General features: G+C 38.4%; 11 protein-coding genes and 1 long non-coding RNA gene across 27 annotated transcripts; 9 read left to right on the plus strand and 3 right to left on the minus strand.

Moving 5' to 3' along the window:
- Positions 1-5,443: 5,443 nt before the first annotated feature.
- On the plus strand, positions 5,444-7,462 carry coa6 (cytochrome c oxidase assembly factor 6). Its single transcript, XM_067426814.1, has 3 exons — positions 5,444-5,580; positions 5,723-5,881; positions 7,190-7,462. Exons 2-3 carry the CDS (start codon positions 5,738-5,740, stop codon positions 7,283-7,285), a joined length of 240 nt encoding a protein of 79 aa, XP_067282915.1. The 5' UTR covers positions 5,444-5,580; positions 5,723-5,737; the 3' UTR covers positions 7,286-7,462.
- Positions 7,448-36,812, minus strand: slc13a4 (solute carrier family 13 member 4). 3 transcript variants are annotated; one of them, XM_067426811.1, is made up of 19 exons: positions 36,677-36,812; positions 33,890-33,997; positions 33,455-33,497; positions 33,140-33,240; positions 23,731-23,859; positions 20,298-20,434; positions 20,036-20,211; positions 19,858-19,918; positions 18,653-18,683; positions 18,060-18,134; positions 17,795-17,979; positions 15,358-15,477; positions 15,145-15,246; positions 13,390-13,491; positions 13,138-13,244; positions 12,798-12,931; positions 11,801-11,962; positions 11,491-11,628; positions 7,448-8,549 (listed from the first exon to the last, which is right to left on the minus strand). In XM_067426811.1, the coding sequence occupies exons 6-19, from the start codon at positions 20,393-20,395 to the stop codon at positions 8,412-8,414; spliced, it is 1,629 nt and encodes a 542-aa protein (XP_067282912.1). In that variant the 5' UTR covers positions 20,396-20,434; positions 23,731-23,859; positions 33,140-33,240; positions 33,455-33,497; positions 33,890-33,997; positions 36,677-36,812; the 3' UTR covers positions 7,448-8,411. The 3 variants fall into 3 exon arrangements, with proteins under 3 accessions (XP_067282912.1, XP_067282911.1, XP_067282910.1); XM_067426810.1 differs by having other exon boundaries at positions 33,890-34,082; positions 36,677-36,811; XM_067426809.1 differs by lacking the exons at positions 33,140-33,240; positions 33,455-33,497; positions 33,890-33,997; positions 36,677-36,812 and adding an exon at positions 28,629-29,226.
- Positions 32,840-39,657, plus strand: zgc:162331 (uncharacterized protein LOC793007 homolog). The gene is made up of 5 exons (XM_067426813.1): positions 32,840-33,294; positions 36,696-36,887; positions 37,001-37,157; positions 37,238-37,417; positions 38,874-39,657. Exons 1-5 carry the CDS (start codon positions 33,114-33,116, stop codon positions 39,097-39,099), a joined length of 936 nt encoding a protein of 311 aa, XP_067282914.1. The 5' UTR covers positions 32,840-33,113; the 3' UTR covers positions 39,100-39,657.
- A 1,085-nt stretch (positions 39,658-40,742) lies between these two features.
- On the plus strand, positions 40,743-55,743 carry c20h12orf56 (chromosome 20 C12orf56 homolog). Its single transcript, XM_067426812.1, has 13 exons — positions 40,743-41,259; positions 45,928-46,114; positions 48,067-48,154; positions 51,026-51,386; positions 52,173-52,261; positions 52,375-52,519; positions 52,601-52,689; positions 52,943-53,032; positions 53,114-53,210; positions 53,341-53,415; positions 55,105-55,182; positions 55,340-55,518; positions 55,600-55,743. Exons 1-13 carry the CDS (start codon positions 40,963-40,965, stop codon positions 55,712-55,714), a joined length of 1,890 nt encoding a protein of 629 aa, XP_067282913.1. The 5' UTR covers positions 40,743-40,962; the 3' UTR covers positions 55,715-55,743.
- Positions 55,744-58,245: 2,502 nt separating this feature from the next.
- ssbp1 (single-stranded DNA binding protein 1) lies at positions 58,246-64,341 on the plus strand. 2 transcript variants are annotated; one of them, XM_067427086.1, is made up of 7 exons: positions 58,246-58,330; positions 58,720-58,796; positions 58,877-58,934; positions 60,504-60,644; positions 62,894-62,981; positions 63,060-63,148; positions 63,247-64,341. In XM_067427086.1, exons 2-7 carry the CDS (start codon positions 58,773-58,775, stop codon positions 63,285-63,287), a joined length of 441 nt encoding a protein of 146 aa, XP_067283187.1. In that variant the 5' UTR covers positions 58,246-58,330; positions 58,720-58,772; the 3' UTR covers positions 63,288-64,341. The 2 variants fall into 2 exon arrangements, with proteins under 2 accessions (XP_067283187.1, XP_067283188.1); XM_067427087.1 differs by lacking the exon at positions 58,246-58,330 and adding an exon at positions 58,338-58,401.
- A 605-nt stretch (positions 64,342-64,946) lies between these two features.
- creb3l2 (cAMP responsive element binding protein 3-like 2) lies at positions 64,947-93,048 on the plus strand. 2 transcript variants are annotated; one of them, XM_067427381.1, is made up of 12 exons: positions 64,947-65,375; positions 83,744-83,972; positions 85,195-85,400; positions 85,470-85,554; positions 89,051-89,232; positions 89,324-89,470; positions 89,545-89,603; positions 90,349-90,417; positions 90,579-90,678; positions 91,213-91,336; positions 92,253-92,496; positions 92,749-93,048. In XM_067427381.1, the coding sequence occupies exons 1-12, from the start codon at positions 65,280-65,282 to the stop codon at positions 92,804-92,806; spliced, it is 1,599 nt and encodes a 532-aa protein (XP_067283482.1). In that variant the 5' UTR covers positions 64,947-65,279; the 3' UTR covers positions 92,807-93,048. The 2 variants fall into 2 exon arrangements, with proteins under 2 accessions (XP_067283482.1, XP_067283483.1); XM_067427382.1 differs by having other exon boundaries at positions 64,952-65,375; positions 85,195-85,385.
- Positions 93,049-95,489: 2,441 nt separating this feature from the next.
- Positions 95,490-152,676, plus strand: dgki (diacylglycerol kinase, iota). Of its 10 annotated transcripts, none has more exons than XM_067428514.1 (33): positions 95,491-96,187; positions 122,625-122,733; positions 124,694-124,789; positions 125,263-125,337; positions 127,128-127,184; positions 127,324-127,392; positions 127,470-127,538; positions 127,630-127,746; positions 128,340-128,414; positions 128,581-128,676; positions 130,588-130,670; positions 132,040-132,100; positions 132,370-132,483; positions 133,127-133,252; positions 133,345-133,423; positions 134,529-134,584; positions 134,674-134,736; positions 134,842-134,915; positions 136,630-136,741; positions 139,015-139,214; positions 140,758-140,820; positions 142,044-142,144; positions 142,812-142,891; positions 143,545-143,589; positions 145,009-145,078; positions 147,241-147,281; positions 147,365-147,489; positions 147,593-147,618; positions 147,811-147,848; positions 148,075-148,195; positions 150,334-150,370; positions 150,462-150,561; positions 151,210-152,676. In XM_067428514.1, exons 1-33 carry the CDS (start codon positions 95,976-95,978, stop codon positions 151,324-151,326), a joined length of 2,907 nt encoding a protein of 968 aa, XP_067284615.1. In that variant the 5' UTR covers positions 95,491-95,975; the 3' UTR covers positions 151,327-152,676. The 10 variants fall into 10 exon arrangements, with proteins under 10 accessions (XP_067284622.1, XP_067284615.1, XP_067284616.1 ...); XM_067428515.1 differs by having other exon boundaries at positions 127,327-127,392; XM_067428512.1 differs by having other exon boundaries at positions 95,493-96,187; positions 127,270-127,392.
- A 379-nt stretch (positions 152,677-153,055) lies between these two features.
- LOC137049817 (apoptosis facilitator Bcl-2-like protein 14) lies at positions 153,056-157,928 on the plus strand. The gene is made up of 6 exons (XM_067428522.1): positions 153,056-153,175; positions 154,602-154,873; positions 154,989-155,099; positions 155,192-155,250; positions 157,100-157,372; positions 157,460-157,928. Coding segments are annotated over exons 1-6 (750 nt in total). The 5' UTR covers positions 153,056-153,173; the 3' UTR covers positions 157,493-157,928.
- A 488-nt stretch (positions 157,929-158,416) lies between these two features.
- rassf3 (Ras association domain family member 3) lies at positions 158,417-198,845 on the plus strand. Of its 3 annotated transcripts, none has more exons than XM_067427150.1 (6): positions 158,417-159,048; positions 167,381-167,514; positions 189,723-189,830; positions 191,947-192,202; positions 195,154-195,269; positions 196,245-198,845. In XM_067427150.1, the coding sequence occupies exons 1-6, from the start codon at positions 158,619-158,621 to the stop codon at positions 196,392-196,394; spliced, it is 1,194 nt and encodes a 397-aa protein (XP_067283251.1). In that variant the 5' UTR covers positions 158,417-158,618; the 3' UTR covers positions 196,395-198,845. The 3 variants fall into 3 exon arrangements, with proteins under 3 accessions (XP_067283251.1, XP_067283252.1, XP_067283253.1); XM_067427151.1 differs by lacking the exon at positions 158,417-159,048 and adding an exon at positions 161,102-161,236; XM_067427152.1 differs by lacking the exons at positions 158,417-159,048; positions 167,381-167,514 and adding an exon at positions 175,796-176,245.
- Positions 161,127-175,487, minus strand: LOC137048843 (uncharacterized). The gene is made up of 6 exons (XR_010899523.1): positions 175,393-175,487; positions 174,139-174,386; positions 169,861-169,917; positions 166,419-166,624; positions 161,526-162,204; positions 161,127-161,315 (listed from the first exon to the last, which is right to left on the minus strand). It is a non-coding gene; the product is annotated as an uncharacterized lncRNA (long non-coding RNA).
- Positions 198,846-198,861: 16 nt separating the features above from the next.
- On the plus strand, positions 198,862-204,540 carry zgc:194209 (uncharacterized protein LOC570908 homolog). Its single transcript, XM_067427153.1, has 9 exons — positions 198,862-199,243; positions 199,993-200,082; positions 200,192-200,313; positions 200,393-200,491; positions 202,114-202,266; positions 203,389-203,501; positions 203,584-203,744; positions 203,829-204,027; positions 204,105-204,540. Coding segments are annotated over exons 1-9 (1,146 nt in total). The 5' UTR covers positions 198,862-199,241; the 3' UTR covers positions 204,312-204,540.
- Positions 204,541-205,576: 1,036 nt separating this feature from the next.
- gnsa (glucosamine (N-acetyl)-6-sulfatase a) lies at positions 205,577-212,255 on the minus strand. Its single transcript, XM_067427630.1, has 14 exons — positions 211,956-212,255; positions 211,754-211,813; positions 211,307-211,513; positions 211,098-211,163; positions 209,407-209,505; positions 209,146-209,313; positions 208,789-208,871; positions 208,066-208,184; positions 207,881-207,984; positions 207,684-207,785; positions 207,475-207,585; positions 207,281-207,391; positions 207,002-207,162; positions 205,577-206,891 (listed from the first exon to the last, which is right to left on the minus strand). Exons 1-14 carry the CDS (start codon positions 212,133-212,135, stop codon positions 206,816-206,818), a joined length of 1,647 nt encoding a protein of 548 aa, XP_067283731.1. The 5' UTR covers positions 212,136-212,255; the 3' UTR covers positions 205,577-206,815.
- Between the last annotated feature and the right edge of the window lie 462 nt (positions 212,256-212,717).

Genomic DNA, 212,717 nt, shown 5'->3' on the forward strand with positions numbered 1-212,717 from the left:
GGGCTCAGTGGTCGAAATATGCAGGCACTGAGGCACTTTGCAATCCTTTCAATTACGATTATATGTCAACAATGCTGCGTTGTCTTTGACTGGTAAACAGTACACCTCCTTTATTCTCCAATGCTCCGCCATTCAGGGCTCTTAAGAAAAACAGTGACCCTGTGATGGAGATCCAGGTCTCATCTTTTCAGAAAAAGCAGCAGCATTGTTAATTGGGAACGTTTGGATGACAATAATACACTGGGAGGTGGACAAAAGCCACCAAAAGAGAGACTCTGTGAAAGACGAAGAGAGTTAGGGGTCACACCGAGGCAACGCGGCACTGGGGATTGAATCGGTCGTAAAAGTGAAGAGGAAGAAGGCGTGTTGAAACTTAAGCCAATCACGACTTCCAGATTAGTTCCACTGACACGAAACACCCAGACAACTTTGAATCAATAGCATCTTTCGTTTTTGTCAGATGCATCCAGAATCCACGATCTGGTTTAGTGAAAGAGCCAGATCGGTTTACACCGAGGAGCATCACAACTGAAGGTGCCGTAAATGGCGTAACAACAACCTCACAGGGTCCTCCCTTCACACATGAGGATTGAATTACTCTAGATAAGCATCTGCACTATGGGAGAAGGAGCAGCTCATTAGCATCACGTGACCTCGGGCTTCTTCTACCTCAGTTATTTTTTCTTCCGTTTCTCTGTGCAGTTGCACTGGCTGGATCAAACTGATGATTTGTCCACGGTTGGATTTGGAGAAACTGATATCAACAATATCGACAACCAGCTGTGCTGCGCTAGCTTCAATATTCCTGGCGTCCTGCCGCGTGCTGCAAATCAATGCAGATCACTACAGGGGGTGTTCGAATGTAAATCCCCCTGGCTTATTTATCTGCAGGGGGTTCAATATCTACATTTTACGAACAGCCATCTCCATTTCACATTATGCAACCATAAAAATTACTTAAAACATGCTACAAATGGCAAACTGTGGTTTAAACTAGAATTAGAGTGGCGTTTGTCCATGTCAAACTAGTTGAATTAGCAGTTGTTAACCAGGGGGCTTTTGTGGTTGCTATGTGGTCACTAGAATATATTAGTGGTTACTAAACATTACTAGGTTTTTACCAGGGTGCTTTGGGGGTTATTAGGTTGCATTTGTACTTGCTCCGACTTAACTTAGTGGATACCATGTTGCTCTGTGCTTGCTATGGCATTTGTAGGTGGTTACTAGAGTCCTTTTTGGTTTCTATGGAATATTAGAAGACATTTCTATAATCACATTATTAAGGCAACACTAAGTTATTGCCAGGGTGCTTTTGGTGATTGCTAAAGCATTGCTTTGTGTTTACTAGGGTGTCCTGATACTGGCTAAATATTACTAAATAGTTACTATGGTGCTTTGGTGGTTTCTAGGTGGTTACTATTGTGCTTTGTGGTTACTAGGTTGAATTTGTGTTTGTTAAGGCATTACTTTGTAGTTACTATGGTGCTTTTGGGGTGATTTGTGGTTACTATGGTGTATTATGGTTGTTAGGGCATTACTAGGTGATTGGCAGGGTGCTTTGGTGGTTGCTAGGGCATTGCTAGGATGCCTTGTGGTTACTATGCGGTTGCTATAGTTTATTGGTGGTTGCTAAGACATTACCAGGTGGTTTCCAGGGTGATATGGTGGTTGCTAGGGTGTTGCTACGTGGTTACTAGGGTGCTTTGTGTTTGCTGTGTGTTTACTTGAGCAGTGGTCTTCAAACCTGTCCTGGTAGACCCCCAGCCCTTCACATTTTGTATGTCTCCTTCATCTAACACACCTGATTCAACTAATGAGCTCATTATTAGAGACTGCAAGACCGGAAGTGGGTGTGCCAAATATGGGAGACATACAAAATTTGCAGGGCTGGGGGTCCTCCAGGACAGGTTTGAAAACCACTGTACTAGAGTGTTTTGGTGGTTGCTAAGGCATCACAAGCTGACTACCAGGGTGCTTTAGTAGGTTGCTAGGGTTTTGCTATGTGGTCACTAGGGTGCTTTGTGGTTGCTTTGTCATTACTAAGGTGTTTTGACTGAGGCATTACTAAGTAGTTACTAGGGTGCTGTGTGGTTCCTAAGTTGTATGTGTGTTTGTTAAGGCATCACTTGGTAGTTACCAGGGTGTTTCTAAATGGTTACTTGGGTGCTTTGTGGTTACTATGTGGTTACTAGGGTGTATTTATGGTTGCTAAGGCATTACTAGGTGGTTGCCAGGGTGCTTTGGTGGTTGCTAAGGCATTGCTAGGTGGTTACTAAGGTGCTTTGTGTTTGCTGTGTTTACTATGGTACTTTTGTGGTTGCTAAAGGTGCTGCTTGGTGGTTACTAGGTTGCTTTATGTTGTTACTAGGTTGCTTTATGTTGTTACTAGGTTGTATTGGTGTTTTTAAATGTGCTTTTTTGGTTGCTTGGGTGTTTCTAGTTGGTTACTAGGGTGTTTTCTGGTTGATATATGGTTACTACTGTGTATTTATTGTTGCTAAGGTATTACTGGTTACCAGGGTGCTTTTGTGGTTGCTAGGGCGTTTCTAGGTGCTAGTTTTCTTTGTGGTTGCTCTGTGTTTACTATGGTGTTTTGGTGGCTGCTAAGGCATTACTAAGTGGTTACTATGGTGATTGCTCGGGTGTTGTGGGCTGTGGGATTTTTCACAAGTTTCAACATCCTCAAGATAAAAATCATGATTGCTTAGAAAAGAATACCACTTTTCCCCTTAATAAGCTGCATTGTTGGTGCACTTCTTCCAACCAATGCACACACATAAAAACAGTAAACACTGGACAAATAGCACTATTTCCGCGCTCTATATACAGAGTCTCGTGAAGGTTTATTCTCCAGGAACAGTGTGCTGATGAGCATCCCTGTGGTGTGATAAAAGCCATTCATAAAGCTAACTCCATCCCTCCACAACACAACATGGCATTGAAATAAGTCTCTGAAATGTGACATCAGGGCTCCCCGAGTCCAAAAGAGAGAGGGGCCCAAAGGAAGAGCGCTGGGGGCTTTTCATCTGAAGCGTAATGCCAGGACAACACAGCCCACTGTCTCTCTATCCCCCTCAGAGAGATGAAAAATCAAAACACATCACACATGCTGAAAAGAGGACAGCGGTGTGTGACTTCTAATCGCAAAAGAAAAGAAAAAGCTCCAGCATTGGTTGAATAACCCATAATCCCTCTGCCTTCAGAATCCAGAGAACAGGAGAAAGGGAAATTAAAAAAGACAACAATTTCTATATAATTAAAGTGGCTTGTCTATCTATCACTCAATCATACTAAATTTCAATATCTCAAAGCATTTAAACTTCAACTTTCAAACGGTTGTAAAATTCCATGTGAACATTTTGAAGTTTGTCCTGAACTTTGCTTTGATTTGAACATTGAATGCACAGATTAATTGATTTGATGAGCGTTTTCTTATTGGCATGCCAGTGGCGTGAAGTATTGCTCTGTTAATAATGAATGTTTTGACACGTGACACAGTGAGTGATGAGTTTTGCTGCTGTGATCCTCACGAGCTGTAGTGTTTTAAACTCATTTATCATGCTTTTACGCTGTCCTGATTCGGGCCTTTATGGAATGCTAATTTGACAATTTGGTTCGCCGGTCTCCGTGGCGTACTTATTAAACTATTAAAACACTGCAGGTTACTAAAATCACTTTGATCACTAATAGGTGCTGAAACTCAGAAGCATGACTGCAACTTATGCCACATCTCAGTTCCTTAGCAACTGAGAGAAAGAACAGACGGGGAAGAAATCAAAAAGCCCAGCGCTGACCCATAATCGCACACGACTGACAATCAAAAACACAGGGCGAGATGAAAGAATCCGCTCTTCAAAGTTAACTAAAGTAAAAGACAAAAGCGCTCAGGTTGGGAGGAAACGCGAAAAAATATGTCCTAAAAAACACTTCAGTTCTTACAGTCAGATGATATCATCATACAGCAGCCCACATATATGAAAGTCCATTTCTGACACATTAGGGAAAAATATGAGACAAAACGTCATAATTATGAGTCGAAATGTGAGATGAAGTCAAAATATGAGAAAAAAAGTCCCAATTATGAGATTCTATGTCATAATTATGAGATAAATCAAAAATTTTATTAAATTCTATTTTATTATTTTTATTATTTTTTATTATTATTAAGATAGAAATAATTATGAGATAAATAAAAAAATTAAGATAAAAAGTCATCATAATTTCAACTAAATTTTTATCTCTATTATATATTTAGTCATATTTATGAGATAAAGTCAAAATTATAAAATAAAAAGACTGTCATAATTATAATAAAAAGCCAAGATATGAGATTAAAAGTCATAATTAATGCATACTTAGTAATAAATATAGGACAAGTCAAAATTAAGATAAAGTCATAATTATGAGATCATTTAAATTATGAGACAAAGCTATAATTATGACATATACTAAGTCTTAATTATGAGATAAAGTCAAAATTATGAGACAAAATGTGAAATTATGAGATAAGTCATAATTTTATGATATAAAGTAAAAATTGTTTCGTTTTTAATTTTAATAAAAGTCCTAATTATGAGGTAAATTGAAATTGTGAGTAATATTAAGTAATATAAAGTAATATTACATAAGTAATATTTATGACAATCTAAGTTTAAGTTCATCTAAGATTAAAAAGTCCAAAAGTATGACATATAAATCCAAATGATATTACTTTCTGTCATACTTTTGACTTTTCAAGCCAAAAATTATTTCGACTTATGTCATAATTTTAAAAAGCATGATTTATTTTCTCATGTGTCGGAAATGGGCTTCCAAACAAATCAAACCACATTTCATTTCATCTTTGGCATTAGGACCTCAAGCGCTGTTGTTAATTAGTAATAATGGAGAAGGAAAAAAATCTTTAGAATCGTTCAGGGCTTATCCGAGACCACAAATGTTTGTGCTCGTCTTTCTCTTTAACATTCAGCGCTGAACAATGGACACTCTCTCTCTCTATCCCGACAAAAGAGCTCACTTTCAATAGCATTCCCACACACAATTAATTCCTGTTTGTTAATGGCCACGATGAGTCACTGGGATCAGCAGCAAGAGGGCTTCAAAACACCGGAAGAAAGAGCAGCAACAATTATTTTCTTTCTTAGTACTGACTTTATACGTCAGATCGGAGGAGATCAAATCAAAGACAGAAAAACTAAAGAAAATCCTCAGAAGATTTTATTTGAGATCACTTTCTGTCTCAAACCCTTGAACTGTTGCAAAGCATATTGTGGACACTCACAGTAACTTGGGCAAGTAATGACGGCCCACATTACATTCATCAAAGGGCAAATGCCTAATAAGAGGGAAAATATTAATATATTAAACGTGGGACTAAAACGTTGTAAGTGCACCATCCAGCGGTCACTGACCAAATTACCTTTTACGTCATCAGAAGGCGACATGTTTAGTCGCATTACTTCCTACATGCTCAACGCGTCCTTGGGTCTCTCAGCACTTCAGAATATGACTGATTAACACTTTTATTAGGTTCATAATAATTACAGAAATTAAATTATATGAAGTGATGAATCGTATTTGGTAAGCCACAGTTGTGTTCTCTATTAATACTTTGACTATGACAGTTCACTGATGGTTAAACATGTTCTTAATGTTAATAACACTTGTTTGCGACACTTATATCGAACAGTATGAATGTTAAAAGTTGTTGACAAACCTGCAGAATGACTGTGGAGAGATGAGTGCTCCTAACGCCAGTGAACGCAAGGCCTGCTGGGGTGCGAGAGACGAGCTCTGGAAGTGTCTAGATGTCCACAAAGACAGCACATCTGCCTGCGAGAAACACCAGCGGGAGTTTGAAGACAAGTGTCCTGCCCAGTGGGTCTGTCCATAGTACTGCTTCAATAGTTCTGAGTGCAGAAACATACGAATCTCTAAAGACACATGCTTGCGATTTGAAAATATTTGCATAGTCATGAATTTTGAGATTTCTTCGAGCATTTTAATGTATTATTTATTTTGTTTGATTTTTTTATTTTATTTACATTCCTTTATATTTAGACTTGTAGTCAATATTTATTAATACATTTATTAATATGTTTCCATCGCAAAAAGAAAGTCTGTAGCATACTTTGCCGGAAATTAAGTGCGAGTAATGAATTGCCTTTGAACACTAAAAGTCACCAAGTTTTTAATAGTGTTAAGATCCTATAGACAAACAGTGTTTATATGTCTATATCATGGGTTGTTATGCTTTAAGACAAACCATATGCAAAAACGTCACAACTAATGTACGGGTACATTTAGCAAGCGGGTGATGTATATGATGAACTGCCTTTCTCACTGACATCCTATGATGTTCAGTGTTTCTAACTAGGATTTTAGAAGGCAAATTGAAATGGTGAACGGGAACATGGTTGTTGTAAAATTATCAACACATAGTCAAGCTAAAGGCTACTCATAATAATTACCGTTATATGTATCCGACGTTGATACCTTTCTGCATTTATGATTTACCTCAGTAAGTGAGTGGAGGCGGGGCTTATTTGCATATTAACGGATCCGCCTATACAATAAAGCAAGGGTGTAGTTACATTTAAAGTCCCTGTAAAGCTATTTCAAGGCATTTAGAAAAAAATTCATACTGAAAAAATACGTTTTTATGTAATTTTAGTAATCAAAGTTGAGTTTTAGGGGATAAAATTGACTAAAGTGGGACATTAATTGCATTGAAATCATAAAAGTATACTTTCTTTATGTGCACTTTGATTAAGTCACTTAAATTGAAAAATAAAAATTACCTCATGATCCTATAGGTATATACAACATATGTTGCACCACTTGCTTTTTTTCATAAGCTTAATACAAAAGCCTGTCTGGCGTATTAAGATAGATATTTTAATTTATAGCATGTTAAATATTTATATTTTTCTTACCCAAATGCTTCGCTTCGCTTTAGAAAGCGTTTATTAACTCCCTGAGCCGTGTGGAGTACGTTTATGATAGATGGATGCAATTTTTTTTGAGCTTTTTATTTTAGTAATATCAGTACAGTTTTTTAGAAATCTACTTTTAGGATTTAAAGTACACTACAAGTGCACATTCAATACAATTAAGCACCCTTCTTTTTATGACAATAGTATATTCTGTTGAATTTTTGCATGAACTGATTGTTGTAATTCAACGGCAGGTGAAGTATTTCGCCAAACGGAGGGACTTCTTGAAGTACAAGGAGAAAATACAAAATGAGGGCTATGAACCAACTGAAGGAGCATCAAAATTATAGCCAACAATGATGAGCATCAGAGGGAATGATAACAATGGACTGACAATGGCAGTGATGCACTCAGTTTTTTTAGTATATATAAAACATCTTATTTATCATGATTTATCGCAATGATTCTGTGCTGTATGGAGCTTCAATGTAATGTTTCAAGTGCAAAATAAATAAATGAACCAAAAATACAGTGTTTTATTATGTTTCAGAGATGTCAGGTGAAATAAATCGATCACAGAACATATTACAATGATTCGCTCGTGACAAGGCAGACAATAACAAAATGTTTGTTTACTGTATGTACAACGATTAAAGGGATAGTTCACCCCAAAATTAAAAATTATTTGATATTTTATTCAACCATAAGTTGATCAAAACCTGTAGGAGTTTTTTTGTTCTGTTGAATGCAAAATAAGATTTTGAAGAATGTCTGTAACCAAACAGTTTCTGGTCCCCATTGACTTCTATAGTATTTATAGTATTTAGAACAGCTTGAGGGTGAGTAGGCTATATGATGACAGAGTTTATTTCGGGGTGAACTATCCCTTTAATAGCCACCTTCAAAAAGCACAGAGGTTTTTTCAACTTAAAGACTTGTGAGAATAACAAAGGATTTGAAATAACTTGTAACCTGACCACATAAACTATGTAACATTTTGGTAAGAGCATGTTAGATACTATGTCTGATTTCAGCAGCGACTTCAACTGCAAATAGGCCTGACGCAGAATCTCCCTCAAACCTCTCAAGTAAATAAAGCAAATGTATCACAACATTTGTTAGACATCAGAAAATAAAGCATACAGACATGTTACATTCAGTGGGCGCACACAAGCATTGCTGATTGTGTTTTGTAGGCACATAAATGTGTGCGTTCAGCAGTAAAGATGTTAATCTACGCCTAATACTTTAAGGCAACATTGATATAGAAGTGTTATAATTTCCACCGTTTGTGCCGTTCATTCAGTCACAGTGAGCAGTTCTGCATCCTCCGACGGAGGTGTCACAGACACTCTCATACTCCATGGATGGGGGGGAAATAAGGCCTTAATCACATTTATATGCCTCCTTCAGTGTATATTCAGTGTCCTCAGTCCCTACATGTCAAACACTCATGCCTGTGCCGCCCACCTCCGGCTACAAGCTGCCTGTGACGTTACGCATCACCGCCCAGGTGGGGAACTCGCTCAGCTGGAAGAGAGGCTCTCCCCATGTCATTATGGCCAACATGACCACAAAAACTCCAATCAGATTCACTCCGAACCCAGCCTTGACCTGTGAATCACAAGGAGAAGGCAACTTTTGTCAGTTGATGAGCTTAGTTTAGTTTAGTTTATTGATTTATAAAGCACATTTTAAAACAAAAGTGCTGTACAAGAAAAATAAAAACAACATAATTACATATTTGATCTAAACCATAGAGGTAACATGAGAAAACACAATCAGTCACAACTTAAAGAATACAAATTAGTTTTTAAAAATGATTTAAAAGTAGCAACAGAGGGGGGAGATCTAATATTAAAAGGGAGACTGTTCCAGAGTCAAGGAGCCGCACCCGGAAAAGGCCTGGTCACCTTTAGTTTTATAACGTGAGCGGCGAATCGAAAGAAGTTGTTGATTAGAAGAGCGTATGATCTTGAGGCATTGTGCATGACAAGAAGATCACTAAAATGCTGCGGTGCGAGCCCATGCAGAGCTTTAAAAATTAAAATTTTCAAATCATTCCGGGCCCCCAAAGCCCAACTACATCTTCAAGTCTGTGTAAAAGGATTTTGCGGTCAACAGTGTCAAAAGCTGCACTTAAATCCAGTAAACCAGTAATACAGCCAGAACCAGAATCCAGGGTGAGTAAGATGTCATTAAAACCTTTTACAAAGCAGACTCAGTACTATGTAGCTCCCTAAAACCTGACTGAAATGTGTAAAAAATATTAAAAGCACTCAGATACGAGGAAATCTGAGAATAGACAACTTTTTCCAAAACCTTGGAAATAAGGGACAATTTAGAAATGGGTCTTTAGTTACTCATGTCATGCTGATCTAAATTAGTTTTTTTTTTAACAAAGGCTATACAGTAGTGTGTTTGAAACTGGTATGTACTATCCCATTGGCTAATGAAATGTTAAACATAATAGCGGTAACAACTGGACTGAGAGCTGGAAAAACCTCTTTAAAAATGTGTGATGGCAAAACATCGGAAGAACTAACAGAATATTTCATCCCACATGCAATACTGAAAAGCTGTAATGGCGACACTGGCTTGAAAAGCAAAAGAGTACTATCACAAGGGGGCATATCTTGACATGAGGATCTCTGTGATGAAATATTTGAGCAAATACCCTCAATTTTATGAATAAAATGTGTTAGAAATCTATCACACAGGTCAGTGGATTCTCAGATGGAGAACTAGAGGAGGTATTTAGAAGATAATTAATTGTGCTAAAGAGACCCTTTGGCTTGTGAGTATGCAAGTATTTCAACCGTGCCTCCCTAACAGCTTTCTGATACCGCCTAAGACACTCCTTGACGATTTTAATAAGAAATGTGAAGTTTGTCCCTTCTCCACATGCGTTCAGCATGCCAATACTCTGTCTGAGGGTACGGGTAGAACCATTTAACCAGGGCTGTGCTTTCTTTACCATCCTGGATTTTTGTAACCACAGGGGAGCAATTGAGTCTTATGTAGTAGTACAAGCACTGTCAAAAAGGCCAACCAGATCATCAGGATGATCGCAGGAGGAAAGAGCTTCAACAACATTAGGAGTTTGAGTAGATAAATACACATCATTAAAGGACCTGGCAGTAGAAGTATCAAAATGTCTAGAATAGCATGGTGAATGATATGATTTTGAGTGAGTACGAGCTAACAGAGAATTAAAAAACCACTGGAAAATTATCAGCGATGACAGTATCATAAATGACAAGGTTTGTCACAGAAAAAACAAAGTCCAGGGTGTGACACTTTTGGTGTGTGGGTCCGGATACAGGCTGTTCAAAATGAAGAGAGTCCATGAGACAAAGAATCTCTTTAACCAGAGATTTGGATTTGCAGCAGTCAGCAGACATGAATATTGAAATCACAGAGAAGGAGAAAACTGTCATATTGTGGCATTAGAGTAGCCAGAAGGTTAGAAATGTTTTAAATATAATCCTTATTAAAGCTGGGTGGTCTACTGAGACACAGAGCAGGGGGTAGGGAGATTAATCTTGAAAAGCTGCACCTCAAAGTTCAGAACGTTTTCGTCAGGAAGAAGTATGCATTTAAAACCGTTCCTAGAGATAGTTGCTAATCCACCTTCATGGCCAACCGATCTTGGGGAGTTAAAAAACAGGTAGTCTGGAGGAGCAAGTTCTTTAAGAGCTGAATAATCACCAGGGCCGAGCCAAGTCTCCATTACAAATAAAAAATCCAAGCCATGTGAAGTTAGAAAGTCATTAAAATTAAAAGTATTGTTAGACAGTGATCTAGCATTAATTAAAGACAATTTAACTGGGCAATCAGGAATTTGAGCCGATTCCGACAGGTGTAAAAGGGGTGAACGTGATGATACATATTCGGAAGGTCTTAAGTTACAAAAAGTAACTCCCGTTCCATCACTAGATCTCAAACGAGGAACACGGAAAGAAGAGCAAAAAGATGGTATGAGGTTGTCAACAGAGGTGTAAGGGATATTGACAGATCGACGTGAGTGTATCGATGAATATAGCGTGGACTGCGTGCTATACCCAACGCAACACAAGTTTTGCAAGTTCCAGAAAGTAACATTGATGGGAGGTTCAAATCATGAAGCTCCTCAGATGAGTAGCACAAAGTCATTGTAGAGATTGAATTATGAAGGTAAAAGTTCTAGGTGAGACAGTAAAAAAAGTAAAAGTCTGGCAAGCAGGAAAAAAACACCAAGCAAAAAACAGTGCATCATTCTTTCTACCACGTCTCCTACATGCCTCTACATAGAGAAGCTTAGAGCTCAGAAGCAAATTGTAAGTAATATATGGTAGTTAAAACTGTAAATGAGCCATTTGCTGTCCCTCCCCACTGTTTAAAATTGCACAGAAATGCACTTTTTGAACACATTTCTCCAAATGGCCCTCAGTTTGTGGGCACTTCAGAGACGTGCTTATGAAAAACAAATGATTAGTGGCCTTTTGACATTGCGTTCCTGGCACAGCTGTGAGACGTGACAGAGGTGATATAACAGGATAATGTTATTTCATACCATGTCGCTGATCTTCACGTGTCCATAACTGAACACAATAGCGTTCGGCGGGTTTCCAACAGGCAGCATGACGCCGAAGGACACGCACATGGTGGCAGGGATGAGTGTGTGTAGAGGGTTGATCTGCAGCGTCTCTGACTGTGAGGGAACAGGACACACAGGGTCACTCATTAGGGTCATTCGGGACACAACACCACTGTGAAAATACGCTTTCATGCAGATTGATTTGTTTGTGTGAGACTGATCTGTCTTTCAAGTGTGATTTGTGTGTGTGTTAGCGTGACGGTTGTGTGTGTTAGCGTGTTCTGACCAAGGCGGAGAGGATGGGCAGAAACACTGTGAGCGTGGCGGGGTTGCTGGCGAACTCAGTGACGGCGGACACGAGTAGACATGCCAGCAGCGTGACAGCCCAGGGAGGAAGACCGCTCATTGGCTCCAGCTGCCGACCAATCCACATGGAGAGCCCAGACACCTGCCAGAGAGAAGTCACATGGTTCATTTACAAGTTGAGTTAATGTATAAGTTATGTTTGTTTCTAGAAAAGATTCTGTCACAGCACTTCTGTAACAAAATAGTGAAGTAAAATTATGATTTAATACAATATTCTTAATTTCTAGATATGATTTTAAGGGAAATGCTACTTAAATATTTCCTTTTTAGGAGACACTTGTATCCAAAGTCACTTGGAATCTTATATAAAATATGACATATTATTGATATATAATATATTCATATATTATATTATTTTGACTTTTAGTTGACACTTATCTAGTGCAACTTTGATGGTTAATCTTGCAAAATAAATGTTTTGGACAGCTCATATTACACTGTAATATAAAAAAATGTTTGGGTCATATTACACTGTAGTATTAAAATACATAACATTAATAATATAATATTAAAGTAAAATAAAATAAAAAGTTATACAAATGTATGTTTTATAAAGAAATTCAATGAAACAATTAAATGATATTAAATTAAATTAAAAATGTATAAAATATAATAGTAAGAAATTATATTTGACAAAGGAAGACTATTTGGACCATTAACACTGCATTGTCACAATCTTTTCATAATCATACTTAAATATTATTTTCTGCATTACAGTAATGAGGATGTATTTGTTTCACATTACAGTAGACCAGTGAAAATGAGATATATAAATCATAATGGTCATAAAAATATGCCAAATTAATTAATAAGTGGACAAAATATTATCACATTAAAATATTTTAAACATTAACTGGATTTACTGTAGCACACTTCTCAGAAAGTCCCCTGAAATACAACCTTTGAGACACGCTCACCTTGCATCCGGCAGCCAGTGCATATCCTCCTCCAACCAGAATAACAATTTCCCACGGCATGAGTCTCTGGAAGTCTTTCCAAGTGATCATCGGGGCCAGAGGGTCCTCTTCCTCCTCATCGTCATCATCATCACCTGCACAGATAACAGAGACAAGAGCACTTACCAAACCCGGCCAACAGGGTGCGCCGCCGAGAACATTCACCTTTGCTCTCGTGTCCTCAACCCGAAGGAACTGGTTGTACAACTAGACCCTGGCGGTCCGTTTTACAGCAGGGGCCTGCTGAGCGAATTGCATTGAAGTGTGGAGCGGCCCTGCTGCGGGCAGCGTGGGATCTAACCTTTGCTCTCGCTGGAGAATGCAGATGGCCAAGGCTTTCGAGCGGGGATGAGGAAGAGGAGGAAGCCGAGCAACACAGACACCGTGGCATCAGTCCTGTAGCCCTTCCTGTGAAATACATGACGTTTAGTGAATCTTGTGTATATGTTAAAGGCTTTATTTTGCATCAAAACAAGAAAATGGCTCTTCTAGTAAAAATAATGGAAATCAGTTTCTTGACTGTGTAAGGGGCTGACATAAGATGTTCTCATACTTCTCAAAAAGTGACGTCCAGCCGGGGACAAATCCAGGCTCCCTGGTGAACCAAAGTACGGTCATCAGAACAAAAAAGATGCCAGTCACGACTTCAGGATAGCTGTGCAGCAGGAGAAAAAGTATATTAGTCACAACATCAAAAATCTATCTATCTATCTATCTATCTATCTATCTATCTATCTATCTATCTATCTATCTATCTATCTATCTATCTATCTATCTATCTATCTATCTATCTATCTATCTATCTATCTATCTATCTATCTATCTATCTATCTATCTATCTATCTATCTATCTATCTATCTGTCTGTCTGTCTGTCATACACTAAAAATGGTGTATGAATTACTTTGAAACATTTCACTCAGAAACTGCTAGTAAAGTACAAAAAAATTGCAAATAACATTGAATTAAATGTGAAATTTAGGATTAGAAAGACTGAAATACAGTGCATCTGGAAAGGATTCACAGCGTTTCACTTTTTACACATTTTGTTATGTTACAGCCTTCTTCCAAAATTGACTAAATTTATATTTTTCAGATGTCTCCAGAGATGTTTAATCCGGTTCAAGTCTAGACTCTGGCTGGGCCACTCAAGGACATTCACAGAGTTGTCCCGTAGCCACTTTTTTTTAATCTGGGCTGTGTGCTTAGGGTTGTTGTCCTTTTGGAAGATAAACCTTCTGAGCAGGGGCGTAGCACCAAATTTTGGGCCCTGGGTACAAACCATCTTGCTGGGCCCCCGTACCATGTATGTGTATGTATAGAAAACTGACTTCTAAGGCCCCCCCCCCTGCCTCGGGCCCTGGTTACTCAGTACCCTTTATCCCCCCAGTCCCACGCCCCTGCTTCTGAGATCCAGAGCACTCTGGAGCAGGTTTTCATCAAGGATGAAACTGTGTCAAACAATGTCTCTGTACATTGCTGCATTCATCTTTCCCTTGATCCAGACTAGTCTTCCAGTTCCTGCAGCTGAAAAATATCCCCACAGCATGATGCTGCCACCACCATGCTACACTGTATTGGCCAGTTGATGAGCAGTGCCTAGTTTCCTCCAGACATGACGCTTAACATTCAGGCCAAACTGTTCAAAATTTGTTTCATCCGACCTTCAGGTGCCTTTTGGCAAACTCCAGGCTGTCATGTGCTGTCTGTGTCTGGCCATTCTACCATACAGGATACCATATACTCTACCATCTGATTGGTGGAGTGCTGCAGAGATGTTTTTTCTTCTGAATGGTTCTCCTCTCTCCACAGAAAAACTGGACCTCTGTCAGAGTGACCATCGAGTTCTTGGTCTCTTCCCTGACTAATGCCCTTCTCCCCTGATTGCTCAGTTTGGCTGGGCAGCCAGCTCTAGGAAGAGTCCTGGTGGTTGAGTGTCATGGCAAAGGCTGTAGGTTTTTATAAATTTGCAAAGATTTCAAACAAACTTCTTTCACATTGCCATTATTTTTATTTTTTTTATTTTTTTTCTTCCCTTTGTTGCACTTTGAGATTCTTCGGAATGAAAAGTGCATTTTAAATAAAATCTATTATTATTATTATTATTATTGTGTATTGTTTGTAGAATTGATGAAAATAATGAATTTAATACATTTTGTAATATGGATATAACATAACAAAATGTGGAAAAAGTGAAGCGTTGGAATACTTTCCGGATGCACAGTAGTATTTTCATGTAAAACACACACTTCATGTAAAACACACACAAGTAATCTTACACCTTTGAAAAACCCATTTTTACACTGTACCTAATGGGGCCGAGTTTCTGGTACTCCTCATGAATGCGTTTCTCAGATAGGATTTCTCGTCTGGTTTTGCGTTTCTTGCTGAGAGAGCAAGTCTCTCTGAAACTGTGAAGAGATAACAGCTTCTGAGTTCAGCAAGTTTAACTAAATAAATAAAAAATAATAATAATAATAATAATAAAAAAGATATATATATAAATCTTTTTTTACTCTTACTTGCATCCCAGAAATAAAAAGTGCAGCCAGATCCAGGTGAGTATCAGCATGATCAGAGCGATCGGTAAACTGAAGATGAACCAGGTGCCAAAGTTGATGACTTTTGCTTCTGGATAACGACTGAAAAAGACATTTTGTAACAAAGCTTAGTGTTGCATAAACATAATAACATTACTGTTAACCCTTACTCTGTGTTAAAAACCCTGTAACACCTTTGATGTTTAAGCCATTTACAAATTGCTTATAAATAGGTTGTTATGCTATATTATCACCAAATATTGGATTATATCTTGAAAACTTGAAACTGATTGATCGTAGGCCTTATTGATCGAAGGATAAAGTTCATCTCTGTGAAAAATAAAGCATGTAATGAGGAAATTATAGTATATTTGTGTACATGAATGTGTGTGTGTGTCCATGCAAGCACTGGTCCAAGGACTTTATCTTTGGAAGTACACGTGTGAACATGAACATGATATTCAAGATATTCAGATCATGCTATTTTCGATCTCCCCCAATTTTATTTCATTTTCGACCAATATAAGCTCAGATCAATGAGGCCTACAGTCAGTAAATTAAAAAAAAAAAATACAAAACTTGTCCTAACTGAAAGAAAACTAGTTGACAAAAAGACTGAATCCAATAATTATTGATAATATACCACAACAAGAGATTATATAGCCCGGTCATTTCAAATTCCACAAAAATACAAAGGTTATCCCAAAAATGTTGGGAATTAGTTAAACCCTGTGTGAGCAAACTTAGTAAGTTTTAGTTCAATGCGAAAACATTAACTAACAATTTTTGGCAAATGTAGAAAAGAAAATCCCCTCAAAATGACCTGAACAAAACATAGGGTTCAACAGATTACATAGTAAACATAGTTCATTAACACAGATAACAGTTCGAAACATAGAAGTTTCTTAAACTTAAAGCAAGTGTTTGTATTTAGTGACAACTTGGATATTTGAGTTATCCAAGTCAAATCCGGGAAAGTTATTCTAACGCTAAATTTTAAGGTGTGATAGCTAATTGCAAAAACTATGATTTACAGTGTTAATGTAATTAAAGAAGTCAGTAAAAGCTCATTATATTATCACTATATACATCTAATGCATGTTTCTAGTCAGTGTTGGGAAGGTTACTTTAGAAATGTAATATGTTGCAGAATACAAGTTACCCTATTTAAAATGTAATAAGGAGTATAACTATTTCAATTACTTAATTAAAGTAATGTAAATAAATACATTTGATTACTTTTTGATTACTTTTCTAATTTCCATCCCTCGCAAAGATGGCAACTCTCGACAGGTTGTAGCCCAAAGCTTTCAGCGGCAGTGTGGATTGATGTTATTGGCAGACGAAGTGCAGTCAAACGCATCAGAATAGCTTTGCTTTACTAAATGGCCTTTAAATGTCAGGAGACATCGTGCACATCAAAAATGGGCAATGCAACAAATTAATATTATTCAACATATCCTTGCTTTTTTCAGACGTAATCTCCATTGTAACCGTTAACATTTTCAAAAGTAACTAATTTAATTACACCTTTTTCTCAGTAACCCTAACTGATTACAGCTACATTTGTTTTGTAATTAAATTACAACCCCCCCACTATCTTAGTGAGGCCCTGCGTTCAGGGGTCAAATGTCTCATTTACTTAATTCCAGTGTGGAAGAAAAGGACAAGGTTCTGTTTACAAAGCATTTGAAATCCTCAAGAAGATACTGACAGCCAATCAATGTGGTACAAAATGTTTAGCTGCCCAACTTTAGGCCAATTAGCACATTACATTGACTATTTCTGGCAAAATGTCAAGTCAGTGATAACAATATTCCAGTGAATACAGATTATAGCAGAACTTGTGATAGTTACTGTCAATATGGCAATTTACCTGAAAAGATTGTCAATACAAACCCCGCTGACCCGCTTAATGCCCTCTTTTCACTGTGATGCCAAAAGTGATGTCTGGCCTAGGAAGATTGACATTTTGTCATTGACAAATTAATAACTGATTGTGTTGTAGTTAATGTATGCTGTTAGCTTTTTGGTTTTCTATGCATTTATTTACTTTTTTAACAAAGACTTTTGTCAGATAAATAACTTAACCAAGTTTATTTTCCTCATATTTTGATGGTTTAATCAAGCTTATTGGGTCATTAAAAACAAATATCCCCTCCGAGCATCACTTTTGGCAATTACTGTATCTCTTTACATCAGCAACAGACTTTCTGCCAAAAACCAGCTTACAATATAGTCACCTTTGCCCAAGAAATGTTGCATAAGGAAAGGGTTATTTTTCTCTGCTTAGCGTCTTTACAGTGTGCAGGAAATGAGATTGAGAGGATTTAATCAGGTGCTTAAACAAATCCCAGCAGTGACCAGTGTTTTGTGAATGTGCCTTTTATCAAATGGATCGGGTACGGCGATAACATACTTGTTGAATTGTTCGGCAAAGATGAGGTTGGTGGATGTGCCGGTTATGGTGATGAGACCGCCGATAGTGGCCGCGTACGTGATGCTCAGAGTCAGGCACTTGCAGATCATGTGGTCTCTCTTGGTGGGGTACAGCGAATCCCTTCGGACTTTGGGTTTCTTTGGCACAGGAATGCTAATTGGAGCCTGTTTAGGAACAGTTAGAATCATTTTAGAAATGTAAGAAGCAGATTCTGCCGTTATTGTGAGCTAGATGAAGGTCTCACCTCTGGCAGATATCCATTGGATTCTCTAGAAAACTCTGGACCGAAACCAGGCTTTAATGTTAGACCATTCAACTCCTACAGTACCAAAAAACACATTTCAAAAATCTATTCTTAATCAATAACTTTGTCCAACTTTTTAAATACAAAGAATGCTGGTCAAATTAGATAGCCTGTATTTACCTCAGAATATCCTAACTTAAGACTTTTTTGAGACAATGTGCTTATTTTTGAGTGATTTTAAACTTTTAACTTATGCTATTTAGTGTAGAATTTTTTTTATTATTATATTTATAATTTTTATAATTATTATTATAATTTTTTATTTAAATTTTATTATTTTTGATTAAACATGCAATTTACATTTTAGAAAAATAGCTAAACTACATTAAATGTGCAGCATGTTCACATTCACATAAATTATAATTTTTGAAAAATAGTGAAATGAATACTCTATTTTTTCTATTCGTAAATTTATCCTTTTATTTCTTATTTTCTTTCTACTTTCTGACAACCATATTTTTTCTTCCAAATTTGATGGTAATTCAATGGGCGCTTGAGTAGCATTTTGGATGAAATGACAGATATCATCTTACCTCACTCACCATACAGACTTCATGTTTTTCACTGCAATCAAAAAGAAAATACAATTAATAAACTTGAGTTTATTTGAACGATCTAAGTGCATGCTCTAAAGTGCAAGGCGCAAGTGCACTTATGGCTTGTCCGAATCTACTTTTGCTAGTTTAACGATGGGAAAAATGTTTGGTGCAACAGGCACATGGTCCAAAAGGGTTGTCCCGAGTGTATTGGGTGTAACGTGCAATAAACCAATCAAAGTCTCATCTCCCATTCCTTTAAAAGCCTGTTGCGGTTGCGCCATAGCAGATTCACTATTTACACTATGTAATTTGCAAGCAGAAAAACTGAATGCTTCTCCAGAAAAGAATCCTATTATTTTTAATATTTAAAAATGTTTGTGTGCTGCTGTGCGTCCCTGTGTGTAATAAGAGAGTACGCACATTGTCCACCTGCCTATAGGCACATATTACTAACGCGCCTTTTAAAGGTGCACTATGCAACTTTCCGTCCACTTGAGGTCGCCTATTCTAAACAAAGGCGTAGTTTGATGACGCCAAGTGTGAGCGCAGTATCTTGGGACATGTGGTCTTCACCTCACAGCCGGTGGAAAATAGGACACGGGCAGAAATCATGTTCATGGATGCGGTTATTAACGTTACTGTAGTATGAAGCAGAGCAGGACCAAGTATACAAACGGCTCGTGAGCACCGGGACTTTTATTATGACGGGACGGGACACAGTCGCCGGGCGCCTGCACTATTTCCGCGTTTCCGGTCATGATTATAAGGTAACGCAGCTCCTTTTATGATATTAGATACGTGTTTAAAATGATGTTATGACGTTACTCTGTGCGTTCGCAATTTACAAATAGTTGGAAACATTTGGGATATTGTAAGTACTCAACTGAACAAAATAAATAACACTGGCCTAGTGGTTTTTGGATATTTAACTGCAAAAATACTACTGCACCTTTAAATAACAAAAACAATATTGCACCAGTGACTTTAGACCAGGTTTTTATTGGTCAATTGCGCAGTCATTTTCAGTTCCTCAAAATAGCAACATGCCAATGCCCATGGGCGCACAGATGGGCATGAGTGCATTTGCTATTTAAAACAACGTGGTGCAGGACCTAAAATGATAACTGTTTCGGGCTGAAACTAGAAAAAACACATTTGCACCGCATTGCACAGGGTGTATGATAGGGCCCTCGTCTTACTTGTCTTTGCGGTCCAGCAGCTGAAGGTGATTATTGCTTGATTTTTGGTTTTGCTCTTTGTCTGTGAAAGAACAGAAGTATTAAATAAAAAAATTACAAAAGTCATAATAAACATAATACATGCATGCATAACCACCATGCAAACATTGTCCAATTGACGCTTGCCGCTTGGTCTCACCAGTCTCCTCGTCCTGTGTATCTATGGTCCCAGAGTCATCGAGGGAATCGGCTAATCCGGTGCACACAAGTTGCTGTAGCACAGCGTCGGCGATCGGCATCACCATGGCCGTGGTGGATGTGTTGCTCAGCCACATGGAGAGAAAAACCGTGCAGCACATAAACCCCAACACTAGCCTACAACACAGAGCGTAGAGAACATATGCAGGTCACAGAGTCAGTTTCTAACAGTAAGTGCATGTTAAAGGTGTCAAAATACGTACATGCCAGGTTTGGCCCCAGCGATCATGACCATCCGGAGGGCAATGCGTTTGTGCAAGTTCCACTTCTCGATGGATGCGGCCAGACATATGACCCCCATCAGCAACAGGGTGGTGTCCTTAAAATATTCAGAGGCCACCTGCGTACACACACAGTGATAGATATATTTAAAGGGGGCCTATTATGGTTTTTTACTTTCTTTAGTGAGTAATGTTGCTGTTTTATCATGAAAAAGGTCTGCAAAGTTACAACGTCACTTTAACGTCCAGCAGGAGTGGTCTATATCAGAGTCACTGTTTCTGAATTGCCTCAAACGTAGGGTGACCAGATTTCTCATGGTGGTATACGGGACGAACCTCCCCAACCATCTCCTCCACACTCTCTGATATCCCGCCTTCACTAACTGCAAGTTAATCGATAACGAATTGTGATTGGAGGGTCATTTTGTTGTACAACGAGCTACTTTTGATGCGCTTTTCTCACGTGACAGAAGACTTCTACTCTCATCCAGCCATAAAGAACATTTTGTACAGATGAAATACGGGAGAAAACTTTTTTTTTTCTAAATAAGTCGGGATACTAAAAATAGAGCTGAAACATGGGACGCCTGTCACCCTACTTAAACGCTTCCGTTATATTTTTGAGTTTTCTTCCGGGAACGAACACCTCACAATGTTCTTCGTTTAAATAATTCCCGCCCAAGGCATGCGCAAAATAAAGGGGCGGGGCCTGGTTGAGGTAGTCAATGTTGAAACTTTTTAGAAGTATGGGCTTCACAGAGACAGGAAGTAAATAAAGTAAAGCGTACATTTCTCTTTCAGACATAACCACCGTAATACGATGCATCGCTGTTGAAATTAGCTAGTCACGACTTTCTGAAAACCACGTTAATTCAACAATTATAGGACTTTCGTTAATGACGTCACGTGCAGGTGGTGAATTAATAACATCTAATTAATCGATTCGACATCGTATTAATGTATTTACTATCATTATAGTTAATTTATATAAACAACAGAAAGCTGGCATTTTTTGCAGTATTTGTGCACTTCACTCCCGTGTATTTGCGACTCATTCAGTTGGCAGCTTTCTCTACATAACGAAAACCGTCTGACATGCTGCTGTAATGAACTGAGGAATACTTCAGTATTTTTGTTAGCTGACTTTTTGCTTTATTTGATGTTTGATTCATTGCAGGTTCCCTCATCCGTCATACTCCAGGGTTCCCCTAAGCATTTATGCACATATGTGCACTCCTTAAAGGGGTCATATAATGCCATTTTTGTACAAGTTAACATGAATATTTAGTGTCTTAATTAAAACTTTGTAATATACTTTAATTAAAAATTCTATTTGGTATTCTAAGAAATCCCTCATTTAACCTGGCGAAAAACAGCTCTGTTTTCAGCAAGCGGTTTCTGTGCATGTGCCTTTTATGCTAATGAGCTTTGCTCACCCCGCCCCTTTGTTCTGTGGGGACTTTGAGTGTGAAGCGTTGCTTAGACAACAGGAGAAAGTTTGACAACGCGTCAAGTTCAACCGTATCAATTCGATATATCAGATATATCAACATCAAAAGGACTGCTGTGTTCATTATTACACCCAAGAACAGAACACCACAATCGCTTAGACGGCGTTCTAGGCGGGTCTGAGCTGAAACCCTGCTGTCAATCAACAGTCGTGGGGAGGGGTGTCTGATCGTGTGACGTCACACATCGAACGGCTTGATTTCAGACAGGTAAAAACATATAGGGAGATTTAAAATAAAACACTTGATGGATTTTTATCATTATAGGATGGTTGTGTACAGTCACTACCAACACACATTGCTGTATAATCAACTTGTAAAAGTGCATGTACCATTATATGACCCCTTTAAAAACGGCACTGATTTTTGAACCAATAAAATATATAGACTGAAACATATGTTTTATATATTTAATGTCCATGTCATTTTAACACTTCTAAACACAGCTTGAGAGGTGCAGCTCCAACACTGTTTGCGAATGTTCACTAGAAGTACAGTTACAATTGTTCAACTATGTTGGATAACGATGCTCTTTGGATACGCAGCCCAGAGTGTTACTGACAGAGTGGGAGGAGAGAGGTGCTGCAACAATGTCAAACGTGAAAAATAAGATGTTTTTGAACATTCAAGCATGAAAACCTATTCTTTTAGAAAATCAAGACTTTGTAATGGAGCACAAAACATCTGGTTTAATTATATTTCCTTCATCTAGGCCACACAGCTGTTACTGGAACTTACAAAAATAAATACATTGTCATTATGACAGAAGATTCAGTATGGATGTTGTTTATGGTGAATGAGCTTTTACTGCCATCCCCTGTGACTTATTTTTTGACCTATGCCCACATATGCAGTTCAAGCCTTTACTATCACTGATCTAAAGAACTTCAACATAATTTCAACTGCAGAAAACACCAGCGTCTTAAAGCTGTTTAGTACTGGCTTGATGCTTCGGGTCTGTTAGATTGAATGTTTTCTATTTAAATATATAGTCAAATGTAATTTATTACTGTGCTGTAAGGCTGATTTTTTTTCAGCATCATAACTCCAGTCGTCAGTGTCACATGACCCTTCAGAAATCATTCTAATATGCTGATTTGCTGCTCAAGAAACATAATTAATTATATGTAAACTTTTGAAGGGTAGTAGGCCTACATCAGAAAAACTAAAATCCCTTCGGTCAGCAGACTAGAGCAAAAAAAACATTGCGTAAAAAAGGGGAATATTAACAAACACGATTACAAGTATTTAAGATAACAGGTTGCTTTGTCAAGTTTGTCAATGGGATTTAGTCACATGATGCAGCATTTTGTTTTACGTAATAACTTGGCAGTTTATTGTGGATGCGATAACAGGGTGGTACAAATGAATGATTAGCAACTAAAACCGCACGAGAGCCTTAGAACTCTCGTGCTTGATGAAACAAAATCACCGGAACTCTTAGAAGAGAAGATTCTATATAGAACCTTCAAGAGTTCCGTCAGGCACTTCATTAACCCCTGCATCATGGAATCCTTTTATGGATTTAGTTTTAATTTAGTTTTCGTTTAATTTTGATTACATTTTATGAATTAAACAGCTCTTAAACATACTTTATAACTAGAAAAAACATTAAACATGAAATTATTATGTAATTTAATTTATGGCATAAAGAGTCTAGGAATTGAACGTTTGAGTGTGGCAGAGAGGCTCAAATGGTCATAAGGGTAGACAAATATAACCAGGCATTTCACCCAGAAAACGGATCATAAATCACATAAACTAGCTTTGGCAGAAATGCAAAGTCCTGCTATTTAAGTACTGTATGTTAAATATTTAACCTACAGTATTCCAGCCTGAGCATGTGGCACAAAACATCATACTATGTGATGCTGCATACTGAAAAAGCGCCCAGAAAAACAACTTACCTCACTGGATTTTAGGACCCCAAACAACGGGTACAGGAAGGCTGGCACCAGTGCAGCGGCTCCCAGCGGCACAGCTTCAGATACCCAATACACCGCTGTCACAATCAGGACATAAGCACATGATGATTCCTGCAGAAGAGACCGAACAGGGATCAACTCAATATTATGAACATCATGTAATGTAATCTAAACACTGGATGGATTTTTTAGCATGTTATTAGTGGCAATATGGCAATGTTTATGTATTTCACGAGTTCACACTTAAATATATTTATATAGAGAGGTAATTTAAATGCATATTTGGCGTGCTGTCCGGAGAAGGGGGGCTTTGAGCTCGAACTTGGCCCGAACCGAGAGTACCCCCTGTATATGTAAGTGGTTAGAACTAAAAGAGCAAAATTTGGATAAGGGATGGTGGAGGGATGCTGATAAACTGTCAACAGAATGAAGACTGCTGCTTGTATATATATATATATAGTATATATATATATATATAGCAGTATTTTTGTTATAGTATTTAAAGGGCGCATTAGTAATATGCGCCTATGTGGATGCACAATGCATCTACACTGCTTATTACACACACAGGGACGCGCAGCAGCACACACACATTTTTAAATATTAAAAATAAATATTCCTCTTTGGAGAAGCGTTAATTTGTTCCAATCACAAATTATGCCGTTTAAATAGCGAATCCGCCATGGCGGTAGCACAACTGGCTTTTAAAGAAAATGGGAGATTATTGCATGTTACACCCAAAACACACCGATTATTCATTAAGAGACTAGGTACAACACTTTTAGACCATGCACCTGATGCACAGGTCGTTTTCTCCATCATTAAACAAGCAAAAATGGATTCGGACACGCCCTAATTGCGCCTGTGCCGTGCGCTTCAGACCATGCACTCAGATTGTTAAAATAGGGCCCTAGATCTGCTAAACTGATGCTCCTATGGACTTGCTGCTGATAATAGATACACAGACACTGCCATGAGTGCTGCTGCATAAATAGGCATACATTAATCCCGTAGCAGATCAAGAAAGGTGGAGCTGGGGGAGGTGGAGGATTTCAGAGGAATTCTGCAGGATGGCATACACCAGACTATTTAATATAGTAACTATGAACTATACCAAGATCCATTTTGTGGCAATCAATAGTAATTATGCAGTTAATAATTGTTTTTGTTTTTTTAAATTAAAGGTGCACTATGCAACTTTCCGTCCACTTGAGGTCGCCTATTCTAAACAAAGGCGTAGTTTGATGATGCCAAGTTTGAGCGCAGTCTCTTGGGACATGTGCTCTTCACCTCACAGCCGTGGGAAATAGGACACGGGCAGAAATCATGTTCATGGATGCGATTATTAACGTTACTGTAGTATGAAGAAGAGCAAGACCGAGTGTTGTGGAGCTGAGCACGGCCGCTGGAGCGATTGCTATACAAACACAGAAAAACCTTTCTGCCCAATAAAACTGAGGGTAACTAAGATATGACACAATTGACAGGCGACTCGCTCAAGCGCTATGCTGACCCGTCCCAGCCCTTGGTTAAAATAGCAATTTTCTCACAATTTACAAATAGTTGGAAACATTTGGGATATTGTAAGTACTCAACTGAACAAAATATATAACACTGGCCTAGTGGTTTTTGGATATTTTACTGCAAAAATACTACATAGTGCACCTTTAAATACAACAAAGAGCTGATTACACATCTACATAGACAGGAGAGAGGATTTGCATGTACCAGGCACCCCTAAAATGCAGGAACAAATCAGTTCTTCAACTAATTATGACTTTATTTTCTCAACAAAACAACTGGAAAGCATGTGTGTCAGTATGCAAAAATCCAAATCCGGTTTTCCCTGCCAAATATTTTGACCTAGGTGCCTAGAATTTCACATGGGTCCACCAAACAACAAATAATCAGCAAAATACAAAGTCTGTGCAGAGCTTAAGCTGACAGACTGAGCATTTGTCAGGTGACTCATATTTCATAATTAATCAGATTTCATAACACCCAAGCAAAGTTAATACACGCTCACACATTCCAGACACGATAAATACATCAAGCCAATGAGGAGGAGGTAGAAAGGCACCGATATATGACATTTTTGTATGATCAGCCAATGATAACGTCTGCTGGCTTATTTTTATTTTATTTATTTTTTTAAAGTTTGTTTTTAACTAATTTCAGCAATTTTCTGTGCATCTGATTTGCCTAGTGTTGTTTCATTATATCTCATAGGTAACACTTCACAATAAGTTTCCATTTTTTAGCAATGAACAATAAACACACTTCAAAAGCATTCATCAATTTCAGTTAATATATTAATATTAATATGTTAATTTCAATATTTATAAATGCATTATAAAAATCTAAATTTCTATCTGTTAATCTAATGCATAACAATGCAAGAACTATTTTTATTCACTAACATTAACAATAATTAACAAATACTAACAAATATATTGTGCATTGTTAGTTAATGCATTAAATATCTAGTTCAGTCATGAAATTATAGAGGATGCAGGCTGATTGGCCCTTTACATGCAATCTGCAAGCAATCACATCTTCACATGACACAAGCTGATTGCAGCTTGCAGATGCTACAGCCAGTTAGATTGCTTGCTCAACATTTAAATAGGCAGGTTCAGTATTAGCTATCAGAGTTCACCGTCGGTGTATGAATGGGTGAATGTGAGGCAAAATGTAAAGCGCTTTGGATGGCCATAGGATCTGTTAAAAGCGCTATATAAATGCAGTCCATTTACCATTTACCATTCCTCTGAAACCCTCCACCTCCCCCAGCTCCACCTGTCTAGATCTGATGGGATTTATATATGTCTGTTTATGCAGCATCATATCTTGCATGCTCACGTCAGCGTCTGTGTATCTATCTGTGTAGCAGTAGCAAGTCCAACATCAGTGTAGCAGATCTAGTCCACCAAGACCAAATACATTAACATTGCCATATTCAATAACATGCTAAAACTATTCATAGAGTTATCATGATTGAACCAACATCAACTAATGGGACCTTATTTTTTGTTACCATTTCATCCTTCTCAAAAAAATCCATTATCTGACATGCTTCAAATTATTGTAAGTATTCATTCAGCACGGACACAACGGTTCAAACTTCTGGTTTCTATTATAGCCACTATCACATTTTTTGCTTTTGTTCTATCCCTCTGTGTTCCTGCCAAAGCTGATTATCACTCAGCGTGTGCCTGTGTTCAGAAACTCCCACCCAACTCTGCTGAAGGACTTCCAGTTATGTGCCACTCTAGCAGATTAAGCGTCCATTGGCACATTGTTTTTGTTCTGCTCTAATCTCGTCATTGCTCAAGAAATCAGTCCATTCAGATTGAACTGATTTCTGGTGAAAGGTCTAATGGGGCACTGATGTGTCAGGCACTTACAGATGATTAAAAAAACCTGACCATTTCCTCTAATTAGCATGAATAGTGTATTCACAGGATTACACATCAAGCCCACCTTTTCAACTTTACTTTGTATTGTTATATTTCTGGTAGAACACTTGGTGTGAATAATTGCTTTCGGTCGGCAGGTGTGAGAGGATTAGTCAAGTTTTGTGAACTGATCATGCCGTTATTTCTGACTCTTGATGAAAAGTGCTATCAGAGAGAGATAAGCACACAAAACCTATGCAAGTGATCTAATCTTAAAACTGTTTTGTAAAAAAAAAAAAAAGCTGTCAAAGCAACAGATACTGACATTTCCTGATCTATGCACTGTTTCCCTGTTTGTCTATTGACTTTGCAGCTGTGGAGATCAATTTGAATCACGTGTCTGATTAGAATCAAGATTTTAGGTTACAAATTACATCTATGTATAAGGCAATGTGTATTTCTCCTGTCCCCTATTGTAACTTTACTATTACATTTTAAATGGCTCTGAATTGCAATAAATACAAGCATATACATTTGAATTAGCCTAATATGTCACAAAACCAAATGTATTTTACAGTGTCTGTTACACGTTATATGTAGTAACTAGTAATTACTATAAATTATGCATAATTACATGCAACTAACCCTACAACAAACCTAATCCTAACCCTATAGTAAGGTTAATACATTTTTACTTAACTCAAATGTATAATTACACTAGTAACACCGACACCTTAAAATAAAGTGCAACCTGTAACGTAAATGTGAAATATAAAAGTAGTTAAATCTAAAATCAGAAAGTGGTTTAACTCATTATCTCTGAAAGCATTTTTCCAAAAAATGACAATACAAATGCAGGACATATGAAATGCGCTAAAACGATTAACCAACTAATTTCTGTAGGGCTCAAGATGGAAGGTCATGAGATTAGCACAATGCCTCTCGGCAGGCTTAGATGATTTTGGACTGAATCAAAGATTCCACATGCTTACATAAACAAACAACATCTGTAAAACAGCCGATGTTTTAAACAAACTATTCCAAACAGAACAGCACACGACTTGAAGCATCACGGCACCGAACGTGCTCTGACTGCGCACCTGGAAAACTACCAACCAGGTGAGAGGTCGCCGCGCCTCGATAAACCCCAAAGACCCCACGGGAGACCATAAACAATTTATTTTTAGGCATTATATGGTTTAGACTGTCTGTCTGCCCCTAAATCAGCGTTTTATTTATGTCTACCCAAATGTTCCATGTGTCTGCAACTATAGGAAAAGGGTTCTGCGTAATAAACGAATCTAAATCTACTTAATATAGCGTAAACTGTATTTTTTTTCCCATAAAATGCATGTTAAACGTATAATTTAGCTCAAATAGTCAACGCGTATTAGCGCGTAAAAGCGCACGGACACCGCGCAATGCTCACGAGCGCATGTGAATGTGACTGTAGTCTGTAGAAGTGGATGATGGTCTACTTACACTGCACGGATGGATGAGAGGGAGAGGCAGCAGGGATAACGGAATCATGACCACGAGAATGAGTTTCCGAGCCGTCCATATTTTTTTGATTAAGTCCATTCTGGCGCCTTCCAGCCTCATGGGAGAACGCTTTGATCAATTCAGCTCGTAGAAGTTCAGGGATCTTCAAGAAACACTTCACCAGAGACTTTTCTCCCCTTTCAGTTTTCACATAAACTAAAGTTGCATTTCTGGTGTATCTGTTGTCCGCGCAAATTGCTGTTCCCCTTTTTCGTGCGTTTTAAACGCTTCGCGCCTTCCTAGAAAAGTTGGTCTAGTTGCATGGGTTGTGAGCTTTGGTTCCAGTTTGAATATGCCTGGTCCTGTAGTCCCTCTCATCCATCTAGGAGTGATGTACAGACCCTCTTATACTGCGCATTGATGAAAAGCACACCGACGGCTTCGTTTGTCTCCACCTGTAAATACGTCTATCTGTGATGCGCCATGCTTCCTTATTTTAAACAGCAAATTGCGTGCAAGTATGCACGAACTGTCCTCTTAATAAACTTATTCTCTGTGTGCGTTATAAAAACCTTTCCCAGGATGAATACGAAATGTATGACTGCGCGGTAAAGCTAATTTTTCTTTAATCTAACCACATCTCCTCCCAGTTTGAATCCGGACCAATCAGAACTGAATGAGTGGAGTTTATGAATGGATGTGGGGTCGTGGGGTTGCCATGCTCCTGGGCCAAATTGAACCGTTTACATGCAACACCGTCAGTTTCTTAGAATAAACCCAACAGGGATCAGAGAACACGCTGTTGAGACTGTCACAATATAAAGCCCGCTGGACAAACTGCATTAACACAGCACAAAAGATCGTGACAGCAGCCAGTGATCACAGAGATTCAACCCAGCAACATGTCATGAGTAGTCGCGCAGTTCATTTATGACTATATGCGCACTAGTCAATACTCATCATTTATAAAGACTGTTCCACATTTGAGCATAATTATAAGCACGATGTGCATCCCGAGGGGCTTTTTAAACAGTACTGGAGTTATTGGACACTTAATGGCTGCCTTCATTATAAGCTCAAACTCGTGTGTTAAAAATAAAATAAATACATTTAGTAAAGGCACAATTTTTATTTTTATTACAAAAGCAATCTGAAAATTCGGTAATATATATATATATATATATATATATATATATAATGTCATATTATATATGTATTATCCATTCACTTTTACTATACCATATAATAAAAATTACACACTTATAATATGTTAATTTATTAATAACATTTAATGTTTATTTACAGTCGTTTATTATAAATAAATATAATTTATAATTACATTTATTTTATTATATTATATATATATATTACCTGTATTGTTCAAAAGGTATATTGTTATATACAGTATAATAATTACACAAATGTCTAGCAGTGTCTTTGCAAGTATTTGTAGGAAAAAAAAGCACTAATTGTAAAACAATCAGTTCAATTCATTTTAAAATGACCGTTGTGTGCGTAACTCGCCACCTAGTGGTGAACAGGAGCAGTTGCTGTACCAAATTGCCCCTTTTCAAGTATTACTTCTAAAGGCTGTGCTGTGAAGTGTTGTTACAAGAGAATATCTGCAACGTAATACAGCCAACAACAAATACAAATCTGCTGCTTTTCTGTTGCGTAATGCGGTCTAAGTCTTTGTAATTTCTTTCTGAACAAGAAAACTTAATCTGAGAAAATGCTGTGCTAAACCAAAGCTTTGTTTGGTAAAAATGAATGCGCCGGGGTGGAGGGCAAAGCTGTTTGTGTGCTCCTCTTTGATTCATTTGAATTCTCTTCAGGGATCTTGAGTGAAATCACTTTAACATCTTCTGCGTTTGTCTACATTTAAATCAGCGGTCTGCTCGCCATACAGTCAGTGGGGAGGAAACGCCGAATACAGTGTTGCATAACCTAATCAATGTTGCCTAAGTTACCTGTAAACCTCTTTAGGGTTTTAGCAGGGGATGAATGTCAGTAACGCTTAAATCTTCAAACACTGTGAACGAGCAGTCAGGAGAAGCGCTGCTCCTGCATGAGGCTGTGAAAAGACCATGTTCTTCAAGACACAATGCTGAAGATTAAGTGCTGTCCTCCTCTTGGACCGAGTTATAAGGGCTTGATGGGGAGAGGGGAGCCATTAAGATTTATCAGGTTTATATGGCATGATGTGGCCGAGGATCTGAAAGCATTACAGAGACTTAAAAGACCGGCCGAGGTGTTTGATTAATCAAGGGGACAATCCGTTATTCATGCTGAAGAAGTCTAATGTTGAGAGCAAAACCTCACAAAGAGCGTGGTGTGGGACATTAAGACATTTGCTGGGATGAGTTGAGAGTCTGATTGTTTCCCTCTCTGGGAAAACACACACAGAGAAAGAGGAGTCTGTCACCAACATCACGGGCCACTGTCAGCTCTGAAGGGGATATTATTAGCTACAGCTGTGAGTGAGTGACATGCTGCACTAACAGTGTTTATAACTTAAAGTGGACAATAACAAGGAATGAAAGAATACGGGTTAAGACAAAATAGACACTTTTCGGCAGGCTCAATGTCCCAGATGAACTGAATTCACCTGAAATGACTTGCACATCCTGCTGCATTTAAATCTGGCCAGTAGCCAGAACCTGAGAGATTAAGGCATACATGAAAAGAATGTGAAGTACAAGAATGCCATCATTACCAGATCAGACATCATTAGGGAGACGGGAGGCAGCGCATTACGGGGAATAATAAGAAATGTTTGTTGAGCAGCAAATCACAATGGAGGGTCATGTGACACTGAAGACTGGAGTTATGAGGCTGGAAATTCAGCTTTGCGTCACAGGAATAAATTACATTTTAATATATATTACAATGTAAAATAGTTATTTTAAATTGTAATATTGTAATAATTGTAATAACGTATCAAATAAATGCAGCCTTTGTGAGCATAAGAGAATTCTTTCAAAAAACATCTTACTAATTATTGATTAAATTAAAAACCTTACTGACCCCAAACCTTTGAAGTGTGTGCGACCTGGTAATCCCTAGGTTATGGGGACAAAATGTCCCCACAAAGATGGCAATATCCGAAATCCTTGTCCTTGTGGGGACATTTTTAGGTCCCCATGAGGAAAACATCTTATAAATCACACAGAAGGAGTTTTTTTGAGAAAGTAAAAATGCAGAATGTTTCCTGTGATGGGCAGGTTTAGGGGCAGGGGCAGTGTAAGGGGATAGAAAATACGGTTTGTACAGTATGAAATCCATTACGCCTATGGAAAGTCCCCATAAAACATGGAAACACGACGTGTGTGTGTGTGTGTGTGTGTGTGTGTGTGTGTGTGTGTGTGTGTGTGTGTGTGTGTGTGTGTGTGTGTGTATGTGTGTGTGTGTCATTGATTTTAAGTTAAGTTAAAGGCAACATCAGATGTGCAGGTCCTTCAGAACTTCGAAATGTTTTGAAATTCATTTTGATTATTTTATTCTAGTTCTGTCAAATTGATTAATCACATCCAAATTCATGTATATTCATGCATCCAATTCATGTATATATTTAAGAAATATTTGCATGTAAATACAGTATATATATATTTACATTTGCATTTACTTTTTATAATTCTCTTCAATTAAATGATATTATATATAATTAATATATATAATTCAATAATTAAAGACTAAATACAGGAAATGCTTTAATAATTAAGAATAATATCAACGCTCATGTTTTCCATCAAAATGATAGCTTTAAGTGTGTGTGTGTGTGTGTGTGTATAGATGTTTTAAAAATATATACATGCATGTGTGTATCTATAAATACATCATTATACACAGTACGCACACATAAACACAAACTTTTATTTTAGATGTAATTAACTGTGATTAATCAATTCAACAGCATTAATACTAGTATTATAAAAATGTGGATAAAATGTATTTTTTTGAAAAATATAATATAACTGAAATTTTAGTTTGGAGGATTCAATTCACCAAAATTATTTAGAACTAAAACTAACAAGTAAATATGCCACCACTTTAAAGCCACTGCCTTGTAATTATGAGCGAGTGAGTGTGTGTGTGTGTGTGTGTGTGTGTGTGTGTGTGTGTGTGTGTGTGAGAGAGAGAGAGAGAGAGAGAGAGAGAGGTGCATGTGTACGAGGAGGTTCGTAAATGACTGCAGCTCAGCCGAGTGTTGCATTACGCAAGAGGATCATAATCAGCAGCGGAGCTGCAGCACTGAGCGCAGTGACAAGCGGCTTACGGAGGAGAGACACACAGCTGTGCTGCATGAGAGGGGATGGAGTCAGCGTAACTCCCTCCCTCCCTCTCTCCTCTCTCTGTGCCTGATCCTCTGGAGGAGCGAGCTGCCGGCTGTTGGAAGCGCAGGAGAGTCTCTGGAGTCACCAAGAACCGGCGGATATGACCGACTGACATTCGCACTTTCTTTCTCATTTTTAACCCCAGACTTCAATGGCTGTGAAAGAGAGCCTTCTCACCTGGGGTTTCCTGCTGTGGTCTTTGACGTGGAGCTCGGCTCTGACTTTTACGCCACATGAAGGGTCTTCGGTCAGTCCAATTTTTCATCGAACCACTTCACCTGCCACCGAGACAGGGATGAACAGCACTGAGGCTCCCACCAACAATTACACAGGTGTGTATGACAACAGTGTTTTTTCATAATCATCTAATAATCATAATAGTGCTATGCACAAATGAGCAAATGCACTGAGCAGTTTTGTGCTAAAGTTGTAGTGCATGTTTATAAATGAGACTCCTATTGAGAGAAACTTTTTCATAAAGAGCATACTCACAAACTCATACGTTCAGCATTTGCAGAACACATCTCTGTTAAACCTGCAAAAACACACACAATCCATATAACACACTTACTCCTGAAATTCAAAATCTTCTTAACGGTTTACATACAAACAGAGCTTTCATAATGGCTCTCAATGGATCAACAGAGCAAATCAGATCAGCCTGAACTGTATATAACTCAGATTTTTAATATGATTGGAGAACATATAAAGTATGCTGGCAAGCTCTCCATGCGTGCATACTTTGCAAATAGTCTATTGATGTCTCCTGACCTAAAGTCAATATGTGTGATGGATTTGTTGGGCTCAGAGCTGGAGAGAAAAAGGACATTATCAAGCTGTAATGTGTAATATTTTAGTTTGATTGCAGTTCATTTATCTGTGGAGGAAAAGACACCCCACCCAAACCATTCACAGGTGGTCAGTTACCTTGAGACTTATTCCACAGGTGAAACAAAGGACGCTTTTTGCCACGTGGCAATGGCGAGCTGTGGGATAGTCCTTGGCAGTTTGTCAGTTCCGTTTCAGGGTTGCCAGCTTTGAAAGTGAAATGGAGGGGGTTTATCACCACCGTGGCCATGACAGACTTTGCCCTGCTTTCAGCTTTCAGTGCACTGCAAACCTGAAGGACATTTGAGTAGAGCTCTCTTGGATAAGAACATACATGGGTCTATTTCAATGTTTCCTGTGATGGGTAGGTTTAGGGGTAGGGGCAGTGTAAGGGGATAGAAAATACGGTTTGTACGGTATAAAAACCATTACGCCTATGGAGAGTCCCTGTAAACCACATAGACCAACATGTGTGTGTGTGTGTGTGTGTGTGTGTGTGTGTGTGTGTGTGTGTGTGTGTGTGTGTGTGTGTGTGTGTGTGTGTGTGTGTGTGTGTGCGCGCATGTTTTTAGAAATGTTTTTATGTATTGTACTACTGTATTACAACAGTGAGAAATTGTCATATGACAATAATGTCACAGTACAAACTAATCTTAATTGTCCTAGAAAAGTTTTTCTTTTTAACTAACACATTTTTCCAACAATAAACATTACTATAAAGCACAAATAACTGTATTCTTACATAAAAAACGATTATAAAATGCATAAACTGTTAATTATTTATGGTAGTTATTATTATACTTCCTTTAATAAATCTTGATTTGACTTCATAAATCATTGTAATGTTTTAATGTCATTTACTTTTCTATTGTATAATAAAGAAAATTAAAAAATATTAGCAGAAATTGACAATATTGTTATAATAAATTAGTTTGTGAACTGTATGTACTTTAATTAAATGAAAGTTCTTTGTTTTTCAATTATAGATTTTATAGTAATTGTTAGCTTGTTATTATTGTTAGTTTTTATCATTTGAATTTTGGTTAGATTTGTATTTTAATATATATAAATATTGCATTTATAATATATTAATCAAAATTCAAATGATAAAAACTAACTTTTTTTTCTTTTTTTTTCTTCATCCTGTGCATGGTGCACTGGTAATTTGCCTTTAATATATCCTGATTTTAAATAATAATAATAAAAAAAACATTGTAATATTTTCATTTCATTTTTTCATTGTAGAATAAAGAACATAAAAATTAAACAACAAAAATAAACATGAATAAAGAACATTAAAAATTATAACCAACAATCTGAACGCATTATAAGTTAAAATAAATATCGCAATGACAATAATGCCAATAATCGCAATGCATAATGCATTTCCTGGGACACCCGTGAAGTTGTCCCATTCACTCCATCACCCATTTACCTGCAGCACAAACACAGAGGCTTCCACGTCACTTCTCTAAAGGGATTACTTAATGTGTTGAAGAGAGAAGCCAGTGCACACAGAAATAGCACAGTTAGAATTACACGTTAAAAAGGCACAGAGGGAAAAGTTGCTCCACACTGTTCTTGAAGTTACACGATCATGCATTGACAAACCGATCCACTGGAGAATGTCTGTGGTGTGATGGCAGAGCAGTTTCAGCAGCGTGTGGTCAGTCTGCATCAGCTGCAGGGACGATACATATTTAATGCACGGCCCTATGCTTTATTTAATCATGTTCTATTCTAAGAGAACCTCTCTGGTGTGACTCTTGGGGAGCATGGGATTGCGAGTGAGACGGGAGGGAGGAGAGTCTCAAAAGTGACAGTTGAGTTATTTATTTATTTTGCCATGGAGTCGGATTGCTTAATGCTAGCAATGGGCTCTGGTGTGAGCAGCATTGCCATGCCAGTTAAGCCGGGCTTAATGAGTCCAGCACAGGACTGGTGTGAACAATAAACACGATCCTGGCAGTTTAATCACACTGACTCCAGCACAGTCAATATGAGCTCAATTTTACTGTATATTGACAGTGCAATGATGAAGACTCGGTAGGAGAAGACAGAAGACGCTGAATCCTCTGTGGGAATGCACAGAGACTGGAGGAGAGGTGGATTATTATGGGATAGAGTGAGGGAGAAAACACGCTCTGGGTACTGATAGAAGGAGAAGAGAAAATGCTTTCATCTTAACCCTTGAGGATGTCTATACTGTTAACTAAATCCCAGGAAAAGAATTCTTGCACACACACACACACACACACACACACACACACCACACAACACCCCTAAACCTACCCATCACAGCAAACATTCTGCATTTTTACTTTCTCAAAAAAACTTCTGTGTGATTTATAAGATGTTTTCCTCATGGGGACCAAAAAATGTCCCCACAAGGACAAGGATTTTGGATAGTGCCATCTTTGTGGGGACATTTTGTTATTGCCAGCCCACACACACACACACACACACACACACACACACACACACACACACACACACACACACACACACACACACACACACACACACACACACACACACACACACACACACACACACACACACACACACACACACTTAAAGCTATCATTTTGATGGAAAACATGAGCGTTGATATTATTCTTAATTATTAAAACATTTCCTGTTAACTAGTCTGTAATTATTGAATTATATATAATTAAACAGCTTGTTTTCTTGTTTTTTAACTTGATTAAATGCATCCTGACCCCCCACAAGCTCTATTCTATTCTATTCTATTCTATTCTATTCTATTCTATTCTATTCTATTCTATTCTATTCTATTCTAGTCTAGTCTAGTCTAGTCTAGTCTATTCTACATTCTACGTGTATATTGAAGTCTTGGCATATTTAAAAGTTGGTTCTAACCACCTGTGTGTTTCTTTTGCAGTCCTGAGCTGCGAGTCGCTGCTGCCCCCTCGGCGAGGATCTTTCTATGTAGAGAAGGGCACCGGGAGGTCTGCGGGCACGGTGTTGGTGTTCTGGTGCCTGGAGGGTTACCAGCTGGTGGGCAGCGAGCGAATCACCTGTGTCCTGCGCAGCAACACCGCTCAGTGGAGCAACTATCCGCCTGACTGCGAGGGTCTGTGTTCACTGCCATCATTTCTGTTTTAAAGAGATAAAAACAGTTAAGAAATACACTCCTGCTAATGCAATCCCAGATTTTCAATGTGGACTATTGTGTAAATGTGGTAGCCATTCCCAAACCAGAGGACCGCGGGCTGAGAGTGGCCGTGCTGGCATCGATAGTGAGCAGCATCGTCATCTTTGCCATGTCCGTGTCCTTCATTATCTGCTGCCTGCAGGAGCGCATGAGCAAAGAGAGGGCAGGACGCACAGATGGACGGGGCAGGTATGCACATTCATACACACTGGCGAAGAAGAGACAATGCGCCCTAAAATAGGATGCTAATGGTTTTTCTGACTTTCCAGGATGAGAGGCAAATCATCCTGGAGGAGCGAGTGCTGGTTGGAGAGAGATGAAGGAGACTGGGAAGCTTTTCCTCCACCTAAAATTTACAATCTTTCCCAGCACCTCGACCCCCGTCTGACCTCTGAAAGCCCGGCCTATATGGAGGGACTGGCTGGTTATGATAACCGAGGGTATCAGAGGTGAGAAATGGAGAATCGTTAAATTAGCTAGATCGATCTACACTGTAAAAAAAATCCAACTTATATTTTGTATGACAAATTCCACTTTAAAAGTTTATTCAACTATTTAACATGAAATATACACACATTAGTTTATACAACTAATTGACCCTAAGTTAAGAAAACTCAAAAATGTTCCGCAGCTGGTTGCCTTAAACTTTTAAGTTTTCTCAACTTGTTTTTTTTTGAGTGTATGTGAGATTAGTAGAATAAATCACCCAAAAATGAAAATTCTCCCATCATTAGGAAGAAACAAGTTATATGGATTTGAAAAAAACATAAAGGTCAATCATGAAAGTGTAGCAATAAGTTATTTTATTTTATTTTATTTTATTTTATATGCTATTCTATTTGATTTCATCCAATCATGAAAAAATGAAACCACAAAAAGTTCTATTCTATTCTATTTTTTTTCTATTCTATTCTATTCTATTCTATTCTATTCTATTCTATTCTATTCTATTCTATTCTATTCTATTCTATTCTATTCTATTCTATTCTATTCTATTCTGTCGCCTTTTGCTTGGCTTGCTCAGTTGGGGACACTAAAAATATGATTAAAGTTATTCAACTTATTATACAAATAAAATGTATGAATTAGGTCTTATTTAATTCTATAAACTTAAATACTGATCTGCCAACATTGTTGCTATATGATAAATTAAACTAAGCTAATAACATTACTGTTTTCTCCAGTACGACTGTACAGCCAAATCTAATTTTGTCGCAATATTATCCTGTTTGACACTGTGAAGCTGCTTTGACACAATCGTGATTGTAAAAGCGCTATATAAATAAAGTTGATTGATATTCTATTCTATTCTATTCTATTCTATTCTATTCTATTCTATTCGATTCTATTCGATTCTATTCTATTCTATTCTATTCTATTCTATTCTATTCTATTCTATTCTATTCTATTCTATTCTATTCTATTCGGTTTTGTCCAATCATGAAAGTCAATCAAATTTAAGTCAATCAAAGGGAAACAAACAGGTTCCATTCCATTCTATTGTCTGATTAAGTTCAATCATGAAAGTATAGCAACAAGTTGTATTCTAATATTTTATTTTCTGTGCTATTCTATTCTGATTTAGTCTAATCATGAAAAAGTGAAACTAGTTCTATTGTATTGTATTGTATTGTATTGTATTGTATTGTATTGTATTCTATTCTATTCTATTCTATTTTATTCTATTCTATTCTATTCTATTCTATTCTATTCTATTCTATTCTATTCTATTCTATTCTATTCTATGATTGATTTAATCCAATCATGAATAAGTGGTAGCCACAAGCTGCATTCCATTCTGTTCTATATGATTTATTCCAGTTATGAAAAACAGGTCTGCATAAGTATTCATTTTCAACAGAAAATCGTTCTGAGTTCTGACCCCGAACTGTGTTTGTTTTGCAGGAGTCAAGAGAACCTCATGAAAGCTCCCCTTCCTGGGCTTTACCGTACTGAAAGTCAGATGTATCCTCATGTGGTCCTGCAGAGGGTGCCCACACCCACTGTACCGACTGCACCCAGCGCGCCCATCTACCTCCGCCTCTCCACCCCTCCGCCCACAGAAAGCCCCAACGAACAGCCCGCTCTGCCGCCGTACCCCAGTGCCACTCCACAGCGTCTGTGGCCATAGCAACACATTTTTGAGTATTCAGAACTTTTACAACTGTCACCATGGCCACGGATTACGGCCCTAACATGCAAACGTCTCCAGTAGGGTGACTGGGGTTCAGAAAGGCAAGAGAAAAGATGGACTCAAGCTAGAGCCAACTAGATCTCGGCACAGCACTAGATCTAGATTGTTGGACTATGTGTGGCTCTCTGTGTGGTAGTTACATTTAGTATGTTGCATATGTAAGAACATTTCTGAATGACTCTAAGCAGGCTCTTTGTGTAGTTTCTTGGAAAGAAAAGTCACTCCATACTGGTGCTGTGATCCGCTCCAGGTTTTATTTTCAGCTAGTACTTTGTATTTTTGTGTCAAAGGTTCAGACTATTTGCACTCACTAACTAAAATGTTTAAATCCAGTCATGTCAGGTCATATTAGAGCATCATTTTAATATTTATGTTTTTTTTATATGGAGGTATAGGAGAAATGCATTGATGTCCTGATTGTGGGAATCTCATAAACCTATGATTCTTAAAACTTGATTTGCTCAAAAATAAAACAAATAAAATTATTAAAATTATTATCTGCATTTTGTCTTTTTTTATTGCCTAAATTGTCTTCATATAAATAGAGTGCTTGTAAAAATGTTTTTGTTCCACTGATAATTCCCATGTATGTTTAATCTTAGGATCTGACTTTCTGGGTTCAGTCAAACTGGCCTACTTGTGCTGAAGCTTTCAAATGTCGACTGTCAAATAATTTAGCTCATCGTTTCCAGCTTTGCCATGTCCTGTCTATTGCAGGTTAAATAGGAAGAATCCCAGCAAGCAATAGCCGTCATGTCACCGTCTCGGTTAACTATAGACCATATAGTGTCCAGCTATGAGTAACTTACTTCTAGCCAAAATAGCCTTGAATTTGGTTACATGCCAGTTTTGCCAAAATAACTTGCGAGAAGTGTGATATTCAATCATAAAGTCACCAGAGATAACAAGGCGTTTGGTTTAATTTCTTTGACATGTTCTAGATGACTAGTCTATTCTTGGGCTATGGTTAGACGTCTGTGAAATTTTCACTGACAGTCCAAATTTTGCCTTGTTTTAGCCTAGACGCCAGGGCTGTGTTTGGACATCTATGTCTTTTAAACGCAAAATTACTTGGTGGATTGCTTTTTATAATTATAGTACATAATAAATGTTAATGTAATAAAATCTTGACAAGTTTGAAAAATATATTGTTAAATACTAAATGCTTTTTTTGCACGTTACAGTTATACTAAAACACATTTGATGACTTAGGTGCATAAGAAAGCTGTAATGTTTGGCATAATGTCTAACAGATCAGGTTCACACCACAGAAATGTAAACATTTGCTCAAAAAACTGACTTGGCTGGCTCTATATCCACAAGGTGGCAGAATTGCATCCATAACAATTAAACCGCGATCTAATCTTAGACACCCATCTTTCCTCCTCAAATGAAAAGGGTATCGTTTGTTTCTACATTATTATACAATATATGGTATATACGGAGTAGCTCAGTCAAATAAATAATATTAGTTTTTACTCACCGACGAGTCTTTCCAAACCCCCTTTTCCACCTGGAACACAAAAGCAGATTGTCACAACACATTTGATCAATTTAATCAGATATAACGTTTCTTATTTTTTAATCTTTTGTTATTGTTGCACGTTGTATCTATACCTAATAACAAAGCCAAGCCATGCTGCACTATTTATAAGGGTGGCTGCGCATGCGCAACGAGAGCGCACCTCCGCTCATTGGCACATAGCGAGAATACACCTTACAGACAACACGCAAGGGAAAGAATGAATGAATGTATTGGTAACTTATGCATTGCATTTAACATGACAGCATGCCCGGGATATGGGACGAAGAGTGAGGGAGCGTGGTGTTAAAGGTGGCATTTCCATGGCCAGAACCAGCGCGGACGGGCTGCTCTGCCAGAACAACAGCAAACTGGACTCTTTCCTCAAGAGAAACACCAGTCGGGATGTGTACGAGCGGATCCGCGTGTACGAGCCGTGTGTGGTGGTCTCGGAGTCGGTGAAGAAGGTTTTCATGCATGTGATCTTGACCGATGAGCGCGTGTATCTGAGCGAGTTTCCTCCGCGCGCGCTGCGAGAGGCGCTCAGCTTCAGACACGTCACGAGCATCGAGCTGGTGAGAGAGCAAGATATATATATATATATATATATATATATATATATATATATATATATATATATATATATATATATATATATATATATATATATATATATATATATATATATATATATATATATAATGTTGTCGTTTTTTTCATCTATTGATATAGAGTGCTTTATTGCCACATTTGCATGTAAATTGATGAATGCATTTACTCAAACAACACAAGCGCATAATACAGTATAACACAATTAGCGCAATAACAGAATGCAATATTTACATCAGTATTATAACAATAACAGAAAGCAATATAGACACTATATAACCGCCCTGCTTTGTGTATTTGCACAATTAGAGAATAGTGGAATAGTAAATAAAACTAAAGATAGTTATTTTTTAATGTGCACAATTTCAAAAACTCTTTATTGCACAATTCACTGTCATAATTTAACTTGGCCATACTACTCTTAAGAACTGTTTTCATACAGTTCAGAAAAACCTGGAAATAGCAGGTACATTTAAAAGGTCCTGGAGAACTCATTAAAATGAATAAAACCTTAGGTAACACTTTATTTTACAGTGTCCTTGTTACATGTGTTACATGCACTTAAATTATGGGGTAAATTACATGCAACTTACTCTAAACCAAACCCTAATCCTACCCTAACCCGATACATGTGGTTGCACTTTATTTTAAGGTGTCTTTGTTACACTGTAATTATACATTTAAGCACTGAGTAATATTAAGAAAATACATGTACATAGGGTTAGGATTAGGGGGTAACACTTTATTTTACAGTGTCCTTGTTACATATGTTCCATGTTCTTACCATAGTAAAAACAGTAAATTATGCATAATTACATATAACTAACTCTCAACCAATCCCTAATCCTAGCCTAAGTACATGTAGTTAATAAATATTACTCTTATAATACTTAAATACATAATTACACTGGAACACAGTCACCTTAAAATAAAGTATAACCAGATTCGGGTTTGGTTTGGTTTAGGGTTAGCTGCATATGTCAATATGCATAATTTATTGTTATTACTACAGTAACTGCATGTAATATATGTAACAATGACACTGTAAAATAAAGTGTTACTCTACATGTTGTTAATTAATGTCACTCAGTGTTAAAATATATAATTACTCTGTAACAATGCAAGTGCAACCCTTTATTTTAAAGTGTTCATGTTACATTGTAATTAGCACTGAGTAGGGGTAGTTGCGTGTAAAAATCAATAATTTATAATTATTACTATGTAACGTGTAACTAGGACATTGTAACATAAAGCGTTACCCATTTTTAAGCTAGAAATTACTCTTTGTGAGAGCGATCTCCCGATTCAGTCATCACAAATGATGGAAAAGTCTTGGAAAATCATGGAAATGAATCAGCCCAGAAATGTGGGAACCCTCCCTGTTTAAAGCATTTTACATGGCAATAGACTTATTATTTGAATATTTATTAAACTTAAATGACTGATTCCCTCAATCAATTGCTGGCCATTAATAATTATGTAATATTATTTACTTATCTGTTGATCAGTTTTAAATCATACATCACTCACCGTTGAGTCAGTGTATTGTAAATGTCAGATAAAGCATGACCGTCTACTAAACAGTGGTGACAAGACAATGCTAATAATAGTGAGGACGTTTACTTATCCTGTCATGTTAAACTGCTTAAAGAAGGTTTGTTTGGTAAGCTTATGCACTTACACAGCTCAAAGCATGAGTCATGGAATGTTTCAGCACTGGAAGACTGTAAAAGACAGACGGATGAAGCATGTAAATGTCACAGTGGCAGAATTAACAAGGAAAAGCAATTGATCTCTTAGGAGCAACGGCATGATCCCCAGCCTTCTGCGGGCTGGGAATACACTACATTTATATATACAAATATATAAATTATATTAATGATGCTAATTGATTATTGGTGATTAGACGTAATTAAATGTTCATTCATTCCCACTTCTTGCACTAAAGGCCTGTTTAACGCTAACAATATACAGGGAGTGCAGAGTATTTTGACCACATCATCCTCGTTATGCATGTTGTCTTACTCCAAGCTGTATAGCTCCAAGCTGTATAGCTCCAAGCTGTATAGCTACTACCAATTAAGCATATTAGGTGATGTGCATCTCTGTAATAAGAAGGGGTGTGGTCTAATGACATCAACACCCTATATCAGGTGTGCATAATTATAAGGCAACTTCCTTTCCTTTGGCAAAATGGGTCAAAAGAAGGACTTGACAGGCTCAGAAAAGTCAAAAAATAGTGAGATCTATTGCAGAGGGATGCAGCAGTCTTAAAATAGCCAAGCTTCTGAAGCGTGATCATCGAACAATCAAGCGTTTCATTCAAAATAGTCAACAGGGTCGCAAGAAGCGTGTGGAAAAACCAAGGCGCAAAATAACTGGCCGTGAACTGAGAAAAGTCAAGCATGCAGCTGCCAAGATGCCACTTGCCACCAGTTTGGCCATATTTCAGAGCTGCAACATCACTGGAGTGCCCAAAAGCACAAGGTGTGCAATACTCAGAGACATGGCCAAGGTAAGAAAGGCAGAAAGTCGACCACCACTGAACAAGACACACAAGCTGAAACGTCAAGACTGGGCCAAGAAATATCTCAAGACTGATTTTTCTGAGGTTTTATGGACTGATGAAATGAGAGTGAGTCTTGATGGGCCAGATGGATGGCCCGTGGCTGGATTGGTAAAGGGCAGAGAGCTCCAGTCCGACTCAGACGCCAGCAAGGTGGAGGTGGAGTACTGGTTTGGACTGGTATCATCAAAGATGAGCTTGTGGGGCCTTTTCGGGTTGAGGATGGAGTCAAGCTCAACTTCCAGTCCTACTGCCAGTTTCTGGAAGACACCTTCTTCAAGCAGTGGTGCAGGAAGAAGTCTGCATCCTTCAAGAAAAACATGATTTTCATGCAGGACAATGCTCCATCACACAAGTGTCCAAGTACTCCACAGCGTGGCTGGCAAGAAAGGGTATAAAAGAAGAAAATCTAATGATATGGCCTCCTTGTTCACCTGATCTGAACCCCATTGAGAACCTGTGGTCCATCATCAAATGTGCGATTTACAAGGAGGGAAAACAGTACACCTCTCTGAACAGTGTCTGGGAGGCTGTGGTTGCTGCTGCACGCAATGTTGATGGTGAACAGATCAAAACACTGACAGAATCCATGGATGGCAGGCTTTTGAGTGTCCTTGCAAAGAAAGGTGGCTATATTGGTCACTGATTTGTTTTTGTTTGGTTTTTGAATGTCAGAAATGTATATTTGTGAATGTTGAGATGTTATATTGGTTTCACTGGTAAAAATAAATAATTGAAATGGGTATAAATTTGTTTTTTGTTAAGTTGCCTAATAATTATGCACAGTAATAGTCACCTGCACACACAGATATCCCCCTAAAATAGCTAAAACTAAAAACTAAAACTTCCAAAAATATTCAGCTTTGATATTAATGAGTTTTTTGTGTTCATTGAGAACATGGTTGTTGTTCAATAATAAAATTAATCCTCAAAAATACAACTTGCCTAATAATTCTGTACTCCCTGTAGTTCTAAAAAATGTTCTTATAAAAGAGTAGCAGAGTCCAAACCACAACAATAACGATGACGGCACAGACAAACAATACATTGGAATTGCTTTCAGAGCAATTTTTTCCAGATGATGAATGATAAAAACATTGACAGCCAATCAGAATCCACCTGACTTTAAAGAGCTTGAGCAATTAGAGCGACAGACGACAAAATCTTTATAGTTATTGGTGTGAATTGGCTTAAAATGACCCAAAAAATCAACCAAAAATGAAAATTATCCCATACATTTACTCACCCTCAAGCCATCCTAGGTGTATATGACTTTCTTCTTTCAGATGGAAACATTCAGAGTTATATAAAAAAATATCCTTGCTCTTCCAAGCTTTATAATGGGAGTGACCTGAGGTTTTGAAGCCCAAAAAAGTTCCTCCATCCATCATAAAATATATCCTTAGCTCCAGGAGGTTAATAAAGGCCTTCTGAAGTAAAGCCATGCATCTTTATAAGAAAAATATCCATATTTTTTAATTTTATGAACCATAGTAACTGGCTTCCATTTGTGGCTGTACTTGAGTCTAGTTCCCTGCAGAAGAGTGACCTCTGACCTGACGTGTGACATCTAGCGTAAGCTTAAAGAGTAGACGCCTCTCGCGGTTCAAACAACAAACTCAAGCAACCTTTCCTTATATCGAAAGAAATCCTTGTTTTAGACTTCTAATTTGTGACCGGTTGTTTTGCTCTATCCGCTGCGGTTCAGCATTCGTCAGTATGTCATTCGTTGGGTCAGAGGTCACTCCTCCGCTGGAACTCGACTTGCATATAGCCGTTGATAGTAAGCTTATAGTAAGCCATATAGATTACTTTTATGATGGATGGATGCACTTTTTTGGGTTTCAAAATCTCAGGTCACTCTTTTATAAAGCTTGGAAGAGCCAGGATATTTTTTAATATAACACAGATTGTATTCGTCTGAAAGACGAAAGTCATTTACATCTAGTATGGCTTGAGGGTTAGTCAATTATAAGATCATTTACATTTTTGGGTGATATCCCATTAATGTAATTAGATAGATCTATGTTAGAGCAATGTCAACACAAATCTCTGTCTTTCCTCACAGATCAACGATTTGCCTGATTTTCTCAGTGGACAGGAGCGTGAGCGTTCCCTTCATATTCGTGTTGTTTATACTGCAAAGCATACTGGGAAAAAGAGCAGAAGACCCAAAGGATCCAGCAAGAATAAGCCAGAATGCCCACCATCTCCATCGCAAGGACGCAACTCGAGTGCCCGTCATTCTCTGGAGGGTAAAAAAAAACGATTTAATTAAATCGAGAATTAATAATTAATCTTGAATCCATTAACTGTTTGCAACCATGACTGCATAGCTATTATTAGAAGCCCAGGATTCAGACCGTTTTTCCCTCGACAGTGTGATAAACCTGTAATCGCATTAGTGAAGCCCCTGACCTGTACAGCAGGTATGTGTGTTAATCTACAAGCTCTTTCACCTGTCCAGATGAAGCAGCAGTACTGACACCTGCCTAACCCACATTGACTTGTGTGTATGTGTCAGCTGTGAGTCTGTGTCCATCTTAACTGCGCCTGACACTACGGCATTGAGATTTACTCTGCCGTGCAGTAAAGCTGCTTAACCAGTTCAGGATGAACAGATAAATGAGGTTATCTCAGAGAAACAGCACTGTGGACAAGGACATTTGGCAGTTATACATCATTTGAGTTAATCTGTGAATGAAGAGCATTTACTCATTGTGAATCTTGTTCTATTACTTTAATGGGTCAATAAAATGTTGTATATGATTTATAGTTTATTGTTTTTTCTTATTAGCAGTCAAGCAACACAATTAAAGCATACATATTCTCAACCTTAGTTAAAACAAACATATGGTGCACTTAAGGAGTGTCCGAATCCACTTTTGCTAGTTTAACGATGGAAAAAACGGTCTGAGTGCCAGGCGCATGGTCTAAAAGGGTTGTATAGTCTCTTAATAAGTCATGGGTGTGTTTTTGGAGTAACGTCTCATCTCCCATTCTCTATGCTCTAACAATGCTCCCGAACACGCCTAGTTTTCAGACCAACATGCCCATAGGCGAACAGATGGGTGCGATTTGCTATTTAAACCTGGCCCTGGACGTGAACAATAAGTGCGTCGGGCTGAAACTAGCAAAAAACCCTTGCATTGTGCCTGCCGTCATATTGCACAAGGGTGTATGATAGGGCTCCAAGTCGCAAATGGCAAAATTGAACTGAAAAAGTAAAAAAGTTAAACGTCTATTTTAAGGTAAACATATTAATGCCAAATTTTGTGTTTTGTTCTTCCCTCATATTTAAAATATATTTTTTAAAAACATAATATTTGCATCATATTTTGATGGTTTGATCAAACTTGTATGGTCATTTAAAACAAATATCGCCTCTGGACAAAAGTTTTGTCCCCTTCTGCATATTCAAGTTATTGCTGTAGAAATTGCAGTGAAGAAAATAATCATTTGATCTGGACCAAAAAAAAAGATTCTCTATTATGAATCATTTTAAAGGGTTAATTTACCCAAAAATGAAAATTCTGTCATGAATTACTTACTCTAATATCGTTCGACAGCCGTTAGACCTCCATTCATCTTCAGAACACAAATGAAGATATTTTTGTCTAAATCCGATGGCTCAGAAAGGCCTTCATTGACACCAATGTCATTTCCTCTCTCAAGACCCATAAAGGCACTAAAGAGGTCATTACAAAGCCCATCTCACTACAGTGGCTCTACAATAATTTTATGAAGCGACAATGATAGTTTTTGTGCGCAAAAAAACTGAATAGTGACTTATATAGTGATGGGCCGAATTCAAAACAATGTTTTGAATGGTTATGAATCAGCGTATGGATTCATGATTCGGATCGCTAATGTCACGTGATTTCAGCTGTTTGACACGCGATCCGAATCATGAATCAATACGCTGATTCATAACCATTAAAAACATTGTTTTGATTTCGGCCCATCACTATATAAGTCATTACTATTATTTACTATTCACTATACTATTCTTGTCACTTGAGATGAACGGAGGTCTTACGGGTGTTGAACGACATTAGGGTGAGTAATTAATGACATCATTTTCATTTTTTGGGTGAACTAACCCTTTAAGTAGATCATTTCATTAGGATTTCAGTTTGTCATCTCAGATCATCTTCAATTCACTAAGTGTCAAAATGAAACCCAATGAAATAACTGTTTTCCCAAGATCCTGCAGGAATGAGTCACGTTCTCCTGTCGACACGCTCAGCGCCGTCCGAGTCCTCCAGCTGGAGAATCTCTCCCACATCAATGAGGTAAAGCCCTCTCAGTGTTAACGGCCTCACTTTCAACCAACACAACTGCTGTGTATTTGTGACCACCACAATGAGCCATTCAAAGTGCTTTATCTCCACCATGCAGATTTTTACTGCCTCTAACTCTACAGTGCTCAGAACGAACAGACTTTGCTTAGCAACTCGAGCTACAGTGATCATATTAAACAAACCGGTGCAATAATAAATGTGGAGATATTCTGAATCAATATAGTGAACTGCACTATATCTCACAGGGTGCTCAAGATCTGTGTGTGTTGTGATTTTGTTGCTTAGAAACTCAATTGATTGTTTTTGTCTGTGCTAAACTATTAATGATTTAAAGGTTCAAAGGTTATCAAGCTGAATTGTTTTCCATAAACAATGGAGTTTTATCCACTGACTTGGCAACAAAAAATATTAATTGGAACCATGTAATGGATCAGAAATTAGAAAATAATTAGCTGACTCTTTTATTTTTTACCGTAGTCTGTGTCTAGCACAATAATTTAGTAATATTAAGCTCATTTTCTCAGAAATATCCTCCACCTTTAACTCTGACAGAGAGGGAACATTGGCCTAAAAACTCACTAGAAAATAGAGACGGCCAATTACAACCAACTGGGCCATCTGACCAATCAGAGCAGAGTAGCCCAATCACAACAGACTGGGCCATCTGACCAATCAGAGCAGAGTAGCCCAATCACAACAGACTGGGCCATCTGACCAATCAGAGCAGAGTAGCCTTTTGAAAGATGGGGTTTAGAGAGACTTTAGCCTTTATCGATCTGTTCAGTTCAGACACTGTGAGAAAAGAGCTGATGCTGCAATGTGTATTATGAGAAAATTAAAGTGTTTTTTGACCTTGTACACATGAATCTATTGCAGGAGATTCCGAAACAAAATTAGGAACCTTTAAAATAGCATTGACAGGGCACTTTAAGATGTAAATACTGTAAATTCTGGAACTATTTTCCGTAACCTTAGCAGTAACTTTTCTCTTGCAATCTGCAAAGCATGTTGCTCTGCAATGTGAGCCTCTGAACAGGAAATGAGGAGAGAAGAGAGATTGCATTACATACGGTATACATGTTTAATGAACGCAGAAAAAGGAAAGACTAAACTTGTAAATTAGAAACGTTTTGTGTTTGAAGAAGTAGACATGTTTATTTGAATATATTCATCAGTGGTATTTTAGTATTATTTACACAGTTTTAATTTTGAATCAGCTTTTATTTTATATTTAAATTTTAGTTACATTTTTAGTAATTTTGTTATGCTATTTTGTCATTTAAAAAAAAATGTATAGGCCTATCAGTTTTAATTTTCAGCTAGTATTTTTAGTACTTCATTTCAAACTTATTTAAGTTCAAATTTCTATTTAGTTCAAATTTTTCATTAAATATTTATAGTTTATTTTATTTCAGCTTTTTTAAATGACAAATAATAGTTATAGTTGATGATAACACTGCTGCTCAAACTACATTTTGAACAACAACTTTAACATCCAAAATGTTTAATTTTGGTTTCCAAAATTGACATCAGTTGCAAGCATGATGTGAAGTCACGCATTTTACAGTTTTGACGGTCCATGACTTTACAGCAGCGAGCAGAGGACGCAGAGGGGGAGGCCATTGGCGTCATTCACACTGTTGCCAGGGCACAAGATGAGACAGAAACCGCCAAGCAATAAATGTCCAATTAAAAGACCTTGTTTGTCTCTGCAAAACATGCCAGCTTAGCTTAACAACACGTGTTTACGGTCAGACGAAGAACAGGAGATGCCAGCCCTTACTGCTACTGTTTGCTTTCATCAAACCTCTCTGAGACTGTTCTGAGAACAGTGTGAACGTGTGATTTCTCTGTGTAACGTGCCTCTCAGCTCCAGTCGAATCCTACCCAAGGGAGACCATTAGTTCACGTTGAGCACATATTTGTGAGCCCTTGCCATTGTCTGAAGAGACACACGTGACATAACCACATGGGAAGTGCTAAAAGCGTTATTTAAAGGCAGCTTTTCCACAGTTTAAGCATCATTTGAAGGGTTTATTGAATCAGTGGTGTGCAGTTGTACAGAGATGGTCTGCGAGCATTTTTCAGACATCAAGACGAAAAGTAGGTCAGTGAACCTAAAAAAATGTGGGCAATTTCCACTAGAGAAATTGTGAGAATGTTGAGGCACATGGAAAGATTTTCTCTTTATCCTGCATCCTATTAGAGGAGATTGAAACGGGAGGATGATGATGGGGTGTGAAGGACCTTGTCTGGCATCCAAACCTTGAAGTTCTGTGCCAGAGAACATGTCACTCGCCAGCGCCTCCTCCTGGATATGGTCTGTCAGAGCAGCTAGATCGCAGCGATGAAACAAGTTGCTTTTGTGCTTTATCAAAGGCCCTAGTAAATTATACAGTTCAGAGGACCTCTTTGAAGAGGTCTATTTTGATTAAAAAAGATCTATCTTAGATAAGCTTATTATGAAGTATTTTTTGTCATCAGACACATCTGTGTGACAAATAAAAGATGGTTAAAGAAGTCTAGTTTAATATTTTCCTTAGACTTTGAACATGTTAGGCCATCTTAATTTTTTTTATTTTAATTTAAAAACACATTTTATAATAATATTATCATAGTAATATAATTTTAAAACTTTTAAATCATACAATTTCATTGGTGTTTATATATATATATATATATATATATATATATATATATATATATATATATATATATATATAAGCTAATTCAAAACTATAATAAAAACAATTTTATTATAGTCTTTTGACCAGACTTTATTTTAAGACAATCTTTAGATCTTAAATCACCTTCAAATTTTTGACTAGCCATAACAAAAATATATATCTTTATCTGTTATAGTGATGGTGTGCTGGAGGAAGAGGGCAGCGTCATTCCGAAAAGACGTTCAGCTTCCTGTCCAAACCCGGATGTATTGGGTCTGAGTCTGTTTAATACCTCCCCCACTCACTCCTCCAGCTCCAGCTCCAGTGTAGCTCCTCTCCCCAGCATCACAACTGACCAGCGACGGACCTCTGTTCAAGAACCCTTAGCATTCAGTCACAGGGGTTCAGTCCTGACAAGAGTGATGAGGAGAACTACAACAGAGAAACAGAAGGAGGAAGAGGAAGATGAGAAAGAGGAAGAGCTGCACCTTTATGCCGTATCTCCATCGTCCCGAATATTCCTTCACCTACAGAGCTCCTGGAGCAGCTATATCATAGTATGTGTGTGTGTGTGTGTGTGAGTGAGTGAGTGAGTGAGTGAGTGTGTGTGTGTGTGTGTGTGTGTGTGTGTGTGTGTGTGTGTGTGTGTGTGTGTGTGTGTGTGTGTGTGTGTGTGTGTGTGTGTGAGTCATAGTTTCTGGGTTTGTGTTTAATGGTCAACATGCAAGTCAATCTCATATGTTGGCAATTTTTCACAGAATATAATCGCATTTGTTAAAATTCTATGCAAGGCTTTATATTTATATATAAAGCTTAAAATACACACGGTTTTGAAAGTAAAGCGCTAAAGTACTGCTAAAAGGATGATTTTATGTTTTAAAAAGTATTATCAAATAACACACATTTTAAGTATAAGATAGTAAAAAAAAAATGTTTTAATCTTAACTTTACTTTACTGCACACCAGTAATGTTTCTTTGTTGTTGTTGTTTAAATGTATTTTACCGAAGTAATTTTAGACATACCTAACTAACTAAAATCAGCATAATTTGATGTGTAAAGCCATAGTTCACTTCTGGGTTAAGACGGACCTGAACCCAAATTTAGTTTATATTTCTTACATTTTACATTGCAAAATACATCATGTGTATTTTGACAGCCTTAACACATATCTAAAGATTCATTTTCATTCAAAAACTCATTCAAAAATGAATTCAAAAGGTTTTTGAAGTTTTTATGTACCTCTTCCAGGTCAAAACCTGAATGCAATAGGAAGGTTACATTTTAAGCTGCTCATTCCACTTTTAAACCATCTGAAAGTGTGTTTTTGTTTTTTTGCTGTAGAGATCAACTTTGATGCTGGACCCAGTGTACAGGAGGAGATGTGGCATGTCCTCCTTTTCTCCTCGGAAACAGAAATATCACAAGATCAGGTACTGCTATATATTTGCTATATGCTGTATGTATCTGACTGAACCGTTCATATTCATGCATGCAGTTCATATAAATGCACAGGCTAAGAAAGTGTCTGCTAATACGTTTGCAGCTGGGAGCGGACATGTCACTTGTTCGGTCAGTTGAGTGGAGAGCTGCTACAGGGGAACATCAGTCTGGAGAGTCTGTATTTACTACTGCAGGAGCTCCACACGGCCACATGCCGCAACCCCACCATCAAAAAACTCTTCTGGAGGGTAAGACGCATTAGTGTTTACATGCACTTTAGAGGAACGGTTCATCCAAAAATGTTAATTCCTCTCTCATTTTCTCCTCAGTCACCTGACCTTTATCCTTTCCTGGTAAAAACTCTGGCTGAAAGTTCTCAAGGCGATCAGGAAGGAGTTCACACAGCTGACAGACTTCTGTAAGCCTCGTAATAAGAAAAGCAGACATGTAACTTGTCATGTAACACATGCACATGTAACTTTAGGTACAGTCTCATAACAAGCTAAACTATCCATATTTATAATTTAAACTGCTGTACTTTGTAATGACCTCAGGTTGCCATTTTACAAGCACGTTTTCATGATTGGTGCTGTGGGTTTTCTGTAATGCCTGAAGTCGCTGCTGCTTTTGAGGACATTAAGACAAAGGCGATGATGTCTTATGTTCTGCAGGCTTTGCACTTTAGTGGTTCAGATATTGAGCCTGATGTTCAGGGAAACAGAGATTGAGCCGACAAGACTCAGCATGCTGATGTCAAAACAGTAAGTGATTCTACCATGGCAATAATACCAGTCTGCTCATTAAAGCTTATTTAAATGAGATGTGGTTGCTGTTTGATGCAGAGGGGCTCTTACAGCGGACATGCTGCTAGCTTTAGTGTGTGATCCGGATCTTCAGCTGCCAGACTCTGCGAAGGACTCCAAATCTTCAATTACTAAGGTATAAAAGACAGTCCACAATGGAACAATGTCATATTTTAGGTTTTTTTTTGCTTCTGGCTTCCTAGTGTGAGGAACATAATCAATTAATTTATGACAATTCAATTTAATTTATGATAATTAAATCACAGATGCAGCGTCTTCAGGCGGACTATCTGGACGCGGCATCTGCGTTGCTGTTTGAGGTGGTTGTGCTCTGTCAGGAGGTAAGCAGCATTTTCTCACTCATATGCAAATATATACACCGATCAGGCATAACATTACGACAGGTGAAGTAAATACCACTGAGTTTCTCATCATCATGGCACCTGTTAGTGGGTGGGATATATTAGGCAACAAGTAAACATATTGTTCTCAAAGTTGATGTGCTAAAAAATGGGCAAGCTTAAGGATTTAAGCAAGTTTGACAAGGGCCAAATTGTGGTGGATAGATGACTGGGTCAGAGCATCTCCAAAACTGCAGCTCTTGTGGGCTGTTCCCGGTCTGCAGTGGTCAGTATCTATCAAAAGTGTTCCAAGGAAGGAACAGTGGAGAACCGGCCACAGGGTCATGGGCGGCCAAGGCTCATTGATGCACGTGGGGAGAGAAGGCTGGACCATGTGGTCAAACAGATGAGCTACTGCAGCTCAAATTGCTCAAGAAGTTAATGCTGGTTCTGATAGAAAGGTGTCAGAATACACAGTGCATTGCAGTTTGCTGTGTATGGGGCTGCATAGCTGCAGACCAGTCAGGGTGCCCATGCTGACCCCTGTCCACCGGCGAAAGCACCAACAGTGGCTCGTGAGCATTAGAACTGGACCACGGAGCAATGGAAGAAGTTGGCCTGGTCTGATGAATCACGTTTTCTTTTACATCAAGTGGATGGCCGGTGCGTGTGCGTCATTACCTTGGGAACACATGGCACCAGGATGCACTATGGTAAGAAGGCAAGCCGGCGGAGGCAGTGTGATGCTTTGGGAAATGTTCTGCTGGGAAAACCTTGGGTCCTGCCAGCCATGTGGATGTTACTTTGACATTGCATAGGAATGCATGCAGTTGCAGAGCATGTACACCCTTTTAAGGAAACTGTATTCCCTGGTGCCTGCGGCCTCTTTCAGCAGGATAATGCGCCCTCGGGCAATGGTTTAGGAATGGCTTGGGGAGCACAACACCGAGTTTGAGGTGTTGACTTGGCCTCCAAAATTGTGCTGAAACAAACAAGTCCGATCCATGGAGGCCCCACCTCGCAACTTTAAGTACTTAAAGGATCTGCTGCTAACATCTTGGTGCCAGATACCGTAACACACCTTCATGGGTCCAGTGGAGTTCATGCCTCAATGGTTCAAGGCTGTTTTGGCAGCAAAAGGGGGACCAGCACAATAATAGGAATATTAATGTTAGGCATGACACACTACTGGTCAAAACTGGAGAGGATATTTGTCTTTAATGACACTATATGTTTGTTTAAACCATCACAATATGGGGACAATATTTAATTATGAGGGAGGAACAAAATTCTAAACTTGGTTAAGGTATTTATCTGACAAAATTATTTGACCAAAAAAGCCAAACTACATCTACAGGTTTCAATTTACTATGCAAAAAAATGCATAGGGAAACAAAACGCTCACAGGAAAAAGCATACATTGACTACAACATAAATTCTTACAATCTTTGTATGACAGCTCGGCAAAAATTATGTCATTGGCATTGACAATTTTAATTGTGTTATCATAAATAAAAACAATTGACTTTAAGCATTACTGTAGCACAACAATATTATTTCAGTAATATTTATAAGGGTGAAGATGTCATTTTTCCTAGGCTCGATATCACCATATACACTATTTACTATATATATATATATATATACATAACACTAATCAGCTTTACTTGTCTCATTTGTGTTTCAAAGGCTAGTCGTACAACTTCTCTGGGACATTTCCTTACTATTGGCTGGGTGTTTCGATTGCTTAAGCCTCACCCATTCTTAGTAAGTTTATAACCGTTTCATTTTCATGCACATTTGTATAAATCCACATGATTAACATGCCCATATCAGAACGAATGTTTGAACGTACCTCGCTTTAGAGCTTCAGCTAATGTGGTCTTTAATTCTGTCTGTGGTCTTTCCATCATCTCTATCATAGCTCCCGTTTGTTGGATATCAGGCCCAGCAGGTGGTGTTGGTTCTCTCAGGCCCGCAGTGTCCGGTCAGCCCATCTCAGGCGGTTCTTTTGTACCAGCGATGCCATGTTCTGTTAGCCTGTCTACAGCACAGCACCTGTTTGAGCAAGTACATCAGGACAGGATTCAAGGAGGAGTTCAGGTTCTTCATGAGCTTCATCAAGAAAAGTTTTTTCAGGCTAAGACAGTGCTGCCATATTTTTAAAAATATCTGTTTTTATAGGTACTACGTGAAGACGTCAGGGCTGGAGGACAAACTGCCCCATCACTACCCCATCAGTCAGCCCGCCCAGCGTCTTCTTTCTCAGCTCCTCAGTCTGGTTCTCCAGAGACCCTGAGCTCTGTGAATCCGGCTTGCTCTGTTTCTTTCTGTTTTCTTATTTCTGCATTATAAAAACTATGGAAGCTTGTTTCTGCCCAAAAATGTAAAAATTAAATAAGGTAATTGTAATGTTTTCCGAGTTTATTTCTTGCAATTCTGACTTTTTCACTTGCGATTTTGATTGTATATCGCAAACTGTGACTTTATTTCTCACAAGTTCGAGTTTTTAATCTCACAATCCCGACTTTTTCCTTGAAATTCAGTGTTTTTGATCTCACAATTCCGACTTTTTCCTTGAAATTCAGTGTTTTTTATCTCACAATTCCGACTTTTTCCTCGAAATTCAGAGTTTTTATCTCACAATTCCGACTTTTTCCTCGAAATTCAGAGTTTTTATCTCACAATTCCGACTTTTTCCTCGAAATTCAGAGTTTTTATCTCACAATTCCGACTTTTTCCTCGAAATTCAGAGTTTTTATCTCACAATTCCGACTTTTTCCTTGAAATTCAGAGTTTTTATCTCACAATTCCGACTTTTTCCTCGAAATTTAGAGTTTTTATCTCACAATTCCGACTTTTTCCTCGAAATTCAGAGTTTTTATCTCACAATTTTGACTTTTATCTTGCAATTCCAAGTTCATATTTCAATTCTGAGTTTGTCTCACTATTCCGAGTTTATATCTCTCAATTCCGAGACTGTATCTTCCGAGACTTTTTTCTTGCAAATCTGAATTAATTTCTCAATTTTTTTCTCAATTCCAACTTTTTTCTCGCAATTCCAAGTTTCCATCTTGCAATTATAGCTTTATTTATCGTATTCTGAGTTTATAACTTGCAAATCTGACTTTTTTCCCCTTTAGAACTGTGAAAAAATGTAACTTGCAATCGAGAGAAAAAAATCTAAATTGTTGCAATTACCTTTGTTTTGTTTTTATTTTGTGGCGGAAACAAGATGCACAGATGCACAGGTGTTCTGATATGCGAATATGCCTTTGAACAAATATGCTGCACTTTAAGATTGAATTCAAGTCTTTTATTGTGTCTTACTGTGTGTTGAACAGAGACTGCAGGATTCCACTCTGTTTAGCAAATCGCCTTTGTCTACACTCAGGATTATAATCACAGTAATATGTGTAAAACATCAAAGATTTAATGGGAAGTCAATGCATAATACTTGAACATTACAGAACATTTAATATATAAAACTATTTATTATATATAAATCTAAAAAGATGGTTGTCTAATGGCAATTTTTAAGTAACAAAGTCAGGTTTGTCAGACCACTCTAATATATGAGATTGATCACAGTATTATCATCTAAATATGAATCTTCATACATTCACTGTAAGTAATGCTACTGGTACGAATGCACTTCTTTATTTTGGTTTGCTTTTTTTGTTTGGAAGCACTCTCTCCATAAGACTAAGTTTCAGGAACTCTATGTACTTCAAGGCCTCAAATAAAAAATAAATATTTTTTATAAACCCAAATTGTTGAATGTGTGTCTGTAACTATGAGCACTTTTGGCCCTGTAGACTTAATACATACATTGCAACAGTGTATATAGGCTAAATGCATCACATGATTATGTCATTTTTGTCATATTTTTAAATTAAACGTTATGAACGTTTTCACTACAACACAACTTCCATTATGTTTAAAATTATGTATTGGTATTTAAATGGATTCTATGATATTGTTTGGGGGAAAAATTGCTGACTAATTTAATAGCATTTTATGTATGATAAATACAATTAAACATTTTAAATATACAATTTAAACAATAAAAATTGTTTAGCAAACGTTGACAATTTCAGCTAGATTGCAATGAAACACAGTTATAATATTTAGTGATATTTAACCTGTTTTTTTATATTTCACAATGGGATTCTTTCTTATACAAAACTCCCTAAAGATAATGAATAATAAATAATAATAATAATAATAATAATAATAATAATAATAATAATAATAATAATAATAATAATAATAATATATATATTTCTTTTTTTTCTTTTTTTTGCCAAAATAGACAAATATTAATTACTAAAAATATATATTTAATTAATTAATGGAACTGATTTTACTGTTATAAACCAAAGCCAACTTTATGGTATACACTTTAGTTAAAAAAAAAAAAAAAATAACAATTAACTACAACTTTCAGTACAACAACAACAACAAAAATTATATGGGGCAAAACAATTCCCTGAGTGCTGTAATTTCAGTATAAATTATTTTCACACATTATTACACTTTGTGATTTGTGTTTATTTTTCTTTTTTTAAATCATAAATTAAAGGATGTAATTATTAATATTTTATTTTAGAATGTAATATTTTGTATTGGAAATATTGTTCTGGGACAAAATGAACAGGATTACTAAACATTTTAATGTAGCATTCATTTAACAAAAACAAACCAGTTTAAATATATTAAATGTAATAACACATTCCTGTGACATAAAAATGCCACAGTTAAAGGCACATCAAAATATAATAAACTACAAAAATAATATCCATCCAGAACGGGAACGGACATTGTTGGTTTTTGTTGCTACTGGGGAATATTTTCCATGACGCACCGGAAACAGCGTGGTGTTATTGAAGCATTCTCAAGATCTTTTGAACTTGTAAGTCGAAGTTTATCTTTGCACTTGTCTTTTATATAAACTGCGAAGACGATATAGATCATACATCGCAGGTATAACGCGTACAATCGCCATTGCATATGTCGTTTAAACGGGACTAGTTGGTGAAAATGAATGGCGGGAGATTAACATGTGTTTCTTGATTGGATTTGCTAAAAGTAGAATACAGAACCAATTCAAGTATAAATTAATAATGAGCAAATAATATCATAGATGATATTGTAAAGAACGTTTTACCTTGAGCTGCATCATACATATAGGTGAAATATTATGCGAATAAGGCAAATGATATATTTTTCAACATTACTTTCACGTAGTTTAGTTATAAGTTTATTGTGACTCTCTGATAATGCCATTTTCCCTTTACATAGTGAATGACCTATCAGCAAACAAACATCACAGCACCATCCACCAAGCAGAGAAGATGTTGAGAAATGCCTCTGCACAGGTAATGTAGATGTAGATGGGTTATGTTTGTTTGAGGATTAACGTTACTATAGGCTGACTGTCTTTACTCTGTCCTGACAGATACTTAAGCAGTTTGTCCGACACAGGACCACAGATACAAGCCTGATCTTGGAGAGATGTGAGTATCTGTCAATCTGGGTATTAACACAAATTGCTTGATTTGGATATATTGGGTACAGTATATGGCATATTTGTTTTAACTAATGCTGCCTGCAAACTATATAAGGAGTCAGTTGGTGCTACAATCACTAATATTGATTTGTATATAAAAAAATGCTATCACACAAAAAATGACACTGTTTCATATCAAAAGTAACAAAGCTTATTATGATTTATTAGATGGGAGGCGCTACAATGTTCTGTTCCTTTATCAACTTAAAACAGCATAGACTAAAATATTGATTCATAAGAATCAATATCAGTTCATAAAAATTGAGAAATCTTTGTTGTTTTTTTACCCAGCCCTACTAAATACATTTTCCTATGGAAGCTTGTTTCTGCCACAGAATAAAAACTTAAAAAGGTAATTGCGACCTTTAACTCATAATTATTCCTCTTGCAATTGTGAGTTATAAAGTCAGAATTGTGTGATATAAACAGAATTGTGAGTTAACATCCTAACATCCGAAATTGCGTGAAACAAACTTGAGATTCTGACTTTAGAACTCACAATTACAAGTTTATATCATGCAATGTTGTCTATATTTTACAGGTCTGTAGTTAGTAGGAAAAAAATGCATTGTAATAGAAACTAAATATTTCTAATACAATATTTATAATATTCCTAGGGCCGGGACTCGATTAAAAAAATTAATCTAATTAATTAGAGGCTTTGTAATTAATTAATCGAAATTAATCTCATTTTAATCGCATTTAAATATTTGACCTGAGAACAGTGAGAAGTCATTTTTCACATGGATTTTTAGTATACCATTGAATAATGACTGAATACATAAGCTTAATCAACAAAATATTGTTTATTTCATTCCAGCAGACCAGTGCAATGTTTGTCATTAAGTGTAGCAAAGGCATATTTGTGATATTTGAGGCTCGATGTGCTGCGGTGATACGCAAATTCCTTGTTGTATTGCTTGCACACAACCATGCTCTTGTCGACCCTTATATCCTTTTTTAAAAACAAAATTTCCAATCCACGGGGCCAAGCAAAGCGGTCTCATCAGCTTCTTCGTTCATGTTTACTATGGTTTGTTGTTGTCGTGACTCGTGAGCGCTATTGGTGTTGCAGTATAATCGGTCCGTCGAAACTCATTCATTGAAAAACGTTCCACGGTGCAAAAATAAGTGTGGTTAAATTGTTATTTATTTTTTGCGTAATTAATCTTAATTAACGTGTTAAAGTCCCAGCCATAAATATTACACATTTATAATATTAATTATTACTGTATTTAAAATATGGAAAACCCCCGGTCTACTGCACATTATTATTATGTTCAGATGGCACAGCCTGTTTTATTATATAAGCATTTGAAGGAAGAACTAATCGCTGTATTTTTATCCAAACATTTGTGCCAATTATTGACGTTTTGTTTGAGGCATTCGGTTCAGACGACTCTTCTACCAAAATAAACAAAACTGTTTTGTGTATAGAAGGATAAATGTTTTTGTGTGCATTTAAGCCTCTTTGCTGAAAGCCAAAGTCTTGCGTCTTTGCTTCGTTTTTTAACAGCTATTAACAAGGTGCAGCTTCTTGGGCGGGTGGGGCAAGACCCCGTCATGAGACAGGTGGAGGGAAGAAACCCTGTCACCATCTTCTCCATGGCAACAAATGAGATGTGGCGGTCCGGGGAGGGAGAACCCACAAGTACAGGTGAGAGTTTAAAGATGAGTTTGTGTACTCATTATTATTACTGTTAATTCTACAATTCTACATATTTTATGCACAGTCTGTGGGATGTTTCGCTGCAGTTTATATTTTCTATATAACGTGTATGAGACAAATACACATTTTTTACTCTATAAGATATGATAGGATTTTTTTGTTAGATGAAGAGATAATATTAAAGGTGCACTATGCAACTTTCCGTCCACTGGAGGGCGCCTATTCTAAACAAAGGCGTAGTTTGATGATGCCAAGTGTGAGCGCAGTATCTTGGGACATGTGGTCTTCACCATAGATATACATAATAAAGGCTAGATGTCTCATGCGCGCTGTCGGCCAATGGACGTCGCCGTCCGCAACTGGCGGCCATCTTGTCACAGGCAGCTCGCTCACTCGTAACAGTGTGTTTTAATGGTGCATGTACTTTTAAATAACCATAACTTGCTCAATTTTCAACCGATTTTCAAACTGTTTCGTTTGTTGTAAACGTCAGAGATGTAGTTATGACACTACAAACTTATGAATAATTATAACCATGGACTTAAATATAAAAGTAACATTGAACAGAACAGATAGGTGCAATGAATATACACGCGCACATTGTATTTATGTTAAATCAATATATAGTCTACTAAAACTGTGTACCAAATGGCAACATGAGAAATTAAATATATATATAAATAATATATATATATACACACACACACACAGCTCAGAATTTTTTTTCCAGAGCTAGCTATAGCTAATATATTATTTATATATATATGTATTAATATATATAATATGTATTTAAAAAATGTATTAATAATGTATTTAAAAAAATGTACAACTAAGTTTATTTTAACTAGACAAAAGATTGGTTGTCATAAAATCGTTATTGGTGTCAATAAAACCTATATAAATAATTGAACTGCTCGATTGTCGTCTCTCAGCCTTGATAACGTGCACATAAGTTAGCCGTGATACACAAGCTACACAATTAAGTCGTTTATCGAAACGAAAAGCTGCAATTTCAACGTGTTAAAGCATCCAGATTTGTAGCCATGTTAATAACGTTTGTAAGAAACCAAACCATTTGTAAATCCGTCAAGATTTCAGCGAGATAAGAGTATTTATATTCGTACAGATCACTCATCTTACATCAGGTTCCACAGAGCCCGACAGAAAGCTTGCCTGTGACAAGATGGCCGCCGGATATGATGATGGTGACTCCGCCGTAAGACATCTGGCCTTTATTATGTATATCTATGGTCTTCACCTCACAGCCGGCAAAAAAAAGGACTCGGGCAGAAATCATGTTCATGGATGCGGTTATTAACGTTACTGTAGTGTGAAGCAGAGCAGGACCGAGTGTTGTGGAGCTGAGTACGGCCGCTGAAGCGATTGTTATACAAACACACGACTCGTGTATTATGGCGGGACGGGACACAGTCGCCGGGCGCCTGCACTATTTCTGCGTTTCCGGTCATGATTATAAGGTAACGCAGCTCTGTTTATCATATCAGATACATTTAAGTGTTTTTAAAATGATGTTATGACGTGACTCTGTGCGTTCGTTCGCTCAGCGCTGCTGTGACATGTTCACACTGCTAAGAGAAAAGCACTTCTGCCCAATAAAACTGAGGGTAGCGCAGATATGAAGCAATTGACAGGCGACTCGCTCAAGCGCTATGCTGACACGTCCCGGTCCTTAGTTAAAATAGCATTTTTCTCACAATTTACAAATAGTTGGAAACATTTGGGATATAGTAGGTACTCAACTGAACAAAATATATAACACTGGCCTAGTGGTTTTTGGATATTTTTCTGCAAAAATACTACATAGTGCACCTTTAAAGTAAGTGAGTGACAAATTAACTCGTTTTCAGATATGCTTTGTGTGAGAAAATTGTCTTCATAGTGCGAATATGTAATCTATTTAAACAAGATATTTGCCTTATTCCCCAGTCAGTCAGTGAAATAGAAGTAGGCAATGTCTTTTTCTTATTGTTATAAATTCTGAATGAAACAAATTCTTGAATAAGAAAATATTTAGGGTGGTGCGGCTTGAGCTTCTTCATGGGGAATTGATTTGATGGTTGTGGTTTGCTATTGGGAGTTTGCTCATCATCAAAAAGATGTCAGTGCAAGAGGGAGGGGTTATGATAAAAAATGTATGATGTGCAAGGATAAATAATTTATAATAAATACTGTAATATTTCTTTAAAAAAAAGAAATCTCGTCTTTTTTTTTTGCAGGGGATGTCACCCAGAAAACAACATGGCACAGAGTTTCAGTATTTAAACCAGGTCTCAGAGACGTGGCGTATCAGTATGTAAAGAAAGGGTATGTTCCTTATGTGTTTTTTAAGCCTTTATGAATATAAAACATACTGCTATTAACCTAGGATCAAATTATTTTCAGGTCTCGAATTCTTGTGGAAGGAAAGCTCGATTATGGAGAGTACGTGGATAAAAACAACGTCAGGCGACAGGCAACAACTATTATCGCAGGTCAGATTTACCACAGATTCTAAATATAACTTTTGTGTTGTTTTTTAGCTTGAACGATTAAAAAATTAACCAAACATTTTTTTTGTGTCTTTCCACAGATAATATTGTGTTTTTAAGTGAAAATCTGCGAGACCAGTAGTGAAGGCGCCTTCCCAGACTTTAGGAACCGAAAGAAGATATTTTGTATAGCGTTATTCTGCTCACTGACATCAACTCTTTGAGTATCTTTGTGCCTGCCCTTAAAGGGTTAGTTCACCCAAAAATGTAAATTAAATTGTCATTAATTACCCACCCTCATGTCGTATCAAACCCGTGAGTCCTTTGTTTATCTTCAGAACACAAATGAAGATATTTTTGATGAAATCCGAGAGCTCTCTGACCCCTCCATAGGCAGCAATTTAATCACCTCTTTCAAGGCCCAGAAACGGAGGAAAGACATTAAAATAGTCCATGTGACTCCAGTGGTTCAACCTTAATTTTATGAAGCGACGAGAGTACTTTTTTGTGCACAAAAACAAACCAAAATTAAAAATGTTATTCAACAATTTCTTGTCTGTGCCAGTCTCTTACAGCGTTGACATAGTAAATACAGTGCAGCGCGTTTGCGCTGTCAGAATAAAATAATATTTTTGTTTATTTTTTGGGCGCAAAAAGTATTCTCGGCACTTCAGAAAATTAAGGTTGAACCACTGTAGATATATGGACTATTTTAACAATGTATTTCCTACCTTTCTGGGCCTTGACAGTGTTAATTAAATTGCTGTCTATGAAGGGGTAAGAGAGCTCTCGGAGTTAATCGAAAAAAATATCTTAACTTATGCTCCAAAGATTATGAAATGTCTTACGGGTTTGGAACGACATGAGGGCAAGTAATTAATGACAGAATTTTCTTTTTTGGATGAACTAACCCTTAACAAGTCATACAGTGGCAAATGAAGTAATGTTGTTGGTATGATTGTGTCATGCTGTCTAATTGCCGACAGAGGGCGCTAGCAGGATGCACTTTGACATGTAAACACACGTTCCAATCCCATGAACTGGGTTTGACTCTTTGTACAAAAAACAAAACTGTTAACTTTTTCCTTTTTTGACTTCTGCAACATAACAGATATGTTGAAAGACGTTTAACAAAATCATCTTGTTATACTGTACTGTCTTGCTTAATGTTCGTGAATAAATGTAGTTTGTCAGTAGGGTTTGTTGTGAATACTCTGTCCACCCACGTACAGCACATGTAAAACACCTTCTGGTTTCAGAAACTTTTAAAAAGTTAGCTGTCTGAAACCGAGAGAACGGCAGTTTCATTTCTTCCTTTCAGTCATTTCCATTTGTTTGGGCGCATTTTACCCATTGTGTACGATCATTTAGTTCTATTTAGCCTCCAGGATATAGTAAAATGCTCTTAAGTGCGCTTTAAAACAAAAGTACGTTCACATTTTCACACATTCACAAGATATTTACCCTCAGTAGGAATCCTTTGACAGACATTTGAGTTGAGGCGGTGCACACAGTTTGGTACTCTTGGCTTTACACGGTTTGTTAAGAGATAATGCGAAGTCATCTTGGATTGGAGCATTTTCACGTCAATCATACAGTAGCGCTCTCCTATTGGTCAGACGGTTTGTCCGTCTTTTGTAATTTTCGCATACTCCGTGTGAGGTGAGCTTTAAACGTAACGGCTCATCTGATTGGTTGACGCATTGTATTCCAAGGGCGGGACTTTAAATCGGAATGTTTGGTGTTAAGGGAAATTTATGCATGGTGTTTTCAAACATCGTAAGAAAATACAAGCCCCATATTTAATTATGTGTTTGGAAACACCCAAAACATCCCCTAAAAGAAGTATAGTCCACAAATTGCCTTTTGTAAACAAATTTGGCCATTCCCATCATCATTTCCCCGCCCCAAATTCCTGCTCGTCTGTGAAGGGGCGACATTTCTCAAGGAAGCTGAGAGGAAAGTTCGGTGAACAGACGCGCAACTTATACTCAACTTTCCGTTGACAGTAAAACATTCACTTTGAATCACGATCGGACGAGCCATCTGACAAATACGCTATCACTAACGCTGACATATAGTCGTTTGTGGAGTCGTTGAAGCCTCCGTCACGGTTACAGACGCAGATCGAGGCATGGAAATAATGGATTGCGGGGAACCGTTTTTACAATGGGACAAAAATCTCAGCGAATTGTCCGAATCCGGGGATAACGACATTTTGTACAGCACTGTAAGTGGAAACCTTCTTATGATGCCGTGGCCTGATTGCCATCTCTCATTTCGCATGTTTTGATGTGTTGCAACTAGTGTCAGATCATCCAGAATGCATTTAAATAGTTCTAAACCTTATCATTTACAACATTTAGTCATACAAATTGTTTTTATTTGACTTGATCACTTAAAATGAGATTTGTAAGGTTTCTAATGTGCCTTGGGTTCCACTTGGCTCCCAGGGATAAAGTTCAGATGGTGCAGTTATCAAGTGACTGTATCATGTAAAGTACAGGGCTACACAAAGTAAAGGTTTAGCCCCTTTGGATAAAGTCAGAATATAGTGCTTGATTCTTTGAAGAGGTGTTGCAGATTATGTAATCATAGGTTTGTTTTCCAACTTCTGCTCAAAGTGGCCTCTACTTGAGGGGTAGAGTGCTTGCTAATTAGGGGGTGCACAGTGGGTAGTTTTTTTTTTTTAATTCGACATGAAGATTTTAGGTTAAAATGCATAAGGGAAAGTGCATTTTTGCTTTTATATTTTTAATGCACTGATTTTTTTTAAGCAGTCCTGATGGTGTGGATTAATACAAAATATAGTTTATAAATGTGTCACATAATTTTATAACCATCTTTTGAACTTTTATGAACTCAATATTTCAAAAATGTGCAAGCAAATCACCCCGTTACACTATTAACGTTTCGAAAGTAGCCCATTTCATGTCTACTACTCAAATGTATGATACTCATAGATTAACAACACAGTAAAGGAAGTTAATTGCACAGATGTCTTAAAGTTATAAGCAGTCACATCCTAATTAAATTACCAGACAAGGCACGTAATGCTTTTTTCTAGACAGCATCAAAGCCACTGTTGGAGGTGCAACATTTTGTTGGGTCTGGGATTCAAAAACTTGATAGGATCAGGGCGGTAACATACACTTCCATGAGAACTATATATGCTTTGTGAATGTTGAGGAATGGTTCACATTCTCCTTCACCTTTAGAACAGAACGGGGTCTTTGTTTAAGGTCCCCATCAGCCCCCCTCCAAACACAAACACGCTCCCCCACCTCATGGGTCGCTATGTGCCAGTTCTCCTCACTTTCACTCTTGCTCCCCAGGCTTTGTTGACATGGAATTCCACACAACAACGTAAACTGTTTTTAGTTGGAGCTGTAAGCTCCCCTGAAGCTTCCTTTTTTTTTGTGTGAACTCGGCCTGTTGCATACATCTGGTGTGATTATGCATGTTGCATCTGAGCCGTGTCCTTCTGCAATATGAGTCAGCTGCATTGCCAATGCCAAGGCATGCAAGTTGACTTTCAGATTTGAAATTATGCATATCTGGAGCCAATCTTCTGACAATATAATATTTGAGGAATGCAAACATGCCCTTTTTATGACTTAATAGGCACAATTATTGTCTAACATTACTGATAGTAGTGGTAAACAGTTGCGATCAGTGTTGGGGGTAATGCATTACTTTACATTAAACATCCATTACGCAATGATAAGTAACTTGAGGTATGTAATCAGAGTGCTTTTTCAAGTAACAAAACATTTTACAACAGAATATTAAAAAAAAAGTTACTCTGGGTTTTGGTTTCCTTTTTTTTTTTTTTGGACTGACAGCTCTCTTGTGCCGTTGTTGAGAGAAATTGTAAGTGCAGATGTGTTGTGTGTGTACATGATGGTTTTTGTAGTTTTAGACTGTGAGCATGCATTTACTCATCTCACTTACACAAAAAAGCTTCAGTATTCCTCAAAATCAGTGAAATGCAAAATCAGATACAATGCAAAACTCCAATTTTTAAAGATGTTTAATAAAACAAATATTTTTATGCATTTAATCTCGCTGCTAACCTTTGAATATTCAGTTAAACCATAAGCAAAAATGACTTTAGATTTTTTTAGTTTTTATTGGTGAAGTGTAAGTGTTAAACATTTTCTATTCTTCCGTTATTCAGAACGGCAGCACATCTGAAAGGTTAGTTTGAGCTGCATCCTTTATTGTACACACATACATTACATGCATTTCTTTCAGGGTTATTATTTAAATGTAGCTGTGAAAGGGTCTTTACATTTGCCAAATAATATAACTATTTTGTTATTAAAAAATAAAAATAAAATAAAAAACAGTCCAGGTGAATAAAAGTAACATTACTTTTCTTAAAAAGTAACAAAGTAAAGCAATAGTTACTTTTAAAGGGAGTAATGCAATATCGTATTGTACTTTTCAAAGTAACTTTCCCCAACACTGGTTGTGATTCTGTCTTCATTGCCAAATAGGAAGAACTTATATAGAGGATGTGTGTTTGTACCTTTATGTCACTTAGTCTATAAGCAAAGACTAATATTTCAGGTGATTTAAAAGAGTAAAAATAACCAGAGGCTCCTCTCCCCCTTTAAGACAGGGGTTAAGGAGATGCTGAGGGGAGCAGTTCAGGCATCGTGCTCAGCATTTCTTAGTGCTGATAATCACGCCGACACGATTAGCCTGGGAAGCACATTATCTCATGCAGACTGAGGCCTTGTGGCAACCAGATGTACTTCCTGACCCAATCGAAAGGCTTTCTTGGTTCATGGCAAATATGAGGAAAGGCATGCTTTAACAAGAGCTTGTGCACTAACCTGTTTATTAGTTGTACTAATGACAATCGTAATCACCCAGTTCTCTTTTATTTGCAAAACTTCTGTATCAGATGATCTCCATCTCATCTGATGATTTAATGTTGTGATCTGCTGATAACACTATCAGTTCAATTGTTTAAGGAAGTAAGATTTCATAGAAAGAATATTCAAGGGATTTTCATTCAGCCTTATCTATTTATTTATTTATTTTAAACCAAGAGTTATATTTTAGAAAAGCTCTTTCTAATAGCTATACCAGCATCTGCATTAAAGCAAGATGGTTCAAATCTGTGCACAACTTAATTCCAGTTAGGACTGGGTGATATTTTATACAATAGAAATGTCAACTGTTAATGATTTTGTTATACCGGTTACACCGGCTCATGCAATCAGAATGAGTTTTATAGATCTTAATTTTAGTAGTTTTAATCTTTCATAATTCGAAGCTGTTTTTGCATTAATTCCGCTTATCTTTCTTTTGTTATGAATGAAATTAAGATTCATTTAAGTATTAAATTGAACCATTCATTCAATTTTTTTGCATGGTTAATATGATATTAAATGAATCATACTCTGAAATACACACACATTTGTTCCAGCATTCCCTCCCTGAGGTCACACACAATCAGTGATGTTAAACACTGGACTGACGAGGATATCTTAAGAAAATAATTTGTCTGCCTCGACCGTAGAGGCCGTGTCTGATTCTAAACACCAGCACAGGAGTCTGGCCTAACATCTGGTTTGTGTTGCTGACGTTATGTTTTAAAAGAGATAGTTCACCCAAAAATGAATATTACCTCATGATTTACTCATTCTCAAGCCATGCTAGGTGTATAGGACATTCTTCTTTCAGACGAATACAATCTGAGTTATATTAAAGGTGTCATGAAATGAAATGTTTTTAATTTTTAAGGTCAACTTATGACGTTTGTCTTGTTTTTACATTCAGAAACATCATAATGAATAAGTAATAGGCTATTTTCTACCCTTGTTTTGAGGTTCTCTCCTCCACACTCGGTTTTTATGGGCGTGCCGCACTGAAGACTTAGAAGTAAACACCCACAGCTAGGATTGGATAAAATGTGCATATGTAATGAGCTTCAGCTCTCCTGTCAATACATGTGAGGGATTGTTCTGAAAGCGTGTGGGAAAACGGCAATCGGAATGAATTGCCCACAGAGTTCGCAAATCATTATCAAACAATGATTTATCTTCATCAAACCGCGATTAATTGGAATGTAATTTTTTTATTACTTGGCCCTTCCGACACACACACACAGCCCAGGGACACATTTCTTTATTTTACATGTCCGAGTCCGATCCCGAATCGCAATGAACCAACAACCCCACAAATAAAGGATTCTTCAGCCTTTGACAGCGTGCTAAGGTAGGCTATAAATGGACTGCAAATGGACTGCATTTATAAAGCGCTTTTATCCAAAGCGCTTTACATTTTTGCCTCACATTCACCCATTCATACACCGACGGCGATGTCAGCCATGTAAGGCGCCATCCAGCTCGTCGGGAGCAGCTGGGGTTAGGTGTCTTGCTCATGGACACTTCGACACTTGGTCAGGTGGAACCGGGAATTGAACCACCAACCTTTCGGTTTGTGGACAACCTACATGAACCACTGAGCCACTGCCGCCCCCTGCACTGCTGAGGCTATGTTCAGTTAGACACGTACACATAATCAATAGATGTCAAACGATATGTAACAATGCAATACTATCACCTATCAAAAAACCTTTATATTCATGTTGCTTCATTCATTCATGTAATTTCATCAGGTCTGCAAATCCAGCCTCTTGTTTACAAATGAATCCGTGGTGAAATGAAGGAACAGACGTGCAATGTCTTCCCCACACAAGCCGGATCTTTATTAAAAATAAAGCTCATCCATTCATTCATAATACTAGAATCCGAATGAAGCTTATGCGGGATGTTTATTGCTTAGAAGATCGATCCGGTTTTGCTTTATGTAGGTCTATGTCATGTCAGGCACGAGTCGGTGGGCAGGGCCACAGAATCAGGCGCTGTTCATCTTATGTTGAGGCGGTGTTTCACCACACGATGACGTCAAGGGTTGGCATATTCTGAAATTAAGCATTTTCTGGGCCTGGTGTCTATAAAAGCTTTTCTTTGACTGACAAGTTTTCAGCTCTGAAACTTACAGGATATTCTTATATTACCATGACCTTTTATATATCAAAAGCTCAAGGGAAAGTTGATTTCTTAATTCATGACCCCTTTAAAAAAATATCCTGGCTTATCCAAGCTTTATAATGGCAGTGAATGGCAGCCCATTATACAAGTGCTCCACACGGCTCTGGGGGATTAATAAAGGCCTTCTGAAGATGCCACTCTTGGGTGTTTGTAAGAAAAATATCCATAATTAAAACCTTTTAAAAGTAAAGTATCTAGCTTCTGGCAGACCGCCTTCCGTATTCAACAGAAAGTGTAATGCCTCTGGCAGTTCAAAACGCTAATGCTACGTCCGACGTCATCGTCCCAGCAGTTACGTTTTTTCTTTAAGTTGAATACGGAGGACGATCCCGTGTGACCTGAACAGACCGATAGGCTTCAGTGGCCAACTTGTGTCTAACATCTTACATGGTTGTTTTAGAAATGAAAAGCTCCACACTCCATCAATTAGGGTTAGAAGAACTGTTGCCAAACATAACATGCTCAATCACTGCAATAATTACCCAGTCATTGACTCTTAAGCATTGCCTATTCAAATCCAAACAGCAACTTTCTTTTTAGTAACTGCAAAACTCTAGCACTGTGTTGGTGTGCTTTAAATGTGTATTTTTTATGCACATAAATAGACCATATATTGCTTTAGGGCAGGGCAGATTATTGATAGCATCCTGGTGCTTAAAATGTGTGTGGACAGTGGATAGCATGTCAGGACAGACTGATCTTGCAGTCTTGAGCTCTCTGACATTTTGATAACATTTGTCACTCAGGAGTCACGTGGTATTCTTTGATGACTCAAGCTTTAGTGGAGCAGTCTGGGATGGGAGGAGGGATGAGTCTGCTGGCATGTGGTCTGTAGTGAGAAACCCTCTGTCCTCCGGCATGAGCAGGCCGCCTTCTCTCTGCTCTCTCTGGGCTGGGTGAACACAGGCTTGGACTGTTCTCAGAGAGGGCAGGGTTTTTGAGGCGGCCCAGCGTCGGTCGTTTTTGCAAGTTGCATCATTCTGCGCTGCACATTCTCGCTTTTTCTCTCTGAATGGATGGCTTGTGTAAGCTGCAACTCGAGCCTAAACCTTCTCTGAGCGCACACGCACTCATTACACATTCAGTTTCTTCATCGTGATCTTATGGTTTCATTCGGTCCTGTCTAAGTGTCCCTTGGAGGCCGATCTTGCTTTGATTCAAACAATGTATTTTTGGTGGGGTGGGGGGAGTTGTAATGGAGGTGCTGGGATGCGGGAAAGGTTATTAGCTTTGGGAGTATAACATTGCATGAGAAGAACCTCTTATTTTCTGTGAGAACAATGCAGCTGATTTTGTTAGTGAGCTGCAAGTTTGGCGTTGCAAGCACAGTGTTTTTTCCCCTCAGTCACTTTTTATCACATAAAATTACATTACATTTATTACATTTTAATAAAACGAATTAAAAAAACCCTTTTAATTACACACTTGACACATTCCTTACACCTAACTTTATCCTTAAACTTACCCATACCACCACACCTATCCCTAACTTTACCCTTAAACTAACCCACACCACCACACCTGTCCCTAACTTTACCCTTAAACTAACCCACACCACCACACCTGTCCCTAACTTTACCCTTAAACTAACCCACACCACCACACCCGTCCCTAACTTTACCCTTAGCCTAACCCACACCACCAGACCTGTCCCTAACTTTACCCTTAAACTAACCCACACCACCACACCTGTCCCTAACTTTACCCTTAAACTAACCCACACCACCACACCCGTCCCTAACTTTACCCTTAAACTTACCCACACCACCACACCTGTCCCTAACTTTACCCTTAAACTAACCCACACCACCACACCTGTCCCTAACTTTACTTTTAAACTCACCCACACCACCACACCTGTCCCTAACTTTACCCTTAAACTAACCCACACCACCACACCTGTCCCTAACTTTACCCTTAAACTAACCCACACCACCACACCTATCCCTAACTTTACTCTTAAACTAACCCACACCACCAGACCTGTCCCTAACTTTACCCTTAAACTAACCCACACCACCACACCTGTCCCTCACTTTACCCTTAAACTAACCCACACCACCACACCCGTCCCTAACTTTACCCTTAAACTTACCCACACCACCACACCTGTCCCTAACTTTACCCTTAAACTAACCCACACCACCACACCTGTCCCTAACTTTACTTTTAAACTCACCCACACCACCACACATGTCCCTAACTTTACCCTTAAACTAACCCACACCACCACACCTGTCCCTAACTTTACCCTTAAACTAACCCACACCACCACACCTATCCCTAACTTTACTCTTAAACTAACCCACACCACCAGACCTGTCCCTAACTTTACCCTTAAACTAACCCACACCACCACACCTGTCCCTAACTTTACCCTTAAACTAACCCACACCACCAGACCTGTCCCTAACTTTACCCTTAAACTAACCCACACCACCACACCTGACCCAAACTCTACCCTTAAACTAACCCACACCACCACACCCGTCCCTAACTTTACCCTTAAAATAACCCATACCACCACACCTGACCCTAACTTTACCCTTAAACTAACCCATACCACCAGACCTGTCCCTAACTTTACCCTTAAAATAACCCACACCACCACACCCGTCCCTAACTTTACCCTTAAACTAACCCACACCACCAGACCTGTCCTTAACTTTACCCTTAAACTAACCCACACCACCACACCTGTCCCTAACTTTACCCTTAAACTAACCCATACCACCAGACCTGTCCCTAACTTTACCCTTAAACTAACCCACACCACCACACCTGACCCAAACTCTACCCTTAAACTAACCCATACCACCAGACCTGTCCCTAACTTTACCCTTAAACTAACCCATACCACCAGACCTGTCCCTAACTTTACCCTTAAACTAACCCACACCACCACACCTGTCCCTAACTTTACCCTTAAACTAACCCACACCACCACACCTGTCCCTAACTTTACCCTTAAACTAACCCATACCACCACACCTGTCCCTAACTTTACCCTTAAACTAACCCACACCACCACACCTGTCCCTAACTTTACCCTTAAACTAACCCACACCACCACACCTGTCCCTAACTTTACCCTTAAACTAACCCACACCACCACACCTGTCCCTAACTTTACCCTTAAACTAACCCACACCACCACACCTGTCCCTAACTTTACCCTTAAACTAACCCACACCACCACACCTGTCCCTAACTTTACCCTTAAACTAACCCACACCACCACACCTGTCCCTAACTTTACCCTTAAACTAACCCACACCACCACACCTGTCCCTAACTTTACCCTTAAACTAACCCACACCACCACACCTGACCCTAACTTTACCCTTAAACTAACCCACACCACCACACCTGTCCCTAACTTTACCCTTAAACTAACCCACACCACCACACCTGTCCCTAACTTTACCCTTAAACTAACCCACACCACCACACCTAGGCTTGGGCGGTATCCAAATTTTGATACCGTCAAACCTCCTCCCTATTTTACCTCGGTATACGGTATTACCGTGAATAATTAAAACATTATGATGTAAGGCTCAGACAGCGTCAACAAACTGTTGGCTTGGCTTATATATATATATATATATATATATATAATATAGGCCTATATTTTTATTTTATTTTTTACATTTGAGCCCCTGCCCCTGAGAAACTCTCTGCACGTTTTATGCTTACCGTTATGAGACAATTGTCAGACAATTGACTTTTTTTTTTGTGAGTCCCATGTCCACTTGATTTTTGTGGAGTTCATGCTTATTGCTTACATTGCCAGCAGTGTGACAAAAGGCTTCGGCAATATTACAGCATAGTCCGAGGGTGCGCTCGGTTTTTCATCCACGCAGCAGTGAGGATGGTGGTTTCGGATATGCGTCCTTAGGTTCAAGGTATTTCCATCTCTCGCGGTCATCTTTTTGTTGCACAATTTGCAAATTGCCTCGTCTGTATTTACCGTCAAAACCCAAAATACTTCCAAACTGCAGAAGTTGTGTTCTTTTTCGATAATAACTCAGTCACTCGCCGTCTTTTCCCCTCTCTCTCTCTCTCTTTCTCATCCGCGCTGTCACAACAAGGCATACACATATTTAGGCATTTAATAAATAAATAGTATTTAATATGTAAATAGTTTAATTAGTTCAACGTATTAAATATTTAATAATTAATTGTTGATCAGCAATATGTAAGTTGATCTGTTTTTTGTTTTTTTTGACGGTTTGACGGTATTGAAACTGATACCGTTGCTATTTTTAGATCCCGCGGTATACCATTTTACCGTATTACCGCCCAAGCCTAACCACACCTGACCCTAACTTTACCCTTAAACTAACCCACACCACCACACCTGTCCCTAACTTTACCCTTAAACTAACCCACACCACCACACCTGTCCCTAACTTTACCCTTAAACTGACCCACACCACCACACCTGTCCCTAACTTTACCCTTAAACTAACCCACACCACCACACCTGACCCTAACTTTACCCTTAAACTAACCCACACCACCACACCTGTCCCTAACTTTACCCTTAAACTAACCCAGACCACCACACCTGACCCTAACTTTACCCTTAAACTAACCCACACCACCACACCTGTCCCTAACTTTACCCTTAAACTAACCCACACCACCACACCTGTCCCTACCTTTACCCTTAAACTAACCCACACCACCAGACCTGTCCCTAACTTTACCCTTAAACTAACCCACACCACCACACCTGTCCCTAACTTTACCCTTAAACTGACCCACACCACCACACCTGTCCCTAACTTTACCCTTAAACTAACCCACACCACCACACCTGTCCCTAACTTTACCCTTTAACCCACACCACCACACCTGTAACTAACCTTACCCATATCCATATCCATACATTGTACTTATATTTTGTACCCACTTATAATGGGAACTTATTTTTATATTGTATATATAAAAATTTAAATGTATCATTATATTTATATATTATGTTTATATCTTATATAAATGAAAATATATTTCAAACATATTCTATTTTTTGCGTTTGATTTTATATAAAATAGGCTATACCACATTAACGTAAACTTTAAACAGTTGTTTAATAGAATTTTAATACATTTAATTTAATAAACCAACCCTGTAGTAAGACCAATTTTGTATATTCAAGTGAATAAAATATGTTACAAATAAAAGGTAGCCTGGAAAAAACCCAGACAACTTCTGGCAAATTTAGATTTGCTCAGTTACTACTGAGAATGGTGTGGTTTTAACCAGGCTAAATAAAAATGTGCTTCAGCTAATCATTTTTAATCTGATACAAACAAACCATACAGTTCACATTATTAAGTGCCTCATATTATAAGTAAATCTTATATATATATATATATATATATATATATATATATATATATATATATATATATATATATATATATATATATAAACCTAAAATATTAATTTTGAAAATGTTAACGCCGTGTCTACTTGTGTATTGGACATACAGGATGTTTCACTGCTTCAGTCTGAGTCACTGTTCCTCCTCTAAAAGAGCTAAGAGTGGTTGATCAAGTGTTTCCAATCAATCCAGATTGATTTTTAGTTATCCTCCGTCACTGATTGTTTTCATCCAGTGCACTGGTCAATATTGACCAGATGTTGATTACAGAGGAGCCGTTTCCCGGACCCCTGGCGTTACAGAAGTCGCAGACACCCGCTGCAGTCCAGCGCATCGCTCTCTGCTGGGGGAAGGGAGGACGGGACGTCCCTGAATATGCAGGTTGTGTTTGGTCTTGTTGTGAATTTACAGCACAGTTTCTATCAAGGCCTCTTCCCTTATATAAACTGAAGCCGCAGCTGCGACGGCACACATTTCACGCTCAACCCCAACAGTTGCGCACAAGGAGCTTGAACAAGAGCCAAGTAAATTCAAAACACTCAGAGAGAGGGTAGAGTGAATCATGGAAAAAGTGATGGACTTCTGGTGGGATTTGTCTTTGGCACAAACAAGATTTGCAATGTGAACTTTAGGATAGGCTACACACAACTTTTCCCACAAAAGTAACATTTATTCACATGGCATTTTACACAATACATTGCTTTAAAGCAAGCACATTTACAGTATTAAACATGAAAGCTAGTATCACTTTCAATTTGTTTTACATCTTACTCTTTTACTCTTCTCTTTAATTCTTAAGCCTCTCTCAACAATTTATGGAGTTTGAATTTCACTCTTTCACTTTAATTATTTATGATCTGATTAAGACAAGGACACCAGGTTCTTCTCAAAGTAACTTCATTGTGCAACTTTACCCCACTTAGTGATGTATTTTACCAGGAGTTGATCTGTAGGGAGTCAGTAAACTCTGAACAAACGTCCAGTAAGACAGGTTAACTCTGAACTTGAGTCAAACAAGGAGACCAGTTTAATGCTTTTGTCCTAGACTATCACTACTTGTAAAACAGCATTCAAAGAAATCCTTCAACCGTCGTTGAGTGTTTTGTTTAAGAGGACATTTTGACTTTCCTTTAGCCTGAGATAAGTCTGAAGCGCTTCAGTCCAAAGTAAATTGATTTTTAGTGGCTAATATCATGAGTCAGATCCAACAGTGCGTAAAGGACAAGGTCCAGCCTCGCGAGCTGATCTTTGTCTCCTGCAGGTTCAGCTTTCCTCACATCTGTTTTGCTGCTTAAAGGGTTGGCTAGTAAACTTCCTCTTCCTGAACGCATATTCACAACCCCCTTAGGAAAAAAAAAATTACGGACCACTGTCTGAATCCACCCCCAACGCCTCTGTCATCACCGGAGGAGCGGCTTCAACAACTATTCGACTCCAGCTGGGCAAAAACTCAGAAATGGTCAAATTGCATCACCCTGCCCCCAACTGAAACCACATGTACTGCTACACCCATCCAAACTACGTACAAAGAAGCCTTCACTCCCAGAATACACCCAACTGGATGCAGGCATTTAAAATGATGAAATAGGGTGTGTCTTACTCAAACAGCACACTACCATACTATTTAATAAGTATGCTGTGTATTGTGCACAAAAGTTTAGACGTGATTAAAATTTAAACTGGTTAATTATTGGGGTTGTCTCAAACAATAGCGATTTAAATTAGACACTAAACCCAAATAAGTTGGCGAAACTCAAAAATTGTTAGGTAACTTGAGGTTTTAAGTAAAGAAGTTTAAGTAAGCAGAACTTGCTGATTTTTATCTTGTACTCAACATCAAATATTTGCAACCCAGGCTCATTGGAAATACGTGACTCAGCCTACATTTTTGCTACACCCGAATTATGTACCTCCAGGTACGTTTACCTGCACTTTTTGGGTGAAACGTCCACTGGAGGCGCTAAGTGGTAATATCTTTTCTCCATTCCCAGACTGATCTCATGAAATGGCGTATATATGACACGCCAATTCGTATTCCATTTTGGCGTGCTATCAAGACGCATAATCGCCTTTTAGCGTGTTTATCAACGCCGTTTCATTCTACCCCCTACACTGCCCCTACCCCTAAACCTACCCGTCACACACACACACACACACACACCCCTAAACCTACCCATCACAAGAAACATTCTGCATTTTTACATTTTCAAAAAAACTATTTAGTATGTTTATAAATCCATTTACCTTGTGGACAAACACACATATTCAGACACATTTTTAACGCGTAACTCAATCCCTTTCCTAAATCTACCCATTTGTGTATTATAAAAAACAGGAAATAACAGGCAGATACGACTGCAGGCATAATTTATTCAGAAAGTACAAATATCCCAAGTGTTCTGAGGCCAAACGATTGATTTGTGTGAAGAAAATCCCCAAAAGCGATCAGTAACGTCGAGTCCATCCGCCAAAGATTAATAATACATTTCAAATATTGCCACCGGAAGAAACGTCACGTCAGCTTTGACAGCATTGGCTGTCGTGTGTCTCGTGACCAATTCCATCAATACGTCAGCTCTGATTGTAAAATGCCATTGGCTCTCGTGTGTCTCGTGACCGATCGCGCCATTCAACTTGTGTGTATCATTTGAATTAGAAATATGAATGAACGAGTGCGTGTGTGTTCTGTTCGCAAAGGAGCGCGATCATCATTTCAACGACTAAAACATTAAGATCAACTCTGTTCTTCACATGAAGATATCGTATGACTTCAGAAGACTTGGAATGCAACATGAGTTAATACTTTTATACTGTTTTTTGGTCCGTTTTTGCAATAAATACATGTGACTGTACATTTATTTGCCTGTTACTGTTACGTGTTTTATATTGTTGAGAGTTGGTAGGAGTGGAGTTAGTTGCTCCAAAATATAAAATTAGGCTATAAATATTCATTCTGTGAGATCAGGTTGGCGCGTGTATGTTTACACGAAGTCATGATGTCATGTTGTGCATCTGGAATGGAGAAAAGATATTACCACTTAGCGCCTCCGGTGGACGTTTTACCCAAAAAGTGCAGGTAAACGTACCTGGAGCTTCATAATTCGGGTGTTGCAAAAATGTAAGCAGTCACGTATTTCCAATGAGCCTGGGTTGCAAATTTGAGTAAGCTAATTCCTACGTAACTTAAAATTATGTAATCTCAATTTAAATATTTTTAGTAGTGGAAACTTGGCTTGCTTATAACTAGCTAATTCAATAAATACTACCTTGCTAATTTGTAACACAATGCTTTGATAGCATTAGCAATGAATGAGTACAGCATAATAAAACATTTATCATGTAACTCTTCTCAAACTAAGCTCATGCTCCACTCATCACTGTGATGGAAACCCTCTAAAAACCAAACGTAACAAAAAAATTCATATAAATTAACAGCAAAACATTAAACAGTAATAAATATCCCAATTAACATTAGTCTTGCACAAAAAAAAAACAGGACATAACACTTATTTTTAGCATTTACTCTCCCTTTTGAGTGTCATGGCAAAGCATGCTGGAAAAATAGAGATCCCACCCCAGTGTCAGTAAAATCTAAGTTTTTCTAAATTAAAATAAGTTCATAAAACTCAAAACAATAAAACAATTCAGATGAATTAAACTGTCAGTTTTGTGAACTCAAAAGAAAAAGACACCTTTAAATACTCATCAAAGTGAATTTGAGTTATTTGAGTTGGCTTTACTTGAACCGGTTATTTATTTTGAGCGTTAGGTTTAATAGTGATGGTATTTAAATGAAGTATAGACTGCGCACTATGCAGTGCATAGTCCATATGGTGAAGGAGCTGATCCCAAACAGGCACTTAGAAGTGATTATTTCTATCCTTGAACCTTTGGAAACCTCACGTCTGTCCTCCTCAGAGAGAGCGGTCTCTTATATTCCTCTTAGAGAGCAGTCGACACCCAGCAATCATCTTATCACACACTCAAGAGTGTCAGATGTAATTGCACATCGCCCATGACCGATGGAGGAATGGTATAATAATATGGTGATGGTGTACAGTCATAACCACCATGCGTGAATTCATCAAATTTGCAATGAAATGGAAATGACTGTTGCTAATGCATCTTGAAGATGACAACTTTGTTATATCACATCTTGATAACTTCACCCACTCTTGACCTGCTGCTCAATGGGATTCAGTTGCTTCTTCATTCTTCATGGTGCATTCACCTTAACTGACCTTGGAAATGCTTGCTGTAGAGATTTTTGGGTCTAAGAAGACATTCCAGAAAAGCGGTTCTTTGCCAAATATGGAGTTCAAGCAAGTTCAAAGGAGACATTTTCAGAGAGCTGCTTATATGAACACATACTTAATATGTGTTTTGGGGTGGGCGCCAGGCTCTGTAGGAACTCCTGCATGCAACTCTTATTCACATCCAGACGTTTTCTCACCCAGGTCCAGACAGAGCTGTTGTTGAGTAACAAAAGTGGAAAATGTAGGACAAGGCATTCCAGAACGACTTTGTCAGTCCTGACACGCATGCTTTCTCTTGTTCTCTCCTTTTTGCATTTGTGTGTTCATTTAGCTATTTTCTTTTCTCTGTGTGTGTTTGTCTGTTTTTTGACTTGGCTAACCTCTGGATCTGAGTCAGTCTTTAATTAATCCCATACGCTGGCTTCTCTTCATTTTGATCCCCATCTCCACCGCTTTCCTAGTTTGCTCTGTTTGCCTGTTTAGCTCATTTCTCTTACATGTTTGCTGGATGCTCTATTCCAAAACCTTGTGAGTTGCCTACCTGGACAGCATTTTAAGGCATCAATGTCCTCAAACCCTTTACATTTCCCAGACCCATTGTCTGTTGTTAATAGTGTGTGATGTATGAAGCATGGCTCTCAAACATGGCTTTCAAAGCAGCTTTCTGTTGGTGAATGTGGCGAAGACCATTGCGAAATCTGCATGTGGAAAACATTCGCCTTTGCACAGATTCCAGTGTTGATTCCTATTAAAATGACTGGATTTCACCCCTGAAAATTCACAAACAACAGTAAAAATGAACTATAAAGTTGAACATGTAATACAGTTAATGTGATAGTGTGTGTGGAGGCAGGCGGCCGACACAAGCGCTCTAGAATGTTTCATGTTTCTCCAGTTCCTAAGCTATTTTTCTCCGGTCGTTATGACCAATTAATCGCCTTTATATTCTTTTAGGCTAAAGTTGTGGCTACCTACTAATCTTCTCTCACAAGTGCTTGTCAATGTGGGCATCTGTTGTTGTTCCGTCTCTTTAGTTTAGTTTTGTACAGTGAAACAACGGCCTGGGACAGTGTTGCCACTTTGTGGAAAATTCAATGCATGTATGCATCCTGCGCGTACAACTGAAAAAATCGGACAAAGTGCGTACTATTCTGGTGACCAAATTTGTGTCACTTGCACTGTACATGGACCTTCACATATGCGTAAAAACTGAAGGATGCTTTGGGCTTAAAGGCAAGGTTGGCGATTTGTTCCAGAATTTTTTTTTGTTATGCTTGCTGAATATCTTTTCACATCCTGATTGCAATCATTAAATTAAGTGGTTATGTGTATTTAGTCTGTGGAAGGTGTAGGACCATAAAGTGCTCATCCAATCATTGAATTTATTCTGATAATATAAGAGGTCCTACCTGGCTATCAACGTATGTATTTCCATAACTCTGTGCACCTTGCTTGGGCAGACAACACATTTTTATGCTTATCATAGTCATACAAACACTGTGTGTGGGGCCCTTTTTGTGCAATGTGCAAAGTTACTGCACATTACTTTGAAGAGCATAACAAATAATCACTAATGGCCATCTTTTCAGTTAGGGTTAGAAGGAAGTTGCATATTTAGACATCAGGCTAGGTTTTGCAAAGAAGCTCAGCAGCTCTTTTCCCCCCTTTAACAGAGCCTCAGTTTTGTTTTCTCCCACTATGAACATGACCCCTCAACAGACATAATATTGACAGGCCGTTCTGTTTATATTTAGTGTTAGCCAAACTGATCTATCTGCTAGGCAGCCTTGAAAAGTACACTGTGCACTATGCACTTATACATGTATGCATTTTAGCTACTACTAGATTCTGCCCAAAAGACTCTGTGGCAAGCATGACGAGGCCGAGGGATTATGAGAACAGGGCCGGTGGGGAGTGATAATGAGCGGCCCCTGCACGCCGCAGCCGTTTCATATTTCACCGAAAGCTTAGGCGAATAAAAGGAGGAGCGACGGCAGTGAAAGAAGAGAGAGGACCAGGCCTGGATTTATGTTGTGTTTTATTTACTTTTTGTTGTGTGTGTGCGCACCAGTCGTACGTGAGGGGCTACATGCGTTTTTACTTTCAGTTTGTTTTATTGATTAAAATAAAAATGCCTCCTTATTCCCTGAACTAAGAACTGCGTTACAAACTCATGGTTCGCCATTAACTGTAATGCATTCTTGGACATGTTCTAATGTGTGTCGGAAACGTTCAAAAACTTGCGCTACCGAATAATAAAAACAAAAAGATCAATTCAGTATTACAAATTTGTGAAAAACAGCACAGCAAAAGAATATATGATGGAATACATACGCTGTAAAAAATGATTTAGAAAAAAAAGTCACCTGGTTGCCTTAAAATTGAGTTCATTGAAATTTAAAAATTTAAATTAATACAATGAATTTTTTTTGATATTCGACAACCTTTATTAAAATATTATTTAAAGATATTGTAAGCATATTGGGTAATTGTGTGTTTTATTTTTGATGACGCAGTAAAACATGCCAAATAGTGCTATTTTCATGATTTATAAAATGTTTTATGTGGTTCAGTAATATTTTGAGTTTCTATTTATTTAACACATTTTCTTCATTGTATCAACTCAAAATTTTAATTTCAATAAACTCAATATTTTAAGGCAACCAGGTTACTTACTTTTTTAAGTTAAACCAACAAACATTTTTACAGTGTAGTATTCGAAAAACTGTGCGAAATACCCGGATGACCACCTACTAACGGCAAGATTCCTAAGTGTGCATTTGATGGACACTTTACTATCCCATGAGGCCACAGAAGAGGATTTGTGAATGGTAGCGAAGCGACACACCTGACCCGTTGGTCACAAAGCAAGTTTCAAACCAAATGTGCCTACGATAAAGTATGCGATTTCAGACAATATTGGTCTATTATGTGCTGTATTACTGTCATCAGCAGCACCAAGCATCATATCCTGCTGTATCAGTTTGTGCTAGTCAAAGCAGCATTGTTTGATCTTATAATCTGCCTTTGTTGGCTGAACCCAAAGACTTGCATATTGCACCATGCGTGACTGTCCTATGGATCCTGCTGGTTGTTCACATGAGCAGATGCACATAAAGGAGACAACAGTTGTTTGAATGTCTGCATCTCAGAGCTGCATTGACCCTCTTCATCCTGTGGATGAGCAGCCTGGACTCTGACTCATCTATGCAGATGGAGACGAGTCTGTTGTGATAGAATAGCTTCAAATTCAATTGCTGTAACTTTGCAGAGACACGATTTGTAAGCAAGTCTTGTGGCTAAACCTTTGAAACGATTGTGAATTTGAATGCTTATCCCAGTGTTTCATTGTAAGTGCATTAAACATGTTTTTTGTTTGTTGTGGTGATCCACAGCGAGTCAAAAATGCAGAATGTGTTGAATTCAGAACATTCCTTCAAACAGCCCCTGAGGAGAAAAGTTGAGATGTTCTGCGGCTGTTAGAATATGGAGGAAATAGATCGAGTTAGCACAAGTGCTGCTTTTTAAGCGATTTTAAGTGATAAAATGAATGTCTGGAAGGCTTTCAGCCCGTCCAAACCTGTTTGAGGAGCAGGGGATAATGTTGAGGTGCAGTAAGTAGGCCTGGAATGCACCGATAAGAATGCCAAGAAACGAGCCATCTTATTGGACAGGAGAAAGCGTGATCCCCTCTGATTGGTGGAGCGGGTTACCTTGTGGGCACTTGCTTTCATGTTTAGTCTGTTTCTCCAGGCTACGGGGTCTGATCTTCAAAGAAACTTGCTGATGTTTTATGACTTGCAATTAAGGTCTATTTAAAAAGCTGTGGTTTAACAGGCACTTATTTTCAACTCAAATTCCTGTTCTTCCTGTGCAGCACTTCACTGAGCTCCTAGATGATCTGTCCCAAGAGGCTTTGTTGGGGCAATTGTTAAGCGACCCGTTCCTGTCCGGGCGTGGAGATGCTATGGACACAGAGGAGGAACTGACCCCTACATCTCCAGTGCCGCCACACATTCAGGCTGAACACAGTTACTCGCTGTGTGGAGACTCACGCCCGCAGTCGCCCCTTTCCCATCTGCCTGGAGAACCTGGCAGTGATGCAGGTAAGATTTTCCAGAATGCAAAATTAGTTTAATTTAGTCTTAAAATGCCCATATTATGCTCACTTACAAGTTTTATTTTTGGGGTCTGTTGAAATGCATATGATTTTAAAGATGCACAAAAAATGCATTATTTTTCTCATACTGTACATTTCTGCAGCACCTCTTTTCACCCATTGCCATGAAATGCTCTGTTTTAGTTCATGTCTCTTTAAAGCCCAACTTTCTGAAAAGCCCAGTCTGCTCTGATTGGTCAACTGCTTTGGGCCGTGTGTCCGAAATGTAACTCCACTTATCATAAACAATGAGGGAGGGCCAAAACCACTGGTAGGCAGATATTATTAATAAAATAGTTTAAAAAATAAAAATGGTTAATTATTAAAGGACTGTTTAAAATAAACTTTTTTATTATTTTATTTTTTAATTATTATTCTTTACATTTAATTTAAATGAAAACATTTAAATTATTTAAAACTAAAATCCATATTACATATCCATTATTACATTTTTGGGTAAGTACAATTGTAATAAAAAAAACACTTTATTTTAATGTGCTTGTTACATATAGTTTCTTTAGTAATTAATAAACATTATTCATATTAACATGCAACTGACCCTACAGTAAACCAAACCCTAAACCTATAGTAAGTACATGTAATGAAGTAATATAACTCAGTACTTAAATTTATAATTACACTGTAACAGTGACACATTAAAATAAAGTGTAACCAAAAAACTAAAACCAGTGTGTAACAAATGTGCAATTGTGTAACATAATGAAGTCTCAGAAATAATGGCAGGCCTACAAACGAGGCATTTAGAGTGTTTTCTGTTGGAGAGATGGTGTGGACTTTGTGCTTTGTAACTTTGCAGATAGCTTACATGCTCAAACAGCTTATACTACACAGGTCAAATCAAATAACAGCACAATAGGTGCCCTTTAAAAATCGCTATGTAACTTTCTTGTGCTCATAATTTATATAATGGAATCCATTTTCCAAATCGTATTTAAGACTTATCCTGAATCACTGTGGTACACCTTATATTAAGCGTTTATATTCAGACTATTTTAGTCAGATTCAGGTCGGCATGCTGCAGAGTAATCCAGGCTACACTGTTCTTCCGCAAGATGCGTGCCGTTTTGTTTATTAACCACTAGAACGCCAAAAGTTGCGTAGTGTTACTTGAAATGCAATCATCTGTAATTGAACTCCTGTTTTATTAGGTGATTCAGACAATGACGAGTGGCCCATGGAGCAGGAAGATAAAGGGCTGAAGATGGAACCTCTCCTGTGTGACCCGCCCGTCCTGCTGCCCACCCTGACCCTCGCTCTGACCCCCGAGGGTCCCGCCTCTGAGCCTGTGACTGACACCAGCGACCCCACCCTCTCTCGGACCCTCCCTCAGGCCGCACAGGTTAAGCCCCTCAACGTGAGCATGATGACACCCATATAGTCAGTGCTTGAATGAGCGTGATTTGACCGAAGTGCGTTTTTGCAGGTGAAGGAGGACAGTGAGAGTTTCAGCCCTCAGATTAAGCTGGAGCCACACGAGGTGGATCAGTTCTTAAACCTCTCACCCAAAGGTAAAACACTGTTTCAGCCATTTTGTGCTATTGCACAGAAAATTAAGTTCATTGTTAATAGTAACAAGTCCATTTAAGCACAAGATATAATGTACCCTGAAAAAAAAATATTTTGAAAAAGTTTGGAGATTGACAATTACGTATTGGCTCAATAAATTACTTCCAAATAATTACCCCCATGCAAAAAATATGTATTCTACTAATCATATCTTAAGGTCTACACTTAAAATGAAAAATGTATATTCACGGAACATATTTAATTTTGCTCAATCAAGTCGAAGTGACTGAACAAGTACTACATCTAAAAAACGTAAAATGCGCCTGAGGAAAACCGTCGGTATGGAGAATTCGGTAACACGTTATTTCACAGTGTCCTTGTTACATATATTACATGTACTTACCATAGTCATAACAATAAATGATAAAACTTACCCTAATCCTACACTAACCCTATAGTAAGTACATGTAGTTACTAAATAGTACTCAGTACTTAAATCTATAATTACACTGTAACAATGACACCTTAAAATAAAGTGTAACGGAGAATTCAAATGCGGATGCACGGGAGGAGCCGAGCCGGAGCCGAACGGGAGGAGACGAACCAGCTGCTGCTGAAGACCGAAACAAACATTCCCAAGAGGATACAAATATTCATCGTCACAAGTTTCAAGATGTCATGGTGAGTATCGAACACTGAAATGATTCTCTGAAGTTTTGCCTTAGGACCTGATATGCAGTTTAAAAGGCATTTTGTAGAATAGCGAGTACCTCATAATTATCTCTTGTTACTTCTGTGTTAAAATACTGTTTAATTGACTGAGATGTGTTCATTCGTGTGATATGTGTGCCATGCGACCGCCGAACAAAGTGCTGTTAGATCGCAGTTGGCGTCAACCTCTTTTGTGGCTTATTGCCTTTTAATGTCAAAAACAATGTTAAAGCCTTTTAATGTCAAACTTTTTTTTCTTATTCATCCATTATTTTTTTACATGTCAGTCACTTTAAGCAGTTTTAAAAGCTGGGAATATTTACATACCATGATATAAACGATAAAGCATGTGATGCAGAGGAACTTTGTCATTAATGTTAGTTTTTCTTTTTATTCACAGGTGTTTAACCTCTGCAGTGCCGCCGTGGAAAGTTTTCTTCACCACATGAAGACATCCTGTTATGCAGAAGACTTCTTGAATGTATCCGTTGCTTTTTCCTTATTTAAAATAAGATTTTTTTAAACAAATATCATGTGCTAGAATTGCCTTAATAAAGTGATGTAATAAAATGTCATCTGTGTTCTGTATTTTACTTTTGTATTTAGTTTTTCCATACATTTGTTATTTTGGGACATTGAGCCCATGTTTACAGACTATTGCCACAATTGATAAGGTTCAATTCATAGATATTTAATTAGGCTAATTAAAAATATTTAGATAGTCACTGGAGACACTAAGTTGGAGAGATCTGATTTTTTTTTTAAGTGTACAGTTACACATTTTTTAAGAATTTAAGTGAAATAATTTAATTATATAAATAATGTATTTAGTAATCATTTATTATGAGGAAAGACATTCCATTTGTGCTTAACAAGAATGTAAAATAAGTAAATGCTCATGAAATAATTTAAAAAAAGTTTAAGTTTATTTATTAATTGTATTTATTTGAAAATAACAAGACATTGCATGTGTACGTGTTTTTTTTTTAATTATTTAATTTGAATAATTTACGTATTACACGTACAGGTGCTGATCATATAATTAGAATATCATCAAAAAGTTTATTTATTTCACTAATTCCATTCAAAAAGTGATACTTGTATATTATTTTCATTCATTACACACAGACTGATATATTTCAAATGTTTATTTCTTTTAATTTTGATGATTATAACTGACAGCTAAGGAAAATCCCAAATTCAGTATCTCAGAAAATTAGAATATTGTGAAAAGGTTCAATATTGAAGACATCTGGTGCCACACTCTAATCAGCTAATTAACTCAAATCGCCTGCAACGGCCTTTACATGATCTCCAAGTCTAGTTCTGTAGGCTACACAATCATGGGGAAGACTGCTGACTTGACTGTTGTCCAAAAGACGACCATTGACATCTTGCACGAGGAGGGCAAGATACAAAAGGTCATTGCAAAAGAGGCTAACTGTTCACATAGCTCTGTGTCCAAGAACATTAATAGAGAGATGAAGGGAAGGAAAAGATGTGGTAGAAAAAAGTGTACATGCAATAGGGATAACCTTCCCCTGGAGAGGATTGTGAAACAAGACCCATTCATAAATGTGGGGGAGATTCACAAAGAGTGCACTGCAGCTGGAGTCAGTGCTTCAAAAACCACTACGCACAGATAACCCTTGTGTCAAGCCACTCTTGAACAACATACAGCTTCAGAAGCACCTCGTCTGGGCTAAAGACAAAACGGACTGGACTGCTGCTGAGTGGTCCAAAGTTATATCCTCTGATGAAAGTACATTTTGCATTTCCTTTAGAAATCAGGGTCCCAAAGTCTGGAGGAGGAGAGGAGAGGCACACAATCCACGTTGCTTGAGGTCCAGTGTAAAGTTTCCACAGTCAGTGATGGTTTGGGGTGCCATGTCATCTGCTGGTGTTGGTCCACAGTTTTCTGAGGTCCAAGGTCAACGCAGCCGAATGCCAGGACGTTTTAGAGCACTTCATGCTTATCCAACTTTATGGAGATGCAGATTTCCTTTTCCAACAGGACTTGGCACCTGCACACAATGCCAAAGCAACCAGTACCTGGTTAAGGACCATGTTCTAAATTGGCCAGCAAACTCGCGTGACCTTAACCTCACGGAAAATCGATGGGGTATCATGAAGAGGAAGATGCGATATGCCAGACCCAACAATGCAGAAGATCTGAAGGCCACTATCAGATCAACCTAGGCTCTCATAACACCTGAGCAGAGCCACAGACTGATGGACTCCACGCCACGCCACATTGCTGCAGTAATTCAGGCAAAAGGAGCCCCAACTAAGTATTGAGTGCTGTACATGCTCATACTTTTCATGTTCATACTTTTCAGTTGGCCAAGATTTCTAAAAATCCTTTCTTTGTATTGGTCTTAAATGGTATTCTAATTTTCTGAGATACTGAATTTGGTATTTTCCTTAATTGTCAGTTATAATCATCAAAATTAAAAGAAATAAACATTTAAAATATATCAGTTTGTCTGAGTTAATGAATATAATATACACGTTTCACTTTTTGAATGGAATTAGTGAAATAATCAACTTTTTGATGATATTCTAATTATATGACCAGCACCTGCACTTTCTAAAAAACATTAGACAAAATATTGATCATTTAATAATTTATTTAATGATTATATTATTTAAGAAGAAGGAGATTTTAGAGTGATACAAGAGACACAAATGTGGCACAGCTATCCAGAAAATTTGGATATTACAAATATTTGACCTCAGAAGGCTGTGATTGACCATTCAGAATCGATCTGTGATGCTTTTCTCCAGGCCTGGAGTCTCTGCACATGCCGCCCACTCCTCCCAGCTCTCACGGCAGCGACTCGGAGGGCAGTCAGAGCCCTGTGCACCCCTGCGCCCCCGCCAGCCCCACACAGACACCCGCTGTCCTCAAGGTGGCGCCAAGAGCCCCTTCTTCCCTCTCCAACTCTCCTCTGCTGACGGCACCCCATGTGAGCACCACAAAATCTCACTAATTCACAAGACGTGTTAGATTTTATGAAAGAAGATGGTCAAGTGACCTCCTCTTGTGTCTTCTGACAGAAACTGCAGGGCTCAGGTCCTCTCCTGCTCACTGAGGAGGAGAAACGCACACTCATTGCTGAAGGATACCCGGTGCCCAACAAGCTGCCGCTGTCCAAGGCCGAGGAGAAGGCGTTGAAGAAGATTCGTAGAAAGATCAAGAACAAGGTACTAAGACGATGCATACTTCAAATCTAAGTACTGAGTTTAATTTTCGACACACTAACACTTTTCCCTGTCAGATTTCAGCACAAGAGAGCCGCAGGAAAAAGAAAGAGTACATGGATGCTTTAGAAAAAAAGTAAGTCTGATCAATGAACATTTTCCACGCTTAGAACTGTTTTAAGATCAAGGCTTTCACGTCACTCAGTGACTCTTAAACTCAATGCACAAGTCAAAACGGACTCCGTTTACATTTTAAATACATAATGTGAATGATTCATCAGTGCAGATTATTCCTAGTTCTATTCATAAAAGTATAAAGAATATCTTGCTCCTCTTCTGAAACCAGTCTTTTGTTTTTTTCTCTTAAAAAAAGAAAAGAAAAGTAAAATGGGTTGCAAATCTAGTTTCATGCTACATGGATTTACAAGTTAAATATTTTTAGTAGCTGCACAAAACCAAACACTGGATATAAAAAGATGGTGCACTGATATTACCATGAATGGGAGAAAGTGCAACATGCAACATGGTGGAATAAGTCCCGCCTTCTAAATAAAACAGCCAATCGCTGATTGGTAAAGTCATGGCATTACTGCATCTGCCCTTAGAACGGTTTGCTTTAGAAACAGTGTTTTGCGACACTTGCTCATGTGTTTTGGCTGGTCCAGCCTAAAAGGTATGCTTTGTAACGCTATTTTAGCATAAGAAACAACATTTATGAGACATGATATAAAATATGTTATTTAATTGTGAATTCAGCAAGCAGATTCCGGACTTGGTCTTGGATGCCTGAAATAGTTTCCCATAGATGTTGCAAAAATGGCTGCAGTGTGAAGGACTTTGATGAAACTCATGTGACATTGCAATACCCTCTCCATCCACAGGGTGGAGACATGCTCCAGCGAGAACAATGAGTTGCGCAGGAAAGTTGAAACACTCGAGTGCACCAACAAGTAAGACCCTCAAACCTTTCTATTTATACACACCCCACCTGAAGGTCATAATTCAATAATTCCCTAGTACTTTATTCTTGAATATTGTTTCCTTTGTAGTGATTAATTATACATCTTATTCAAACTAATTTGTATTGATTATGTAAATGTGCATCTCTCAGGTCTCTGCTGCAGCAGCTGCACTCGCTGCAGGCGGTGGTGGCAGGAAAGGTCCCGCGGTCCTGTCGGGTGACGGGCACCCAAACCTCCACGTGCCTCATGGTGAGAGCTTCCTGCTCCTTCTCTGTCACCGCCCTGCTGGACGCTCAGTTCCTCTGCTCCGTGGACTGATGCACCTTGTTATAGATGTGTGTGTGTGTGTGTGTGTGTGTGTGTGTGTGTGTGTGTGTGTGTGTGTGTGTGAGTGTGTGTGTGTGTGTGTGTGTGTGTGTGTGTGTGTGTGTGTGTGTGTGTGTGTGTGTGTGTGTGTGTGTGTGTGTGTGTGTCCTTGTTTATATTACATTGTTACATTATATTACAATTTTTCAAAAGGCTTATAAATCATACAGGTTTTTTTGAGAAAGTAAAAATGCAGAATGTTTCCTGAGTTGGTAGGTTTAGGGGCAGGGGCAGTGTAGGGGGATAGAAAATACACTTTGTACGGTATAAAACCCATTACGCCTATGGAGAGTACCCACAGAGATAGTGAAACCAGACATGTCTGTGTCTGTGTGTGTGAGAATGAGAAGAGGAAGACAAATGCAATCAGAAACATTGTTATATTTAAACGAAGTTTTATTTTTTGTTCTTGTGCAGGTGGTGGTCCTGTGTTTCTCTGTGTTCTTGGGGAGTTTCTACCAAGGCCTGAGCCCCTGCTCCTCTATCACCAAAACAGGCCTGACCAGAGAGATCTCCATACAGGAGTCATACACTGCTACAGGTGCGCATCATTTACTTTAAATAAATTTGCAAAGTATATTAAATTATTTATTATCAATAAAATTCAATAATCATCTGAACATTTTAATTATTTTTTACAGTGATGTGCAAATCTTATATGAATAATTTTAAAGCTATTTATTTGTTGACTAAAGTTTAGATTTTTTTAATCTTTATTCCTGAAGTAGTAGAGCTGATATTATACCGAAGCCAACAGTTTAAAATCGATCCAGCCCTAATATGCACACGCCGCTCGTGTCTATTGCAATCCCTCCTGTAATTCGCTCATTATTCTCTGTCTCTTGCTGACTAATGAATGGAGGAATGACTGTATTCGGATCCATATTAAGAGGCTGTAGTCGGCTGCGCCCCACTCTTGAGCTTCTGAGAGTCATTATCAGTGGTTGAGTGGGGCAGTAATTATCATGCCTTTAAAAGCAGAACGATCGGTTCATCATCGCTGATCTCTGATCTCTCTCCATCAAGTTTCTCCCACGCATGTTATTCAGTTAATGCAACGCTTGAACAAAACGCCACTGTCTAAAGACTAGCACTAATAAAAGAGATGTCCTCTTTTGATTTCAAGCCTTGGTATTAATATCCATCTCAGGTGATCCGATCACAAATGCTCAGCTGAGACACTTTAGCATTCCCATCTGGTATTAAAGTCCCTGTGAAATCAAAAATTGATGTTTTTGGCTTTTAGTATATGAATAAGCTTGTGTGCTCCAAAACAAAATTTGCATTAAGAAGAAATAAGCATTCAAAACCCACTATATATGGGATAGGGAACAATTCAGACATTGTAATCAGAGTCAGCACAGACCACAAACCGTATCGGACCAGTGGGCCTTTAACAGCTCAGATGCATCTCCATTTGTGATGAGAAACATAAAAATGTTTGTTCATGTCCACAGTGAAGTCCCGGAACCTGCTGAGCATTCAGGAGCACGGGGGTCTGGATGACCCCCATTTTATCGGATTGGGCGGGGAATATCCCGAATGGGACCGACAGGCTGATGTCATGGCGGCTTGGCGCTTAGAACAGCAGCTCAAACAAGAACAGGCGGAGCTGAGTGAAGCGGAGCCCCTCCCACTTTTACTCAACACCAATGAAACGCACTCGCAAAAGGCGATTCTCATAGACCTCCATTCTCACAGGTAACGCACTTCCCTTGATGGCCGCTTGATTTGATGAGCTGTGAAGTCCTTGTAAGGCAAGATATTTCACTCGGCGGCCATCTTAGATAGGCCTCTCAGGCATTTACAGCGTGTATCTCTTTAAATGGGGAAATATTGAATTATTTTTCCACCATATTGCATGTTGCACTTTCTCCCATTCACAGTAATACGAGTGCATAGATGTGTGTACATCTTTGGTGTGGCTGTAATGCATCTGTTTTATTTCGGCAGGTCAAACGAGACCGCTAAAGTCATACAGTTGGAGAGGACCGTCAACGAGACATCGTGAGATCCGGCTGGTCCTTCTCCATGTCCCCTCTTCCTCTCCCCTGCAGTGACGGGGCGATAGGCTCTGTATTTATATAGATATACTTTAAGGATTGTTTTACTTAGATGTCCTTTTTTTGTTTTGTTTTTTTATAAATACGAAAAAACCCAAAAATGTATTTTTATTCCATTCCAGCAGTATATCAAATTTTGATACTTCAAGTACACTGTTTTGCATTATTTTCATTTATATTTTTTAATAAGCTTTGAAATTTTGTTGTAATATTTTTCCTTGTTTCTTTTTTGCCTATTTGCCCCATGCTACTGAGAATATGTGTAGTAATAATATATTGAATGTGCATATTTTTGCATATTCACACGATGATGCATCATGTAGCATGGCGATCAAAGAAGATTTTCAAAATGACGTTCTCTTCAGGCATCCAAAGATTCATGAATAATAACTGAATTCAAATAATAGGCGGTGTTTACAGTATGAAGACGGCAAATTTCCAAAGCATTTAACAAAAAAAAAGATCTGTCTGAATATGTAAATATTTGCAGTATCCTCTATTGTAATATGGAGGAAGTATGTTGGGAGAGATATGAATTAATGTGATTGATATCAGTGGAGATGTTTGTCATTGAGGGCAATAAAAGAGGGACAATATGGACATGACATGAAAAGGACGGACGCTCTCCAGCCCATAGTCCCTCGTATGACGTTGCCCTCTTTTATTTGGTTTAAGGTCTTTAAAGGACAGATGGCTCTCTTTGTCTCTGGCTGGCCACCATCCAAACCCCGTCTGCGCTCTTCTGGGAGTAAAGGATGCTCGTTCTCTTGCCCAGATATGAACGGTTGTGACAACCTGAGTCCTGAGCGATCTGCATCCGGGCATGTGGTGGACTCCCTTGCACTGTGTCCCCTTAGAATCGATCTGTTATTTATTGTGTTTTTTTAGCATGCCTGTGGTCCTTTTATCCTGGAAACAAGAGTATTTTGAAGGAGATGGTTTTGTCCTGATGTGATGCATTCAGATGCTTGGTGTGTTTCCTCTGTATTTGGTGTAATGAGTGTTATATGACTGCAGTCTTAATTATGTTACACTTTCTTTGCGTCACGATACAATTTCAGGCTCTTAAAATTATCTTTCTGAAATCACTGCCTTGTTTTTGTCCTGTTTTCTGCAAAGCAAATAAATATTTTCCTTAGTAAATGCATTATAAATCATGTGTCTGAGCCGTCATTTTGCTGCTTTTATCTATGTCTAAATTAAAATATTAAATTAACCAGATTTATCGGTGTGTATTACCAGGACGTTGAGTGGAATAAAGTATCTCTAGAGAAATGTTTTTATGTAATCATATGACTCCTCTGATGCATGACTATTAATTATTTTCATTAAGACTGGATCTGCTCTACAATTTCCCTGTCCTTGAGGGTTTTCTGCAAAAGAAAGGTGTCTTCTCCACATCAGAGAGCTCAGACGATCCTCTTCATACCTTAAATCACATTAGCCAAATTGTATTAGAAGAAAAATGCATGTTCTCTTCAGACTCTCGTGACTTCTTGTTTCATATCTTGCCGTTAGACTCATGTTGCTCACTTTACAGAGCACTGAAGGTCTGTAGTGCCATGGTTTTTGGTCTTTTTATGAGCAAAAATTGTGTTAACCTTTACATAAATCATGTGCTGTGTTGTGTGTGCTGATATCGTCGTTGTCAGGCGGAAATTCTTTTCAGGAAATGGAAAAGTAACTTCTAAAACACTTTTATGTATCATTATATTCTTCTTTGTATATTGGATTATTTTTTTATTTACCAAAATCAACCTCAAATGAAGTTAAAACATCTTGTAACATCTTGCGTTCTTCAGTCACATGAAATGTGGCCAGTATATGATTTAATGTTATCATATTATAATAATAACACTAGCATCCAGTGCTTTTCTGTCAAATCAAATACTTGGTACCTGGCAAATATAATATTAATAAATTAATTAATGTTATACATTTGCCGTTGTAAATGTTAGGGGGCGTGGCCAATATTATAGCTAGTATAGCCTACGATTTAATGTGATAATATTATAATAATACTAGCATCTAGTGATTTTCTGTCAAATCAAATACTTGGGGCTTGGCCAATATATTATTAATATACAAATTAATGTGATACATTTGTCGTTGTAACAAATATTAGGGGGCGTGGCCACGAAAATGCCTATTATTTAATGTGCTAATATAATAACAATAGCATCTAGTGATTTTCTGTCAAATTAAATACTTGGGGTCTGACCATAAACGAAGAAATAAACGAATTAATGTGATACATTTGCTATCGTAACAATGGTAGGGGGCGTGGCCTGCCACTATGATAATAATTTATAGCCTATGATTTAATGTGATAATATTATAATAATAGCCTACAAGCATCGGTGATTTTCTGTCAAATCAAACACTTGGGGCCTGACCGATATTATATTAATATAGGAATTATTGTGTGTGGTGATAATAATAGCTCTGCCGACGTAACAAATGTTCGGGGGCGTGGTCAATGTGACAATATGTTAATATTATGATAATATTAATAATACAAATATGAATTGTTTATTGTAGTTTTTAAATAAAAAAAATACAAGCGGCATAAATCTAAATTACCTATATTTATTTATTAATATTTCCGACCGCAGTGGTGTCTCTTCCTGCCTGAACAAAGAGGTTTGTAATCATAATCAACCTCGTGTAAACACGGCTCCTGCGTCTCTCCTCAGTCAGTTGGGCTCTCAGGCTCTATTGCAGTCACAGTGGACACGTCAGAGATCACCACGCATTTACACGCGTGTGCGCGCCTGAGTGTGTCCAGTCGGAGACCCTGTCCTACTTTTAATGCCTGATGCCGCTGCGCGTGGAGGATGAGGAGGCAAATCCCAGAATGTCCTCGCGGATGGATGCAGCTGTTGTTGTAGTTCCGCTGGATAGATTCGTGCGTGCGCGCGAGTGAATCTATCGATAGATAGATAGATAGATAGATAGATAGATAGATAGATAGATAGATAGATAGATAGATAGACGGATAGATAGATAGATAGATAGATAGATATTATTCATCCCATGAGGGACATCGAAGGACACATTTGGAAGGACTTATAAGCACCGGAGGAGAGAGGGGGTCCACTCAGTGCCGACCGGAGCATGATGGACCCCCTGTCCAATATACGCGCTTCACAGGCGGAGCGCAGCAGCAGAGGAGCTGCCGGTGGAGACTCAGCGGACGATCAGACTCGCGGCTGCGGGAGAAACGCGGCGATAGGCGGCAGCGAAAGTCTGAACAGCTTCGCCGACATGGAAGACTCGCTAGAGGATAAGCTCAAAGGTCTGGCGTTCAGGAAACAGATCTCATATCGGTAAATATGCAGTTTAATTCATACCTACGCGTTTGTGTACAGCAATGCATATTTGTGCATGTATTTCTCCACCATATGGAGCAGTAAAACATGTCAGATGGTTTGTTTGCGTTGCGCGTTTGTGTTTAACAATGCAAACCAAATTTGCTGTGCAATGCAACACCCACCCAGATAAAAAATAATAATAAATAGCCAATACATCGTGGTTTGTGCTAGGATGTCTATGTGAAAGGAACCACTGGAGATTGTGTGTATTAGTATGAGAACAGCAAGTGCATTAGGGGTAGTGTTGGCAAATGAATTGCAGTATGTGGTAAACGTTTTGTTGCACACCATCATGTGCATGATATTTGTATGTTGTCGTTTGGCCTGCTATTGATTTGATAGCATGATTCAATTGTGTTTTCCTCTTGCACCCTTGGGCAATCAGACAGGCACTTGTATTGAATTATTTAATTGACATTTGACCAGTATAGACAGAGCGATGCATGGCTGTCTGGTGATGCATTTGACATCCGCCATGGTAGAGAGACAGATTCCCCAATTTTTTGGTGCATATTCATATTTATATTAAAGGGTTAGTTCACCCTAAAATGACAATTCTGTCATCATTACTCACTCACATTTCATTCCAAACCCATATGACCGTTGTTCATCTTCGGAACACAGATGAAGATATTTTAAATGACATCTGAGAGATTTCTGCCTCTCCATTGACAGCTATGGAAATACCAAAGGGTTCATAAAGAGATCATAAAACAAATATGAACTGAGCAGTTAACTCCAAATATTCTGAAGTGACAAAAGTGGTAGTTGCGTAGGCTGTCAATGGAGAGGCAGAAATCTTGATTTGTGTTTCGAAGATGAACAAAAGTCTTACGGGTTTGGATGCATATGAGGGTAAGTAGTTGGTGACTTTTTCGTTTTTGGTTGAACTAACCCTTTAAAGGTCATTTCGGCACTATCTAGTGCATCCTAAAGGCCTCTTTTTTGGAATTGTTCATTGCTTGTGCAATAGTGCTTCTCTTGTTTTATCTTTCTTGAAACTGTTCTAGTGTAGATATTGTGAAGCTGTTGAAAACATCTGAATTTAATCTTTTATTGGGTGCATTTATCATGTTGGACAAGAATGACCATTCCAAAACAGTGTAAGGATTGAGTATCGACAACACATCATCTGATCTGGCCTCATCATCCTCACTTTGTAATGTACCTGATACCTTTTGACACCCGAAGGGCTGTGACGGATGTGAATCAGGCAGAGACATGAGAACTTGTATGTTCGTCTCTTCTCAGGGACCCCAGATTTAACCTCCCCCTCCTCTGTTTTCCACCTGTCAGTGGAGGAGGGTCACTGCTCCTTCAGAGCCTTAAGGTCAAACTCCTTCAAGCAAATCAATCCTCCGCTCACAATTAAGACCAGTCTCTGAAGAAATGATCAAAGCTGTCCTTTCTTTTGTAGGAGCGATCTATATCAATCTCCAATTCAGATAAGTCCCATGAAACCCAAGCGCACCATCAGTAAAACAAACAAACATTGCCTAAAATGCGGTGTCTTAGATAAATGTGTCTTGTTCAGCTTTTTTAAGCAAAGGCTCTAAAAATGGAAGCTTTGAAGTTGCCAAAGACACAAACAGGCACTGTTCCAAAACCTAGTGAGCTGCCTTGGGGTTTACCGTACACAGGCAGCATCCTAACTCTCATAAAACTTATAGGTGATTGATATGGACAGCAACTTTCTGTATCACACAAATAGCGTTCATCACATGAAACGCACAGGAAAATCAACCCAAAATAGATTTTCTTAATTATTTCTTCACAGAATGTAAGCATCACCCAGGAAATTTGGATATGAGCCAACAGTTTTGAAAAGTGATTTGTTTACTGTTATTTACAACAGGATCTGCAGTTTATAGCGATAAGAGACAATAAAAAGAGCTTTGTGCATCAAAAGTACTCCCCTTTCTTGGTAAAAAATGTACTTGATTTTTAAAAAATCAATGAATTTGCATCAGCTGAATGCAAATTCAAGCCTTTCTTTGACAAGCCAACCAATCACATAACTCAATAATGCTTCACACTGCATGCTAAAGACAATAAACAGTAATACAATTGAAAAACTTTAACATGTACGGTATATTTTGATGGACGTTTTTTTATGCACAAACTATGCATTCTGATTCTAAATCTGACATTCCCCATTTTCAATAATTTCCTATTCTTGATTGTTCTTGTTTTTTTTCATATTTTGGAAATAGATAAACTGTTAAATGAGTGATCTTGAGACTAGTCCCTGTACTCATCCAATGTGACTTTATAAAATGCAGTTTGATCACTAACTTCAGTGATCAATTATCAAAGTTAGATTAAAATTTTCCAGTAAAAGATGACATGATTTGTTACATTTAAGTGACAGCATAATCAGACATGCAGCTGCCTTTTTGCATTTAAAGCATGTTAAAACGCTGCCTAGGTAGGCATCTCACTATGTTTTGGAACAGGGCCTCAGTGTTCTTCATACTCTCTTGAAATGTAGCACTTATATCAGTTTTTTGTTATCTAGTGAATCATGTTGAGCTTATAAAGAGGCTCTTGTGTCCACTTTCTCTCCCGCGGTGTAAATGAAAAATGCTAGGAGTGCAGCAGCAGACAGTGGAACATAAAAAAGAACTCATGCATTTTTAAGTGTCCTATCACAGCCCTGATTGTAGATTTATACATGCTTGACACATTTTCACTCTGCCAGGCTGCTGAAAAGTTAAACATGCATATTTATTGCGGTCTGCTCATTATCAGAGAGTGCAAAACACTTGTTTGTCAAGCTTCCTCAAATGGTGGAGAGTTACTTGTTAACTTACAATACTAAATAGAATGACCAATTAAGTCTGATTTAAACTAGAAATAATTTACATCTGTAATGTGTGAAAGTATATTCAATGAGGAAAAAAATGACTTTGATTGTGAGATGGTCTCTATATGGCAGGTGGATGGAGGGGTGGTGCCGTAAAGTAAGAGGGATTGATGATGCCATTAGAACTGGAAAGTTGTTTTAGGATCAGAACAAATTACATTTTGATGGAGGATTAGAAACATATTTTTCTTCGTAATAACGGGCAATCATGCATAATTACAGTAGGGGTGCGTAAATAGGGTCAATTTGTTCATTTGAACATGTTGACTGCATTTTGAATCCAGAACATTCAGTCATCACAAGCTTATTACCAGGAAGTGATGCATTGTGCTGCCAGCAACGCTGCAAAATAGATGGGAGTGGGCTTAATATTTGATCGCTTACAAGTGTTGTGTTTTATCAGTGAAACTTTAATAAGAGCCCTGGTGCATTTAGTCATCTGTCAAGTTGTGCCAGTCCTCCTCCTTTTTGGCACTTTGCTTTATGCGTTTGGCTGAAATCAGCTGTGTTGTCCAATTAGGACGTACCCTTCACAATTAGTTTACTGTGCTGTGTTATTTTCTATAATTCCCATTTCTAGCTGGCACCAAATCAGAGTGCGAAATGGCCGGCACACCTACTGTAAATGTTGGTGCGTAAGTGAGATTGTGTGTAAATACTGTACGTAGGCTGAAATCGAGAACGAGGTGTTCGAATAGTCGTTCCATCTGTGGCTAATTCTCATGTGAATGTACCTTTTTTGGACCTGCTGTCCTTTTGTATGTTGCGCCTCACTGGCCTAACGTGTTTAATCATGCAAAGGTATGCTATGTGCGTAAAAGAGGGCAGTGTCTGGTGATGTGGGAACTTGTCTCATTTCTCTGAACGCAAAACCAGGGAGCATGCATTAGATCCTGATGGCAGACACAAATAAGGATTTTACATAAATGGTCATAATCTCTCCTGAAGATGGCTGTGCACAGAGCGGACGGCTTAACACAGATAAAGCCAGTCTTTTTTTACGCTGTGGTGGGGGTTTGTATGGCATTCTGAGGAGATGCATTAAAGGATTGGACTTTTGAAGCTTTTCCTTATTAGGTATACGAGTGTAAGAGGCTTTTCCTTGGCTGTTTTGTTCAGTGAAGCATCATGCTGGTTTGCGGCTGAGCTGCACCTCATAAGGCATCGTAGCAGAAATTTAGTCCCAGGCTTTTGTCTTGTACTAGGCCCGAGCTGTGTTTCCACTTGATTTAAAGGGGACCTTTTATACTCTGTAGTCTTCATACTCTGTAGTCTTTTATACTCTGTAGTTCACACTTATGTTTTGTTCGATTAAAACAAACTCTGGTGTGATTGCTCTGTTAGTACGCTACCATCTGAACCGTGGTGCACACCAAACAAGTGGACAGAGACCGCTGAAAAGATGGGTCTCGGTCACCTTCCAAGCGACCTTTGGTGCATATCGAATTAAAAATGAACACAAGCACAACACGCACAAAAGACAAACCGAAAACGGTACATGATGTCACAAGATGCAACCCTAAAAAGGACAGGACCTGTTTTTTCTTGTCATAGTCACGATGTTGCCCATCACATTTCAGTATAGGCACCAGAACCACATCTCCTCACAGCTGCTTTTTGTTTGTGTGTGTAAAGGAGGGATTCCTGTTGTGGTTTTGACCCCTTTACACAGCTCGGCATGGTTCTCAACGGGTCAAAACAACATTGTTTTGGATGTTCAATTAGTTCTGTCGCAAAATACACATAACAAAAGCTGACCAATAAGGTTGTGAACATATCCCTAAGCCTTTAAGTTCAGTGTTAAAATGCCAATATGAATGCTAAGCGAACCAAGACAAAATTTTCTTCCGTTTTGTCCTGGGCCAGGTGAACCTTGAACACACCCTGTAATTTAGTTTTTGGGGTCCTCTAGAATAGGTTTTGATGCTTGATTTTTCCCAAACAACACAATATCTTTCATATTTTGCATTGTTGCGGCCCCTCTCTTCCCAGTCTGGCAGTAACGTTTTGTCTCCCTCCTTCTGTTAAGCTGTAGTGTTCTCTAATTGGTCGACTTCACCAGTGTGTTGTGATTGGTCAACGGCTTTAAGCGTGCTTGGGAAATGTCACACCCTTTACCGTAATCGTGAGTTTCAACGCACTACTCAACCAGGCCCTGGACTTTTATTTTGAGTAAGCCTTGGGCGGGAATTATATAAATGAGGAATATTGTGACCTGTTCGTTCCTGGAAGAAAACGAATGACTACAATAGAGACGTTTAAAGGGCGTTCAGAAACGGTGACATTGATATAAAACTGCCTCTGGACTTTGTGCTTTGTAACTTTGCAGACCTTTTTCAACATCAACACTAAATAAAGTTGAAAATGTACAAAAGGATATTAGGACCCCTTTAAGAGACAAATAATGAAATAAGTGGCTGCATTACATATCCAGCCCACAAACTAATGTTGTACATCATAGTGTTTTATAACTCTTGAGAATGTATTTTAACATACATCCTGTCGTTCCTCTGCGGTGGTGACTCTGTCCTTCACCTGTAGTTCTGGCAGAGGAGCACCTGCAGACAGCCACCACATCATAGGTGTGAGAGTCTTCATCTCCGCCTCCGTCTCTTCATCTGTCTCCCCTCACCTCAACAGGGAGTTAACACCGCCTCACGAGTGTGCCATTCACCCGCTCTAATTCTCTCTGACGGCACAAACAAGGCTCGCTGGTCTTTCATAAAACCTGCGGACACTGTGACGGTGGTCGGGCTGTAGCATTTGTTTCAGGGTTTTTATATTAAATTACAGTATAAGTTACATAAAAATAGCAAACGAGAAATCAATATAAGATTGGGAATCTTCAGATTTTTTTCTACATTTCTGTGCTGATTTTCCACAATTATATATAATGAATGTAAACATGGTGAATGTGTTAAATGAGTGTAAATTACATTGAATCTCCATACGCATGATACTGCTTATATACAGGCTGTACTGGAATTACTGCGTGGCTTTTTTATCAGATGATGTGACAGAGTTTTATTCATGACGCTGAGTAATTTCACTGATTGCTGGAACAGTAATATTGGTGTGTAATCCTACCTGATGAAGTGAAGTACGGCTTTGTGCCCAACTGTTGTATTCATTCATGTTAATGGCATATTAGAGGATTTCATCCACTTGTGTTTGCTACTGTTAGTTACCTCAGGAATGGAAATGACTGGCTAACCTGTTTTCAACATTGATTATAATCATAAATGTTTCTTGAGCATCAAATCATATTAGAACGATTTCTGAAAGAGCATGTGACATGATGACTGGAGTAATCATGCTAAAAATTCAGCTTTGCATCACAGGAACACATTGCCTTTTAAAATGTATTCAAATAGAAAAAATGTATAATTAAAAAAACATAAAATGAATGTACCTAGGTGAGTATAATTATTTTTAAAACTTTTGAATGGTAGTGTCACAATGTAGTTTCTTTTGCATGATATATATCCATCAAGAGGTCTGGTCCGTCCATACAATCCATCCATCCATTCATTCATCCATCCATCCATCTAGAAGTCTAGCCCAACCATCTGTCCATCCATCCATCTAGAGGTCTAGCCCATCCATCCATCCATCCATCCATCCATCCATCCATCCATCCATCCATCCATCCATCCATCCATCCATCCATCCATCCATCCATCCATCCGTCTATCTAGACGTCTAGTCCATTCATCTATCTAGAAGTCTAATCTATCCATCCGTCCGTCCATCCATCCATCCATCCATCCATCCATCCATCCATCCATCCATCCATCCATCCATCCATCCATCTATCTAGAGGTCTAGCCCATCCATCCATCCATCCATCCATCCATCTATCTAGACGTCTAGCCCATCCATCTATCTAGAAGTCTAATCTATCTATCCATCCGTCCGTCCGTCCATCCATCCATCCATCCATCCATCCATCCATCCATCCATCCATCCGTCTATCTAGACGTCTAGTCCATTCATCTATCTAGAAGTCTAATCTATCCATCCGTCCGTCCATCCATCCATCCATCCATCCATCCATCCATCCATCCATCCATCCGTCCGTCCATCCATCCATCCATCCATCCATCCATCCATCCATCCATCCATCCATCCATATTTTAACCTCTATCTCACAATTGCCTGTTTTTCAGGTTTTTTTTGCTCTCAAGTAAAAATATCTCAATGCAGTCCTCCCACTAATGGAAACAATGAATGAAAAGACACAGGTCAGCGATTGAGACCTAAAGCAGGTTTATCATGCCTGGGAAAGGTTGTAAATATTGTGGCTGCACGTGCAGCTCATTTGCATTCACTCTCTGCGCACATTATCTTTTCACCACAATTAGCTCATTCTGCCTCTCTAATGGCTTTTTCTCTGTGTAATGCACTCTGCACACTAATAATAGCTCGATATATATCTCATATATCTCTCTCCAGCTGTGGTCTGGGAGGTTGTGTGTGTGTGTGTGTGGGTGGGTTCAGCCCTTTATTCACTGATAGCACAGGGTTATGGCAGCCCAGGCCTCATTTAGCAAATGATTAATTCAATTAGGCAGCAAGGACCTCAGGTGGAAAATAAAAAACCAGGAGGCCCCTCACATCCCTGATGCCCTCAATACGCTGCCCTCCAAGAGGTGGAACGGAGGAGATCCGGCCCCGCTTTTACCACACTAATGGAGGATTCGGGGTCCTGACACACATTAGCGTTGCATTCAGACTGCTGTTTTCAGCACACAACACAACGTTTACCTGATCATTACCAGGAGAGCCATCTGCCACCGTTGCTCTGTGTTCACAGACCGGCTTTTCGGGACACATAGGGATTGGCATATTTAAGTGGCACAGGTCACGGATAACAACTACATATTGTCTGAAAGAAAACTCAGTGAGCTGCAGGTCATGGGTGTGTTTTGTGACATGATTGAGAGATGTTTATTTATGTTTCACGTGGTTTTTATAATGTCGAAGGGTTAATTTGCAATTCAAAACTGTGGTTTAGGACATCCATCCAACCGTAGAGTAGAAATTTATCATGATGGTTGACTAATAGCCCACAACCGACTTGTTGATTGAGTGTTTCTAGATCATCTAGAGTGTTCTTCTATTATTTTATTTTATTTCTCTTTAGTGCTAAATTTATTGTGCTGAGCTTTAGCTATGAAGAATCTTCCCTCTCTGAAAAAGTTGCGTCTTTGAATTACGTATATAAATACAATTTTAAATTCGGAATGTACATTTATTTACATTTTATCATGACATTTTTTGACACCCTAAGAGTGTTTTTGGGATTTTAGGGGTTATATTCAAGTTATTTTCAGTTGTCAGGGTTGATTTTAGATTTACTAGCACTAAACTTTATGTAAAAAAGCAAGTAAGGTCATAAAAATCACCCAAATTTGGGAAACTTTCTTTGCTTAAACTTGACTCAGATTTGACCCGACCATGAATAGTGATTAAACCAAAATAATATATAATGGATGAATATTTGACCTCCCCTCTATTTTGTAGAAGGGGGTCAAAATGACAATTTCCACCAGCGATTTGGAGCCAAATTACAGGTGTGTAAAATGACTTAAGAAAGATGGCGGCATCATTATTTAATGAATGTAATATTTTTACAAAGAGATTGGTTGGTCTATTAGCAAAATCTGTTGACTTTAGCAATCTTTGTTGCATTTTATTTCAAAGATGACCGTTCCAAAATTGAAAAAAAGCCGCTTTTAAGTCCGTCCGTCCGTCCCCCTCCCCCAATGTTTGCATATATGTTACTCAAGAAGTATTAAAGATATCTTACTAGCCTTTTAGATTTTGGTTCTCAACCAACTTTTCTTTTAGTATCTTAATTTTAACGTCCTTATATGGTTTAATTCCAGAGATATCAGGATCTTGATATGGCTCCAAGAGTAAACTGTTAAACTGTACACACTGGGACCTCTAGTTGAGTTGACACAGAATGACCCAGCTGTGATTGATAATTTTACCTGTTAGTCCACGTTCGCTTCCTTTCTCAGTGGGCTCTTATCCAGAATAATCTGCAAAGTAGATTGGACTTTATTGGATTTTTAAAAGTCTGGCTGTGAGCATAGTCGTTTGAAAATTATAGTGACTGTTCTTGCTCTTCTGGAGAGGTTAGTATAAAGTGGACTTTTGGGACTCATTTTCCAACTCAAGCAGTTTCTGTAGGTGTGCAGTCCATCGGAGTCCATCTCAGCCCTGAGCCTTGCTCTTGATGGCGGGGCTATTTTCGGCAGATGGATGGGTCAGATAGGGGAGAGATGCGTGCTTCCGATTCCTCCCCCGCACCCTGCGCCAAACGCCGAGGTTAATTACGGAGGTGTCAGCAGCCAGAGGAGGAGAAAAGAGAGAAGAAAGAGCTAGAGGAGGTTTATGTACAGGCAGGAGTGGGCTCCAACCCTCCCACATACTCTGCCAGTGATGCTCTTAATCTCTCTCACTCACGCACAAAAGCATCACCGTCACAGTTATATGTAATTATACAGTCCGATCCCACACGCTCCCACTCGCGGAGCCGCAGAGCGCGCACGGCGCGGTATTGTCACGTTAAAATATATATCTGACATGAGAGAACATCGTATCCAGTACAGAGAGTTCACCTACCTGCTCTAAAACGTGAGTTTGTATGTTCAAGTCATATGAGTGTCAGTTTCAAATAATATTTTATGGGTTGTTTGCACGGTGCTGTGCGGCATTTTTCATATATTCACTATTTTAGTGAAGAATGTTAGTTAGTAATCATTACTGTTTGCTAATTTGTAAGTTCATTTTTAAAATGTTTTAATTTGGTGATGAAAATGCAGAAAAAAACGTTTGTACTAGATTTTTCTTGTGTTTTAGTTATTTTATTAAACATTGTTAAAGGGTTAGTTCCCCTAAAAATGACATTAATTACTCACCCTCGTGAAAATTAAAGCTACACTGTGTAACTTTGTTAGTTTATTCTTAGCTAAAAACACTTAGTTCTTTCAAAAATATGTGCTCATTAATGTATATTTACTTCTTTCAAGTAATAAAGTATTCTCGTAAGTTTATAATATGCCATTGAAAATACATACGGGTGAGGGGTTCGAATGCCGGTCGCCATGTTGCCCCTCCATCTTGAAAGTACATTAGCCAAAGAAGGACATACCCATAAATTCAAGCTTCGCTTTTCGCGTATTTAACACTCGGTGGCACTCATTGACAAGGTCGAACTGGAAGCCATGTTAATCTTGGACTAAATCGGCCACCGTAGGAGTTAAAACGAAATCAGAATTGAGAGGAACAGAAACTAATATTCACTAGATGGTCATATGCCTTTACACCGCTAGATGGGGGAAAATATCACGCAGTGTAGCTTTAAGATATTTTTCATGAACTCCGAGATCTCTTTGACCCCTCCATAGAAAGCAACACAACGAGAAACTACAAGAAAGGTAGTAAAGTGATTGCGTAGGAGAATCACACGAAAGAGAAGAGATTGTTGAATAAAGTTGTTATTTTTGTTTGTTTTTTGCGCACAAAATATATTCTCGTCACTTCGTTAAATTAAGGTTGAACCACTTGTGGAGTCACATGGACTATTTTAACGATGTCTTTACTACCTTTCTGGGCTTTAAAAGTGGTCGTTGTGATCGCATGTGCCCCCCTTGTGGAATTTGTATTGCGATTAGAACGTGATTTGCAATTTTTCAAAAATACAATAATATTGATGAGTCTTTGGAAAATTGTGTCTCACAAACTGTATTCAAATTCAGTAATTTCAGATATGTTAGAACATTTCCAGGCTTGAGCATAGTTATGCAAGTTATTTATTTACAATTTTTACATGACTACCAGATTGTGAGGAAATAATCCCAGAAAGGCCAGATCCAGAGCTGCTGTGTGGTGTTAGCAAATGATCCCACTACCCATCCTCCTCATCAAAGTAGCCGGTTTAATCCACATCTGAGCCGAGTGTTGGTCTTTGCTCGGGTTTTAACAAAAAGGAAAAGTTTAAATGCAAGGCTGATTCGAACAAGTGATGTTCCACGGCGACATCCATCTTTGTAATGTACAAAATCTGCTTCACCGTCACTGCGCTGTCGTCATAGTGTAAAGCCCGCCACAACGTTTCTGATTGGGGTCGCGATTTCGATTAGAAATGGGCTTGAATGGGCTCTTTGCCAGACTACTTGCAGAGCAAAGCTAAATTTGCCAGAAGTTGTCTGGGTTTTCCCAAGCTACATTTTTGGGTGAACTAACTCTTTAATCTAATTGGCTACAATGGCTTTAAGTTGAAATTATTTTTCCTCTTTGAAGTCTTTTCTGAGCAAATGCATATCAAGAAGATACATTTACATTTATTGCATTTGGCTGATGCTTTATCCAAAGCAACCTGTATTGCACTCAAAATATACGTTGTCAAACCCTTGACCATGGTATTGCTAGTACCAAATATATATATAGAGAGAGAGAGAGAGAGAGAGAGAGAGAGAGAGAGAGAGAGAGAGAGAGAGAGAGAGAGAGAGAATATTGTGCAATTATATAGCTATAAAAATGATCTATATAGCTAAAATTCAGTTGCTCAGTCATACTGTAGTGGTGTTGTTGTTACTAAACTTTGAGGGACTGAACTGACTTAGTTTCCTGTGATTGTTGTTGGCCAAAAGGCAGACTTGAACGTGTGTGTGTGTGTGTCAGGTCACAGACAGTCAAGGGAAGGACACAAAAACCGCAGGGGGTCTGGACCTCTCCCTCAAAACACCGGGAAATGTGTCACAGCTGTTTCTGTGTCGCCTCAAAGCAATTGAAACAACAAATTTTACATGTAAGAGCAAACGGTGCACATCACACAGTATTATTTTGTCTGCAATAAATGTCAGCATCAGAGAAAAGTATCACCGTTATTTACAGCTTTAATAAAGAGCTGCTGTCCGTATGGTTTACCCGCAAGGATTCGTTTTTGATGTGAGATGCTATGCTTTAAAGTATAATGAATCCATTCATCTGCAGAAATTATTTGCACTGTTTGCTGACAACGCATCGTTATTACTATTGCTCATATGTGATTTGAACAAGCTTCTAACCATAAGTATTAGACATTTGAGTGTGCTGTATCTTTTGTAACTGATCATGCCAATATTTGCCTGGCGGATGATAACCAGGTGAAAAAGTCCCATAGACTTACATTGAAGAAGGGACCTGAGTCATATCAAGAGAATATCATAGTAACATGAGGGTGAGCTTGTTTAACTAAACCACTAAGTAGCCACCCAGAACACCTTAGCAACCACATAGCAACAAGATAAAAAACACTATAGCAATGCAATAAAATAGTGTTGAGTTTTACAGGATGAAGCACCTCTTAATATTTTCTTTAGAACAAGTACAAATCTATATCACTTTTATATTCAGTCAATTGAGTGACTGAATTCAGTTCAGTTCACCTTTTTCATTTCCTCTCTGGAGTCATTCAGGGAGTTGGAGGAACATAAAATGTGTGGCAGGAAGCTGGTGTCGCCACGCATGAGGATCTTTAACAGGAGAAAGTGTCAGAAAGCAGGATAGACTGAAATGAATAGAGCGAGAGGCGATTACCCAGGAGCACTTGGATCCGCGTGAACGGCACTCGCCAAAGCCAAACCACCCACAGCCCCTGCACCCGCTGCACTGCAAAAAATCACTCTCTTAATCAGTATTTTTGTCTTGTTTTCCAGCAGAAATATCCGAGCGTTCTTTAAAAAAAATACATGAGAAGCAAAATTGTGCGCTAATCAGACTGTGAAAAAGACGAGAGGAGAAAAGAAGAGGGGGAGGGAGATGAATGTAGGACAGGGATGGAGGGGGGACTGTCTGTGCTCCTTCATGTGGTGAAGGACGAGGTGCATTTGGCCCACAGCAGCTGGTCTGCCGCGAGAAACTCAAGTTTGACCCTGTCGAGAAGGGTAGAAAAAGAAAGGGAAGGAGAAAGAAAGAAGAGAGATAGATTAAGTGAAAGTTAAGGCAAGGACGCACCAAGCCGACAGTCGCCCATTAGGCAATGCCGGGCTGTTTTTGACCATTGGTCGGCTTAGTTTTTCACAGTGTTCTGCACTGTTGGCTCTAGTCGAACGCCGTCTGTGAGAGAGAGAGAGATGAAAGTGATGAAAACGAGCAAAGTCACGACGGTGCAGACAGAGAGCCGTTATAATTTACATTGTCTTACCTGAGCATTCAAATGCACAAATATTTTCATAACATAAGCTGACTGGGATGTAAAAAGTGATATGCAAAATGGTAAGCAAGGACTGCTTTATTTACGGTTTGTATTAGGGCTGCACGATTAATCGCAATTAACCCGAAATCGCACTTAAAACAATTTGGCTTAGTGCGATTATGAAATTGCAAAGGCTGCGATTCATTTATTTTTATGTCAGTGAAGCACGGCTCTGTGATCAGTAGTAAATGCTGCTCAGTCTCTGAAAACACTGCGAGTTTGAGTTGCTTATAACGTTCATTTGAAAAAGCAACACACAACAACATGTTTTTACTCCAAAACTCACTCCATAATGACAATTGAGCATCCTTCTGTGAGATGATGTGGCTTCCTACACAGAATAAGGCACACAACCTATTATTTCATAGTAATCTATACAGTGATAAAGGATATGTTGATTGCACTGAGGTATAAATATACTTAATTATCATGAAAATAACCCAGAAAGCTGATCACAGAGTCGTGCTGCACTGACATAGCCTGGCTCCGCCCACCTACATACTTCTGCTCAATATTCATTTTCGTTCAGTACGTCATCTGAGTTTGCGGTATATTCGCTGGTTTTCTCCGGACTAATTTTAACCGGTCCAATTAGCGAACAAAGGGAGTGGCTGAGAACGATGACATTGATCTTGTACGCTAGTTTGAGTTGTAGCTCAGTAATGGCGGCGGAGAAAGATGCGTGCAAAGACATTCGGTCCGTTGTGGCAACGCTGCCGAATATCCAGAAGTTAAAGCTGGAGCAAGAACAATCTTTGCTGAGTTTTGTTGGTAGCCATGATGTTGAATCCCTCCTCCCCACAGGGTTTGGAAAAAGTTAGATTTTCCAGCTCGCTCTGTTAGTGGTGAAGAATTGGCTAAAACCGGGTGCACACTGTGCGATTTTGGCAACGCCAAAACAAGACAAATTTTGCAAATCCTAAAAGATTCCTCTGATCCTAGGCTAAAATCTGACGTCTTTGATCGTTAGTTTGACATGTTCACCGGCAGCCTATTTAATGTCCGCTGCGATCAAATTTGACCAATTTGAAATTTTGTCAGTGTCAGAAAATGTGGCACACAATCCTGCTGTGTGACTTCTCCCAAGATGACCTTCAAATATCTCGCTTTTTCAAGACAAACTATGACCAAAACAAGAGCCAGAGATTTCTTTGTAGCCACCATTTGGATGCAGCTCATTGTCACCTAACGCGTCATTGATTGATGGTATTAAACTCGAGTTTTGTCACGAGTTTTCTAGCGTGTGTGCATTTAAGCGCGCCTTAACTATCGTACAGTCTGACATTAATGACAACTGAGATCCTACAGTGTGACAAGTATTACATCGGGGATCATGTTCGTACAGTCTGACAAGCAACATTCGCAAAGGATTTTGAAAAATCGTACATTGTGCAGGACCCATAAGGTGAACGCATGACATACGTCACTCACAACCAAACGTTAGCAATTGGTTATGGCAGATCTAGAGTGGCTCTGGGCAGATCCAATAGCTTTAAACTTCAAGTGCCCGCCTTCAAGAAAGTTAACGCTGTCGATGGAGAGTGGCCAGACTATATCTGTAGTAGTTTCGGGTTCATTTTTTGAATGACGAAAATAGACTTGATACTGACAGATATTTCCTTACACGCAGGTGCAGAACGCACAAGCTAGTTGACCGTAGCGTTTAGTCCATTTGGTCGATACAGAGCCGACGAGAGGTGACAACACAGTCACATTTCATCATCTCTAGTTCTTTAATGGTGTGTGCAGGGCTTTAAGGAGGAGAGGCTGTAGTTTTGAATCTGCAAGTAAACTTGTTACATGCTAACCAGAGTGTGTAACCCCTATTGTGGATGCACTCCTCTAGTAACAACATGTTGAAACACGGGCAATTAAAGCACAAAGTATTCACAGCATTCTAATGTTCTCTCATTATAATGTTAAGTATAGAGATCGGCGCTACACATATCGTACTTAACTGTATTTTCATATACTTTATCAAGTGATTCCAGACAGCATCCCCATTTTCTAAGCCATGACAAGAAAAAATAACTACTAGATAATTAACCATCAATGTTTTTGAAAATGTCGTCTCAAATAACTCAATCATAGGCAATAATGTCAATCATAGTCAATAACCTCGGGTACCGCCCTAAATGCTGCAATAACCAATCGCACATAAATAAATATCGACCGTAATGTCCGAATATTCAAGTACTCAAGTTCTCGAGTACTTGTGCATTTACCTAGACCTGAGATGTTGAGAACGATAAACTTTTGAAAATTGTTCATGTCCTCTCTTTGAAAACATGCCCTATATATTTATACCTCTCTGTAGAGGAAGGAAAGAGGGGCAGAGAGAAAGATTGAGGAACAGACTGTCACATCGCTATGAGGAAAGGACAAGCAAACACTCTGCTGTCCCTCATGTGAGAAGACGATATGAGGAAAGGCAGAGCAGAGACAGGACGAACAGAATGACATGTAAGGGATGACAGTCATTAGTGGACTGTGGAGGGAATGTGTGTCGCAGCGTGAGGCTGGGAGGTGATGGATATAAATATCTGAGCGCTGTTGTTTGGGGAGTTCAAGCGGGAAAAGCCCAGGCTTCCTGTCTGACGGCTATACCAGCAGGATGGGAGTTCTGTTACACATTTTATGCACAATACTCTCAATGCATGTTGATGTCATCCTAACATTTATTGAAACGCTATAAACGATTATTGTAGTACACAATGAATGCATTGGTGAACACATTTATTTAAAATACTAGAAAGCTAGTCTTTCCTTTAGTGCACATGTGCATTCTTAGATTGGTCACAATTGCACATACATGTCATGCGCAGATACACACACATTCTGTCAGTGAACGGTTAGTCTGGATTTTGCATGGATTTTTGTATCACGCATTTCCTATTCTGTTATTGGAAGGCGAAAAGTTAATTTAGCTGAAATCACTGAAGATCATTTATCTGTCAGTGAAACAGGCTTGCTTAGCTTTTCCATCACCAGCTCCACCGCAGATGTTATCTGGGTTTTCAAGAGCGAACACGACATATCCCGAGAAGGATAGCAGTAAAGTTTGTTCTGTATGTGAGAAAATGTCATGTGAAATAACCAGGGCAGATTCCAGTGCCATCTGATCTTACTATTATTGTAGGAGACCGTGTCAGTGAAGAGCTTGAGAGGAGATCCCTGTAAAGAAAAAATATTTTAGTGAATATTTTTTGTGTTATTCCCAATTAAATACAAATTTGTCACATTATATAAAATGTGTGAAAAATATTTAAGTGTGTTGTGTTTATAATACATTAAATGCAAAAAAGGCCATTTTATTTGAAAAAACTGTTACAATAGCATTTCCACCATTTTGTTTAGTGTATAAACTAGTGAGAGTGTGAAAAGTGTTTATTTTCTCCAGGTCAAAATTGACAATAGGCGAAGTAACCCATATATGATTGGATCTGCCCACGGATATGTCCACCTACCACTTCTATTTCTTCCCCATGATCCGGTCACAAGTGTGATGTATGTGCTGAGTTTGCGTGTGTGTGTGTGTGTGTGTTTGTGTGTGGTTTTCCTGCTATTGTCAGTAGGTGTGTTTCAGGCTGCAGTGACAGAGCTCAGGGGCAAATGGGAGAAATGTGTCTCCATCCGGCACACACATGAACACACACAGTCACAACAACAGCATCATGGACACACATTACACAGACAAAGACCCTGACCTGAGGGAATTCAGACCCAACACATACAAACTGAATGAGTAATACCCTGGCCACACATTTATTCAGGAAACATTAGCCTAAATGCAGTAGTTTAGAAACTGCATCCTTGCCTTGGGACAGAGTAAGCAGCCAAAGCATTTGTAGTAGCATAAGGGTCTGAAAGTGTTTATTTCTCTCCTGAATTGCCGCAGGTGTGATGCTAGATCAGCATGTTTCTCTGAGAACATTTCGAGGAACATGGAGATAAAGTGTGTACAGCAGAAATGAATTTGCTCTGGAAGACTTTATATGCAAACTTTCTTTTACCACAGGGTCTGGGAACCTTTGTAGGGTCATTGTAGGAATGCTTGGTTCAAAAAAGCTTAGGAAACCTGGAATTAGCTGCTTTTATCCAAAGTGACTAGAAGTACAATATTGCAAGGAAGGACAAAGTCACCCGTTGCTGCTTTGTACACAAAAAGAAACCCGTAGGGATTCCTAGATGTTTTATGGCTATACAATCCCAAATCTGACATACATCTAAAGGCACCGTATGTAAGTTTCACAGCTAGAGGTCACTTTTTTCAAACAAAGGTGTAGCTTGATGACGCCATGAATGAGTGGAATCATGGGAGTTGTAGTCTTGAATCTTTATGTCCACAGCCGATGAAAATGAATCAGGCAGAAATGATGCTCATAAATGAGTGAATGTATGAAGCAGGATGCGCCAGGGCCCTTGGGAGTGAATGCTAATGAGAGAGACCTGCGCTAAACATCGGTCCCAAAGCTTTCATTTGCTTATGCTGCAGTCGCCTCTACGCAGCTCTGTTTTACATGATTAAACAATGATACTTAGTACATTTGAGTGTGTTGGAAGTTGTTATATAACACTACTACTGTGCGTTCGCTCGCTGGCTGATGACTTGTTGCACTTTAAAATAATATAAATATTAGAATATCATATTTATAAAAACATGATGACTAAACGACTATTGCTAAATGACATGCAATTAATTTTAAATTTATTGTATGATGGAGAAAGCTCTCTCTGATTATGTGATTTTAGCCTCTTGACAATATAGTTGTCTCTAAGGCATGGTAAAATCCTTACTCGCGGTGAATAAAGAAAACCATGTAACCGTGTTGCGCAATATAACAATGAGTAGTTTTCTTTTGATAAATGTATATCCAAGCAGTTTATCGCCTGTCTAATAAAATGCATACTATATTAAAGCGTCTTTGGTGTTTCTGTGGTTTCTATGGACATCAAGGGTAGCGCGGATATGACATCTATGAAAATAGCTGATTTCTCTGTATTTAAACATTGTTGGAAATGTTTGGGATTATGTAAGTACACATATATCAACAAAATATATAATATTGTTCTAGTGGATTTTGGATATTTTAATCTATAAGCCTTACAAATTGTGCCTTTTAAGAAGACTTGTGGGACACCTGTGTACTGGTAATTTGATAAACCGATAACAAGACGTGTCCTAAAAATGAAGTGCTGTTAATGTGTTGTGTGATGTTCTTATCTAGAACGTTCTGTATTGCCTCTTGATACATTCTTGTGTTGTTCTCTTCATCACGTTCTTATCAGGACGCTGCTGGCTTCAGATAAAAGCACCATGATTGAATTAGCACTAATCACCGATCTGCCCAAGATTCCTCTCAGTCGTGAGGTCTCGCGGGAACTCTGCATACATGTTGAGTTTGTTACACTTTACCTTTGGCATATCTTTCTCTTGCTTGCGCTTCACCTCAGATCTTAATCTCTGGAGCGAGAGGGAGGCATGAGGAAAAAAGGTCTGTGTCAAGGACATCCTCCGCCGATGAACATGAGGAGAGGAAGAAGGATTGTGTTGTGGAGCGCCAGTAGCCTTGAGGAAGTTGGTAATGGTAAGGCTCAGAGAAGCTGTCCTTCAAGTGCATGTTCGCCAGAGCCCCGCGGGCGGGTAGGATCACAGCGAGCACACTGACCCAGTTATAGAGTTGCAAGGAGAGACTGAGCAAAGCAGAAGTAGAGAGAGTGACAAGATCAGAGACTCTTCCTGCGAGCAATTCCAAAAGATCGCTGTCAGATTATTCATTGTCCTCATGTTACTTGGTTGACTTCATTGGTGACATAGACAAGGATCATTCCTTTTCAACCTTATTTTCACTCTTTTACACTAGCTGCGTTTCCACTGTCGGGCCAAATGCAGGCGTGCTAGTGCGTGCCAGGGCCTGTCCAGTCTCCACTGTTACTTCAGGCCTGATCAGGGCTTGATCGGGCCTTGTCGGGGTGAACCGCCAGGGTTTTTTGGTCCACCGAATACCTTGGTCCAAAGCAGGCAAGCTCGGGCTTGACAAGTGGTTATAAACAACGGCAGAGTTTATCTGAGTCTTTACAGTGGGTGTTATCTGAGTGGCTTTACAGTCTAATACAAATTATTAGAACACCTGACCGATCTGAAAATATTGACATGTTTTGGCCTCCAAAACATGATTTCATTTCATAATGTTCACGAAAAATGCAGATGGTTGCTCCGTCCATCAAATATCAGACTGCACACTCTGCATATTTTAGGTCCCATTTACACGATGGGAAAACACAGATATTTCCCTTAATGTTTTTATCCCAGAAAACGATTATTTCGGAAAAAATAAGGCCAAAGTGACATTTCTGAAAATGCCAGTTATGTGTTGCCGTGTGAACTGGGAGAAACAGGTTTTTAGGTTCTCAAACGTGCCAGAAAAAGCTTACGTCATATGTGAGAGCCCTATGTTTAGAGTTTGTTTGATCATGGATGCTGTTAAGGTGGTACTCATTTTTACTTTTGTGCAAAAGCTTTTGACTCCACTTCGCTGTCTGTCCACACAAACTAACATCCCGTCATGTCTGTTGTTTTGAAAGGAACAGTTGTTGTTCTGATTGGCTTGCATGGCTTTATCCTTCTCTGACGCCCATAGGTTTGGCATAGTTATGATGGCGATCGACGGTGTATTTATGTGGGTTGATGTAAAAGACTACTTTTTTGAAAACGATGTTGTGTGCACTGTTATTTTTAAAAACAGAGGGGGGAAATATTTGTTTCTCTAAATATCCGGCTATGTGTAAATGTGGCCTTAATGTCTCTCTTATCTGACACATCAGATCTTGGAGTCTTTACTAATGAGCTGATGAGTTGAATCAGGTGTGTTTCAGTAGGGAGACATTAAAAATGTGCAGTGTTCAGGGGTTCTCCAGGATTGGGAAACACCGGACTAGTCAAATCATGAAAGAACTTGCTGGCATATGTCGCTCACCAGACACTGACTGAACAACATAGATCCATGACTGTTAGCCCTTTCATAATCAGATTCCTCACAAAAAGCTGTGCATAATCAAAGTGTGAGGTCAGCAAATGAAGTCACATCCTGTAGAGTCACTCAATCAGTCTGGGCTGAGCAGAGAGCAGTCAAATACTCCTTTAGACTGACAGATCAATGGATAAAGTGTCCCTTTTGTAACAGGTTGCCCATAGATTGTCTTGCATAAGGTCACCTTGGGTTACATAATGGTCCTTAAAATAGCTCAAAGTGCTAGACGTGGGGCTGACCTTGTGGTTTGGTTCTCTGGGGGGTAACGATGGCATTGATGATTGTGAGAGATTCTTGTCTGTCTCTGGTGACAGGACAGGATCTGACACCCGTACACGCCCCCCGGTTCTCAGGTATCCTCCGCCAGGTCTCAGCTATCTGACGGCCTGATGATCTCAGCGCTACACTGGCAGCGGGAGGGTGCACGATTGGGTGTGTTAGATGTGCTTGGGCTCTAGCAGACAGCCATGTGTAACAGTGATGTCAACCTACCTTGCACCGGTGGAAGCGAGCCTTCATCTTGCCCAACATCGGATGCTGCTGGAGAAGAGGAAGGAAGCGTATCGGTGGTTAGGAAAGGGGGACACAAATTGAAAAGGCAGAATGGAAGGATGATCAGGGCCCAGAAGACAGTAGTGGAGAACCGAGTGTGCAAGAAAGGGCGGAAGCGGAAAGTGACCTGGTACCATCGGCTTCTGGGCTACAGGTTTGTGCCTGTCTTCTATTTCGACCAGGTCTTGCTACATATCATTTCAGCAGCAGAACTCCACACTTTTACTTCTTTTCTTACTGAGCTCGAGAGTGGGCGGTGCGGAGAGATGATATCATAGCTGTGTATGTGGGTTGACACCTGACTTAAAGCGTGGAGGGAGTTTTCAACCCACACGCAACTACAAAACCTAATTGGCCGAGACAATGGGAGCGGGGACAGAGATTATGATGCTGACAACAAGATTTAAGACTTAAATACACCAACGGTGGCGTGTGTTGGACTGTTGCCATGACTACACAGGAGGGATGATATTACCGCAGGCCGGGTGTCGTGGGAGGGAGGGGAGGGAGAGTCAGCGGCCACTAAATTAAACGCCACATCCCCAGCGTTTCCACATGTAAACCCTCTGTCCAGCCCTTCATGTCTGCCTTGTGGATAAACAGGAGCTTGCATGACAAATTAATACTAGCTGATGATAAATGTCACACACATGCACATCATCCATCTGAAATCTCTGGGTGAAGCCAGACCACTGTCAGAGCCCGTTTTAGTAGAACTAATTCCATTATAGCAGTCTCACTGATTGCTCTTCCTGTCTGTTTCCACCGGCTCTGGTCGGCATGTGGCGTATCCTTTATCTCAAATTGTGTTCCATTCTGCCTTCGTGCCATGCACTCAGTTGATTACTTTCTAGTGATATGTTCTGCTGTCCGCGAAATGACACTGTGTTTACCCAGGACTGATTATACACCCTAATGTAAGGTGTCTTTAAACAGTGGACATCGATGATTGATTTGCTTAATGCCATGGAATAATATTAAACAGAAATGTGTTACTCATTTACCTGACTGCAATGGGAAAGAGGATATGGAGGTCTCAACCTCTTCCTCTGTCTCTATGTCAGTTCAGTGTAATCTTAACCATTTAACTCATTCACAGGCACAAGAAAGACAAGTTTGCACGCTGTGCCGGAAGCACGTGTCACTAAAAATTCAGTAGTCACGTTGTTTTCTAATGCAAACTTTCTATGCATGTTGCATGGTTGCATCACAGCATTTTTTCAGGTGCATGTCATCTCATCCTAGAAGAACATTTTGTTGCTCATAAGTCACCCTGTCAACTTTGTCTGAGAAAGACCTTGAGATCTCTTCTGAAAACCTATAGGAGACATGTTAGATAATGTCATGAGAAAAACATGAGAACTAAAAGGCAGGGTAGGTGATTCGTTTCCAGAAATATCTTTTGTTATGCTAGTTTAAAGTCTCTTCACATCCTGCAAGCAATCACAAAGTGGTCTAAATGTGTGTGTATATATATCTTATGTGGAAGGCGTAGGATCATAAAATGTTTGTCCAATCAATGCATTCGGTCCAAATGCAATAATAGGATGTCCAACCTGCCTGTCAACTAGGTTTGAGTGCCAGTCTGAATTACGTCATTAATTCACATTAGATGCATCTGTGCCAAATTTCGGGACCTGAGAATGCATCTGGGTATTAGAGTAAGAGATGGATCATGTGATGTGGCAACGGCTAACCAAAAAAGTTTTGAAGTATGGTTACACACCTCCAAGTTTAGGGCCCTATGATTTCCATGATGCAGAAAACATGGATAGAACTCTTGGAATCCAGTCATAAAAACAGAATTTACTGTACACTGCGGATTTAGTCAATTATGTATTAATAAATAAAAGCAGGTCGGTACCCTTAAATCAAACCACGATATAGACTAGTGTCTGTGAATATTAAAATGCAAAAAGACTATTTAAATACAAATCCTGCATGTTCTGTGTGTGTCTGTGTGAATTAATGGAATAGACACGTGGATTCACTTAGCACATACACACACACACACACACACACACACACACACACACACACACACACACACACACACACACACACACACACACACACACACACACACACACACACACACACACACACACACACACACACACAGAGAGAGAAGTGCGCGTGACACTTGCGTTCTGCCATCTAGTTATCACATAAATGCATGAACTTCATCTCCTGAGCTGCTCTGAGTCACTTCATCAGCATTTTACAGTTTCACCTGAGAAAAACGATATTGTCATATGTTATAAACACACAGAAACTCAAAAGTCTTCACAGCAACCCGTCAAAATAAAAGATTGGTTAAACTTGACAAATAATATATGTCTGTTGTACAGTGGAATGTATCAATGTAATAATATTATTAACACTAATAAATTATGATCAAAACTTATTTTTTAAGGAATAAATCATAATTATTAGCCTAGAAATCTAGACGCACCCTAGCGGCAGCAAATCTAATCTGCCGCGAGTGTCGTCTAGCAACTCTCAATACAATTCTGAGCAATTCTGATGGCCCAGTTGCGCTTGCGTGCTTCTTCTAGTAAACACAGAAACTGGCGAACGGCGGTCTTTCGAATCAGCTCTGACTGCAACTCTGGAAGACTTGGAGTTAAGCTTTTCTCTGAGAAAAGAACAAAGAACGGCACTGAAGTCATTCTTAAAAAGGGAAGACGAACAGACGAGCTCTGCTTCTCCTTCGTTGCTCTGGTTGGTGTAGCGCTATCCTATCGCGTGCAGAGGGAGTCTGAAAGACAACCGTTTATCCGCCCCTCGGATTGAGCTGTCAATGGTGAGTTTCCAGACCAAACATCTTGATGTGGGTCTGGCTTGTCAGGCTACATAATTATAACAGTATAAAGAATTTTCTTTTTTTAAATTATTAAAATAGTTGTTTTATGAATTCAATTAATTAGACATGCTGGTAAACATGCCTGAAATACGGGAAAATGGTACCGTTGGGTACAGGCAACGAATTTCTGGTCACATCACGTTTTTAGCGCGTTTCATGCTACACAGAGTTAGGCAGACGTCCGTCACGATGAGCACCGCAACCAAAACAGCAGCCACCACTTACAGTTCCTCCTGAACCAAAAAACAGGTTATTCTATGTTTACGCCATAACTACTGTAATTTGGAAGAGATTACTGATTTGTGTCTCTTTTGCGTTTCATCGGAACACTATCAACGCAGAAATGAATGTGCAGCAGTCTGGTGCTACAGGTCAGTGCTCTCTAAGTGGTTATGCGCTTTGAGACTCTCGTGGTGCTTTTGTCTGCTCCTTGCTGTACATGTTCATGTGTTTTGAAGAAGGTGTGGCTTTGCAGAGTGCTCTGAAGAGAGGGTGGGATCTTATGTGTTCAAAGCTAGCTCGCTATTGCTAGACTCTCCTAAGCTTACCTACCCTACCTTTAAGTCTTCATTTTTGCAACTTTTGGTGTCTTAGAGAAGTGTTACAGTTGTAACAGTGTAAGAGTTGTTTATGTCTATTTGTTTGTCATGTTCCTGGCCTTCCCCACATTTTGTCACAGTGGCACATTTCAACGCACATGCCATCAGACAGTGGCTCTATTTTTAGCTCGGAGGGTAAAGGTGCGTGATCTCGTGGCCTCAGCTCGCTTTACAAAAGAGCTTGTAACTGGACTCTCGCTTGTGTTCTTTCTGAACGGGATAATTTTAGATGAGGACTTGAAACTTTCAGCAGGGTGTCAGGTGTACGGTCCACCATTTCCTCGTCCGTTGTTCTTTTCACCCCCCGCCTCCGATGCTTGTGTCGTGAGTGTGTGTAAAATTATACACGGAGCGTGAGGTCACTTTCAACCTTCGCTTCAAAAGGGATGGCCATATGGCACTGTGTTTACTATGTTAAATACTGAGCCTTCTGGGGGAAGATCAGGTAGCATGAGTTTTTGAGGAAGGAGCTTGGAGTTTCAGCAAGTTCAGTTACACATTTAATATGCACAACAGGTGGACTTGCAAATAACACAGCTGGGGATATGAAACTCACATGCTACATGTTCACTTTATATATATATATATATATATATATATATATATATATATATATATATATATATATATATATATATATATATATATATATATATATATATATATATATATATATATATATATATATATATATATATATATATATATATTACATGCTCTAGCTTTTTTGATGAAGGTGCCTGTCTAGTGTGCTACTGAACTTGATTATGATAATATCTATAGTCTATGACATATTTTAAAATAATATTTGTAGACAAAAAAAAACTGCTTGTACAAACACAAAGAGCGCAATTAAATTTCAGGAGGTTTATAGTAGTCTTACATTGAACATTGAACATTGAACATTTTTATCTACAAATGTTATTTTAAAATATCTCCTGTTGCTTGTATGAATGCCGCCTATAGATTGTTTTACAATAATGTGAAACTATGTTTGATAATGCACATTCATAAATGCCTGAAATGCCACATTTTCTAGTTTTTTCTTGGTCCATAGCTATTTTCCAAGTCATTCCATGTCAACTCAACTGGATGTCCCTGGCTAAAAATCTTGATTTTGATTTAAAAAAAAATCTGGTGAAATAAAAGGTCATGCAAACTTTGGAAAAACAATATTCATGGCTCTCAGACAGGAATGTTTTATGCAATTAAAATGAAATACATTTCTAGTTTCAACATCCTTTGTTCTTCTGATATTCCTCTTTAAATTAAAAAAATTATCAGCTATATGCAAGGTTACCCACATTTGGTTTTTGACCACTTAAAATGTGTATTAATTATTACATTTATCTACATAGAAATCCTCATATCTCTTGAAATTAACCTTGTTGTGCGGTAAAAATTAAGATGTCAAAAGAAAAGTTTGTTAACCAAAATATAACAAACTCTAATATGATCTTTAATACTTCTTGAGTTACAGGCATGCAAACTTTTTGAACTGTCACCGCTAGCATATAATGCAACAGATTTTATTAACAGACCTTACAATCTCTGTGTAAAAATAAAATAAAGATTTCACCATCTTTATAAAGTTACAAACCCTGTAATTTGGCTCCAAATCTCAGATGAAAACTGTCATTTTGACAGTGGATCACCATTAAATATATCTTTGGCATGCGCTATTTATGGTTGTCTTTCTTCAGGAATTTTAATCAGAAATTTGGTTGTTTTGACACGGAATTGCATTATTCTCAGTGTGGGTGTTTTTTGGAGGACTTTTTTTTGATCTGTCTGTGATACTGGCATGGGATGAGGTCAGTTCTGTGGAAGAATGACATACAGGAAGTGATCGTTCAATACTGACTCATCCAAGCCCCTTGCTGAGACACAAACACACACATCGTGTCTAAGAGTGTTCTCTGCTTATTTCATACCATATGAGGCAGAGGCTTTTTTTGCATGCAGGGAATTATGGGAACTTCCTGGCCAAGCAGACTGGTTAACAGATTGGTCTGGATCATTTTGATACTGGCGTAAGGTAGACGGCCGTCTCCTGTTGTGTGTGTTTTGTAGCGTGTCCCCACTTTAGTTCCACAATGACTAGTCCTTTTATGTGCAACAGCAAGGAGCTCAGCCCAGATGTCAAAACCTTCAGCTCAGCAAGGTCTCATTATTTTCACCTGAATGCATTGGGCTGAACGTATTTGTGTTCATTCTGTTACACAGGAAAGCCATCTCGCGGTCAGGCCTCCAGCATTTGGCTCCAGCACAGAATCCCTTCCCTGCCCTGAGCAATGGACCAGCCAAGGAGCTCCGCAACACCGTGGACTGGAGCGTAAGTGTTCTTCATGTGTCTTGCACATTCACTGTCTCTCAGCGTGCCCATAGAAAATAATACTGGCAGTGCTTTGATGGTATCATGGTACTTTGATATAGACATGAGCCCATTTGACTTGAGCCAGAAAGTAACCAACTAACAACCACCCAAAACAGGAACGGTTTCATAGTTCCTATAACTATTGCCGGAAGTACCTATTTTTTGGTTTGCACTGCAGGAACTAGGAATGATTTAGAAATAGCAACGCCTTTGGTTGGACTAAATTCGCTCCTACTTTAGGGTAGGGTCTAACCCAGCACATTATGAACTACCAGTAATATAAGTGTACGTTAATTGCCGAAACACATGTCATACAAAACATCACCACCCGCCATTTTCAAAAAGCCATGTTTGCCTTTTTAATTGTGAAAGTGCCCGTTTTGATCACCACAGTGCCCCAGGGGACCGTCCTGGTGGCTAGTTCCTATAACTAACTAGTGCAAAAGTGGCTATTGTAAAGAGTTTGGCAAGTGGCACTATTTTATAATGTTGCATTGTTTTTTTCCCCCTCAAAATACAATGAAAGCATAGTGAGTTTTTTTATTTTATATAATACAGTGACATTCCAAGACTAAACCCTAATGTTTGTGTCGAGGAGAAGATTGTGCAATAGTTTTGCACATATCAGCACATTTGGACTGGTGGGTGCTGTTTGCCGTGGGCGGGTCCCATGAGATGGTTGGCATGGCAAAAGAGAGACTCGTTAATCCAGGTGCTGTGTGTACAGATGGAGACTGCTGAGGGGGCGGAGCCCAGCGGGACGCTTCCTGCGCGTCTTTGCTGGCCTTTCCTTCCCCGCTAGTTCCCGACGTGACCAGCGCGGCCATCAAACATTAATGCGCCTTCCTAAAGCTGCTAAGTGTGTGTATGAGGCGGCGCTAATTGAAGCCTCACAATGTGTGTGATTTGACTGCAGGAACCTGAATATTTTTGTATTTAAATGCTCATATCATTTGCATATGTCATGTCAAGTTAAAGGGAAAAAATGAAAATTCTGTCATTTACTCAAGTTGTTCCATTGACTACCATTTTATTTTTCCCCCCTACTATGACTGGGGAGGGCCAGATCTGCTTAGTTTCAAACATTCGTCCAAATATCTTCCTCTGTGTACATCAGAACAAAGAAATGTATACAGGTTGGAAACTTGGTAAATGAATGATGACAGCATTTTGGGTGAACTGTCCATTAAAGGGTTAGTTCACCCAAAAATGAAAATGTGATGTTTATCTGCTTACCCCCAGGGCATCCTGGTAGGTGTGTTTGTTTCTTCAGTAGAACACAAATGAAGATTTTCATAGAAATACACCCCATTGACATGCATTATGCAAGCAACAGTTGGAGTTAAAAATCTTAATTTGTGTTCTACTGAAGAAACATACACACCTACATCTTGGAGGCCCTGGGGGTAAGCAGATAAACATCACATTTTCATTTTTGGGTGAACTATCCCTTAAAGTCACATTTATTTCTATAGCGCCTTATACAATACAGATTGTTTCAAAGCAGCTTCACATTAAAAAGAAACGCCATTCATGTTCCAAACTTTTTCAGTTATGACACAAACACAGTTTCAGTTGTAAAGCAGCTCTAAAAAGACAATAATGTCATTATTCAGTTTAATTTAACTATGAAGCAAACTCAGCTCAACTATGAAGCAGCTATACAGCAGATAATAGTTTTAAAAACAGTGCATCAAATTATGAAACTGTATCTGTGGAAGTTGTTATTGTAATCAATATAATATAGTGTTTTAATTCTAGGGATTATTTCTTGGTTTGTTTCCCTAAAAGAGTAACATAAATGCGTATTTAATTTTGTGTGCATTTAAGAATGCATTAGCCTGCGGATGTTAGCTTCGAAGCTAATAGACGTGGACTAAAAGCCACCAAACGTTTGATTTGATCCGCCTGTGCACAGGAGAACGCAGTGAATGGTGATCACCTGTGGCTGGAGACAAACTGCTCCGGGGATCTCTGCTACCTGGGCGAAGAGACGTGCGTGGTCAAGATTGCAGTGAGTATATAATGTGGTTAAACTGATGAAAAGAACTAGAGAAAAGTCAGACAGTTGCTGTATTTGGAGGGCTAGCTGAAGGCAAAGAAGAGAGTGTCATTAGAGCATTTTAGCAGTGACATTTTCTTTTATGAGATAATGTGAGGATGGTGTGTATTGAAAGGAAGAGGCAGCTATTAGTCGGAGAATGTTCAGCAGGTAAATGGATTTTGTTAGGCTTTTGTTAAAGCACGGCGCCACGCTCTGATGTTTTCAAGAGCCGTAGCAGCTCTATTATTGCCACTTTAAGTGGTTGGCAAAATCCTTCCTTGCCTCAGAGGAAACAAGCTTTTTACAGCTGAAGATGAGAGTGCAGTGAGAGCATATTCCTTTTACAATTGATTTCTAAGATGCATCGTAGATGTGTGCGTTAGCTCAAGCTTTTGCTCTATGACAAATTGTTGTGTGTTTTGTGCTGTTCGGTTCTCTTTAAGAAGTCGGCTCCCCGGAGGAAGTGTGCAGCCTGTAAGATCGTGGTCCACACGGCGTGTATCGAGGAGCTGGACAAGGTGAGCGGAGGCAGAAATATCCATTTCATTCTCATGCACGTCATAGATACACCCCCCACAGATGAATGCTGACGTTTGTCTCTTCAAACAGACATCAGGAGGATAATGAAATGGGATGAAATGGTATAATCTAGATACTGCAGTTATGGTTTTTAGGATCAGGAGTTTCGGGTCCCTGCTGTTGCGATGTTCAAATATAGTCATCAGTGCAGTTGTGTAAATAGATGTGAAAGAGATGTTATTTTTATTGGACCCCTTTGTCTTCAGAACTGCCTTAATTCTTTATGGCATTGATTCAGCGAGGTGCTGGAAAGCCTCAGAGATTTTGGTCCGATTGACATGAGAGAAGCACACAGTTGCTGCAGATTTGTGGGCTGCGCATCCATGATGCGAATCTCCCGTTCCTTCACATCCCAAATCTGCTCTATTGGATTGAGATCTGGTGATATGGAGGTCATTTGATGTTCAAGAATCCAGCCTGACATGATTGAGCTTTGTAACATATCACGTTATCCGGCTGGAAGTAGCTATCAGAAGATGTTGTCATAAAAGGATGGACATGCTTAGCAACAATACTCCTAAAGTGCCCAAAGTGTAGCAAGAAAATATCCAAACACACCATTGGACCACCACCAGCCTGAACTGTTGATACATGGCAGAATGGATCCATGTTGTTAACGCCAGACTCTGACCCTGCCATCTGAATGTTGCAGCAGAAATCGAGAGTCATCAGATCAGGACATTTTTTTCCAGTCTTCTATTGTCCCATTTTGGTGAGTTTGTGTGAATTGTAGCCTCAGTTTTCTGTTCTCTGATAACAGGAGGGGCACCTGTGTGTCTTCTGTTGCTGTAGCTCATCTGCTTCAAGGCTGGACGTGTTGAGCGTTCAGAGATGCTCTTCTGCAGCCCATGGTTGTAAAAAGTGCTTATGAATTACTGTTGCCTTTTTATCAGCTGAACCAGTCTGGCCACTCTGACCTCCAGCATCCCACAGAACTGCCGTTCACTGAATATTTTCTCTTTTCCGGACCATTCTATGTAAAGATGATTGAACAGCTCAGCAGTTTCTGAAATCCTCACACCAGTCTGTTTGGCGCCAACAACCATGTCACTATCAAAGTCACTTCAATCACCTTTCTTCCCCATTCTGATGCTCAGTTTGAACTTCAGCAGATTGTCTTGACCATTGCTGCTTCCGAATATGCCTTTCATACTTTTTTAACAAACGCAAAGTAATACCTACAATACAGCCATTCTGAAATGGGCAAGAGTAAGGATTTGTACGAGTTTGACAAGGGCTAAATTGTGATGGCTAGATGACTGGGTCAGAGCATCTCCAAAACTGCAGCTCTTGTGGGGCGTTCCCGGTCTGCAGTGGTCAGTATCTATCAAAAGTTCTCCAAGGAAGGAACGTCATGTGTGTGGCTTACCTGGGGAACACATGGCACCAGGATGCACTATGGTAAGAAGGCAAGCCGGTGGAGGCAGTGTGATGCTTTGGGTTATGTTCTGCTGGGAAACCTTGGTTCCTGCCATCCTTGTGGATGTTATTTTGACACGTACCACCTACCTAAGCATTGTTACAGACCATGTTCACCCTTTCATGGAAACGATATTTCCTGTTGGCCTGGTAAAAATATTTCCTAACGTAGCTTTTTTTTGTATAATTGTATTAACAATAAACTTCTTATTGAAATATTTTCATCCGGTACTCTTTTCAGACAATCATTTTCATTGTTTTATTACTAAATGAGTCTCTAAATATGTCTTTCATCATCTCTTCCTCACAGATCAACTTCCGTTGCAAACCCACCTTTAGAGAGGGCGGCTCTCGATGCCTTAGAGATGTGAGTCCACTTCATCGCCACATGACTTCAAATCGTGTAGTTGTTTTGAAGTATACTCATTGTACTTATTGTATACTTATGGCAGAATGAACCCTTGTTGGCACGTTTACATGTGACCCGTTGTGTCTGTTTGCGACAGCAGAACGTTTTGAGACATCACTGGGTCCACCGCCGACGCCAAGAGGGGAAGTGTCGTCAGTGCGGAAAAGTATGTCAGGTTTTATTGAAGGAGGGCTTCAATGCAGAAGTCTAGTATGCTTATGCTATCCTTCACTTTCATTGTAGAGTTTCCCGCAGAAGTTCTTCCACAGTAAGGAGATCGTGGCCATCAGCTGCTCCTGGTGCAAGCTGGCAGTGAGTGTCACGTCTGTGTTTAACTCACAAAACCTCACTGGTTTATGTCAAGCTGACTTGTTCCATCTCTTTCCCTGTTTGTCTATCTCAGTTCCACAATAAGGTCACGTGCTTCATGCTCCATCAGATTGAGGAGCCCTGCTCACTGGGAGCTCACGCCGGGGTCATCGTACCCCCTTCCTGGATCATCAAAGTCAGGAAACCGCAGGTATGCTCCGGGGTTTAGAGTTTCTTTCAGCACTTTGTAAAGCGAGGTTAATGCAACGTCCTGCAGGAGACACTAATGTAAAATGACACTAGACTGTGTTTTGAAGCTGGGCTGTATGCTCTTGTCTTCTTCTGCTGATCATCTTCGATGCTGCGAGAGTTTATATCAGTAACATTGCGTTTCATAAAACTTCTATGCATATGGCGCTTCTCTCATTGTTTCCTACACTTTCAACATCGCAGTTTATCTGTCGCATTAAAAGCTAGAATTGAATTGATCAAAAACTGACCCATCATATCAACAGTCATTTTAGACCACACCCACTCTGATGACACGCTCAGCTGTGATTGGTGGATTTGCTGTATGCATTGATGGGGCAGGTTTTTGAAATGTGGCATGTTACTGCCACTTTCAATTCAGGAGTTGCTAAAAGGGAAGTTGCTTGTTGGAATCGTTCAACCTTGTCTTTTATTTCTCGTGACGTCTCTTTGAAATGACACTTCTATCAGTAATGGTAGAACTACAACTTGAGTTCTGCTCGAGTTGGTTTTGGTGTGTTTTGGCTCAGTCGGCGTCTCTCTCCTGTGTCCCAGAGCTCATTTAAAAACTCCACTCGAAGGAAAAAACGGACGTCGTTCAAAAGAAGAGCCAGCAAAAAGGGCACGGATGTGAGTAGATCTGATTCCTGTCCTGTTTTAAAATGAGGGTCTTTCTTCCCTTAACTCCTGCTCAGTGATCATCTGTCCCCACAGCTTACTGCAGTGTGTGTGTGTGTATTTGTGTGCAAATGTGTGTGTTTATTTGAAGTTTGATGAAGTGACTTTGAAATGACAGGAATCAAAATGGCGTCCGTTCATGCTGAAGCCGCTGCCGTCACCGCTGATGAAACCAGTGCTGGTGTTTGTCAACCCTAAGAGCGGAGGGAACCAGGTCAGACACCAGTGGAGGAGTTATCTGTCTGTTATTCTTTCTATCCTTCTGTCTGTCTGTCTGTCTGTCTGTCTGTCTGTCTGTCATTCTATATAACTTTCTGTTGTTCTATCTATCATTCTATCAAAAGTTCTGTCTGTTGTTCTATCTGTCATTCTGTCTGTCTGTCTGTCTGTTGTCATATCTATCATCTGTTTGTGTGTCTGTCTATCGTTCTATTCTGTCTCTGTTGTTTTCTCTCTTGTTCTACCTCTGTCCTATCTATCTATCTATCTATCTATCTATCTATCTATCTATCTATCTATCTATCTATCTATCTATCTATCTATCTATCTATCTATCTATCTATCTATCTATCTATCTATCTATCTATCTATCATTCTGTCTGTCATTCTATCATTCTTTATCTGTTGTTCTCTCTCGTTCTACCTCTGTCCTATCTATCATTCTATCTGTCTGTCGTTCTATCATTCTGTCTGTTGTTCTCTCTATTATTCTGTCTGTCTGTTGTTCTATCTATCATTCTATCAAAAGTTCTGTCTGTTTTTCTATCTGTCATTCTGTCTGTTGTCATATCTATCAATTGTTTGTCTGTCGCTCTATCTCATTCTGTCTATCTGTCTGTTGTCATATCTATCAATTGTTTGTCTGTCGCATTCTGTCTATCTGTTCTATCATTCTGTCTGTCATTCTGTCTGTCTGTCGTTCTATCATTCTGTCTCTGTTGTTCTGTCATTCTGTTTGTCTGTCGTTCTATCATTCTATCTCTGTTGTTCTCTCTCATTCTACCTCTGTCCTATCTATCATTCTGTTTGTCTGTCGTTCTGTCTCTCATTCTGTCTGTCTGTCATTCTGTCTCTGTTGTTCTCTCTCGTTCTACCTCTGTCCTATCTATCATTCTGTCTATCTGTCATTCTATCATTCTGTCTCTGTTGTTCTCTCTCGTTCTACCCCTGTCCTATCTATCATTCTGTCTGTCTGTCATTCAATCATATGCCAGTTGTTCTCTCTATCGTTCTTTCATTCTGTCGTTCTATCATTCTGCCTGTCTGTCCTAGCTATCGTTCTTTATGTTTTGTCATTCTATTTATAATTTTGTCTGTCGTTCTGTCATTCTGTCTGTCTGTCTGTCATTCAATCTATCTACCTGTCTGTTGTTGTATCGTTTTTTTCTATTGTTCTATCTATCACACTGTCTGTCTGTCGTTCTCTATCACTTTGGCTATTATTCTATCGTTCTATCTATCACTCTGTCTGTCGTTCTATCATTCTATCTATCTACCTGTCTGTCTGTCGTGGTATATATATATCACTCTGTCTGTCGTTATATCGTTCTATCTATCACTGTCTGTCTGTCTGTCTGTCTGTCTTTCTTTCTATCGTTTTGTCTGTCTGTTGTGCTATTTATCATTCTGTCTGTATGTCATTCTATCTATCATTATGTATGTCTGTTTTTCTATCTGTCATTATGTCGGTCTGTCATTCCATCATTCTGTCTGTCCTGTTATCTATAACTCTGTCTGTCTGTCTTTCTGTTTGTCATTCTATCTATCTGTCTGTCATCTATAACTATGTCTGTCTGCCATTCTATCTATCAATCTGTTTGTCTGTTGTTCTATCATTCTATCTGTCGTTCTATCTATCATTCTGTCTGTCTGTCATTCTAACTCGTTATGTCTGTTAATCGTTCTATCTGTCTGTCGTTCTATCTATCATTCTCTCTGTCTGTGTTCTATCGTTCTGTCATCTTATCTATCTGTCGTTCTATTTGTTATTCTGTTGTCAGTCTGTTGTTCTACTTGTCTATCAATCATCCTGTCTGTCTGTCTGTCTGTCTACCATTGTTTTTGTCTGTCTAGTCTTCCTCTCTGTTTGTGTGCTACTGTGTGATCTTCTGTCTGTGGTTCTCAGGGGACTAAGCTGCTGCAGATGTTCATGTGGATCCTGAACCCACGGCAGGTGTTTGATTTGTCTCAGGGAGGGCCCAGAGAAGCGTGAGTCTCTCGGTTTCAGTTTTCTCTTTCATTCTGTTTCAGATCATCTCTCCATCCCTTAATGCACTTTAACCCACCATTTCTTTGTCCTGACCACATTAATTATATAGTGGCTGGATCTCAGCAGTGCTGTGTTCTGTGAGGGAGTTCAGTCTTCTAGAAGCTTCTCTCCCCGCTGCCCACTGCCTCAGTTTGCCTCAGTAATTGAGCTGTGAGGCAGCACAGCACAGGCGCTCTGATGGGCTCCAGCAATATGACAGAGAGAGATAGAGAAAGAGAGAGATGGAGAGAGAGTATTAAGATGGGAGGGCAGACACAGCTGGGCGGCTGGGGGCTTTGCTTTACTGTCTGACAGAGCTGTGATTAAACTCCTATTAAAACAGAAAACCAACACACACACACATGCAGCGGCCCACAAAACATTTAATCCACACTTAAAAATGTCTAAATGTCTTTGCATTAAAGGGAAGCAAACAGATATCAAACCAAAGTGGCATTTATTTCAGAGAAAAAACATTTTTAATGTCAAACATTTCACGAATAAATGTTTTATTAGGTTTTACATGATAAAACTAAATGAGGACACTATATATTTTGTGCATAGCTAATATATTAAACTACACCTGAGGAAATCTGACTTCATACATCTGATAAAAATCATCTTTTGGTTAAAAGTCAGCGTGTTAACATTATTTATTTCATTAGGTACTATTAATGAAGTTATTGCACTTATCAATCTAGGTTATATATATAAAGATTAATACATCCTGTAAAAATATCGTTCGTTGATAATTCATGATTCCTAATGCATTAACTAATGATAACAAATTAAACTTTATTGTAAATTGTTACCTATGTCATTGCAAAAATGTCTCAGAAAGGTTAAATTCAGAGAAATGATACTTGCTTTGATGTTATTTTCTAATGCAGTGAAATTCAGCCATAAAGGGATAATTAACCCAAAAGTGAAAATGACCCCATGATTTGCTCACCTCAAGCCTAGAGTCCTAGGTGTATATGACTTTCTTCTTTCAGCCGAACACATTCAGAGTTCAATTAAAAAATATCCGGGTTCTTCCCAGCTTTATAATGGGGGTGAATAGTACCTTAGATTTTGAAGCCCAAAAAAGTGCATCCATCCATCATAAAAGTAGTCCATACGGCTCCAAGAGGTTATCAAGCCACCTAGGATGGCTTAAGGGTGAGTAAATTATGAGTGAACTAACCCTTTAACCGTCCAAATAACGTTTGGGGTCACTTTTAAGGATACTTTAAACAGCTTTTATGTATTTTTAATTCTAAATGGATGTTAATTGATTGCAAATGAATCAGTAACAAACATCACTATTTGTTTCCCTCTGTCCATCAGGCTGGAACTATACAGGAAAGTGCCAAATCTCCGCATTCTTGCCTGTGGAGGAGATGGAACGGTAAGGTGCAATGCATGCTGTGATGATCAGATATGTCCAACCTGCTAGAAGTTGAAACATTTTGGATGCGCCTCCCTCTGGTGACAAATGTGTGGAACGACAATGAACTGAAAAGTAGTGGCGAAACACTGTAATTAGCTAATAGTGGGTCTGTGGTTTGCACTGTCATGCTTTCTTACGGGTAATTTCTAGATCAATTACTCATGCAAGATGAAACTTGGATTATGTGTGCGCTTTTGGCATGAGTATTTTGTCCTCTTTTTTTCTAGGTGGGCTGGATTCTCTCTGCCTTAGATGAACTACAGATGAACCCACAACCTCCTGTAGCTGTGCTTCCTCTTGGCACTGGAAATGACCTTGCCAGGACTCTGAACTGGGGAGGGGTGAGTCAACTTGTCTATAAATCTTCTTTAAATGATAAATAACTCGTTTTATACCCTAGACAGCCTCTCTACCTGTGTGTATGCTTTCTCTTTTCTTAGTTAGGGGCACGTTTTTCATACTATTCCTAGTGGAAATCATTCCTCGTGCACACATGCTGCTTTTATCACACATTTCACCCTCATCTTACTCATGAGATGCTGAACAAAAGCACATTTGAATGTTAATTTGGTTTGTTTTACACAACACAAGAGCATGTGAAAGCAAACAGCATTAGATGGATATGATCGGGCTGCTCTGATTGGCTGAGAGGTTGTGCAGTTGGCCAGCTAAGTGCTTGTCACTGATAAATGCCGCACATTATTTTCCATTATGCTCTGACCGCGTGCCTAGAGAAACACTGGCCTTGGAATCTGGAGTGTCTCTCTCTTGTTTTTTTTTCCCATGCCTCAATTGAAAGTCTATTATTAGCAATGAAGTGGGTATAATGATCCTCACTGTCTGCTCTGAACATTTGAAATGATGGAATAATCATTGCAATTCATGTAAAGTACTGTGTTTATGCCAGGAGTAAATAGCCCTTTACATACAGTAGCTGTGTCATGTAAGGACCTCTCAACTCAGCATGGTCTCCTCATGTTTCAGGGTTACACCGACGAGCCGGTGTCTAAGGTCTTGTGTCACGTGGAGGACGGTTCAGTGGTGCAGTTGGACCGCTGGAATCTGCAGGTGGAGCGTTCGGCTGCTCAGCCGGAGGAGGGCACGCAGAAGGTGAGAACACGAGGTGTTCATGCTGACACCATGAGATGTTACGTTTATACGCTGCTGATATTACAATGTGTCTCTTTGTTGTCTTTCATCAGCTTCCTCTAAACGTGTTCAATAACTACTTCAGCCTCGGCTTCGATGCCCACGTCACCCTGGAGTTCCACGAGTCTAGAGGTTCGCCTTAGTGTATTCTAATCTCCATCAACATAAATAACACATTCAATTTCTGTTCGTTTTGGAATATGGGGAATGTATGGCACGTGTTGCATGGGACCGTTCTGCTATAGTTTTGCATCTTTTTAAAAAGCTTGATACTGGCTGCTATTCAGTGTCATTTAACGGACTAGCGTGAGTGGGACATTTAAAAAAAATCTTATTTTGTCCCCCAAAAAAGGGGAACAAACAATTTTTTTTTAAATTACTTAATATTAAAAAAATAATATACATATTTTTTTTTAATACATGTCTCGCAAGTCTTCTTATTTTATTTTTTATTGGTCATTATTGACGTTTATAATTAGGCATGCAGTTTTTGCTGCAATTCTTTAAAAAAATTATAAAAAGTAAAATAGTCATGTTTTCCTGAATTTAAATATGTGACATTTGCTTAAAATTGAACATTCATTCATCTTACCTAGATTTGCATTTATTAAACTAATATTAACATTTAATTTAAATGTATATGCGTTATACTTTTCTAGTTAAATATGCTATTATTATTCCAATTTTTAAATATATTTTTACTACTTGAACTAGACGGATGTGTTGAATATGTTAATGAGGATAGCAAAGTGACAATTTAAATGTAGTTTATGCATTACAATCCCAGTCAATACATATAGAAAATTGCATTTTTTTAGATAGACACTGCATTTTGCATAGTCATGTATTACTGAAGCTTTAAAACTTATTTATATATTATATTATCTTTTTAATGTTCATGTTATGTTTGTCAGCCTCAAGCTGCTGAATACTGAATAATATAGTACATTTGGGCAGGGAATGGCATATGTTAATATGATGACCTTATAGCGGTGATGATTCTGAACGGTGGGCTGGATTATGATCTTCACTGTATATGTGGTACATTTGAGTCCTTTTATTTCAAAAGAGCAAAGAAAGAAAAAAATCCTGACATGACCCTTTTAGAATGAACTCTTGACTCAGTTTATTGGCTTCGCATGTGTGTGGCATTTAATAAAATGGTCGAGATCTTTAAGCATCGGTTATTTCTCATTCTCAAAGTCATAATCATTCGCCTCGTTGTGTTCCTTCACAGAAGCCAACCCCGAGAAATTCAACAGTCGCTTCCGTAACAAGATGTTCTATGCAGGGGTAGGCTGAGTTCCTGTCTGACAGAGTAAGTGTGTGTTTAAGTGGTGTGTGTGTGTGAGAGAGAGTGACTCTTAGTTGTGTCCCCTCAGGCGGCTTTCTCCGACTTTCTCCAGCGGAGCTCCAGGGATCTGTCGAAGCATGTCAGAGTGGTGGTGAGTCTGAGACTCCTGTTCCTCTCTGCTCTAACTTTCTCAGAGTCCACCTGATTTTTAACATGTTCTCTTTAATTGATTCAATTCTCTTCTGCATACTGACAGTGTGATGGCACGGATCTCACACCCAAGATCCAGGAACTGAAGTTTCAGTGCATCGTCTTCTTGAATATTCCCAGGTGGGCTGCAGAAACAAGGGTCATTCTCAGATAAAGCCATTAATGCCGCTTTCCTTTTTTAAATCATAAAATCTGGTAGGATCACTCCAGTAGTATGTGCCTTGCAATAAATCAGACATTAATATAAAAAAGCCAGGCCTGGTACATTAGAAATGTTTCTGGGTTGAAGGTCAGCACAGAACATCTAATAATGGCCTTAGCGAACGCATTGTTTTTGTACTTGGTGCCAAGAAAAAAACTATTCCATATTAATGCGATATTTTTTTTGAAATGTTGAGCTTGAAAAGGTAATTTATAATAAGTGTGGCTTTAATGAAATACTGTTAATCTTCTGACTTTAAAATGACAGACTGCTGCAGACTGAAAGCATTTACTTTAATTCGATTTTATAGCATTTATTTTACTTTTATTTATTTAGTTTTTTTTTTTTTTACTGGATAGATGTTTTTTTATTTACCCAATATAATGATGATGAAAAGGATCATGCTAACTGATTGCAATAAAAATGAATTTAAATATAAAATTAAGCTTTTAATTTATTTTGCATTACAATTGTATGCCAACTAAAGGTCAATATGTTGTTAATTATGTCAGTAGTAAATCGTAGGGTCATATGGTTTCTTGATAGGGTTTCCTGAGAATGAGCCATTAGGAAAACATTTTTTTAATGCTTCTAAAATCCCACGGTTTTGAATACACAACCTACATAACATGCAGTTTACCAAAGGTTATTACAAAGTGTTAATTGCTGCAGTCTATTTAAAAGATATTTCAGTCATTTGAATGATTCAATGACTCACTCAAAAAGACTTTGACTTGTTTCATTACTGAATGAATCAGCATTTTTGAGCGAATCTCTTGAATGAATGATTCATTGACAACAGTCATTTTGAACATTTTTAATGTTGCTTGTCACCAACTACTGGTGTAGTTAGCGTGAAGTTACTTTCAAAAGGTGATTTGCTATATTTTGATCGCTACCGCAGACATCAGTGTTTATATCGGAACTGTAAACTTTTATTCCAGTACTTCTGTGAAAATTTGATTTGCTATTTTAACCAAGGACCCGGGACGTCTCAGCATAGTGTCTGAGGGAGTCGCCTATCAATTGTGTCATATCTGCGTTACCCTCAGGTTTTTTTTAATTCTGCAGAAATGCTTTACTCTTAGCAGCGTGAACAAGTGTCACAGCAGCCGATGAGCGAAGGCACAGAGTAAAGTCATAACATCACATTCAACACACTCAAATGTATCCAATATGATAAACAGAGCTGCGTTACCTTATACTCATGACCAGAAAAGAGGAAACAGCGCCGGCAACTGTGTCCCGTCATAACTCCTCAACACTCTGTCCTGCTCTGCTTCTTACTAAAGTAACGTTAATAAAGGCATCCATCAAAATGATTTCTCCCAGAGTCCTATTTTCCACCGGCTGTGAGGTGAAGACAACATGTCCCAAGATGCTGCTCTCAAACTTGGCTTCATCAAGCTACGCCTTTGTTTTGAATAGGCGCCTTCTAGCGGACGGAAAAGTTACATAGTGCACCGTTATTGCAGATTTGAATGTCAAAGGTTTAATGGACATATTGCTGAATCGTTGTCCTTTTAGAAATGAGATCACATGGGTGTTGCGGTCTTTTAATGGCTTGTTTAAACATGCCACCAGGACTGTCTTATGTTATGTCCCTCATTATACGCTGTACTCTCTCTGTAGGTACTGTGCTGGTACCATGCCATGGGGAAACACGGGCGACCACAGAGATTTTGAGCCTCAGAGGCATGACGACGGCTGCATCGAGGTGATCGGTTTCACCATGGCCTCTCTGGTGAGCAATTGGGTCTCTTATTTAGAAGGCAGGAGATATTCTGCCATGTTGCGTGTTGCATCTTAACCCATTCACAGTAATATGTATATCTAAAGACTTTGGGCCCTACCATACACCCGGCGCAAGTGTTTTTTTGCTAGTTTCAGCCTGACAGTTATGTTCACGCCCAGGCAAATGCACTCACGCCCATTTGTTCGCCCATGGGCGTCTGGTCTGGAAACCAGGTGTGTTCAGACGCATTGTTGGCGTGTTGCTATTTTGAGGAACTTAAAACGACTGCGCCATTGACCAACAAAAACCTGCTCTAAAGTCAATAACGCAGCATGTCTATAGTGGGTGCACGATGAGTGCACACCCATTACACACACACGGATGCAGATGATGACACTGCTGTGGCAGTGAAACGAGGTTGGATGGCGTAACAGAGCTCCTGCGGGAGTGGAGAAGATGACACTGCTGTGGCATGTGCAGCAGCTCACAAACATTTTTTAATATTAAAAATAAAAGGATCCTTCTCTGGAGAAGCGTTCAGTCTTTCCGCTCGCAAATTCCACCATGTAAATGAGAAATGGATTCGGACACGCCCTAAGTCAGCATTTCTCAAAGTGTGGGGCATAGAGACATGACAAGTGGGGCGCGACAAACGGGAGGAAATGTGTTAATTTTTTGTGCCCATCTCTATTGACCTTTTGAGCGGTCCCACATGGGATTTTTATTTCTATGCCCCTGAGAGTACGGACCCACATATGGGATTTATAATGTTCAGTGACGCGACATCACTGCCAGATTCAAACAGTGGGACGCACTTCGTCTGGCACTGAGCCAGATGCGGACGCACTCAGCTCTTGACATACATCATGCAGTGATTTCAACCACATACTGTTTATTTTAGGTTTAATTTAATAGGTAACATTTAAATACACAAGTACTAGTAAAACAATACATTTAGAGTTTGTAGAATACACACTGGTGTCTATGGAAGCAGCAATAACTATCAATTCAAATATAATTGGCCGACACTTTAGATCAGATACACATAGTGTAAGTAACGTTAACTATAAAGTTTGCTCGATTCTTCTCAAAGTTCACCGGTCACTTAATTATTCCAGGAGAAGCTGATGAATTTACGTGCTGGAAATCCGATTGACAGGACTCTGAACTGCAATGCATTTGTTCAAACGTGGCAGCGCCCATCTCGCATTATAGATCAAAATCATGATCATTTATAAAGGTTTTTAAATGGCAAAACACACCCACAATTTGATTTTTTTAGATAGTTGATGACATGGTAAGCAAGTTTGTCAATATTTTGAATAAAAAAGAAAAAAACGTAATAAAAGCGATACATCTGTCATACAGCGCTATTTTGGTTGTGGTGGGTCACGTGATAAACATGACGCGTTGCCATGGAAACATTTAGGTGAAACGCTCTAAAATAACGTTGCCTTAAAAGAAACTCACACTGGGAGTCAGCTAAAATATTTTGACTGTACACATGAAAGGTTTAAATGTGATGTTAATAAAATAAAAGTTAACAGGCAAACTTAAAGCCTAGATAATTACCATTTTGTTGGGCCCTTCCCTACCTCCAAAGTGGGGAAGGGCAGAAAAAAATTGAGAAACACTGCCCTAAGTGCACCTGCGCCATGCACATTAGACCATGCGCTCAGATTGTTAAAAAAGGGCCCTTTGTCGTTAGCCTGACAAGCCAGACCCACATCAAGATGTTTGGTCTGGAAACTCACCATTGACAGCTCAATCCGAGGGGCGGATAAACGGTTGTCTTTCAAACTCCCTCTGCACGCGATAGGATAGCGCTACAACCAACCAGAGCAACGAAGGTGAAGCAGAGCTTGTTGACTGATTAAACATTCACCGTATCCGGTCGGCTAAACCCCGAACACATCTTCCCTTTTTAAGAATGACTTCAGTGCCGTTCTTTGTTCTTTTCTCAGAGAAAAGCTTAACTCCAAGTCTTCCAGAGTCGCGGTCAAAGCTGATTCGAAAGACCGTCGTTCGCGAGTTTCTGTGTTTACTAGAAGAAGCCCGCAAGTGCAACTCGGCCATCATTATGTTAAACCCCGCCCACCAACTCTATACACGATGTGATTGGCCCGACCAGAGTTTGGATTTTCCAGCTCAGACGTGTATTGAGAGTTGCTAGACGACACTCGCGGCAGATTAGATTTGCTGCCGCTAGGGTGCATCTAGATTTCTAGGCTACTTTGTCGCAGCTTTATGGCTTACATGCACTTCCCTGTCTTCACCACAAGGCGGCGCTGCAGGTGGGCGGCCATGGCGAACGGCTGCATCAGTGCAGAGAGGTCATCCTCACCACCTTTAAGACGCTGCCCGTGCAGGTGGACGGCGAGCCGTGTCGCCTCACGCCCTCGACCCTCCGCATATCTCTGAGGAACCAGGCCAACATGGTGCAGAAGAGCAAGAGACGCACATCTGTCCCGCTGCTCAATGAGTGAGTCACACACACCTAATCCACTCATGCACCCGTGCAGAATACATATGCATGATAAATGCGGATGAGCAAGATGATGTTTAAAATGCATGTTTTTTTCATACATTTTTAAAGGATGTTTCGATTCATACATATTTATGAAACTTTCCTGGTTTTGCTGCATGATATTGGACAAGCTGAACTAACCTGTTATTACGAGGTCTAATATTTAGAGGAACACAAACATGAGGGTCTGTTTTATAGTTTTCTCGTTACAAAACAACTGTGACAAGAGCACGATTCACAACTTTTGATTTCCCATTTATAAATCATAATAAGATTGTGATGGCAATAATAATGAAAATAATATTAAAAGAATAATAATCATAAAGGAGTATGCCTTTTATAGTGCTATTCAAAAGTTTGAGTATGATTTATGTAAAAAGATATTAATAATTTTATTTAGCAAGGATGCATTAAATTGATCGAAAGTGACATTAAAGACATTTATAATGTTACAAAAGATTTCTATTTAAAATAAATACTCTTCTTTGATCTTCTATTTATCAAAGAATAATATTCAGCAGCACATACAATTGTACAATATGTTCATGCAGAACACAGTTATTTAATGATATTTCACAATGTTACTGTTTTTAATGATATTGACAAATTAATATATAAACTAATATACTTGTGCCTGATTATTCCCATTTATATTCTCAAGTTCATTACAGTCAAAACTAAAATAAAAAAAAATTATATTGCCATACAGCACCACAAAATGTCCTAATAAATAAAAATAAATAATTCCAATAAATAGTCATACTAGAATTTAAATGTTTTGTAACGATAACGTAATGAAACATTTTCAGAATTAAAATAAATATTTTATGAGAATTACATGCTAATTTTGTAATGATATTTCACAATATTACAGTTTTTACTGTATTTTTAAATAAATTTGATTTTAACATTTTTTTTTTTAAAGATTTAGTTTTTTTCAACTTTCTGCCCTCATCTAAATACATTGTAATTCATAAATTATTTTTTTTATTCATAAACCAGGTATAATCAAATCTTCATGTTCATGATTTAAATTTGAAATGCTTTATGAATACATTAATAAATACAAACACAAAAATAAGCATTGTGCCATTAACTTAAAAGTCATAGTTGCTCAGGAACCATGTTGTTCTGAAGGTTTCCCGCTCAAACCCGCGTCTGGATGAGGTTGTGTTTAGCGGCTCGCGTGTGCTTGACTGATGAATGTTCTAGTAACAGCACTAATCCACTGCTCTTCTAGAACCTCTCTCACTGTCTGTGTGCTGCTCTGCAGTGCCTCAGTGTTTCTTTCTTTTTCTTTTTTTGTCTCCATCTCTTTCTCTCTCTCCTCCTTAATTACTGGTTGCCCTTCATGCGTTTGTCTCTCATCTCCGTCCCTCTGCGCCTCCATCTCTCTCTCTCTCTCTCTCTCTCTCTCTCTCTCTCTCTGTATCTCTGTCTCTTGTGCTGACTGGCTTGGCTGTGCTGCCTGTGTTCCTGTGTGGCTGCGCTGACGCAGCATTCAGAAAGTGTGCGCAGCCGACCTGCGCCGCCTCTCTGCTCCCCCCGACTCCTTCTCTGTGTAAGTATGGTATCTCTCACGATCCCTCCAGCACACACACATACGCGCACGTGTGTGTGTGTGTGTGTGTGAGAGTCGAGGGTCCTCACTCGTGAGTGTTTTGTGTTTTCCGCCCAGCTGACAGTGTCTTCTTCAGGTGTTGTTTTGTTGCTGTGCATCTTTAAGTCAACATGAAACCATCAAATGGACCCTGTTTACTATCTTAATACATGTTTCTAGTCTAATTGCACACAAGCACTGTCCAAAATAGTGTTTGTTTTATGAACCTCTCATTAGAATATCATAACTCGCTCTGATGTTTTAGCTGACATCTTAAGGGCCGCTCGATATGGGCCGAGCAGATGGAAAAATAATGCATTTAAGCATGTCATCATCCTCAGCTATTGCAGGTAGTTTCAAAAAAAGTTTTGTGACAATAATTATGCATACTTATTTCCATATATATTTAAAGTTCAGTACTGTCAAAATAATTAATTCAGTCATGAGATTTTAATATTCCCATACAGTAGCCTACCACAAAATGTCCTAATAAATCAAAATAAATAATTAGAATAAATAGACATACTAGAATTTAAATGTTAATTTTGTAATAACAAAAAACTTTTAAAATCTGAATTTAAGTCTATTAACGTTAATGATAATGTAATATATATATATATATATATATATATATATATATATATATATATATATATATATATATATATATATATATATATATATATATATATATATATATATATATAATGTATGCACATATGGAAAATTATTATTTAGGTAAAAACAATTACAATTCAAATAGTTAAATGCTTTATAAAATGTTGCAGATAGTATTAATTTGCATATGTCAAGACTGTTTGGAGGGTCAATCATGTTGACTTGAATAAGGATGACAGATTTGTTCTAACAGACCAGACGGCCCCAGAAAATTTGTACATTTGTATTAATGACTGCAGTCCTTTCTGATCTTTACCTGTGCTTTTGTGAAACTCATTTTCACTTTTCCTTTTAGCTCCTCATCGACCGGCATTAATGCTTTGTTTTCATAGTTTTCCATTACGATTCAGCACGATCATAAATTCCTTTCATGTAGAGCATTATCAGCAAGCAGAAGATAAAAGCAAGAAAATGTCTGTTCCACCTCCACCTCTGTTGGTTACACATGTCATATAAATCTTTTTATGGGTGACCGGTTCTCATTTCTCGTGGTCTGTATATCGCAGCCCTCACGCGGTCCCCGATCGCCTGCGACTGCGCGTCAACCGCATCATCCTGCAGGAGTACGAGAGCATGCAGTTCGACAAGGAGCGTCTGCGGGACATCTGTGAGTTCATTTCCCACAATTCAGTTCACATATCATAATGTAGTGCTGCTGTGGGAAGGGTGAGTATGTGAAGTGTGTGTGTGTGTGTGTGTACTTGTTTATATTACATAAAAGGTAATATAAACCTGAGATCCCCAGCCAGCAGTCCCCACAATGTGAATGCATTTATAAACACACTAAATTATGTTTTTTTGAAAATGTAAAAATGCAGAATGTTTCCTGTGATGGGTAGGTTCAGGGGCTGTGTGTGTGTGTGTGTGTGTGTGTGTGTGTGTGATGGGTAGGTTCAGGGGCTGTGTGTGTGTGTGTGTGTGTGTGTGTGTGTGTGTGTGTGTGTGTGTGTGTGTGTGTGTGATGGGTAGGTTCAGGGGCTGTGTGTGTGTGTGTGTGTGTGTGTGTGTGTGTGTGTGTGTGTGTGTGTGTGTGTGTGATGGGTAGGTTCAGGGGCTGTGTGTGTGTGTGTGTGTGTGTGTGATGGGTAGGTTCTGGGGATGTGTGTGTGTGTGTGTGTGTGTGTGTGTGATAGGTAGGTTTAGGTGCAGGGGCAGTGTAGGGGGATAGAATGTACAGTTTGTACGGTGTAAAATCCATTACGCCAATGGAAAGTCCCCACAATTCACAAAAACCTAACGTGTGTGTGTGTGTGTGTGTGTGTTTGCTTGTTCAGCTACTCCTGTTGGCATCGTGGTGGTGAGAGGAGACTGTGACCTGGAAACCTGTCGACTGTACATTGACAGGCTGCAGGAGGTGAGCACTTCCCATGATGCATTGAATCAATGCAATAAATGCCCAAATGTACACTGCCATCTGTACCATTTTTAATGTTTTAAGAAGTCTTATGCTAACCAAGGCGGCATTTATTTTATTTAAAAAACAAAACAAAAAAAGCAATATTGTGAAATATTATTCAAATGTAAAATATTTTTTTTCTATTGTAATATATTTTAAAATGTCATTTATTTCAATCTAATGCATCCTTGCTCAATACATTTATTAATTTCTTAGTTTGCAAAAGCTTTCTATTTCAGAAAAATACAGTTCTTTTGATCTTTCTATTGATCAAGTAATCCCCAACATTGATAATAATCATCGTAAATGTTTCTTGAGCAGTAAATCATCTCTGAAGGATCATGTGAAACTGAAGAACTCAGGAATAAATTACATTTAAAAATATGTTTTAATAAAATAAATGCAGCCTTGGTGAACATGAGACTTATTCTAAAACATAAAACTCTTACCGATCATAATCTTTTGACCGGCAGAGAATATATTAAAACCTACAAAAGCTTTTTTTTGCTGGGACAGAAAACTGACCGTGTCTGCTCCTGTAGTGTTTAGTCATTGCAGTTGCGTCATGTAACCTCAGATCATCTCCTTCATGTCACACGCTTTCTCGGCAGGATTTGCATCAAGCGCCCTCTGCTGGCCATAGAGTGCACTACCAGGTAAAAGCCTCTAGTACAGGATTAGAAGTTCAGTCAAAGTCTGTTTTTACTCTTTGTCTGTATTTGTTGTCAGTATTTAGTTTTGTCTTTAACTGTGTGTTGTCTGTCACTGTTGTTTTCTGTGTTTTTGTGTTTACCCATTGTCATACGATATGCTAAAAATTATGATATTGCCCTACAGCACCACAAAATAAATAAAAAAAGAATTAATGTTGTATTGATAACTTGATAATAATAAAATAAATATTCACATTAGAACATATATCTATGAAATTGATTAATTTAGTAATGGTGAATAAAATAAATGGTTATATCAGAAGTTAAATCTAGTAACTTTTTAATTCTAACTTAATAAGAATAAATATTCACATTAGAATTCAAATATATTAATTTTGTAATGATAATAATAAAATAAATATAAAAAACATTCACATTCAAATTTAAATATATTAACTTTATAATGATAATGTAATATGAATAAATAAATATTTCCAAAAAATATTCACATTAGAATTCAAATATATTAATTTTGTAATAACAATAAAATAAATATTACAAATTTTCACATTAGAATTTAAATATTTAGTTATAACTTTAGAATATTGACCTCAGAATTTAAATCTATTAATTATGCATTGATGACAATAAAATAAATATCTTTAGAATTTAAATATATTAATTTTTATATTAATTAGAAATTTAATCTTTTAACTTTTCAGTGGTGTCACCATAAAATAATCATTCATAAATATTTAAAATTCAAATCTAATCATTTGTAATGATAACTTAAAATCATAGTAATGAAAGTTTAAATCGATTAGCTTCGTAATTTTAACTTAATAAAAAGAAATATTCACATCAGAATATAAAACTATTAATTTCATAATGATAACTTAGATTAATATTCTGATGTGACTATTTGTAACTTTGTAGTGATAACATAATAAAATAAATATTCATAAATATATTTAGAATGTAATAAAAATCTTATAAAAAGTATTCACATCAGAATTTAAATATAATAACTTTGTAATGATAAATGTTAAAAATACACATTCACATTGAATATTTAATCTATTAATTATGTCATATTTTGAGTTCGAGCACAGTGGGAAATGAAGTAGCGTTCAACTGTGGCTAGTAAAATAAAAGTTATTTTTATTAAATATAGTGATGTATAAATAAAGGAAACCCAAAAATACACAATATGTTGTTTATGAGTGAATCATACTGACATTCTTACTACTGAAATGTATGTATATACTAAAATACAAATACACCTACAGTACTTATATGAATTGCATTTTATTTTAATTCAATTTCTACTTCCTTTTGATTCAAATTGACCATCCTGTGTGACGCCTCTGCTCAATGTTTAAAACCGCGGTGCCTCACACAGTTTCCCGTGTCTGTTCTCAGGATGAGAGCACAGGTCTGTCATGGCCGAGCTCCGCTCACAGACTTTCATCCAACTGGAGCTTCCTAGACTGTGAGTCTCTGCATCTATTCTCTATACTGTAGGACGAGACATTCCTTTTGCAAGTTAAGTTAGTTTAAGTGTTTGTTCACACTGCTTGATGTTTTACGGTTCACACTTGGTTTACGTGCCTGGTCCAAACCCAAATTCGATTGCTCCCCACCCGACTGTGTTCACATTGCCTGTTTCTCAATATACGTTCTTAAGCGAACGCGAGTGTTTGTGTTCTCGTACTACGTCATCATTCATCGTCAAGTGTGAACACCATCTGAAAAGATGCTGGAAAGATGGTCTCGCTCCGCTTCCAAACCAGCTCTGTTGTGGTTCGACTTAAATATGAACGCAACACAGACCAAAGACTTTTAAAGGAACCCAAAACCCGATTTGATGTCATACGATGCGCCCCTAAAAAGGACAGAGTGCTAATTTTCTCATCATAGAAGAGAAAGCGCTGCTCTTTATCATTCAGTCTCCTCGCAGCAGGTGTGTGTTTGTGTGTGACGGAGGAATTCCTGCCGCTGTTTTGACTCCATTTCACATTTTATGAGCTCTTTGCAAATTCTCAGCTGGTCAAAATACCACGTACACACATACAATGGGCGCAATTAGCCCAGAGCTCATTGTTTTGGATGAAGTTTCATCGCAAAATATATGTAATAAAAAGCGTTATTTTTGTTTCGTATCCTTAAGTTCTGTGTTAAAAATGACCGTGTGAATGCTAAGTGAACCATGACTAGAGCAGTCGCACCAGAGTTCATTTGAAGCAAACCAAGTGTGACCAAGCACTAAGGTCGTGAGTCCACCAAAGCGTATTTTCCCAACGGCAGGAGCGTAACGAGGCGCTGAGCGTGTTTTTAATGCTATAAAAGCTTTTAAAAGCTGGCCGCTTTTTACTGGTCACCGAGAGTTGAAGAATGTTCAACTTTGGGTAATCCGTAGCAAGCAAAGCGTCTCAGCTCATTTCCAACATTAATGCTAGCTGAATAAAAGCTATCTAATGCCTGGTTCAGACTACACGATATTAGCCTGAATTTGGCACGATCTGTGTGACGTAAGGTGTCGTAGGGATTCGTAAACGATAATGGACGTCGGGACGCAAGAATCGATCGTTTCATCTCGTATAGTGTGTCATAGTATACGACAACCGAATCCGCGTCTGCGATAGTTCACGACGTCACAACAGAAATGGTAAATGGTGCTTTGGAAATGCATGATTCGTCAAATAGGCATCATTCGTAAATGCAGCATACATTATGAAAAACGTCTTTTTGAAAAAGCACATTAAATAATGAAAAAATAGATTTTTAAACATAGCAATGGTGTGTGTGGAAGAGGTGATTGTGAAATATATTAAACAATTTCATGTAATTTTACAAAATAAATACATTTATTTATTTAATTAATTATTTGATATTTAATTAAATTAATTATTTAATTATTAAATTAATAAATACATGATTTAATTATTTATTTTTTTATTTCAGAATAAACTGGTACATTTAATTGTTGTTTCATTGAATTCATTATTTATTTAATCATTTCATTTTGAGTAATTTGGTCCTCCATAAACGATAGCGGAAGCTCTTCAGCAACCCAGTGAGTAACGTTACTGGAATGTAAGCTTAATAGATGTTCTACAAATACGTTGTGGTGGCAAGCTTTTACTACTGGCTAATAACTAAATATTTAATATAAAAAGAACAATATTTGACCTCAAGTTCTCTTTGGAGAATTGACAGCCCATAATGTCCTCTTCCAGGAAGCCAGGAACATGTCTTTTGTTGGGTTTTCTTTCTATTTTTGCGCTTTTCTAAACATAAAACAGCCAAAACACGCCGCTTCAGACATCGTTTGTTTACACTCCCGTTTCTGAAAGTCAGTGACATCACGCACGCTGTGACAACAAGCGATGATTGGTCGAGTAACGTTAGCAACGTGTAGTCTGACATGTTTGTAGTCCAGGACACGACAAGATTTTAGGAGTCAAAATCGCATAATCTGACACAGTGACTATATCGTAACAGACAAAAATATAGTGTAGTCTAAACCAGGCATAACTCTCTCGCCCACTGGAGTTTTATGACCTCCACAGTAACACAGGAATGAGTGTTTTGATTTGTGTACTTCAATAAAGTATGTAATAATCATCACTTCACTCTACATTATGTTTCCAGCTACATCAGCCGACCGCTTTTATCGCATAGACAAAGCTCAGGTATGATAATACAGTGTTATAATATGTATAGAAAATTATAGTGGAAGCTGCATAATGTGCACTTGTAATGTGTGTACATGCAGGAGCATCTCCACTTTGTGACTGAAATATGCCAGGATGAGGTTTTCATCCTGGACCACGAGGGCCCAGCGGTGAGCCAGGTCCGAGCTCCTGGAATGCCAGATGTGGTGGTGGAACCCAGTTCCAGGTGATATAATCGATCGTTCCTTTTAGTTTTATACCTCACTGCTCTGTGCAAATGCATACGCAAATCTTACCACTGTTTTTTTGCTCTCGTTTCCTTATTGCAGTGTTCCCCTGACCTCAGACGAACAAGGTACAGTACAAACAAGAGTATTTATTTGAAGTGGTGGAGAGATAATAAACAGGTCTGGACTGTTTAGAAGTTAAACTAAGGGAGGTTTTCCTGTCATTGGTGGCATCTAGAAATTCCAAAGTTATGTTATAATTGATAGGTACGTGCTATACCTTATGCATGACTATTACTAGTAACCATCTTTTCTTCCAGCTCTGTTGACAGCTGCTGTTAAAGGAGACCTGTCTGCGGTGAGTTTTCTTATCTGATCAGTGTTTTACTGAAACGAAAGTGAAAGAGTGTTCTAGAAGTGCCTGTTATCCCACATGACTCATCAGGGTGGTGCACAGTACCACATGATGCACTATAACTTGCGCAACCAGTAAAATTTCTGTGGCAAACGAGTGTTTGTTGTCTAATTCAAAGAAACCGTGCTCGCTCACATGCTGTTGACTCATAATCTGTCCCGTGTTACAGATGTCTGGTTCCTGCGGCAGCGGGGTCAGTCTTTTGGTGCGGGACTCTATGGGCTGCACCGCTCTGCACTTGGCCGCCCAACACGGTCACACGGAGGTTGTGAGTTTCATTTTAGACCACGGTGAGTGTCGGGGCGATAACCTAGAAATGCACCCTCCTGTGCTTGCATGCTCAAAGTTCAACGTTCATTTGGATATGCTTAACTGGGAGGGAAGGGAGTTTTTTTTCCATTTGAGATATCATCACATCTGAGAGAACTAAACCCAAAGCCAGTAAAGAGTAAATATCCATTTCTAAATCATTTTAAATGTTTTTTTTTTTCTTCTTTTTTTTTTATAAGAAAGTACAAGCACAATTTTACAAGCACATGTGACATCTTTACATTTGAAAAATATTTTGGGGGAAAAAATATAAAATAATTTATATTATATGAATATATATATATAAAAAAATGTATGTTTCTAGATGTTAATTGACATTTCTAAATATGTTTTAAATACTTTTTATAATGTAAAATAAAGCCCAATTAAACTCACTTCATTCTTTACCTTTAAACCTGACACACACACACACACACACACACACACACACACACACACACACATATATCAGGTTTAAAGGTAAAGAACGAGGCAAGTTTTAAAGGACTTTATTTTACATTATAAAATAGAAACAAACAAAACTAACCAGCGAGGCACAAGTCTGGGAATGACAGGACTAGATATGGCAGGGCAGACACAAGGGGTGCATACGTCGACAATCAAGCACAGGACTGCAAACACGAAGAATAAATAGAGAGAGCAAACATACCAGGTAATGAGGAAGGACTTGTGGGGAAAATAAACCAATTGAAGGTATGCATGTGACATCACCATCAGCTGGAGTGGCAAAAAGACTGGCAGCATTGTTTTTTGGCGTAATTGCTGGGGAAAACAAATATGTTGAATTTGGGGTAAAATTATACCTTGTATATTGTACTATTATATATTTTATTGACAACTCATCAGTTAAATATTTACCATCTTATATTCTTCTGTAAGATTGAATGTTTTTAAATACACACTGCCTTTCAGTTCTGGATAATATGACAATATATATCACCTGGATTTAGACCTACCTATACTGTAATTTATATAAAGCGTTCACAGGCAAATTTGCTTAATTTTTTTCCCCTCCACTGAATATAAATATATAAATGTCAGGAAATTCAATTACTGTCTGCATGTCAGTATCCACGGGTCACTGGATGTTGGGTAAGTTTAATGGAACACTATATGAAGAGCAGACTTTAGTGATAATCGTTTGTTTCACTCACATTTATATCCATTCATGCGCTAGGCTCTTTTGCCACTCGGTCCGGCTGGGGAACGTGTTCCGGCGGGAAAGTGACGTCAGTGAATACTCTTTATAATCATTCAGATTACAGTAAGGCCTGAGACAATAGAAGATGACATGGCCAGCGATCACAATCGTATCATGTGTCCAGTAAAAACACGAACCACATGCTTCATAGAACACGACGACAACAAAAAAACGCCTGGGAAATAAAAAAAACACAAACCAGAATAAAACAGAACTCCAACTGTATAGAAATAATTGAAGACAGGCCGTTGAATTATTTGGAAAATGCATTACCCCCTAATTTTTCTAATAATTCAATAAGCACGGAGTCAGTTATTCTGCTTATGCTATGGTCACCAAACCTCAAAAATAGTTTCAGATGACCTATTTTAAGAAATGTTTAGGTATTTGTCCTTAAAACGCTCTTGTGTGTAGGACTAATTCCTTACGCAAACTCATTTTAGAGCTAGTAACAGAGGCTTGATCCACTGAGAGCAGACTAATGCAGTTTTTAGAGACAGAGAGAGAGAGAGAGTTATCAAGTATGTATGATTTCCCAGAGTCTGTGCGTCTCTCAATAGTGTTCGACAGCAGCGTCTCTACAAATAGTGAATCTAGCTTACCTGTTCCAAAAAAAGAGCCGCAGTTACATCACTACTGAGAAAACTCTTTTACATTTTTAACTATTGTACTGATAAAATCGGCAGAGCAAGACCTGCTTGGAAATATACTTTATGATATACTTTTGCCCTGCGTTTCCCTGAAAATAATTGCATACCTTAGAATGTTCGTCAACCAATGAGATTCAAGCCCTGTAGAATACATATATATATATATATATATATATATATATATATATATATATATATATATATATACAACGCATGGAGTTTGATATCCAAATTCTGTTTCTTTCAGGGTCAAAGCTGATGTTGGACTTAACTGAGAGAGACACGTATGTAGTTGTGGATTGATCTATTTATTTTGTGTGAACAGCTATTATTAGTTGTCATATGTCCTAGTGTTTTTTTTGTTTTTTTTTTCAGAGGTGACACAGCATTGCACAAAGCAGCTTCCCAGCAGCACCGTGAGGTATGCATGCGTCTGCTGGAGGCTGGGGCTTCCCATAGTAAAACCAACTTCCTGGTGAGAATCTACTTGTGTTTCTGATTAGTGCTCTAGGGCTGTGACATGGCAGTTTTTAAACTTGACCCTCTTACCCAGTCTGATAACAAGCACAAACTGTGTTAAATAGAATCTGAAGTAAAAAGGTATCTGTCCTACAGTGTTTTTTCTACTTTACCACGGTAAATGATGTGAATAGGTATAAAAGACCTAATGTAAGCAACGAAAGAAAGAAACGTTTATAATTCCCTGCAAAAATGGGTGAGACGTAAGTGAAGATTTAGGAAAAGAAACGAGATATCCATGTCCAGTGGAATAAAAATGGAGTAGGTCTATTGTTAAAATTCACCGAAAAATTGGGTGATTAGATTGCAAAACAGAATAAAAAAGCTGACAAAGCATTTGGCATGAATCCATGTGTTTCCATGGCTGTGAAGTAACATTTAATTGCTAGCCTATTTTTTTCTTTTGTAAATAAAGCTTTGTGCTTCAATCCTGAGGTAATATTCATGTAAAACAGCATTCACATACAAAAAAAATATTTGTTTTGGTTGGCCACCGCCGGTGCTACTGTTGTCAAGTTTACCGGCACAGCTCTTTTTCTCTCTGCAATAAATAGTTCTAGTGTATAAGCACAGCTATGTCACACGTTTGCAATTCTCCTTTCAGGGAAAAACTCCCAAGGATTGTGCCCTGGACGCCGGGAACTCCGAGTTGGCGTCCCTCATGGAAAGCCAGCCGGTAGCTGAGCCCGAGGCACACGAGGATCTGGAGACGGCTGTATGAACGGGCTCACGCTCTTAGTGTTAGGAAGATTTTCACCCACAGAGAGTGGCCATCAGCACTCCTCCACGCGTCTGCTCACACTCGAACGAGAGAGCTTGAAGGAGGGAAGAGAAAGAGAGGTGTATCGAGAGCGCCTCGGCCTGAGAAAGTCCTCAGTGAACAGGAATCTGTCTAGCTGTTGTTTTCCACTGATGTCGCTGTGGGTTTTTTTTTTTTTTTAATTGTAGGCTCTGACCTAGCGTTTATTTATTGCTCTTATTTATTATAACTATTTATTCAAAGATGGATTGGGTTTTGGTGAATCGCCGGTTAGGTTTAGAGACACAAAAGACGTGCTTTCAAGCATCATGTTGTGTGCCAAAGACACACAGATGGGAAAACATCTTCTGGTCATTGGTTCTGAGTTTGTTTGAAAGAGGATCTTCCAGAGAGACTTCACAGATATTTTAAACTCAAGAGGCTGATGATCGGAAATGTACACAATCTGTTTCCTTCTGATTTGTTTGTGTGCCGTTACAGTGGCGTGATTGTGAAATTATCTTACGACAACGAGAAAACATCTGAGCCATTTTCAATGCAATATGAATGGATGACATTTGTGCATTTATCTATTTAATATTACATTACATTAATGTTTCAAGACAAGCAAAGGAACGGGATGCGTTTTTCTCCATTGATGGCAGCTGATTTTTGGCTCCATTATGAGGTTGCGTTGGACAACGCTGACCTGCGAGAAGAAAGACTAAACCAAACGAACGCAAGAAAGACACTGACGCGAGTTGTACCATGTCCTTAGTCCTGTACCATGTCAAATCACTCACGAGGGAAATGCATGAAAACGGCTGCCTGTAGGATCGCGCTGAGCCTTTGTGAGATACGACAGATCGGCTGTGTTATCTTGTATTATCAGTTGAGATTTTAACACATTATTGTGCATGGAATTTTGTTACCTCTCTGGATGTTTCTACCCCTCAGTGATTATGTAATGAAAAGGCATTATCTCTTCTTCTTTTCTTTTTTTCTTCTTTTTTGTTAAAGTTATATGAAAATTGTTCAGTGGTTGTATTTTAGTTTTTTTTAAGTATTTTAAAAGATGGGACTATACTTGAATGTTTTAGTTTTTTTTCTAATTTCCAAATATCTATTTTAGGTGTGTATGAGGTCACGAGGTGAGTAGACATGGTGGGGATGTGACAGATATCACGTTGCACAATCTCAAAAAAAAAAAAACTGGGAATGTTTTCTCATTAAAGGGCAGTCGGATGGAAAGCACCAGTGTTTTGTGTGTTTAATAGGAAGTCAGATGTTACAGAAACTACTCTAAAAAATAAATTACATGCATTGTCTGTATCCTTGACTCAACTTACCCCAAGTATGGACATTTATCTTTCTTTCCCTCTTTATTGTCCTCAATGCTGTACTGCAGTATGTGCAAACGGACAACTTTTCACATTCTATTTACACTGATAATAGACTGTTTATGGTCTCTTTTAGGGATAGTTCACCCAAAAAGGAGAGGGTTTTTTTTTGTAGCCCTCTACCCTTAGCCAATGAATCAAGCACTATTTATAGTATACAAAGAGCTAAGATAATAAATAAAATAAAAAACATGTCAATCTGCAGAGTTTTTAGAGGAAAATCAATGATTCGATTAAATGAATTGTGTTGACTCGCGGTTGATTCATTGAGTGTGTGAGCGACCAGAGAGTGTGACTCAGTGTGGCAGTCATCATTGTCATCATATAGACGTCTATGCTGTCAGTGGCTCCGCCTCCGCCTCCGTGTTTTTAAAAGCCTGAGCTCTCGCTCTGCTCCCGCATTTCATAACTGGCTGTAAACAACGAGTCATGTAAGTGTTTTAACTTTCATTATATTTATTCACATAGAGAAAATCTTAATAGTGACTGTTGTCAGAATACTGTTTTTCTTAAAGATCACTATGGGTATTTAGATCACACTTCCGTGACTTCAGTCAGTTTCGTCGATTTGGTTTTGGCATTTTGTCATGCGTGTGATTTGTGTCTAAACTTAATGGAAATGTCTAAAGTAGACGGGAAACAAGCGCCTTAAGTTCATGTGGAAGTTTGGCGAACATGCCCGGACAAGTCACTCTATTTAACGTTACGCAGTGACGGCGAGTTCATTGTAAATAACGAACTCTACCGTAAATATGTCCGTTTCGTGATTAAACGTAGATGAAATCACTTGATTATTAAATTAAATGTACGTTAAATAAATATCCACGGTCAAATAATACGCTTAAGCTCGAGACTTCCAATGCTTGTTTTAGATCATTTTTGCCAACAATGTTAAAGTTATAATACTTACTCTTTACGTTTAATGAAATTTCAACTTAACCTCAAATGGGTAAATTAAGCTTCTGGTTGTTTATGTTTTAGTGGAATTTAAACTTATTTAAAAATGTTAAAAGTTAAATTAAGTCCCTGGTTTGTATTTTTTAAAGTTGTACTCAGTCATGTTTCCTCATGAAAAGTTTTACAGATAAATAAAGGAATAGGAATTTGAAAAATGTGTAAAAGCTGTATATCCACATGAGTCGATGACTCCATTCATATCAGTAGCCAATAAAAATCAGTTTTACAGTACTTAATGTGGTTACTCAAGTATTAAAGGGACAGTTGAAAAAAAAAAGAAATCTGTCATTTACTCACCCTCGAGTTGTTCTGTTGAACACAAAAGAAGATATATTGAAGAATGTTGGAAACCAAACAGTTGCTGGTCCCCATTGACTTATACAGTATGGGGAAAAAATACTATGGGTTCATGAACTGTTTGGTTACCCACATGTGACCCGAGACCACAGAACCAGTCATAAGTGGCATATGTATATTTGTGGCAATAGCCAACAATATATTGTATGGGTCAAAATTATTGATAATCATTAGGATATTATGTAAATATCATGTTCCATAAAGATATTTTTATTTGGACAACTTTAAAGGCGATTTTCTCAATATTTAGATATTTTTTTGCACCCTCAAATTCCAGATTGTCAAATATTGTCTTATCCTAACAAATCATACAAATCAATGGAAAGCTTATTTATTCAGCATTTAGAATATGTATATATATTTTTCAAAGGGAGACATTTATACAGGTTTAGAACTTGTGGGTGAGTAAATTATGATTTTTGGGTGAACTATGCCTTTAATACTGCTCAGTAAATGAGCATTATACTGAGTGCACCTATAAAGATTAGGTTAAACTTAACTTGCTGATCTCAGTGTTTTGATGAAGTGTTGATAACTCACCAGGGATCAGGGGCAGAGCAATGGGGATGTCCAGATTCCTGCGGCGGACAGTCTGGAGTTCAGACTCCTTATGGCCTATACCCGCAAGAGACGACCCACGGACACCCGTCTGCAGCAGGACATCCCAGAGAGAGAGCCCTCTTCAGCAGAGCCGTCTGAAAAAATCAGTAAAGAAAAGGGAAAACACAGAAAGAAGAGACTCAGATTCTCTTTCTTTACAAAATGCATTAAACCCAAGACAGATGATACACACGAAAAACAGCCAGCAGTGCTAGGTGAGAGTGAAAGATAACATTTATCTTCAAATGTGCATTTTTTATAAAACATTTTCAATTAAGTGAGACTGGAGATTCTAGCATAATATCGATTTGATGTCATTTCTTCTCTCAGATTCAGATTCAATTGTGAAAGTGGATGAGATGGAAAGCATGGTCAGTGAATTGACAAAGATCTCAGACTCCATGCACTTCACTCCATGTGAAATAGAATCGGATAGTGATGGTGAGTTCAGGCTCAGTCTTCTCCTTTGATTTCTGTATCTGATCTAAGTTTTAGCTGTCACAGAGGTGTTTAATTGAGTTGTGTCTCTGCAGATGTTGTGCAAAGGATTGCGGAGCTCCTGAGAGTTCACGGCGATGAGCTGTCTGAAAAGGTCAGTGGAATGATGTCATTTAATGATGAGATGTTAAACCTGACCACCAGGTGTCTCTGCAAACACACTCACCTGCACTTCTGTGCCCATTTTTGTAGTACTTAGTTTTTCTATCCCATTACTGACATAGTAAACAGTTGATTCCAAAAGTCTGCAGACAACATTAATAATACAAATTTAAATCTATGTCATTGTTTTAAGATAATAGTTTTTAACTGTGCTGTTAATATAATTTGTATTGAACTAAACAATATAAGTAATTTTTAGTCATTCTATAATTTAGGGTACATTTCACATCAGAAAAAATAGTAAAAACAATACGATTTCTCAAAAACTATTGGTTTTAGTTTACACTGAACAGTTAGTTTTATCAGTGTAACATATCTGCAAGTTGCAAAGCTTATAATCTTTAAACACCATTTTAAAAAAGGGATGGTGAGTTTGTCAACTATGTTACTGAAAAACTATATGCCACTTCATATACAGAATAAGTGCTACACATTCAGCGACACAAATATTCAGTTTTTTGTGTTTATTCTGCCATACACCGATCAAGCATACACATTATGACCACCTTCCTAATATTGTTCATCTCTGACCCATCGAGGCAAGGACTCCACTAGACCGCTGAAGGTGTGCTAGGGTATCTGGCGCCAAGATGTTAGCAGCAGATCCTTTAAGTCCTATTAGTTGCAAGGTGGGGGCTCCATCCATTGGACTTGTTTGTTACGGCACATCCCACAGATGCTCAATTGGATTGAGATCTGGGGAATTTGGAGGCCAAGTCAACACCTCAAAAACTCGCTGTTGTGCTCTTCAAACCATTCCTGTACCATTGCTCTGTGGCAGGAGCATTATCCTGCTGAAAGATGGAATATCATTTTCATGAAATGGTGCAGGACCCAAGGTTTCCCAGCAGAACATTGCCCAAAGCATCACACTGCCTCCGCTGGCTTGCCTTCTTCCCATAGTGCATCCTGCCATGTGTTCCCTGGTAAGCAACACACACGCACCGGCCATCCACGTGATGTAAAAGAAAACGTGATTCATCAGACCAGGCCACCTTCTTGCAGTTCTGATGCTCACGTGCCCACTGTTGGCACTTTCGGCAGTGGACAGGGGTCAGCATGGGCACCCTGACTGGTCTGTGGTTATACAGCCCCATACACAACAAACTGCGATGCTCTGTGTATTCTGACAACTGTTTTATTCTGAAATAGTTGACAGTAACAAAGTTAATACAAGTCATTTTGTAACAAAGTTGACAATTTCACCATTGACAGGTCTTCTCTGGCCAACCCAATGTTATTTTTCTTGATTAGGTTAACCTCACATTTGCAATAAAATCATAAAAATATTGCAAACCACAATGATGTACCAAACATAGTTAATGGGCAATTAATATACCCCTTGACAACAGGTCACTGGAGATAAAATATTGTAAAAAATTAAGAGGATATTTTCCATAATATGTTTAAAATATCTGACATGGAACAAAATAGATGTGTTTCGTCTTGGAGCGGTCAGTGTAAGACATTGTATCGAAAGCATACAGAGTTTTACAAACCAAATCACATCACATGATCGGCGTTTGCTTAGTAACATACTTTTTCAGATATTGATCAAATGAAATATTTTCTTATTTGAAAGAAAATACATAAAAAATGTTCCTGGTTCAGTTTCCGCTGTCTCAGTTCATCGGTTGCCATTGTGTTTGATTTGATCATATTAACGTTAATGATCTCATTTAGTTCTGAGTGTTTCTCTGTGTATGCAGCCCTCAGCTTCAGTTGTCAGTGTTTGTGGTTGTTCTGTGTGAGTATTTCTCATCGCCAAATATTTTCTGCAGATTAAGGCAGACAAAGCCTTGCATGAAGCCCTGCAATCTTCTTTCAAGTATGGCTTCTTCAAGAAAGTGATGGATGCTTTCTGTAGGAGTATTGCTACAGACCTGGCAACAGAACAGAAAGACCAGAAAGTTGACGTGGCTCTGATTTGTGAAGCCACCAGTCAACTCTATGGTGTCACCTACCATCCGATGAACCGTGTCATGGGCTTCGGTGCCAAGTATCTACAGGAAAAATACTCCAAGTGGATTAGCAGAAACATGCATGTAGGCAATGTAAGTGACGGTATAATTATTCAGAGCAATGACATCTGGCCTGATAACAGGATGAATCTTTAATCACTGCCATGTTCTCTCTCACAGGGAGAAGTTGAAGATGACGAGGAGGTCCAGTGAGCTGACGAGATGTTGTCCTCGCATCGCAGACGTCTTTCTCAGGGGCACGGACACTTTATTCACTGGAGAAATAGCTTTTCCAGTGTACTGCAGGGATTTATTTTTTATTTTTTACTAGGTCCTCTGAACAACTAAGGCCAAAAAAGAGGAAATCTTATGTTGAGCCAAATACAAATGTACTGTATGTACACCAAACGTCATTAAGAGTGCTATGGATACTGCCTCAACTTTATGCATTAAAAGTGAGGGTGGATCATTCCTGTCATTGTTTTCATTTATGTAATGAGGCATCCAAATTGTTATTTGTTTTGAAATGAATGCATTTCAGATATTTATTTACTTTAGTCTATAGAATGCAATTGCCATTAAGATATGAAAAATGTTGTGCCTAAATCTATTTTTTCAATGTTATAATAAACAATTTTGATATCTGTAATATTGTATTTTTGTCATTTTTTGAATCTGTCTTTTTGTCTGTTTTCTTTACTACACTATTTGACATTATAAAAACATCTCTAATTAATAAGCGTCCAGTAATTTCTGAGAACAAATGCTTAACAGGTATGACTGGAATAGAAAAACCTGTTTATCAGAAAACGGTGTATGCATATTTTTAGCCATATAAAGATTTTTTTTTTATCAGTGAAAAGTCATTGATTAACCTCAGGGTTTAAATATTATTTAAATTAAATGTAGTTTTTATTCACGTTTTAGTAGTTTTTGTCATTTTTTATTTATTAATGTCTGTATAGTTATTACATATAATGCATCATGTTCGTCTAAATGAAGTTGTAGTAGGTTTAAGTTTTATTTCAGCTACATTTTATTTGATGGTTCTAGTTTTAGTACTAGTATTTAGTAGTAACTATAATCTTGCTTCTGAATTGATCTAATAACTGTGGGTGTCTGCGCAAGTGCGCGCACACGCATCTTGCTGAAACATGACACGCGCTCGGTGCACCTGTCTTACCCTTACCTGCTTAAGCACCAGTTCTCCGTCTTAGAGAACTTCGGCGAATTTCTCTCAAAGCCTGAGAAATGTCTTATCGCAAAGCTCCGCGATCGGGCATCTCAGATCTACAGGTGTTTCTGTGTTTCCACTGGCGCACTTGGTAACGCTGGCAGGATGCATCACAGTAGGAAGTACTCGCCACCGCGCCACTCTGCCGTCGAGACGCCGCCAGCGGAGCCGCAGCTGAACCGACTACCAACCTCTCGGGTGGAAGAAGTTATCCCGATGGAGAAGAACTCACCTAAAATCAAATCCAAATTGCGCATCCCGAAGGTGAAGGCGGTGAGGAGAGCTCCATCACCCCAAAGGCCACGCGTCTCTCCGATCCCCGTGAAAAGCGACGCGCTGCCGAAAGTGGCGGAGAACGGAGGAGCCGGACAGCGGTCTAGAAAAAGGGGCTTCAAACCCCCAGATGTGAGGACGATATTCGACCCGCGCGTAAAAGTGGAGAGAGGAGAAGGACACTCGTTTTGTGAGGACGCGACGTTCGCTTGGTGCGATGTGTGTTGCTCATACATCTTTCAAGATGGCTTGACATGCACAGGTGAGAACTTTATATTACCCTTCTGCAGATTTGACTATTAGTAGAATATAGAGAGGTAGGCTAATCAATTTCAAACAATTATTTTTATTATTATAAATTAATAGGCTATATTAGTATCAAGAAAAGGTCAATTCACCATTGTGCTGTTGATCATGACACATTGTTGCTGTAAGGGGAATGACTGTTTTTAGTGTATTATAAGTTACTTTGGATAAAAGTGCATGCTAAATTGAAATATAATTGAATGTTTCATAAAAACATCATAAAGTCAGTGCACGTTCTTCCTCACACACTCATCTACAGGCATGTGGACGAACTGGTTTGGGTTTATACGTTCCCTGAGTTGCACCTTTAGCACCCACATTTATTCTACAGTACATATGTCACAAATATGTCTAATATTTATACATGACAATGCGGTAGTCAGACCTACACGTGTAATCAGAATTCCTTTAGGACTCAAATGGTATGCGCTGAAATGGTCGCTGGTTGCCATTTTCATTCCTGACTGAATACCCTGCTTTGTTTTTAGTGAAAACATTCCTTAAACTCATATGCAAAGCATTGTCTGCTTCCATCCACAACCAAATTTGTATTTGTTATTCCTTAGAAAGCATGATCATGTGTGTTTTTGATCATAAGAGAGCCAAATATTCCCCGAATCATTCTCCTTATGGCTCTCTGTCACTTGACTGAGGTTGTCCATTCACAAGTGTTAACTCAAATGGAACAACTGGACAAAGTTTCACTGAGTCTTCTTGCTGCTTGACTCGAGTGATCAGGTAATTGAGAGCGAGAAAGCCTCTGGCTCGGCTGATTAGGTTGAAAGCCTGTTTTTAGAGCAGCCATCCAATGTTCACTCTGCCCTCTCAAGTCGACTAGCCTTTAATTTTGTCATTAACATTTTAAGGGGCTTACACTTACAGATGCTGGAATATGTGGACAGAGAAAGTGCTCTCTAACTTGTGTATTATGCGAGAGTATAGGTTTGTGTGGTGTTTATGTGGGCGCATTGATGTGGGTTATTGACCTTGTTTACAGTAGAGTACATATCAGAGCAGTAACATAGTAGTGTGTGAATGTGTGTGTGTCTTTACATACAAATGGGTGTTAAATGGGTTTATATAAATCTAAATTAAAGAGTAAGAATATGCTTGTATAAAACAGTATTGTGTGGAATTTAGTAGCAATGTTATTGTTAAAATAAAATTGGTAAATTAAATAAAGCTGAAAGAAAATTAAAAATAAATATAGAAAAATGTACAATTAGAAATGTTGCCATGACAAATAAGTAGTAATTGAAGTGCTGAAATTACTTTTTAAAACTAATTTAAAATTATAAAACTGATAAAAAAAAAAATTGTTATATAGAAATATAAAAAAAACCGATTTAAAACAAAATTTAATATTATAACAAAATAGCACTGAGATGCTATCATTTCATGTGAAATACTATAATGCTGTTAATTTGCATATATCCAAAGTCTAAACAAAAGCATTATGAAAAGGGGGGAAAAATTATGTATATATTTATTACTTTTAATGGAGTTTTCTAATGGTCATAATGACTTGATGGATCTTTAATGCAGTGAAAGCGCCTGTATGTCTGTTTGATTTTATTCACTTAACTGCAAATAATAGTCTGTATGTACAGTATACCTAAGCAAAATGAGCAAAGATGCCCTTATTCCAGCTCCGTGGATCTCACAACCTTTTGGCCTTCCTAGCTCGACTGTATTGTGTCCTGCTATTTGACACCCACCTGTTCGCTCCCCTAATGCCCATCTGTCTGTTTGTGTAGCGGCAGTGACAGTGTGTCTAGAGAAGGCACACCGTCCTGTCACAGCACAACCATAGCTCACAATGGGCTACCCCTCAACCAGCTGACGCAGAGACAGGGGAACAACTGCACACACACACTGGCTTAATGACAGGAGGCTACAACCGGGTCGTTGTTAGAAGCTGCGATGCAGGTTCAGTGCTGAAGGGAACACATTTTAGCCAGTAAATGCTCAGAGGTTGAAGCAGGACCCGATGTTGTTCTGGGCGGGCAGTGGAATTTAAGTCATGGGTCTGGGAAAAGGGTTCGGAAGAACTTTAAGGAGACTTACTGGAATCCTCTTTCGCCTTCCAAAAGTGATGCAGCGCTCCGGTCGACTGGAAGTTAGTCTGCTGTGGAAGTCATCCGGTGGGTCCAGATCTCTTTGGCTAATTTAATGAAGTTAATGACGATAATGGGCAGCACAAAGTCCCGGATTCATTGCAATCTATGGAACAATGAAGACAGATATTAGTGTCATTTCTAGAATTTATCTTAAAAAATGAAGTTTTTTTATTATGTATTATTATTAATCTGTATGTGTTTAGTCAACTATTGCCATTAACTCTTGCTTATATAAAATAGGTGTTGATAATCAATCTTGATCATTTTTACATTTCATAATGCAAATGTAAGTCCGTGCATATGCAAAACTCACCGTCCTGATGCTAGGTTGCTGGTCATGGTGTCTAGTTCATTGATATGAGGTTTATTATTGGCACAAGTTAAAAGAGGCATTGGAAATTATTTTAAGCCTAAACCTAAACAATGCTGATCTTCATTAAACTGAATCCAAACTGTGATGTTCATTAGCATAGCATCACAACAAACTGTTACTGTGGTCTGAGATTGTTGATCACAAAAGGGATGAGCAAACTCTGAATGAGTATGAGTAAGCTGTGGACTGTCGTTGTTGTATTTTGTGTGTGGGATCATGTTGTGTTTCTGTGGGCTGCGGTGTGTCAGTTGACATACAGTAATGTTAACTTCACACTTTTTAGGCACAAATGCTGTGCTAAGTAGCGCAATTCCCACTCCCACCGAGCAAACACAGACCATAGCACTAAAAACATCTGCTCGCCGTCCTACGGTCTGGGACCGATGTGGGAAGAGGTTCACAATAACATGCCAAATAGTTTGTCAGTTTAACATCAATTGAGTGGGTGACTTAAGTAATGAAAACTGATTGCCAAGGAATGGAGTGTTTTCTTGACATTTTGTCACAGGCAGGTGTTGTCGTGACCTCCGAACGTTGGTGCGTGTGTGGCTTCTGCAGTGTGTTGTTTCAGCGGCCTGATCTAATCCCAGCGCGGAGCCGAGCTAGAATGGAGACGACCCTGTTGTGAACAGAAAGCAACATGAGAATCTCTATTCTTATCTTGTTCCTGAAACAGCACAGACTGAAACAATAGTTATCTATGTGACCAACTGAGCAAGGACAGGCTCGGCTACTTTCAAGATTTGCCAAGTTTTAACCAACACACTCTATTGTTTTGGGAGTCTGATATGAGAGAGACATCTGACAAGGAAATGGCACCATCAAAAATAAGCAACATCATATTTCCCCTAACAATAAGTATATTTAACTAAATAAAAGCATACCTCAAGTTCATTTAAGTAGTACCTTGGGTAAAGTTCCATGATATTTTATGCAGTATATAATAATATTAATGTACTAGCAGTATACTTGTAAGTGTACTATTTCAATACTATTTGGGTCTTAATTGTACATTTTTTGTGTATAAATTATACTTTGTGTAACAGAGTTTACAAATAAGTTTTTTTTACTGCAAAAGTGAACTTTATACTGATAGTTTACTAGTTAAATACTTGGAGCACTTTTTATTTTTATTTATTAAATACACTTTGAAGGATCCAGTAAACTACTATACTGCAAGAATAGTTGTAATTTTTCTTAACATCATACTTATTGTTTATTATTTATATATCATGTTTGCACTTTAAGTACACTATGTCCATATTTTCTATATTTTCATGTAAGTATGTAAAACTAAAAGGAAAAATTATTTAATAGACTACTTAAAAGAGTAAACACAACTACAATCCAAGTTTACTTGGAATACTTATTAATTTTAGGTATATTTTTGATCAAAAGATTCAGAATAAGTATAGGCCAAATTGTCTTTTCTGTAAGTTAAGTATAATTTTAAGTATATTTCTGAGAAGTAGAAAAAGTAGAAAAAGTATATTTTCTTATTTTTTTATTTTATACTAGCACAGCACAGTTCTTTTGCGACAAAGATAAATGTCATTTTGTCAGTTTGAGGGACATATTTTATCAAACACAAAAGGGGTTTACAAATGTTTTATGGTTTAACATTTTTGTAAGGATGGAATAAACATTATATGGAAAAGTGAAGTTTTCAACATTGATTATAATAATAAATATTTCATAAGCAGAAAATCAGCATGATTTCTGAAGGATCATGTGACTCTGAAGACTGGAGTATATGATGCTGAACATTCAGCTTTGATCACAGGAATAAATTACATATTAAAATGTATTTAGATAGAAAACATTTATTTTAAATTGTAATAAAATTTCACAATACTCTTTTTTTACTGTGATTGTGATCTCAAATAAATGCAGACTTGGTGAGCAGAAGTTTTTTTTCAAAAACATTAAGAAATCTTATACTGACCTTAAACTCTTGATTGGAAGTGTCTACTTTGATGGTTATTTTTTAGTAAAGCCAGCATTGTCAAATACTACCACATCATATGATGTCATAAAATTCACAAAAGCCTTAACAGTAGGGCATTAGCATCAAACCAAATTTAGTAGCTAACTTGAATTTCAATTTCAGGTTCATGCTTTTAAAAACATTAACCATTACAAACGTTTCCTTTTCATGCAAGTTTAAAAACCCATCAATCGTCTGGTCAACTGTTGTTTTCAATATTAACATTAGCTATTTATTATCTTGCATATTACTTAGAATGGATTGTATGTTCATTAAGATGCTGCATAGATTTTTGTTAATGAAATCAAACGTAATAGTATTTTGTTTTGAGGGTGGTAAATATGCAGAAAGTGAGACTGCTGTGGGAATGAGGGTTTTATCTGAGTGTGTCTGTGTTATATGAGCTGTCTGCTGTCGGTAATGTGTTTGTGAAGGAAACATTTAAGAACTTGAATGACTTGTTCTCTGTCAACATGCAAAGTTTTAGAAACAGAGTCCCAAATATTGCACCGTCACGCCACAGTCTGGATACAGGACAGTATTGCGTGTGCGTGCGTGTGCGTGCGTGCGTGTGCGCGCGTGTGTGTGCGTGTGTGTGTGTGTGTGTGTGCGTGCGTGCGTGCGTGCGTGCGTGCGTGTGCGTGTGTGTGTGTGTGTGTGTGTGTGTGTGTGTGTGTGTGAATTTTTGCTCCTGATCGATAGTGTCGTCCCTCATTATGGGAAGTGCAATTAAGGAAGAGACAGGCCTGCACTTCCCACCGACCCCAGAGACCAGAACAGACTGTGTGTGCTTGTGTGTGTGTGTGTGTGTGTGTGTGTGTGTGTGTGTGTGTGTGTGTGTGTGTGTGTGTGTGTGTGTGTGTGTGTGTGTGTGTGTGTGTGTGTGTGTGTGTGTGTGTGTGTGTTGCGCATACATTAGCTCAGTTCCTACACTGTCAAGACTGCAGCTCTGTGAAAAGAATGGCACTCTAAGCAACCATTACCCATCATGCCCCAGTATTAAAGATCCACTTTCATCACACCCCTATCATTGCTCATTCTCAGTGTCATACTGCTCTCTGCTGATCTTTAAAAAGAGCAGCGTTCCTCCTGTTTGCCAAAGGAATATATTATGAGATGAGCATCTCAGTGACTTTGTTCTAGATGTCTTAAATTCTTAAGGAGAAATAAAAAGACATATATGAGATAAGTGATGAGTGTTGACGTACAGTAGAGTGATGAAATTAATGTGGACAGCATAGCTCACATACTTTGGCCTTTGAAGAATTTATTGAGAAATGTTTGAGATTCTAACTTCTGATTACAGACACTGGTAATCTGAGCACAGTTTGAGATCTCTTCTGAAACTTTAGAGGCTCATATGAGTTTACTGGGGACCGTTTGTCCTCCATTTAATCGTGTTGCTGTTTAGCAGAAAATAAATGAACAAGATCTTATTAGTGATTGTCCTTTCTTTGTCTGTTTGAGGGGGGAAAAGATTCAATATGGGCATTTAAAACCAAGAGGAGCAGATGGTGAATTATGGGTGCATTGTGCATGATTTAGATTGCTGTCAGTAAAGATCTTGACTTGAGTAAAGAAAAGACCCATGAGTTAGTGGAGTTAAACCTTTGCAAGCCATTTTTAAAGACCTCATTAAGTGAAATTTGGGCGTTTTGTGGCATTTAGTGCAAATGTCTGAGGTTAACATACTGTAGTGTACTTCCTAGAAAAGTTACCAAAATGATCTTTAAGCACAAACACACATAAAAAACATGGCTCTGTTTACACCTGGTATTAAGATGCGTTTTGGTCGATTGGATCACAAGTGGACGACGCTAAATGCAGGTGTATACGGGGTCTAAAACGCTTCAAGCTTGTCCACTTATTCGACCTGATTGCTTTCATAGTGTGTATGCTCATGTGGTCGATTGTGTTCAAACCATCACAAAAGACGCCTACCCTATATCGAATCAAAACTTGAGTTTGGTTTGAAGGTGAAAAACACCTTCAATAAAGCACAATGTTCTCTCACCATTCCTGATGTCCAACACACACTCATCACGTTCGACTGGTCTTGCGGCTGTCAGAGCAGAAACGAAAGATGATGCTTATTGCTCGCTGTATGATTTTCGGACATATCCAGTCATGTTCTGCGTGAGCTTATTTCGCCCATTAGATCGAAAGATCTGAAAAAACCCATACATTTCCCCGCCTGTAGACCCTCTCCTCAATGAAATCAGGACAGAAGTGATTGAAAATGGACAAAATAGGCAATTAAAACACCAGGTGTAATCAGAAATGTGTCTCGTGATCTGATCTACCGAAACGATCTTAATACCAGGTGTAAACAGGGCCCAATGCATAATAAAAAACACTGACGACTCATCTTGCATAATGTTGCATAATGCATAATGTATTGTTTAATGTTTTTTGTCTAATCAAATGCTCTATAAAATGGGAATGCCTCTGACTAACAAGTAGCAAAGTATCTGCAGTGCTGTGACATAAACAGTAAAAGTAATTGTTTAATAATCAGTTGAATTGTTTAATAATTCTGAATATTAAGGGTGATGTATTTAGGGTGTGTACAGTTGTGATAAAAATACATTTAATCACAAAGTGCTTCCCTCATCACCTATCCTGTATGTGTCCATCATTTTATGGCCAAAACCGTTTAGCATTTGACAGTCAAATCAACCGACTCAGCACACTGAGAGAGAGAGAGAGAGAGAGAGAGAGAGAGAGAGAGAGAGAGAGAGAGAGAGAGAGAGAGAGAGGTGAGAGAGAGAGAGAGAGAGAGAGAGAGAGAGAGAGAGAGAGAGAGAGAGAGAGAGAGAGAGAGAGAGAGACATACACTGAGTTACCTTGGAGATTGAGATTGTCCTTCTGTTCTGAGAGTGGACTGCACAGGATGAGCGTTTGTTTTTCTGATGGCATGCCGTGAGTTAAGCTTTCGAGACAGAAAGCGTCATCACTCATATGCTTGTGTGGGATGGGAGCAGCATTCTGCAAACTTTATGGCAAAATCACTCAGCGTCAGTCTTCAGGTAGGTCATAACAGCAACAGGAACTGAAATAAAAGCACCAACGGGATTTTATTTAGCCAGTGAAAAATGCCTCATGACATTTATGTTTGCAAGAATAAGCAAGTGTATGTGGTTATGGGTGATGTTTTCTATGAACAGTGGCTCTGGTGAGGATTGGAAAGCAGAGGATGCTCTTCTTAGTGTCTAATCATATTTAAGTATCCATCCAATGCATTTCTGAGATGTATTTTGTTTCAGCATCAGATAACATGTATTCATATGCAAGTGGAAGTATGCATAACATGGCAATGCATGTCTTAATGTGTTTGGTGTTTCCTTACATCTTCCTTACACACGTGATTATACTTTTCTACGCTAAAAAATGTGCAAGTGCGGCATCTTATTTGCAAACCGATATTTCCATTTAGCCCATCAAAAAAAACACTGTATTTCACTAAATCTGCTATTGAGAAAAAAAAGAGATGCTGTTTGTTGAGGAGAGGTGTGCTCTTGCTTTTCTAAACCAAATGTTCACCTGGCGGGTGAAAGGATGGGCTCGTGTCGTCTAGAAACCCTAGCAAGTAAATAATAAATATTTACTAAATAATACCTAGCAAGTTGGTAAAACCACACAAAAAGAACGTTTTTTTTTTTTTTTTTTTTTTTACAAATGTACTGCAATGCTAATGCTTTGCAGCAGCAAGTTAAGTTCAGTTTTAGGTATAAAAGTCTATAAAAGTTAATATTTTTAAGAATATTTTGGGAGTAACTGCTGTCTGTTCTTGTTTCCTCTCCTCCAGGTTGCAAATACACATGTCATGCTCAGTGCAGAGACCAGGTGGCGCTAGACTGCCATCCGAACGGATCCATTAATGGATGCCCTCTCAGCGCTCTTGCTCAGGACCATCTTAACAACAACCAGTCCTCACACAGCGTGAGTACAGAGTTTATTTGAGCACACTTTGACATTTGTATGCACTTTCAGTTCAGTATATCATCTGAAATACAGATCAGGCCTGGATGATCTGAACCTTGCAGGTGGATCTCCAGGAACAGGATTGGGTATCTGTTAGTGATAGATAGTGTGACCACAAGGGGGAGAACAAATCCAGATACAAGACCTGAAGCAATCTCAGTTTTGCTGGAAATGTAGCAATGTTAAATTCATTCTTGATCACTTTGGTTTTGTGTGTTATTAGAGTCTTCATTGGCAGATTAATGGAGCTGAGATTATGTCTTTGAAGGTTTCTATGAGTGAAAACATACTTTCCATAGGCGTAATAGATTTTACACTGTACAAACTGTACATTATATCCCCCTAGACTGCCCCTAAACCTACTTATCACAGGAAACATTCTGCATTTTTACATTTTCAAAAAAACATAATTTAGTATGTTTACGAATCCATTTACATTGTGGGGACCATTGGCTGGCCCCCACAATGTAGGTGATCTCAGGTTTATATTAATATAAAAAAAGCACACACACACACGCACACACACACACACACACACACACACACACACACACACACACACACACACACACACACACATACACGCTCATTCCTATTGCACTTGGCCTGGAAATAACAATGGCAGGATATTACTCTTGGGCAGAATTCTTCTGGTTCCCATAGTGTTCAGTTTTGTTCTCATGTGCCTGTGCTAGTTTAAGACTATCACCCCCAACGCTCTGTAAACTGCTCAGTATTAATGAAAGACGAGCAGTGTGTGTGCGACCTGGCGGGGTCAACACACAGGTCAGTGTGGTATGTGTGCTCTTCACACTAATCCAGGTCTGTCAGTTCACTGTGGCGCAGGAAAAGTTTTTGGAATATGTGAACTGCTATGTTAATGAGGCTAACTGTATTGTGACAGGTTGGAATAGAAAAGTGATTCAGATTAATATGATCTGATTAATATATATTATTTCAATATTAAGTTGTAAAGCAGACCTGAAAATATGCAGTGTGTACAATATGTGCTTAATTGTCATGAAAATAATCGTAATAGTCCTAAAACTAGACAACTTTCACTACGCACAATATAACTATAGTTTTTTTTTAATATTTTGGAGTTAAAATATGACTGACCCAGACATTTCTTTGTGACACTAGCTGTTTCCATCCACCTATTTTAATGCACATTGTGGGATATCACATTTAAAAAAACAATTAGAAGATAAAATGACAGTTTTTTACTTGCAAGTTATTTCTGATGTAGGAAAAAAGAGCCCCAGTAACTTCTCCGATTGCAATAAACAATTGCCATTTTTATTAGTCTACAGATATTTTGCGCCAATTTCCCAGCAAGTGTCGATTTTGTTCATTTGAACATATGGGATGGAAACGCTTCTTTATTACCAAATGTTTTATGTGATATTCCAGTTTAGCACATGTTAGATTCACAAATTTGGTAACATAGTGACCCACATATCAAAGCTATGAATCATATATGTTATGAAAAGCTTTGTAACCGACAAAATCTCAGCTGTCTTTTAGTTTGACTTTTTATTACCGGTATGCTAGTCATGACCACAAATGTGCTATTATGTCCCAGTTTAATAAAACAATTTGACATGTACCAAATATAAAATGTATGCAAATGTGCAATACATCATATTATGCAGTTAGATTATTTGTATTGTGGATGTTTAGCACATAGTGCACTGGTAGATGGTGCCGTATCGTTTGTGTGAGGTCTTAAATTGGTTCGTTAGTAATTTGGGATTAAACATGGGTGTGTACATTCTCACAGGACAGTGAGGAACCAGCTGTCTGTGTCCGTCTAAACATGGACGAGTCTAACATTCATTTTAGTGTGCGTGTGTTTGACTCTTCATGTACACCCAACATTCCAAACCAGAAGCCCCCCCTCCCCCTGAAGACAGTCGTTTGAGTCAGCCATGTTACTCAGGGCCAGACAAGGTCACACAAAGCGCTGATGGTTGGGAGAGGGATGTAAATGTAGGGAGGACAGGGTGTCTACATGTAACACCCTCTGAACAATGCAAAAACAAACCACTGATAAAATACAAGGGCAAAATGAAATACAAATTTAAGACATAATATCATAACATCCAGTTTGTTGAACAAATGTAATTCCTAAAAATGATATAGGCCTATATATATATAGTTTGGTATTTTACAGTCTTGGCTCACCTTATCCAATTTAAGCTATTTTATAAAAGATAGCTTAATAAATCTACAAGTACGTCTGTTCGTAATGTAAGGGTGATTCATATCTCAGATTTTGGATTACTGTAAAGTGTGGTTTACCTTGGAAAACGTGGTCGGACTGTTTCTGTACTGTTTGATCAGCAATAGTGTGGGAGCCTGAGAAAGAAACAGAGGTGTAAATATGATCCAAACGAAAAGGAACAAACAGACAGATGTAGGAAAGAGAGTTTCCTGTCAGGAAACACAGGATGCCTGCAGCATAACCGAGCACACACACACACACACACACACACACACACACACACACACACACACACACACACACACACACACACACACACACACACACACACACTTCTTGGTCTTGCACACATCACATTAGACTCAAGCACAGATACAAACACAAAAATATAGGTGGATTGACCACAATAACTAATAGGCTCCAAATTGTGCCACCCATTTGTGCATACCAAAGATCACTGTAGGTCCTGCTGAGACAATCAAGGGCATTAAATCGACATCATTTTTTATTGCAACACAATGTTTTACAACTTAACTTGTTTTGTGCTTTTGTGAAAAAAAAAGCATGCTAAAGTTTAGGTCAGCACAAGTATGCAGAAGGATAATGTTTTTTTTTTCTTTCTGTGAGGCAGCAGTATTTTGGCAGGCGTGAGCTGAATGCTGGGAACTCTCTGGGTGGTGAAACTGGTCCAAAATTCAAGAGGCAAAGTTATAACTCTGCCACACTAACCACATGTCCATGTGACTTCAAGAAAGGGGGATACTTGTTACACAATCTGGTCTCTATTGGTTAGCTTACTGTATGTTTAGCATTGAATTTTGTTCATGCAAGCCAATTGAGAAGGATAGATATTTTAGTAAAAGTTCACGTCTGCACTACAGTATCAGGGTCAGGACGGTCATGTGAAAAGATTGTAAATCAATTGGCTGATTGACTTAGACTGAGTTGATTTGGCTCTGCGTCACATTGGGTTTAGAGTTTATGCCTGCATAATATTTCTGCCTGCAAATGTCACAGATAACATGATGTTTAATCATGCTTTCTATTGGAACATGTGTAATGAAGCATCAGTGGGTTGGCCGAAGCTCAGCTGATCTTTGAGTGCTGAAATGTGGTAAGGACTGTAAAATGTAGGCATGTAATATTTTAACATTTACTGACATCTGATTTATCACACCTCAAGCATTGCATTCATTGTGTAGGGCTAGATTGACATTTGCTTAGCTTAACTTTGCCAGTTATGAAGCATGGGAATTTTTTTTGTTCTTTGCTGGATTGGAATGCTACAAGAATTCACTTTGGCTTTTAACAGTCTTTCATGACATTCCTAAACGAATCTATAAATACCCTCCTGTCCAGGTCAGGCCCCTTGACCTTATTGGTGGACCACAGTCTGCGACCATAATTGACTTTTAGTTCACATGACTTTAAAGAAGACAAACCCTCTTATCCTCGGAGCAGAATAAGCAGGTAGGTCTTCTACCCTCAGGTCTAGGATTAAACGCTATCTTAAGTGCTAATCCCACCTCTTTTTTTAGATCTTCAGTCAGTCAACTAGGTCAGCGGTAACTATCCAGCAAGCACCTCACATAATGCTCACACACGGATCCAAAAAAAACCTTTGCTATTGTATTTCGCTGTTTTCCAAACGCTGTAAATGTTTCTACGTAATTGCAATTCATCAATGCATGTAATGTAAGTTCTCAGGTCCTAAGAGAGTATTTTAATCAAGCCTAAATTAAACCATGGAGCCACCTTAACCGAAGACCCTTTGACAGAATGGTTGCTGTGGCTACTTCTACGTATATCAAACAGTAATAAAGTACCTTTCCATGGAAAAAGTGCACCCTGCTTCTCTGCCTGTGAATGAGTGTTTGCTAATAGCTCCCAGCCGTCACCACATTCATAAGGACTTGATTAGCTGACAGGCTCAGCTGGATCTAGAAGTAAAAAGCGCCGAAGCAGGTTGGACCACACAATTTATGCACAAACCTTTGGGATTGATAACAAACATGTTCTGTAAAACTATGTTTGGATTTTTCTGACTCTAAAAATGTAGGATAACCAAACTATAATTAAAGCACATTATGATATATTTTGCAGCTAGAGGTCGTTTCAAATCAAATGCGTAGCTTGATGATGCCTTGATTTCGCAGAGTTTTAATTACACTGCAGACGAGCGCTTCCGCTTCTTCCGCTCATGTGTATGTGGGGTAATGCTGAGCTGTTTTATATTAGATGCATTTGAGTGTGCCGAAAGTTATGTTATAATGATGTGCATTCGCTCTGCAGCTAATATGAGACACTTGTTGCACACTGCAGTGAGCTAGATCGATATTAGGTGGTAAAACATGGTACTCGCGGTAAATCAAGAAAATCACATTTAAACAATAAGACTAACTGTGTTGCGCTGTAGAACAATGATCAGTTTTCTGTCAGTGAATGTTTTCAAACATTTGCTCATCTGTCTAATAAAACACATATTATATTAAACGTCTTTGGTGTTTCCATGGTTTCTACAAAATAAAACTGGAAAACTCTCTGGATTTAAACATTCTTGGAAACATTTGGGATAATGTGAGAAGGGCCTACACAAGTCCACAAAATATATAACATTGTTCCAGTCTTGTTTTTTTCTAAACAAAATTCTTGCATATTGTGCCTTCAATTTAATTTATAGGATGCATGCGTTCTCTACCCAGAGTGAGGGGATGTTGTCAAATTTGTTCTCACAATCCATCAGGCCTTATCTTTATCCTTCCACTCGCTTTTCATTCAGTCATGGAGCTATTGTAGGTTTAGCCTAGAGAGTTTGAATCAATCTGTTGTTTATAGAGGTCAGGCCCATCTCAGCTCAATGTTTATGTTAAGATAAAACTATTTAAATCAAAGTATAGAGGCTTTCCTGAATTCAGACTGCAGAATGGAAAAGATTGTAAGATAACAGATCTTTGTGCCTGTATGTACTGTAAAGACTTCAAAAAACCTTCTGAAACCCACCACAAGACAAGACAGAACCTGTACTTGGGTTAGACTGTTAACTGTGGGTGTCTTTGTGTGCATTCTGGTACCAAATTACCTTCTATTTAGTCTTGCTTTACTGTCTGGATTTGTGAGGTTTGGCTGGAGAAAAGACTATGATTTCCATCTTGGTATGGTGAACACTGATTGTTTGTGCAGAAAACCCTGATCTCGGTTTGGATCTCGCTAGTGTTAAGACTGAGAAGCTGAAGTCACTGTCTGTTTCAGCTTCCCACTGATTCTTGTCTTTTTGAGATCATATCCATATCTTGAGCATCCCAAAACAGAAACTCCTGGAGTATCTGAGCAGAGGGGAACTAACACCTTTAGGTGTTTAAAAAACCTTGTGCTAAATACTCCTTTTGGATGCCGATAGGGGTTCTATGCTTTAAAGTATTGGTTTAAGTCACTTGTGATTATTGTGTGTAAAGGTGTGCAAAGGTTTGCCACTAATTGAGTCTAAAATTAATTTTCATACACTCATCTTTGTCAGCAAATAAATTCTCTAACATTACCGTTATGCAATGGTCTCTTGAAGTATAGTTAAAGAGAAAACACTGTACATGTAGCAATTTGTCATGACAGGCTTAGCCTTATAATTTGGGACAATTAGAGGACTGAAACTGCTTTACACCCTGACCTCTCAAACCACACCCTGCCAGACCAGATCAGACAGTGAGCGTTGTAAGGTGTGTACTTCCTGAGGTCATCTGCTCATCCACAGTAAACTATTTGCGTGTATGTAAAAGAAATTAAGTTAATTTGCGAGACATTCCGCACGCCTTAATGCAAATGCCGGCACATAAACAGTGCCTGTGTGCTGGGAACATGAGCCACTCCCCTTAAGCAAAGGAATGTGAGTAATGTATAATGAAGGCTATGGCCCACAGCCAGAAAAACTACAGGTAGCAGTCACAGGTCACCTCTGTGTCCATCTTGACAAACCCTATTGTTCTGTAGTGTACTTAAAATGAGTCTCCTTGCAGAGTGAGACATTTTCACAAACTCCTTGGCAACACTGAAATATGGAGGGCACTTCCACTTAAATGTATTGTGCTTTTCAACAAGTTTGTGTATTTCTTCTCTAGAATAAGAATAGTTTTTTGGGTGAAATTGATGTTGATGGCGATTTCTTATTAATTCATATAATGAGATTGTACGAAAGCATTCGATTCTTAAAATGAAAAGTAAGCATGAAGCTCCACCCCAAAACCGAACTGTTGCTAACAAATTGTACGAAAACATACAAATGGGATCGACCAGTTCACCAAAACATAAAATACTTTTACGAATGGTTGTGAGTCTATGCTACTGTAATTAGAAATCATACTGACCTACCACTGATGCCTTTGGGTTGCATGATTTGGCCGTTCCTTTTCTGACAGGGTATTTTTAGGTCTTCTCCATGTTCTTGGGTTTAAATTAAGCACTGTCCTTCCACAAACCTCTTGAAAGCTGCAGTTTGTGGGGCGTGGTTTTTTCCTGTCCTTGATCTACTGCAGATGTTGCTTGGATTTCACTCTTTGGAATGAACGATGTTTTTTTTTTCTTGACTGGGTGGGCTGTTGTCATATGTGAAGCACTGTAAAGTACAAAATATACATGCATAAAGTAGAAAAATGTTTGGAAACATAATAAGCTAAAACCTCAAAGCAGCTGTTAACACAGTAAAGATGATGTCTGTGCTCTTTTGAATTGGCGCTGGTTGCAGTAACGAATTTCGCCTGACTGATATTGCAAGCCAAAACTGCAGGGCTGTTATGGGTTTAGTGGAAAATTTGCTTAGGATTTCATAAATGTTGTACTCTTTTAATAAGCACTTAATATATAACAAAAACAATAGCTTTTTAGAAGAATTTTCCCTGAAGTTACATGTGCTACAACTTTCATGTCAGTTCACTTTCTAACTCTCCAGATATTTGTGATCTATAAAAGTGGGGCCCAGCTTCTTTGGATAAATTACAAAGAGCAGCTAACCCCAACATGGGTTTGCTTGTGGGGTAGATCCAAAACCAGACCTTAAGTCTGACAAAAAGTCATAAAAATGAGGCTTGTAATTTGTCAATGGATGAATGGGTTTATATTTTAATGGGTAGCAGCTTCCACATGGATGTTTGCTCTTTATGACCGAATGAACAGATAGTCTAAGGTCTTTGATCACATGACCTGAAATGTGAGAAGTTGTAAAAGTGGTGGCAGCCAATTTCCTCTATGACCATGGACAGGTCAGTCCAAACATGTTAATTAACATTCACAGTGTTTAGGTGTTGTTCTCACTCTCCTGACAAACTATTGGTCAAAGTACTACCTAGAAATATATACGTACATGCACACACATCTCTCACAGAAGTCTGTCATCAAACTGTCTTTCACTTTTACATAGTTTTAGTCCTCATGTTTGCATTGGTCCACAGCTACACCCTTTCGTATGGGCGTACTGCCTTGTATTAAATGCCCAAAACCGATAATTTTAGCTCAGATGGTAGGCCTGCACCAACTTCAGAAGTAGTCCATGCTATGTTTCAAAGAAGAAAAATAAGAAAACTTGCATCTGCATGTTGCATACTTATAGAGGTAAGTGAACTTACATTAAAAATGATTTCCAGCTATATTTTTATCATTGGACAGAGAAAAAACGTTCATATAATTGTGATTTGTAACTCGTCACTCGATCGAAGCCGTTATAAAATTCCCGCCGCAATTGATTGAAACGGCTGCTGTGCGTTGCTTGGCAACATTGTCCAAACAAACAAACTAATAAAAAATATATTATTGTATCAATAATAATTTCTATTGATTATTAGGCTACTACTATTTTTTTTAACATCGGTTTATTTTATCTTAATACCGAGTACGTTTATGAAAATAAATATTGAGAAAAAAACAAAACATGAATCAGGTAGACAGGTAGGGGACGCAACAGGAGCCAGTGAATGAGGAAATGGTTTTCAGTGTGTGTGCATGTGGGTGTGTTCTCTATAGCGAGCCGCTCTGGTTTACTGGACTCAGTTTAGTTTGAGAGGTGTTTGGGAAGGACTCGACTTGCCGCGTTTTACATGATATTTTAAAACAGGGTTTTACACACTTTAGTTAAAATTTATTTTAGATATAGATACTGTACAGAAACTGGAGAGGTTTTGGTTTGAATTTGGCGACTGTTTCGTCTTTTTGAGAGAAATGCAGCCGATGGTTAGGGAGCGACAGTGACTCGCGCGTTCAAGTTTCGCAGCGTTGACTCACTCCGGTTGACTTTATCATACAGTACAGTATATGCGCGATATAAAGCCTGTTTTTGGATGTGTCCGAGTTTCTCTTCAAATGTCGTGGACGAGCACAATGAGTAGTGGATACAGTAGTTTGGAAGAGGATTCAGAGGAATATTTTTTCACTGCCAGAACCTCCCTGTTCAAGAAGCCTTCGGGTAAACCTACCAACCTCAAGGTGAATATATTTATATTTGATTTATATCAGTTCGTGTATTCATTTACTTATTTGTTTTGGAAGCCATATTTTTGATTTACAGGTGGGACCAGCTAATTGCTTTGAATTGAACGTTATAGTAAAACATTTCACAACAGTGAGTTCATAGTCTGGATCATTAAACTTTTAGTTTAACCATAAGCATAACATAGGCCTACTGTATCTCACTGTTATTTAACTTGTTGCACATATGAGGTAACTATATCTGCATGTCTTATTAATGACCTTAAGATAATTCCTCTTTTGTGTCAGATTAGCCTACATTAAAAAGTACACACTGAATGGACATTAAATATGAATCAGTTTTGCTTTGTTTCTCGTGCCACATCATGGTCATCTTTTAAAGGCTTAATAATGGATTTATCACAATAAAGTACACAACACAAGTTTGTTTTGGTTTATTACACATATTATCATTATTATGGGTGTTATTTGAATGAGTATGACTTCTGGTTTGTTTAAAAAGCATTACGTCATGCCATCATGGCGTAGAAGTAGTTTTGATAAAGTAGGTCACTCTCAGCTCATGAAAGCTGTTTTGTTCAGTATCTTTTTAATGCTTGGTGTGGTTGTCAATTGGCTTATTTCAGTTTTATTTTGCTGGTTGCTATTAACTCAAGTCAGTGTGACTGACCCCATGTGATTTGAATATGGCCTTACAAGGTCATGTGTGACTGCGAGAGGGGCTCAAAGAGAAAAGATTCATAGTATAACCCCCACGCTTCTGTCAATTACCCGATTGTGAGAAAAATGTCAGCGGAGACAAGTTTCCACAAAGTTAATGCTGTCATGTGATTTCCATTTTCTGGGGGAAACTGTTGCATGGGTGCCCAGGGCTCTTTTCCAAAACCTATTGAGCTGCCTGCCTATATAGATAGTTTAGTTCACCCAAAAATGAAACATTTTGTCATGAATTACTCACCCATATGTCGTTCCAAACCCGTAACACCTTTATTCATCTTTGGAATACAAATTAGGATATTTTTGATTAAATCAAATAGACCTCCATAGACAGCTAATTTAATCCCTACTTTTAAGGCCCAGAAAGGTAGTAAAAACATCATTAAATTAGTTCATGTGACTCCAGTGGTTCAACCATAATTGAATTAAGCAATGAGAATACTTTTTGTGCGCTAAAAACAAACATACCGTCTTTATTCAACAATTTATTTTTGTCTGTGCCAGTCTTCTATGCTGTTGATGTAGTATAAATAAGTGCAAACAGTGTCAGAATGGCGGCTCACATTTGGCTAGCTCCTGCATCAGCTTCACATGCATGCGTTGTGGTGCTCATATGAACCACGTCGGTCAATCCTGGCAAGACGGCGTTCAGACATCGTGCTTCAAAAGTGCTGCACTATATTTACTATCACTATAGCGTAAGAGACTGGCACAGACGAGAAGAGTTTGCTGAATAAAGTTATTTTTGGTTTGTTTTTGAACACAAGAAGTGTTCTCGTCGCTTCATAAAGTTAAGTTTGAACCACTAGAGTCACATGGACTATTGAAAGCCTTGAAAGTGTTAATTAAATTGGTGTCTAGGGTCAGAGAGCTCTCTGATTTCACCAAAAGTATCATAATTTGTGTACCAAAGATGAACTTATGTCTTATAGGCTTGACATGAGGGTGAGTAACTCTATGACAATATTTTCATTTTTGGGTGAACTAACCTGGCTTGTTGCCAATGCAAAGGCTATTCCAAAAGAGGATGCAATCATTGCAGCAAGCTCAGGGAAAGCGTTGCAAATCACTCCATTATGCTTTAAAACTATTTCTCTGCCTTACAAGGTAACTGACTCTGTAAGTAGAAAGCAAGGCAGCTCAGTCAGATTTCTTGAGTCTGTTGATCGATCAAATTCCAGACTTTTAGAATGCACATGCAACACATGCACTGTATGACTATCCATTGTGTAATGTAGTGGTTAAAAAAGGAATGAGTCAGTTCCTTAAACTCACAGTTCACTTCCTGTTACTTCATTCTCCCCCCCAACCCCAACCCCAACAATTTCATCATTGGCATCAATTAAGCTAACCAAAAATTCAAAGGGGACTTCAGAGTATGCGCAAGATGCATATAAATACTGTTGTATCTACAAAAGTAGAGCGTCGTTATTAAGCGAACCAGAAATGCCCACTTCATCTGTTTTGTCACCTCTTGCATGCCACAAATGCACTGACCCTGGGAAACAGCTGCTCGGGCAGGCATGCAAAACAGCACGATCATGGGGGTTTGTGTGGGCCACAGCGCTTCGTTCGTACAGAGAATCATTGTGACCACTGGCCATAATGGCTCAGTTTATTGGAGTGAAAATCAGTTTATTTTGTTTGCTTCGGAAATTCAGAAAGTACAGATGCTGTCTATACATGTAGGCAACAACTGCATTCACTTTCTGTTATGCAGCCAATTATCTTTACAGTGGAAGAAAGAGTGTGAATTGTGTTGTTAGTTAGAAGTGCTGAAACCGTTTTCCTGGTTTTCAGCGAGATTTGCTTTTCAAGACAATGTAGTGAAAAGGGTTGTAAAGAAAGACGGCCGTTATCTCCAGTCTGCAGGCTGTTTTTGTAACTCAGGGCCTGATTGAGTGGAAATGTAATTAGTGATTATACACAAACAAAACTCAAAAGTGTCTGCTGGGTGAATACAGAAGCTCATGTTCGTAGACGGCCACTGACTCTACCTGTAGATTATTGCAGTTTTGTGCTTGCCTTGTTTACAGTATCTCACTGTTTTTGTGGCAACGTTCCATTTGGTGGCGAATGGTTTGAGCATGACGTCATTGGCCTTGAATATTCGCATGCTTTGCCAACACAGGCACTGGAACCACAAAGAAACTTAGCTCTGAACTCTTGTGAAAGTTTCACATCCATTGTTTAGCTGTTCCACAAGGTTTTCCAGGTTTACCCTGAGCTTTCCGCTTGGCGCGTTTTGGCCGTCAGACACTGATCAAAGCATTTTGAGTCTTTACGTAAATTCCGCTTTAGGGATCAGGTGGTCGGTCAACCGTTGACGTTGTGAATTGCGTCTGGTAGCTGCAGGAGTTCATGCATATGAAGACTTTCATGTCAGCCACACTCAGAAAGATGAAACTAAATCTTGAAGGATGTTAATGCAGACTTGAGCTCACTCCAGTCCAGTCTGAGTTTACACAAGAGCAGATCCAGGAAACTTTCATAGAGGTCGACTTGCTGTAAATCCAGATAGAGAAGCCAGGAGAAGAGTATGTGTGCTGGAGACACTGTTATTCAAGGGACCAGTAAATGTTCATATCATACTACCCATATCTTCTCAAACAATCTTGAATGGATATTTACACAATGTATAATTTCACTGCTATGTGCAATTCATGACAGACCATCAAAAGATGGATTAATAGACCCCATTGTACATTGTAAAAGCCTAGCTGTGAAAATCTCACTCAACCAGTCAAAAGCATGTCATTTCACCCCAAAATGATAAGGAAAAAGGGCCATTAAACTCCCTTTAAAATAGAGAATAAATCATGTAGTATTTGTTAATGTCTTTGATTCATGGTAAATAAAATTAAAGTAAAAGTACTGTATTACTCTAATAAGAATCGTCCTTAAAAAATGAAAATGACAACTTAAACTTAAATTGACACACTACTGGTCAAAAGAATGGGAAGATTTTTAAATGTTTTTAAAGAAGTCTCTTTTGCTCAGCAAGGCTGCAATTATTTTATTAGAAATACAAAAAAAGCTGTAATATTGTGAAATATTTAAAAAATTTAAAGTAACTATTTTCTATTTAAATATATTTTAAAATGTAATTTATTCATGTGACACAAAGCTGAATTTTGAGCATCATTACTCCAGTCTTCAGTGTCACATGATTCTTCAGAATTCATTCTAATGATGATTTACTGCTCAAGAAACATTTATCATCTCTGTTGAAACAGTTTAGATTCTTTAATGAATAAGTTAAAAAGAACAGCATTTATCTGAAATCTAAAGTTTTTGCAACATTATACATACTGTCACTTGACCAATTTAATGCATCCATGCTAAATATATTTATTCATTTCTTTAAGTTCTTTCCCAAAAGAATAAATAAAATACAATTCTTACCAACGCAAAACATCTAAATGGTAGTACAATGTCAGAAAAGCTTGTTAACATTGATAATAATCATAAATGTTTCTTTAAATCATCATATTAGAATGATTTCTGAAGGATCATGTGACACTGAAGACTGGATTAATGATGATAAATTCAGCTTTGTATCACAGGAATAAATAACATTTTAAAATATATTCAAATATTAAACAGTTATTTTATATTTTAATAATATTTCAGAATATTACAGCTTTTTTGTATTTCCAGTAACATAAATGCAGCCTTGGTGAGCCGAAGAGACTAAACATTTTTTTAAATCTTACCGTTCTAAAACTTTTGACCGGTAGTGTATATCTATTAATGTGCAGTGGTTTGTGCTTATTAAATAATATATCACAGTGCAAATAATATTAACAGTTCTATTTATGAAAGATAAAGGTTTTGGGGTGAAATGTGACCTGGACATGTGCGGTTAATAAAACGGTTAATGGTGTCAGAGCGCCACATGAGGGAAACTGTTTAGAGAAGGTGATGTAAAGTGATCTTGCTGTTTATACAGCGAAAAGGTTTCTTTAGACAATTTTTGAGCCATATTCATACCATGAAAATACTCTTTTTGTGCTGCTGTTTTGTCTTAGTTCATGCCTTATGCCCTTGCATCACAGAATGGGCAGAATTTCACTTTGCTTGTTCATCTGTCATGGCTGACTGTTATATGAACAGATCGACAGGGTTGAGCGCTTTCAGATCCTGCATTACACAAATGGAGCAACATTTTTGACTGGATAGGATAGCATTAGACAAGGCTCCAGTAGGCAACTATGTTTTTCATCATCATCAAGTCCGGCTAAAGAGAGCATTGCCGTTTAATCTGATCAGCCCACAAAGTAGCATTGTGCGTCATGGAGCAGTATTTGATTATAATCCAGGTGTGTGTTTCTCCAGTGGTCTATTACAAGCTGCCTTTGATGATAGAAACATTTAACTGCACCTTCTCAAAGTCTACACCTAGTTTCCAACATAAATAGGCAATACATGGATTAACAGTTGTTAAACCCTCGAGACCCCTGTCAATCTGATTGCTTTTGAATGTCTGAGAGGCGTTTGATTTTCCTCATGCTTTGAAAATAGTTCAAAAGTTTACTTTTACAGACATGCACATCCCACTCTCTCCCTCGAATTGTTTGCGGTCACGGCTCTGTTGGACTCATGTGGATCCACATGTAGAGCATCTGGTTGCAGTTTCTCAGAGAAGAGCTGTAATTACAGTTAAGAGGAAGATAAGGCTAGATGAAGGCGGTTGTTTCTTGGTCTTGCAAAGGAACGGTCCATCGGCTGAATGTCACACACATCCTCAGCCCAGTCAGCAGATAAACTGTCCAGCTGACATTGGGAGCACATGTCATGGTTTGGGAATTACATGTTGAAGTTTGGCAATGGGTGAAATAAAATTACAATAAATGGGTTCTGCTCATGTTTCATAAACAAGGCCCAATGTTCAAACATTGCCATTAGAACTATAAATCTAGTCTTAAAGTCCCCTTAGCTACATCTACATGCAACAGTCTTTCTTTATTTAGTTAAAGTTTGGCCCATTTGCAGTTGTGATGATGGACTAGGTCATGTTTAGTTTCAAAGAAAGCTCTGTGCTATCTGTGTTTTACAGTTAGAGATAGGGATCCATCAGGAAATGGTGCTTGGACTCCAGAGTTTTCCTCGAGTTTAATCGCTTCCTGGATTTCATTAGATCTAACATTTGGCGGTTTTGTTCATGCACCTCATTCTGGATAAATATTTGTTGAAGCTTCCATTACCCTTATAATTTTAATACCTAAAATGGAATTTAATCCTTTCATCTCCTTTGTATCAGTTCGTATATATAACTTTCATGTTGTTTGCTAGAAAAAAACATACCCACGTTTCAGTGAGAAGATAAGGGACACAGTTTGGTGAATGTGACTTTGAAACCGGATAAGTTCTTGAGTGCATAGGTCACATGGCTGCACCTGGCATGTGTCACATCTGATCTCACCCTCTTTCATTTTACCTTTCTTTGAAATCATTCCTAAGCCATCACTTTTCTGGAATGACATCATCGCTGAGCACTGTGGTGAATGTATCCTATATCCCCATGAACAAAGGTCCTTTTTATTCTCATTATCTCCATAGCTGTATCGTGATTTTTAGTGTTAGATTCAATGCAAAATCTTTAGTTTTTTCTGTTCCTTGCAGATCTTCTAAACTTGGTTAACTCTCCATACTGGGTTAATTTTTGTCACAAGTAAAATTGTGCTCAGAGAGTACATCCTGTTAATGATACATTTGAAAGGCTCTGTTTGTTCTCCAACTGCAAATTAGCTGGACATGACTCTGAAGGGCTTTCAGGCTAACAGAGGTCTGTTTGACGTCATGCATCTTCCTTCTTTGCCCTTTGGCCTGTATTTATGACCAAGTATATCAGATTTGTCTTTAAGCTGGATATTTTATGGTTTGTGATTTCATATTTCAGCTTTGTGTGGCATCTCCTTAATCAAAAACAACAGATGAGTGCCCGCCACAAAGTTCAAAAAGCCCTCTTCAGTTACTCAGTTTCCCACAGCTGTAGTGAGTGGGCAGATTTCTTCCGAATTATGACATGGGAAGTCATACAGTTAGGTTGTATTTCGTTTTTCTTTGAGCTCAGTGAAGGCCCTGTACTCTCCATCTGCCCTGACAGGTTTGTTATGATCAATCGGGCTGCCCTGATGAGTCAGACGGCTCCACTTCCTCCCTGTATGAAATAGGCCTAGGATCATATTCAGTTCTGCGTTGTGCAAGAAGGATGAGTCTTTTTTTGTTTGTAAAGGGCTAAAGTTCCTCAATATCTTAAGAAGTCTTCTTTCCAAGAAAAGCAACAGACTTTTTTTTACAGTATAGAGTTGCCTTCAGTTGCAAGCAAAACAAACCACACCCCATTTTATGTTTCAGAGCATATCCTATGTTAATCTTTGAAGCCAAGTTTACCGATATATATCCTAAGTAACTCACAGACACCTTCGTGAGAATATTGTGAAGTGCCTATAAATATGTTTGAAGGCCTAGATTGGCTCTTCTTGATCAGTGACGACTGAAGTTTGAAACCAAGCTGTCAGTCACAAGTTACCATCCCAGCAGAGCTTTATGACGTTGGGATGGAAATTGCTGGAAGGCATCAGTCAAGCTTTCCAATGAAAGCAGCTCGTAAGAGTCCTTGAGGGGCTCTTGTGTTATTATTGGCCTGTCTGTGGGAGAGCAACAGAGGAGATGAAAGATCTTTTCCACGTTCTTACCTCACACACGTAGTGCCATTCAAGCATGCCTGGCTTTCATATACATGACACTTTTTTTCTTGCTCCCTACCCTAGCCATTCCTCGCAGACATAAACAGAGTTATGAAACCGTATCAAGGTTTAAAGGACCGTGTCTGAGGGGCGTATAAAGGCATGTGTACGTTTCCATGTGAGGCGATGTTACAGTAATAAAATGAAAGACACCCATGAGTCATATACCTGCATGGATAGACAACCTCATGGAGTCTGCTTTTTGCGAAAACATTTCGATTTATGAAAAGAGAAAAACCAAAAGCAGGGCTCCAGACTGTGACCAAATGGTAGCATTTTGCTAACTTTTTTCCTGCTGGTGTTGCGACTACATTTTGTTAAAGGTTGCACTGGCATCCCAATGCCCAACTGATAGGAGCTACCGTTTCTGTTACGTATGAGAAACATCAAATGGCAAATGAAACGAAAGCGGAACGGAACAGCTCTACTTGCTTGAGCTGCGTTGTTTGAACCGTTTCTCAGCTCTGAGCTATAATAGACAGCACAGCACAAGCTCATACACGGGCCAATCTCGATCACGCTCCACCATTAATACACAGCACTGGGAGATCTAGTGTTAGAATTCGCCACCGAATAAATAACATTGCTACCGGGAGATCTAGCGGGAAGCGGTGCAGAATTCTCTGTTATAAACCATAGATATCAGATCAAACCATGATCTGACATGGAATCCAGGAGAAACCATTGCAGTATAAATGAAGATCAGGGTTTATGGTCCACAAATCATAAATATTCACCATGGACCTAATATAGTAACACCCCATGGTATTGTGACAGAAATAGTTGAATTTATTATGTTATTATTATTATTATTATTATTATTACATTGTTCATCTCAGGGTTTGTACAACATTTTGAGAGTGAAATTCAAGTACTTTTCAAGGGCTTTCAAGCGCGTCACACTTTTTCCTGCACTTAAAAGCTGTAAATATTATCCAATTTAAATGTTATTTTTGTGATCTTTTGTACAGCGAGAAAATGTAAAGGTGTGGGCCACTTTGTGGCAAACATGCTCTTTTATTTAAAAAACACATGAAATTACACTTATTCCTTTATTAGCAATTTCCACTTCTTAATATAATGTATTAAGAGGTGGAAATTGCTAATAAAGCAATAAAAAAGTAGAAGTGACACAGTGTAATGAAAAACAACAACTTTTCTTCGAACTGTGAATGAATTACCCATAAAACAAAAAAAAATGCACCTTTTTTAATCACTGAAACTGTCTGATACTATAAAAGAACAATGGTACATTTAATAAGAGTAGAATATTTACATTTTCCATATAAAATGTTTTTTGCACATCACTGTTGTTAATAAAAGTAATTTTTATCTGCATATCAATTCAAGTACACTTTTTGACAAGACAACGCAAAACAATAGTAATTTTATGATTAAATTAACTTTGATACATTTTCTTTACTTGTCTGGAGCCCTGAAAAGACATTACTTTTTGAAGAGTTGAAGATTTGAGGCAACAGGTATTGCAGGCAACTTTTTTTAAAAACACTTGAACGGAAAATCCCCTAAATTCCAGAGTATGACACTATATTTTTGTTTTAACAACATGATCGTTGTCAGTAATGTGACCAGTTGGTGAGCTTTGTTATGTGTTCACCAAGCTTGCAACAAGCTCCTTGGTGGTTTCGATTCCTCTATTGTTGTTGGCAATGGTTTCCTGTCCTCTGTAATCCTTCCTGCAGTTCTGACTATTCTAGAAGCACATTATGCAGTCAAATCGGCCTACTGTCCTGCTGAGTAGGAAGCCACACAGAATGGTCATTTTTATGCCTTCAGTTGTCAAACAATCGCTCAGTGACTGGTTCTGCTGCTTGCTACAGAAACTCCATTAGCTGAGGAATGCGTTGGGGAGGAAAGGTGTGGTGACCAGGGACTTCCTGTGGGGTAGGGGGAGTGAGAAGGGGCTGTTTTATTAGAGCTTGCAGATCAGTGTACATTGGCAAGCGTGATGAGTTGCAGTCATTATAGGCGTGTCCAGAAATCCCCTGGAAAAGCTCAAAATAAAAAGCAGGTTGTCTTTGGTTACGCTCATCTAATTCGTCTGTCAGTAGCACAGATAATATCAAGCAGAAATCAAGAGTCAGATAGTAGTGCCCCTGAAAAACCAGTTCGGTCGCACCTCATGTGTCCTGCTCCACTTAAGTTGAGTATGCCGTGACCACCATGTGTGACAGAAATCAGCTAACACATGACTGAAAACAAGGAACAAAAACCCTAACATTACCACATACCACACCCTCCTGCTTATCAGCTCTCTAAGGACACCATGGGGCCTACAGAGTGCAGAGTTTACTTTCTCCCTTTAATGCACATGATTGATCTCTGACCAGTAGAGACGGTCCGGTCGGACCTCAAGCATACCTTTAACCTGTTGTTCTTGTTCCCTGTCCTCTCTGAATGTGTTGCTCCACATGAGAGCGAGGACATGATTCCTCACAGCAAGGGAGGTAGAGCTGCTTTTTCTGTTGCATTACCTCATCAGGCTAGTGTTTATTTTGCCTTTGTCACACTCTGCTGTGCAGAGGCATCCGTGTTAACCCTGTCCTTCCTGGTTTAGTTCTACACAGCCTTCTGTTCACATTGCTGATGGTGTCTGCTTTCCCAAGCATTACGTCAGCAGTACCTTGACAAACCCATCTTTTAGAAACTTCTGTAGGACTACGTTGTTGAAAAAACATGTTGGGGACTGAAATCAAGCTAGCGTCAAGTCTCACTACTTTATGGGCACCAATCAAAGTTTACATGACCGACATGGATGGTTCAGCCTGGCTAATGAACAACCCTCGGAGATCTGATAGAGACCACATCACTGAACCCATAGGCGGCATAAGCTGATGTGGTGAGCTGCAATCCCTTGCACGCACTCAACAGCTCAACAGGCCCCGCAGAGACGCTCACGCCCCCTCATTTAAAAAGCCTTCATCAGCTTTTGTTGTTTTGAACAGGGAATTAATGGGCTCTTGGCGAGTGTTGTTTCTTGTTAATTGGTCTGATCTGAACACGTGACAAAATCCTTTAATAAACAAATTCTGTAAAGTATTGTTTTCCATTCTCATTTGTGCTTGTCCGGTCACTTCACGTGATTTAAGCTATTGACCTTCGCGGTGTGATGGGTGGCACGTCCAAAGTATTGAAAGACTTCGCTCTGTCATTAAAGATTTGCCCTATTGGTCACATAAGGTGTCTCTTTGTTGTGAGAACAACACATTTTCTCTGCAATATCAATATGCCACCTGTCCAAGCAGTCTCGAGCATAAGATATCTGATTGCACTAGTTTAGCAGCTGATATTTGGTTAATTTATTTGAGATCCCCTATTCAATGCTCTGAGGGTGCTGTGGTCAGGGTAAAGGCTTAACCAACCCTTACTAGAGCAAAGAACAAGAGAGAGAAGCTCAGGAAAATATATTTGAGTCTGTGGATTGTTTTTCCAAACTTGAGATGGGTTAGGAAGATAGTCAACTAGTCTCGCTAGTGAGTTTATTATAGCAATACTTTTTGTTGCTTTTAAAATCAATTTGTAGATGCAGCGTCTCTGTGTTAAGGTGCTCCGCTTTAGCATGCTAACATTCGGCATTGAAAAAAACCCTTTCTGGAAATTAAATTATGAAGCGAAATGAATTCATATAAACATAATTATTTATTTACTGTACATGTATTTAGTTATGTTAACAACTGTCAGTTATCTTATTGTAAGCTGCACTTACTAAAGAAAGAATAATGCAAGAATAATCTAGTAGGGATGCACGATATTGGATTTTGCCGATATCCGATATGCCGATATTTTTCAGCTCATTTTGGCCGATGCCGATATATGTTTATTTTTTCCCTTTGTTTGGAAACAACACCATTTTGAGCAAAAACTATTTTTTTTTCATTCTGGTTTCAGATTTCTGAGGTCTCCTTACTAAAAGGATTCTTGTTGAAGATAAATAAATGTTAATAAAGTTCTTTTTATGATAAGAGTATATTAAAAGCCCTGAAAATAACAATAATAAAGTCAGTAGTTTTTCACCCCAGATGCAGCTGTAACCTAAATATTGTATTTTTGGATTTAACGTTTGTGCACATGAAGTGGGGGTGGCATGACATCCATTGATGCTGTCTTTTAATTCTACAATTATTGTAGAGCTCCTTGGATAATTTTTCATCATCCATTTCGTAAAATTTTATTACAGATTAATACACTGTATATAAAAGTATTTAATTTACAAGTGTCATGCTTGTGATTTATGACATCATTACTGATTTGTTTATTCAGAACAAGAAGTAACTTCAATTTATTTGTGTATTCTACTTTTCATTGTATTACTGTAACAACAGCGCACCCACTACATGTATAAATATATAGCGGTCTAGATGGAGGGCACTAGGACCTGGAGGAGCTTCTGCTGCTGTGGAGGCTGCCGCACGCGCTAGAGAGTGGGCTAGTTTTGTTGTGAAAACGTGGCAAATCTGCTGCTGACGGTCAGGTCCTTCTGTATGTGCATTCAGAAATTCAAGGCAGCATTTAAAAACAGCCAATATAAATCACTGTACATGCAATGTATTTTCTTGTTTTCACTTGAAGAATGACTGCAGTGCTGACATGGTCTTATCGCTGTAGCACTCCTTGCACACGTGAGTTATTGCAGGCACATATCAACACGTTATCATATCGGCAAGGCATATCGGCATAATGTTTTCATATCGACCGATGCCGATTTTTATATTTTAAGCGTTTATCGGCCGATTCCGATGTCGTGCCGATAATATCGTGCATCCCTATAATCTAGTTAATTTTATAAAGTGTAGTAGTTTTTAGGGCTGGGAATTTCACGATTTGATTTTGATTCACAAGCTTGCTGTTCGATTCGATTTTGATTCAATATAGATTATTTTGGATATATATCAGGTATTATAAATGGCATTGGAAAACCAATCTCTTAACTAGTCAGTTGTAGAGTCTTACAGTTGTCATTTGGAGCAACATTAGCTTACAGTAATGAAGGAAAAAATGATTTGTTTACAAACACTTAAATTACACTCAATGTTTTTATAAAAATGAAGTTATGATATTCATTTTTTACCCAGCCCTAGTAGTTTTGCATGTAAACATGTTTATTCTAAGAGCTTTGGGGCTTTATTATAAACGTTGGAATTTTAAAAGGTGTTTAGCCTTTAAGTAGATGTTTTCTGGATATGAAAACCGTGTGAGTCATGCACTGTAAAGTTCAGTGCACGCAACCCCAAACCACCTGTTATTCCAAAATCCCCAGGCAGTCTAGGCCTTGCAGGAGGGGAATTACGACTGTCTTTAACAGTTCACACACAATATTCAGCCTCTGTACTCTGTTAGCTGAGAAGGTCCTTGTCCATTAATGTGTTGTCACTTTAGCCCAGGACTGTTCCCTTATAAGGGGCTCTCTGCTTTTGTTTTGAGCTTTGAGCGCTCATGAAAGCGGATCGGCTTCTCTGTGGTATGACCATGTAAGACCAGAGTGCACTGCACATTTCACACAATCTTCTGTACTGTATTGTTCCAGAAAAGTGCATTATTTTAAATACTTAAAGTGTTCATATCATGTCATTGGCTTAAGGAACAAGATACATTTAAACTTTATATTATAATTTTTTGATTTATAATATAAAGTTTAAATGCATCTTGTTCCTTAAGCCAATGACATGATATGAACACTTTAAATGCACTTGAAAATGCAATTATTTGTTTACCTGCTGTGGGATAATCAGTTTGCTTCATCTGAGAAGTACTGGAATAATCTATATCTGCCATGCTACACATGGATGTCACCAGTTAAGAGCATGTGTGGGCTGTTTTGGGCTCCCGCATCAGGAACAGGCTCCTGACAAAGAAGCCTTTGCTTTGAATGGATTCATTATTCAGCAGTACTGAAGTCAAACCTCTCCTGTTGTTAAAATGAGCTGCGGGTTGACCTGTGCTGACCTTTGTTTGCTAAATGCTTATGTTCATTGTCTGTGTTTCAGGATGTGGAGAAAGAGAAAGAGCTGCGCACTCATCTCACTCATGAGGACATCAGACAGAAGGTCGAACAGTACAACGCAGACTCACGTGACCTCTTTAAAATGACACTGGTGAGTTAATGATCTCTGGCACTTACAAACAGATCATAAAATAATCGAATCGCTAATATTTTTCAAAATATTCTCAATCCATATCTGAACATCAGTGTTTATCAGCTCAGATCTCCAGAAGATGTAATCTTGAATTTTATTGTATGTAGTATAGATTAAAAGTAGGGATGCATGATATGTCACCGTATCGGTATTGGCCGATTATATTGAAGCTGATCAAAAAATAAAAGAGAGACGTTTTTGTCATATGAGAACAAAAGTAGTAAAAAAACAAAAAAATTAAATACAAATATTTAGTATCAAAAAGAGGACCCTCTGTAGACGCTCTTGACCCCAAAACTAGTCCAGGCTTTCAAATGGAATAACCTAAGAAAAGTCTTGAAACCTTTTTTTAAACAAAACAAAAAACAAACATATTTTATTACCTTTTGCTCAGTTGTTACACATTTTCAAAATGTGTATAATGAAATTAAGTACAAATTGCAATTTATTTTTCGAAGTCTCAGACTTTGATTGTCCCGTTAAATAAACTTTCTCATTGTCCATGTTGTAATCTGTTTATCAAGCTTCCTAATTTATTATGTGACAGCCATAAGGACTTTACCACTGTACCTTTGTCCAGATCGCAGCTGCTTATCGCAGTCTGTTTCTGTGCTGTTTAGACTACTGGACTAGACTTAATTGAGCCAGCGTGGCAAAAACACTTTGTATTAGTATATCTGACATTTTCCTCATTAAGCATACACCGTGGTCTTGGATCATTAAGTTTAAGACCTGTGTTCAGTGGGGTTGTGTGTCAGTGTGGTGGAGAGCAATGCATTGAGTTTCAGAGGAGGTTCGTGAGCTGTAATTACACCCCCCGTGTCTCGCCTGTAGCCTGCAGTCACGGCTGCCATTTGGACTAATGAGCTTACAGACAGAAGAACCTCAAATCTGAGCTCCATCTGGACGCAGTCAGACAACACGGCAAGATATGCTCGACAGTGTTGAGGAAGTTGCTTTGAAACTGAAGCTACTCATCAAATTAAGCAGTTCTTTAGTTAACAAGTTACTTGTTAAAAGCAATAAAACATATAATGAATGATTATTTGACTAAGTCATAAAACCAAAGCAGTATTTATGTGGCACACAAACTGTGAGGATCATCTACTTATACTCCTACTAGGGTTGGGCCAATAGACGATGCCAATGTTAAGACTGTGTTAAGCCGGCAGCGTGATTTACCCGTCCCCCTGCAAATAATGACGTTGTTCTCGATCACAATGCAAATTACATTCAAAACAGTTCAATTAACACAATTTAAACACTAACGATTTTATTGTGCAAAAAACAGCAAACAAATTACTGGCTACTAGATGTTTTACACAAACTAAACCAATGATATTCAAATGGCGGACCGTGGCATGTTTACATCCGGACCGCGAGACTAGTCACTTCTAGTTGAAATGAGCAGAGTGTCTAAACAGCGGTGTGGATCACACCACAAGCACTCAGGATTGTTTGTGCTAATGATATTTCAGCCCTATATACTCTAGTAGTTTTATCTTTTCTCTCATGCATATGTTACCACTATTTTAATTAATTTCTATGTAAAGCACTTTGAATTGCCATTGGGTATGAAATGTGCTATACAAATAAACTTGCCTTGCCTTGCCTTTTAAAACCAAACACGCTTCATTCAAGCCCTTTCAACTCTGTGTGCGTTCTCTCTTTCTCCAGACGCCACACAAACAGACTCAAACACAACCCCCCCGATCATCCATCGCAATATTTCACTGTAAACATCATCTAATGCCCAACCCTAACTCATACGCTTACTTTAAATACAACTATAATACAGTATATGATATGTATGTTTTGAATCAGTGCATTGAAATGACCTGGCTGAAAGGAGCTGATTTGCTGAAAAACGAATCGAGAGAGACTATCTTAGACAATGCATTTGATTGCATTTTTCCTAAAAACAGCGATGTAACATTGTCAAACTGAACCGCTGCTCATTTGAGAAAAGCATACTTAGCTAACCCTCCACACTGGTGTGCATTGATCAGAATAAATCTTTGCTGTTTTAGTCATAAATCTGAACATCTTTCTGTCCTCTGTCTCTGTCCTGCAGAATGCTAACGGCATGTACACAGGCTTCATCAAGGTGCAGATGGACCTGCGGAGGCCCATCACGGTGAAAGGAGGCAGGGCAGGAGGGGTCAAAGGTCAAGAGGCGTTTTACCTTCCGCGTGGCTCCATAAACACCCTGCACATCAGCAGCGCCAACACGGTGCGACAGGTTATCGAAGCCCTGCTAAAAAAGTTCACCGTGGCCGACAACCCCGCCAAGTTCGCCTTGTTCAAGCGCTTCAGCAGAGAAGACCAAGGTGAGACACGGAAAATGCATCAGCATATATGGGTGTGTACAGTACATGGTAATGACTCAGGACCCCAGTGTATACAGTGTGTGTTTTGGCAGGACCAGATGCATTCTTGGAATAGGTCAATATCAGGAATGTGTGTGTATTTATGAACGTTCTTGACTTCTGGCACACACGCATACAGGATAGGCCTGTGCTTTTAAGCATATGTGCACGCAAGCCACGCATGTGCCAAGAATACACCATGCCAGCGTAGTAAACACACATACACACCAGCTGTTGTCTGTGCCAACCTGCTGAATGCAGACACTAACCACCCTCATCTCCCACAATTCATTGCCATATAGGAATATTCTAAGCTAGGATGGGTCAGGATGGTCAACTTTACTAGTGTCTAGTTAGTTTTTTCAGGTTCAGAGCGACATCAAACAGTGAATTCCTGAGTACTGGTTTTCCTCCCATAATGTCAAAGTGTTTCCAGTCCATCTCCTTCCTCTGACAGCTTTTCCTCTGCCACTGTGTAAGCCCCCCGTTGACGTCACACACGCAGCAGGAAGCCAGACGCACATATGGCTCAGTGATTTTAAGTACCTGCTTTCAAAATCCATGCGCCGGGTTGGAATGTGCTCTGGTTTATTTGACAGAAACGAATCCTTAAAAGAATTGGCTCATAAGAGTCGTTCATTCATGAATCAGACTATACCACTGGGAATATTTATTAAGAAAATATCTTATGCAATTTATCTTAAATCTTTTAATTCTGCCTGCACATTTAAAGCAAAATGACTTAAATATCACAATTTGGCATGTAAAAAATACAAAATTATTCTGTATTATCCATTGAATCCAACTGTCAAGTAATATATTTTATCTATATAGTTTTGTTTTACTCCTCATTTAGTAGATCTATACATAATTTTCACGTCTTATTTTAAGTATTTAAGTTGTCTTTTTATAATATATATATATATATATATATATATATATATATATATATATATCTATCTATATATATATATATATATATATAGTCATCTTTATATATTCATACATACATACATATACATTAAGATTTCACATATTTTAAACCTAAAACTCTCTAGTCAACTACTTTTTCAATTCGGTCACAGTCAATTGATGAACTTCATAATACTTTTGGGAGATATTACGCTCATCTCTAGTTATTTTGTAGGAGTGTTTGTGTAGGAGCCAATAACTGCTGCTGCCAATGGGGGGATTTTTGCTGAGGAGGCTGTCTGGAACAGTGACTTTTTTCTTCCTCTCCGCCGTCTGAGATGGAGCATTTTCATGAGGTGTCACCTCCGTGAGAGATCTCCAGCACATGCATATGTGAGACGTGTTTGACAGCTGTTTGTAATGCGTGTTACTGTGCCGTTAAGCTCTTAAACAGCCCGTCTAGACTAGATGACTTTAAGAAATGCTAAAGTTTAGATGCTGATAAACTCCCATCTCAGAGCTCATTATAGAAACAGACAGACCCTCATGTGTGATATCACAGCGGTACGGCCTATAAAAGAGCATGAATCAACCGCATTAGTGTAGACATAATAACAGCCCTGCATGTTCTGATTAACCCCCGCCGGAGGCAGAAGAAAGCCCCTGTTAAACAGGAAGTGAGATGAGAGTATTCCTCAAGAATGAAGAAATTCAGGTCTGCGTCTTCTTCCACACTCTGGGTGGAGGAAAATCTCCAATAATGCTGAAGTAAACACAGAAGTTCTAGAGAATTAACTTTTGTTCCTGATATGAGGTGGTGCTCTTCCTTTTTTCGTGCTTAAAGTTTGTTTTTGCTTTGAAATTTGGCATGAGATCAACATTCTGTAACATTCAGCAGCGGTGTAGTTTGGAGTCTCTTCCTCTTTGTGGTGTGGCAGGTCATTATTATAATACAATAAAAGTCCTTTAAATGACATAAACGTATATGCAACTTTTCAGAGAGGTTACTGTTTATTTGTATAGCACTTTATACAATACAGATTGTTTCAAATCAGCTTTACAGTGATAACAGCCAGCATATATGGCTCAGTGATGCAAACTGACTTTAGTTCTGCTATAAAGCTAGTCTAAAAAGAAAATAGTAAGCAGGCATTATTCAGGTGAAATCAGTTTAGTGTTGATTCATTTCAATAACTGTGTTAATCAATAATGAAATGAGTTTACTCTTTTCTTCAGAACTGCTTTATAGATGAATCGGTGTCATCATCCAGCTCAGTTCAGTTCTCATTCAATAGAGTCGGTGCATTCAAGTCAATAATATTGCTGAATATTAAGTGTGGCCAAATAAGCAAACCAAAAGGTGAGCGGGTTCAGTCCAGGGCAGGGTTGCCAAGTCTGTGCAAATAAAACAGGGAAATATAAACTGTTCTCGGGCGGCCAAATTCTCCACTGAATTTGTACATCTGTGGGTGTTTTGAGGGTGTTGAAGCACCGAAATCATACTTATAGGGGTGGAAATCAACCCACAGAAAAATGTACCCATGGAAAAACTTAAAATTAGTGCAATTCTACAGGAAAACTGTGGCAACACTGGTCAACGGACCAGTTCTCTGGCCAGACGAACTAACATGGTTTGGTTTAATTTCACGCTGCATCCCAAGCCAGATTATAAATTGATATCATTCAGAATGTTTCATCCAGTTTCTTGTATCTCCTAAAGAAATAAAAGAAAAACTACAAATAATTTTGTGGATTTTCATAGTCGTGTGGCACATTTCCAAAGTTGTGTTCCTATACTAAAAACTACCAGTATGCATTTATTAAAACCTTTTATTGATCTATTCTGAGTCCAAATGGACTCGATTGCATTGAGGGCAACAACAAAAAAATGGACCTTCCTGATGCATCCCTAATTTGCATTTTTTTAGGTTTATTTTTTAGGTTCTGTGAATGAAGTGTCTGTGATGTAATAGTCTGGTTTTGTGTCTGTATGTGTGCAGTGTACACCTGTAAGCTGTCAGAGAAAGAACACCCTCTGTTCCTGCGTCTGGTGGCGGGACCCAGCACTGACACGCTCAGCTTTGTCCTGAAGGAGCAGCAAACCGGCGAAGTCTTGGTGAGGTTTCTATATTTTACACACAGTAAGGAGTTTAAGATGCAGTGGAATGGATGACAACAAAATTATATTATATGGATATACAGAAATTATTGACTGATATATTGATTTATTTAATATGGGGGTGGGGGCTAATGAATATTTTAGGCCTCCCTAAAGTAGGTCTAGTGATGTCCTTGGCATTTAGTGGATTGTGGATCATCACACACACACACACACACACACACACACACACACACACACACACACACACACACACACACACACACACACACACACACACACACACACACAGAGTAGTATAGATATTATATGATGATCCAAGAAAAAACAACAACACCACTGGTATCAGATCAGTATCAGACGATATTCAGAATGAAGGTATCGGATGTGGATCAATGTGAAAAAATGGTAACAATGCATCCCTAGTTTGTAGGTTACAGTGAATCTTAAATAAATAAAAGCCATTTATGGCATTCAAAGATTCGCATTGTTTATTGAAAGGTAAAATATCCCCATACTTTATTTTAAATAAGTTCTATTCTTTTGAACTTATAAAATAAACTCTATCACAGTTTCCCCTAAAATATTAAGCAGCACAAATGTTTTCAACATTTTTTGTTTTTAACAATGATTTCTAAAGGATCATGTGACTGAAGACTGGAGTAATGATGCTGACAATTCAGAATAAATTGCATTTAAAAAAATATAATTTCAATAGTAAAGTTATTTTAAATTGTAATAAGTTTTTTTTTTTAATTTTTGAATAATTTAAATTAAATAATTGCAGCCTCAGTGAGCATAAGAGACTTCTTTAAACAACATTTATCGACTCAAAACCTTTGAACAGTAGTGTGTATAGTTTTTTTGTTCATTGTTTGACTTTTGTTTGAAGAAAGCCTTGATGCTGACATTATTAATTATAAATAAATGAAAAAAATGAAGGAATTAACATCCATCTTCCTCTTTCATCAGTGGGACGCCTTTTCCATCCCCGAACTGCATAACTTCCTCCGTATCCTGGATAAAGAGGAGCAGGACCAGATCTGTTCAATAACCAGACGCTACAACGCCTACAGAGAGAAACTGGACGAGGCCATGAAAGCAGCGGGCGGCCCGGGCTAAAGCTGACGCACTGCAGCACTGCTGCCTCTAGTGGTCACTGTCTATAATGAACACTATTAGGTGTTTCTGTGCCAAGCGGACACCCCGTCTCAGAACTCACAGGAGAGCACTGACCTCCCAAAATGCACCTCAGGTGCCATATTTACCCTTCCGCCCTCTTGTGATCGCTCACGGTTTCAGCCGTCGCAGATATTTCTCATGTTTTCTGTTCTTTTACCTCGTGAAGTTGTGAATGATGCAAACGTGAAATTGTTTTTTATTTAATTGTTGGATGCTGTGGTTTGTAAATATTTCTGTTTGTTGTTTTAATTTATGTGGGTGAAGTTTTATTCTTTTGTTTATTTTACTGAAAGAGTCTTATTTTATTTCAAATATGCTTATTGACCAGAAACTGATGGGATTGGGGATTATTTTTGTTTTATATTAAATACCAATTCAGTCATAATGTGCCCTACCAAAGATAGTGTTGGCATTTGATGTGCTGTTGAGGACAAACGGACGTGACCTGAAAACCAAACGGACAGGAAGGGCATGTTTGTGATGGACAAGATTGAATGTGATGACGTAGGGGCAGGAAATGAGGAATAAAGCAATGTAGCATGTCATAATCATTAGTTGCTGAACGGATGGCCTAAATGCAAATTAAAAAAAACGAATGAAATCAGAAAAAGTATGCTTAAGCGTTTTTAGGTGATGTGCTAGAATTGGAACCAAATGGATTTCAGGAAGTTGGACAAAGGAGCATAGAGGATGTTGGAAAGTATGCAGCAAGTGTCACGCTGAGCTAGAGATCAGACTGATGTTGGTCAGGGTCAGACGCTCTTTCTCAGTGAATGATGGGTCATGATGACCTCTGCTTTGAGCAGATAATCAGTCAACAGGGCATTCGTTGTTCAGTAATCTCATCAACCCTGGAAAATGCGTTAAAGAGGACATATATGAGACAAATGACTGAATCTAGAAGTAATGAAGTTGTTTGTTTTGATGCTACAGCCTGAAAATGGTAGTGTGAACTTCCTTTCTTTCTGTGATTCATATGTATAATCACACTGATCTGATTTGCTGTAGCCATAGGATGCAAAGCTCTGCCAAAAGTTTATTTTACGTGCATTTCTTCGTGGCATGGTAGCTGAAAGGTTACTGTTGTGAGGTACAGTAAAATAAACGCGGACACGTTCATGGTCAGTGCTCCCTTTGTCACAGCAGCACACAAGTTCAACACTAATGGCGATGGTTTTAAATGATACTTGTGTATCAGTGGGTGGTTTAATATGTATACACATTTATATTTGAATATCTGTATGCTAGTGCTGCATGACGGTTTTCTGATGGGTACTGCAACATTAATGCATAGCGAGGTAGCGACACCTTGTGTTCAACTGCTGTAACTACATCTCTGCAGTCTCACCTGTGTCAGCTAATTCAATTATCTTAGTTTTTCTTTGTTATTATTGGTTTTATAACCTCTAACCAAAGATATTGTTAAAATGCATAGTTTAATTTAAGTTTGAAACCTATTGCCTGGTGCAATCAGTTTGTACACCTCAGTAAACTGAGGTTAAATTACAGTATATATCTATCTTTAATTGTAAACACTGGGTTAACTATAAATTAGAGTAATTTGTGTAATTATTGTGTGAAAGTGACATCACAACAGTCTCAATATATGCAATCGAAGAGGATTTGTCAGGGGAATAAGACCAGTAATTTTATAAATGCTTTTTGGGCACTTTGTTTTAATTCAGGGAGTTATTTCGTTTTATTAGTCTTCATCAGATGCCTATTGTCTTCCACTGTCTTTAAACGGCATTGCATCTAGTGGAAGCTCAGTCATGTTTGTATGTATTTTTTTTTTTTTTTTTTTTTTTTTATAATTAAAGCTGTTTTAGTACTTGATTTTTCTTTTCTTTTTTTTTTCCATAAACAAGCTTTTGTTTGTAGAGTAAGACTGTGAATGAATGTTAAACTGTATTCACATAGTAAAGTGTGGATACGAGTGAACTGCTTCAATACTTATTAGTATACGTGCATGTGTTATATTAATTCATGCATATTTTAGGCTGTTTTAGAACATCACATGACAGTGCTGTTGATCTTTCTGTTTAACAGCATAGTTAGACAGTTTGCTCACAAATCCCATACTCTGTATTTGCCAAAAAATCTCATTTTGTTCCACAGTTTTAAGTTAAGTGGTTTTGTGAATGTTTATGAATGACTTAAGTTTCATATATATACCGAAGATAAAGTCAGAACTCTGTTGGCATGAATATTGTGTTGGCAAGGTTTAGAAGAGCTTCGCTAAATATGCATAATTAGAATCCAAATGAATACAGATGTCATGCATTTTTGACAATGACGAAGGTTCTTTGAGGGTTTGTATTGTTACCAATCGTGGCCTTTCTTGTTAAAGACATGGTTTCTTTAAATAAAGATGAAATGTTTATCAATTCACTGCAGTCTCATCTGTTTGTGTGTGAGAAGAAATAATGCTGGAAAGGACTTGATCTCACTTTGGCGTAAGCTCAAAAAGATTTTTTTTAAATCTGCAACTCAAACACGTTTTTATTCAAATGCATTAAGTAGCTAATACTTATTAGAGGGGTATTGCACACATGGTTACACCAAGGGTTATTAGTCCACTTACTAGCTTTCAAAATCACGCCAAACCGTAAAGAATTTGTTTGAGGACAAGTCTTGCCCAAGGCAGCCACACACGTGAATGATGTGCCCTCTGGATGAACTCTTCCTCCTGTCTTCATCGATTCCTCACAGCAGCACACTTCATTCACGGAGCTGGAACACACGCTGAACTTTATACAACTATCAAAAAGGCACGAAGACTTAAACATGTAAGTTTACACCATTTATAAAGCCAGAATACCATATTAACCGTGAAGGAACTTACAAACGCTCACTGTGGATGGTTAAACGTCGTCTTTTTTAATGTTGCTCACTTCCAGACGCACTACTTCAGTGTAGTGTACTTAAAATTCTTCACATTCACAACTCGCACGAGCGACAGCGTTGAGCTGTATGTAGTGAGAAAAGCGGATTATTTGTGTTATTTAGTAAGAAAATCAGCTTTCGTTGGTGCTTTCGCATCTTTTGTATTAATGAAACACTTTACAACCTCTAATAAGGATATGTACTCATTAAAGAAAGATAGCACGTGAGTCTGTGCTGCCTCAAAATCTTACTATAGGCTAGAACGTTATATTTACTTTGCACATGTTCACAGAACATGTCGTGTGTTTGCGTATATATATATGTGTACTGTGTATAATTATGTACATTTAAATACACACACATGCATATTTAAATGTATGTATTGTATATATTTAAATGTGTGCGTATGTATGTATATATCTTAATATTTGATATATGAGCATTGTTTTTTTTCTTGTTTTTTTTCTTGAATGTATACATATATAAAAGTTACATTATAATATAATAATATAATATAATTACTGTAGACCACAACCCTAACGTTTGTTCAGAAAAGCTCAGAATGTTCTCTTTAATTTACACAATGACACACAACTGTGAGATGTCTTTGCCATAAATATTTATTTATTTATTTATTTATTTATTTATGCAGGCAAGGGCAGACTTCTGTAAGGGTTGTATTGTTGGCAGTTGCAGTTGGTTTGTATCTCATTCCCTCCCCTATTGACCCTGAGCCGTACATGTGAGTCTCACTTGCTGTTTCTCCACTTTGCAGTGAATTTAGCATAAATTAAGATTGCAGTCTTGTAGTGATGCATGTTTTCCCGCTGATGATTGTTTTTTTTTTTCAGGTTTGAGGGACCCCCGCCTGCTCTGGAGGGCCCTCTGGCAGTGAACACACGGCTACAGAGAGGTCGACAGATGTTTTCTGGTCAACTCAAAGGTCCGGAGTCTTTTACGGCAGACCAGAACGGTGAGCTCGGTCTTCTGCTTTTGTCTGTTTGTTACTTAGAAATACAGTCAGGTTTGACCTCTTCATTGTATCTCTCAAGGAAACGTCTACACAGGCACGGTTGACGGGAAGCTGTGGAGAATCAACAAGGAATCCCTCAGTTTCATCACTCAGATGGGCCAGAACATCCCTGAATGTGGTAAACCAACCATTGCACCAGCAGAAGACTAGAAAATGCTCATGCAGTTCTACCTGAATCCTTGGGCTGGGTAGATTACCGACAAATTGTAGTTACCGATTTCAAAAATTGTAGTTAGTAATGTAATCCATTTCATTACACATTTAAGGTAATGTAATCAGACTACTTTTAGATTACTTTTGAGCTAACTCGTTTATCATATTGATGTGATCAGGATAAGGATCCTGGTCCACAAAACAAGTCATAAGGCTAATTAAAAAAATATTTGATTTGCACATCTGCTGAATAAATAAGCTTTCCATTGATGTATGGTTTGTTAGGATAGTATAATATTTGGGCAAGATATTTTAAATCTAGAAATCTGAGGGTGCAAAAAAATCTAAATATGAAGAAAATAGCCTATAAAGTTGTCTAAATTAAATTACTACTAATAATACATTTTTATATATATTTACGGTAGGACATTTACAAAATATCTTCTTGGAACATGGTCTTTACTTAATATCTTAATGATTTTTGGCATAAAAGAAAAATTTATAATTTTTGCCACAAATATGGTGTGACTTATGACTGGTTTTGTAGTCCAGGTCTATTCTTTATCAAAAATATGAAATGCATTAAATATTACATTACATCAGAGTTTCCCAGACTGGGGTTCATGAGTTTAATGAAAAGCAATTAATTAAATAAAATAAATACAAACCATTAAAATAACTACTAATATATATTAGTATATATGTGACCATTAACAGAGATCAGAGAACTGTGAACTTAAAAAAAAAAAAAAAAAAAAAAATTGTTATATATATATATTAATATTATCATTATTATGATTATTGGCTTAATTGTATTATTGACCTAACTTATTAACTTAAATATCAGGGGGAACTATTAGCAATATATTTGTGAATTTGTACATTTTAATGTGTTTAAAAGACAAAAGCCTTCCAAAGAATGCATGGCTAAATGACTTGAGTGATCATTCAAATAATAATTAATGTGTTCATCAGGAGTTTATTAGATACGCTGAGTTTTGAGAAATTACTTTTTCATGCTTTTTTTAGAAAGGAAAATTTAAAGAGATAAAAAGGTACGAGGCAGAAACAGAATATTAATAATTGAATGCCATTGTGAGAATATGTAATCAATTAATAAACTAACTGTAGTCTGATTATGAGTAATTCATATTCACTTCAGGTGCCCTCTGTGTCTGGATGAATATGTATGGGCTGTTATGGAGGCGTTCTCTGGCTCGACACGTGTGGAATAACCCGACAGTCCCTGTGTCCTGCTGCCATCACGCATTAGACATGCTGAAGTGATTCACAAACACTTGAGTGTTGTTGTATCAAAGGCTCAGCTGTTCAAAAGAGTCTTGAATGCAGATGTCTTCATTAGAGCTCTCACGCCTTATGGTGTGGCTTATGAACATTTGATGCCTCCCTATACTATATTTAACCAGCCAGAGCTTTTTTTAAATTCTATGGTAATCTCTAGTGTGTCAGCAAGCAGAATGTAAAATGTGCCTGTACGTTAGTAGATACCATTGTTTTCCTGGTACAGATGGTAAGTTATCACGCTATCTATATTTGCATAATGCCGTTTTTTCTCCCCGTATATAGGCACAAGTACGGACTATGAGCCAATATGTGGGCGTCCACATGGTCTGCGATTGGACCATGACGGGCAGCTTATCGTGGCCGACTCTTACCTGGGTCTCTTCAAGGTTGACCCTTGGACTGGAGAGAAGACATTGCTACATTCCAGCGAAGAGGGTCTGTAAACATTTGAGTTTAGAAATGTGTGCTTTTAGAAAGTCTCAAAAAAGAAGCTTTTCAGCTTTTTAATATATTTTGGTTGCATTGGCCAGTGTTGTCATCTTTTATTTCTGTATATTTTCTTCTATATCTGCTTTTTTGCATTGTTGAGTTGTAAACTCCTAAAGGCCCGCAAATATATTCTACACCGATCAGGCATAACATTATGACAGGGGAATAACACTGATTATCTCTTCATCATGGGAGATAAAGTGGGGGGGATACATTAGGCAGCAAGTGAGCATCTCCAAAACTGCAGCTATTCTAGGGTGTTCCCGGTCTGCAGTGGTCAGTCTCTATCAAAAGTGATCCAAGGAAGGAATATATATATATATATAATAATAATAATAATAATACATTTTATTTATAATGCACTTTATATTAAACAAAATCTCAAAGTGCTACAGAATTAAAAAAAAAAAAAAACAATCAACAACAATAAATAAATAAAACCGAAAAATAAAATAAAATAAATTAAACAATATATATAATTATTATTATTTTTCATTTTATTTTGTCTTGTTGTGGCCTAAAGTGATGCCCAAAAGTGGAGGGGACGTTCGATTAAACCATCAAAATAGGAAGAAAGTATTTTTTTTAATATTAAAGTAAATATTTAAGTTAAATATTTAAGTATTTTTTTACAATGTAAAAAAAAGGTTACAGGAAAAAGCTAAGAATGACTGCAACATAATCAGTTATTAATATTTCATTGGTTCTCTCTTGTTTTTTCATGTGTTTATAATTTTTTTGTATGACAGCCTGACCCAATATTATGATGGCACAATTTGGCATGTTTCATTGCCTTATCACAAACAAAACAAGAGACTCCAAGCAACATGTAATATGCTTACAATATCTTTAACAAATTCATAATATTATTTTTGGATAAAGGGTGAAGATCACTTTTGGCCACTACTGTAATTGCACATTAGTTTTCTTTATCTCAGTGTACTTTACATTTGCTGCTTTGCGCAAAGTTGAAGACTTATCTAAAACATATTTACTTTGATTCCAATTACCTTCCTGCGATTTATAAGAGCATCATATTTAAAAAAGCCCTCACGTTCTTCTTCTAAGGAGCTGATGGGATTCCCTTTGGCTTTCTGAATGGCCTGGAGATTTCTAAAAACGGAACCGTGTTTTTCACAGACTCCAGCAGTAAATGGGGAAGACGTCATGTCCGTTATGAGGTGAGTGAGTGAAAGAAGAACACGGCATGAAAATTGACAACACAGTATTCGTACCTGAACTAAAGACTCGTTCTCTCTGCAGGTTTTGGAGACTAACTATCTGGGCCGCCTTCTCTCGTATGACCCTGTGACCGGTCACGTTCGGACACTGTTGGATTCTCTCTACATGCCTAATGGCTTTGCCTTCTCACCTGATGAGGACTTCCTGCTTCTGGCTGAGACTAGTATCGGACACATTATTAAGTAAGAGCTTTTTTTTTTTTTATATATATATATATATATATATCCGCATGTTAAAATATCTTGAGGAAATCTTCTGTTTCTCAGGTTCTGGTTGAAAGGGCATAAAGCAGGCACTAAAGAGATTGTCCTGAACAACATGATTGGTTATCCTGATAACATCCGCCTCAGTGACCGTGGCACATTTTTGGTGGGTGTAACCAGTGTTAGATTCCACGGTCGATTTTTCCCACCGTTCTTGGATCTGATTGGTCCGTACCCTGCTCTTAAACGCTTCATAGTAAAGGTGGGTAAATGTTAGATATGTGGAGTTTAGGTCAGCTCAGAAATGACAAAAGTGAAATCTTGTTGGCCCTCTTGCAGCTCATTCCTCTCAGCTGGTACGATGCTCTGTTGCCCAAGTACGGGCTGATTTTGGAGCTGGGGCCTGATGGAGAGGTGATTGACAGCCTGCACGACCCCACGGGCAACCTGACGTGGGCCATCAGCGACGTCTTCCAGCAGGGGGCGCACTACTATCTGGGCAGCACTGACTTGCCGTTTCTTTCTGTGTTGGAGGAGTGGAGCTGACCAGCTGGCTCTCTTAAAAGTGGCCTTACACATGGGAAAAGTAGGACTTTCGATAACCTTTTGTGGATAATGTACAATTTTAACAATGCACTAAAGTCTTGTGAAAACACTACATGTTGTCGTAACCAAATTCTATGATTTAAAGAAGACCTATTTTGTTTTTTTATGCTACGTTGCTGTTTGAAAACCATGAAAAAGGTCTACAAAACATAAAGGGAATTTTTCTCTATATCAGTGTCACTGTTTCTGAACGCCCTGAAACGCGTCCATTGTAGTCTTGAGGTTTCATCCGGAAACAAACACGTCACAGTATTGCTCATTTAAATAATTCCCGCACAGGGCATGTGCAAAATAAAAGGTCGAGCCCTGGTTGAGTTAGTTAGTAGTGGCTCCATCCGAAATCGCATACTTCACACTATATAATAGGCGGAAAACAGTATGAGACAAAAGAAGTATGTCCGAATTCAAAATGATTAATAAACAAGAACGCAAAAAGTACCTGGATGACCTACTACTTCTAGTGAGATTCTGAAGTGTGCATATGATGAACACTTTACTGTCCCATGGGGCCACAGGAGAGGATTTGTGAATGGCAGTGAAGCTGGTCGGTCACATGATTATGACCAAATGGCAAATGTAGTACATCCAGGTTACATTCATACTATGTAGAACATATATTTTTAAGCACTTTTTTCTAAATAAGTACCTACTCAAGAGAGTGCATGCGATTTCAGACGCAGCCAGTGTTACAGACAGACTGAGAAGAGGTGCTGCAACAATACGTGGAAATGACAGGTTTTTTTGTACATTCAAGCATGAAAACCTATTCTCGCAGACTACAAAAACAAAATCAACACTTGTAAAATGGCATAATATGGCTTCTTAATGTATAGTTAAGCCATTGTATTGTATTGTAACTGTATTAGCAGTTAAGTTTGTTTTTCTGCACTGCAAAATGCACTGGTCATAGAAATGTAAGCATAGCTGTTCCCATTTAAAAATGCACATGGTTTACTAATGCAAAACATAAAAATAACATGGAAGTTCAATGCTTTCAAAGCAACCACCCAAATATAACATTTAAAAACACATATGTATCGCACCAATATACATATTGATTTTTTTAAATGAAATAACTGCATTGCAATTAGTTTATTTAATAATCATGTAATTGTGAGCTACATCAATTCTTCTGTTTATGCTTTTCAAATATTTTCTAATTATTTTTTAAACAATTTAAGCAGAAAAAACAACAGCAACAAAAATTATTTCAGAATGCTTTTATCAATCAAACACACAAGACAAAAGTCCACACCAACCATAGCAATGCCACTAACAAATATAATGAAAGAATTATGTGCAAAACATGTCAGACATGTTGATCACAGACTGGAAAGTGCTTCACTGAACGAATATATTGAAGTATTGCGGAAAAAAGACCCTTTCAAACGCACTTCGTATGCCTGTCCAACGCTTCTCAGATCATTTGTGGTGATTTGAGATATTGCCAATTCCAGCAGAAGATTGTTTAAGGTTTCATAGTAGTCTGAAAGTAAAACAGTCCCTTAATGTTTCAAGTTTGGGTTGCTGTGAACATCTTCGAGAGCAAAGCAACAGCAACCAACCACAGGATTTCCCTTATAAAACAAAAAACGGAGGCTAAAGAATGTCAATGAGCTGCTGTGATCCACACCATAGCTCATTCACAACTGACATGCGTCAAAAAACAAAACGCTAGACACAATAAGAAAAAGAACAATTAAAGACAATAATGAAATGTTAAATACAATATTTGCACTTAGTAGGTGGATCATTTTGTTGTGGTATTACTCAAGAGAAATCTGTCCCACCAGAGTGTGTGCAGCCAAATGCAAGTGACAGGAAATGAAAAATGTGATAGAATATTTAATTAGAAAAATTGTGCATAAAAAAAACTGTTCTTAATTCATTTTTGGTTACCATTTGCCATTTTTGAACCAGAATAATTAATCAACTTTCTGTCCGTCCTTGCGGATGACCAGACAAGGACAAGTGAAATATTTCAGACACACGTCTGGCAAACAAACAAATAATCCAATTATTTTCCTCAAGATCTGAGGTTGAGTTCAAAACTGTGCATGAGTTTAAAGAAAAAGGATAACAAAACCTTCAAAACATGCATAAAATTGAAATAAGTCAAAATTAGAAATATTCAGTGTTACTGTTAAAGTCAAAGCAGCAAGATTAATTCAGAACAAACTGGAATATGATGTGAATGCTCTCACAGGATGTGTGTAAGCTGGCAGTTTGTCAGAATCTGATGTGAATGATGACAGAGGGCCGTCCTGTCTGAAAGTGTCTAGTGTGTTTGGTACCCTGACGCACCCTGATGACCTCATCTGAGGAGGAGAGACTGGGCGTCTTTGGGTGAATGTCAAGATATAAAGGCAACAACAAGGGCCTGTTTTTCAGTGCCCTTTACTCTTTCCCTCCATTGGTCTTCTTCCTTTAATCCTCTCCACGCTCTACTTCAGAATCTGTCGTAGTTTGTTCCTGCGAGGGATGAGGCTGCTGAACATTAACCGAGGGTCAAACCGAAACCTGGTGGGACAGTGACAGGCCAAATGTAAGTATGAAAACAATTTGAAATATTTTATTTGACAACTAATTCCAGTGAGTGCTTGATGTTAAATAGGTCAGGAAGCACAGACTGTGAGTCGTAGACGCCTGGCGTTCTGCAGGACTGTCCCGAGCAGGACTGCAGCATCATTAGACGGTGGTTCATCTTCTCCAGGACTTCCTGATCGATGCTCTTGGCGATGTTACTCAACTGAAAGGGGTCTGCTGTCAGGTTATAGACCTCCACAAACACCTGCAAGCAAAGATAGTGAGCTATTATTATTATATTGTATATGAACCAATCAAGCATAACATTATGACAAGTGAAGTGAATAACATTAAACCTATCCGTCTAATAGATTTTTTTTTACCTCATTATCATCAAATTCACAGTACTGTAAGTTGGCGGCCTGCGATACCGTGCGAACACAGGCGTATGTGTTGTTGTACGAGTCTTCACAAACACAGTCGGGGAAACACTCCTGCAGAGAAAACAGCTGTGTTGTAGCACTCAATTTTTACGTTTACTGTAATGACCGTTTATTTGTACCACGCAGACCCTCACCGAGACCCCGGGGCCCAGCAGAGGGCATGCTGGGTCTGAGATGCTGCTTCCTTCTCCCTCATATTCCACCAGGACATCAGATCTCCATGTGCTGCTGTTCCCTTGACCGGTCTGAAACAAATGCAAACATATTTTTTTTCCAAAATAACCCAAAAAAAAAAAAAACAATATTTAAATGCATTTATTTATTTAGTTTAAACAGGATTTACCATGATTGGAAGAAATGACATCCCATCCATCTTAGTTTCATTGACGTTATATCCTGCTATGTCCAAAATTGTTGGACCCAAATCCACATTTGCTATGAGTAACTGTTAAAAACAGACAAATTATTACATTACACGCATTAGATTTCTTTTCTTTTTTTAAAGCAAATAAATATAATTTAATAGCTTGTTTCTATTACCTGGCTTGTCTGGTTGGGTTTGATATTAGGCCCTCTCACCAGTAGAGGAACTCTGATATCAAATTCATAGAGCTGCCTCTTATCCATCGGAAGAGAGAACTGGCCTGAGAGGAAGAAACGGACACATGACAAAATAAAAGTACAGTTAACCTTAAAATTTCTCAACTACTTAACTCATCGTGTACCTGTGTGGTAACCATTGTCGGAGGTGAAAATGATATAGGTGTTGCTAAGCTCGCCTCTGACCTCCAACTTTTTCACCACTTTCTCCACCAGGTCGTCTACTGATAGTAAAGTGCGCCACCTAGTGGAACAGATCAACAGTAGCGCATTACATCATAAGCAGAAAAAGGGTTAGTTCACCCAAAAATGAAAATTTAGAACAATTCAGACAAATAAATGTATTTATTTGAGTTATATTAAAAAGTCCTGGCTATTCCAAGCTTTATAATAGCAGTGATTGTTGCTCTGTTTTTGAAGTCCATCTGTCCATCATATAACTGCTCCAAGCGGTTCTGGGGGGTTAATAAAGGCCTTCTGTAGTTTAAAATGCTTATGCTATGTCTGATGAGAGTCACTGTTGTGCAATGTCTTCAGTCGTAGCGCAAGCATTTTGAACTGCGAGAGGCGCTACACTTTTCCCTGTAAGTTGAATATGGAAGGCGATCGGCCGGAAGCTAGATAATTTACTTTATAAAGTTTTAAATATAGATATTTTTCTTACACAAATTCATCGATTCATTTCAGAAGGCCTTTATTAACCCCCCGGAGCCGTGTGGAGCAGTTATGATAGATGCACTTTTATGGACTTCAAAAACAGAGCAACAATCACTGCCATTGTTATTTTGGGTAAACTTACTCTTTAAAATGATTTAAGTGTATTAAAACAAAAACTAAGTTCTGAATACCGTTTTCTGTAGGCATTATCCAAGAACTCCACTGAAGAGTTTGTCATGGGTGTCTTTGCTTGCCTGATGAGCCAGTGTTTGTCCTAAAAATCAGTTTCAATGCGGTCAGATATTGACAAAATCATCCAATCAGAACATCTAAAAAGGCTTTTGCACCAGAGGAACATTCCTATAATTTTAGTTATAGTAACGCCTTTTGTGGGACTAAATTAGCATCTACTTCAGAGTAGGCTCTTTCCCAGGACAACAGGAATTACCAGCAACGTACATGTACATTGATTGACTGAACACATGCCATACGTTACTGAGTTCCTATAACTTCCTGGTGTGAAAGCCCTTTAAGACAAAGGCCCATACCTTCCCATGTATGTTAAAGTTAGGGTCTCTTGGTGCTTTGAGGTCGGGAAAACTGCTCTCGTACTGAGGAGCGGGCGTCCAGGGTGAGTGCGGGGCCGGAGTGGACACCATCATGAAGAAAGGCCTGCGGTTAGACTTGTTTTCCAGGAAGTCAATGGAAATATTTGCCTGGATGGAATCAGACATGTACAAGCCACTTAACTTCTGCTGCATAAGGTTTTTGTGTAATCTGGTGAATGCAGGTGAGATGGCTGCTCTTACCAGAACATCCGTAAGGTAATCCTCACTGTAGTTCTGCCCATGCCGCTGCGCCCTGCCGTTCACAGACAGCGTGTAGTTGTAGTATTTGGAGTTTCTCTCCTGTAAGAAAGCATTAAAATCATCACAATGATTTCACTTCAAATAAACTCTGGTCTCAGGATAAATAAATAAATAAATAAAATGTTTTAAAGTAGTGGTTCCGTTTTTTTTTCTAGGCTTGGTTGTGTTTATGTGGCTCAGTATAACATGTCTTAATACTTTTTTTTTTTTTTTACGCTGTATTTTTATTTTATTTTACCTTTATTTCAAGGTAGGTTTGTTTGCTTCCTGCTTCTATGAAGTCCATCTCTCCGAAAAACGCAATGGTCTTAGATTGGTTAGATGGGCAAATGTCATTTCCTGTATTTTTATTGGCTGAGCACAGGTTGTCCGAAAACGCCACGCCCCTTACCATTACGGGCAGAAGTCACATCTGCGGAGACTAGCAAGGGTTTATGATGTCACCAACCCGGGAAGAAGCTCGTTGTAGTCCAAACCGGCCATTTTTGTAGGCAATAAACTGCCATAACTTTACAAGACAATTTCTCCGTTTGCATTGAACTTTCAGCGCTGTAACTTTGCAGATACTGTTTATGCAGCGACATTACACACTAACTAAAGTTAAAAAAGTGAAATCGCATGATACAACCACCCCTTTAATAAATAAATTAAAGTGATAAAAAAGGTAATTTTACACACACACACACACACACATATATATATATATATATATATATATATATATATATATATATATATATATATATATATATATATATATATATATATATATATATATATATATATATATATAACTAAAAGAAAAAAATATTTTAAAAACCCATCAAATTTAGAAATAAATATTAAAAAATATATAATATTTTAAAATGTAAAATATTATGGAAACAGTACAACAGGATTTCATTAATTAACTTAACGAATGACTTAAACGAATGAAGAATGACTTAAGAATGAACAATACTTCTACAGAATTTATTTATCTAAATATTAACTAATGAAACATTATAGTGTGTGTATGTTTTATATATATATATATTATTATTATAACTAATTAAATTAAAAATCAAGTGAAGCATTAGTTCTGACAGCTCCTCCTGTCATTCAGTCAGGATTTGGCCTTCTGATATTCCTCTTCAAATCAGACTTGTTTCGTGAATTATGTTGTTACATTAAGATTGGCATCGCAATATCTTATATTGGTTCTGTTCTCCCTGCTCTTATCCATGCTATGTCTTTTATTCATTTTTTTATGTTTGGCTTTTATATTCAATGCAGTTTGACACAGAGACCTACAATCTGCTCTCAAAGACACTGTGAGCTTTGAATAATGGGAGCTGCTATTAAAAGAATAATCAGCATGGCTCCAGAGAACACGCCATTTCTCTTCTGGATTAATTTCTGTGGCTACATTTGCTTGTATTCTTGTACGAGCTTCACAAACATGCGTCATTTTAGGCTACTAACTGTATCCGTCTAGCTAAAATTAGACTTTTGCAGAGCTCATGGGAAAGGTTGACGGGCTTGTCATCTCTACTAAATCATTAACGTCTCGTGACCCTCAAGGCTCTCTGTGTGCAGGACAAACCTGAAGCTCTGGTAAAAAGCATGTTCGGCCTCTGTCTTTTTCTTACCAAGGCGAACCAGTGGTCCCATCCCGGAGGAACGTGCTCAACTCCACCAGCTTGTTTATTGCCGTACTGAAGCAGAGAAACACACATGAAATATGTACTGTCAGTTGATTCAAATCTGACAGTATGACAAACAAAATAAAAATGATTTTCCAACCCAAAGGAAGGGTTTATCCGTATGAAAGCACCTTCAGCTCCCAGTAACTCTTTACCTCATTCAGATACTTCCCAGCAAAGAAGGTCTGATAGGTGCCGTGCTTCTGAAGAAAGGCAGGGAAGCTGTCGGGCTCTTGGGTCTTCTGCCATGCGGTGCTGCTGCAGTTTCCCTCCAGCGTGTTGTTCACGACATGATGGTTATGAGGATATTTGCCCGTCAGGATACTCGCCCTGCTGGGGCAACAAAGGGGACTGGCAACAAACTGGGCGAAAGAAGAAATGACAAGATGGGTTAAGAGATGCTGTACAAAATGATACATCATGCAATGGCAAACATGCATGCTGGTTGACCCGTAATGCACACTCTTCCCTAACAAATCTGTTAATATGTTTATGCAGAAGAATATTTAACCTTTGGCTATGTGTAAAAACATGCAATATCTCACAGGCCACAGCACTTCATTACAATTATTATTTTTTGAATAAGGACAATTTCTCCTCACCGTGTTTGTAAAGGTTATTCCAGCATCACCAATCAGCTTTTTAGTCTTCACTAAAGGGATCTGTGCAATGAAAGATGTCGAAATGATGATGATGCAGCCCATTTACTTAGCAGCAATAAAGTAACAGTTAAAATGCATGGAGGAAATCACGACCACAGAGAATGGCAACAATAAAACTATTTCCCCAGGAAAATATACCCACCATTCCGCCGATGGAGACATCCAGATCATCAGTCAGGATTAAAACAATGTTCGGTCTGGGATTCATTTTAGCCGCGGCCAGATTGTTACATTGCAAAGTGACGCAGATGAGAATACAATTTAACATTACTAACGGAGCTGAAACCATCGTTGATGCCGAATTAAAAACAAATAAAGCCATGGCCTAAACGAGGACCTTTACTTGCGATAAAAGCATGAAATACTGTCATTCGAAACGCTCATTTAGAGAAGCAGCTAGCTTTCCTAGTCTAGTGTACGAAATTACGAATCATACTATGGCGACGCCTTGACTCATGAATATTAATTAGACATGCTGACTTTGCTTGGTTTTCGCGGTTGTGGCGTCTGGGCACGTAGCCTAATTTATATTCATAAGCCAAGCCTTCAGAATAGTAGGATCCGCTCATTCGCCAGCAAACTTAACGCCCACCTACCAACGTCGCTTTACAAGCCAATCAGAAGCTTTTCTTTATTAATATTCATAATTCAACCCGTCGCCATAGTAGGATTAGTAAAACTTCCCTCCTCTGTTAGTCACGTGGAGAGGCGGAAGCCCCGGTCAGCTGATGTTTACGCTCGTCTAAAGGATGATGTCATTCATAACATTTCTGTTTTATTTCAATTTAAACGAAATGTTTCCCCACTCTGCTCTTTTTTTCACTCTGAGGAATAATCTATTGTACACTTATTCTACTTCTGTTCTTATTCTAAACATTTTTGGCTTCAAATTTCAGCTTCCTTA

Source organism: Pseudorasbora parva, chromosome 20 (assembly GCF_024679245.1).
Source record: "Pseudorasbora parva isolate DD20220531a chromosome 20, ASM2467924v1, whole genome shotgun sequence".
In the NCBI taxonomy this organism is placed as follows: Eukaryota; Metazoa; Chordata; class Actinopteri; order Cypriniformes; family Gobionidae; genus Pseudorasbora; species Pseudorasbora parva.

Coding starts and splice junctions, on each gene's coding strand:
- coa6 (XM_067426814.1), top strand. CDS start 5,738: ATGAGTGCTCCTAACGCCAGTGAACGCAAGGCCTGCTGGGGTGCGAGA. Junction 5,882..7,189: donor ACAAGTGTCCTGCCCAGTGG/GTCTGTCCATAG, acceptor ATTCAACGGCAG/GTGAAGTATTTCGCCAAACG.
- slc13a4 (XM_067426809.1), bottom strand. CDS start 28,748: ATGAGGCTGGAAGGCGCCAGAATGGACTTAATCAAAAAAATATGGACG. Junction 19,919..20,035: donor TACACAGGACGAGGAGACTG/GTGAGACCAAGC, acceptor GTTCTTTCACAG/ACAAAGAGCAAAACCAAAAA. Junction 12,932..13,137: donor ATTCTCCAGCGAGAGCAAAG/GTTAGATCCCAC, acceptor TTATCTGTGCAG/GTGATGATGATGACGATGAG.
- zgc:162331 (XM_067426813.1), top strand. CDS start 33,114: ATGGCTGTGAAAGAGAGCCTTCTCACCTGGGGTTTCCTGCTGTGGTCT. Junction 36,888..37,000: donor CTATCCGCCTGACTGCGAGG/GTCTGTGTTCAC, acceptor TAAATGTGGTAG/CCATTCCCAAACCAGAGGAC. Junction 37,158..37,237: donor CGCACAGATGGACGGGGCAG/GTATGCACATTC, acceptor CTGACTTTCCAG/GATGAGAGGCAAATCATCCT.
- c20h12orf56 (XM_067426812.1), top strand. CDS start 40,963: ATGGGACGAAGAGTGAGGGAGCGTGGTGTTAAAGGTGGCATTTCCATG. Junction 48,155..51,025: donor ATCTCTCCCACATCAATGAG/GTAAAGCCCTCT, acceptor TATCTGTTATAG/TGATGGTGTGCTGGAGGAAG. Junction 55,519..55,599: donor GGATTCAAGGAGGAGTTCAG/GTTCTTCATGAG, acceptor CTGTTTTTATAG/GTACTACGTGAAGACGTCAG.
- ssbp1 (XM_067427086.1), top strand. CDS start 58,773: ATGTTGAGAAATGCCTCTGCACAG. Junction 60,645..62,893: donor GGGAGAACCCACAAGTACAG/GTGAGAGTTTAA, acceptor TTTTTTTTGCAG/GGGATGTCACCCAGAAAACA. Junction 63,149..63,246: donor GGCAACAACTATTATCGCAG/GTCAGATTTACC, acceptor GTCTTTCCACAG/ATAATATTGTGTTTTTAAGT.
- creb3l2 (XM_067427381.1), top strand. CDS start 65,280: ATGGAAATAATGGATTGCGGGGAACCGTTTTTACAATGGGACAAAAAT. Junction 85,401..85,469: donor CACAGGTTAAGCCCCTCAAC/GTGAGCATGATG, acceptor GCGTTTTTGCAG/GTGAAGGAGGACAGTGAGAG. Junction 92,497..92,748: donor ATAGACCTCCATTCTCACAG/GTAACGCACTTC, acceptor TTATTTCGGCAG/GTCAAACGAGACCGCTAAAG.
- dgki (XM_067428512.1), top strand. CDS start 95,976: ATGATGGACCCCCTGTCCAATATACGCGCTTCACAGGCGGAGCGCAGC. Junction 133,253..133,344: donor CGGAGGAGGGCACGCAGAAG/GTGAGAACACGA, acceptor GTCTTTCATCAG/CTTCCTCTAAACGTGTTCAA. Junction 142,892..143,544: donor ACATTGACAGGCTGCAGGAG/GTGAGCACTTCC, acceptor CTTTCTCGGCAG/GATTTGCATCAAGCGCCCTC.
- LOC137049817 (XM_067428522.1), top strand. Junction 154,874..154,988: donor AAAACAGCCAGCAGTGCTAG/GTGAGAGTGAAA, acceptor TTCTTCTCTCAG/ATTCAGATTCAATTGTGAAA. Junction 157,373..157,459: donor GAAACATGCATGTAGGCAAT/GTAAGTGACGGT, acceptor TCTCTCTCACAG/GGAGAAGTTGAAGATGACGA.
- rassf3 (XM_067427150.1), top strand. CDS start 158,619: ATGCATCACAGTAGGAAGTACTCGCCACCGCGCCACTCTGCCGTCGAG. Junction 167,515..189,722: donor ACAACCAGTCCTCACACAGC/GTGAGTACAGAG, acceptor TCTGTGTTTCAG/GATGTGGAGAAAGAGAAAGA. Junction 195,270..196,244: donor AGCAAACCGGCGAAGTCTTG/GTGAGGTTTCTA, acceptor CTCTTTCATCAG/TGGGACGCCTTTTCCATCCC.
- zgc:194209 (XM_067427153.1), top strand. Junction 203,502..203,583: donor GACGTCATGTCCGTTATGAG/GTGAGTGAGTGA, acceptor TTCTCTCTGCAG/GTTTTGGAGACTAACTATCT. Junction 203,745..203,828: donor AGTATCGGACACATTATTAA/GTAAGAGCTTTT, acceptor TCTGTTTCTCAG/GTTCTGGTTGAAAGGGCATA.
- gnsa (XM_067427630.1), bottom strand. CDS start 212,135: ATGGCTTTATTTGTTTTTAATTCGGCATCAACGATGGTTTCAGCTCCG. Junction 209,314..209,406: donor ATTACCTTACGGATGTTCTG/GTAAGAGCAGCC, acceptor GATTCCATCCAG/GCAAATATTTCCATTGACTT. Junction 207,163..207,280: donor GTGAATTTGATGATAATGAG/GTAAAAAAAAAT, acceptor CTTTGCTTGCAG/GTGTTTGTGGAGGTCTATAA.